Source organism: Cotesia glomerata, linkage group LG7, assembly GCF_020080835.1.
Source record: "Cotesia glomerata isolate CgM1 linkage group LG7, MPM_Cglom_v2.3, whole genome shotgun sequence".
Lineage (NCBI taxonomy): Eukaryota > Metazoa > Arthropoda > Insecta > Hymenoptera > Braconidae > Cotesia > Cotesia glomerata.
The window spans coordinates 23,566,683-23,831,242 of NC_058164.1; the positions used below are offsets into that span (position 1 = coordinate 23,566,683).

At 28.5% G+C, this 264,560-nt stretch overlaps 4 protein-coding genes and 2 long non-coding RNA genes across 11 annotated transcripts; 4 read left to right on the top strand and 2 right to left on the bottom strand.

Annotated features, from left to right (window-relative positions):
• Positions 1 to 16,972: 16,972 nt before the first annotated feature.
• LOC123268986 (homeobox protein orthopedia) lies at positions 16,973 to 88,378 on the bottom strand. The gene is made up of 5 exons (XM_044734459.1): positions 88,213 to 88,378; positions 41,954 to 42,167; positions 36,169 to 36,374; positions 25,653 to 26,044; positions 16,973 to 17,845 (listed from the first exon to the last, which is right to left on the bottom strand). Exons 2-5 carry the CDS (start codon positions 42,036 to 42,038, stop codon positions 17,356 to 17,358), a joined length of 1,173 nt encoding a protein of 390 aa, XP_044590394.1. The 5' UTR covers positions 42,039 to 42,167; positions 88,213 to 88,378; the 3' UTR covers positions 16,973 to 17,355.
• On the top strand, positions 79,512 to 96,738 carry LOC123268987. The gene is made up of 3 exons (XR_006510339.1): positions 79,512 to 79,522; positions 86,710 to 86,712; positions 96,634 to 96,738. It is a non-coding gene; the product is annotated as an uncharacterized LOC123268987 (long non-coding RNA).
• Positions 96,739 to 101,619: 4,881 nt separating this feature from the next.
• On the top strand, positions 101,620 to 176,867 carry LOC123268458 (cGMP-dependent protein kinase, isozyme 2 forms cD4/T1/T3A/T3B). Of its 4 annotated transcripts, none has more exons than XM_044733518.1 (9): positions 101,620 to 102,506; positions 147,289 to 147,455; positions 165,001 to 165,220; positions 169,864 to 169,927; positions 170,052 to 170,224; positions 170,587 to 170,733; positions 172,758 to 173,204; positions 173,945 to 174,307; positions 176,664 to 176,867. In XM_044733518.1, the coding sequence occupies exons 1-9, from the start codon at positions 101,938 to 101,940 to the stop codon at positions 176,827 to 176,829; spliced, it is 2,316 nt and encodes a 771-aa protein (XP_044589453.1). In that variant the 5' UTR covers positions 101,620 to 101,937; the 3' UTR covers positions 176,830 to 176,867. The 4 variants fall into 4 exon arrangements, with proteins under 4 accessions (XP_044589453.1, XP_044589454.1, XP_044589457.1 ...); XM_044733519.1 differs by lacking the exon at positions 101,620 to 102,506 and adding an exon at positions 139,720 to 140,181; XM_044733522.1 differs by lacking the exon at positions 101,620 to 102,506 and adding an exon at positions 146,604 to 146,821.
• Positions 176,868 to 191,773: 14,906 nt separating this feature from the next.
• On the top strand, positions 191,774 to 209,786 carry LOC123268838 (piwi-like protein Ago3). 3 transcript variants are annotated; one of them, XM_044734234.1, is made up of 7 exons: positions 195,064 to 195,225; positions 195,293 to 195,357; positions 198,077 to 198,590; positions 198,794 to 198,992; positions 202,180 to 203,342; positions 206,259 to 206,826; positions 209,324 to 209,786. In XM_044734234.1, exons 3-7 carry the CDS (start codon positions 198,085 to 198,087, stop codon positions 209,654 to 209,656), a joined length of 2,769 nt encoding a protein of 922 aa, XP_044590169.1. In that variant the 5' UTR covers positions 195,064 to 195,225; positions 195,293 to 195,357; positions 198,077 to 198,084; the 3' UTR covers positions 209,657 to 209,786. The 3 variants fall into 3 exon arrangements, with proteins under 3 accessions (XP_044590172.1, XP_044590170.1, XP_044590169.1); XM_044734237.1 differs by lacking the exons at positions 195,064 to 195,225; positions 195,293 to 195,357 and adding an exon at positions 191,774 to 191,779; XM_044734235.1 differs by lacking the exons at positions 195,064 to 195,225; positions 195,293 to 195,357 and adding an exon at positions 192,306 to 192,341 and having other exon boundaries at positions 198,074 to 198,590.
• A 7,463-nt stretch (positions 209,787 to 217,249) lies between these two features.
• LOC123269308 lies at positions 217,250 to 220,326 on the bottom strand. Its single transcript, XM_044734915.1, has 2 exons — positions 220,183 to 220,326; positions 217,250 to 218,727 (listed from the first exon to the last, which is right to left on the bottom strand). Exons 1-2 carry the CDS (start codon positions 220,208 to 220,210, stop codon positions 217,877 to 217,879), a joined length of 879 nt encoding a protein of 292 aa, XP_044590850.1. The 5' UTR covers positions 220,211 to 220,326; the 3' UTR covers positions 217,250 to 217,876.
• Positions 220,327 to 227,350: 7,024 nt separating this feature from the next.
• Positions 227,351 to 229,469, top strand: LOC123269559. Its single transcript, XR_006510451.1, has 3 exons — positions 227,351 to 227,674; positions 227,743 to 227,853; positions 229,305 to 229,469. It is a non-coding gene; the product is annotated as an uncharacterized LOC123269559 (long non-coding RNA).
• The last annotated feature ends 35,091 nt before the right edge of the window (positions 229,470 to 264,560 follow it).

A 264,560-nucleotide genomic window follows, 5' to 3' on the forward strand; every position in this document is an offset into this window, starting at 1 on the left:
CCTAAATATCTATTATAAGTTGACTATCATCATAAATTGACTATCGACGAGAATGATATGAAACCTTGAAAAGGCACAAATTCATGTCAAGTTCTTTGCAATGACACTAAATTTCACTAAAAAATCGATTTCATCATGTGACTATCCAGGAGACAAAATTGTTCTTATCCTCTTAATAATATAAATTATTATTATGATTATGATTTAATGATTATTGTTGTCTTAACTATTATTGCCTGCCACATGAAAATCATGTTGCTGTCATATGAAAGTCATGTATCTTCCACAGGAATGTATCATGCGGCAGCCCCAATTTTTTTTTTCCATATAGGATTTAAACCTATATGTTGTGGGAACCATTCTTATACTATTATGGGAATGGTTCCCATAAATTATGGAAACCATTCCTATAATAATATAGAAATGATTCCTATAGCATTATGGGAACCATTCACATAATGATATAGGAATAGTTCCCATAATTTTCTTTCCGTCTACTAAATCCTTCTGTCAGTGTAGAAAATTAATTTCAAGAGCTTTGTAGTTTTAGTTTAGATTGAAAAAAAAAAATTATGTTATATAATCTAACGTGGCGCTTCATATAAAAAACTGAAAAATTAAAGTTTCAGATTGTAATTTGTATAGATTTTGTAAGAATTAAATTTAAAAATGTAAATATTACATTTAAAACTGAGAAAATTAATAAAGAAAAAAACCACTAATTGACTTTTTAGTGTAAGAAAAAAACTTTGGAATTTTTCACACAGGTGAAGAAAAATTTGAAAAATTTCCTCGGTGGAAAAAAAACTATTTTTTCAGTGTACTTTTTTATCTTTTTCTAGTAGATTTTACAGAAATCTAATTATTGCATTGATCCTCATAACAGAACTTTCGAAAAATTTTGCTATTTCTCGACTTAGTTCGTCGACTGGTTCAGAAAATACACATGGTTAAAAAAATTATATATATATACGAAATAGCGCCGCTTGTCTGGATTTCAATATTTTTGAATTTTAAATTTTAAATCGAGTTTTAAAAAATGTTAACTTTCTTCTACTTTTTTCAAAATTTTTTATTTTAAACTTCTATTTATACTTTAATTTTTGAACTCGATCCGTCGATGGGATCTCTATTTACTTTCGATTATTAAAAATAAAAAAAAAAAATTAGAAAAACGGTTGACTAATTCCATACCTGGGCACTTAAAATTGCACTTATGACGTTTTTGAGCTCTTCGAGATCAAAAATACAATTTATGTGTTATTTTGAGCTCTCCGAGCTCAAAGAAATAGCTTTGCTATGCTTTTGAGCTCTTCGAGCTCAAAAGTCATCAAAATTCGATGAAACGCGATTTTTCTAATTTTCAAACTGCTGTAACTTTTTAATAAATCAACCGATTTTCACGCAGTAGGCGGCGATCGATGTGGTTTTTTGAGCTCTATAAAAAATTTAGAACAAAAAATTGATCTTAAGAGCAAAAAAATTTCGAAGTTATTACAAAAAAACACTTTTTTCGATCTTTTTCGACAACGATATCTCACGAACACATCAACCGATTCTGACGTTCTATGTGGCGATCGATGCGGGGTTTCAGGGTTAAGAGCTGATTAGTTTTTGAAGTTGATTGGTTCAGCCAATTCGGAGATTTTTAAAAAAATGAAAAAAAAAAAAAACAACTTTTTTTGTCACTTTTTTTGCAATTTATTGAAATCTACTGGTCCGAATCGGTTCCGACTTACAGGAAATCTAAGTTTTGCGAAGCCCTTTCGAATGACACCAACCGCGATAAAATCGGTCAAGCCGTTCAAAAGTTATGAGAGGTTTACATACACACACACACACACACATACATACATACACACACACACACACACACACACACACACACACACAGACGTGCGGACATCATCGTGAAAATAATCAGGAAAGCTTCCTAGGACCTCGAAACGTCGAGATCCGATGAAAACTCGATTTTCGAAAAACGGGGTAAAACCAATAACTTCCCGATTTTTGAAAATTTTCAATTTTCTTAGCGGGAAGTTAAAAATTTTTTTCCTGTAAATCACTTTATATATTGATTTTTTATATTTTACACTTATTTCTCAATTAATGCACCTAAATTTAAATACTTTTCTATTATTATCAAACATTTAATGTCAGTAGAGTTAAAACGTTGATTTTTCTACAGGTTATGGGCTCGCTCCCAAAATAACTTTCAAAGTTTAAAACTTTTTTCTCAATAAGTCCAACTCTCCTTAATGTAATATAAATTCTAATTATAATCTTCCGTAATACACATAATACAAAAAAATCGCCCTCAAACATATTTCCACTCACAAAAAAATCTTCATGCTGAAGCTAATAAACAACGAACTTCAAAAGACTCTTCACCAATATTAGATATAATACCAATTACCTTTTACCTTTACAATTTACCCAAAAAAATTCGCTAGCTGGCTTAAAAGCCACTTATGTTATTTAATCGGCAATTAAAGCCACCAAAAACAAACAATTTGATAAAAAAAAAACAACTTAGAAGGTAGTAAAGAGGATAGAAAACAAAATACCGTGAAAGATCGCCAGTATGAATTTAAATTAATCCATTCCATTAACATTGAAATCATTTATTGTGTGAAATGAACGAGCCTTATTCACTTTTACAGCAGTATAATCGAGATTGGTATAACGCTTTATTGCCAAGCGGCCCACCTGAACCCACTAGGTATTCTCTGTCCTTTTCCCCTATCTATTCCCTCTACAGCTATGCCAGAACCACGGCTGTGCCTCGAACAACTTCCCCCACTTCCCTCCCAATCACACCGGCGGCCGCTAAGTGCGATCCATTACGCCTAATGGAATGCGCCAATTATAACATTTGCTGAATAATTGGCGACCGCTCGGTTGCGTTTCCTCCTCCTCCCCTATTTCTATTGCTGTCTTTATCTCCTTCGCATTCTACACTCTAGACCGGATAAATCTAGAATGTGCTAACGCGAGTGAGAAAGAGGAACGAAAAAGCCAAAATAGAGGGTTAAATTGAAGGGTTTGTGGACATATGCGGCAGTATATCGCTCAATAACCTCCCACCGGTATTGAGCAAATTGGTTAATAACTCCCGATGCTAAATGCACTAGTTACTTTTTATCTAGAAATATATGAAAAAATTCTAATAGAAATTGATTCAGTTTCGATAAATAATTTTTTAAAAGTGCTCTGCGTTTTTTTTTTAAAGCTAAATAGGACAACAAATAGTGATTTCGTGAGTGAATCCGTGGTGGATTAAACCAACCGTGGAAATCCTGTTAATTCAACGTGGGGCCGAGATCGGTTACTCCGACTCAACGTGTCAATTCCAATTTGCAATTTTTCAATGTTTTTATTTTTGATAAAAAGCTTCTTTTTAAAGGGAAATTATGTTTGACATTAGGGTAAAAAATTCAGAAAGAAAAATTAAAAAATAGTTAAGGGGTTAGGGGTAGTCAGAGGCACGAAAAAATGAGAATTTTCAGTATTTTTTTTTTGCTATTAAATCATGTTATTTTACAAAAGTAGTAATATGGCATTATTATACAATGTTTTGACTTGAAGTCACGAAAATTTCAAAAAAAAAAAAAAAATTTTATTTCCAAAGTTACCCGACTAGAAACTACTTTGGGATTACCCAGCGTATACATCTGGACCTGATTGGGTCCCGAAGAGGCACGCCCAATTGGGAAATCCCTATAAGGGCCTAATTCGCCCCCAATTGGGCAATTCCAACGTAAAAATAAAAATTTTTATTCAGTTTTTCCCGATAGGGCCCTGCGTGGGACCTAAATGGGAAATCCCAATGCAAAAATGAGTAGCTTCATTCAGTTTTTCCCAATAGGGCCCTGTGTGGGACCTAAATGGGAAATCCCAACGTAAAATGAAAAATTTTTATTCAGTTTTTCCCAATAGGGTCCTGTGTGGGACCTAAGAGGGATAACCCAACGAAAAATAAAAATAAAATTGCTAAGTTTTCCTAAGTGGGATCGGTGTGGGACCGAAGAGGATTTTCCCAACGTAATGTATATAAGGCATCGATGAGTTTTCCTAACTGGGCTCGTAGTAGGATCCAATTGGAATAACCCAACCTGAGAGTAGATACATGAATAAATAATCTTTAAATTTAGACAATCGTTTATTATATAGCTGTCTGTGTTGACCCAGTTCCAAAAAAAGGTCCTTGCGGTGACAATCATAAGTCCTTGGAGATTCATCTAAAATCAATCGGATGAAAAAAATTAGTTTTATAAATAGATAATCCTGGGCCTGATCGAAGGATTTTTTTTTTCAAAAATTAACAAAATGGCGGCCTCAGGAAATTTTTGTCTAGATTTTTGGGAAAAAATCAACAGTTAATTGGTCTTAAAAAATCGAAATTTTTGAAAAAAAAAAATCCTTCGATCAGGCCCGAGTTTATTATGTATTCTATTAAGTTAAGGAAGTTCGAGCGCAACTATGAGTCAAAATAATGTTAAAATTTTTTTTTAATTTCAGTTTTCCTAATATTCGTAAAAATTCTTTATTTTAATTTAAAATAATTTAAACAATTTAATAATTGATGATTTTTACTTATTTAATAAAGTAAAGTAATAAAATGACTTTGGTATTTATTACTTGCCGGAATAAATAAACAGATTTGGCAATAGCGCGCTTGATTATACCCATAACAGAGACGTGGATGAGTGTGTGAGTTAAACATTTCTCTCTCTGTAACTATATTTCTATCCTTTTCTTTTTTCTCAGCTGTTGACGCGATGTTGTCAAATCTTTATTCGAATAAATGGCTGACGATAAACGAGTTACAAACATAAAATTTGACTTTAAATATTTCAAAAATTATATCGGTAATGTATTGTTATTAAATTGTTTTTATATTTTGCAATAATCCAAGTTTCTTGTATATAGTTTTTTATCCGTTGAAGTTGAAAGGTTAATATTGAAAAAAAATAATTAAAGTCTCGACAAAAGTTTGTCCGCCATAAGAGCCCGTGTATAAGGAGATGAAATATGTGATTTTTAAAATTTAATATCTAAGTAACTAAACGGTGAATCTTTTTTAAATTTTGGGATTAGATAAATTACGTATTTATTTATACGTATACCTAATTTCAAAGCTCAAAGTTGCACACAAAAACAAATTTCTTGCGCCAAGAAAATTTTAAGGAAAACGACAATTATTTTGGAGCAAGAAAAAATTTTCTTGGCTCGAGAAACTTTGACTTCATTCAAGAAATTTTCAACCTTCCTTAATATTTTCTTGAGCCAAGAAAATTTACACATCTGTCAAGAATTTTTTTTTTCAGTGTGGAAATTATTTTTCACATTAGATTCACTCGAACTTCCTTAAGATTGCTGGATAAAATAGTTTGAAAACTTACACAGAAAGAAAATTCTTGGCTCAAGAAAATTTGTCGGGTGCCTGAAGGAAGACCGAAGTTGAGTTGGCCGAAGAAAAAATGTTTATTGAAATTCTATTCTTGGTGGAAGAGGATGAAATGTTATTTGATCTTCCCAATTAACATGTTAATCAATAAAAATATTAATGAAAATTTACTTCTATCTTTATATTTAATTTTTTGGAGCAAGAGAGAAATTTTCTCAAGACAAGAAAATTAACTTCTATCAAGAACTAAATTTTGGAGCAAGAGGCTGAATTTTCTCAAAACAACCAGATTTACTTGACTTAAATAAATTTTCTTGGATCAAGATACGTATTTCTTAAAGCAAGAGAATTAATTTTGTTGGAATAAGTAAAATTTCATGTAAAAAAAAATTTTTTTTCCACTCAAGAAAATAATTAGGAAGAAAAATATTTTCTTGGCTCAAGTGAACTTTTTTTTTCTGTGTACTAAACTTTTTAATCAAATATTAAGGAGTTCCTTAATATTGACTTCAGAAAAAATGTCCTTCTATAAACTATTTTATCTCGTTTTCCATCACAATTATTTTGAACTATATTGAATAAGTAATAAATAAAATAAATATACTCAAGGAAATAGAAGTGGGTTTAAAATTGAAAATCATTGCGGTCTTTTCCCCTGATCCCGACAGTGAGCCATAATAAATTCATCCATTACTTCTTATCTCCGAATCCCTTGTATCAATCTATTGCATTAAGAAGATCCAGGCAAAGTAGTCAAATTTTTAAAACTTCCTGAAAATTTTTAAATTCAATCTATGTAGCCTAATAATTAATAAAAAAATTAAAAAATAGTAGGTTTTCCGGGATATTAAATCAAATAATTAGCTTTGAAAATTGTAATTTTTACATGTAGGTAAATGGAGATTCCACCAGCCGTGTATTTGGTTAAGAAATTAATGCAATTAACGATTTTAATGAAATTTTATTTTCATTGAATTTAATTGAAAAAATAATAAGCTTTCGATTAAAACAATAAGAAAAGTAGCTTTCCGAACGTATTACGGAGATATTTTATATTTTTTATGAAAAATCACTCGGAACTTGTGTTCTTTAAAGTCTTGTATTTGACTTGGCAACACCGCTTGCGCAGTTACTCGGCGCATAAGTAACCGCAGTTTTTTAAATGCTAGAAGATCTTAGTCATTTTAGTTAGACAGTAAACATAAATAAATTTTAAGGTTAGGGAACTCTTGCGGTGTTGTCAAGTGTATACCGGTAATTCAGTGTGTTATATTTTTTATTAATCAATTAAATGTTGATAATTATTTGATGAGTAAATTTTCCGGAAATTTCCTCAAAAATGTTATTAATTAATTTAAAAATTAATTTTAAGATGCATAACAAAAGTATTTCTACGTATTATTTTTATATAGACATTCTTTACACACGGAAAAAAGTAAACTGTAAAATTCACTGGGATTCCGGTTAATTTTTATAAGTTCAAACAAAGTGGACATCAGGGTGGCACAAATGTAAATATTACAAAACTTAATATTGAAAGTGTAAAAGCCACAATTTATAATGTAATATCGAAAATGTGATTAGTAGCTGTCACTATGTTAAATAATGACTCTCTCATCTTAAAAAATTACAGTTTCAAACAGTAAAAATTGCCGTTTCAATATATAGTCTATACTATGAGGAGAAGGGGAAGGTATCACACTCGGAGAATTTACCATTTGAAACAGTAAAAATTCGACTTTTAAAATATCCACAGATTCGGTAGAATCTGGCGCCAAGTTCCGTTCAAATCCGTTGTCAACGGAGCGCCAGACTACCGACTGTGTTTACTGTAAGCAGAACGGTATTTTGAGGTTGCAAAATTTTATTTAATTCTACGGTACTTTTTTTTCCTCAATTGTATATTATAACAGTAATTCATACTTTATTTTACTGTTATTAATAAATTATATTCACTTATAACAATTAATCTACTTGAAATTACTAAATTTAATCAGCACAAACTATAGCAACGCAAAAATTTCGATCCTAACTTTTTTTCGATGGGCAAAGTGATCTGCCACAGACTAAATAATTCGAGAATGCATAGTAATCCTTCATTAGATGGGAAACTACAGTTAAAAAAAGATATTTCACAGCTTGCATCTACACCCGCCAGGGTGCGCTGGAATTATTTTTACATAAACTGTAGCTTCAAGAGGATAGTTTGCTATAAAAAATGCAGTCAACGCGAGACTTAAGTTGGTACCAATTGTAAATTTTTATTATAATTACAAAAAATACTAAAATCTGACCAAAAACAGTTTCACTGTAAAAAAATCGCGCCAAGTCCACGTTCATAAGACTACTAAGAAAAAAAAATTTGTTTTTTTCTTTACAAAAAGATATAAAATAAAAAAATTAAAATATCCAAGTAACCGATATAATTGTTTATGATTTTCGGAAATTAAAAAAAATTTTGTTGTAAATTTAAAAATTAAAAAAAAATTTATGGAACGTACTTGGTGTGCGTCATTGTGTATTTCAATTTTTTTAAAGTCTAGTAAATAAATTTTACGAATTTCATTAAAAGTAAAATATTTTGCAACCACGCACACTAAATACGTTACAAAATTTTTTTTTAATTTTTAAATTTACAACAAAATTCTTTTTAATCTCTGAAAATCATTAACAACTATATCGGTTACTTGGATTTTTTAATTTTTTTATTTTATATCTTTTTGTAAAGAAAAAAACAAATTTTTTTTTCTTAATAGTCTTATGAACGTGGACTTGGCGCGATTTTTTTACAGTGAAACTGTTTTTGGTCAGATATATTTTACCAATCCAAGCAATCAATAATTATAGTTTGATTTTTAGCGTTGCATTTAAAATTCAACATTTGTACTTTGTAAATATTGACGTTGCTTGTATAGAAAATGTAGTAACTGTATTTTATATTTTTTTACATATCATGCGATCATTTTTTAGGTACGAAATGATAAATATCAAAGTCAAAATTCTTAATTATTATACTTTAACATTTTCGACTTGCATATAGCAAATATTACTGTTTGAAATAGTCTTTATTTCCATGTAAATAAAAAATTGTAGCATTTAAATGATAAATATTATAAAGTGATTGTTAAAATCACAATTTTACTGTTTGAAATGGTAATTTTTTCCAGTTTATCATTACTTATTATAAATCGACTTTTATTTATTACAGTTTTCTTTTTTCCGTGCACTAGGAGGGTACTTGGATCTCCTTAAATAAATTTCGACTTATCACTGGGCCCATAACCTGTTAGAGCTTGGATCTAAATTGTGTTTCCAACAAGTAACCCACAAAATTTCCCTAATTACTAATTAGTAGTTAGTTACTACACACTATATAACACGTAGGATACAAGGTATTTTATTAAACGTAAAGTAAATTTATGTAAATTACATAAAAAAATCAATTTACATTCTTTATATACTCTACGGTGTATTTTAATTCGATGACAGCGATCCGGGAATTAATTTACAAATACTTACACTACTTTCACACTTTTGAGTGTCAGCATCACAATCAGATGCATAACATACTGATATTAATACCGTGGAAGAGTAAGGAAATGCGTAACCGCATTCTCTTAATACCGTTCTCGGGTATGGGCCGCCCCCGCAACAATGTAAAATATATATAAGCTTTGACATGCAAATTGCCCGACAATGAATTTCGTAAAACCTTTTATCATCGAAGGGAGAGGAAACAGCGAGTCAGCCCCTTAGTTGGGAAGGGTGATGCACGAAGGGCGGGTAAGTGTATGAGAATGTGGCCGCAAGACATAACACGGCACACGGCACACTTGGGTATCAAGAATAAAATTAAGTAAGGAATAGAGTAAGAGTTAGAGTAGAAGGAAAGAGGAAAAGCTGAAAGCAAAATGACGTCGTATTAATCACTGTCTAAAGAAGGTAATTAAGTTCGGGAATCTTGGATTAATTTTGCCAATCTGGTTTATTTCAATTAATCAACATCAGTTTTCAAGATCCATTAGGTATCATTTTGAATGCTATGAATTTCACAGAGAAATTTTACCTGCTTTTGCTGAATATTTCTTTCATACAAATTCAAGTACATTGAAAAAAAAAAAAAGTTTTTTTCATATTTTTATCCAAGTTTTTTTATATTCAATATACGTTTCTTAATATAAAAAAACTGGTATTTTTCGTTTGTTTACATCGTTGAAAAGTTGTGCTGATTTATAATTTATTGAAAAATTACCTAGCTGTATTATAATTGATGTCATAATTTGGATGAATTTTTGGGTACGAAAAAAGTTGCTCGAATGGGATTTACGTAATTAAAAATTCAATTTTTCAACGATTTAATTAATAATTAATTAAATTTTTTTTTAATTGAATTATTATGATTAATTAAATTTTCTTAAATTTAATCTATATTATTAAGATGATAAGAAAAATTTTGTTTCCAGAATAGTTACCCGAGAAAAAATATTTATATATAATTATATATATTTATATATAAATTGGTTATATATGATCATATATGAAAAATGGCCAAATATAATCATATCTAATTATATATAATTATCTATAATTATATATAACTATATATAATTATATATAACAATATTTAATTATATATTTATTACACCTAATTAATTATTGGGTTAATTTTATGGATAGAATATTTAATATGGTCCTACGCAATTCTGTGTAACCAATTAAAATGCAAAAAAAAAATATCTAGATATAATTTTATAGCTATAACACCAGCGATCACCCATCCAACTATTAACCCTGCTCAATGCTGCTTAACTTTGATGATCTCCGTGCGTCTTGAAGTGTCTGTCTGCTGTGCTGCTGTCTTAGATGATAACGATTCTATGATCTACATATTGTATCATATGAGTTTATCATAAATGGAATATAAAAATTGATTTTAATATATATTTGGATAGTCATTATTCATAATTTATTTATTTTACCGAATTTCATTATAATATAACACTTATTTCAATAATAAAATAAATAATGATTTTACTATTAGGTAGTAGCAGAGCAGACCAAAACATCTCATAGAAAATGTGACAAATTTTGTATTTCAGAATTATTTAAACGTAATTATAAACATCACTTTACACTTTTTGTGATTACCAAAAAAAAATTTTTTTTCAAAGAAAAAATTTTTATGTCTGTTAATTATATATAAGCATATATAATTATATATACTTATATATAATTATATATGGGACTATATAATTATATATGGGACTATGTACAATCTTGCATGGCTGTATATTGCTCCATATATAGTCATATATAATTATATATGATAATATATAACCTTATATACAATTCCATTTATAATCATGTATGATTATATATAATTCTATATACTTATATATAATTGTATATGGAACTATATATAATCCTGCATGGTTGTATATTGCTCCATATATAGTCATATATAATTATATATGATTATATGTAACCTCATATACAATTCCATATATAATCATGTATGATTATATATAATTATGTATGATCATATATAATTGTATATAATTATATAGGGTATTCAAACAAATTATTAGAGTAGTTAAAGGTAAAAGTAGAAGAATACAACGGAAACGGAAGTCAAGAGGATGAGTGTGGATGGATGATGTATGAGAGAAATAGCGGTTTTTTCGTGGCCTCGGCCTTCTTTTTTTCCCGCTTCTGTTTTTTCTGTTTTTTCTTTTAGTTAAATAAGGTGATAGATGTATATATATTGATAGCGCTGATTTCTCGATCTCTGTAACTAGGTTAAGACTCGATGTACATAGAATATAAGATAGCTAAAATTAAGTATGTAATTTTTGTAAGCGGAACGGGGGTCCGCTATTGTACCCCTAATTTTGGGCAATAAATTCTATTATATATATATAATTATATATGTGATTCCATATATAATTATATATGATTATATACAATTATATATAATTATATAGAAACATTTTTTCTCGGGTACATGATAAAATCGGTTTTTTTAGTGAAATTTAGTGTCATTGCAAAGGTATTGACTTGAATTTGTGCCTTTTCAAGGTTTCATTTCATTCTCACCGATGATCAATTTATTACGATAAGTATTTAGGCTGCAATCGAAAATACTCTATCTCTAGATACATAATTAAAAAATGACCTTTTATCTTGTGAACTATTGATATTTTTAAAGATATAAGCTCATCTCGGTGTTACACTCATCGAGACCTTTCGTTTGAGTACCGACATCAATTTTTCATATATTTTATACATGAATATGTGAAAAATATATCAAAATTCATGTGGGTACTCAAATAAAAGCTCTTGATGAGTGTAACATTGGAATGATCTTATATCTTTAGAAACGTCAATAGTTAAGAAAGTAACAGTGCAATTTAACAAATATCTTGTGAACTATTGACATTTTTAAAGATATAAGCTCATCCCGATGTTACACTCATCGAGACCTTTCATTTGAGTACCCACATCCATTTTTCATATATTTTATATGTTTATATATATGAATATATGAAAAATATATAAAAATGCATGTGGATACTCAAATGAAAGCTCTTGATGAGTGTAACGTTGGGATAAGTTTATATCTTTAAAAATGTTGATAGTTAAGAAAGTACAGTTCAATTTAACTAATATCGTGTGAACTATTGACATTTTTAAGGATATAAGCTCATCTCGATATTACACTCATCGAGACCTTTCATTTGAGTACCCACATCCATTTTTCATATATTTTGAATGTTTACATATATGAATATATGAAAAATATATCAAAAAGCATGTGGGTACTCAAATGAAAGCTCTTGATGAGTGTAACATTGGGATGAGCTTATATCTTTAAAAATTTTGATATTTAAGAAAGTACAGTGCAATTTAACAAAAGTCATTATTTAATAAAGCAAAATTTTAATTTTTCATATTTAACAAGTCACGGCAGTCACATAGTGACTGCACGGTTGCTAGTTATAATTAATTTGATTTTACTTAATTCAATTATAATTGATAAATTAATAATCATTAATTTAATAATTATAATCAAAAAGATCCACAGTATTATAAATTCATAATTTGCATCTGTTTGAAATAAGCTTAAGTCGGTCATATTTTTATTTTGGTATTTTGCTGAAGACGAAACCGAGTTTTTCAAAAACTATTATTTTTGGTGTAGAAAAAAAACTTTGGAATTCTCTACACAGGAATATCACTTTTTTTATTGGACAGAAAAATTTTCTGGGTGAAAAAAAAACTTTTCTTTTCAGTTTGTCAACACGGAAAAAAGAAAAGTTACCTTATATAATATAACGTGGCGTTTCGTGATGAAAACTGGAAAAATTACAGTTTCAAAATGTAATTATTATAGATTCTATATGAATTACATTGTATAGAATGTAACATTTACATTGAAAGCTCTGAAAATTAACATTCAAAGTTCGAATTTAGAAAAATGTTATTCTAAACTGTAATTTTTCTAGCTTTAAATCCTACGGGTCACTAATTACTATTTAAACTGAGTGACAATTTAATTTAATAGTAATAAAAAAGTTTATTTGGACCTGAAAAAAAAAACTTAGTTAATATTAATAAAATTATATTTCATATAAATAAAATTTTATTAGTATTTAATAAAACATATATTAGTATTTAAGAAAATTTTTATTAGTATTTAAGGAAATTTTATTAATATTTAATAAATTTTTATTTGAGATTAGCCAAATAAACGTTTTATTATATAATCATAAAATTTTATTACTATTAAATAAAATTGTTTCTGCGCACGGAAAAAAGTAAACTCTAATATTCACTCGGATTCCGGTTAATTTTTATAATTTCAAACAGTAAAGCGGACATCGGGGTGGCAAAAATATAAATATTACAGAACTTAATGTAGAAAGTATAAAAGCCACAATTTATAATTTAATATCTAAAATAAGTGATTAGTAGCTGCCACTATAATAAATAACGACTCTTTCATCTTAAAAAATTACAGTTTCAAACAGTAAAAATTGCCATTTCAATATATAGTCCATATTATGAGGAGAAGGGGAACTCAGATGAAAGAGAAGGGAGTTTCACTCTGGGAGAATTTAACATTTGAAACAGTAAAAATTATACTTTTAAAATATACATTTTACCAGCAATAATTACAGTTTGATTTTTAGCGTTGCGTTTAAAATTTCCCATTTTACTTTGCAAATATTGACGTTGCTTGTATTAAAAATTTACTAATTTTATTTTATACTTTTCACATATCATAAGATCATTATTTAGGTACGAAATAATAAATATCAAAGTCTGAATTCTTAATTATTATACTTTAACATTTTAGACATTCACATAGCGAATATTACTGTTTGAAATAGTATTTTCTTTCATGTAAAGAGTAAATTGTAACGTTTAAATGGTAAATATTAGATAGTGAATAGTAAAATCACGATTTTACTGTTTGAAATGGTAATTTTTAGCAGTTGATCATTACTTATTATAAATCGACTGTTATTTATTACAGTTTACTTTTTTCCGTGCGTATATAATGTAATTTTTCAAGTTTTCTTTTTTCCATGCAACTTTATAAATTTTTTTAAAACAGTTCATACATCAGTTTAATTCATCAATCACCTCAAACTCCATGATTCTAGGTTGCACCAACAATCCCAAGCATTTAAGTTGGTCACGCGAGTATCAGTATCGAGAGACGTCATTAGCTGATCCTCCGTAAAGTGGTTGCGCCACCCCACTACCCTCCAGGAAGCTAAATGGGTGTTTTACCTTTGGGATCTAGAATCTAGATCCCCGAGGACCTAGCAGCAGAATCCTTAGCTTTACTGCTAGCTAAAAGTGAGTAAAAGGATTGAGAAGCTCGGAGAGAAGCTTGGTGTTGGTTGGAGATAAACCATGATGTCGTTGATTAATACGGTTTACCAGTAAGTGTAACGGAGTGTGCATAGTTGAATCCCTACCAGTTGTTTCTCCTTCGAGAAAGGAGTTGAGGGAGTGAGTTGAGGGAGTCCTCAAGGGGTAGCTTGAAATTACTTGCAGTTGTAGTTCACCCTCTCCCCTCCCCTGGCCTGGCCACGTGCCGATCAATGGCGTCTTGGCTCTGATTGGCTGAGACTGCGACCAACCCCGACTACGAGCTAAGAGGATTCACACTTGCCAGATAAAGACAGCCGACTAACTTACAGGGTAGCAAGGGTAGCTAGGAGAATCAAGCTTTTTTCTTCCCCGGAACATTGATTGCTGTCGAGCATCCTACCATCTTCTCCGTCCATCTTTTCTGGCCAAAAAAAAAAAAAAAAAAAAACTAAACAAAGGAAGAAAATAAAAGTTTAGATTTTTAGCGGCACGCGAATCTGATACTTGGTTTTAAACTACCCAAGGGTTTAATTGCTCTCTCAATTCCCGATTGGGATCTAAGTCAGTTGCAATAAAAGTCAGGTTATGTATCACGAGAACAAGTTTTATTCCGACTTCTATAATGTCAGTTACAATTTCTAAATTTAAATCACTTAATTGTAATATTTATATTTTTATTTATATTATGTATACTTTTTTGTTACATTTTTTTCCCTTTTTTTGTAAATGCGGCCTTAAAATTAATCTTGCGGCTCTTTTTTAAAAGAGAAAAATTTTTTTGTCAATATTAGTATTTATTGATGATGAAAATAAATTTAGCAGATATTTAATAATTTTTAGAATTTCTTATTCTAAATAAATGATGGCAAAAAAAAAATTTGACATTTAGTAATTTTAAAAAATAAAAAATGCAATTTTTTTAAAGTTATTTTTTTGAACAAATTTGTTGGTTGAAAAAAATTAAAAAATTCTCTAGTGATTGCTAACTTTAATGTCATATATTAATGATTTAAATTAAATTTAATTTTGTTGAATTTAGATTGGAAATTTTTATGTTGGTGAGTTTATTGTTTGTAAACAAAAATATTTCATGTGAAAAGTTTACTTCATGCAAATACTTTGTTGCGAAACTGTTTCACACTATTCTTTTTCCGAACAAAGTTTTATTACTCAAGATTTTTTTTTTACTAAAAACTTTTATGTGATTTAAAAAAAATTATAAAATTAAGTTTTTTGACTTGACCTTAAGTTTAAAGTGTTTTTTTTTTTCAAGTACATAGAAAGAAAAATTTCTTGACTGGAGAACAAGATTCTTGGCTCAAGAAAATTTTTTGGGTGCCTGAAGGAAGACCAAAGTTGTTAGCCGAAGTAAAAAATTTTTCAAGAAATTCTATTCTTGGTGGTAATTTTTTCTTAATTCTATCATAAATACTTGATACAATAAATTTTTATATTTGATCAAGATTTTTAGATACTTTAGGAAAACAGCGCCTCCTACTTCGGCTGAGAAAAAAATTTTCTCACCTTGAAAAAATTTTTCTCTTGAATATTTGATACCCATTTTATATTATTTTAGCGTGCAATTATACATATTAAATGAAAAAAAATGATAAAATATTATTTGATCTTCCCATTTGACATGTTAATCAATAAAAATATTAATGAAAATTTACTTCTATCTTTATATTTAATTTTTTGGAGCAAGAGAGAAATTTTCTCAAGACAAGAAAATTCTATCAAGAACTAAATTTTTTGGAGCAAGAGCCTGAATTTTCTCAAAACAACAAGATTTTCTTGACTTAAATAAATTTTCTTGGATCAAGATACGTATTCCTTAAACAAGAGAATTAATTTTGTTGGTATAAGTGAAATTTCTTGTCAAAAAAAATTTTTTTTATGCTCAAAAAAATAATTAGGAAGAAAAATATTTTCTTGGCTCAAATAAAATTTTTTTTCTGTGTGATTTTTCTAAAAATCAAATTTGAAATAAGCTTTTTAGAAGAAAAAAAACATTTTTTTTTTTTTACTTTATTACTTAACATTTAAAAGTGAACTCTCTTCTAATGAGAAGATTTAGCGAGCATGCGCCACCTGTTGGATGATTTTGAAACTAATTTTAATCAAAATGGTACATGACCATATCAGGCATAATTTGGACATGTTAAGACTTGTCAAAATTATATATTTTAAAGCCAATGTTCAAAATTTTGTAAAAAAATAATTTTTTACACAATTTAACTGTTTCAAATTTGACTTTTGTTATATTATAAAATATTTTTAAATTTACAAAGTTTGAAGGTAAAATTATCATTGCAAAGTATCACATTTTGAAAAATTTTGAAAATTTTTTTGATAAAAAAATAACTTCCTATTCAAACTTCCAAAATTTAATTAATTATGAATAATTAATTATTTAATCAAGAGTATTAATAAAAAAAAAACCAAATAAAAAATTTTGAAAATTTTTAATTTTGATAAAAAATTAACTTTTTATCATTCAAATTTCCAAAATTCAATAAATTATGAATAATTAATAATTTATTCAAGAGTATTAATAAAAAAACCAAATAAAAAATTTTGAAAATTTTTAATTTTGATAAAAAATGAACTTCTTATCATCCAAATTTCAAAAATTCAATAAATTATGAATAATTAATTATTTAATCAAGTATATCGATAAAAAAAAACTAAAGAAACCGTAGAAAAATTTTAAATGCCATATTTACAAAATAAACGGGATAAATTGAGTAGTCTAACATTAAAAACGGTTCATTCTTTGATTTCATTGAAAAAAACATCCATCTTTCTACATATTTATCTAAATAATTATTAATATATCAACTTGACAACATTTTAGACGTCAGACAGATTCAATCTCACTTCTACTAACACTAGAGTCCTAGTAAATTATAGTCCTAGTACATAGTACATCATCAGGCACAGGCATTTGGTCCTGATTTTTCACCCTCTTAACAATCATCATCATCATAATCACCACCATCATCATGAATGACGATCTTAATTACCAAAATTAAAAACGACCAATTCAGTTCTGGATTCTAAGGATCTTCTTTGGTAGCAGGCTGGATTTGATGAACGACGCTCGACAAGTGATGATGATGATGATCAGGTCGTCTTGACAGTCCCAGGAGCGGCGGAAGAAGAGGCAAGTGAAGAGGCAGCGGCAGCCCTCCGGGAAACCCGGCCAATCCTCCTAACAAAGCCGTTGCTGTGCTGTGTTCTTGGGCTTTTCGCCGCAATTCTGCTAAACTGCTGCTCCGATGAAGATCACCGGACCCGGGCTTACAGCAACCACAGAGAGACCCGGGCCAGCCTGATGGCGTTGTCCAGGACAGCATTTCTTGGAGGCTGCTGGGACGATGGTCGCTGGTGGTCCACAGAGACGGGGTCGCTGATGTCAAGGATGTCGATGCCGTCGAGCCGATTATTTTGCTGCTTCCGAATAAAGGCGGCGAGAATTGGGCCGCCAGGTGCGGGGAGAAGAATAGAGATGTTGGAGGCTCCAGGGGCCTGAATCCTGCGGTAGAGCTGGAAATACAATTGTAATTTGTATAATCTATATTATTAAGAGAGTAAAAAATTTGTTTTCAGGAGAGTCATATGATAAAATCGGTTTTTTTTAGTGAAATTCAGTGTCATTGCAAAGATCTTGACTTGAATTTGTGCCTTTTCAAGGCACCAATATTCAATTTATTATGATAAGTATTTAGGCTGCATTTGAAAATGCTCTCAAACTATCTTTAGATAGATAATTAAGAAATAACTTTTTATCTTGTGAAATATTTTTAAAGATATAAGCTCATCACGATGTTACACTTATCGAGACCTTTTATTTGAGTACCCACATCAATTATTCATATATTTTATATATTTATATATTTCACAAATACCATATATATATAAAATAAATAAAAAATGCCATGTGGGTACTTAAATGAAAGGATTCGATGAAAGTAACATTGAAATGAGTTTATATCTTAAAAAATGACAATAATTAAAGAATGACCTTTTATCTTGTGAAATATTGACATTTTTGAAGATATAAGCTCATCCCGATGTTACACTCATCAAGACTTTTCATTTGAGTACCCACATAAATTTTTCATATATTTTATATATTTCACAAATACCATATATATGAAATATATAAAAAATGCCATGTGGGTACTTAAATGAAAGGCCTTAATGAATGTAATATTGAAATGAGTTTATATCTTCAGAAATGTCAATAATTAAGGAATGACCTTTTATCTTGTGAAATAGTGACATTTTTAAAGATATAAGCTTATTCTGATGTTACACTCATCAAGACCTTTCACTTGAATACATACATCAATTTTTCATATATTGTATATATTTATATATTTATATATATGAATATATGAAAAATATATCAAAATGCATGTGGGTACTCAAATGAAAGCTCTTGATGAGTGTAATATCGGGATGAGCTTAGATCTTTAAAAACGTCAATATTTAAGAAAGTACAGTGCAATTTAACAAATATCTTTTCAACTATTGACATTTTTAAAGATATGAGCTCACCCCGACATTACACTCATCGAGACCTTTTATTTGAGTACCCAAATCAATTTTTTATATATTTTATATATTTGTATATATGAATTTGAATATATGAAAAATATATGAAAATACATGTGGGTACTCAAATGAAAGCTCTTGATGAGTGTAATATCGGGATGAGTTTATATCTTTAAAAACGTCCATAGTTAAGAAAGTACAGTGCAATTTAGCAAATATCTTGTGAACTATTCACATTCTTAAAGATATAAGCTTAACCCGACATTACACTTATCAAGACCTTTCATTTAAGTACTCACATCAATTTTTCATATATTTTATATATTTATGTACTAGCTGTTACTCGCCCGTTTTGCTGTGCGCTTTATAGAATTGTATTTTTAGATTTAGACTTGAAATTTAATTAGAGTATTGTTTTGACTTGCACAGATTCCAAATTCTGTTGAATTGGCATGCACCTTTTATCCATGTCATTGTTTTAGCTAATATTCATTGTAACTTTCAATGTGCAATCATTATAACATTCAAGTGTCTTTCTTACAAAAATGAATGATAATTGATATGAAAAAAAAAATTTGTAATGAGCATTGAAAGTTTTAGTTAAAGAAATTGCAGGTCTCATAAGTGAAGAAATCTGCATAGTATATAAACATAACCAATAGAATTAAAAAATTTATTTTAAACAAATGACAATCGAATAAAATAAATTTAGTTACAATAAAAATTCATTATTTCTAAGTCAAAAAAAAAATATAGGTTCCGGATAAGTAATCACCACCATATCATATACTAAAACCTTCTCCGAAACACGCTGCATCTTATGGTATTAGTATTATTCCGATCGGTTCAGTAGTTTTCGCAGTATAACCGGACAAAAAAATCGGCTCTCCATTTATTAGTATAGATATGAATATATAAAAAATATATCAAATTTCATGTGGGTACTTAAATGAAAGCTCTTGATGAGTGTAACATTGGAATGAGCTTATATCTTTAGAAACGTCAATAGTTAACCAAAGTAACAGTGCAATTTAACAAATATCTTGTGAACTATTGACATTTTTAAAGATATAAGCTCATCCCGATGTTACACTCATCGAGACCTTTCATTTGAGTACCCACATCCATTTTTCATATATTTTATATGTTTATATATATGAATATATGAAAAATATATAAAAATGCATGTGGGTACTCAAATGAAAGCTCTTGATGAGTGTAACATTGGGATGAGTTTATATCTTTAAAAATGTTGATAGTTAAGAAAGTACAGTTCAATTTAACTAATATCGTGTGAACTATTGACATTTTTAAAGATATAAGCTCATCTCGATATTACACTCATCGAGACCTTTCATTTGAGTACCCACATCCATTTTTCATATATTTTAAATGTTTACATATATGAATATATATAAAAAATATATCAAATTTCATGTGGGTACTTAAATGAAAGCTCTTGATGAGTGTAACATCGGGATGAACTTATATCTTTAAAAACGTCAATATTTAAGAAATTACACCGCAATTTAACAAAAGTCGTTATTTAACAAAGCAAAATTTTAATTTGTTTTAGTTCACAAGTCACGGCAGTTACGTAGTGACTGCAAGGTTGTTAGTTAGCATTAATAATCTATCAAATATTTATAAATTTTAGCTTAAATATCCTTGAACAAAAATATACATGTATTGTAATGTTTTCAGTCGACTTCTCTAAAATTCTATCTGCACCTATTTAAACCTTTAATTCATAAATTGAAGTCTACTAGATCCCTCAAGTAGATTAAAGTTTCGACCACTATTCTTAACATTCTAAATGATAACAATAATAATAATAATAATAATAATAATAATAATAATAATAATAATAATAATAATAATATAAATACAAGTGTTGAAAATTCGTCGTGAATCTCTCCTTTAAATATTGAAGCCTACATTAGCATTTGGCAACTTAGAATCGGGTTGCTTTTGGAAACAAAGCGCCACCGTAAAAAGTAAAACTCAGCGATATTTATTTATAAATTTAAAGATAAAGACGAGGAGCTTTGAGAAGTATTGGAAACAGCAAAAACAAAATAAGTAAAAGAGGAAAAGAAAAATACGATAACACCGAGACGTAGTTGGTCTTCGTATCTGTAATTTATTAAAAACAGTTCGCCGTAAATATATCTTCATCATTTATTCAAGCTAGCTCTATACCACTCCAGAAGCTCCTTGGTACCCGGACCCGGGAGGGTAAGCTCTGAATTTCTCGAGCACGAACCCGCTCCTTACCTTGCTCCCAAGACGTTCCCTCCACACACATACACACATACACGCATACCATTTCTTACCCCGTTAGGTATCTTCTGCTTTTGCTACAGCTTTTTTATCCTACACCAGTACATGCACGCCCGCATTCGCATTTTCCTTTAAAATCTTCATCCTCATCCTCACCCTTCCAAGCCAAGGAAAAACTTAACAGCTTTACTGGATTATAAGTTCGCTGTAAAATATTACGACAACATGCCGGTTTTGAATTATCCAATTTTAGAATCCAGAGACGTTAGCGTTATCAAGCCAGTTTATGGTTAAACTCTTTATTTTTTTACTCTTAAGAGATAATAGTATATTACACCCCTTGGGAAGGAAAATAAGAAAAGCCTCAGATCACATGTAATTGTTGGCCGAGGCGAAGCCGAGGTCAACAAACATGTGTCTGAGGTTTTTTTTTTTACATTCCAAGGGCTGTATAATATTTTTTTGTCCGAGGAAGGAGGAAAGCGGCAACTTTGTTTAGCGCAGTGAGACCAAAGTTGCCACTTTCCGCCCAGAGGGCAAAAAAAAAATTTCAATGTCTTTGTAAGACTAAGAAAATAATTTTTGAATTATAATCGAGTTAAATTTTTCCCTCCAAGTATATTAAATATAGGTTCTAAGTCAAAGAAATGTCGAAGAGCCAAACTGCTTGATTATTCTACTACTGAACCAGCAAGTGGTCAGGTCGGAGGAAACGTTGGCTATCGAATATTGAATATTAATATCGAAGATAGTTTGGAAAGTGAGAAGACGGTTGTGATTAGACGAAAGGTTGGTTGGAGTAAGCGCGATAATTAACGGCAATTAGTTGCGCAGAATCCCGTGCAGTGTGTACGTTTGGGGAATTAGTTGGTTATGTTTCTCGTAAACTTTATGGATCTAACACCTACAGAGAAAATTGATCCTCAAATATGATATTTGTTTGTGTGAACTTGCGGTTGTAGTTTGCGATTCGTGTTCAAGAACAGATAACTCAACGGAGAGAAATTACAAGTAAACATTTTTATATGATCTAAAAAATATGTACTGATAGAAAAAATAAATTGATTCAAGAAAAATTTTTTCTTAAAAATGTAATTCTTCACGCAGAAAAAAATTTTGTTAAAATAACCTAAGATATGTTCTAGTAACAAATGCATTTGTTAACATAGGGATAACAAATTATATGTTAAAATAACAAAATTTAGGTTGTAGCAAGTTATTGATATGTTATAACAACAAAACAATTTGGTTACTATAGCAAAATCTTTAAGTAGATTCGACAAAATAATTTAGTTAGTATAACAAATTTTTTTGTTGAAACAGCAAAATTATTCTATTAAAATAACAAATAAATTTACATTAAATGTTACATTAAATTTTATAAGAATCCGTAATTTAAAAATATGCTATAATCAGTGATATCTGATTTGGAAAATATTTTAGCAACAAATTAGTTTTGTTATTGCAATAAAATGATTTCGTTAGGACAACAAATTGATTCGGTGATTTAACAGACTGGTTTGTTAGTACAACTTGAAACATTTTGTTAATGCGATTAATGGATTTGTTACTATAACTAAACTCATTTGTTACCAGAACATATTTTTCAGTTATCCCGTCTTTTGTTATTTCAACAAAATCATTTTTATGCGTGTTGCTTTAAGTAATTCAATTCTCTTAACTTAAGAAATCGATTCTTGAATTAAGAAACTTGGTTGTTTTCAAATAAGATATATACAACTTCGTCCACACGGAAAAAAATAAATAGTAAATGCAACATGATGCAGTCTTGGTAAATAAACATGATGAAATCATGTTGCAGCCACATGATTTGTCATTTTTCGGCTACATTACAATCATGTTGCGGTAGCATGAGAAAAATCATGTGGCAGCAACATGATTTTCATGTAGCCTTAATAGCAGTTTGGAAAAATTTACAAAATTTATGCAATAGCGAACGGTGTTTTTCTTATCATGTATGGTATAACACCGCTAGCATTTGATCGTCATTATCATGCATGGAATGTAAAAATAAAAAGTTTGGAAAATCCAAATGAGCATGCCTTAAGCGCTCATGTCATACATAAATTATTTAGATCATAACAAAAATTATTCGTTTTCAATTTAAATTTTCCCGCGAGTAGTATTATCCCCTCTGTAGGTCGAACTAAAGAAAAATTTTAACAGATGATAAAACAGTTAGTAATTATACCATCATGTATGTATAGTTTCTGCTTGTTTATAGTTATTTCAATTCTGTTTATGAAAAATAATATATATGGCTGCCGAAATCGCAGAAAAAGTCACCGAACTGACAATCGAAAAAAATTAACTGTATCGAAACGGAATTATTTTGACACGCAATTTTCACAAGGGTTTTGATAAACTTCCTCAGGAATAAAACAAAAAAAAAATTAAATCGTGAAAGTGATTTTTGACAAAGTTGTGGTGTTATCAAGCCCATGGCTCCCGTGAATACCACGCTCTCATTCATTTAATTCATCAGAAAAACGAGTTTTTTCTGAGAAATCTTATTTAATCGATAAGAAAATTTTTTTAACGTGTTCTGTAGTTACTATTATTTATTTTAATATGCTTTTTATCCATAATTTTTTTCGTTTAAATTATGAAAATCACGTTTTAATCGAAATCACGATTTTTAGGCGAGAGTAGAGCATACCTACGCGCTTCGCGCTTAAGGTATGCAATAGTCACGCTAATTGTGTAAGGAACCTTACCGGATTCGTGTCTCTTAATCTTTTACCTCCAATTGCACCTTGTCTATTGATAAAAAAAAGGCTTGAATTATATTGCAACAAGACACTGAATTTGAAAATAATAACAATTCATAATAATTTAATTACTTTTATCACAAACTAAAACTATTGGCAATAAAAATTGTATATAATTTGAATAAACAAAGATATTGTTCACAAATTGTATAAATCGATAATTTACTTTTATTTTCATCTACAATATTATAAATCCTAAAAAACCAGGTTACTTTATAATAAGTAATATTTCTGAAGCATAAATATTTAGTTGCTGCAGCTTAATTTTGTGCTATTAAGGCTACATAAAAATCATGTTGCTGGCACATGATTTTTCTCATGCTACCGCAACATGATTGTCATGTAGCCGAAACAACTCTTGGATTAAAATAGACGGTAACATTGGTTCAAGATATTACCGACTTGTTCTAAGTATGGCGCGACTCTTGAATTAATATATTATTTTACTTGTTTTAAGCATATAAATTTTTGTATTTTTGCTATTCTCTGTATTAATAAATATTTTTCGGTTTATAGAGAAATACAAATTTTTTTACGTCAAAGTTTTTTCTGACTTAAACTTGTAACATTATAAATAAAAAAATTTGTTCTCGAATCAACAATCAATAATTCTTGAAATGAAATAAAATTATTCTTTATTGAAGAGAATCGTTTTTGAATAAAGAATTCACTTGTATCGATCGAAGATCATATAGTCTTGAACCAAATAAAAATGTTATCTATCGGAAAGATTAGACCTCTCAATCCAAGAAATATGAATTCAAGACAAGAATTTCTTGAAGTAATGCAACTAGTTCTCTTCAAATTAATTTTCTTGGATTAAGAATATTTTTCTTAAATAAGGATAGTTTCTCTTGAATAAAGATAGTTTTTTTTATTAGTTTGGTCAATTTCGATATTTTAATAATAAACTTCCGCTTTTTTTGCTAAAAAATTCGTATGTCAACTATTAGACATTGTCATTTTCTAGGTTTTTAAAACAAAGAAGAAAGCTTCGATCTTCGTACTAGATTTACTATTGAACTACAAATTTTTTTTGTTTGATTAATTTTTAACGAATTAATAAAGAGTTATGATGATCATCTTGAAGCTGTATTTGTTTTTAATAAATATTTTCTTTTAAATCTTGTTCGAGTCAAAAAAAAAAAAAACATAACATAACAACATTATTAATTTTATAAAACTAATTTAATTAATGCCAAAAAAGTGATATAAAAAATATTAATTTTCTCACGCCTCTGACTACCGAAATTTCTAAAATAACCATTGCAATTAATCTCATCAGGATAGTATCGCATCACAGGAGCTTGAAGAGGGGGTGAGAATCTAGGGTAAACTGTTAGACAAAGAAGACTAAAGTCTCTTGAAAAGCAGGGAAGGGAGAAAAGGCGCTGAGCGGAACTACGTAAAGAAGAAGGGACAGATAAGGTCTGGAGCTTAATGGCGCGTATCTAGCTTCCGGTTCCACTGGCTCGGACACATATCGCTAGGGTAGTTTGTAATCTCAGTGATATTTCCTAAAGACGTAAATACGAACGCTAAAAGCTCACCTCGCAGTCGGGGTCCAGGACCTCCAGCTGCGAGCGCCATTTTACGAGCTGAGAATTCAGTCGCGACTAAATTCTCGACCGATTTACGATGCCGCTTGTTTATCACGGCCATTCATTTGAGAGCGGAGTCAAGATTGAGGTAAAAAACAGAAACAAGCTCGGATTTACCTTTCCGTGGGTGGGACCAGAGACCCGCTGACGGAACTAGAGAGTGGCGCCCTCATCGGCGTCGTCGGTGGCGTCGCTGAACTACCGAGTGAAGGCTGGCTCTGAGACTGCTGCGGTCGCGGGCTAACTGAGGCAGAAGTCGTACTGGGACTTCGAGAGCCTCCACCACAGTCTTGTCCAGGTTCCTCGTCGTTCGTTTCCATCGGGTCCCCGTGAGGACTCGTCGGACTTTGCCCGCTAGAGGAAGATGGCGGCAGACCCGCTTCTGGCGTCGCTCCTCCGCCACTCGCTCCAGTTCCGCCGCCAGGGGGCAGCACTCCGTCACGCTTTCGCTGCTCTTCTTTCAGCCTTTCACTCTTACGCCATTTTGCTCGCCGGTTTTGGAACCAAACCTGTTAAAAGAATCAATTAGTCGTTTATTAAGAAGAAAAATGCATAATTTCGGAAAAATATATCCAGAAAAAAAATAACTTTTTATTTAAAAATTTTTAAATATTCAGGCCTTTTAATTCAATAAATTATAACTATTGGATACACTGATAGAAGGATTTAGTAACAAAATTTTTAGTCATTTATTTGGGAGAAAAAAAATATTTTTTACCCATCAATATTATTTGTTACAGTTTAATAAATCATTTTTTTATTCTAAATAAATTATATAAAAATAAACAAAGTCTTAGAATATCAAAATCAATATTTGTTTCTATCAAATAATATTTAGTAGTAAGTACTAAATATTTAATTGGTAAATATTATCGGTAGATGGCTACGCTTTAATTCCAATGTGATATATAACCTATTCACTAACTTAAATTATTTCATTCAGCTCGATTTTGGGAGATTTATCTTCCCTTTGAAAACACACATACTCCCAAATGGCTTATATGTCATTTCTCAGTGGAGTTTAGTTTAAATTTTTCAATTTGTCTATTATTGATGTGTTAAAAACTTGTTTAATTTTAAATTTTATAAATGTCTCAAATAAAAAAGTATAATTTAATGATTCTTTCCTTATCATGTCTTATATTTTTACTTAAAATTATATATTTTAATTATTTTGATTTATTTTGAGTTAAAAAGTTAGGTCAACGCTAAAATTAGTTCAAAAATTAATTTCTTCAATACCAATAAACGATTTATTGATTAGCAATAAATCATTTGTTAAATACTACTAAATATTTGTTTGGTAGAGATAAATGGGCTTTAATAAATGATTTAGTAACTATTACTAAATATTTGGTAATTAAAGGTTTGTTACTAAATCATTTAGTAGCTATTACTGAATCTTATTAAATAGAACTAAATTATTCTATAAATGCTCTTAAATGGCCTATAAATCATTTTTTAGTGTAGTTAAGGAAGTTCGAGCATAACTAATGAGTCAAAATAGTGTTACAATTTTTTTTTAATTTTAGTTTTCCCAATATTCGTCAAAATTCTTTATTTTCCCGTGAAAAAATTTTCTGATCAGACTATATCAGGCCTGATATAACCCGTCCATATCAAGCCTGATATGGAAATTGGCCATATCAGACTATATATGCCTTGATATGAGTATATCAGACTATGTACCCGCCCGGGTAAAAAAAATTATATATCATTATATTACATAATTAAAAATGAAAAATGGCCCTATATAATTATGTATAATTATTTCCATAGGAAAAACAAAATCGGCCCGAGTGGGAATCGAACCGTAGACCTACCGCTTGAAAGACTAATTCACTACCTGTTTACCTAAGAGACTTGCTTGGAGAACAGATTTTATTATAATTACAAGTAATGCAAATCGTATACTTGATCGATTCGTAGTGAACAAAATTTTTTATCTAATTTATTAATTATTAACTGTCAATATTTATATATAATAATGGTATCTATATGTAGATTTATAAAATTATCTATGTATACATGAAATCGCAAAAATGATTCTACGATACATTGTTAAGGTACTTCGTTGCTTTAGAATTTATAATTTCTTTGAAATTAAAAAAATAATCGAGGTAAAATCAGAATTGAAAGCTTAAATTTTGATGGAATTATTTGTTTAGTATATGGAACTATATATTGCTGGAAGGCCTGGCTAACAATTTTTGAACTTGACAAAACTAATAATTTTTGTGAAATTAAACTTTTTTTTAAGTTCCTATTATTTCATCCGAAAAATACTATATATTAAAAGATTGTTAATCATTGGAGTAACAGACTCTTAGATAGAAAAAGAGAATGTTTTATGGTAATCACAAAATACCCACTGGAGTAAAAAAAATTATATAGAATTCTATATGATTCATATATAATTGTATATGAATTATATATACATCTATATAATTATAAATGAATTACATATACTTCTATATAATTAGATATGAATTATATATAATGATATATAGTTTTTTTTTTAACTCGGGTATGCCTTTATATGAGTACATAAGACTACTTATGTGCTGGTAAGGGTATGAGTATACCAGACTATATGAATCCATATCAAGTTATATCAACCCTGATCAGGGATTTTTTTTCAAGTTTATCAAAGTATATATAACTTTGTAAGGCTATATCAGGACATATCAGGACTTATTAAAAAATAATGTAAAATTAGATATGAGCATATCAAGCTATATCAAGTCTGATATAGATATATTAAACTGATAAGGCTTGATCAGGCCTGATATGGCCAATTTTCATATCAGGCCATATCAAGACTTATAAAAAATTAAATATGGACATATCAGATCATATCAGGCCAGATATGAGCATATCAAAAATTTTTATATGGCCTGATCAGCTCATATCAAGCCTGATCAGAATATTTTTTCACGGGTTAATTTAAAATAATTTAAACAATTTAATAATTGATGATTTTTACTTAATCAATAACGTAAAGTAATAAAATGACTTTGGTATTTATTACTTGCCGGAATAAATAAACAGATTTGGCAATAGCGCGCTTGATTATACCCATAACAGAGACGTGAATGAGTGTGTGAGTTAAACATTTCTTTCTCTGTAACTATGTTTCTATCCTTTTCTTTTTTCTCAGCTGTTGACGCGATGTTGTCAAATCTTTATTCGAATAAATGGCTGACGATAAACGAGTTACAAACATAAAATTTGACTTTAAATATTTCAAAAATTATATCGGTAATGTATTATTATTAAATTGTTTTTATATTTTGCAATAATCCAAGTTTCTTGTATATAGTTTCTTATCCGTTAAAGTTGGAAGGTTAATATTGAAAAAAATAATTAAAGTCTCGACAAAATTTTGTCCGCCATAAGAGCCGTGTGTAAGGAGATAAAATATGTGATTTTTAAAATTTAATATCTAAGTAACTAAACGGTGAATCTTTTTTAAATTTTGGGATTAGATAAATGACGTATTTATTTATACGTATACTTAATTTCAAAGCTCAAAGTTGGAAATTATTTTTTACATTAGATTCGCTCGAACCTCCTTAATAACTCTTCTAACCCGTTATCACCTATTCGGTCATTTTCATGCTAGTATAAATCTAATTTCAAGTGGATGGAAATTTCCATCTTCACTAACAATTTGAGACAATTCGTCTTCGGATAGTTAGGTCGATGGGCAACCATCGAACTTGAACACTAGTTAGCTGGTGAATGCTAGTATCTGTTCGACTATATGTTAAGTATTAACGATGGAAAGCTACTGAGAATAAAGGGCAACTTTGAAAAATCCATGAAAAATTAACCAAGCCAGGAATCGAACCTGGATCTCCCCGATTACATGTCAGGATGCTTTACCAGTTAAGCTACCGGGTCATTCTCCACTTACTTTCTCTCAGTATACACTTAACTCTCAGTAGTTGTCAATACTACGCTACCTCCTCCCTTTAAACTCCATACTACGATAGAAACTGTAGTACTTCTGTTTCCATTTTCTAGGCGCTTTTATATTTTAAACTTTTATTAATTTTATCAACCGTGATTTTATTATAATTCTTCTAACCCGTTATCACCTATAAGCCATATCAAAGCAAATTTTTAAGGGAGTTGGGAAAGAACGGATAGAGGAAAGGGGGGGGGGACCTACTCAGTGGGAATTTTTCCGTAATTGAAAAAATAATCAGACAGCCCAGACTGGGAATCGAACCCAGATCTCTCGGTTACGTGCCAAGGGCACTCTCTCCTTAATAACGAAGTCATAATTTAATAAAGCAAAATTTTATTTATTTATCAGTCACATAGTGACTGCAAGGTTGCTGGTTTCAATATTATTATTCTTAAATTAAGTTAATTTTTCGTTAGTGCAAGGTTTGAATTTTTCAGAGTGACAAAGTAACCATCTATTGAAGTTGTAAGTGATAATTGGGACAGGTAGCAAGAGTTGGAAGGCTGATGGGACGCCGGTGCATGTTCAACGAGCCATGAACCAGCACCCAAGACCACTGGGTCCTGAGTGTTGTTCTAAAAGAGTCTGGATCTTGCTAACGAGTCTAACTTGACATAATACCAGCTGTTGAAAAAAAAAAAAAAAAAAAAGTAACGTAGGTGGATGGAAAAATAAATTACACACCTTTTCGAATTACTTTGGGCGTTAACATAATGATACCGTGGGAGTATCCAGGAATTAATTTAACATGATGTTGTGTTGATAAAAATCTACTTTTGCTTCCATATTTTGGGGATTTAACGGCGGAATGAGCAGCCCGTCGAGGTGGCTTTGGAACTTTTTGATCGTACCTGAGGGAGGGGTTGTTCGAGAAAATGGTTTAATAAAATAAATACGCGAAGGCAGACGTTTGGTGGTTGGAGGTTTTGAAACAAGGGAGCCAAAGAGTGAAGAAGGATGCTAGCTGATACTGGGTGCTGGTACTTCTGCTTGCTAGAGAGGGTGCCAGAGGGGGTCGGGAGTCGGAGCAGACGGAAGATATAATAATATCCTAAGGGTTCGCGGGGAGCGAGTAATAGCCAGGAACAAAGCCATGTTTCCCGTGAGAATACTCAAAGTCTCTCTGCATCCTTCAGTCCTCTATTTTTTTTCTGGCTCTATTTTTTTCAATATAAATTTAATCCCTTTCGTGTATGTCAGTAGTCTGTTACTTTAAAACGAACAACTAAAGATATTTTCCCAAAAAGTAATCTTTAAAGTCTATTTTATTAGGGTGAGCGCTGCAATTCAGACAAACAGTTTTCCTTCGACGGAGCTCTTTGTTTTAGGGATTTAATTATCGGAATTAATGGGGTTCGGATTTGTTGTATTTTGGCTTCTTCGTTTTATGCACTGAAGAAAAAGTTTTTTTTCTACCTAGAATACAAAATATTTTTATCCAAGATTTTTTATATCCAATATAAGATTCTTAATATAAAAAATTGGTATTTTTCGTTTGTTTACATCGAAAAGTTGTGCTGATTTATAATTTATTGAAAAATTACCTAGCTGTACTACAATTGATATCATAATTTGAATGGATCCTTGGGTACGAAAAAAGTTGCTCAAATGGGATTTACGTAACTAAAAATTCAATTTTTCAACGATTTAATTAATAATTATTTTAATTTTTAACTTCCCGCTATGAAAATCGAAGATTTTCAAAAATCGGGAAGTTATTGTTTTCACCCCGTTTTGCAAAAATCGAGTTTTCATCAGATCTCGACGTTTGAAGGTCATAGGAAGCTTCCCTGACTACTCCCGTGAGGTTGTCACGGTGTGTGTGTGTGTGTGTGTGTGAAAGTATGTGAACCGCTTATAACTTTTGAACGGCTCATCCGATTTTATCGTGGTTAGTGCCATTTGAAAGGGCTTGGCCAAACTTAGATTTTGAGTATAATTTGGACCAATTCAGATCAGTAGATTTTGAGAAATCTTAAAAAAACTAAGAAAAAAAATTTTTTCAAATGTGGTTTTTTTTGGATAACTTTTAAACGGCTCTACCGATCGATTCCAAAAACTAATCAGCTCTAGACAATAAAAAACCACGTCGATCGCCACCAAGCTGGTCGAAATCGGTTAATTCGTTCGAGAGATATCGTGAACGAAAGAAAACCAAAAAAAGTGTTTTTTTGAAATTACTCCGAAATTTTTGGTTCGATCAATAAAAATTTGAAAGTTCTTGATGAGGATTATAAAACTGCGTCGAATGCCGCCAACCGCGTGAAAATCGGTTGATCTATTCAAAAGTTATTGCGGTTTGAAAATTCCAAAAGTAGTGTTCTATGAAACTTCTATCAGACTTTTGAGCTCGAAGAGCTCAAATAAATAGAAATACTATTTCTTTGAGCTCAGCGAGCTCAAAATATCACATAAATTATATTTTGAGCTCAAAAATCTCAAAAACGTCATAAGTACAATTTTAAGCTCCCAGGTATGGAATTAGCGGGAAGTTGCAGGGATAGAATAGCGGGAAAGAATAGCCTTTAGGGTGAACCGTTTTACTAATTTTTAACTTCCCGCTAAGAAAATCTCAGATTTTTAAAAATCGGGAAGTTATTGGTTTTACCCCGTTTTACAAAAATCGAGTTTTCATCAGATCTCGACGTTTGAGGGTCACAGGAAGCTTCCCTGACTATCCCTGTGAGGGTGTCACTATGTCTGTATGTATTTGTGTGTGTGTGTGTGTGTGTGTGTGTGTGTGTGTGTGTGTGTGTGTGTGTGTGTGTGTGTGTGTGTGTGTGTGTGTATGTATGTAAGTATGTAAACCTCTCATAACTATTGAATGGCTCCACTGATTCGATCGCGGTCGGCGCCATTCGAAAGGGCTTGTCGAAACTTAGATTTTGGATACAATTGGGATCGATTCGGACCGATAGGTTTCGAAAAAATATTTCTTAATATTTAAGAAATATTTAAAAAATATATATATTTCTTAATATTTAAGAAATATTTCTTAAATACAAAGAAATATTTTTTAAATACTAAGAAATGATGTTTAAGAAATGATTTCTTAAATACAAAGAAATATTCTTAAATGTTAAGAAATCCTTCTATCAGTGCAGAAAGTTTTTTTTTCACATTTTTAAACTACGAATATGTTCTTTTGTAAACTGGTCGAAAAAAAAATTATACGCCCTTTCACCTTTAGATCACCAAAATTTCGAATTCTTAAAAGCAAAAGGGCGTATAATTAAAGACATACGCCCTTTTACTTTTATAATTTTTTTTTCAATTTTAAGCGCAGAATGTGTCTACTAATCGATTGTCAATAAAAAAAAATATGCGCCCTTTTACCTTTGCAAAGGTAAAAGGGCGCATAAATTGTTATAAACCCTTTTACCTTTAGGCACGTGATATATATAAATATATGAAAAATATATCAAAATGCATGTGGGTACTCAAATGAAAGCTCTAGATGAGTATAACATCGGGATGAGCTTATATCTTTGGAAACGTTAATATTTAAAAAAGTACAGTGCAATTTAACAAAAGTCATCATTCAATTAAGCAAAATTTTTATTTTTTCTATTTCACAAGTCATGGCAGCCACATAGTGACTGCAAGGTTGCTAGTTATAATTAATTTGATTTTTCTTAATTTAATTATAATTGATAAATTAATAATTATTAATTTATTAATTATAATAAAAAAGATCCGCAGTATTATAAACATATAATTTGCATCTGTGTCAAATAAGCTTAAGTCGGCCATATTTTTATTTTGCTATTTTGCTGAGGAAGAAACCGAGTTTTTTAAAAACTATACTTTTTAGTGTAGGAAAAAAACTTTGGAATTCTCCACCAGTTTCTTTACTGGAGGGAAAAATTTCCTGGGTAAAAAAAAACTTTTTTTTTCAGGGCAGATCAGTTTATATGTGGCCATATCATAAAATTTTTCTATTCTCATGTTTAATAACAACTAAACAAAAATATGGTAAGCACAGAAATAACTTTTTGCGCTGAAAATGAATTTATGATTGTTAATGGGCTAGAGAAAGAAGTTAAGTGTCAGGTGTGGGTAGATGACGTTATACTGACGCGTGTACGTGCTTGGTGAGTCGTCAGGCCTCCCAGGAGCCCCTAATTGGCGTGCAGAAGACAGAGAATGACCGAGACTTGTGTGAGCTATTATATACATCATAAGAGTGGCGCGCTTACGTTGAGACTGAGATATAGTGTAAAAAGTACTGCATAAATGCGGCTATTTGTTCATTATTTCAGATTCTCTTTGTTCTCCGCTAATGAAACAATGAGTCTGCGCGGTAATTGCGTCATACTCAAGCCCGTTTTTACTTTTTTAATCTTTACTCTGGTTCTTCTTCTCCTCTTTCGCCCCGCTTACTCTTCTCTGCTGCAACCACCGGTATTATGTGTATATTCTTCAACACTTTGCCAATCTCTGCGCATAAATCTCTTACGAAAAGCACCTGCGTTATGCTAATCTGGTAAAGCTCCAGAAATTAAGCCGTCTTTTATTAACAACTACTAATTGTGTTTTATTCTTTTGGTTATGCTTTTAAATTTTTATCATTGATACAAACGGCTTTAAATTTGCGTTTGACCGCGTACTTGGCGTTAAACTGCATAGTAAGAAATTTTATCTAGAAAATTTTTCTTTTAGTAGTTAATTTTTTTGCGCTACACTAAAAAAAGAGTTTTTTTTCCCTCCAATAAAGAAACTGGTATTCCTGTGTAAAGAATTCCAAAGTTTTTTTCCTAAACTAAAAAGTATAGTGATTTTTAAAAAACTCAGTTTCTTCTTCAGCAAAATACCAAAATAAAAAAATATGGCCGACTTAACCTCATTTGACACAGATGCAAATGATGTGTTTATAATACTGTGGATCTTTTTTATTATAATTGATAAATTAATAATTATTAATTTATCAATTATGATTATATTAAGAAAAATCAAATTAATTATAACTAGCAACCTTGCAGTCACTATGTGACTGCCGTGACTTGTGAACTATAAAAAATTAAAATTTTGCTTTATTAAATAATGAACTTTGTTAAATTGCACTTTACTTTCTTAAATATCGACATTTTCAAAGATATAAGCTCATTTCCATGTTATACTCATCAAGAGCTTTCATTCGACTACCCACATGCATTTTGATATATTTATCATATATATATATATATATATATATATATATATATATATATATATATATATATATATATATATATATATATATATAAATATATAAAATATATGAAAAATTGATGTGGGTACTCAAATGAAAGGTCTTGATGAGTGTAACATCGGGATGAGCTTATATCTTTAAAAATGTTAACAGTTCACAAGATATTTGTTAAATTGCACTGTACTTTCTTAAATATTGAAGTTTTTAAAGATATAAGCTCATCCCGATGTTACGCTCATCAAGAGCTATCATTTGAGTACCTACATGCATTTTGTTATATTTATCACATATTTATATATATAAATATATAAAATATATGAAAAATTGATGTGGGTACTCAAATGAAAGGTCTCGATGAGTGCAATGTCAGGGTGAGCTCATATCTTTAAAAATGTCAATATTTTACAAGATATTTATTAAATTGCACTGTACTTTCTTAACTATCGACGTTTTCAAAGATATAAGCTCATCCCAATGTTACACTCATCAAGAGCTTTCATTTGAGTAACCACATGCATTTTGATATATTTTTCATATATTCATATATATAAATATATAAAATATATGAAAAATTGATGTGGGTACTCAAATGAAAGGTCTCGACGAGTGTAACATCGGGATGAGCTTATATCTTTAAAAATGTCAATATTTCACAAGATACAAGGTTATTTCTTAATTATGTATCTAGAAATAGAGTATTTTCGAATGCAGCCTAAATACTTATCATAATAAATTGACTATCGGTGAGAATGAAATGAAACCTTTAAAAGGCACAAATTCAAGTCAAGACCTTTGCAATGACACTAAATTTCACTGAAAAAACCGATTTTATCATATGACTATCCTGGAAACAAATTTTTCTTAATCTCTTAATAATACAGATAAAATTTAAGAAAATTTAATTAATCATAATAATTCAATTAAAAAAAATTAAGTTAATTATTAATTAAATCGCTAAAAAATTGAATTTTTAATTACGTAAATTCCATTCGAGCAACTTTTTTTCGTACCCAAGGATCCATCCAAATTATGATGTCAATTGTAATACAGCTAGGTAATTTTTCAATAAATTATAAATCAGCACAACTTTTCAATGATGTAAGCAAACGAAAAATACCAGTTTTTTTGTATTAAGAAATGTATATTGGATATAAAAAAACTTGAATAAAAATATTTTGTATTTTGTATTCAAAACTATTCTTTTGATGAATTGAATAATAACAGCAAATTTTAAAGAAAATTTTTTTCCGTATATCTTGTTCATGGATAGTGACATCCTTTCTTAATCTAAAACAAAAAAAAAAAACATGTTGGGGAACCAAAGTAATCCGTCAGATTACCGGGAGCTCACCTCTAATCAAAAGATTACCGTCAGTTCTAGTGTCAGTTTACCCAAGAGGATCAACCAGCAAGGTTAGGGACGTCATGATTTATAATTTAAAATCATAATAAATAGTTAAACTAACCTGTACACGAGCCTCCGTTAAGTTTATCTTCATCGCCAGGTCTTCACGTGTGAACACGTCTGGGTAGTGGGTCTGGGCGAACGCAGACTCCAGCTCTTCCAGCTGCTGGAGCGTGAAGGTTGTCCGGTTTCTTCTCTGCTTCCGTCGGACAAACGAATCCTCGCCCACGCCATGCAGTGCTGGGTGGTAGGCAGAGTAACTTGTGTCTAAAAAATCAAGTATAGAAACAATTGGTTAAAAAAATTTAACTTGTTTGCGTTCAAAATAAAAAGAAAGAAAACGTAACAAAGAAAACTTTCTTGTTTGAGATAACTTTAGGGTCAAACAAATTTTTCTGTGTTTCTTAGGATACACAGGAACCATAAATCCACATAGAATTCCAGAAACATATCGGGTAGAAGTACCGTTTTGGCCACCTTAGCACCGTTTTTGGCCAGTTAACATTTGAATTAATTTATAAAAAATTATAATATTATAACCATATTTTTGTTGAGTTTTAAAAAATTTTTATTAAAACAAATTGAATTTGTAATGGTTTATTAATATAAATTCATTTCTATCGTTTATTTGAACTATAAATGGCCATAAACGGTACAATAGCCACAAACGGTACTTCTACCCTATTTGATCAAATTTATAACTTTAGAGTTTGAAATTTCGAAAAATTTTATATTTTTCTCGGGTTAAGTTAAAATACAATATAAAAACTAGATATTATTTTAAAATTTAAATTTTTTTAACAACCTAAATTTGAACTGAGAAGTCATAAAAAAAAAACTTGTTTATGTTTAAAATAAAAAACAAGAAAACGTAACAAAGAAAACTTTTTTGTTTGGCATAACTTTGGGGTCAAACAAATTTTTCCGTGTTTCTTAGGATACACAGGAACCATAAATCCACATGGGATTCCAGAAACATATATTTGAATCCAATTTGCAACCCGGTGAATACGTTATCGCATTTCATCCGATTACTGGATCACGCTAATGTAGTATTTGCTGGATGCAATTATCATTTGCAACCCGGTAATGGATTGCTCATTAATTAGTACTGAAAACAATCAATTAAGTGGGCGTAAAAGTCTGTCTGAAAATGCTAGAAATCGACGTTGAAAATATGTAACAAAGAAAACTTTTTTGTTTTGGAAAATTTTGAAGCCAAACAAACTCTCTTGATTTGTTAGAGGTCCAAAGTGACTATAAATCCAGTTGCGAAAGGAGAAACAAATCTTTGATTGAAATTTATAAGGTAATTTGATTGAGTCTCTCAGAACGAAATGAAGTTAATTAGATATTTGTTTGATCTAACTCTCATTTGTGCTCCAGTAATGGATTCATAATTGCTCGGGCTGATGAACAATCAACTAGACGTGTGTGCAAGTGGGTGGGTGTCATATATTTGATAAAGGCACATTAATGACGGTGGTCTTTGAATGCACCGTCACAAAGCGAGCTTTAAAGCTGGAGCGGGCTTTAGAGCAAATCTAGTCGAAAGGAACCTTGTGCAAGTAGTAATAAAGCTTATAATCACTTTATTAATGATGCAAAGCAATCAGCAAAATTAATTACCGCGGCCGTAATCCTAACCTCTCTCCGACTCACCGGATTAGCATTAAAAATTTATTTTACGTGGTTAAGTTTTAAAATGCATTGAAAAATAATGAACCGATTAAGGATTGGTTGATCAAAAAAGGTATCGATTGAAGTAAGGAGCACCTAAACAAATACGGAAAAAATAAGGAAAAAGAGAAAGAGAGAGTGAGAGCGTAAATAAATTTATCCGGTCGTACGGAAGAGAAATCCACTCAAGATCTTAGATTAAAGTTGGAAAAGTAAAGCCAGAAGCTAGACAACTCGTACAACTCATCCGTGCAGCTAAAGAGAGGGCAAAGTCATCTACCTATCTCCACTCTACCGGTACAAATACAGAGATATCTATATCTATATCAAGGGATCCAAGTTAGCTGGAGGACGGGAATGAGAAGTTGATCCAATTTATGAACCAGTGGAGGAGTTTGCTAGCTCAAAACCCACGAGCCGATATTCTTCATTTGATTTCAGCTCCTCAACCCCAAGATAGCTCTAGATTTTGTTACTCGATCTACCGCAGGTAAATAAAAATATATTTCCCATCTTGGTGCCTTTGCTCAGACATTAAAGATGGTATCCATGATAGTTTTATTTGGTAAGAGGAATAGAAGGTGCTTGCAACAATTTCTATTTGGCAAGCTTGTCACTTTTGCCAATACTTGACAATTTTCTAACCCAAACCAGAAATCCAATAAAAAATTAGGAAAACAGTTGACCCGCAAGGCAATCGATGCAACTTCCCGCCAATTCCATACTTAGGCGCTTAAAATTGCACTTATGACGTTTTTGAGCTCAAAAGTCTGATAGAAGTTGGATAAAACACTATTTTTTGAATTTTCAAACCGCAATTACTTTTGAATGAATGAAACAATTTTTCATGCGGTTGGCGGTATTCAACGCGGTTTTTTAAGCCTCAGGAAGAATCAATAAGTTTGAATTGATCAAACTAAGAATTTTGGAATTATTCCGAAAAAACACTTTTTTTTTGTTTTCTTTCGTTCACAATTTCTCGAACGAATTAACTGATTTTGACCGAATTAGCAACAATCGACGTGGTTTTTCAAGGTTAAGAGCTGATTGGTTTTTAGAGTTGATTTATTAAGCCGTTTAAAAGTTATTCCAAAAAAAACCACACGGAGAGAAATTTATAGGAACCTTTCCAAAAATTATGGGAATGGTTCCTATAATAAAATGATTATTAAAGGTATCAATCCTATGCTCATTATGGAAACCATACCCATAGTTTATTGGAAACATTCCCATACAATAATGGAATAGCTTCAATATATTATGGAAATGATTCCTATAATATTATAGGAATGGTTCCTATAATATTAAGGGAATGACGCACATAATAATAGAAAAATGTTTATGTTCATAATAATGAAGCAATCACATCAAAAATATAAAGTAATTATCATATATTTTTTTGCTAATACATTTTTTTTTATAAATAAAAATTGATCTTTCACTAGAGTGAAAAAATTTCTTTTTCATAATTTTTATTCACGTGTATACTTAGTGTTAGATTGTTTATTCCAACTCAGTTATTATTGTGTTAGATAATATTAAAAAATATTGTAGCAATTCTAAGGTTTCTCTAATAAAAGGGATATTTTCTCACTATACAATTAGAGGAGCAAAGTAGATATGGAAATTCATTGGTTATTTTTACTATTTCATTTTATTTTTAAAACAAATCGCGTTCCAGATGCCATAAGGGCGTATACTGGCAGAAGGTCCCGGTGAAAAGCCATAAGGGCGTATAAAAAATTTTTTTCGGGAATCAACGTAGTTTCGTCTGAAATGTGCAGAAATGCAAAATAAAAAATTTATACGCCCTTATGGCTCCAGGGGCCCACATCGAATACCATACGGGCGTATAATAAAAATTCTGTTTTTTTTTTCTAAGTCTAAAAAAATTTTTATATGGAAAAAAATTTTTTTTTGCATTTCTGTACATTTCATGAAAAAATACGTTGGTTCCCGAAAAAAAATTTTTTATACGCCCTTATAGCCATAAGAGCGTATAAAAAAATTTTTTTTCGGGAATCGATGTATTTTCGTCCAAAATGTGAGAAATATAGAAAAAAAATTTTATACGCCCTTATGGTTCCCGAGTGCCATAAGGGCGTATTATTTTTATACGCCCTTATGGCATCTATAACGCGAAATTATTTATTTAAAATACATACGTTAAATATTTATTAAATCCACCTTTTGAGTATATAACTTTTATTATTTATATGAACAATATTACTTATTTTACATATTTCAAATGGTGTTATTGGGCAGCAAGTAAAATTATCGAAATTACTAATAATTTCAAATGCTCCAAAGTGGTCATCGAAGTCACAAATAACTTGAGTTGTAATGATAAATATCTCAATATTATTAGGCATCATCACTATAATATTATGGGAATGGTTCCTATAAATTATAGGAATGGTTCCTATAATATTATAGAAACTATTTCTATATATTATAGGAACCATTCTTATATATTATGGGAATCATGCCGATATTACAGTTATAATTATAGGTATCGTTCCTATAATTATAGGAACCATTCCCATAATTATAGTAACATTTCCCAAAAATTATGGGTACAATTCCCATAATTTAATAATCGCTCCTAAAATGATATAGGAAAACATTTCATTAAAATTATAGGAATGATTTCCATATTTTTCTCCCCGTATCGTGACAACATCGCGGGAGTAGTCAGGGAAGCTTCCTACGACCTTAAAACGTCGAGATCTGATGAAAACTCGATTTTTGAAAATCTTCGATTTTCTTAGCGGGAAATATAAAAATGTTAAATGTTCCAACAAAACCTAAGCTTTTGCAAGGGATACGTGCTCTAAAACGAATGGATCCAACCCTTCACCAGACACCGATGACAAAGTACCCAAGCAGACAACCACTTCATCACCAGCATGGATCCTCCAATTACAACTTGATTTCAGAACTTCTGAACTTGATGACGTTTTTGACAAGGTTATTCAATTGAAGCACCAGCAAGTCCTGGAAGTATAACTGGGGGTTGGGCGCCACTGGAAAAACTCGATGGAGAACTAAATCTAATGACACCTCGACCGTCACTAATGACACTAACGAGGTAGTGAGATGTTAGGATCGTGTGTGTCTGTGTCTAGTCCGATGTGGATTGGTGTGTGCCCCGAATGAACCCACTTACCGACTTATCACGTAGTTACCTAATCTGTTTATCCCAACAGTATGTAGCCATCTTTGTCTGTCTGTCTTTCTCTCTCTCACTCTTCGAATAGGAAGGGGACGTTAATGTAGGATACTGGCTGGGGTTTGATGTTGATCACGCTCACTATGAAAGCTAAAGGGTGCTTGGTGATGTCCCTAGGGAGTTTACTTTTCTTCGCTCTCGAGTAGAGACTCGAGGACGAATATTGCTCAATAAGGCTTGCTCTATTGTGTTATGACGAACCTGGTCCAGTGTAACCAAAATCTAATGATCGGATCTAGTTAGAGTTTGGATTATTCGATGAAGGTTGCAAATAGAAACTTTTGGTAAAACAGGATGATCGGTGATGGTTCCACTCGGGTGGAAAACCTAACTCGTTCAAAAGTCCTTTGCCTAACTGAAATAGCATCTCGAACTAGACTAGAAACTATCGACGTGTTCTACTAAAATCAACTTTAACTCTGTTTGCTGAGTTGTTTCTACTGGATGTTAGATCTAATGGAATCATTCTTTTAGGACATCGTATGTCATCATTTAACTACTTTCAATTTCAATTGCGTAACCGGTTTTGCGAAGGTACATTCGATGTAGTGTGTGCTGGATGTTATAATCGTATAATTCATCATCATAAGTACTGTTTCCTGCTATGATCAATAATTCAAGTGTAATAAGTAATAACGTTTGTGATGCTGACTAGCTGGGCCCCCCACGTTGATCATAGGCTTGCTAGTACCTACTACTTTACATCCTTTCACCCTCCAAGGGGTGATAGAATGAAAATTTTAAACCAACAGCAATAATTTTCAATTTTAAAGCGAATTCAGTTAAGAATTGGGGATGTACTGTCGTTAAAAAAGCCTTTTGCAAAGGGTTTCGTTTTTCAGGGAATTGGTTGAGGCAATTGGAGTGTAAAAAAAGGTTTTTAATTTGAATTATAGCTGTAAGCAAGGATTAATTATTAAGATTGTCTACTTACAAGGATGGGTAGGTGCAAAAGAATATTCCAATGTGGGCGGTAGTCTTGGTGCCGGCAGCCCCGGGGGACAGTGGTAGCAGAACATGCCCCCCGCTCTGGTGACACCAGGGGCCGCACTTGGGCCCCCCGTGGTTGCCCCTGAACCTGCCACTGGGTTTTGGGATCCCGGAGATGTCGATCGAACCTGCGTTCCTGGTTGGTGAACTGATCCAATCTGTAAATAGAATATTAGTAATGTTAGTATTTATGAAATATGACTATAATTATTAGTGATCAATCATCAATGACCAATCATTGATTATCAATGACCAGTTATCAATTATCAATGATCCATCATCAATGACCAATCATCAAATATCAATCACCAGTTATAAGTGACCAATCATCAATTATCAATGACCAGTTATCAATGATCAATTATCAATGACCAGTTATCAATGACCAATCATCAATTATCAATGATCGATCATCAATTATTAATCACCAGATATTAATGATTAATTATCGATGACCAATCATCAATAATCAATGAACAGTTATCAATCATCAATGACCAATCATCAAATATCAATAACCCAATAATCAATGACCAGTTATCAATCATCAATGACCAATCATCAAATATCAATAACTAGTTATCAGTCACCAATCATCAATTATCAATGACCAATCATCAATAATCAATGACCAGTTATTAATTATTAATGATCAATCATCAATAACCAATCATCAAATATCAATAACCAGTTATCAGTGACCAATCATCAATTATCAGTGAGCAGCTATCAATGATCAATTATCAATTATAAATGACCAGTTATCAATGATCAATCATAAATTATCAATGACCAGTTATCAATTATCAATGATTAATCATCAAATATCAATGACCAGTTATCAGTGACCAATCATCAACGACCAATCATCAATTGTTAATGAACAGTTATCAATAATCAATGATCAATGATCAATGATCAATGACCAATCATCAATTATCAACTACTAGTTATCAATGATCAATCATCAATGACCAATTATCAATCAACAATCATCAATAGCCAATTATCAATCATCAATGACCAATCAATGACCGATCAACAATCATTCATAGCCAATTATCAGTCATCAATGCTCAATTATCAGTCATCAATGCTCAATTATCAATCATCAATAATCAATGACCAGTTATCAATGATCAACCATCAACGACCAATCATCAATTGTTAATGAACAGTTATCAATAATCAATGATCAATGATCAATGACGAATCATCAATTATCAACTACTAGTTATCAATGATCAATCATCAATGACCAATTATCAATCAACAATCATCAATAGCCAATTATCAATCATCAATGACCAATCATCAATATTTAATCGAAATTTAAAAGTATAAGCCCGGAAATTTGATCTATATTCTTTGATCGACATGAGCTTAGAACCAGGAATGATGCTGTCAAACCTAGTTAAAGCTACTGGGGACCCGTCACTCTATTTGAAGCCACTCGCTCCTCGCGGATTGGATCAGATATAATCTTGGGGATTGTAAATTCATGCATTAATAATCCAGTTAAATTGAATAAGCTACCATACTTTAAATTAGTAATGAGTTGATTACTTTTGGTGTGCTTTAAAGATACTCGGCACTAATGCTAGCAAGGTTTATAGTTTATGTATATGTCGATCTATACCTGCTCCTGATACATCTATGCCAGTGAATCTAGCTCGGTAACTCCATGTGTATCTAAACAAGTATGTGTGTGTGTGTGTGTGTGTGTGTGTGTTTATATTCATCGTAGCACATCAGAACAGTATTAATGTGTAGTGGGTTTAGCAACATCTCTCTTGATTCAAATCTCCCTCTCACTTGTCGTCCCCGGATGGGTGTAGTATAGACGTATAACACTACAGAGGGACAAATTGAATTTTAGATCATGGCGTGCTTCGACGAGGCGTCCGGGGACGTACACCCAACCAACTCGAGAGCCCGAGATGATACTAATTGAAATTTGAAATTGATATTAGCGAATTATTATCATCCCCACGTCCCCCCAACCTATGGGCATTTCTCTATACTGATACTAATACTGATACTGGCTCTGTTAGTCTGTGTAATACTGCGGATAGTAGACATAGACAGTAGACAGTAGCTGGTATCAGAGAGATTCAACTACTGTGTGTCCATCTCCTGGCATTCAAATTCAAGTGATAGCCCCCTTCCCCTTTTTCAGGCGCGCTATCTTTGGGAATTCAATTACACCGTGTCGGATATCAAAGTAATTGCTCTAGAAACTTAACGCAATAGTGTATTTTTAAAGCTCTTCTATTCCCTTAGTTATAATTATGAGTTGTGAGTTATGATAATAGTAATGATATTTCCGAGCTTTGTAACGAGGTTTTAATTATTCATCAAGACGGAGAAGATACGCTCGGGTGATTATGCATTTTAGGAAATTACATCCATTTTACATTTTAAAGTAATGTAGCTTCGTTTTGTAAGACTCTGGACAGGAATTGAGGTTAGGTTGAAGATTTACAAAGTTTTTTTTTAGTCTAGACTAAGATTACTTTTATAGACTAAAATTCATAATATACTTCTACGAGATAACACTGTTACAAAGAAAACTGATTTCAAACAGCTTAAAAATACTCTGAAATCGATTACTCAAGATTTTATATAAAATAACTGATTTGACGACATACGACGTTGATTTCTCAAAAATTAATGGGCTTGTAAACATTATAACTTTTTAAAAATCCCATTTTTAACCTTTATTTTTCTTTCAATCCTTTTGTATGGTCACTGCGGAGAACCCTTTTGAAAATCTTAGCTCAATATTATTTTGTTTAATTATAATAAATATATTTACTTCGGCAGTTAAACTCTACCTTCTACCCTTCGATCAGCCGGATTGTTTATTTTTTTAAGCATAAGTTTATATAACGAGTGAGTACAGCTGAGATTATACTTGGGCTATTGGATTCTTTCCTGTTGTTCAAAATCACCAGAAGGTGGCGCGGTAGTATACTTCTACCAGAATGTACAGTTTCTCTCAAGCAGAAGCGGGCTATTCAAAACTAAACTTTAGAAACTATAAATTTAAAAAATTCGACTTTTTTGTGTACTCAGACACCTCAAAAATTTTTTAACGTTAATAATAGCAATTATCTTATTTCTCAAAGGTGTTTATAATACTCCAGCTAGATCTCTTTCAATTTTTCTCCTAATTTAAAAATTTAAATATTATGTGGAAATTTATATTTCCCGCTATTGGCGAAAAATTTGGACAAAATTAAAAATTTTTTTGTTAATAAAATTAATAAACTTCTTAGAAAAAAAAAAAAAAAAAAAAAAACACTATTTTTTAATAATTAATTTAAGTTCAATAAAAGAGTTACTTTTTTTCAATCCTATCAGAATATATTTTGTTTATTTTATACCTCCAAAATTGTCATTCTTTTTATATAATATAATTGATAAAAATGAATTTATTATCAAGACAAAAAATAAATATCCAATTAATAAATTTCGGTAATAAACAATTTATAATTTCATAACCGAGCAATTAGTCTCTTGGGTGATTAAAAATAATGAGAATACTTAAAAAAAAAAAAAATTCTCGGAGCAAAATATCAATTAAAAAAACAATAGCCTTGGCCTATTCGGCTTCGCTGATAAAACTAAAAATAATACAGGCTATTAAAATGTTTGTCTTGTAAATGTGAAGAAGTCTATTGTTCGTTCGAGAGTGTCGATAAGTAAACACTATAGGGCCAATCACCCCTTAAAGATTTAAGGGCCCTTGAACCCCTCAGCGCAATCGGATGATCACACACAGGAATAAAAGCTCTATATATACAGTATATGTTATATGTTAGATGTTGTATAGCAAACTAGTATGGGCCATTGGTCTCGAGCAGTGCAAATATTGTCCTACGACCACATGCCGATTGGCACTGGCTATTAAACACTGTAACAAAATGTAACCAGCAAGGGCTGGGATTGAAGCGGGGGAGGGAAAAGAAAAGGGGATTAGCTGCGGTACATTTCATCCCTTCTGTCGACGCGTATGTTCCGCGATAAAAAGCAAACTCGGCTCAGTGGCGCCACCTCGGACGCGCTGGGGGGCGCTTGAGTGGCAGCCTATGAATAAGGAACCCCGTCCGCAGAACCCAAGCTCAATACCCCTATGGATTCTGTTGTGTATGATGGACTAAGGGCCAAAGACTGGTATGTTGGCTGGTATATGGTTTATTATGGGGTGAAGGAGGAGGGGGACTTTTGAATCGAACTCACGATTAATGGGACCGCCGATGATCACGATGATGTAGTCATACGTTGTGGCTTGTAATCCTTCGCTGGGGGTTATAGGATTTTAGTTATGGGAATAGGGGAGTTGCTGAATAAATAAGTAAATAATACTCTTATAACATTAGGGATAAATTAGTTTTTTTTTTAGATTTTTAGATATTAAGGGAAAAAATGTATGCAGAAAAAAAGGTTGACTTGAGCCAAGAAAATATTTTTCTTTATAATTATTTTGTTGAGTGAAAAAAAATTTTTTTTGACACAAGAAATTTCACTTATTCCAACAAAATTAATTCTCGAGCTTTAAGAAATACGTATCTTGATCCAAGAAAATGTATTTAAGCCAAGAAAATCTTGTTGTTTTGAGAAAATTCAGCCTCGAGCTCCAAAACATTTAGTTCTTGATAGAAGTTAATTTTCTTGTTTTGAGAAAATTTCTCTCTTGCTCCAAAAATTAAATATAAAGATAGAAGTAAATTTTCATTAATATTTTTATTGATTAACATGTCAAATGGGAAGATAAAATAATATTCAATCATTTTTTTTCATTTAATATCTATAATTGCACGCTAAAATAATATAAAAGGCGTATCAAATATTCTCGAGAAAAATTTTCTCAAGGTGAGAAAATTTTTTTCTCAGCTGAAGTAGGTGGCGCTGCTTCCCTAAAGTATCTAAAAATCTTGATCAAATATAAAAATTTATTGTATCGAGTATTTATGATAATTTGAATTAAGAAAAAATGACTTCCACCAAGAATATAATTTAAAGAAAAATTTTTACTTCGGCCTACACAACTTTGGTCTTCCTTCAAGCACCCGAAAATTTTCTTGAGCCAAGACTTTGTTCTCCAGGCAAGAAATTTTTCTTTCTGTGCACAGTAAAAAAGGTTCACTTGAACCAAGAAAATATTTTTCTTTATCATTATTTTGTTGAGTGAAAAAAAATTTTTTTTGACACAAGAAATTTCACTTAAGTGAAAAAACTATATATGGCTGAACAGATATGGAACGTTAGATGGGGAATATGTGATCATGTATAGCGGCAAAAGTATATATATGAAATAATAAATGTTTTGTTAATATAATGAAGATATATTTGATTCAATATAAGTTCAAATATATTAGTGCCGTATATTACTTAGTATATGTTATAAAATATACTATTATTATATAAAAATTACTTATATAGAAAACTATATAATAGATAAATATATTGTTCGTAAAATATATGCTGAGGTAGATTATTACTGTATACTTTCATTTATAAAATTTCAATTATATGGCAATATATATTATTTTATTATAAAATACCATACATAATACCAGATATTTATGATATGTCGAAATAGGTCAAAACGGAAAGATTAATAAAAAAAAAGAATTAATAGTTTGATCAATCGAGTTTACGGTCGAAGCAAATCTGAATTTCAGTAAGTTAGTAACACATCACGAAATATTTTCTTTTTTTTATAACTTTTTTTCAGAGAATTATTTGGCCTCAGCATTCTATTGTAATTTTGGTACCAATGCCAATATTAAAATTATATTGAACATATAATTTAAAGTATATTTTAAATTATACTGAAAAATACATTGTTCTTATACTATTTATAATATAGTGTTGATTATAATATGTACGATATATTTATCGTATATATATTTATCATATATAGCTGAAAATATAATTGAAATATATGTTATGAGTATAACATCAATACATAATACTACATATATCATTATTGTATATATGAAACGGCAAAATTTTGCATATGGGTCTTTATATAATCATATATATTTTTATATATGTAAAATATAATTTTTTATATGATGAAGGATATATAACTTTTTCATGCGGGTTATTCCAACAAAATTAATTCTCGAGCTTTGAGGAATATGTATCTTGATCCAAAAATTTATTTAAGTCAAGAAAATCTTGTTGTTTTGAGAAAATTCAGCCTCTTGTTCCAAAAATTAAGTTTTTGATAGAAGTTAATTTTCTTGTTTTGAAAAAATTTCTCTCTTGCTCCAAAAATTAAATATAAAGATAGAAGTTAATTTTCATTAATATTTTTATTGATTAACATGTCAAATGGGAAAATCAAATAATATTTCATCATTTTTTTTCATTCAATATGTATAATTGCACGCTAAAATAATATAAAATGGGTATCAAATATTCAAGAGAAAAATTTTCTCAAGGTGAGAAAATTTTTTTCTTTATTCACGGCCGAAAGCACGTACTTGCTACTTCTGTTAAGAATCAGAAAGACCGACATTTATGCTTTGGTAGGGGCGCGCATGCGCGCTGCTCTAGTGCGCTGGAAGAAACTAGTTGTGGACTGAATTGATGTACGAGGCAGCGAAAAAAAAGTATTCACCAGAGCTGACGCGGTTTATTGTGCACTCAGGCCTAACCTTAAAATTGCTTTTGTGGGTTCTTATGTCGTTGTGTGTTGAAATTTATAATCTAAAAAATTATATCGAGTGAAAAATAATAAAAATTTTAAAAAATGAATGCGTTATCATCATCAAAAGGAAATTTTAAGGAATTTCGATACGGAAGCTAATCTAATTATAAGAACAGATACGTTACTTAAAAGTCTGCAGATAAATATTTACACAGAAAGAAAGGTTCACTTGAACCAAGAAAATATTTTTCTTCCTAATTATTTTCTTGACACAAGAAATTTCACTTATTCCAACAAAATTAATTCCCTTGCTTCAAGAAATACGTGTCTTGATCCAAGACAATTTATTTAAATCAAGAAAATTTTCTTGTTTTGAGAAAATTTCTCTCTTGTTCCAAAAAATTAAGTTCTTGACAGAAGTAAATTTTCTTGTCTTGAGAAAATTTTTCTTTTGCTCCAAAAAATTAAATATCTTAATAATAAATTTTCATTAATATTTTTATTGACGAACATGTCAAATGGGAAGATCAAATAATATTGAATCATTTTTTTTCATTCATTATTAATAATTTTTATAATTCTTATAGTTCATGTACTGGTAATAGTTGTGATGAAAAAGAAAATATGCAATAATTAATTAAAAATAGTTGACAAATTACTCGAAATAATTAAAATTCTGATAAAATTAATGATTTTAATGTATTTGAGTAATCAAAAATTAATAAAAATAAGACTATTCAATTGAATTAATTTAATTTTAAAAAGTTACTATTATTTTTGTCTATTTAGATGAAGTCGATGCCCGCCCCCGACCAGCCGCACTCGCTTCGCTCGTGCCGCAAATGTCGGGCGGGCATCGACAACATACTAAGAACATTTAACTGTAACGTTAATTGATTTGTAAGTCAGCGTACTTTCGGCCGAAAATAAAGAAAAATAGTATACACCACACGGGCAGAAAGTTTGAGAGCCCTGAACTGCGCGCCATGATGCCCTCGGCTTCGCCTCGGGCATCATGGCGCACAGTGCAGGAATCTCAAACTTTCTGCCCTTGTAGTGTAATATACTATTCTCATAGCTGAAGTAGGTGGCGCTGCTTCCCTAAAGTATCTCAAAATCTTGATCAAATATAAATAGTATATTGTGTGACTAGGGATGAAACAAAACGATTTCAGACCAGTGAAGTTGCCTGCCCGAGCGAAGCGAGGGCTGGCATCACTCGGTCTGAAATCGTGTTTCATCCCGCGTCACACATTATATTTTTCATATAAGTTGCATTAAAAATGCTAGTTTCAATGTCTGGAGCCAACCAGAACTAGATAGTTTCAGACGAACAGCGAAAATACCATTTTATTATGAAACTTATAATAAAATAGAAAGTAATAGTTTATTTTTTACCAAACATTATTCGTAAATTGACAAGTTTTCTTTTATCATTCTTATTTATGCTTAATAACAGAATTATAATATGTCAGTACAGTTAACGGTTAGAATGACAATTATAAAGGTATAAAATAAACAAACAATTGATAGGATTGAAAATAAAGCTGCAACTTCACCTCGCGGACAGAAAATCATCATTTTCTGTCCGTCGGGAAGAAATAATTGATACCTGCCTGGCACAGTCGCATTGGTCTGAAATTGTCTAGTTTCGGTTGGCTCAACAGGCATTGAAACTCACATTTTCAATGCAGGTTATATGAAAAATTTATTGTATCGAGTATTTATGATAATTTGAATTAAGAAAAATGACTTCTACCAAGAATAGAATTTGAATAAAAATTTTTACTTCGGCCAACACAACTTCGGTCTTCCTTCAGGAACCCGAAAATTTTCTTGAGCCAAGAATTTTGTTCTCCAGTCAAGAAATTTTTCTTTCTGTATAATAAAAAATATCCAAAAATTACGAAAATCAAAAGAATGTTTTTAAACTGTATGATTTAGGGTATAATTTCCCGTATATTATATTGTTTTTTGAAGACAATGTCTTTCTTTTTCCAACCTATGTACAAATAAAATTTTTGTCTCTATAGAATAAATATATAATATTTTGTATATTTGTTTTTCAAAATAAATAAATAAATTAAAAATTAGACGGAAACAATGTCTAAAAGAAAATAATAAAAATTAGAATACGTTTAAATTTTGAAGAATAATGTCGCGCAATGCAGATGTGAGTGATGTATGATGTAAATTTAATTAAGCGTATTTTGGTATCGTTAATTTTGGAGACGTAGTTTGCTAAACTCATTTAATGGAGGTTAACTTTGCATATGGTGTAGCGGAGTATGTCGGTAATGTTTAATTGGATCGTCTTTAAAGTACATTCTCTGACTAAAGTGTTGGATTGTATAAATACTTTCGGGTTTTCAATGTTGTATAATTTGCATTATGCATTCCATTCTGTTATATTTACCGAGCCACAATCCGCAATGTATGATGAATGTATTAGAGCGTGTTTATAGTCAATAAGCCAGACTAGTGACTAGACTCCACTCAATGAACTCTTGGTTGATTTATTGAGCATCGACGAGGACATTATGCCATGAATATCCTCGGCAATTTACTCTATTCACAAGAATATCTGTCTCTACACAAAGCCACGGGTCCATGACGAATTTATCCCCGGAAACGGAAGCAATAGTGATGACCCTGCCGATGAGGGTGCCTTGTATTTAGACGCCCCAATCGTTTAATTTTTTCTTTATATTTACAATGAATACTGTTAGTGTCAATTATTGATTTAATTGTCCAGGAAAAGATTTAATATTTTTTAAATACTTTTGCAATTTAAAATACCAATTAAATATGAAAAATTCAAATACTTCAGGCTATGGGCCCAGTGAAATTTTTATTTTATTAAATAAATTTGTATACACTGAAGAAAAATTTTTTTTCCACCCAGAATACAAAATATTTTTATCCAAATTTTTTTATATCCAATATACGTTTTTTAATATAAAAAAAAATTGGTATTTTTCGTTTGTTTACATTATTGAAAAGTTGTGCTGATTTATAATTTATTGAAAAATTACCTAGCTGTATTACAATTGATATTATAATTTGGATGGATCCTTGGGTACGAAAAAAGTTGCTCCAATGGGATTTACGTAATTAAAAATTCAATTTTTTAACGATTTAATTAATAATTAATTAACTTAATTTTTTTTAATTAAATTATTATGATTAATTAAATTTTCTTAAATTTAATCTATATTATTAAGAGAATGAGAAAAATTTTGTTTCCAGGATAGTCATATGATAAAATCGGTTTTTTTTAGTGTAATTTAGTGTCATTGCAATCTTGACTTGAATTTGTGCCTTTTCAAGGATTCATTTCATTCTCACCAATAGTCAATTTATTATGATAAGTATTTAGGCTGCATTCGAAAATGCTCTATTTCTGGATACATAATTAAGAAATAACCTTTTATCTTGTGAACTATTGACATTTTTAAAGATATAAGCTCATTCCGATGTTACACTCATTGAGACCTTTCATTTGAGTACCCACATCAATTTTTCATATATTTTATATATTTATATATATGAATATATGAAAAATATATTAAAATGCATGTGGGTACTCAAATGACAGCTCTCGATAAGAGTAACATCGGTATGAGCTTATATCTTTAAAAACGTCAATATTTAAGAAAGTACAGTGCAATTTAACAAATATCTTGTGAACTATTGACATTTTTAAAGATATAAGCTCATCCTGATATTACACTCATCGAGACCTTTCATTTGAGTACCCACATTAATTTTTCATATATTTTATATATTTATATATATGAATATATGAAAATTATATCAAAATGCATGTGGGTATTCAAATGAAAGCTCTTGATGAGTGTAACGTTAGGATAAGCGTATATCTTTAAAAATGTCAATATTAAAGAAAGTACAGTGCAATTTAACAAAATTCATTATTTAATAAAGCAAAATTTCAATTTTTTATAGTTCGCGAATCACGGCAGTCACATAGTGACTGCAAGGTTGCTAGATAATTAATTTGATTTTTCTTAATATAATCATAATTGATAAATTAATAATTATCAATTAAAAAAGATCCACAGTGTTATAAACACATCATTCCATCTGTGTCAAATGAAGTTAAGTCGGCTACATTTTTATTTTGGTATTTTGCTGAGAAAGAAACCGAGTTTTTTAAAAATCACTGTATTTTTTATTGTAAGAAAAAAAATTTTTTTTTCCGTATAGCTTAACTATAGAAGCTCTTAGCGCGTAACCAAAATATCCGGGTTCGATTCCCGGTCCGGGCCGATTATTAATTTTTAAAAATTTTTCGAATCAACATTTGAATATACTCATAATAAAATTTATTGAACAAAAAATTTGAAATCAAGACAAAATTCCCCCAAAAATAATTAAATTAATAAATCACCAATACTCCATTGAAATAAAGTTATTAATAATCGAATTTTCTGATAAAAATAAATAAAATAAGTTATAAAGTATTTTACTATCTATTTTTATCCGGAATGAAGTGATAACTTGGCGTAAGGGATAAATAAGCTTGAACGTGAATTGACTTTGCAGGAATGTACATCGATTTTGTGTAATGGTAATCCCGAGATATTCAGAGGCCATTGAATAGAATAGAAATTCCGATTTGCTTCCGGATTGTATGCCCGGGGGGATCGAACCAACGAAACAGAGACAGCTAGACTACGGATTTAGATACTCTGGAATCGAGTAAGCAACACAAAGTAAAAGACAGAGAGAGATAGAGAGTGTTTCCGTCTTTCTCAGGCTTGCTTGTATTGGCTTCCTCCCACTCGACATCCACTCGATTCCAGCGCATTACCCTCGATATAGTTACAGTTCCTTTATTTTTTCTTTGTCATTGCCATTACGATACAAACAGAACCCCACACCAAAGATCTCTTTCCGGTTTAGGTTACTTTTATTCGCCAGATAACAATTGACGGCCTTTCGTCGACAAACGTCGTATCGGTTAGTCACTTTAAATCCGATTTTTTAACTCTCTACTGTATAATATACCTCTGATATTTTTCATTTTGATTCAAAATTGTGACTTTTAGTCTATATTATCAAACAAGGCTTCTGTTTTTGAAGCAAAAATTGTATTTTTAATTTTGTGAAGGTTATGGGCCCAGTCCACGAACAAATAAATAATATCAATTGAACTACACACTAGACTTTAATTTGAAGAAAATTATATTTTAGTTTTCATTCAAAGTTAAACATAAAAAAAAAAAAAATTTCTATGGTCAAGTTTACTATATAAAAATTTTGTATTTTTACATACACTGATAGAAGGATTTAGTTCTATTTAAGGAAGTTCGAGCGTAACTAATTAATCAAAATAATATTAAAATTTTTTTTTAATTTTAGTCTTCCCAATATTCCTCAAAATTCTTTATTTTAATTTAAAATAATTTAAACAATTTAATAATTGATGATTTTTACTTATTGAATAAAGTAAAGTAATAAAATGACTTTGGTATTTATTACTTGCCGGAATAAATAAACAGATTTGGCAATAGCGCGCTTTATTATACCCATAACAGAGACGTGGATGAGTGTGTGAGTTAAACATTTCTCTCTCTGTAACTATATTTCTATCCTTTTTTTTTTCTCAGCTGTTGACGCGATGTTGTCAAATCTTTATTCGAATAAATAGCTGACGATAAACGAGTTACAAACATATAATTTGACTTTAAATATTTCAAAAATTATATCGGTAATGTATTATTATTAAATTGTTTTTATATTTTGCAATAATCCAAGTTTCTTGTGTATAGTTTCTTATCCGTTAAAGTTGGAAGGTTAATATTGAAAAAAATAATTAAAGTCTCGACAAAAGTTTGTCCGCCATAAGAGCCCGTGTATAAGGAGATAAAATATGTGATTTTTAAAATTTAATATCTAAGTAACTAAACGGTGAATCTTTTTTAAATTTTTGGATTAGATAAATGACGTATTTATTTATACGTATACTTAATTTCAAAGCTCAAAGTTGGAAATTATTTTTTACATTAGATTCGCTCGAACATTCTTAATAAAATTTAGTAATGGTTACTAAATGATTTAGTAAAAAATCTTTAATTACCAAATATCTAGTAATAGTTACTAAATCATTTATTAAAGCCCATTTATTTCCACCAAATAAAAATATTTAGTAGAATTTAACAAATTATTTATTGCTACTCAATAAATTGTTTATTGGTATTGAAGAAATTAATTTTTTAACTAATTTTAGTGTACCTAACTTTTTACTCAAAATAAATCAATATAATTAAAATAAATAATTTTAAGTAAAAATATAAGGTATTATAAAGAAAATAATCTCATTAAATTATAATTTTTTCTTTTAGATATTTAGAAAATTTAAAAATTAAACAAGTTTTTAACATATCAATAATAGACAAATTGAAAAATTTAAACTAAACTCCACTGAGAAGTGACATATAAGCCATTTTGGAGTATGTGTGTTTTCAAAGGAAAGATAAATCTTTCAAAATCGAGCTGAATAAAATAATCTGAGTCAGTAAATAGGTTATGTATCACATTGGAATTAAAGGAAAGCTTTCTACCGACAATACTTACCAAACAAATATTTAGTAGCTACTACTAAATATTATTTGGTGGAAAAAAAGATTTATTTTGATATAATAAGGCTTTGTTTATATTAAAATAATTTATTTAGAATAAAAAAATGATTTATTAAACTGTAACAAATAATATTGATGGGTAAAAAATATTTTTTTCTCCCAAATGGATGACTAAAAATTTTGTTACTAAATTAATTTACTCCATACCAAATCTTTTTATCAGCGTATTTATTGTCAATTAAAACAATTTCAAATAAAAAATGTATAATCTAAATTGAATGAAAAAAATGATATTTACTTTTTAAGTTAATGTCTTTAACTTAAGTCTTGAGTAAGGAGACAATTCAGCGATCAAACGCCACCTGTCAGATATTTTCAACACTAAATTCGATCAAAAATTTTTCAAGTTTAATACCTAAAAATAAATAATTTAGATCGTTTCCAAAACAGACATCTTTTAAAAATTATTAACGATCAGAAATATTTAATTTAAAATCAAGCTGATATAAATTAATGTCTCAATTGTATAATGAATATTTTATTTTAAAATTAAATAAATGCTGGCTTTTTTATAAGCTTTATATCATAACACAATCCAAAGTAAATACGCTTTTGTATTTTAAATTTTATTTATATTTATATTTTCATTAATATTAAACTCGACCCGCAACACGACCATATCAAATTAATTCTCCTCATGTATTTTATAAGTTAATTCAAGCCAAACAATGACACACACAACAGACAACACCCATCACGCATGTATACGTCACTTTATATTACACACGAAATGATTGATCATAATTAAATTTATTATATAAAATTAAATAAAAACGTTAACAATAACTCTTGGTCTAAATTTTGATGGCTTAAATTGTGTACGCTGGATATATTTTTTTTCGGAGACTTTTATTAAAGTAGTGTTATATTACATCAAGCTGGATTCACTTATATTATATTATGCGATGTATTATATTAATAAAGTAGAGAATGACGGTATCAATTAATCGTATAATTGACTGAAGAATTAAATACCACGTTTGCTGTGTGTGAAATCAAGCGTATGTGCAGTCAGAATTGCACATACGTCAGCGCTCAATAATTTGGCACGCGACGTTAGATATATTTTCCAGATATATCGTCTAAGATATTAATTTTATTCTTTTTATCGCGAAAATATGAAATATGTGGCACGAATCCCAATTAAAACGTAATTGGTTAATTGTTTTTGTTTGGTGTCTGTCACGCGTTCACTTGGTCTTAATGATTGTAAGACGGGGCAAGTTGGGATAGAAAATAAAATAATTTTTTTAAAAGTTTGTAATTTTTTTGCAGAAAATTAATAATGATTTTTTAAAAATTAAATTTACTTTTCCTGATAATTTTTATTTATAATTAACTCATTTTGGACCTAAGTTTTTTTTAATAATGGTAATTCTTAGAGCAATTATTGATTATTGATTGATAAAAAATAAAAAAAAATTTGGTAATTTTTCTAAACAAATTTTTTATTAAATAAGTAATTTTAAAATTGAGACTAAATATAGTAATGATTTTTCAAAGACTAAATGATAGTTCAAAAAAAAATTTTTTTTTTATGAAAATTGTACAAATATAACAAAATAATTTTTTTTGAAATTTTTTTGGGCAAACTTTAATTTAATTAATTATTTTCAAAGGAAAATTCGAGCAAAAGAAGTATGTGGAATTATTTGTGAACTTATGACTAAATATTTTGAATAAACTCGGGCCTACACTGTAAATAATCGGAGAACGATTTAAAATCTTTACTTTTGCATCTAAAAAGTAAGCCATAATCTTAGTTTGATAACGTCAATAAATAAATAACTCAATAATCAAAATATTATTAAACGAGTTTGTAAAAATATCAAAGAATGCACGGAAAAAAGAAAACTGTAATAAATAACAGTTGATTTATAATAAGTAATGATTAACTGCAGGAAAATACCATTTCAAACTGTAAAATTGTGATTTCACTATTCACTTTATAATATTTACCATTTAAACGTTACAATTGACTCCTAACATGGAAGAAAATACTATTTCAAACAGTAATATTCCCTATGCTAATGTCTAAAATGATAAAGTATAATAATTAAAAATTCAAACTTTGATATTTATCATTTCATAGCTAAAAAATTTGGAAAACGGTTGACCCTAAAGGCCATCTCTGCAACTTCCCGCCAATTCCATACCTAAACGCTTGAAATTGCACTTATGACGTTTCTGAGCTCTTCGAGCTCAAAAATGCAATTTGTGTATTATTTTGAGCTCTTCGAGCTCAAAGAAAAAGCTTTTGTACGCTTTTGAGCTCTTCGAGCTCAAAAGGCTGATAAAAGTTTAATAAAACCGTATTTTTTGAATTTTCAAACTGCAATAATTTCTAAATGAATGAATCTATTTTCACGCGGTTAGCAGTATTCCACGCACTTTTTCAGAATCTATGATATACTTTTGAACACAAACTGATCAAACCGAAAATCTTAGAGAAATTTGAAAAATTCACTTTTTCCGAATTTTTTCGACAACGATAACTCACGAACCAATCAACCAATTTTCACGTTCTTGGTGGTGATCGACGTGATTTTTTGGGCTCTAATAATTATTCCATTTTGTCAAAAATGATCCAAAAAGAAATCTCGAAGTTAAGTGAAAAAAACACTTTTTTCGAAATTTTTCGTTTTCGATAACTCTCGAACGAATCAAACGATTTTGATGGGACTGGTGGCAATCAACGTGGTTTTTTAAGCTTAAGAGCTGATTAGTTTTTGGAATTGATCGGTAAAGCCGTTTAAAAGTTATTCCAAGAAAACGATTTTTTGAAAATTTTATTTTTGAGATTTCTCAAACTCTAGCGAACCGAATCGATTCAAATTTTCACGAAATTTAATGGCAATGATACTCTTTGGATTGCCACCTATTTCGATCTGATCGGCCGAGCTGTTCAAAAATTATAAGAGGTTTACATACATACACACTATCTTGAGTTACCGGCTTATCATTCAGCGAAGTATGAAAAATCATTCTTGATATCTGCGGTTAAAATCTGGAATCAATTACCAGCTGATTGTACGACGTTACCAACGTTTATGGAGTTTCGAACTGCTTGTTATGAATATTTTTTACAATCTGATAGATCATAATATGTATTCATTGTATTAGAATTTAGTGATGATTGAGTGATTGAGTGACTGAGTGTTTAACACACTATATTATATATACTACTTTATATATATATACTTTATATATACTACTTAACACACTACTTTATATATTATATTAAGATTTTTTGTATCAATTTTGGATGGCCGCAAGGAGTTTCGACTTCATGGCCAATTAAATAAATAAATAATAATATTAATAATACACACACACACACACACACACACACACACACACACACACACACACACACAGCTGCACGGACACCATCGCGGGAATAGTCAAGGAAGCTTCCTAGGACCTCAAAACGTCGAGATCTGATGAAAACTCGATTTTCGAAAAACGGGGTAAAAACAATAACTTCTCAATTTTTGAAAATTTTTAATTTTCTTAGCGGGAAATTAAGAATGATCTTATGATATGTAAAAAGTATAAAATAAAGTTAGTAAATTTCTAATACAAGTAACGTCAATATTTACAAAGTAAAATGGTAAATTTTAAACGCAATGCTAAAAATCAAACTGTAATTATTGACTTGCTTGGACTGGTAAAATGTATATTTTAAAAGTATAATTTTTACTGTTTCAAATGTTAAATTCTCCCAGAGTGAGACCTCCTTCTCTTTCATCTGAGTTCCCCTTCTCCTCATAATATGGACTATATATTGAAATGGCAATTTTTACTGTTTGAAACTGTAATTTTTTAAGATGAAAGAGTCATTATTTACTATAGTGACAGCTACTAATCACTTATTTTGGATATTAAATTATAAATTGTGGCTTTTATACTTTCTACATTAAGTTCTGTAATATTTATATTTTTGCCACCCCGATGTCCATTTTACTGTTTGAAACTATAAAAATTAACCGGAATCCGAGTGAATATTACAGTTTACTTTTTTCCGTGTGAAAATTGAATTTTTCAACATGACAAAAATTTTTCATATAACCTGCATTGAAAATGTGAGTTTCAATGCCTGTTGAGCCAACCGAAACTAGACAATTTCAGACCAATGCGACTGTGCCGGGCAGGTATCAATTATTTCTTCCCGACGGACAGAAAATGACGATTTTCTGTCCGCGAGGTGAAGTTGCAGCTTTATTTTCAATCCTATCAATTGTTTGTTTATTTTATACTTTTATAATTGTCATTCTAACCGTTAACTGTACTGACATATTATAATTCTGTTATTAAGCATAAATAAGAATGATAAAAGAAAACTTGTCAATTTACGAATAATGTTTGGTAAAAAATAAACTATTACTTTCTATTTTATTATGTTTCATAATAAAATGGTATTTTCGCTGTTCGTCTGAAACTATCTAGTTCTGGTTGGCTCCAGACATTGAAACTAGCATTTTTAATGCAACTTATATGAAAAATATAATGTGTGACTAGGGATGAAACACGATTTCAGACCGAGTGATGCCAACCCTCGCTTCGCTCGGGCAGGCAACTTCACTGGTCTGAAATCGTTTTGTTTCATCCCTAGTCACACAATATACTATTAAGTCACAATTTTATGTCATAATTCTTCTGAATTAACGAGATAAATATAGCATAATTATAACTCAAATAAAAAAGTTTAGGAGTTTAGCATTTGTCCCGATAAATAAATTATCTATGTATCCAATTGACGCAATAACAATATTTCTTTATTGGACTGATTTACATGATGGAAGACAGTATGTCTTAACCGTTAATTAAAATGGGTTAGATAGATTGAACTTGGACGATGTGTGTCCATACGTTGTTTGTATAAATGATTAATTAATATAAATCAATTCGGTCAGTTGAGATTAACGAAGATTTCATTAGGGGCAATGTGAGGGTACGCTAGCCCGTCTTGTGACTTCACTTTATGTTTATTGTGTACACATATTATATTAACTAAAAAATTTATATGCGTGTACATTGTACATAAATATACAAAATGCCACCAGTGAAGCCTGAGAGCCGATTAAAATTAATCAACCATCACAAAATTTGATGCAGCGCGTTAAGACCCTTATTCACAGATGACACAATTTAATAACCATCTCCACCATTCACTTAACTTCATATTCTTATTCTTTTTTATCTCCTTCTTCTTGTTCTATATTTATTCATTTTTTTTATCTCTATTTCTATTATATTAAATTCTTTAACATATCTCTCTACTTCGTACAGGCTCCGAGCCGTTTTTAGTCCGACTTTGTAAGACAGTGTACTCCGTGAGATATACGGCTCTTTCACATGGATCAAATTTAGCTATTTAGAGAAAGCCACTTTTCTTTGTATGACTTTTATCTTTTGAAAAATTTTTCCAACTTACATAAATACTTCTTATCAGATGATTTTTTTTTTTTTTTTCAAATATATTATGAACAGTAGTCTTCTTTTGAATTATGTTCTAGTTACAGTAAAAATTTATTACGAATGGATAAAATTACTGGTAAAAAAAAAATTTTTGAATAAACAAAAGAAATTAGAATTTTTGTAAGAAAAAAATTTTTTTTTGATTAAATTATTAATTTTTCAAAAAATAAATTATTAAATGAGCTCATCGATAGGGTAAATGTACCAGTAGTTGACCGATTAAGGATTTTTGACATCCCGAGTAAAAATGAAATTATTATTTTTTACGGAAAAATAATAAATTTCGTTCGACCGCCGCACCACCGCTGCACCACCACCGCACCATACCGCCGCACCACCGCTGCACGACCGCCGTTTGGCGGACTATTACGCCCACGCTAAAAATTTACTCCCCCTAGCATCGCCGCACTACCGCTGCACCACCGCCGCACCAATGCTGAATCATACCTACAATTTCACAAAAAATGATATCATAATTAATTTATCACGCAATAATTAATTAATAAATAATGCGACTAGAAATCTTTATGTAAGACCTATTGATCAACCTCCTTTTAATCGAATGCCTAATATTAAAAAAAAAAATTTTTTTTAAATCAGGCCAAAGCACCGCGAAATTATTGATTTTTTTAGTCGTATTGTTGATGTAGATTTTTAATTTCGTCCTCGGGTTGCACAGAAGCGGTACGCCTATCGAAATACTCTGAAAGAATTTTAAAAATTGAACTGTGATGGGATTCGAACCTGGATCGTCTGCATGGAAGTCTCGAACATTGCCAACTGCACTGCAAGCCATACTTAACTTAAAAAATTTAGTTAAGCTATTTGAATGATCAACGAATATATTATTTCAATGTATATACCATCAAACAGTGGTATGGTGCGGCGGTCGAACGAAATTTATTATTTTTTCGTAAAAATTAATAATTTTATTTTTACTCGGGCGCGTCACAGCTGTGGTGCGGCGGTGGTGCGGCGAATAGAAATTTATTTACTTGTCACGGCGCTGGTGCGGCGGTAGTGCGGCGAATAGATAAATTCTTTACTTGTCATGGCGGTGGTGCGGCGGTGATACGGCACTTGTAAAATAACCAAAATTGTCACAGCTGTAGTGCAGCGGTGATACGGCGCTTAAAAAGCCATGCAGCGGTGTTGCGGCGGTGGTGCGGCGGAATTCTGTTTTTACTCGGGATTTCAATTGATCGTAATTTAATTATTATACGCTAAAAAAAAAAAATTTTAAGTTTATTTAAACTTTAAATATTCAAGTTTTTGATATGTGATGTTATTTATTCGAATTGTTCATAAAATTACATATAAATAATAAATTGCTAATTGAATTTTGTATGTGAGCAAAAACATGATTTTTAGTTATTTTCTCAGTTAAATCAAAATCTAAATATTATACACAAAATAGAAATAGATTGAAAATTAATCAATCAATATTAAAATAAGTAGTTAAATAAATAATGTTTATCGTTATTTGTACTGTATATTATCAAATATGTAATTTTGTATTTGCCATTCGGCCATTATAGCCTTGGCATAATAATAAATATCTATCTATCTATCTATCTATTTTATTTATTTAATTTGAATACCAAGGCAATGGCCGAATGGCAAAAGTACAAAAATATAAGAATATAAAGTACATGTAAGAATATAAACGTCTCTAAATAAATATTGTAACAATATTAAGATTTTGCTAACAAATAGTAAAAACAATCAAAAGATTTAAGAAATATCATCAGTTTTTTACAATCAAAAGAAATATATAAGGTGAAATAAACGTAAGCAAGAAATTTCTTAAAGTTCCAGTTTTAGCTGAAGAGAAGGCAAGAAGTTTTTAAAGTGGGTATCTCAGACTAGGTTTAGATCTAAATTTATAGTTTATAGCACTCCAATTATTAATGATTTGAATCATCATCGGTGAAGCCGGGACTCAAGTTCTCCTTAAGCTCAAGGTCATGGAAGAATTTGTAGGCTTTTGTCTTGAAAGTATCTATGCTAAGTGCATTGGTGACATCAGATGGTAATTCTCTCCAGAGGCGTATCGATGAAATCAGAAATGAATGTTCGTAGACGGTAGTTAAGAAATTAGGAATTTTAAATGTGATATTGTTCTGTTTGGCAGCCACTCACTCAGAACGTCTAATATCTGGTGACTCTTCGACAAACATGCTTCTGAGGAATCTAGGTTCACCAGAGTTGAAAAGTTTGTACAAAAAACAAGCCAAGAAGTATAGTAGTACCGCTTCGATTTGACTGTGAGCCATTGTAACGAGCGTCTATGAGGTGTTATATGCTCATCACGTTTCAAATTGAAAATGAATCTTATGCCATTATTTATCAGACGTTGTAACTTGTAGTCTAATCTTTTGGATGGATCTATCAAGACCAAAGAGCAGTAGTCGATGATTGGAATAACCATTGCTGCGACCAGCAATTTCCGGGTTGAGGTAGATAGTATATTCTTCCTATATTTGAGGCTATTTAGAGAACAATTATAAATTATTTTAAATAACAACACTTATGTAAACATGAAATTATCACGTAAACATATTTATATTTTTATTTTATATAGTTTAGAAACTTACAACTGTGCATGCGGTCAACTACTGGTATTTTGAAAAATAGCAGGTTCCAATAGATGACCGAAGTCATTTATTGATGGTACAACGGTGTTTTATTGTGCCAGTATCTGACCGGTCGTTGAATTGGTATTTATTTGATTGTTTTTGTCAAATCCTAATATAAAATTGAGATGACATGTATGTGGCATCAAACTATTCGTAACGTGATTGGTCGAATATATCATAAGCATGAAAATATATGCAAATGCTACAGTCAGGCGCGCGCTTGCGCGCGCAAATTCAAATTCTAGTCTTATTAAAAGATTCGTTAAGAAACTATTAAAAACTACTTCAGAATTTAATTTGGCAAGATTAACCTAATAGAAACTTTTTTGTTAACTAAAACATGTAGTCGCCTCTCGGATACTCTACTATAGTAATTGACCGATTTTAGTCAGATCTGCGGTGAAAAATTTTCATGAATTATTTTCGATGTTCTAAAAATTTAATAATATTTGGAATACCTATTCATTGTAATGATTATAAGTTCAACAATAGTTAAAAATAAATTTCAGGGTCATAAAAAATGCAGTTAATAATAATTTTTGGACTTTTTTATGAAAGCGGTCAACTACTGGTATCTGGTCAACTACTGGAACATTTACCCTAATTAAAAAAAAATAGTTTTTATTTTTTTTTAAATTACAAAATGCGTTTTTAGAAATTTTGAAAATTAATATAACTTTTTTCTATATTTTTATATAACAAATAAATTTTAATATTTAAAAAAAAATTCATCAATATTTTTTTTAATTTCTGCAAGAAGTTTTTTTTTTAGTTTTCTATAAAAATTAATTTTTCCAGAAATCCTTAAAATTCACGGATAATTTATGAGTTAATTTCAATAATATTATAGTAATTATTATTATTTAATTGAACTAAGTAATGTAAATAATTTATTACTTTTTATTTTTTACGTTAGAATTTATCAACGAGAAAACAAAATAATCTTTATGAAAATTAGCTTCAATTTTTCAAAGTCAAATTTTTTGGAAAAACATAATTAATATTTACTAACTTGAACTTTAGAAAAATTTTTTTTTCAATTTTAATCCTTAAATATTTATCCAGACTATAATTTTTTGTTATTGCTGAATTAATTTACCTTTTTTCAATCGACTAGATAAAAATTTTAATTTTCAATAATTAATTTCTTAACACGAAATTTTACAAGCGTTCGATTAATTAAGTTGATAATTATTGAAGAAATTTTAAAAGAATAAAAAAAATCTCAAATAAATAAAATATGAATATTTATTCACAAAATTAACCTTTTCAAGTGTCAATAAATGACTAAATCATATAAATAATCACAGAGACAATAAAAAATCAATTCAAAAAACAAATACATAAAATAATGAAATATATAATATCCTGTATCAATATACGTAGCGTTTATCGGCATATAAATAGACAAAAACAGTAACGTTTATTTAACGCTCATTTTCTCGATGCATTGATTGAATTAATCTGGCAATTTAGCAATTACGCGGATGAGTTTGTTTGATGGCGTCCTCACTGGTGGCGTTCATCGATCACCATCGGATCAGTAGATGTGGCGCGTGAATACACACCATTACTATGTTAGCCTAGTACATCCGTGTTTTACATGTGATAGTAAATATATACTCCAAGCTGTACACATTTAATTTGAAACTCACATACTGTGCGAATAGAAGTTAAAACGTCCGGTGTGTGCGTGTAATAAAATGTGAAGCATGCGTAACCGCGTGGCTCGGGGCACTGATTCAACGAGCTCAATTGGTGCACCACCAAACGCTAAAGAGGTGGAGGATCCTATTGATTCTGCAAATTACACAGTAACAAAATGTATTTATAATGATAAATTAAATTCAATCATCGAAATTATCAACATCAACATCAACATTATCGTCGTCCTTGTCAATCCGGTTCTGCATTTTATTATCCGTTACGGATAGAGTTAAATATTCAATTTGTCGATAACATTTTACTGATTGTAAATATTTTAGTTTCATTAATTAACCGTTATATTTTTCAATAATCGAGCATCAAAGTGTGTCAAAGGTTTATTTTTTAAAAACATTTAACTTTATAACAATAGCAGAGAAATGTAACACCTCCCCATACGTTACACGGAAAAAAGTAAACTGTAATAAATAACAGTCGATTTATAATAAGTAATGATCAACTGCTAAAAATTACCATTTCAAACAGTAAAATTGTTATTTTACTATTCACTTTATAATATTTACCATTTAAACATTACAATTTACTCTTTACATGGAAAAAAATACTATTTCAAACAGTAATATTCGCTATGTAAATGTCTAAAATGTTGAAGTATAATAATTAAGGATTCAGACTTTGATATTTATCATTTCGTACCTAAAAAATGATTTTTTGGGCTCTAATAATTATTCCATTTTGTCAAAAATGATCCAAAAAGAAATCTCGAAGTTATGTGAAAAAAAACACTTTTTTCGAAATTTTTCGTTTTCGATAACTCTCGAACGAATCAACCGGTTTTGATGGGACTGGTGGCAATCGACGTGGTTTTTTAAGCTTAAGAGCTGATTAGTTTTTGGAATTGATCGGTAAAGCCGTTTGAAAGTTATTCCAAGAAAACGATTTTTTGAAAATTTTATTTTTGAGATTTCTCAAACTCTAGCGAACCGAATCGATTCAAATTTTCACGAAATTTAATGGCAATGATACTCTTTAGATCGCCACCTATTTCGATCCGATCGGCCGAGCTGTTCAAAAATTATAAGAGGTTTACATACATACACACTATCTTGAGTTACCGGTTTATCATTCAGCGAAGTATGAAAAATTATTCTTGATATCTGCGGTTAAAATCTGGAATCAATTACCAGCTGATTGTACGACGTTACCAACGTTTATGGAGTTTCGAACTGCTTGTTATGAATATTTTTTACAATCTGATAGATCATAATATGTATTAATTGTATTAGAATTTAGTGATGATTGAGTGATTGAGTAACTGAGTGTTTAACACACTATATTATATATACTACTTTTATATATATATATATATATATATATATATATATATATATATATATATATATATATATATATATATATATATATACTTTATATATACTACTTAACACATTACTTTATATATTATATTAAGATTTTTTGTATCAATTTTGGATGGCCGCAAGGAGTTTCGACTTCATGGCCAATTAAATAAATAAATAATAATATTAATAATACACACACACACACACACACACACACACACACACACACACACAGCTGCACGGACACCATCGCGGGAATAGTCAAGGAAGCTTCCTAGGACCTCAAAACGTCGAGATCTGATGAAAACTCGATTTTCGAAAAACGGGGTAAAAACAATAACTTCCCGATTTTTGAAACTTCTTAATTTTCTTAGCGGGAAATTAAGAATGATCTTATGATATGTAAAAAGTATAAAATAAAGTTAGTAAATTTCTAATACAAGTAACGTCAATATTTACAAAGTAAAATGGTAAATTTTAAACGCAATGCTAAAAATCAAACTGTAATTATTGACTTGTTTGGACTGGTAAAATGTATATTTTAAAAGTATAATTTTTACTGTTTCAAATGTTAAATCCTCCCAGAGTGAGACCCCCTTCTCTTCCATCTGAGTTCCCCTTCTCCTCATAATATGCACGGACAAAAAAAATTTTGCTATAGGAACTCTATAGTAGTTAGTTAGTTGTAAAAAGTTCCAGTAGGTTAACGTTTTCTTATGGTAACAATACCGTGTGGCTCCTGCAACTCTACATCGTTGAGCTCTGAGAGCTAAACGTTATTTACCTCTCACAACTCTACAGGATCGTTCTGAGACTATAACAAATTTTTGACAGTCCGTTTAATAATTTTTTTTACGATTTAGCTTTGATAATTTAATAAATAAATGCGGCAGAATGAATTTATATTGCCAAAAATAATTGTATATGACTAATAAGAATAGTATTATAATAGAAATAAAATAATAATAGAACTGATATTACAAATAGAAATTATTTGAAAATAAAAATATGGTCGTCACAAAATTATCTTATTTTCTTAATTATATCAATAAATATTGGACATAAAATCACTACCGTATATGCACAAGAAAAGATAAATAAACGAAAACAAATTTTATTTTGTGTTAAATGGAGTCTTTTAAATGTATTCCGATAACTTATTACTTAATATCACAATATATTCAACTAATAAATTAAATTAACAGTCACTGCAAATGAACCTTGAAAAACCATAAATACAAAACTGTTCTAACGAAATTCAATTTGACAAAAAAAAAAAAAAACCTATTTCCTTAAATAAATAAATAAACTGGAAACTTAATTGTCCTCACATATTTTTAATAATATGGATGAGTAACAAAATAATTCTGTTTGTCATTTTAGAAGGTTATAAAATATGTCAGCGCACTCCATCACTGCGCAACGTAGAGCGCTCCCAACTATACCGTTTGGCTCTGAGAACAATCCCGTAGAGCTCTGAGAGCTCAACAACATTGAGTTATCAGAACTAAATAACATTTTGTTACTGTAACTCTACAACGAACAGTAAACTGTGTATAGTTGTGGTAACTCTACAGTTAGGTTACCAGAACGAAATTTTTTTTTTCGTGTAAACTATATATTGAAATGGCAATTTTTACTGTTTGAAACTGTAATTTTTTAAGATGAAAGAGTCATTATTTACTATAGTGACAGCTACTAATCACTTATTTTGAATATTAAATTATAAATTGTGGCTTTTATATTTTCTACATTAAGTTCTGTAATATTTATATTTTTGCCATCCCGATGTCCGCTTTACTGTTTGAAACTATAAAAATTAACCGGAATCCTAGTGAATATTAGTTTACTTTTTTCCGTGTAATTTTTGAAGTAATGTTAAAAATCAGTTTAGATACACTAACTCCTTTTATTAATAAATATTTAATCAGTTATACACTGAAAAAAAAAAATTCGTCTTAAATAAATGCACAGAAAAAAAAATTCCTTGACTGGAGAACAAAATTCTTGGCTCAAGAAAATTTTCGGGTGTCTGAAGGAAGACCGAAGTTGTGTTGGCCGAAGTAAAAATTTTTCTTTAAATTCCATTCTTAGTGAAAGTCATTTTTTCTTAATTCAAATTATCATAAATACTTGATACAATAAATTTTTATATTTGATCAAGATTTTTAGATACTTTAGGGAAGCAGCGCCACCTACTTCAGCTGAGAAAAAAATTTTCTCTCCTCGAGAAAATTTTTCTCGAGAATATTTGATAAAATATTATTTGATCTTCCCATTTGACATGTTAATCAATAAAAATATTAATGAAAATTTACTTCTATCTCTTCTATCTTTATATTTAATTTTTTGGAGCAAGAGAGAAATTTTCTCAAGACAAGAAAATTAACTTCTATCAAGAACTAAATTTTTTGGAGACAGAGGCTGAATTTTCTCGAAACAAGATTTTCTTGACTTAAATAAATTTTCTTGGATTAAGATACGTATTTCTTAAAGCAAGAGAATTAATTATGTTGGAATAAGTAAAATTTTTTGTGTAAAAAAAAATTTTTTTTCGCTCAAGAAAATAATTAGGAAGAAAAATATTTTCTTGGCTCAAGTGAACCTTTTTTTTGTGTAAGCAATGTTGTTATAAAAAATTAATTTTTTGGAAATTCTCAATGTTTTTCCTTGGCTAAAGAAATCGAGATTTTACTCACAGTAACTTTTTTTTTCAATTTAAATTGATTATTATAAGATAGTGTTTCATTTTTTTCTAAGAAGTTTATTAATTTTATTAACAAAAAAATTTTTAATTTTGTCCAAATTTTTTGCCAATTGCGGGAAATATGAATTTCAACATAATATTTAAATTTTTAAATTAGGAGAAAAATTGAAAGAGATCAAGCTGGAGTATTATAAACACCTTTGAGAAATAAGATAATTGCTATTATTAACGTTAAAAAATTTTTGAGGTGTCTAAGTACACAAAAAAGTCGAATTTTTTAAATTTATAGTCTCTAAAGTTTAGTTTTGAATAGCCCGCTTCTGCTTGAGAGAAACTGTACATTCTGGTAGAAGTATACTACCGCGCCACCTTCTGGTGATTTTGAACAACAGGAAAGAATCCAATAGCCCAAGTATAATCTCAGCTGTACTCACTCGTTATATAAATTTATGCTTAAAAAAATAAACAATCCGGCTGATCAAAGGGTAGAAGGTAGAGTATAACTGCCGAAGTAAATATATTTATTATAATTAAACAAAATAATATTGAGCTAAGATTTTCAAAAGGGTTCTCCGCAGTGACCATACAAAAGGATTGAAAGAAAAATAAAGGTTAAAAATGGGATTTTTAAAAAGTTATAGTGTTTACAAGCCCATTAATTTTTGAGAAATCAACGTCGTATGTCGTCAAATCAGTTATTCTATATAAAATCTTGAGTAATCGATTACGGAGTATTTTTAAGCTGTTTGAAATCAGTTTTCTTTGTAACTGTGTTGTCTCGTAGAAGTATTATGAATTTTAGTCATAAGTTAACTCGAAGGATTCAAAATCTTTACTTTTGCTTCTGAAAAGTAAGCCATAACCCTAGTCTAATTTGTCAATTAAATAATAAGAATCAATTTGACCTTGTATTAAAAAAAATATAAAGAGTTTTTATATATATTTTAGTCTTTCGTTAGAATATATGAAAAATTATCTATGTAATTTCTGACGAGTAAATTAACAAGATTTATCTATAACTCTATCGTGAAAATCAAGTAAATTAAAAAAAAGCTCTTTTGATTTTCCTAAACTGTTGGTCAGTAAAAAGCTTTTCTGTCCCGTGTCACGAGATGCAATCGGGAAGTGCGGTAGAGGTTGGAAACCTCGTTGGAGCTTGGAGCGCTTTAATCGGCGCGCTTCGCCATTAATAATTGCCCGCGTCACAAATGAATTTGACGATCAGCGGCAGTCCAACGAGCCTCTGATCGGCCCCTCTCTCTCTAGCTCAGCGTATATGCAGATTGTGAATAGTGATAAGCGGGGGTGGTTTCAGAGTTGCGCACGCCGATACCTTCATTTATTAAAACCCCTCATAGCACACGGTGAATCCATGGATTTGCAAACTGTATTAAGCTCGTTCCCTCGATAATATTAAAACAGGACGGTTACGGGTAAAAAGGACATTAGCTATCGGATTCCGACTACCAATATCCGGCTAATGGATCACCGTTTTTGTTTCAATTACGATTTCGTCAATTTTATTTTCACCCGCCCCCGTAAAAACAACTAAAAACTTTATTAATATTTATTGACAGTAATAAATTTAATATATCCTTTTTTTTCCTCGATTTTTATCATTTCCGTTTCGATTAAAATAAAATTTTACTAGACGTCACCTAAAAGCTTTTTTTTTCGTACTTTCAATTTCTGCGAATTTAATTCATCGAATTTATCGAGGAACCACTCAAAATATCAAAAATTCTATGCCAATAGTAAAACGGTACATATTTTAAATTAAATAGTTATATTTTAAACAATTTAATTGATTTAAAAAATGATCGGTCAAGAATCTTGCGCTAAAAAGAAATGTTTCTATTTCTTTTTCTTTATTTCAATGTTGGTAATATGAAATATTAAATACACAGATGGCGCATCGGTAAGCGCGTAATTTGAAATTTAATAGCCAGTTTTTTTTTTTTTTTAAGTAAAAAAAAGTTTGGAAAATCCAAAAGTGTACGCCTCATAATTTTCTACAATAAAATTGATTAAAATAAAATACAAAAAACAAAATAATGAAGAAAAGAAAACTCTGCTGTGAGGAATTATGAATTATGAATTAATAATGATTGAGGAATTATAAATTAATTTAAAAGAAAATTTTTCATTAATAAAATTTTGCATTCACTTCGTTACACAGTTAAATTTATTATCAAAAAATGGTGCATTTTTTTTAATAATTTTGTTAACTAAAATATTTTTTTGAGAAAAAAATCAACTTTTTGGCCTCGAAATCTTGTTGGAAATGCTAAAACAATTAAATTAGTGTATATAAATCATGAGAAATAAATTTATCGAGAGTTTTAAAGCTTAATTTGAGTTACTCTAGACAAGCGGGGGTGTATTTATTATAATTTATAATTAAACAAAACAATATTGAGCTGAGATTTTCAAAAGAGTCCTCTAAAGTGATCATACGAAAGGATTGAAAAAAAAAATGATGGTAAAAAATACGATATTTAAAAAGTTATAGTGTTTACAAGCTTATTAACTTTTGAGAAATCAACTTCGTGAGTTTTTAAATCAATTATCCTGTAAGTGCGATATAAGTAAAAAAACATCAATTTCAGTTTCGAGAAAACTGCTTTTTTTGACATGCTGATAGTAGAGCACAACGCTTCGCTTATGAGGCGTGCAATATAAATATTTTATGTTGTATTGATATTAATAAATGATTTTCAATGAGTAAGATAATTTTTTAAACACTGTAATAAGAAACCTTTGTAAAGTATAAAATAAAACAATGAAAAAAATTTATTAGCTAAAAGATGCAAGGTAAAAGACCCAGTTATTGACACTGGCCTAGTTCTTTGACACTTGCAATTTTAATTTTAATTAAAAAAATAAAATGATCTCAAAAAACTAATTATCTTAAAATTTACAATTCAGAAATCATACACGGAGATAATTTTATAGTAGAGTTTATTATCTAGTTATGTTAAAATCTATTAACTATCTATTCGATAGTAGTAAATATTATTTAAATAATTAAGTAAACCATCTGAATTGTAGTATTTACCATCCTGATGGTAACTACTTCTATTATGATGGTAATCAGTAATAATGTTATTATTTTAATTAATAACTACTATTTCAAAGAAAAAAATGTACATAAGCTAAAATATGGATCTAAATAGAGGATTTAATTAAGTAAATTTATATTATTTTTTCTTTCAGAATTTTTACAATCTGAGATGGTTACAGTTACCATCTTCGATTGTAACAGTTATAATTTATAATAATTACAATTATTATTTTTGATGGTAATCGTTACCATTATTAATAGTAACTATTACAATTGTCAATGATACCACCTATTATTTTGTTTCTAATTAATTTTATTACCATTTTAGATAGTAGGAATTACTATTTTTGTATAGTAGGTAGTATAATTAATTTTTCTTTGTGTATTTATTGATTTATCAGAAATGATTTTTTTTTTTTTTTAAATTAAAATAAAATCACAAGTGTCAATAACTAGGCCAGTGTCAATAACTGGGTAATTTATCTTAAATAATGTAAAAACTCCCAGTGTTATTATTTTAAGAAACTGATTAGCAATTTACAGATTCCTCTTTTTAAATTTTACTATAATTATTTTTCGTTGTGTCGTTCAAAATCACCGGAAGGTGGCGCAGCAGTATATATGTTTGTAATATAATCCGCTAGATGGCGCCTCTATAGCAAAAAGCGGGCTATTTGAAAGTTAATTTTTGAAAACAGAAATAAAATATTCCTTGTAACTTATGTAAGCTTAAAAAAATTAAATTTACATTCGGACAGTATATTTCAATATTAATAATTCGGTTTTTTTTTTTTTTTTTTTTTTTAGATAAAATTGGTAATTCCAACCAAAAAATTTCCATATAACCTTCCTTTTGCTTGATATATATTTATAAGTCCAATGAATATTGACTGAGAATATTATTGCACGGTCATAAATTCCGCCCGGAAAACGATTTAGCAAGGAAGCTAAGAATAAATCTTGGAAAAGTCGAAAGGCGTAAAACACGAGGTGGGAAAAAAGATCAAAAAATGAGATGAGGGTCGAGAAAAGATGTATATACATATAAACAGCGCTATCGCTTATATACGAACCCTTATACAATGTACCTGGAAACGCCATCTTTCTTAGCTCTTCCTGATCTTTATGTTTTATTTTTTCATACCGAAATTTATTGCTCCAGTCGGACGTTATTCATTTTCGAAAAGTCCGCCGTTAAAAACAATTTTCAAGAGCTTTTTACTATTTTAGAGCATTAATGACTTCGATTTATTCATTAAATAGATAGTATCAATTTTATCGCATGAATTTGTTATAAACGTAATCAAGTTTCAGGTCAGAATGATGTTTTATTAAATGGTGCATTAATTTTAATGAACAGGCTAATGTCAAATTAATTAAAAAATTTATATTAAATAACTTACTTTATTATTCATAAGTACATTTAATATATTATTTTATTCATTAAATATATATTATGCATCATGAGTGGAATAAGCGATTAATAAATGACCGCTTTAATTTTTTTTAGAAAATTTATTTACAATTTTCGTAAAAAAGTTATTGTAGTTTTTTTATATTTTTAGATTTTAGAAGAATTAATTAATTAATTTATCAAAATTATTAACAGAAATCAAATTAAAAAATTGTAAAAAATAATTTCTGGTTTGAATAAATTATAAAAAATTTACGGAGTGGATTTTTAATTGATTAAATTTTTTCGGAGTAAAATTTACCCCGGAAGAATTTAATTTATATTTTGTTTTTTTTGAAATTTTTTAAATTAATATAATATTCTACAATTTTTTTTTATAAATTTACTCTATGATAATTAACTTGTTGAGACATCCTAAAAATTGCAATATGAAAATTTACTTCAGTAAAATAAGTCATTGATTTTATTTAATTAAATTAATTTATTATTATTAACATTTTTCGTTAAAATTAATCAACAAGAATTGAAAAAAAAATTTTTCATAAAAATTTAGTTCAATGTTTCAAAGTTAATTTTTTTTTTAAATAAAATTAATATTTACAAGCTTGATATTTAAAAAAATTGTTTAAAGAATTTTTAAAGTCATTTTTGGCACATAAAATTTATTTCAGCTCAATAAAAAAAATTATTTCAGTTTAAAAATTGAATAAATTTAAGTTTAAAAATTATTTCGTTACATTTAAATAATTTTTATAAAAATAATTTATTGTTTCTGAACAATTACTCAGTCTTTAAAAAATATACGAGTCAATTTATAATTAAAAAAATTTTTTCTTCGATTTTAAAAAATTACTTATTTTTAAAAATCATTATTATATAAATTAATTATTTTTTATTTTTATAAAAATTTATTCCAAAAATATTTAAATTTTATAGTGTCAATTACTAATTAAAAAAATTTTTTCTTCGATTTTAAAAAATTACTTATTTTTAAAAATCATTATTATATAAATTAGTTATTTTTTATTTTTATAAAAATTTATTCCAAAAATATTTAAATTTTATAGTGTCAATTGCTAATTAAAAAAATTTTTTCTTCGATTTTAAAAAATTACTTATTTATAAAAATCATTATTATATAAATTAATTATTTTTTATTTTTATAAAAATTTATTCCAAAAATATTTAAATTTTATAGTGTCAATTACTAATTAAAAAAATTTTTTCGTCGATTTTAAAAAATTACTTATTTTTAAAAATCATTATTGTTTAAATTAATTATTTTTTATTTTTATAAAAATTTATTCCAAAAATATTTAAATTTTATAGTGTCAATTACTAATTAAAAAAATTTTTTCTTCGATTTTAAAAAATTACTTATTTTTAAAAATCATTATTGTCTAAATTAATTATTTTTTATTTTTATAAAAATTTATTTTTAAAAATATTTCACTAATTAAAAATAGTATATTGTGTGACTAGGGATGAAACAAAACGATTTCAGACCAGAGTGGTTGCCTGCCCGAGCGAAGCGAGGGCTGGCATCACTCGGTCTGAAATCGTGTTTCATCCCGCGTCACACATTATATTTTTCAGATAAGTTGCATTAAAAATGCTAGTTTCAATGTCTGGAGCCAACCAGAACTAGATAGTTTCAGACGAATAGCGAAAATACCATTTTATTATAAAAATTATATCTGTACCGGTCGGATTTTCTGTGGTTTTCCCATATAGTTATGGAGGTAAAATGTCATTATAGAAGTACCTCCATACTATTTAAGACCGTAATGCAAATGCAGGTACTGATTATAACGCGTAAGTCGGCCACAGTCGCAGCACATGTGTGTCGGGCATGAAAGAAAAAATCCCGACATGCAGGGGGGTGGGGACGAAAAAGTGGTTGAGAGTTATAATGACGGGGTTGAGAGATTATATTGCGGAGAAAAAAGTGGAGAGACAATAATTCCCCACCCTCCCTTGTAAAAAACTCTACAGTGATACAAGTAAAACCATCCTCAATTATAAAAATTATAAAAAAATAGAAAGTAATAGTTTATTTTTTATCAAACATTATTCGTAAATTGAATAGTTTTCTTTTGTCATTCTTATTTATGCTTAATAACAGAATTATAATATGTCAGTACAGTTAACGGTTAGAATGACAATTATAAAGGTATAAAATAAACAAAAAATTGATAGGATTGAAAATAAAGCTGCAACTTCACCTCGCGGACAGAAAATCCACAGATTCGGTAGAATCTGGCGCCAAGTTCCGTTCAAATCCGTTGTAAACGGAGCGCCAGACTACTGACTGTGTTTACTGTAAGCAGAACGGTATTTTGAGGTTGCAAAATTTTATTTAATTCTACGGTACTTTTTATTCCTAAATTGTATATTATAACAGTAATTAATACTTTATTTGACTGTTATTAATTAATTATATTCACTTATAACAATTAATCTACTTGAAATTATTAAATTTAATCCGCACAAACTATAGCAAGCTCAAAAATTTCGATCCTGACTTTTTCGATGTAAAAGTGACATGCCACAGACTAAGTAATTCGAGAATGCATGGTAATAGTCCAATAGATGGGAAACTACACTTAAAAAAATAAATTTCACAGCTTGCATCTACACCCGCCAGGGTGCGCTGCAATTATTTTTACATAAACTGTAGCTTCAAGGGGATAGTTTGCTATAAAAAATGCAGCCAACTTGAGATTTAAGTTAGTACCAATTGCAAATTTTTATTATAATTACAAAAAATACTGAAATCCGAACAAAGACAGTTTCACTGTAAAAATCGCGCCAAGTCCACGTTCATAAGACTATTAAGAAAAAAAATTTTTTTTTCTTTACAAAGATATAAAATAGAAAAATTAAAAATCCAAGTAACCGATATGATTGTATATGATTTTCGGAAATTAAAAAATTTTGTTGTAAATTTAAAAATTAAGAAAAAAATTTTGGAACGTACTTGGTGTGCGTCATTGTGTATTTCAATTTTTTTAAAGTCCTAGTAAATAGATTTTACGAATTTCATTAAAAGTAAAATATTTTGCAACCACGCACACTAAATACGTTCCAAAATTTTTTTCTTAGTTTTTAAATTTACAACAAAATTTTTTTTAATTTCCGAAAATCATATACAATCATATCGGTTACTTGGATTTTTTAATTTTTCTATTTTATACCTTTTTGTAAAGAAAAAAAAAAATTTTTTTTTTCTTAATAGTCTTATGAACGTGGACTTGGCGCGATTTTTTACAGTGAAACTGTTTTTGTTCGGATCGTCATTTTCTGTCCGCCGGAAAGAAATAATTGATTCCTGCCCGGCACAGTCGCATTGGTCGGAAATTGTCTAGTTTCAGTTGGCTCAACAGGCATTGAAACTCGCATTATCAATGCAGGTTATATGAAAAATATTTTTTTTTTATTTTTTATTGATTGATAATTGTTCTAAAAATTTTAAAATAAACTTAGATCGTAAATTAATCAATTATAAATAAAAATTTTAATTAAATGTCATAAAAAAAAAAATGTGGTAAAATTACATAACAAAAAGCATAATAGATAGCATCAGTGTGATGACGTTTAAATGAGTTGACCATAAAGCGTTAATAATTGAAATAAATAAATGATAATAATAATGGGTATAAATTGAAATGATCGTAGATGATGCTCCAGCTTGGGTTTATCATATTGACCGGTTGCGAAACAAATTGATGGAAATGGTCCGCTGATTAAATTCATTCAGTTCTAACGTTAAACATCACACACATATGAGGATGAGGACACATGGACGTCGATCAACGAGGAGACCAGGAGAGTGAAGTATGCTCAATCTAGTTACAACAACTTATAAATTTAATATTGACTGAAATAAGAGGGCAAGGAAGTGGCTCGTGGCACTTGGTATTATCCAAGATGACATTTAGCAATGATTGATCAGTTTATGTCTGTTTTTATTGTTATAAATAATAATAATGCTCTGCTGGAGAAGCTTCGTCGATTTTCATAGAAATCAGACACGATCCAGCTTTAACACCCCCCGGAAAATATTTATGTACCAGGATACTAAAAGAGATATTTTTCACAAAATTTTAGTATTTAAAAATTTTTTTCAGGAAAAAAAATTATTTTTGCAATTTGATGCGAAAAAAATTTGTTTTTTGATTTTTATCATAAAAAGCAAGTAAAAAAAATTTTTTTTTAATTTCACGACAGTTTGTCTTATAGAAAATTAAATTTTCTACAAAAAAAACTCTTTTTTTTTGTAATTTTAACAGATAATAAATTAAATTTTGAAATTTCAGTAAAAAATTTATTTTTATAATTTTCTTAAAGATTTTATGAAGAAAAAAAAAATTAGATCAGAAATGTAATTTTGGAATGTGAAAAATATATTTTTAATAGCTTTTTAAATATATTTTATAGATAAAAAATGTATTTTAAACTATATAAATTAAATTAGCAACCTTGCAGTCATTATGTGATAAATAAATAAATAAAATTTTGATTTATTAAATAATGACTTTTGTTAAATTGCACTGTATTTTTTTAACTATTGATGTGTTTAAATATATAAGTTCATCCTGATGTTACAATCATCGAGAGCTTTCATTTGAGTACCCACATGCATTTTTACATATTTTTCATATATTCATATATATAAATATATAAAATATATGGAAAATTCATGTGGGTACTCAAATGAAAGGTCTTGATGAGTGTAATATCGGGATGAGCTTATATCTTTAAAAATGTCAATAGTTCATAAGATATTTGTTAAATTGGACTGTACCTTCTTAATTATCGACGTTTTTAAAGATATAAGCTCATTCCGATGTTACTCTCATCAAGAGCTTTCATTTGAGTACCCACATGCATTTTGATATATTTTTCATATATTCATATATATAATATATGTAAATATATGAAAAATGATTATTGGTACTCAAATTAAAGGTCTCGATGAGTGTAACATCAAGATGAGCTTATATCTTTAAAAATATCAATAGTTCACAAGATATTTGTTAAATTGCACTGTACTTTTTTAAATATTGCCCTTTCTAAGGATATAAGCTCATTTCAATGTTACACTTATCAGAGCTTTCATTTGAGTACCCACATGCACTTTTACATATTTTTGATATATTCATATATATAAATATATAAAATATATGAAAAATTGATGTGGGTACTCAAATGAAAGGTCTTGATGAGTGTAATATCGAGATGAGCTTATATCTTTAAAAATGTCAATAGTTCATAAGATATTTGTTAAATTGGACTATACCTTCTTAATTATCGACGTTTTTAAAGATATAAGCTCATTCCGATGTTACTCTCATCAAGAGCTTTCATTTGAGTACCCACATGCATTTTGATATATTTTTCATATATTCATATCTATAATATATATAAATATATGAAAAATTAATATGGGTACTCAAATTAAAGGTCTCGATGAGTGTAACATCAGGATGAGCTTATATCTTTAAAAATGTCAATATTTTACAAGATACAAGGTCATTCCTTAATTATGTATCTATAGATCATTTTCGAATGCAGCCTAATACGTATCATTTTCGAATACTTATTATCATAAATTGACTATTGGTGAGAATGATATGAAACCTTGAAAAGGCACAATTCCAGATCAAGACTTTTTTAACGATACCAAATTTAACTATAAATACCCATTTTATCATATAAATACGCTACAAAATTCTGTTTATCCTATTAATCATATAGATTAATAATAATTGTTTAAAATAAATTTCTTAGAATATTCTAATTAAAGTTAAAAAATATTTCGGCAAAAATAGATACACAAGTGTAAATGTAAATTTAAATATATTTTCATGTACATTTGTACATTGAACACATATATTTTTTTCCCGTGGGGAGATTTTGAAGGTTAGCAGAAAAACAAGATTCGGAAATAGAAAATTGTAAGTTTGAAGTTTAAAGCAGTTTTACGTGTGTGCTGGTAATACATAGGTACTTTCAGCATAAAGTGTTCTAAAGGAAGTGTCCACCGTGCCGCGTCGCAGAAATAAACGGTCAGTGACGCGCGGTAATGGCCGACATCCTAATCCTGGCCCCCTACAGTTTAATGGCATATACACACTCGGTAAATGATAATACGCTAACTACACTACATACTCTGGAGCACTGCATGTGCCTTTTTTATCATTACCAGTGATGAGTTAAGAGCGTGGATGTGTGCGATAATGAGACCAGACTCACCAGGCGCTACCATCGTCCTACATTGTGACCCTCATTCCAATCTTTTGACCTTTGCAGAACCAAAATTTGTGGACATTAAGAAAATAACAATTCTTAAAGTGCGATTTTGCGTTGAAAATTGGTTAATTAGATGATGTGAAAAGTTAAAAGGGTCTAATGATTTCTAGGTATGGTTGATGGAAGAATTTAAGAAGTTGTTTTGATGTAATTGATGTAGGATTTTAAAGACAGTTTAATTTCTAAAGCTGTTGTAATCTAATTTGAACAAAATTTTAAAGATTATTTTTTATCAAAAGATCTTGTTATTTAATTTGATGGAAAATTGCAAAAATAATCCCTGTTTAAAAATACTAATTGAAGATAATTAAAAAATATGAAATTTGAATTGTTTTCAATTATTTCAATTCTTTTGTTTGTATGTATAGATGTACAGTTTCTCAATTCTTTCCAATCAGTATTTTTAATCTGGAATTTAATACACGGAGAGAAAATTGAAGGAATTTTGCACGCCTCATAGCGCGAAGCGCGTGAGGTTGTGCTTTATACTCGACTCGTCAAGGTCAAGCAATTTTGTGATCTTTAAATGCCTCTATCACAACCATATTACACTTATACAATGATATAAATAGATGTACACCGAAAAAACACTTAAATTAAACCATCTTTTACTTTCTAAAATCATTTCATGTTACTATTTCAAAAAAAAAAAACGTTTTCAAAAAAATTTTACGTGGACGTCCAGATGTTACCCCATTTTGGATGTACCAACGATTACTCCCGAACAAATTGATATTTCAAGACCGGACCTTTTTTATTAGTTTAAGAATTCGATGAACTGGGTCCGTATTTCATATCAGTCGCCTAGTTTACGTATTTTCTTTTTTAATTGAATTTTTATTAAAATTCACTACGATACAACCGTACAAAGCCAAACGAACTTTTCTTATTTGTCACGTGAAAACTATGGCGCCACTTAATCAAGCTAGATTTTTTTAGACTGCGTGCGCATATGACAAGAAAAAAGGGCGCCGATATTTAAAAAAAAAAATAAAAAGTACTCTGTAAGAAATTACTTAATTATAAATTTGTTTTTTTTAATCAATTACAGAATTAATTTTTTTCTCAAACAATGAATGAGCGTTATGAGGCGTGCACTTTTGGATTTTTCAAACTTTTTTACTATTTTACTATTGTAATTTTTATTAAATAAATTAGTAACGGTAGACTTTAGTTCTCATTTAGTAATTTTTACGATTTACTATTGTAAATTTTATCCAACAAACAAGCCTAGTGAGCTTGAATAAATAGTAATTTTTCTGCTAAAATATTTGACAATTAATGGTAATGAAAATACAGTTCAGCTTTACAATAGTTGTATCGTAAATTTTCCCGGAAATTTTTTTCCGTGTACATTATTATCTGAACAAGAATTTTAAGACAGTACAATTTTATACAATATCAAATTTGGCAAAAAATTGAGAGATTATTTGATATTAGAAGATATTACAATCTAATTTTTGGTTTGAAACTGTTTTAATTAATTTTTGTCAAAAAACTAACAATAATTTAATGTCAAAAGATTTTATTGTCTAATTTGAACCAGAATTTATTATCAAAAGATGTTGTAATTTAATTTGGCCAAAAATATACTAATAATTTGATATCCGAAGATGTTACGTTCTAATTTGAACAAGAATTTGAAGAAAGTACAATATTAAAAAATTTATTTATCAAATTTGGAGATTATTTGATATAAGAAGATGTTACAATCTTATTTTGATGAAAGATAATTCATCAATCTGTAATTGTTATTCTAATCAATTTTTGTCAAAATGTTGAAAATAATTTAATGTCAAAAGATATTACTGTTTAATTTGAATCAGAATTCATTATCAAAAAATGTTATGATCTTATTTGATCAAAAATATGAAAGTAATTTGATATCCAAAAATGTTACATTTTAATTCGAATGAAAATTTGAAGAAAGTATAGTCAGAAAAGCTATGTCTTTTAAATTTAGTCAAAAATCTAAAGATAATTTAATGTCAAAAGTTGTTACATTATAATCTGAACAAGAATTTTAAGACAGTGCAATATAAAATTTGGCCAAAAATTTTAAGATAATTTGATATTAAAAGATGTTACAATTTATCAAAATTAAAATTTTGATAAAAATGTAAAGTCAAAACATCTATCAAACCTGTTCTAATCAATTTTTGTCAAAAAGTTAACAATAATCTAATGTCAAAAGATGTTACAGTCTAATTTGAACAAGAATTCATTATCAAAAGATGTTCTAATCTAATTTGGTCAAAAATTGTATAAATAATTTGATATCCAAAAATGTTACATTTTAATTTGAATGAAAATTTGAAGAAAGTACAGTATGAAAAGCTATGTCCTTCAAATTTGGTAAAAAATGTAAAAATAATTTAATGTCAAAAGATGTTTCTGTCTTATTTAAACCAGAATTCACTATCAAAAGATGTTCTAAACTAATTTGGTCAAAAATATAGAAGTAACTTGATATTCAAGGATGTTACATTCTAATTTGAATGAAAATTTGAAGAAAGTATAGTATGGAAAGCTATGTTTTTCAAATTCGGTCAAAAATTTAAAGGTAATTTGCTATCAAAAGATGTTCTTAATCTAATTTGGTAAAAATCATAAAAGTAATTTGATATCCAAAGATGTCACATTCTAATTTGAACAAGAATTTAAAGACAGTACAATATCAAAAATTGTATTTATCGAATTTGGTAAGAAATGTAAAGATAGTTCTATACACTGATAAAAGGATTTCTTAGTATTTAAAAAGATTTCTTTGTACTTGCACTGATAGAAGGATTTCTTAGCATTTAAGAAGATTTCTTTGTATTTAAGAAATCATTTCTTAAACATCATTTCTTAGCATTTAAAAAATATTTCTTAATATTTAAGAAATATTTCTTTGTATTTAAGAAATATTTCTTTGTATTTAAGAAATATTTTTTAAATACTAAGAAATGATGTTTAAGAAATGATTTCTTAAATACAAAGAAATCTTTTTAAATACTAAGAAATCCTTCTATCAGTGTGAGAAATCATTTCTTAAACCTCATTTCTTTGTATTTAAAAAATATTTCTTAGTATTTAAGAAATATTTCTTAAATACTAAGAAATATTTTTTTAATGCTAAGAAATGATATTTAAAAAATGATTTCTTAAATACAAAGAAATCTTCTTAAATGTTAAGAAATCCTTCTATCAGTATATGTTCAAAGATAATACAATTTAATTTTAACAAATATGTGAAGACAATTCATCTATCCAAAATTGTTCTAATCAATTTTTGTCAAAAAGTTAAAAATAATTTGATATTAAAAAATGTTATACTGTCTAATTTGAACCAGAATTCATTATCAAAAGATGTTATAATCTAATTTGGTCAAAAATATAATAATAATTTGATATCCAAAGATATAATATTCTAATTTGATCAAAAATTTTAAGGCAGTACAATATCAAAAGCTGTATTTATCAAATTTTGTAAAAAATCTAGGATAGTTCCATGTTCTATTATGTTACAATCTAATTTAAATAAAAATGTCAAAACAATTCAATATTAAAGGATGTTTTAATTAATTTTGGTAACAAATTTGAAGATAATTTAATGTAATTAAAAATGACACAATTTTTAATTTCAAGTGAAATGTAAAATTAATTTGGTATCAAAAGTTGTATTCATCCAATATTGATGAAAAATAAATAAATTACTTGATGTTAAAAAATGTTAAAATCTAATTTAAACAATAATATAAAGACAGTTTAATATGAAAAAAAAAAAAAAAAATAGAATCTACAATTTCAAATTATTTACAATCTAATTTGACTAAAAATTTGCAGATATTCCAAAATCAAAAGCTTTTAAGATTAATAAGTGAAATTTTATAAAATTAAAAGAACAAAAAATGAACAATCGAAAAGATTTCAATAGTATAAAAGCAACCGAGACTAGCGCCAAGAATGTAAAAAATCTATATTAAGCTCATCGCCAATTGAATCAACGAGCATTTACCAGGACATCATTTTAATTCACGCAGTTGATACGTGATTAATTCCATCAAGTAGCTCCACATAGTAACTATCTTGGTGAGGAGCGCGACATTGTGAAAAGTGACGTCAGTAGGTCAGGACCCGTTTCGTTGGTACATTCTAAAGCATCATCTGCGGGCTGTTGTTTATTGTCTTAGTCCCTCTCCTCTCTTGATCAAACTTAGTGTTGGGTGTGTGTAACGTTTGTAATATAAGTTAAGATTTAAGTGTACAAATTACACGAATGAGTTTAAGAGAGAAAGGTTATACTTTGGAATAAGATGGAAGAATGAGGGCGGCGGAGTCCCGCAGCTGCCCGGCTACCAACACAATAATATCTAATTAATTTATTAATGAGGTTAAGTTGGTAGTATTGGACGGCAGACGTGCGCCACTCACTCTTACTAGCACTAAGTTTATTAAATTCCTTCATCGAATTTAATTTATCATATCATGTATCCAGTGAAAACATTTAATGCAAGGCTTGTCTTAATGGAAGGCCTATTGCGAAAGACGACGATTTTTCCTAAGCAGCATCGATACTTCAAGAACTTTATTAGGGGCATTCCATGCGAAATGGGAAAATTAGTAAAATTTTAAAATTTCTCTAATTCGTTCTAATTTAGTCCTAATTTATTATAAAAAGTCTATATTTAACTAATTTGTAAAGAAAATTTTTTTTAATCAATAAGAATATCGATTTTTCTCTCCTACACGGAGAGAAATTTATAGGAACCTTTCCAAAAATTATAGGAATGATTCCTATAATAAAATGATCATTATACCCGAGAAAAAATATTTATATATAATTATATATATTTATATATAAATTGGTTATATATGATTATATATGAAAAATGGCCAAATATAATCATATCTAATTATATATAACTATATATAATTATATATAACAATATTTAATTATATATTTATTACATCTAATTAATTATTGGGTTAATTTTATGGATAGAATATTTAATATGGTCCTACGCAATTCTGTGTAACCAATTAAAATGCAAAAAAAAAATATCTAGATATAATTTTATAGCTATAATACCAGCGGTCACCCATCCAACTATTAACCCTGCCCAATGCTGCTTAACTTTGGTGATCTCTGTGCGTCTTGAAGTGTCTGCTGTGCTGCTGTCTTAGATAATAATGATTCTATGATCTACATAATGTATCATATGAGTTTATCATAAATGGAATATAAAAATTGATTTTAATATTTATTTGGATAGTCATTATTCATAATTTATTTATTTTACCGAATTTCATTATAATATAACACTTATTTAAATAATAAAATAAATATGATTATTTTACTATTAGGTAATAGCAGAGCAGACCAAAACATCTCATAGGAAATGTGACAAATTTTGTATTTCAGAATTATTTAAACGTAATTATAAACATCATTTTACACTTTTTGTAATTACCAAAAAAAAAATTTTTATGTCTGTTAATTATATATAAGCATATATAATTCTATATACTTATATATAATTATATATGGGACTATATACAATCTTGCATGTCTGTATATTGCTCCATATATAGTCATATATAATTATATATGATTATATATAACCTCATATACAATTCCATATATAATCATGTATGATTATATATAATTCTATATACTTATATATAATTGTATATGGAACTATATATAATCGTGCATGGTTGTATATTGCTCCATATATAGTCATATATAATTATATATGATTATATATAACCTCATATACAATTCCATATATAATCATGTATGATTATATATAATTCTATATACTTATATATAATTGTATATGGAACTATATATAATCGTGCGTGGTTGTATATTGCTCCATATATAGTCATATATAATTATATATGATTATATATAACCTCATATACAATTCCATATATAATCATGTATGATTATATATAATTATGTATGATCATATATAATTGTATATAATTATATATGTGATTCCATATATATAATCATATATGATTATATACAATTATATATAATTATATAGAAACATTTTTTCTCGGGTAGGTATCAATCCTATGCTCATTATGGGAACCATACCCATAGTTTATTGGAAACATTCCTATACAATAATGGAATAGCTTCAATAATTATGGGAATGGTTCCTATAATATGATAGGAATGCTCTATATTATTAAAGGAATGGTTCCTATAATATTATAGGAATGGTTCCTATGATATTATGGGAATGACGCAGATAATAATAGAAAAATGTTTATGTTCGTAATAATGGAGTAATCGCATCAAAAGTATAAAGTAATTATTACATATTTTTTTGCTAATAAATTTTTTTTTTGTAAATAAAAATTGATCTTTCACTAGAGTGAAAAAATTTCTTTTTCATAATTTTTATTCACGTGTTTACTTAATCTTAAATTGTTTGTTCCAACTCAGTTATTATTGTGTTAGATAATATTGAAAAATATTGCAGTAATTCTAAAGTTTCTCTAATAAAAGGGGTATTTTCTCACTATACAATGAAAGGAGCAAAGTAGTTGTGGAAATTCATTGTTTATTTTTACAATTTCATTTTATTTTTAAAACAAATTATTTATTTACAATACATATGTTGAATATTTATTTAATCCACCTTTTGGGTATGTAACTTTTATTATTTATATGAACAATATTACTTATTTTATATATTTCAAATGATGTTATTGAGAAGCAAGTAAAATTATCGAAATTACTAATAATTTCAAATGCTTCAAAGTGGTCATCGAAGTCACAAATAACTTGAGTTACAATGATAAATATCTCAATATTATTAGGCATCATCACTATAATATTATGGGAAAGGTTCCCATAATATTATAGGAATAGTTCCTATAATATTATAGAAACTATTCCTATATATAATGGGAGCTATTCCTACATATTATGGGAATCATGCCGATATTACCGTTATAATTATAGGTATTGTCCCTATAATTATAAGAACCATTTCCATAAATTATGGGTACAGTTCCCATAATTTAAGTAATCGCTCCTAAAATGGTATAGGAAAACATTTCATCAAAATTACAGGAATGATTTCCATATTTTTCTCTCCGTGTAGTAACTTTTCAGCCGTACTAATTTATATTCCGGTCAAATGTTGTTCTAACAGTTTTAAGAACAAATTCATTTTATGTTTGTTATTAACTAAAATATTTATTATTATAGTTTTAAGAAAAAATTTTTTTATGTTCGTTATTAATTAACACCTAATTTTATCAAGATTGTGTTGTCAGCATGCTAAATCTTTTATTTGTGTTTTTTAATTAGTTTTTTTTTTAATTATCCTAAATAATTTATAGTTAAATATATAAACAATAATGTTTCTAAGGTTGAAATAATATAAAAATCTTTTTAATAAACAACTTGATGTACAAATTTTGTACTTGTCCCACCAGTCACAAATGCATGTCCCACCAGTCACAAATGGCTGTCCCACCAGTCACAATAAAAACAAATTTTTGTAATTGTTTCTACGTAGGTAATCAGTCTAATTTTTCATAATATTAAATGTTTGTAGGATAAATTTAGTATTGAGGGAAGTATTTTTTAAAAATTTATCGGTCGAACTGAAATTGGACTTTAAGTATACCTTGGTAAGAGAGAAGAATTTTTCTTAGTCCCACCAGTCACACTATCAAATGATAATAACGAGAAACTGAAAAAGCAATCTAGGTTTTTGACAAAAAGATGTTGTTAATTAGTTATTCTTCTATATTATAAGATAAATTTGACTATAGTATAAGTTTCAGTCACATAATTATCTATAATTGATGGAATTCCAGAGTCAAATGTCCCACCAGTCACTATGGAATGCCTACATTGGACAACGAAATAAAAGGATCAATGATTTGTGGTAAAAGTTCCGATGAGCTTTAGTGCTGGCGAAAAGCTTATCCACCCGCAGACAGCTGCCTCTGTTGATGCCAATTCCCGGGAGATTCCTTCCTGGGAATAAAGTCTCACTAAAATTGTATCTGACAGCTATCTTTATACCTTATACCCGTCATAATTTATAGTCCTTAGGATCTTTTGCCAGTTTCTGAACAAACGCTAACGCCAAAAATACGTGACCACTTAATCTTAGCAGGACAATGACATTCCTGACCTGACATAGGTTGGACAAGTTGCTTTTAGTTTGAAAGGAGTGAAAAAGAACCAGGATGATAAATACCTTGATAAGCGGCGGACTGTGTTGAGAATAATGTCCGGTTGGTGGGCTCGCAGGAGGCTGAGTGCCTCCGGGCGAGACAGCACCACCGCCGGGGGTGAGAATCCTGGACTCGTGGCTGAACAACACTTTTCCGATTTCCACCGCGACTTCGCGGAACTCCCAGGACCTCAGATTCGCCTGCTATCCTGGTTGAATTCGTCGTTGCTGCAAGCGTCGTCCCCGACGCACCTCAACAAACCTTCAAATCCCGTGTCTGAGGATGTTAACAACAATACTACAACAACTGGTAACAATCCAACATCACCTGTAGCAGATTAACAAATTACCAACAGACACACCAGGTTATAACTAATTCGAATTAGTCATTGCACCTTTCGTCACTGAATCCACCGTTAGAGTATCACTATCACTAATTTAATTGGTGGCACGGTTATAACCTGAGACAGATCTGAGACGACTGGGTTAAGATCTGAAGAAGCTTTGCCCGACAAGTATCAGCGCGTGTCTATCCAGATACAGCATCCACTAACTGGACCGAAAGCGTGCGTTTGATAGGCGTGCCGCGCTTGCGTCGCTTCATAATGTGAGCGGTGATCCACATCACGTCCCCACTTGCTGTTACACTATAACATCTAACAGACACGACAGATAGTTCGACACGGATACGGAAGGGGGTGAAAACCCACGTGGTTTTATTGGCCAAATAACGGAATGACAAATACACTTATTTCGGTAATGCTGTCACTCGGCAATTGTCAGCAAACACTCTAACTCTTTATGTTTTACTAGATTTGCTTGTTTTAGATACTTAAGTAGTTATGGGACGGAAAACATTTCTACAAAAGTCATTCTGGATAGAATTACCATTGCTTTGATTATAATCAGAAACTTATAATCAATTTCTTATGATAATTAGAAGTTTATGATCGGCTTCTGATCATAATTAGAAGCTTATATTTAGCTTCTGATCAAAATGAGAAGCTTATAATCAGCTTTTGATCATAATCAGTTTCTGATCATAATCAGAAGCTCATAATCAGGAGCTGATAATCAGAAGCTCATAATCAGAAGTTCATAATCAGCTTCTGATCATAATTAGAAGCTCATAATCAGCGTATGATCATAATTAAAAGCTTATATTCAGCTTATGATTATAATTAAAAGCTTATATTCAGCTTTTGATCATAATCAGAAGCTCATAATCATCTTCTGATCATAATTAGAAGCTCATAATCAGCTTCTGATCATAATTAGAAGCTTATATTCAGCTTCTGATCATAATCAGAAGCTCATAATCGGAAGCCCATAATCAGGAGCTCATAATCAGCTTCTGATCATAATTAGAAGCTTATAATTTGCTTCTGATCATAATCAGCTTTTGATCATAATCAGGAACTCATAATCAGCTTATGATCATAATCAGAAGCTCATGATCAGCTTCTGATCATAATTAGAAGCTCATAATCAGCTTCTGATCATAATCAGAAGCTCATAATCAGAAGCTCATAATTATCTTCTGACTATAATCAGAAGCTCATAATCAGATTCTGATCATGAGCTGAGATGCAGCTACAACAAATCCAATAAATTTGGACAACAAGGTTACCTGATTAGAAAAAGGTATTGGTTGTCGCAAGGATGTCTGGAGTTTTGGCTCCCAGATGACATTACGAGTAAAACAGTAATGGGATGTAATGCGGACGGAATAGAGAGGTAGATACAAGATAGGAGTAAGGGTTGATGAAAAGGACAGGACTCTGAAGGTACTAGGTAGGGGTGTCCAAGTGATGGGAGCAGGTACTTTGTGTGAGCAAAGGACAGATGGTGGGCGCGAAGAAAGGGGAGATGCTAATACATAAAGTAGCTTAAAGTAGAAAATTGTGGAAGCGTCGTGATGCTTGGTGATTGCGTTACCTCCGGGCTTTGATTTAAAATGCAACGAGGGGCATTACGGAAGTGAGGTGAGGGAAGGAGGCTGCTATAGAAGCTCAACTACTGACTGTGGAACCGAAGGGAGTAAATAGGGACGCTCTTACTCACTTACTCGCGAATAAGTAGCTGGGGGTTGGTTACCCTCCGTTGAAGCACGAAGAGCCACCGCGCCCGCGACCTCACTCTCAGGTAGGGGTTTCTCGATTGTAGAGACGGGCGCTACGCCATCTTCCATTCCTCCTCACTCCTTTCCCGGCCAGAGCCTGGGAGGGGCGCTGTGCCCGTGGGGAGACCAGCCGAGGGAAGGACTCAGACATCTTACCAATATACTTTTAGTTTTATTTCGGTTACTCTTTACTCATATGGATCCTCAGGTTTGTTATTTCGCTTATTGCTTTTCCTTTTTCCTTTTTTTCGTGTTGCAGATTTTGGACATGATGTGTAGCATGGACAGTGTAGCTATTGCTCCTGCTGCGGTAATAATTTGATCCGGAGCTTTCCTCCGACCAGGCTGGTCAGATTAAGATGACTGACAGGATACCGGATTTTAATCTCTCGAGAGTTTATAATACTACTAGGCAGGACATGGGTTCTTCAGTTGTCAATACTTTAAATATATATTTTATGACTGATATAAATTTATAGCTCCGGCTTCTTCAGGCTTACAAGATGTTAAATATATATACGGAAAAGTGGAGAGAGTTTTCTTGGGTAAACATCATCATGGAAGATTCGCTGCGGATGCTTTAAATTATTACTTTCTCAAACTCTGTTAGCGAGCACCGACGTTCTGAAAATTTAAGTACAACGGGTGAGAATCTTAAAACTCGTTATAACAAAAGAAACGTCTGCTTTAGGCCTTCGGGTGATGGTTTAATTTCATTCGAGGCATTTATTATAAATGGAATGATTAAGCTCATTAATATTTTACTGATAAAATTAATGATTTAAATAAGTGATGGTTTTTTGGAAGAAAAATATTTTTATCCAATATGCGTTTCGTAATATAAAAAAAAATGGGATTTTTCGTTTGTTTACATTTAAAAAGTTGTGCTGATTTGAAATTTATTGAAAAATTACCAAGCTGTATTACAATTGATATCATAATTTGGATGGTACTTGGGTACGGAAAAAGTTGCTCCAATGGGATTTACGTAATTAAAAATTCAATTTTTCTACGATTTAATTAATAATTAATTTAATTTTTTTATTGAATTATTATGATTAATTAAATTTTGTTAAATTTAATCTATATAAAGAGAATAAGGAAAATATTGTTTCCAGGATAGTATTATAATAAAATCGGTTTTTTTAGTGAAATTTAGTGTCATTGCAAAGTTCTTGACTTTAATTTGTGCCTTTTCAAGGTTTCATTTCACTCTTACCGATAGTCAATTTATAATGATAAGTATTTAGGCTGCATTCAAAAATGCTCTATCTCTAGATACATAATTAAGAAATAACCTTTTATCTTGTGAAATATTGACATTTTTAAAGATTTAAGCTCATCCCGATGTTACACTCATCGAGACCTTTCATTTGAGTACCCACATCAATTTTTCATATATTTTATATATTTATATATATGAATATATGAAAAATATATAAAATGCATGTGGGTACTCAAATGAAAGCTCTTGATGAGTGTAACATTGGGATGAGCTTATATCTTTAAAAACGTCAGTATTTAAGAAAGTACAGTGCAATTTAACACAATTCATTATTTAATAAAGCAAAATTAAAATTTTTTTATAGTTCACATTTTTTTAGTCACGGAGGTCACATTGTGACTACAAGATTGCTACTTACAATTAATTTGATTTTCTTAATTTAATTATAATTGATAAATTAATAATAATTAATTAATCAATTATAATAAAAAAATCCACAGTATTATAAAGACATCATTTGCATCTGTGTCAAATGAGGTTAAGTCGGTCATATTTTTATTTTGGTATTTTGCTGAGGAAAAAACCGAGTTTTTTAAAAACCACTATACTTTTTAGTGTAGGAAAAAAACTTTGAAATTCTCCACACAAGAATTCCAGTTTCTTTACTGGAAGGAAAAATTTCCTGAGTGAAAAAAAACTTTTTTTTCAGTGTGCTTTAATTTGACGACCAAAATTTCAAGGAAAAATATTTATTATAAAAATCTCCGAAGATTATGATTTTTTTTATTTTGAAAATAAAAATGATAGCGTCTTACTCTCGAATTTTGTAGAAAATGGTAAGAATTAATTAAAAAAAAAATAAACCCTTAAAAATTTTTTAAATTTTATAAGAATGATTTTAATTTTAAATTGAATATTATAAAAAAAAATATTTTTTATATTATAAAAAATATTTTCACTTTAGTAAACAAAAGATTGAAATACTGTTGTAACCTCTATTGCAAAAATGTAAATACATGAAAAAGCAATTAATAAATAATAATAAATTGAATATTATAAAAAAATTAAAAAGTTCTAAACTCTTAACTCCTTTTAAAAAATAAAAAACCCAACTCATAACAGGATTGACGCGTAAATAATAAATAAAGTTATTTAGTTGATATTTTTAAGTGAACCTCTAGGGGAGTTCTGAGTGATGGGTTCGGCGACGTGCGTACTGAGACAAAAGCTCGAGAGCTTTAAAAGAGTCTAAAGTCTAAAGATCAAAGCTCGTGCTTGTCTTCAATACACTATTGTTTCCAGAATAAACAAAATTTTTTCCCCTTTTAAATATTAACAATTGCACCTTTTTATCAAAACAAAGGGTTCCAACAAGAAAAAAAAGACCGTAGGTCTATTACACTTATTGGCAGTTGAACGCCAAAAATTTTCCATTTTAAAAATAAAATTACCCGAAGAAACACAAAGGGAGCCTGAAAGTTAATAAAAACGATAACGATCTCGTAATTAGATCCTGCGGTGTGTTTGATCGAATCGGGGGCTTAGAGACGAGCCAATAAGCTCATAATGATTAATAATGATAACTTTGAGCGAATTGACGAGAAGAGAGTAATAAGTAACAAGTAACAAGAACGAAAGCTCGAAAGTAAGCGCGTGTGAATTGGGGATGTTCCTGATTGGTTGTGTTGGTGGTGTGGTGTTCGACGAGACAGATGGAGCCATAACGAACAGACAATGTGATGCAAATTGGTTGGACTGAGCTTCAGCTCGACCAGTCAATCGGTTGGTAGGTCTACGTCTACGTCTGCAAGCTCTAACACAGACCAGAATGTGTGGTTATGTTAGCGATGGTATTACTAACATCGGTATTCTATTATAACATCACCAGACTCACTCACAAGCTTCTGCTATTATGCTCCAGTGTTGTGTTGTGTGTACGGATAGGATATATACCCATTACTCGGTTGCATGGTTCTACCTCTACTCTACTCTGCTATTATACACTCAGCTATACGATATACGATATACGATATACTCCGTTAAATCTACTCCACACTAACTCGCTCCCTGTAGGCAACCAATCAACTAACTCGGTAACTACCTGCCACCCATATGATATGATACGAGAGAGACAATGACAACGAGAATTGCCTTAGGCTACTCGGTTATACAGATGAATAGATATATATCTCAGTATGTATCCTGTCAAATCATTTGCTGGGTGGTTTAATTCTATTCTCGGTAATTTATTACTTGGAAAATTACTTATTTGCAGTTACAAAATGCTATTTACAAAGCTGAGTAGTCTTCCAGACTTGCATTAACTTAAGATTGCGGGGAAATTCTTGTTTCGGGAAGAAGGGTTGATGAGTGACGAGAGACTGCTGATTGGTGATTAGTGTTAGTGACTCTTTCGTTATTGGAAGCTTTTTGTTTGACGGTACTGCGACATCTGTTGGTAGAGTCGGTAAGAAAGAGTGCTAACTTGTTGATGGCCAGCTAATTTTAACTTTGCGTCAATCTACTGCCGAAATTTGATGGAAAGAAATTGAAAATGAAATACTCTGAAATTTGATGACAAGGATTATAAAAGTACACAAAAAAAAAGGCTTGAGCCAAGAAAATATTTTTCTTCCTAATTATTTTCTTGAGAAAAAAAAATTTTTTTTTGACAAGAAATTTCACTTATTTAGACAAAATTAATTCTCGAGCTTTAAGAAATACGTATCTTGATCCAAAAAAATTTATTTAAGGAAGTTCGAGCGTAACTAATGAGTCAAAATAACGTTAAAATTTTTTTTTAATTTTAGTCTTCCCAATATTCCTCAAAATTCTTTATTTTAATTTAAAATAATTTAAACAATTTATTAATTGATGATTTTTACTTATTTAATAAAGTAAAGTAATAAAATGACTTTGGTATTTATTACTTGCCGGAATAAATAAACAGATTTGGCAATAGCGCGCTTGATTATACCCATAACAGAGACGTGGATGAGTGTGTGAGTTAAACATTAATGGTGCAAACTACACATGGTGCATCCTACAAATATAAATAATGCTGTGAAGCGGGAAAGGGTAGGAGTTACGGTAATTATTACGTGAAGCGTTCCACATTCACGTAACAGGATATTGGTAGGAAAGGATTGAGAAAGGAATGTGGAGAGGATCATCTTAATGTGAGTTTATAGAATATGCGAGAAAAAATTATTAGATAGCTCGGACTGGGATTCGAACCCAGAACCTTCCGAAGACATGTCGGCTACTCTACCATTTGAGCTATCCGGTCTATACTAAATTTCCTTTCGATTATTCTATATACATTAAGCCACACCGTCCATAGCTCTCTCTGTAACTATATTTCTATCCTTTTCTTTTTTCTCAGCTGTTGACGCGATGTTGTCAAATCTTTATTCGAATAAATGGCTGACGATAAACGAGGTACAAACATAAAATTTGACTTTAAATATTTCAAAAATTATATCGGTAATGTATTATTATTAAATTATTTTTAAATTTTGCAATAATCCAAGTTTCTTGTGTATCGTTTTTTATCCGTTAAAGTTGGGAGGTTAATATTGAAAAAAATAATTAAAGTCTCGACAAAAGTTTGTCCGCCATAAGAGCCCGTGTATAAGGAGATTAAATATGTGATTTTTTAAATTTAATATCTAAGTTACTGAACGGTAAACCTTTTTAAAATTTTGGGATTAGATAAATGACGTATTTATTTATACGTATACTTAATTTCAAAGCTCAAAGTTGGAAATTATTTTTTACGTTAGATTCGCTCGAACCTCCTTAAGTCAAGAAAATCTTGTTTTGAGAAAATTCAGCCTCGAGCTCCAAAAAATTTAGTTTTTGATCTTTACTCTGAAATTTTATGACAAGAATTACAAAAAGAACACAGAAAAAAGGTTCACTTGAGCCAAGGAAATATTTTTCCTAATTATTTTCTTAAGCGAAAAAAAAATTTTTTTTTTTTAACAAGAAATATCACTCATTCCAAAAAAATAAATTCTCTTGCTTTAAAAAATACGTATCTTGATCCAAGAAAATTTATTTAAGTCGAGAAAATCTTGTTGTTTTGAGAAAATTCAGCCTCTTGCTCCAAAAAATTTAGTTCTTGATAGAAGTTAATTTTCTTGTTGAGAAAATTTCTCTCTTGCTCCAAAAAATTAAATATAAAGATAGAAGTAAATTTTCATTAATATTTTTATTGATTAACATGTCAAATGGGAAGATCAAATAATATTTCATCATTTTTTTTTCATTCAATATGTATAATTGCACGCTAAAATAATATAAAATGGGTATCAAATATTCTCGAGAAAAATTTTCTCAAGGTGAGAAAATTTTTTTCTCAGCTGAAGTAGGTGGCGCTGCTTCCCTAAAGTATCTAAAAATCTTGATCAAATATAAAAATTTATTATATCAAGTATTTATGATAATTTGAATTAAGAAAAAATGACTTTCACTAAGAATGGAATTTAAAGAAAAATTTTTACTTCGGCCAACACAACTTCGGTCTTCCTTCAGGCACCCGACAAATTTTCTTGAGCCAAGAATTTTGTTCTCCAGTCAAGAAATTTATCTTTCTGCGGCGATTTCTTCGAGGTGGATTAAATCTGTATGAATATATTAAATCATTAGCTATAACTTAAAGGATGTACGTTAAGCTTTTGTGAAGTTTATTAGGTAGACAATCTTGAAATGAGCTTGTTAGGAAGTTGAAGGATTTAATTAGACATATTTAGACTTATAATCTAAAATAACTTTCCGGGCAGACGAAGGAATTGAATGAAAGCTTCAACTTTAAAGGAAAGTGATTGAAAGGTAGGTACTAAATTATATGAATGAAAATTTAAATAAAAAATTAGTTAAATTATGAGTTGTGCACTTTTGGATTTTCCAAAAATTTACATTGAGTGTCGACAGACATATTTTCCATCGTGCAAAAATTTACCTTGGTATAATTATTTAAGTAAAAATATTTGAAATTGTGTATTCTACAGAAAATCGAATAAGTCATTTATTTCATTATTCTATTTTATAACTAATTTCTATTATTATTAACTATTATCTATCAATTTCTTAGTTTAATAATTCAAAAATGGATTTGAGTGCTATCAATAAAATCAACAACTTACCGAACTTTTTACCAACTAAAAAGTTTGAAGAACTGCAATTGGGTAGAATTTATCAAATCACGGAAATTAAGAAAGTCAACACAAAATTTTGGAAATAGTGGAAAACGAGTTTTCAATCTACTTACAGAATCGAACCAACCGGAAGCTTATTGATGATTAAGAGAAGTTAATTTCACTGATCGATTTGGCCTCAGCAGGAGAACTTCACTTGAATTATTTCGGAACAGCTTATCACAAGTTCGAATTTCTTATTAAACCTTCATAATTAAGAATAAAATATAAATTAATTCAATTAAATTTATGTTAAAAAATGTACTTATAAGGTAAAAGCCCCAATAGATGATCACGTACCAGTATATTTATTTATTTATTTATTTATTTACATTTAGGCCCAACAGCAATTGCCATTAACAGGGCCACTAATAATAATTTTAATTACATCGAGTTTTACACAAGAGAGACACATAAATAGTTAACACAGATAAATATTGTTAAATTAACATAATATATTTATTAAAATTAAAATGTAATCTGATTTATTAATTCCTGTGCTGTTCTTTAAAATTTATTTTGAGTTAACTACGCAAGTTTACTAGAACAGATGCTATGTCATTGGTAGTTAATATTTGAGTAGATCCTAGTAAGTCGCAATCATGGACGCAATTGTTTACAATTATATTACATAGGTTTAACATCCTATAAACAGGGGAAGTTTGAGCCAGAACTGACTTGACTGTGGGTAAATAAAATAAATCTGTTGTTCTTAAATTACACGACGGTATTAATATTGGTACCTCCAATGTATTTGTATATCTATATTCACAAATATAGGTATACAAATACATGGAGTGATCATATACTGGTACATTATCCTCTATTGGGGCTTTTACCTTACATAAAAAATTAACGGAAAAAAATTTTTTTTCGTTTATTTATAATTTCCAATTTTTTTTATTTTTTTATTATTATTACAAAAACATAACATCGATTTTTCTTTAATTACTTAAACTTTAATTTACAATAATCTTGGTCTTTTTATAGTTTTTTTCAATATTGGCAACTTTTGTGAACTTGGTATTTCATAACTCCATGGTAAAGTGTCTGTACTATTTTTGAGAAGTTGACGTTTGTCGTCTTCCCAACTTAAAGCTAATTTCGTCTGAAGAAGTGTATTAACTTCATGATTTCTTCTTTTTATAACATATTCATCTTTTTTTACTCTTATATTATCGAATAGACATGGTTTATAATCATCAAACGTTATAGTTTGCAAAGTTGATTTTTTGACACCTTTTGCTCGCATTTTAACCGTATCATCTTTTATTTCTTCATCAGACTCATATGCTTGAATTTGATCTTCTTCAGATTTATATATTTGAAAAGCGTAAAGTTTTTCTCTTAATCCAACAAATTCCGACATAATTTTACCATTGTTTTCCTCTTTCATTAATCCTAAGACTTTTTTATTTACTAACGGAATATTTTAAATATTATTTGGTGGATAGTTAGAGGTATCAAACTTTGCAATATCACGTTTGATGATTTCATATATATTAGGTACAGTAAAGTGATAAATTAGACTATCCGTATCTGTATACATTAATTTAGAATTGTCATTTTTAAAATTTTTCTTTACGTAATTATAGTGAAAGTCGTATATATAAGTTTTTGACATATCTAAAATACAAAAACCAGCATAGATTGGTTTATTAAAATTAACTTCAACACATTTCATTTCAATAATAATCATATTTTCATCAAAAACTGTAAGACTATGAAAATTTGGTTTACAAATCATATCAGAAGCACCATATCTACCAGGCCATCTTGTAACTTTTCTAACATCTTTATATTTTCTAACATTTTCCATAGTCTTACCAAAAACTGCATTATTCATTAATTTATAAATAGTATATTACATACCTAGGCCAGTAAAATAAGAAAAGTCTCAGATCACATGTAATTGTTGGCCGAGGCGAAGCCGAGGTTGACAAACATGTGATCTGAGGCTTTCTTATTTACTGGCCAAGGTGTGTATACTATTTTTCTGCTCGACGTAGCCGGAATGTGGCAACTTTGTTTAGCGCAGCGGCCAGAAAGTTGCCACTTTCCGGCCGGAGAGAGAAATATATTACACCTGTGGTGAAAATGTCAGAACACGAACACATATATGTTGCCCGAGGCGAAGCCGAGGTCGACATATGTGATCTGAGATATTTATTATTTTCCTGCCATAGGTTTGTATACTATTTTCTGTCCGACAGAGGCGGAAAGCGGCAATTTCGTTTAGCGCAGCGGGCCGAAAGTTGCCGCTTTCCGCCTCTGTCGGACAGAAAATAGTATACAAACTATGGCAGGAAAATAAATATCTCAGATCACATATGTCGACCTCGGCTTCGCCTCGGGCAACATATATGTGTTCTGGAGACATTTCATTTTCTTGCCACAGGTGTGTAATATACTATTTCAACTTCATTTTTTGTGGCCTTTCTACAATCAGTATTTTTATTTATATACGCACGGTGAGGAATTTCTGTAGAAATTTACTATGCATACATAATAAGACTGAACCTTAATGACTCAATTCAAAATATTACCATAAAAATTTAAGAATATCATATTGTACCAATCAATATTTACTAGAGACCATAGTAAATTTGACCATGTAACTGTTACATAAACATATATAAAAAATTTTCGTAAACTGACAGAACAAAAACTGTTAGTGTGCTTAAAACTTTTCATTATAGTTCCATAGTAAAATTTCTGTTGCTCAGTCGACAATAAAAATTTATAAAAAAGTTTCACATTTAGTCACGTGTACTCGGTTTAAATTTAAAATTGTGACTATGAAATTTTCAAATGTCCCATAGTAAACGTATGCGCGTCAGTCGCGACGCGCGCTCTTACATTTTTCGTGCTGCTTTGTTTTGTCAACATAAGTCTACAGACGCTATCAGTAGTGGTTAACGGTGTTATGAAAATTGCAATAAACATTAAGTTTTAAATAAAAATTAGTTTATAAATCCAATAACACCTGAATAGTTAATGAAAATTTGTAAGATTCATAAATAATAAAATATTTAATAATTTACCGTGAAAAATTAAAATGAAAACAAACATTTGATGGTTAACCTGCAACCGACACTTCTAATAATAATAAAAAATAATTTAAAAGTTATATATTGTGTTTATAATTATTCATAATAAAATTAACTGCCAAAATAAATCCTACGTTCATTGTTAAAATGAAAAAAAAAAAATAAAAAAAACTATATTTTAAAAAAATATTTTTAAAAATTATTGCAAACAAAAAAAATCTTGTTTGGTTTGATATTTTTTTTGATTTCTAAAAACATTTTTTACTCTAAAATTTTTCATTTTTTACAAACGTTTTCTTATTTTTTTTGCTATAGTACATTCGGAAATTTAAATTATTGCATATTTCATTTTACTATGGTACATTTCAATTTCTACCATTTACTATGTCTGATTTCATTTGTTTCGGAAATTACTATGGGCCATTGTAAAATTTTATTCTGAGTCAATAAGGTTCACTAGTAATATGCACCATTGTAATATCTAAAATCCATGCAGAATAAAAAATAATGGAAATTTCTCACCGTGCGGTTTTAACCATGGTGACTCTCTAAATTTTAAAATTCGGTGTACTTTTGTTAATTTTAATCCCAAGTCTAAACATTGTTTTAAATTTTTATAATGTATTACATACTCTTTTTTATCATACAAAGTAGTTGCTAATTTTGTATGTTTGCTGTCTGGAGGTAAAAAGTGTTCAGGACATAAAGGTAAATCTTTATGTAGATCATATAATTCCTCCGGATATTTTAGATCAACTTCAAGTATATAGCCAAAACCATCGGTATTATTTAAAAATTTATCAATTTCCTGATTTATATCGAAATTTAATTCAACCCATTCAAATGAGCCTGTTGGTAAAGGCATACTCATAGATGCATCATACAAATTATTAACATCAAAATACATTAAATAGGATTCTGGTTTATTTGAATCAAAATTATCACCCATATATCTATTATTTGCTAATGCATATCTATTTGTACACTGAGAAACACCAACTCTGACACCTTTTTCAATGAATAGCATCATTTCCGAATCAGTTAATAATTCCAACTCAACACCAGTATATTTCAACCTTGCATCAAAAGCTATCCTTGGTACTGTATAGTAGTGTAAAGGATCTAAACTATGTTTTTAAACAATTACTTCTAAAGTTTTCAAATATATCAGCTAATAAAAGAACATCAGTTTTAAGATATAAATCAGAATACTCTCCTAATGTTTTTATATTAAATTCTTTCCAGATTAATTGAGCGAATGCGTAATTTTTTTTGGTTACATTACTGTTGGATAATTTCGAATAAAAATGCTTCCTCTCAGGTAATTTTGTATCATTGAGTTTATCTATCGATGTTATATATTCATACGGGAATACTCCCTTTCTAATAAAAAATTTTGATGAATATTGGGAAGACTAAAATTAAAAAAACATTTTAACATTATTTCGACTCATTAGTTACGCTCGAACTTCCTTAAGCAAAACGTGGTCATCAGAGAAGCTGTCCTTAGCATCAAAATCTGTATTTCCATCCGAGATAAAACCAATTAAAACTTACCATCAAACCCACTAAATTTCTTCTGTACCATAAGCAACAAACATGCTACCTAACCACAGTTGTTGCTTGATCCATCCAGTAGGTGTCTCAGCAGTAAACGATTTACTGCGCACGTGCAGTGTAAAACAAGCGCCTCTTTCGGTGGCGTAAAAACGTGGGTAAAAATGCAATTCTCTCGAGAGGGGAAGCTGAGAAAAATGTAAGGAGTGAGGGTAAAGTGAGCACCCCACCTCGTGGTGGCATGAATCCGGGCTACCGTCGTCCCGGTCGCTAAAATGATGCGGCAGACACTTTTAAGTGACGCCCGTGGTCACGGTAGACGGATAAAGCGAGTTTATAAGCGAGCAATAGCGTAAAAAATAAACTACAATTTAAACTAATTAATTATTTTAAAAAATCTAGATCTTAAATCGGTGCGACGTAACTCGGGATCGATCTGTGATTGTTAATCGCTGACCGCTGATTGTCGGAGCCTCGGCTAGAGGGCGTATCCATTTAAATGTTTACTTCAAACCACCGGGTGCAATTTAGACGTAATTAGCATTAATAATAACAATAATAAAAATAAAAATAAACAAAAAAAGATAACGTTGAATGAACGGGAACGAGTGTGGCATAATAAACGACGCCTGCGTGTCTATGCGCGTGTGCTTTGACAGTTTGTGCTTCTCGTCGACGCAGCACAGGCTCGCCGACGAGGAAGACGCATTTCAGCTCCAGTCTAACGGCACGGCAATCGTTGTCTCGTCGAGTTCCACGTCGCCGTCGAGTTCTCCGACGGCTGTTCCCGTTCCTGGTCCTAATTTAAACGCAATCACGGCGACCACTTGCAGCGAGGGACTGGGTCAAGTTTTGGCCCGGGCCGCTACTCCTCCAAGCAACAACTCTACCTTGACTCCTGCCATGGAGAAGCTCCGGGAACTCCAGGAGCTTCTGAGGACTAAAGATGAAAGGATCTCCCAGCTTGAGGCTACTCTCACGAAAAAGGACAATGAAATTCAGGACCTCAGGAGTCATCTGGATAAATTCATCAGTATCATGTCCATCAAGTCTCCTCTTACGCCTACTAAGTCCAGGCCCAGGAAACAACGCGCTCAGGGTATTTCTGCGGAGCCGCCTCTTCATCAGCTGACTCCGCTCAAGTTTTATGACAAGAGCGACAGGTTAGTTTTATTGTTGATATTCTACTTAACCAGTTTATTAATGTTTTTTTTCAGTTTATTTTTGTATTGATAATACTCGAATTAGTCGACGTTTTAAATTTTTTTTTTATTTAATTATTTATTAAAAATATTTTGAGAAAATTTCACAAATTAAATTTTTTTTAATAAAAAAAATTCTAAAAATTTTTAAATGTCGGCTTAATTTTTGATTTTTTAGAAATTTAAAAAGTGTTTTTTTGGTTTTTTTGTAGTGATATGACGAAAATATTTGAGTAGGTTTAAAAATATTTTTCATTTCAAGATAATTTTTTTTTGTTTGACAATTTTATTAATAAAAATTATTTTGAGAAAATTTCACTTAGTTTTTTACAAATTCAATTTTTTTAATGAAAAAATTTCTTAAAATTTTTAAATGTCGGCTTAATTTTTGATTTTTTAGAAATTTAAAAAGTGTTTTTTTGGATTTTTTTTAACTGGAATTTTTTAGTAACATGACAAAAGTATTTGAGTAGGTTTAAAAAATTTTTTTATTATTGTCATTTTGTAATTTTAAAAACTATTTTTTTATAGTTTAACTATTTTACAGTATTGATATAAATTTATACGATGTAGTTAAAAAATTATTCTGCAATTTTAAAAAATAATTCGTTCTAACTTTAAAAATTTTACGATCTTAATTTACTTAGTAATTTTAACCCAATTGTTCTAAAAAAAAAAATAAAACTTTAATTTTTCAATTTCAAAATTTTACAATTGTGATATATTTAAAAAAAATTTTTTACAATCATTTTTAATATTCTACAATAATAATTTAACAATATTTAATTTCCTAATAGAATAAAATTATTTTCAAAAATTTATAATAATATTTTTTTTTAAGTTTAAAAAATTCCATAATAATATAAAAATTTTTTACAATTACTTTAAAAATTTAAAAAAAGTAATTTTACAAAATCTTTTAATTTATTATTTAAAAACTTTACAATCATAAAATTGTAATTTTACACAAACATAATTAAACAATTTTTATAAATTATTAAAAGAATTTTTATAAATTATTAAAATAATTAAAATAAATTATTGAAATAATTTTTATAAATTATTAAAAAAAATTTATATGCATAAAAAAGAATTAACTTAAGTCAAGTAAATAATTTTGATGAATTTCATTCTTGATTTGAGTAAAAAAATTCTTAAAATAAGAAATTTTTCTTGACTTAATTTAAGTAAATCTTACTTGACTATTTTTTCAAAATTATTTTCTTAGTTCAAGAATTTTCATCTTGATTCAAGTAAAATTTTTTTTTCAGTGTTAATACCAAAAAATATATTTTTCAATGTATAAAAATAGTCATAAAATATTTTCCATTAATGAAAATTTCTAAAGATCTCAATAATATGTTCCGACAATTTAAACCTTGCAAGTAAAAATTCATTGAGTATATAATAAAAATATAATAGTAAATTGAGTGGAACTAGAACCGCTTTTGTTTGTTTGGGCAACTAGTGTATAGTAATACAAACGTGATTTTCCACTCTAGGTCACTTGAATGACACGGCATTGATAAAACGTGTACGCACAAGTAAATACAAAACCCCTATACTTATTATATTACACTGATATGATATGATATTGAGTTTTTAGTTTGTTATTAAAGAATAATAATTACTACGTTAATTGATGTCGCTGTAAATATAGATTAGATCCACAATCTAAGCATTCTTAAGCTTAAAGCTTGAAGTTTTCTAGAAATAATTTTTATTAGATTTATAATAGAGCTCCGAGCTACGATAAGGTATCATATCAGCATGAAAATGAAAGTGGTAAATATTTTTTTCTTGTAGCTAAGTTGGAAAACATCTAATCGGTTTATTATGTTGTGTACGTTAGATTACTACTTGGCTATGTAAATTGTCATTGTATATATTGTATATTCTACATTGCAGAGTTTAAATAAGTAGATTGCTAGTGTAGGTTTTAGCTGACATGCTATCGCGCACACTAGGTATGTATTTACATTCCACGCTTTAAGTGACGGTTCATCGTTGACTTAATAATACAGACGTTAGTTGCTGATGTGTGTCTGTGATTACAATACACAATTGTGCAGTCACTAGATGTTATTATATATATTCTACTATTATATTTATATATAGAGACTTTTACAGAATATTAGATAGATGTCTATATGTACTTATACTCTCGACTATCTCAATAAATTTATAAACAATTGTTAAATCTAGTTTTTGATGGAATCTTATAGTTTTTTTTAGTGTTGTTTTCAATTAAGAATTTTTTTTTGCATATTTTCATGAGACTAAAAAATTTTTTTAATTATAATTCATATATTTTTTTAAACTTCATTTTTTATATTAAATTTTACACTGAAAAAATTTGTTTGATAAAAAATTATTTTTGGGGCAAGAAATTAATTTGTTTAAAATTTTAAAGAATTTTAATTCTTAACTAAAAAAATTTTTTTTATATAAAAAAAAAATTGTTTTTTCTTGGATACTGAACGGGAAAAAAAAAGGAAAAATTAGATTTTACAATTGTAATATTTATAAATTTTATGAAAACTAGCAAACTTGCAGTCATTATGTGAACTATAAATAATTAAAATTTTGCGTTATTAAATAATGACTTTTGTTAAATTGCACTGTACTTTCTTAAATATTGAGATTTTTAAAAATATAAGCTCATCTTGATGTTACACTCATTAAGAGCTTTCATTTGAGTACCCACATGCATTTTGGTATATTTTTCATATATTCATATATATAAATATATAAAATATATGAAAAATTGATGTGGGTACTCAAATAAAAGGTCTTGATGAATGTAGCATCGGGATAAGCTTATATCTTCAAAAATATCAATAGTTCACGAGATATTTGTTAAATTTCACTGTACTTTTTCAATTATTAACATTTTTAAAGATATAAGCTCATCCTGATGTTAAACTCATTAAGAGCTTTCATTTGAGTACCCACATGCATTTTTACATATTTTTCATACATTCATGTATATAAATATATAAAATATATGAAAAATTGATGTGGGTACTCAAATGAAAGGTCTCGATGAGTGTAACATCGAGATGAGCTTATATCTTTAAAAATGTCAATGGTTCACAAAATATTTGTTAAATTGCGCTGTAGTTTTTAAATATAGACGTTTTTAAAGATATAAGCTCATCCCAATGTTACACTCATCAAGAGCTTTCATTTGAGTACCCACATGCATTTTGATATATTTTCCATATATTCATATATATAAATATGTGAAATATATATTCATATATTAAATATATGAAAAATTGATGTGGGTACTCAAACGAAAGGTCTCGATGAGTATAACATCGGGATGAGTTTATAACTTAAAAAATGTCAAAAGTTTGGAAAATCCAAAAGTGCACGACTCATAATGCTCATTTAATTATGAAATATAAAAAAAAAAAAAAAAACTTAAGTCGTTCAAAATTAATTGCCGAAAAAACAGCTGTAGTAGGAAGGTACTGCACAAGCGCCCCTGGTGGAATAAAATGTACATAATATCTATAGATATAGATATATCACCATCCATGTTAATTTTACATGGATATATATAGATATACAGTCTTGTAGTTTTCGTTTTTTATTAATTGTAATTAAACGACACTGAATGAATTAACCATTCGCATTCAGCGACCTACAATCGTCGATTAGAATTTAAAAAAAAAAAAATTTAACTCAAATAATTGATTTTTTCACAAGTTACAGTGTTTCCGGGGTTTCATGCATGACGGACAAGAAAATTTTTTGACCTATTTTGATGTTTTTTTCCGTTTCTATTGCAGTAAATCAATTTTTAGAAAGTATGGAATCAATCTCCATTAAATTATCTCGACAATCGTATGCAAAATATCTTGATTCCGTGAACTAACAAGGCTATAATACTAAAAATAGTTGCTAAAATGAGGCGAAAAAAATTTTTCGATCGTAAAGCACTCTCTGATGCTTCGCATCATGAGTCGTGCAATAGTTCACAAGATACCAGGTCATTTCTTAATTATGTATCTAGAGATAGAGCATTTTCGAATGCAGCCTAAATACTCATCATCATAAATTGACCATTGGTGAGAATGAAATGAAACCTTGAAAAGGCACAAATTCAAGTCAAGACATTAGCAATGACACTAAATTTCACTAAAAATTATCGGCAGTTGTTTGGCCCAGGACTTCAATATCTTAATGTATCAATGCGTAGAGGTGACATTAGACAAGATTACTTGCGTTTGCCAAAAGCAAATAGTAATATGTATGAACAATCTTTTATAATCAATGGTATACGTATCTGGAACTCGTTGCCACCTGGGCTGACAACTGTAGATAATCTTACTGAATTTCAAAATGCATCTTTTTCATTTTTTCTGGCTAATGACAATTAAAATCATTATTATATTTGTTTAATTAATTATAATTTATGTTTCAAAGTGTCTCAAAGTGTTTATAAATTTACTAACTAAGGTAAAAGCCCCAATTATTGACGGGGGTCTAAATATTGACACCCTAAATTATTTTTAAATATATTAAATTATCTGTAATAAGAATAACGATCAAATAAATTTTTATTAAATTCTAATTAATTAAAAAATTGAAAAAAATCACATTCAGTTCAAAATATTAAATATTAATTATTAAAAAAAAATAAAGTTACCACCAGTTCATCAAATCAGCTTACGAGCGTCTATTTTCTTAACAACTTTGATTAGAAAAGCATTTTTTTTAACTGCCGAGTTTAAATTAATTTTTTCATGTAATTATATGATCTATTTTTTTTTAAATTAACAATATATGAAATATTTATAAAATTAAATAATCGAAATTAATTGTATGCTTTATGATATTTAAATAATGGGAGTCAATAACTAGTTCATAATTTTTATGGTGAATCCCATATTGACAGCCAGTCGACAGCGCTATGACGCCTTTTTTTTAAGTATAAAATACGTTATATACGCGATTATATTCAAGGCTTTTAACTGTCAAATAACTCGGCGTGTTTTAGTGTTAAATAAGTTTTTAAATAAATTGTTATATTTTTCATAATAATTATTCATTCATAGAAATTATTATTAATTAACTTTAATAATATTGATTACTTTATACCAAGTTTTTGATAAATAACAATATAACCAAAAGATTCGACGCATGTGCAGTAGGGGCGTCAATAATTGGGGTTACGGTACGTCAATAATTAGATCAATCAGTTTTTTAACCCGTCAATAATTGGTGTATCCAGATCATATATTTAATTATTTAAAATTAATTAGTAAATATCACTGATTATCATTTTAAAAAAAGAAATTGATTAGTTAAAACATTACTGAAGACATTACCACAAACAAAATTCATCGATATTTATATTTGATTGCTTAAAAAAAATGAAATCATAACTTTGTCTCTTATAGCGTCAATAATTGGGGCTTTTACCTTAACTACTGTAAATTTATTAAGTAACTTTATTGTATTTAGGTAACTTTAAAACCTTGCTGTTGTTATATTATCAAACTTACAGTACTATTGTAATTGTATTTTTATACTGTACTAGAATTGAATTTGCGCGCGCAAGCGCGCGCCTCATATTTATTGTCATGATACATTTATGTGTCGTTTATGTATATTATATTCACTTTCAACCAATCAGAATGAGAATAAATATTTTCAACCAATCACATCACGAATAGATTGGATTCACATACATTTCATCTCAATTTTATTGTGGGATACTTATATATATATATATATATATATATATATATATATATATATATATATATATATATATATATATATATATATATATATATATATATATAAAATGTATTGCTTATTGATGGCCTTGAGGGAGCTTCGGCTCTAAGGACAAATAAAAATATATTTATATATCTATCTATCTAAAAAAAAAACCGATTTTATCATATGACTATCCTAGAAAAGAAATTTTTATTATTATCTCAATAATATAGATTACATTAAAAGCTTTGTAAATTAAATTTAAATTTTATAAATTTTATTTCAAACTGCAACTTCTCTAATTATAAATTTAAAGCGACACTTATTATTTATGATATAATCTTTCCCTTTTTTCTTTTTTTTCCGCGTCTAAAAAAAATTTTCTACAAATTAATTTCTTATTACATTACTAATTTTTTTCAAAATAAATTTTTTATTTCACTGTATTTAATAATAGTGTAGTTTCAATGTAAAAAATCTTTATTATCAATATATAGAGCTTTGTAATTGATAAATCAACGCAAGGAATTCCAAATCCCGAACTCATTGCAAAAATTCTGGAGTAACAAAAAAAGAATCTAAAAATTTAGCGAAATCTCTGGATAAAGATAGCGAGCATCTTAGTTGTCAACAGGCGGCGGCGTCCGTCGATTGACGTCATCCTGGTTGTCGCAGAACGGCGATTGGTTTCATTAAATCACGCATGGCAGCCATATCACGTGGTCATCATCATCATTATGATCATAATATAGAATATAGAATATAGCCAAAGTCCCAAAGCTAAAGTAAAGCTAAGAGAGTTAAGTACAATATAAACTGAACTGGATATTATTGTATACTTTCGAATGTAGAGTAAGAAGATCTTCCTCGTTTATTCTATTCTCTTTAATCTCGATCTAATCACTCAAATAGATCATCTTAATCATCCTTATTCTCTACTAACTTAACTGTGAAAAATCCTTCAATAAATTGTTGACACTGGAATTCATAGACACATTCAATTTGAACGTATCTTGATAGAAGGATTTAGTTCTATTTAATATAATTTAGTAATAGTTACTAAATCATTTATTAAAGCCCAGTTCTTTCTACGAAATGAATATTTGTAGACAGAAAAGAAGGTTCACTTGAAGCAAGAAAATATTTTCTTCCTAATTATTTTCTTGAGCAAAAAAAAATTTTTTTTTTTTTTAAATTCCACTTATTCCGACAAAATTAATTCTCGAGCTTTAGAAATACGTATATTGATCCAAGAAAATTTATTTAAGTCAAGAAAATCTTGTTGTTTTGAGAAAATTCAGCCTCGAAGCTCCAAAAAATTTAGTTCTTGATAGAAGTTAATTTTCTTGTTTTGAGAAAATTTCTCTCTTGTTCCAAAAAATTAAATATAAAGATAGAAGTAAATTTTCATTTGTATTTTTAGTAGATTTTATAAAAATCTAACTATTGCAGCCGTCCTCATGGTGCAACTTTTAAAAAATTTAGCCATTTTCTGACTCAGTTTGTCGAGCTGAGTCAGAAAATACATATAGTTCAAAAGTTTATATATGTATGTATTTATACGATATAACGCGGCTTGTCAGCACGATAGCGTTTTCAATTTATAACCGATTCTTCTCAAACTCAACATGCTTTATCTATCGATCAAAACCAAGGTTAAGTTTTAAGATGAGCTTAATCGGGCGAGTAATTTGAAAATTACAGGATTTTGAAATTTTGAAAATCGTAAAAATTGCTGTTTTTACTACTGCAACTTGGTATAATTACTGAACTAGACAAGATATTAAAATTCGGTAAGATGCATCGTAAAGGTCTTTTCATAAGCTTTAATTTTCACTACTCAGAAAAGGTAATTGCCTCAATATTACTCCTTTTAGAGTTCGTTTAATGAAACAGTTTTACTGTTGCAGCCGTTTTAGAATTATTGTCTGCATCATAGCTTAATCATGATGTAAATTCAATAGTTACGATATTGATCAGTCTTTCGTGTAATGTTTTTGGGTAGGTCGTCAGTAAATTTGTCACAAATTAGTTCTAAATATTGTTTTCTTCAATTAAAATTTTGTCCGGTTTTAAAATTCTGATTAACTTGTAAACTGTTGTTCCTAAGCGATTACTTAAAATTTGGACATTTATAATTCAAATCTTATAATCTTTGCAATTGTTTGATAAATATTTGAGAAACTTTTTCTTCACAAGATAATTTTTTTTCCAAAATTCGTTCCAAATAGTTTTAAACTTATTATTGAATTTTGTTTTTAATTCATAAACTAAGTTATACGTTATTAGTATTTATATTATTTTATTAAAAATCGATTTTCTTTATTTGAAAAATCTACTTCCATTTCGGCTGCCGAATGGCCTTTTTGTTGATTAACATGTCAATTGGGAAGATCAAATAATATTGAATCATTTTTTTTCATTCAATGTGTATAATTGCAGGCTAAAATAATATAAAATGGGTATCAAATATTCTCGAGAAAAATTTTCTCAAGGTGAGAAAATTTTTTTCTCAACTGAAGTAGGTGGCGCTGCTTCCCTAAAGTATCTAAAAATCTTGATCAAATATAAAAATTTATTTTATCAAGTATTTATGATAATTTGAATTAAGAAAAAATGACTTCCACCAAGAATAGAATTTGAAGAAAAATTTTTACTTCGGCCAACACATCTTCGGTCTTCCTTCAGGCACCCGACAAATTTTCTTGAGCCAAGAATTTTGTTCTCCCGACAAGAAATTTTTCTTTCTGTGTAGTTACTAAATGATTTAGTAACAAACCTTTAATTACCAAATATTTAGTAATAGTTACTAAATAATTTATTAAAGCCCATTTATTTCCACCAAATAAATATTTAGTAGTATTTAACAAATTATTTATTGCTACGCAATAAATCGTTTATTGGTAATAAAGAAATTAATTTTTTAACTAATTTTGGCGTAACCTAACTTTTTTACTCAAAGTAAATCAAAATAATTAAAATAAATGATTTTAAGTAAAAATATAAGGTATTATAAAGAAAAGAATCTCATTAAATTATAATTTTTTATTTGAAACGTTTATAAAATTAAAAATTAAACAAGTTTTTAACATATCAATAATAGAGAAATTGAAAAATTTAAACTAAACTCGACTGAAAAATTACATACAAGCCATTTGGGAGTATGTGTGTTTTCGAAGGGAAGATAAATCTCCCAAAATCGAGCTGAATAAAATAATCCGAACAAAAACAGTTTCACTGTAAAAAATCGCGCCAAGTCCACGTTCATAAGACTTTTAAGAAAAAAAATTTTTTTTTTCTTTACAAAAAGATATAAAATCAAAATATTAAAAAATCCAAGTAACCGATCCCGTGTAAAAAAAAAGTTTCCTGAAAAGTTCCGGAATAGTTCCTGGTCCGGAACGTTCCTATGATAAGACAATCCGGAACATCCCCGGAATACTTTTGCAATCTTCTCGAAATAGTTCTGGATCATTCATGGAACACTTCCGGAACATTTCCGGAAAATCTCCGACAGACTTATAAAACATCGCTGGAATACTTCGAGAATAAATTAGGAATACTTCCGGAACATAATCCAAACGTTTACCGGAAATGTTTCAGAAGCATTCGAGGATTTTTCCAGGAATATTTTAAACATATCCCCGATGTACTCCCGATATATTTTGTAACTATTCCCGATTTGTTCCAGAAGTATTTCGGGAATATTCCAGGAATGTACCAGAGATGTTCCGGAAGTATTCCTAATTTATTCTGGAAGTATTCCAGCGATGTTCTATAAATCTGCCGGAGATTTTCCGGAAATGTTCCGGAAGTGTTCCACGGATGTTCCAGAACTATTTCGAGAACATTGCAGAAGTATTCCGGGGATGTTCCGGATTGTCTTCATAGGAACGTTCCGGACCAGGAACTATTCCGGAACTTTTCAGGAATTTTTTTTTTACACGGGATATGATTGTATATAATTTTCGGAAATTAAAAAACATTTTGTTGTAAATTTAAAAATTAAAGAAATAATTTTGGAACGTATTTAGTGTGCGTGGTTGCAAAATATTTTACTTTTTATGAAATTCGTAAAATCTATCTACTAAGACTGAAAAAAAATTTGACATACACAATGACGCACACCAAGTACGTTCCAAAATTATTTCTTTAATTTTTAAATTTACAACAAAATATTTTTTAATTTCCGAAAATTATATACAATCATATCGGTTACTTGGATTTTTTAATATTTTGATTTTATATCTTTTTGTAAAGAAAAAAAAAATTTTTCTTCCTTAAAAGTCTTATGAACGTGGACTTGGCGTGATTTTTTACAGTGAAACTGTTTTTGTTCAGATTTTAGTATTTTTTGTAATTATAATAAAAATTGACAATTGGTACCAACTTAAATTTCGCGTTGGCTGCATTTTTCATAGCAAACTATCCTTTTGAAGCTACAGTTTATGTAGAAATAATTCCAGCACACCCTGTTGGGTGTAGGTGCAAGCTGTGAAATATCTTTTTCTAACTGTAGTTTCCCATCTATAGAAGGATTACCATGCATTCTCGAATTATTTAGTCTGTGGCATGTCACTTTCTCCTTAAGAAAAAAGTCAGGATCTAAAAATCTGGGTCGCTATAGTTTGTGCTAGTGAATTTAATTAATTTTAAATAGAATTTATTATTTTCAAAGACCATTATTAATTAATATTGATAATATAACATATAACGTATTATTATAGAGTATCATTGAAGAAAAAAAAGGTCTGTAGAATGAATAAAATTTTGCAACCTGAAAATATCGTTCTGCTTACGGTAAACATATTCGGTAGTCTGGCGCTCCGTTTACAACGGATTTGAACGGAACTTGGCGCCAGATTCTACCGAATCTGTGGATCTGAGTCAGTGAATAGGTTATGTATCACATTGGAATTAAAGCGTAGCCATCTACCGACAATACTTACCAAAAAATATTTAGTACTGGTACTAAATATTATTTGGTAGAAACAAATATTTATTTTGATATAATAAGGCTTTATTTATATTAATATAATTTATTTAGAGTAAAAAAATGATTTATTAAACTGTAACAAATAATATTGATGGGTAAAAAATATTTTTTTTCTCCCAAATAAATGACTAAAAATTTTATTATTAAATCAGTTTAGTACTCCGTACTAAATCTTTTCATCAGTGTACTTACAATTGTAAATACATACTATAACCACTTTATAAATTAGTAATTTTTTTTTATCTTCAAGTATTCTACACAGTAAAAAATTTTGCGTCATTGCGTCAAAAAATTTTGTGTTAAAAATTTTTATGTTAAATATTTAACACTTTTTTGTGTTAATTTAACATTTTTCTGTGTTAATTTAACACAAGAAATGTTAAATTTACACAAAAAAGTGTTAAATATTTAACATAAAAATTTTTAACACAAAATTTTTTGACGCAATGACGCAAAATTTTTTACTGTGTAGAAGCCCATAAAATTTTAGTTTTTTTAATATATCAATTTTTCCTTTGAAAAAATTAAATAAAAACCAAAAAATGTTACACAGAAAGAAAAATTTTTTAACTGGAGAACAAAATTCTTAGTTCAAAAAAATTGTCGGGTGCCTGAAGGAAGACCGAAGTTGTGTTGGCCGAAGTAAAAATTTTTCTTTAAATTCCATTCTTAGTGAAAGTCATTTTTTCTTAATTCAAATTATCATAAATACTTGATACAATAAATTTTTATATTTGATCAAGATTTTTAGATACTATAGGGAAGCAGCGCCACCTACTTCAGCTGAGAAAGAAATTTTCTCACCTTGAGAAAATTTTTCTCGAGAATATTTGATACCCATTTTATATTATTTTAGCCTGCAATTATACACATTGAATGAAAAAAAATGATTCAATATTATTTGATCTTCCCAATTGACATGTTAATCAATAAAAATATTAATGAAAATTTACTTCTATCTTTATATTTAATTTTTTGGAGCAAGAGAGAAATTTTCTCAAGACAAGAAAATTAACTTCTATCAAGAACTAAATTTTTTGGAGCTTCGAGGCTGAATTTTCTCAAAACAACAAGATTTTCTTGACTTAAATAAATTTTCTTGGATCAAGATACGTATTTCTAAAGCTCGAGAATTAATTTTGTCGGAATAAGTGAAATTTCTTTAAAAAAAAAATTTTTTTTTGCTCAAGAAAATAATTGGCTTTTTTTCTGTGTGGTAATAATTAACAGGTCCCGTTATTTTTAAAGTAAAAGTGAAAGATTTTTTAAAGTACGTGTTGACCAAGATCGTAGCTGTTATTTTTCGAGGGTTTTAATAACTGCGGGGCGTCGAAAGGCGCCATTGACCGGTCGTGTCTCACCACGGGCCCCTCGACACTTAAAAATGGTATTTTGGTCCTTTTAAATTCCCCACATGAATATATATCAGGCGAAACCGCATTCTTCTTGTACGGTCTTGTTTTTTTTTTTTCAGTGTGTTTATTTGTTCGCTGAATGATGTCCGATCAGATGTGTGAATTCTAGCGTCAAGATCGGTAATATAATATAATATATAATACAGCTTGGAAGACATGGGTCACCTCCAATTCCAATCCCACTCTCAGTGACTCTCATATCAATATTATTACATACTTGATACTTATTTTTATATTTCATCTGTATATAAACACATATAGTAAGTGCAAATGGAATAGATGCTGGTTAGTATCTGTTAAAAGTCAAGTGAAAAAGAAGAGGCAGGCGCCATCGACCGGTCTTTCCACTCGTGCGCAAGCAATATATCCCTCTTGGACTTATTTATGTCCAGTCGTTAAATCACGCCTACTTAGAGAACTACTCTTTGAGAATTTGCCACGAGCAATTTTACTTTGCCAATTTTATTTATTTTATTACGAGTTATCAAAACAATTGTTTTTTGGGATCTCATATACTTAAAAATTAATTCAATGACATGCTACGCTGACACTATTCCGCTTTATTTTATCATTATTTTGAATTTGAGGCTTCTAGAAGAAAAAAATTTTTTGTAATATTTCAAATAACTCACAAAAAAAAGAAAAAAATTATTAAAATTAAAAGAAATTAAAAAAAATTATCCACTCAATTTAATTATAAATATACTTAAAAAATCGGCATTGAAGCGTTTTATTAATATTCAACCTCCAAATTTATTTATGAATGACATTTATTAATTTATGCTAAAAATTTCTTTGAATTTTACAAGGTGTATTATCACTTACTGTTTTCTGGAAAAAAAAAAAAAAAGTAATAATTAATAATGAATATATTATTTGAGTGATAATAAATGAATAAAGTTGATTGGTTCAAGAGAAATATTTGTTCCCAAAAAAGAAAAATTATTTTTAATCTGGTTGTCTTGGTTGAGGAATTTCTTTCCTTGAAGACTGAATCTTGACTCAAGAAATCTGTATCTTTGGTCGATAACTATAGTAACTTGATACAAGATAAATTATCTACAGTAAGTACATAAATTTGACAATTTTCGGGATTTACGTAACTAAAAATTCAATTTTTCATTAATTAAATCTATATTATTAAAAGAATAAGAAAATTTTTGTTTCCAAGATAGTCATAAGGTAAAAGCCCCAATTATTGACGCTATAAGAGACAAAGTTATGATTTGATTTTTTTTAAGCAATCAAATATAAATATCGTTGAATTTTGTTTGTAGTAATGTCTTAAGTAATGTTTTAACTAATCAATTTCTTTTTTTAAAATGATAATCAGTGATATTTACTAATTAATTTTAAATAATTAAATAGATAATCTGGATACACCAATTATTGACGGGTTAAAAAACTGATTGATCTAAATATTGACGTACCGTAACCCCAATTATTGACGCCCCTACTGCGCATGCGTCGAATCATTTGGTTATATTTTTATTTATCAAAACTTGATATAAAGTAATCAATATTAAGGTAAAGTACCCAGTACTTGAACACTTGTAAAAATGGGACCAGTAGTTGAACAGACTTTTCGAATTGTTATAATACAAAATCCGTAAATTTATTATGAGTAATATGCGCATATTATAATTATTAAATGATACAGTAATTGATTTCTGTAAGTTTTTTCAATTATAAATCAAAACAATTATATTTTTATTAACTTGAAAGTTGACATGTCGAGAATCGTCGATAGATGCTATTTTTTTCATGAAAAAGGTACTAAATCGTAAACCGAACAATCAGTCAAAAAAAACGGTATATCATCATTTTAAGTGAAAAAAATTGTACCATCTAATGAAATAGTCTTTTCTGAATAACATATATTTTTTGCAAAGACATAAACTATAATTTTTATATTAAATTTTAGCGTTCAACTATACCTCCAAATTTTAAAAGTGGTACCCAGAACTTGAACAGGCTGAGGCCGTATAAATTTAACAGTACTATAACCTCTAATAGGTTTATAGACTAGTGATCAGAATTGTGATTTGTATTAATTACTGCAATTTAAATAAGTTTTAAGACTAAAAATTAGTGTAATTAAAAATTATTGAACGTTTTGAATGGAGTTTTTTGATTTATGATTGAAAATTTGCTTTGTCATTCATAAAAAATGTAATTAAAAAATTAAATAAAAATATTTATCATTTTTAAATGAACATATTAAATATTCACAGTATTATATTTAATATTATTCAATAATATTTTATATTTCTTTTGATATTTCAATAAAACGTTGAAAATTTTTGGTGCGCCTATTGCCACATATTTCATTAGTTCAACTACTGCTCCCGGAGTGTTCAACTACTGCGGCTTGTCAGAATTGATTGTTCAACTACTACTCCTTTCATAGTCTTTTTTAAAAACGTTGTCAAAATATAAATAACCAATTATCTTTGTTATTTTGCGCTTCAATCAATTTAAAATTGTTTCCATTTTCATGAAAATCACTAATTTGAACTAATAATTACATCTTTATATATTAAAAGTAGAGTCAAATATGTTTTACTTTGAAATCTGTTCAACTACTGGGTATTTTACCTTATTAAAGTTAATTAATAATAATTTCTATGAATGATTAATTATTATTAAAAATATAACAATTTATTTAAAAACTTATTTAACACCAAAACACGCCGAGTTATTTGACAGTTAAAAGCCTTGTATATAATCACGTAACGTATTTTATACTTAAAAAAAAGGCGTCATAGCGCTGTTGACTGGCTGTCAATATGGGATTCACCATAAAAATTATGAACTAGTTATTGACTCCCATTATTTAAATATTATAAAGCATACAATTAATTTCGATTATTCAATTTTATAAATATTTCATGTACTGTTAATTAAAAAAAAAAATAGGTCATATAATTACATGAAAAAATTAATTTAAACTCGGCAGTTAAAAAAAATGCTTTTCTAACCAAAGTTGTTAAGAAAATAGACGCTCGTAAGCTGATTTGATGAACTGGTGGTAACTTTATTTTTTTTTAATAATTAATATTTAATATTTTGAACTGAAAGTGATTTTTTTTCAATTTTTTAATTAATTAGAATTTAATAAAAATTTATTTGATCGTTATTCTTATTACAGATAATTTTATATATTTAAAGATAATTTAGGGTGTCAATATTTAGACCCCCGTCAATAATTGGGGCTTTTACCTTATGATATTATCGGTTTATTAGTGAAATTTAATGTCATTGCAAAGGTCTTGACTTGAATTTGTGCCTTTTCAAGGTTTCATTTCATTCTCACCGATGGTCAATTTGTTATGATAAATATTTAGGCTGCATTCGAAAATGCTCTATCTCTAGATACATAATTTAGAAATAAACTTTTTATCTTGTAAGATATTGACATTTTTAAAGATATAAGCTCATCCCGATGTTATACTCATCAAGACCTTTCATTTGAGTACCCACATCAATTTTTCATATATTTTATGTATATGAATACATGAAAAATCTATCAAAATGCATGTGGGTACTCAAATGAAAGCTCTTAATGAGTGTAACATCGGGATGAGCTTATATCTTTAAAAATATCAATAGTTAAGAAAGTACAGTGCAATTTAATAAATATCTTGAGAAATATTGATATTTTCAAAGTTATAAACTCATCCCGATGTTACACTCATCGAGACCTTTTATTTGAGTACCCTCATTAATTTTTCATATATTTTATATATATTATGTATATGTATATATGAAAAATATATGAAAATGCATGTGGGTACTCAAATGAAAGCTCTTGATGAGTGTAACATCAGGATGAGCTTATATCTTTAAAAACGTCAATATTTAAGAAAGTACAGTGCAATTTAACAAAAGTCATTATTTAATAAATCAAAATTTTAATTTTTTGTAGTTCACAAGTCACGGAAGTCACATAGTGACTACAAGGTGGCTAGTTATAATTAATTTGATTTTTCTTAATTTAATTATAATTGATAAATTAATAATTATTAATTTATTAATTATAATAAAAACGACCCAGTATTATAAAGACATAATTTGCATCTGTGTCAAATGAGGTTAAATCGGCCATATTTTTAGTAGATTTCATAGAAATCTAACTATTACATTGGTCCTCATGACGGAACTCTTGAAAAATTTTGCTATATTTCGACTCAGCTCGTCAAGCGGATTCAGAAAATGCATATGGTTCAAAAGTTTATGTATGTATATTTATATATATATATATACGATATAACCGGCCTTGTCTCTTCTCTAACTCCCGCAATTCTGTACGAATCTTAATAAAACGTAACATACTCATTCTTAGGACGATTTCCGAGGTTAAGTTCGAAGATGAGCGAAATCGGTAGATTAGTTTAAAAATGGAAGCGATTCAAAAATTTTCAAAAATTACAAAAATTTTCACTTTTACCGTATTTCCGTGCAATAACAACTAAACGAAACATCATATTTAATTTCTGTGAACTGCATCTGCACGGAAAAAAGTAAACTGTAATATTCACTCGGATTCCGGTTAATTTTTATAGTTTAAAACAGTAAAGCGGACATCGGGGTGGCAAAAATATAAATATTACAGAACTTAATGTAGAAAGTATAAAAGCCACAATTTATAACTTAATATCCAAAATAAGTGATTAGTAGCTGTCACTATAGTAAATAACGACTCTTTCATCTTAAAAAATTACAGTTTCAAACAGTAAAAATTGCCATTTCAATATATAGTCCATATTATGAGGAGAAGGGGAACTCAGATGAAAGAGAAGGAGGTCTCACTCTGGGAGAATTTAACATATGAAACAGTAAAAATTATACTTTTAAAATATACATTTTACCAGTCCAAGCAAGTCAATAATTACAGTTTGATTTTTAGCGTTGCGTTTAAAATTTAACATTTTACTTTGTAAATATTGACGTTGCTTGTATTAGAAATTTACTAACTTTATTTTATACTTTTTACATATCATAAGATCATTTTTTAGGTAGGAAATGATAAATATCAAAGTCTGAATTCTTAATTATTATACTTTAACATTTTAGACATTTAAATAGCGAATATTACTGTTTAAAATAGCATTTTCTTCCATGTAAAGAGTAAATTGTAACGTTTAAATGGTAAATATTATAAAGTGAATAGTAAAATCACGATTTTACTGTTTGAAATGGTAATTTTTAGCAGTCAATCATTACTTATTAAAAATCGGCTGTTATTTATTACAGTTTACTTTTTTCCGTGTGAAAGCTTATTTAATAAGCTATAATTTTCATACTTATTTATTTTTCAAAATTAAATTGTTTAGGTATGACAGCAATTCAAAAATTATTGAAAATTACAAAAATTTTCATTTTTTCCGTATTTTAGTGCAATATTAATTGAACGCGACGTCCTATTAAATTTCTGTAAATACCATCTGAAAGCTTATTAAGTAAGCTTTAATTTGCATACCCCATTATCAATCTAGTCCAAAAATTACCTACTTTCTCAGACAGATTTAATGAAATTTTACTTTTGCATTCGTTTTGATGTTATTGGTTTTTTTTTTTGTATACAATCCTGGTAGTTTTTTTTTATATTTATTATGAAATCCACTTCCATTTCGGCTGCCGAATGGCCTTTTTTATTTTGGTATTTTGCTGAGGAAGAAACTGAGTTTTTTAAAAACCACTATGCTCTTTAGTGTAGGAAAAAAACTTCGGAATTCTCCACCAGTTTTTTTACTGGAGGGAAAAATTTTCTGGGTGGAAAAAAACTTTTTTAGTGTAACTTCCTAAATAAAAAAAAAAAAAAAAAATACTCTTTTTTAATGAAGTGTTTCTTCAGTCTATCAATAACTCGATAAAAAACAGTATCAGACAAACATTAACTCCCTAAAATCACAAAGTAATACTAACAAGGCAATGAACGAATTGAAGAACAAAACATAACTTGCTCATAAAATCAGACCCGATGATTCAGCAATTGGCCATCGGCATCAGCCCGTAAATTCCTTAACGACTCTCCAGTGAAACAAGACTCAGCAGGATAAATTGTAATAGTTTAGTTCCAAATAAAGATTCATCAATTAAATGATCCAACAAATTAGCGACAAAGCATGGTGGCTTGAATTCAAACAATCTATCCATCCCACAAGAAAAAAATTCATTGCCATGCGGAAGTACTTGATAAACAGCTAGCAATCATGATTTAATTCATTCAAATGTACTTTAGTCTTGACTCTCAAGTACTGTATCTATTTTAAGAGCGGCTGACGATCTTACCAGCTTACTTAATAGCTACCTATAGATGTTGACGACCTACGCACGTCAAATTACTCCTTTTTTCCCGCTTCCGGTCTACTGTATAGTAGTGGGGATATTTTATCAAGAGAATTAAGGATAATTTTGTGGAATCATGCAATACTTACTTGTAATAGCGATACACATTCTTATACTAACTTGCTGATGCTGCTATCTACTGTATACTTGATATGTGATGATATAAATGCGCTAAGAAATACTGACACAAACACTACACCTGCTAGGTGTCTGCGTTTGCTGTCTTATTTTACTCACTTGAAAGCGATGCAAACCGGTATATGTCCGTCCTTCTTCACCAAACTTGTTTCCAGCTATTTTATAGCCTCGTTACCAGTTTCTGCCACCTTTTTTAGAGTCGACACGATTTTCGCTGGCTCAAATTTTCTATTTCACAAGCAGGATCATAGTAATTTTATTTTGATTGGAAATTTTTACCATACTTCTATTTTTACACGGAAAAAGAATAAAAAATGGAAAAATTAAATTATTAATAGTAATATTCGTTTCAAATTTAAAACCAGAAAAATTAAAGTACGAAAAAGTTTGAAGTATTTTAGTTTTAGACTAAAAAAAAAAAAAAAAAAAAAAAAACTTCATTCAAAAGAAAGATTCTTGAAGCAAAAATATAATTTTAAAGAGGGTAATTGTCTTGAATCAAGACGAAAAATTCTTGAATCAAGTAAAATTTCCGTAAATCAAGAATTTTTCTATTCAAATAAAAAATATTACGTTCTGCAAAATTATATATTTGATTCAAGAACATTTCGACGGTCTAATTAGCAATTTGTCTAACTCCTTATTTTTTAGAGGGTAATTTTTTAACATTTTGATGTACTAATTATCCAATTATAAATTATTTGAATGATTTAAACCTAAATATTATATCTTTATTAGACATTAATGATATTAAATGATTTTTTAAAGTGATAATAAATTTTTAACTAATTGTTTTTTTCGTACAAATAGAAGATTTTCTAAAATGGAGTTAGACAATTTGCTAGATTTTTATTTCTATGTAAGTATTTTATTTTTGGATTTTTTAAAGATATAAGCTCATCCCGATGTTACACTCATCAAGAGCTTTCATTTGAGTACCCACATGCATTTTTATATATTTTTCATATATTCATATATATAAATATATAAAATATATGAAAAATTGATGTAGGTGCTCAAATGAAAGGTCTCGATGAGTGTAATATCGAAATGAGCTTATATCTTTAAAAATGTCAATGGTTCACAAGATATTTGTTAAATTGCACTATAGTTTCTTAACGGGACGTTTTTAAAGATATAAGCTCATCCTAATGTTACACTCATCAAGAGCTTTCATTTAAGTACCTACATGCATTTTGATGCAAAATTGATGTGGGTACACAGTAAAAAAATTTTCGTAAAATTTAACATTAAATTTTGTGTAGATGATTTTTTTACATAAAATTTATTTTATGTTAATTCTATACAAACTGTTTGTATTGATCAATCCATCCATTTTTTAACACACTCAAGTGATAATTCAAAGTAAAACTACACTTTTTTAATGTTACTGGCCAACCAACACAAAATTTATGTAAAAGAATACTCCCATTCGGTTAGTAGTATAAATAACACTTTTTAAATGTTAATTCAATATAAAAGCTGTGTTGATGTTTTCTATAGTAACACAAATAATATGTTGAATTTACACAAAGATATGTTAGATTATGACGCCGCTCGGCTTTATTTTGCGCGGGATCTCGGGAGTACGAGCATAGTCACGTATGCCACACAAGATATTTAGAAATGTGAATGTGATAGCCTCAACATCATTTTAATTTGGTGGATTTTGATTTGTGTCATTACGTGAAATACTTAAATGCAGCGTGAAAAAAAAATTATTTTCCATTAATATATAATTAACGAGTTTATTAATAATTAATAATTAGAAATTAATTCATCATTAATCCTATGATCACCTATTGCCACTGACTTGTAGTAAAGTAACAACTGTTGATTAAAATTAATTAATCACTATTTAAAAATTTTGAATTCTTTATTGAGTTCTTTAACTTTGTATTTATGGGAAACAATTTATTTTTTATTCAGAAATTAAAATCTATTTAAATATATATTTAAATTATTAATAAAACTCACCAATTTGACAGCTGATCTGAGTAACACAAAGAAAATGTTAAAATCAACACTTTATTTGTGTTATAGATAACATTTAAGTGTGTAGAAATCCGAGAATCAGCCGATGAAAGTTTTAACATATTTTTGTGTTTCTTTTAACACAGAATTATGTTGATTTTATCAATACAAACAGTGTGTGTATAATTAACATAAATTTTGTGTAAAAAAATCATCTACGCAAAATTTTATGTTAAATTTTACGAAAATTTTTTTACTGTGTACTCAAATGAAAAGTCTCGATGAGTGTTACATCGGGATGAGCTTATATCTTTAAAAATCTCAATATTTCACGAGATAAAAGGTTACTTCTCAATTATGTATCTAGAGATAGAGCTTTTTTGAATTCAGCCTAAATACTTATCATAATAAATTGACTATCGGTGAAAATGAAATGAAACCTTAAAAAGGCACATATTCAAATCAAGACCTTTGCAATGACATTAAATTTCACTAAAATTTTATCATAGACCATTCTGGAAACAAAATTTTTCTTATTCTCTTAATAATATAGATTAAATTTAAAAAAATTTAATCAATCATAATAATTCATTAAAAAAAATTAAATTAATTATTAATTAAATCGTTGAAAAATTGAATTTTTAATTACTTGAATCCCATTGGAGCAACTTTTTTCGTATCCAAGTACCATCCAAATTATGATATCAATTGTAATACAGCTATTTTCCAATAAATTATAAATCAGCCCAACTTTTCGATGTAAACAAACGAAAAATACCAGTTTTTCTATATTAAAAAACTTATATTGGATAAAAATATTTTGTATTCTAGGTGGAAAAAAACTTTTTTTCCTTCTTAAGGAGGTCCTTTCGCCGCCAATGTAAAATAAAAAATATTAGATTATGAGTAAATTTAATTTTTTTCTAATAGTTAAGGTCCTTATTTATCTTATAGTGAGGTTTAAATTATACTTTACCGGACAAATTTTTGAAAAAATAAAATTTTTCAATGTTAGTATTTGTTCAGAGTCTTACGAGAAAATCAGACGTTTGCAGTATTTCTCAAATTATACTATCAGTCATGGATTAGATGAAGTAAAAAAAAAACTAAAAATCAGATTTTCGAAATATTCAGGTTTCTTTTTTTGCAATAAAATATATCAGTTACCGAGATATTTATTGAGAAATTAATATTTAAAAATCACAAAAAATTCTCAAGTTACCTACAATAAAATGGAGTCAAAAGATTTGGCAACGTTGCGTAGCGCGCGAGCTTCAGACCATTCAATAAATTCAAACTAAACTTTAACGCGCTTATGTTTTTCATGCATACTTATTAGTTAATTTATTGTTAACAAATTTTCATAATTCATAATTGAAAAATAAAACAATAATTAAAAAATACTAGCATTCCTGCCATGAGACATTAGAATGTTATGGTTTTGTGACTAAACATTTTTAATTAATTTATTTATTTACACTGACTGCAAAAAGTTAAACACGGTTAAGGTTATATTGTGCAAATAAAAATGTAAACAACCGAAATAAAGCGTTGCCAAATCACGGACAGGTTACTAACAGCTGATTTACAACAGTCAAATTAATTTTTGTATTTAACTATTTTTTTTTTTTTAATTTTCAAAATTTCAATGATTAATGCCTCATATACTATTTATTTTTTAATTTTAGGAATTTTTATGGGTTTTGTATTTTAATTTATTGAAAATTTACTACTACAGTTGTTATGACTCAACTGGAGCGAAAAGACTTCCTTAACACATACACAGAAAAAAAAATGTTGAATCAAGTATATATTTTTGAAGAGCTCAATATTCTTGGCTTGAGTAGAAAAATTCTTGATTTAAGAAAATTTTTCTTGACTCAAGGAAATTTTACTTAATTCAAGAATTTTTCGTCTTGATTCAAGACAATTACCCTCTTCAAAATTATAATCTTGGTTTAAGAATTTTTCTCTTGAATCAAATTAATTTTTTTTTCTGTGTACCAAGATCAAACTTTGATACTAGGTCAACGATCGTGAATCCTTATCACAATATTTCAAATCAGTAAATATTATTATTGGATTTTTGTGTCAATGTCAATCGATATCTGATCTCAAAACTAGTTGACATCTTGCCGTAAAGTTTAGCTTAATGCTACCATCAACATCAACATTACCATTAACATTAACGTTAACGTTTACGTTAATGATGAACCGACACTCCTAGAATCTTGTAATCCCATGACCTCTTATACTTTCTAAATCAGAAACTGAAAACCGCGACTCCCATAACATTACTTCGTACTTGAAGCATAAAAAAAAAAAAAAAATTAGCTGTTTATCCATATCACTTTCTGCTGTCATATCACTTTTAGCGCATTAATACTAATACATATCTTACTCTGAATTTGACGACATGTTTTATCACCGCGATAATTTATAAAATTATGTATAAATAACTTGCGATATTGTGTAATTTATCAATGGCTGGCAACTTTCACCAGGTTAGTTACTTATGGGTTTATTTAAGTATCAGCGCTCATGTTTTATTAAATACATCTACTAAAAATTTAAAAGCAAAAGGTCTTTGCTGAATATTTCCACCGACTGTACACCAGCCTTGATCCCTTCTTCTCTTATTTATATCTATAAATATAAACACACACAAATAAGTATATAAATAACAATAATAATGATGATCATGATATTACAATCAGGCGTTTCTCATTACCATAAAGACTCGCGTTGTTGGGCTTAGACTCACTGATCTAATGGAAATCAACGGGTAATTACATTAGTTATGCATTTGCTATTATCATTATCTATAATGCAAATTGAAATGTTTACTGTAATTATTATTTAGTAATTGGAATTAATTATAGAGCATAAGATGGATGGTTAATATGATGATTCTTGGTACTTGGAAAAAATTTTGCGAGATTAAGTTTTGGTTTATTTTGCGGAAATTTAAATTTTTTAAAGAAGAAATTATAGAATATTTTTCAAAATAAAAATATTTTTTAATTTTAAAAATGAGTAATTAAAATTTTGAATTATTTTTTGGCAAAAATGATAAATTTGAAGCTTCTTGAGTTAAAAAGAAATTACTCACGATATTCTTTATTCATCCATTACATCAAAAATTATTCAAATATCCTTAACCATTTATGATTTCTTACTTTTTTAACTTCCCGCTAAGAAAATTGAAAATTTTCAAAAATCGTTATTGGTTTTATTTCAGTCAAATTTGACACTTAGAAAAAATTTTTTTTATCAACAGCTAATTAATACCCCGATAAAAAAAATTAACTTGACTCAAGAGCTAAAATTTTGAACCAAGAATACTATTTTGAAGAAAATGATTTGCTTGAGTCAAGAAATTATTCTTAATTTTTTTTGTCTCAAGAATTTATTCTCTTGGCTCAAGAAAATCATTTTTAATTTTTTATTAGTGTAGTCTTTTATAAAAAAAATTCTTGCAATTTTTTAAATCCTACTAAAATTATTGACGCCCATAGGTCATTTTACAGACGAGCAAAAATTTTGAAATTTTTTTTTTTTTATTTTTACGATTAATATTAAAGACTGTTTGGAAAAAAATTTTCTAAAATTAAGTTAGCCGACATCAAAAAACCTTTTTACTGAAAAAATGAGTATGTAAAAATTAAAAAAAAGTTTCAAATGTAAAAAATTAAAAAAAAACCACAAATCGACGTTCTAATTAGCAAATTATCTGACTCTAATTTAGAGAATCTTCCATTTTTACGAAAAAACAATTAGTTAAAAATTTATTATCACTTTAAAAAACAATTTAATGGCTCCGCGCTTTTATTAATCCGCAAAAATTACCTACTTCAAAATTTCTGCCCAAAAATTTATCAATAACAACATCTCAAGTACAATAATTTCTCAAAACAAAATTTATCACACCATAAATTAATCTGGCGAAAATTAATCATCACTCAATTTAATATCTAATAGAGGTATAATATTCTGGTTTGGATCATTCAAATAATTTATAATAGGACTATTGCTACCTCAAAATTTTATAAAATCACCCTCTAAATAATTAGACCAATTGCTAATTAGACCGTCAAAATGCAATTTTTGTACTAGTTATTATTTAAAGGTCTATCAAGCTAGCATAGACTCGTATATCAGGCATTGACTTATTATTCAAGCAACAAAATTTATTTGTGGTGCTAAATTTGTTGCTAATTATTTGCTCTATTTAGAATATTGTTGCTTGTTTAGATTCTGAAAAAACAATAATAATGACCGTCCAAGATGGGCTCTGCCACTGCTAGCTTGATATGCCTATTATTTAATAAATGAAAAAATAAAAAATTTCTGTCTACTAATTTCAAGTTCAAATTTGGATTGAACTCAAAACTAATTTATATTTGTGTCAAAATATGAATTCCAATCTTAAATTCATTAGGAATTAGAATTTTTTTTACCCGGGAAATTTTTTAATACACAGTAAAAAAATTTTCGTAAAATTTAACATAAAATTTTGTGTAAATGATTTTTTTACACAAAATTTATGTTAATTCTACACATACTGTTTGTATTGATAAAATCAACATAATTCTGTGTTAAAAGTAACACAAAAATATGTTAAGACTTTCATCGGCTGATTTTCGGATTTCTACACTGATAGAATGATTTGTTTATATTTAAAAATATTTATTAATATTTAGCAAATAATTTATTAGAGACCACTTTTTAGTCCTTAACAAATATTTCTAAGTATTTAAAAAGATTTATTAATATTTAATAAATAAATATCAGATTTATTAAATACAAACAAATCATTTTAAATACTAAGAAATATTTGTTTAATACTAAAAAATGGTCTCTAATAAATAATTTGTTAAATATTTTAATTGTTAAATTCAATTAAACCTGTCACATCTCTTCAACATAAAATAATTAAAAACCTATGTAAAAATAATTACATACTGATAGAAGGATTTGTTTATAGTTAAAAATATTTGTTAATATTTAACAAATCATTTATTAGAGACCACTTTTTAGTCCTTAACAAATATTTCTTAGTATTTAAAAAGATTTATTAATATTTAATAAATGAATATCTGATTTATTAAATACAAACAAATCATTTTAAATACTAAGAAATATTTTTTTGATACTAAAAAATGGTCTCTAATAAATGTTAACTATTAACAAATATTTTTTTAATACAAATAAATCCTTCTATCAGTGCAACAATATCCCCTTGACAATTAGAAACTCATTTATAATAAATGCATTAACTTACTACTATCAAGAATGTAAAAGCCTATTCTATGAAAAATGTACAAATACAAGACCTAAGTTGTTAGTTCTACCAAAAATAAACAAAACTATTAGTACTCAGAATGCTTATTATGTAGCAATTAAATATTATAACAAACTCCCTGCTGATATGAAAACTATAGTCTGTAGTAAAAAATTGTTAAAAAAAAAGTTAAGTTACTGGATAAGAAACCTTAATGGTTAACATGCTTGAAAAATGTAATGGAAAATGCGAGTATTTGATTGGATATTTCTTTTTATGATAATTATCTATAATTTTGTATTTCTTTCTATATAAATTTATTACTTTTGTACTTATTATCTCTTTGCATTGTATTATCGACAAAAATTTTGTAAAAATTATATATATTGTAAAATTGGTATTTTTGTACTGGTTCTATAAACAGGTGTCTTTACACCTCGATAGAATTCTTTACCAGATAAATAAATAAATAAATAAATAAATATTAACAAATATTTTTAACTATCAACAAATCCTTCTATCAGTGTACACACTTAAATGTTATCCATAACACAAATAAAGTGTTGATTTTAACATTTTCTTTGTGTTACTTAGATCAGCTGTCAAATTTGTGAGTTTGATTGATAATTTAAATATATATTTAAATAGATTTTAATTTCTGAATAAAAAATAAATTGTTTCCCATAAATACAAAGTTAAAGAACTCAATAAAGAATTCAAAATTTTTAAATAGTGATTAATTAATTATAATCAATAGTTGTTACTTTACTACAAGTCAGTGGCAATAGGTGATTATAGGATTAATGATGTATTAATTTCTAATTATTAATTATTAATAAACTCGTTAATTATATATTAATGGAAAATAATTTTTTTTTCACGCTGCATTTAAGTATTTCACGTAATGACACAAATCAAAATCCATCAAATTAAAATGACGTTGAGGCTATCACATTTACATGTCTAAATATCTTGTGTGGCATACGTGACTATACTCGTACTCCCGAGATCCCGTGCAAAATAAAGCCGAGCGGCGTCATAATTTAACATATCTTTGTGTAAATTCAACATATTATTTGTGTTACTATAGAAAACATCAACACAGCTTTTATATTGAATTAACATTTAAAAAGTGTTATTTATACTACTAACCGAATGGGAGTATTCTTTTACATAAATTTTGTGTTGGTTGGCCAGTAACATTAAAAAAGTGTAGTTTTACTTTGAATTAACACTTGAGTGTGTTAAAAAATGGATGGATTGATCAATACAAACAGTTTGTGTAGAATTAACATAAATTTTATGTAAAAAAATCGTCTACACAAAATTTTATGTTAAATTTTACGAAAATTTTTTTACTGTGTAGTGCATTTTAAGAACTATTTCCTGAATTTTAAGTATTTTTAACTTCCCGCTACGAAAATCGAAGATTTTCAAAAATCGGGAAGTTATTGTTTTCACCCCGTTTTGCAAAAACCGAGTTTTCATCAGATCTCGACGTTTGAAGGTCACAGGAAGCTTCTCTGACTATCCCCGCGAGGTTGTCACGGCGTCTGTATGTATGTATGTGTGTGTGTGTGTGTGTGTGTGTGTGTGTGTGTGTGTGTGTGTGTGTGTGTGTGTGTGTGTGTGTGTGTGTGTGTGTGTGTGTGTGTGTGTGTGTGTGTGTGTGTGTGTGTGTGTGAAAGTATGTGAACCGCTTATAACTTTTGAACGGCTTGACCGATTTCATCGCGGTTGGTGCCATTCGAAAGGGCTTGACCAAACTTAGATTTTGAAAACTATTTGGACCGATTCAGATCAATAGATTTTGAGAAATCTTCAAAAAACTGAAAAAAAAAATTTTTTCAAATGTGGTTTTTTTGGAATAACTTTCAAACGGCTTAATAGTTTAATTCCAAAAACTAATCAGCTCTTAACCTCAAAAAACCACGTCGATCGCCACCAGTCCGGTCAAAATCGGTTGATTCGTTCGAGAGATATCGTGAACGAAAGAAAACCGAAAAAAGTGTTATTTCGGAATAACTCCAAAATTCCTAGCGCGATCAATTCAAAATTTGAGATTCTTTGTGAGGCTTGAAAAACTGCGTCAAATGCTGCCAACCGCGTGAAAATCGGTTTATTCATTCAAAAGTTATTGCGGTTTAAAAATTCAAAAAATAGTGTCACCAAATCCCTATCAGACTTTTGAGCTCGAAGAGCTCAAAAGCATAGGAAAACAATCTCTTTGAGCTTGGAGAGCTCAAAATAACCCATAAATTGTATTTTTGAGCTCGAAGAGCTCAAAAACGCCATTGGTGCAATTTTAAGCGCCTAAGTATGGAATTAGCGGGAAGTTGCAGGGATGGCCTTCAGGGTCAACCGTTTTCCTAATTTTTTTTTTTTTAAGATTTTCAAAATACTTCTAAGATAATTTTAGAATTATTGCGTATTATTTTAAACAATTGAGTTAAAATTTTGTGCTTAAAATCTTATGTGGAACATTTTTTTAATAATTTGAAAACAAATTTTGGAAAAATTTTAGAACTATTTTAGGACAATTTTAAAATGTTTTGAAAACAAATTTGGAACAATTTAGGAACTTTTATAGGACATTTTTGAAACAATTTTTAGCTGTCTTAAAATTTACAAATTTTTTAACATCTTTTAATTTTTTTACCTAGAAAATAAATTAATAAAGTTTTTTATTAATTTTTATTCACAAAAATAATCAATTTAAAAATAAGCTATATTTTTAAAAATTAAAAAAATTTTCTATTTGCACAAAATTAACCAACTGTAAAAAAAATTAAAGTTGTAATAATAATAATAAAAATTTAAAGATTGTGAATTGTCGTGAATAAAAACGAGTTGGATGACGTCATGGATAATTAGTTATTCAATTCGTTTTAAATTATCTCTTTCTAACCGCAATTTCAATGTTATTATTATTAGAAATATAATAATAATAATAATAATAATTATGATACATTAATCTGTTGAGTTTTATTTAACAGGAATAAAAATGGTAAAGTGGGGTCTTAAGTCTTAATATTTATTAAGCTTTTTTTCTTAATATCTGAGTAGAGCTTGAGGCCCAGGGATTCTCTTCACGTCTCACCGCGTCACTCTTTCGGCCTCGCTTATCTCACCGTAGTCTAAAAATAACCGTTGTCACGGCCACCGGCGACATTTAAAAAAAAACCTTACCACATTTATACGTATATATTTAGCCGCATACGTACAAACAGAGAGAGCGAGAGAGAAGAATACTTATTTACTTTTACACTTACAAGTGTGTGTACGTGTTTTATTCTTCGCTCTTCACAACAAATAGCTGAATTTAAAGAGACGCTACTGCCATCTCGCGGTGACTTTTTTACTACGCAATGATAAATCTCAACTAGTGGCGCCGCGGGTGGTGAGTTTTGAAACTAAAATTGTAAACATTGCCGTCGATAATGTTGTAAATTTTTTCTAAGATGTCCCTGATTAGGAAAAAAGATTTAAAATTAGTCAAACAATTTAAAAAAATTAAAAACATATTTTTTTAACAAGATATAGATGTACATTTTGCATTGAGGTAATATTTCCAAATTCCTTTTTTTAATCAGGAGTATATTTTAATTATACATTTACTTAACAGCCGAGACCAGTGATTGCAGTTTCAATCGGCTTAGCGAAACGAATGGAAATTTTGAAAAAACGTTTTTAGAGAAAATAGATAATTTAATAAACTATTTCACCACAAAGCGTTTTTTTCAAAAATTTCATTCGTTTCGTGAAACCAATCGAAACTGCAATTGCTCTGCTGTTGGGAGTGCGACAGAGATAGTTCCGTTGAACTCCGTGAGAGCAAAGCGAGAAAAAGATGGTCTCGCCTGTTAAGCTAGTATTTAGGCTATTTAAGGAGGTTCATCGGCAAGAAAGACACCAATAGGTTATAGCTATTAGTTTCTTTCTCACGCACTAGTGCTGCCTCTCTTTACAGACTATCACTCACTTACTTCCACTCACGTAAAATATCGAGTCGCTAACTTCAAACATTTTTTTATAAAAAAACTAACTGACCCGGTGAACATCGTATCACCTACAATATATTTTGTTACACCTTTCGATCAGCGATTATCAATCTTTAAACTCTAATCTACTTCGATAAAGAATAAATACTGGCTGTATGAAGTGCTAGAATTTTGTTAGAATTTTGTCAAGTTATTAAATGAAACTCGCTTCTTATTATCGCCTGAAAATCAAGATCCCAAAAAATCAACACCGAATTTATGGAATTTTTAACTTCCCGCTAGGAAAATTGCAAATTTTCAAAAATCGGGAAGTTATTGGTTTTACCCCGTTTTTCGAAAATCGAGTTTTCATCAGATCTCGACGTTTTGAGGTCCTAGGAAGCTTTCCTGACTATTCCCGCGAGGGTGTCACTATGTCTGTATGTGTGTGTGTGTGTGTGTGTGTGTGTAAGTATGTAAACCGCTTATAACTTTTGAACGGCTTGACCGATTTCATCGCGGTTGGTGCCATTCGAAAGGGATTGACCAAACTTAGATTTTGAAAACTATTTGGACCGATTCAGATCAATAGATTTTGAGAAATCTTCAAAAAACTGAAAATAAAAATTTTTTTCAAATGTGGTTTTTTTGGAATAACTTTTAAACGGCTTTATGGTTCAATTCCAAAAACTAATCAGCTCTTAACCTCGAAAAACCACGTCGATCGCCATCAGTCCGGTCAAAATCGGTTGATTCGTTCGAGAGATATCGTGAACGAAAGAAAACCGAAAAAAGTGTTTTTTCGGAATAACTCCGAAATTCCTAGCGCGATCAATTCAAAATTTAAGATTCTTTGTGAGGCTTAAAAAACTGCGTCGAATGCTGCCAACCGCGTGAAAATCGGTTTATTCATTCAAAAGTTATTGCGGTTTAAAAATTCAAAAAATAGTGTCTTATCAAATCTCTATCAGACTTTTGAGCTCGAAGAGCTCAAAAGCATAGGAAAGCAATCTCTTTGAGCTCGGAGAGCTCAAAATAACCCATAAATTGTATTTTTAAGCTCGAAGAGCTCAAAAACATCATTGGTGCAATTTTAAGCGCCTAAGTGTGGAATTAGCGGGAAGTTGCAGGGATGGCTTTCAGGGTCAACCATTTTCCTAATTTTTTTTTCAACTTTTTTATAGTTAATACGGTAGCGGCATTACTCTAAATAAATAATCTTTTTTTTTCACGTCGTTTTCATATATTAAGATAATTTTCTGCAACTAATTGATTTATTGAGTAAAATATAAAATTCTTGTCTGCTAATATTAGTGTCATGAAAAATTATTCTTTTTTTTGACAATTAAAAATTTTCAAAAAAATTACAATATTTCTCCATGGAAATTTTTAATATTAAGAATTTTCTACCAAAAAGTATCAATCATTAAACATTTGGTCTTTTGCCTTGTAAATTTTTGTTTTTCTTATCAAGTCTTAGAATAATCGATTGATTATTCTTCAATAATCAATATCACTCTTATTTTTGTGCTAAAAATAGCAAACATCTGATAATTCTTATGTTTATATAAAAAATTAATATTTTAAAATATACTTAACCTTTTAAATAATTTTTTAAACATTTTCTGCAAATTTTTAAATAATTTATTACAATTTTTTTTTGAGCCAAAAAAAATATTTTTTTCTTTTTTAGTATATAACTTCTTCTAATAATTCAAAACTTAAATAAAAATTTGCATTATAATATTTGCTTACAATAAATAACTTAAAAATTTCCAAATAAATAATCAAAAATCAACCATGGATTCATTCGATTCCTTGATATGATGCGCAATGAATTATTCATCCGCAAATTATTCATCCCGAGGATCTAAAAAAAAAAATAATCACCAGAATTCAGTCAGCAAACATCTAGTCCTTGATTTAATAAAAAAAAACCGAATTCCATCGAAAATAAAAAACAATTTTATATTTACCAAATAAATATCAGTATCATCAATTGTATAACAGATTGATTGGCTATCTTATCATTGATAAAGACCTTGATGTGTATAAATGTGTAATTAGACCTAAAGATTTAAACCAATTAAGAGAAGAATAATTCCCAGTTGTTACGAAATTGAATGACTTTTTTTTGGTGAGTAATAAAATAAGAAAAGAACACAATAGTGCCGCTAAAAATTGCGCAATCTCTTTCTAAACACACCCAGTTGCCCAACAGATAACTATTAAATAACAACAATAATAAAATTGAATGGATAACGATGGTGTGACTTAAATAATTCAAAACCCAACCAAGTACGAGTCACTAACATTAAATTGTCACGCTAACTGCTGACTGGCCATGTTGGTGAGGCCGCTAAGTGAGGCAAGGTCTCTGTCTAAGAACAAAAAATCTTTTATTGTGAAACAATATTGTGTGTTGTATAAATGAGCATCAAAAACAATACAACTAAATGAACATACTCACACATCAATCACATTAATTTCATATTAAGCAATACGACAAATACCATCTCAGGTCTTAATGGAAGATTTTATTGCCCTCCGGCAGTGTCTAGCTTAACAATCCAGGGCATTAATTTCGAGTCCTTGTTCCTGTCTAACAATAAAAAGTTTGTCTGCAGAAGTGAGTCTGAATACTGAGAATATTAAGAGGGACTTATATTACCTGGAGAACTGATCAACCATCAGACATAAACTGTATTATAGTATATGCCTGTGGGCAGATTGGAGAACGTGACCGAACTCTGGATATGTTCATCATCGCTCTGCGGTAATCACAATCGTAATAATGCTCAGTCGCTTGCCATTTGTGATTCGTGAAACACGTAGCTGATAAATTTATAAATTTACAAGTTTGGAGTTTGAGTTTTAAGTACTTGGAATAATATTTTATGGTTTCTTATTTGCTGTAAAGAATTTTCGAATGATTTGTGTATTGAATTTATAACGTTTTTGATAAAACTGCAGAAAATTGATCTGTTTTTAATCTGATTAAATAGTATACTGAGAGAAAAGTGTATATTTAGCTGAATTACAACGTCACAATTATATAAATAAAGTTTTCTGATTTCTCTTTTTGTATTGACTTGAACTGCGTTAGTTTAAATAACTATTAATAAATATTTTGTATTTCAATGAATGTTTTTCTATCGTGTTAAACAGAAAATTATTAGGTGATTGAAAGTTTGTTACGGGCAATGTCTCAGGTAGCGTCACTGGAAGAGTCCGTAGTGCGTAACCAAAAAATCTGAGTTCGATTCCCAGTCCGGGTTATCCGAATTATTTTTTCAAGATGACTATTAAGATTATATTTAACTGAAACTAGTTCAAGTAACTAATGACGGTTTTAATCTGAATTTTTCCGTTTTATTTTAAAGAAAATATATTTAATGTAAAATTAATTTATAGTAATTAATGGTCATTTAAGTAATAACTAGCAACCTTGCAGTCACTACGTGACTGCCGTGACTTGTGAACAATAAATAAATAAAATTTTGTTTTGTTAAATAATTACTTTTATTAAATTGCACTGTACTTTCTTAACTATTGACATTTTTAAAGATATAAGCTCATTCCAATGTTACACTCATCAAGAGCATTCATTCGAGTACACACATGCATTTTGAAATATTTTTCATATATTCATATATATAAATATCTTTAAAAATATCATTAGTTGACAAGATACGATGTTATTTCTTAATTATTGACATTTTTTAAGATATAAACTCATTTCGATGTTACATTCATCGAGACCTTTCATTTAAGTACCCACATAGCATTGCTTATATATTTTATATATATGGTATTTGTGAAATATATAAATATATAAAATGTATGAAAAATTGATGTGGGTACTCAAATGAAGAGTCTTGACAATTGTAACATCAGAATTATAGCTTATATCTTTAAAAATATCAATAGTTTACAAGATAATTGTTAAAATACCCTGCACCTTCTTAAATATTGATGCTTTTAAAGACATAAGCTCATCCCAATGTAACACTCGTCAAGAGCTTTCATTTGAGTACCCACATGCATTTTGATATATTTTTCATAGATTTATTTTTTATTTATTTATTTTTATTTATTTGGTTTAAATGCCAAGGCAGTAAGCCGAATGGCAAAATTTACAAATATTTAAATATAAAGATAACAATATTTAAATATAAAGATAAGAATAAGTACACGTACAGTTATAGCAAGTATTACCATGATAAATAATACATTATACAAATGAATACTTATGATACATTTTAATATAATATAATATGCATGTAGATATGTAAATTCCAGAGATTTGTCTAGATTTTTCTGAGATTTACAATTTACAATTTACCGTCAGTTTCTAATTTCATGAAAAATTCAAAAGCTTTTGTTTTAAATGTTTCCAAACTATGAGATTCGATTATTTCAATGGGCAGTTCTCTCCAAAGCCGTATCGCTGACACCACAAATGAATGCTCATATGATTTTGTAGTAAAGTGTGGTATTTTAAACATGATGTTATTGTATTTTTCTGCTATTCTTTCTGATCGTCTAATGTCTTGATCCTCTTCTATGAATAAATTCCGTAAGAATTTTGGTTCACCAGTGGATAACAGTTTATAAAAATAGCACGCCAAGCAATACAATCTCTTTGTCTTAATGTTTAGCCACTTTAGAGAAAGTCTATGAGGAGTAATATGTTCATCTCGTTTCAAATCCAATATGAATCTAATTGAATTATTTATTAATCTTTGCAATTTATAATCCAATCGTTTAGAGGAATCCAGCAACACTAATGAGCAGTATTCGATTATCGGAAGAATTGTGGCAGTTATTAATAATTTGCGAGTGTATGTGGAGAGTATATTCTTCCTATGTTTAAGGCTATTTTATATATATATATATATATATATATATATATATATATATATATATATATATATATATATATATATATATATATATATATATATATATATATATATAAAAGATATGAAAAATTAATGTGGGTGCTCAAATAAAAGGTCTCGATGAGTGTAACATCGGGATGAGCTTATATCTTTAAAAATATCAATAGTTCACAAGATATTTGTTGAATTGCACTGTACTTTTTTAAATATTGACCTTTCTAAGGATCTAAGCTCATTTCAATGTTACACGGTGAGAAATTTCCATTATTTTTTATTCTGCATGGATTTTAGATATTACAATGGTGCATATTACTAGTGAACCTTATTGACTCAGAATAAAATTTTACGATGGCCCATAGTAATTTCCGAAACAAATGAAATCAGACATAGTAAATGGTAAAAATTGAAATGTACCATAGTAAAATGAAATATGCAATAATTTAAATTTCCGAATGTACTATAGCAAAAAAAAATAAGAAAACGTTTGTAAAAAATAAAAAATTTTAGAGTAAAAAATGTTTTTAGCAATCAAAAAAAATATCAAACCAAACAAGATTTTTTTTGTTTGCAATAATTTTTAAAAATATTTTTTTAAAATATAGTTTTTTTTTATTTTTTTTTTCATTTTTAACAATAAACGTAGGATTTATTTTGGCAGTTAATTTTATTATGAATAATTATAAACACAATATATAACTTTTAAATTATTTTTTATTATTATTAGAAGTGTCGGTTGCAGGTTAACCATCAAATGTTTGTTTTCATTTTAATTTTTCACGGTAAATTATTAAATATTTTATTATTTATGAATCTTACAAATTTTCATTAACTATTCATGTGTTGATGGATTTATAAACTAATATTTATTTAAAACTTAATGTTTATTGCAATTTTCATAACACCGTTAACCACTACTGATAGCGTCTGTAGACTTATGTTGACAAAACAAAGCAGCACGAAAAAATGAAAGAGCGCGCGTCGCGACTGACACGCATACGTTTACTATGGGACATTTGAAAATTTCATAGTCACAATTTTAAATTTAAACCGAGTACACGTGACTAAATGTGAAACTTTTTTATAAATTTTTATTGTCGACTGAGCAACAGAAATTTTACTATGGAACTATAATGAAAAGTTTTAAGCACACTAACAGTTTTTGTTCTGTCAGTTTACGAAAATTTTTTATATATGTTTATGTAACAGTTGCATGGTCAAATTTACTATGGTCCCTAGTAAATATTGATTGGTACAATATGATATTCTTAAATTTTTATGGTAATATTTTGAATTGAGTCATTAAGGTTCAGTCTTATTATGTATGCATAGTAAATTTCTACAGAAATTTCTCACCGTGTACACTTATCAAGAGCTTTCATTTAAGTACCCACATGTATTTTGATATATTTTTTTTTATATACATATATATAAATACATAATATATATGAAAAATTGATGTGGGTATTCAAATGAAAGGTCTTAATGAGTGTAACATCAAAATAAGCTTATTTCTTTAAAAATCTCAATAGTTCACAAGAAATTTGTTAAATTGCACTGTACTTTCTTAAATATTGACATTTCTAAGGATATAAGCTCATTTCAATCTTACACTTATTAAGAGCTTTCATTAGAGTACCCACATGCATTTTCATATATTTTTCATATATTCATATATATAAATATACAAAATATATGAAAAATTGATGTGGGTACTCAAATGAAAGGTCTCGATGAGTGTAACATCGGGATGAGTTTATATATTTAAAAATGTCAATATTTTACACAATACAAGGTAATTGTATTGTATCTCGAGATACATTTTCGAATACAGCCTAAATACTTATCATAATAAATTGACTATCGGTGAGAATGAAATGAAACCTTGAAAAGGCACAAATTCAAGTCAAGACCTTTGCAATGACACTAAATTTCACTAAAAAAACCGATTTTAAAAACTTTAATTGAATAGTGATACTATTCAACTAAATTTTCCAAATTCAAAGAACTAAATTTTTCTCTCAGTATACTTGAACTTGCTGTTTTGTTTTTAAACTTAACTAAAAATTTTCTATCTTTTTTTATCGAAAATTTATCGAAATAGTATTATCACTTTAAGATAAGATTTATTCAGGTGCTTGGAAAGATTTAAACTCTAGATGTCTTAGTGATAAAAGTAGACTAAAGTTGGCTTGGATGCAATAAAAAAATAGCTTTGATTAAAAACAGATCTAATTTAATTATTTTAGTCAAATGTTTTAACATTAAACTTAAAAGAACTCTTGGTGATTAGTGCGTCAAGACTTATTTGTTTGTGAATTTTATAAATAGACCGTTAAAACTGAGAAAACGAACGGATTAACTACTTTAAAATCCATAAAATAACTTAAGATCACGTGCTGGAGAGTTGATTCTTGATCTATAGCAAGATGCGTTAAGTGAAGACCGCACGCGATTGATTTTTCTAATAATAATTCCTTGCAATTGGGGATTTTAACTCCGGCATTTTGTGAAGCTCAGTCTTGGAAAATCAGTTAAATGTTTTGCAGCTGTGCGCGGTTTCTTAAAAAGTTCGATGACATGGACTCGGTCCAGGACTTAAAGCGCTTACTGTACGAGCAGACGGAAGTGTTAAAAAAAAGAGAGGAGAAAATTGAAGCCCTGGAAAAACTTATTGAAGAAAGAGAAAATACTATCTGCTATTTGCAGAATGAAATTGACAAATTTAGGCAGATTGTCGAGCTGTCGATTAATACTGTTGCGCTTAATCCAAGATTGAGGGCCAAAAGGCAGGCCATTTCTGCGGAACCTTCAAGTTATGATACGGAACCTTTAGTTAAGTTCGCAAAACCTACGAGGTGAGATTTAAGTTAGTTTTTATTTTTTTTCTACACAAAATGAAAGGTTCACTTAAGCCAAGAAAATATTTTTCTTCCTTATTATTTTCTTAAGCGAAAAAAAAATTTTTTTTTGACACAAGAAATTTCACTTATTCCAACAAAATTAATTCTTTTGCTTTAAGAAATACGTATATTGATACAAGAAAATTTATTTAAGTCAAGAAGCTCCAAAAAATTTAGTTTTTGATATAAGTTAATTTTCTTGTCTTGAGAAAATTTCTCTCTTGCTCCAAAAAATTAAATATAAAGATAGAAGTAAATTTTCGTTAATATTTTTATTGATTAACATGTCAAATGGGAAGATCAAATAATATTTTATCATTTTTTTCATTCAATATGTATAATTGCACGCTAAAATAATATAAAATGGGTATCAAATATTCTCGAGAAAAATTTTCTCAAGGTGAGAAAATTTTTTTCTCAGCTGAAGTAGGTGGCGCTGCTTCCCTAAAGTATCTAAAAATCTTGATCAAATATAAAAATTTATTATATCAAGTATTTATGATAATTTGAATTAAGAAAAAATGACTTCTTCCAAGAATGGAATTTAAAGAAAAATTTTTACTTCGGCCAACACAACTTCGGTCTTCCTTCAGGTACCCGAAAATTTTCTTGAGTCAAGAATTTTGTTCTCCAGTCAAGAAATTTTTCTTTCTGTGTAGTTTTCAGGTTTTGCAATCAGATTGTTTTCATTTTTTCATGGTGTTATTGTATGGAGAGTGAAACTGGGGATAATCATGATCATCGGGGTTACTTTCGCTTACTAGCTAACGTGACCTACTATTTTTCAAGAAAAATCAGCGATTGTTTTTTTAATTATTTTTAAGGTATTACGCAAGAGTTTTTTTGTCTGAAATGTTGATTTCTTGATTTTAAGTGACCTTGAAAGTAGAGAAACTCTGGAAGAATTTGTCCTAGAAGTTTTTTGTAGCGAAGCTGAAGATTTTCTTTTTTTCCTATTAATTTTTTAAGAATTCTGGTTGAAAAATTAATTCTTTTTAATTTTGTTAAAAAATTAAATTTTTTTAAATTTGGCTAAAAAATTAATTTTATTATTTATTTTGAAATTTTATTTATTTATTTATTTATTTATTTATAAGATCATGGGATTACATCCCATAAAATAAAATTTTAGTCAAGAACAATTAGATTATACTTTTTCCATTTATTTTTTTAAGTTATCAAATTTTTAATATTTTTAAATTTAATTTAAATAAAATTTTGCTTTATTAAATAATGACTTTTGTTAAATTGCACTGTATTTTCTTAAATATTGACATTTTTAAAGATACAAGCTCATCTCGATGTTACACTCATCAAGAGCTTTGATTTGAGTACCTACATGCATTTTTATATATTTTTCATATATATATAATATATATAAATATATGAAAAATTGATGTGGGTACTCATCGAGAAAGGTCTCGATGAGTGTAACATCGGGATGAGCTTATATCCATAAAAATGTCAACAGTTCATAAGATAATTGGTAAAATGCACTGTTCTTTCTTAAATATTGATGTTTTTTGAGATATAAGCTCATCCTGATGATACACTCATCAAGAACTTTCATTTGAGTACCCACATGCATTTTGATATATTTTTCATATATACATATAATATACATAATATATATAAATATATGAAAAATTGATGTGGGTACTCAAATGAAAGGTTTCGATGAGTGTAACATTGGGATGAGCTTATATCTTTAAAAATGTCAATAGTTCACAAGATATTTGTTAAATTGCACTGTTCTTTCTTAACTATTGACATTTTTACACGCTTTATATTAGCTTCACTTGTATGTCAGTTTGTCAGTATGTCAGTAACTCTCCGTGGGTAATCTGTGCGCCTGCGGCCTTCCTTGGTTCTGGTAGCCGTTTCTCAGGCTCGCTCTCCAAAATCGAACTCTGATTCCCCGTATTTATAATATTTATAAATAATTATTTTTTATTAGCTTCACTTGTATGTCAGTATGTCAGTATGTCAGTATGTAACTCTCCGTGGGTAATTTGCGCGCCTGAATATTTTTGATAATCAACAAATAATAGTTTAAAAACTACAAAATCACGCTTTTATAAATAAACCAAACTAAAAGTAAAAATAAATAATAGTTTAAAACTAAAACACGCTTTTATAGAAAACCAAACTAAAAATAGAAAATAAATTTAAATTAAGAATAGTGTTAAAAATTTCAATAAAAACAACTTAATAATAGTGTAAAAAAAAACAATGTATTTCATTTTAAAAAACGCGTGGTGTGCTTTTTAAGATATTATCAAAATGATAATCACTCTACTCATATCCGTCAATAAAATATTTATAACTATTGACACCATGCACCTCACGCTTTTTAAAATAAAATACATTTTTTATTTACACTATTATTAATTTATATTTATTGAAATTTTTAACACTATTCTTAATTTAAATTTATTTTCTATTTTTTAGTTTGGTTTTCTATAAAAAGCGTGTTTTTAGTTTTTTTAAACTATTATTTATTAAAGATATAAGCTCATCCCAACGTTACACTCATCAAGAGCTTTCATTTGAGTACCCACATGCATTTTTATATGTTTTTTATATATACATATACTAGCCGTTTCCGCCCGCCCGCTTCGCTGGGCGAATTATAAAAGGAAATCAATTAAATTTTATATTTCATTTTTATTTTTATTTATTTAAATTTTTATTATTATCCTTTTTTTTTTTTTATTTTTGTATGAACATAAATATGCCCCGTGGATAGAATTGTAAGCATCGATACTGTTTTGACTTGCACAGATTCCAAATTCCATCGAATTAGCCAGTTCCGTTTGTCCATTTGATTTTTCTAGCTAATATTCATTGTAACTTTCGATGTGCAATGACTATAATATTTCCGTGGCTTTCTTACAAAATTTAATAATCATTGATACGAAGAAAAAAAGTTGAAATGAGCATTAAAGTTTTAGTTAAAGTAATTGCAGGTCTCATAAGTGAAGTTGAAATCTGCTTAGCTTAAAGGGCGACAAATTTTCTGTTAACTAAAATTTTCTCCATGACATCAATTTTTCATAAAAAATCAATTTAACATGTTTTTACGAATTCTATTCCAATAAGTAGCCAAATTTATTTTTCACATATCTAGTTTTGGAAAATGCATTCATTTTAATCTGTTACAATCCCACGATCCCGCAATAAGAACAATTTATAAGTCATGTAATCAGCAAAAATAGCATGTATGTAAAATTCTTAGTCCTTTGACTGAATTACTACATGTAATGTTAAGTTTTAGAAAACTTACAATGACTTTTTTTCCGCTGCTAAAGAGCCGTTTGTTGTAAGGAAATTTTTAGTAAATGTTATTGAAACTCAATAAACATGACCTAAATTTGATCTTTCAAAAAGTCCTAGTTTATACACAATAATATTTTTAGTAGATTTCATAGAAATCTCACTGTGTTATTTCATGGAACCAATTATTATAACCAAACACACGATCAGCATATAAATATAAATTTTCAACACTTAGTTCACCAGACAATAATTAGCTTCTTTCTTCAACTTTTTTTTAATGACATTAGATCAATCAAATATTCAGGTTATGTAATAAAAACAAAAGAAAATCGTATTAAAAACAAATGAATGAAAAATGAGTCATTAGTTTTTATTAGTGGGAAAATATGTATACAAAAATTAATCGTAAAAAAAATGAGAAAGGGTTGATAAAATCCAAAAATGAGTAGCCTATAATCATCTATGAAAAATTCTGCGTCGAATGGTAGCAGTCCCATCCCGATAGCTTCAGTAGTTTTGACGTTAACTTTAGTCAAAGGAACCCTATTTTGCTTATATATGTATATTTTCCACCCACGCGTCTGCCCATGCGTGGGTAGATCAAACTTAATTCTAAAAAAAGAAACGTAATACAAATTATTTCCTTTTATGCTGATAAATAAACAAATGAATTGAAGAAAAATGCTCGTCTTTTGTTTATATCGGCGGGAAAAAATGTTTATTAAAGTTAAACAGAAATAAAATGGTGAAGGATTGATGAAATTCAAAAAATAAGTAGCCTATAACCATCTACAATTTATTCTACGTCGAATGGTTCTAGTCCCATGTCAATATGTTCAGTAGTTTTTGCGTGATTGACGGTCTACGAAACCCACTTTCCCTATATATATATATATATAGATATAATACACATAAATATATGAAAAATTGATGTGGATACTCAAACGAAAGCTCTTGATGAGTGTAACATCAGGATGAGTTTATATCTTTAAAAATGTCAATATTTCACAAGATACAAGGTTATTTCTTAATTATGTATCTTGAGATAGAGCATTTTCGAATGCAGCCTAAATACTTATCGTGATAAATTGACTAAGGTAAAGTACCCAGTACTTGAACACTTGTAAAAATGGGACCAGTAGTTGAACAGACTTTTCGAATTGTTATAATACAAAATCCGTAAATTTATTATGAGTAATATGCGCATATTATAATTATTAAATGATACAGTAATTGATTTCTGTAAGTTTTTTTCAATTATAAATCAAAACAATTATATTTTTATTAACTTGAAAGTTGACATGTCGAGAATCGTCGATAGATGCTATTTTTTTCATGAAAAAGGTACTAAATCTTAAACCGAACAATCAGTCAAAAAAACGGTATATCATCATTTTAAGTAAAAAAAATTGTACCATCTAATGAAACAGTCTTTTCTGAATAACATATATTTTTTGCAAAGACATAAACTATAATTTTTATATTAAATTTTAGCGTTCAACTATACCTCCAAATTTTTAAAGTGGTACCCAGAACTTGAACAGGCTGAGGCCGTATAAATTTAACAGTACTATAACCTCTAATAGGTTTATAGACTAGTGATCAGAATTGTGATTTGTATTAATTACTGCAATTTAAATAAGTTTTATGACTAAAAATTAGTGTAATTAAAAATTATTGAACGTTTTGAATGGAGTTTTTTTGATTTATGATTGAAAATTTGCTTTGTCATTCATAAAAAATGTAATTAAAAAATTAAATAAAAATATTTATCATTTTTAAATGAACATATTAAATATTCACAGTATTATATTTAATATTATTCAATAATATTTTATATTTCTTTTGATATTTTAATAAAACGTTGAAAATTTTTGGTGCGCCTATTGCCATATATTTTATTAGTTCAACTACTGCTCCCGGAGTGTTCAACTACTGCGGCTTGTCAGAATTGATTGTTCAACTACTACTCCTTTCATAGTCTTTTTTAAAAACGTTGTCAAAATATAAATAACCAATTATCTTTGTTATTTTGCGCTTCAATCAATTTAAAATTGTTTACATTTTCATGAAAATAACTAATTTGAACTAATAATTACATCTTTATATATTAAAAGTAGAGTCAAATATGTTTTACTTTGAAATCTGTTCAACTACTGGGTACTTTACCTTATCGGTGAAAATGAAATGAAACCTTGAAAAGACACAAATTCAAGTCAAGACCTTTACAATAACACTGATTATGCGGGTTTTCAAGGTTAAGAGCTGAATAGTTTTGAAGTTGATCGGTTCAGCCAATTCGGAGATATTTAAAAAAAATGAAAAAAAAAAACAACTTTTTTTGTCACTTTTTTTGCAATTTCTCGAAATCTACTGGTCCGAATCGGTTCCAACTTACAGAAAATCTAAGTTTGGTGAATCCCTTTCGAATGACACCAACCGCGATGAAATCGGTCAAGCCGTTCAAAAGTTACGAGAGGTTTACACACACACACATACACACACACACACACACACACACACATACAGACGTACGGACATCATCGTGAAAATAATCAGGAAAGCTTCCTAGGACCTCAAAACGTCAAGATACGATGAAAACTCGATTTTCGAAAAACGAGGTAAAACCAATAACTTCCCGATTTTTGAAAATTTTAAATTTTTTTAGCGGGAAGTTAAAAATATTTCTCTACAATAATTTATTTTAAAAAAATAACAAAATTAATTTTAATATAATTATTTTTTATTGAACTCAAACAATATAACCTAATTAGATAAATAAAATCTTTGATAATTTTAAATTAAAAAAAAAAAAAACTAAATGACTATTTCCAAACTGTCGTTACACTTTGATCTGCCTTAATTTACCCAAAGTGTCTACAATAACGGCGATAAGTAATAGAAGTAACGTTTCATTAGAAATAATCTAAGTACGTATAGTATATAAGTATACAGTACATGTCTTAATTTAAGTACCAAGTGGTATTACTGCCATTGTATACTTTAAGTAAAACTCAAACCTGTACGCATGTTACCGATGCGCGGCGAAAACGTGACAAGAGCCCTAAATTTATATACCTTACATCCGTTAGTTCTTCCTGTTCCTTCAGTCTGCAAGGACTCAGAAACCATTTTACCCATGTAATGGCCGTGCTAATATTTTCTTTATTATATTTAACGTAACTAATAAGTAATAAGTTTCCCGTGATAAAAAACAAAATATGTAACTCGGAATAAACAAAAAAATGTTTAAAAAAACTCGAAGGATTTACCTCAAAGTCGTCCGCATTTTAAGAAGGCGGTTGCGCAAAAAAAGGTAAATTGTCTTTAAAAAATTAAGAGTTAATTTAATAAATAAAAAAATTTATTTAATTTTAAATAGGTAATTAAATTATTTAAAATTTTTTTTGTCATGCGCAGAAAAAAATGAAAGAATAAAAAATTATTTTTTAAAATAATTAAATAATATAAAATATTATTGTTTAAAATAATAAAATAATAAAAAATAATTATTAATTATTAATTATTAAAAATAATATAATTAATAATTATTAAATTATTAATTATTTAAAATTATAAATTATAATTTATAAAAAAAATTCATGTATTTTTATTGTTAAAATAATAAAATAAAATAAAAAATTATTGTTTAAAATAATTTATAAAAAAAATTTGTGTATTTTTATTAAGTTAAAATAATCAAATAATAAAAAATTATTATTTAAAATAATTTACAAAAAAAATTAGTGTAGTTTTATTAATTACTTTTAATTTTTTTTTTAGATCACGGGAACTTATAAAAGCGGCTATTTTGGACAATGATTTCATGAAAAATCTGGAGTTGACCCAAATAAGAGAAATTGTTGATTGTATGTACCCAGTGAGTTTTCCTGCTGGAGCTATTATTATTCAGGAAGGCGATGTTGGGTCTACTGTTTATGTTATGGAAGGTGAGTTTTATTTTTAATATTTATTTTATCTTACTATTATATCTATTGTAGAATTTTCTGCTCTGTTGGATATATTTTTAAAGTCCGGATGAGTTTGTTTGCATTGGTCTTATAGAATTAGAATTTAAAAATGTTATTTTTAAGTTTATTCTTGAATTATTTAAGGTAAAAGCCCCAATTATTGACGGGGGTCTAAATATTGACACCCTAAATTATTTTTAAATATATTAAATTATCTGTAATAAGAATAACGATCAAATAAATTTTTATTAAATTTTAGTTAATTAAAAAATTGAAAAAAATCACATTTAGTTCAAAATATTAAATATTAATTATTAAAAAAAAATAAAGTTAGCACCAGTTCATCAAATCAGCTTACGAGCGTCTATTTTCTTAACAACTTTGGTTAGAAAAGCATTTTTTTTAACTGCCGAGTTTAAATTAATTTTTTCATGTAATTATATGATCTATTTTTTTTTTAATTAACAATATATGAAATATTTATAAAATTAAATAATCGAAATTAATTGTATGCTTTACGATATTTAAATAATGGGAGTCAATAACTAGTTCATAATTTTTATGGTGAATCCCATATTGACAGCCAGTCGACAGCGCTATGACGCCTTTTTTTCAAGTATAAAATACGTTATATACGCGATTATATTCAAGGCTTTTAACTGTCAAATAACTCGGCGTGTTTTAGTGTTAAATAAGTTTTTAAATAAATTGTTATATTTTTCATAATAATTATTCATTCATAGAAATTATTATTAATTAACTTTAATAATATTGATTAATTTATACCAAGTTTTTGATAAATAACAATATAACCAAATGATTCGACGCATGTGCAGTAGGGGCGTCAATAATTGGGGTTGCGGTACGTCAATAATTAGATCAATCAGTTTTTTAACCCGTCAATAATTGGTGTATCCAGATCATATATTTAATTATTTAAAATTAATTAGTAAATATCACTGATTATAATTTTAAAAAAAGAAATTGATTAGTTAAAACATTACTGAAGACATTACCACAAACAAAATTCATCGATATTTATATTTGATTGCTTAAAAAAAATGAAATCATAACTTTGTCTCTTATAGCGTCAATAATTGGGGCTTTTACCTTATACAAAAATTATGAAAAAAATTTTACATAGAAAAAATTGTGAAATTTAAGTGGGAATTATTATAAATATTTTATTTTTTTTTAATCGTGATTTGATATAAAAAGTCTAAAATGATAAATAAAAAAAAATGCACTTGCAAATTTTTTTAATTTAAAATTTTTTTTGTGTAATTTAAAAAAAATTTTGTGGTTCAAATTATTTTTTTTTAATAAAATCTAAAAAATTTAATAATTTTATTAATGTTAATTTATGCTCATACATTTTAAAAAATTTAATTAAGAAATTTCATTATAAATTATTTTTAAAAAAATTCACTCTAATTTTCGTTTTAAAATATTTTAATAAAAATTTAAAAAATAAATAAATTTTTTAAATTAAAAAAAATAGTAAACTTTAAAATTTATAATAAAAAATAAAATATTAATCACGCGCACATATAAAAGCTTGATTAAAAGATTTTTTTGCAATAAATTTATTATTAAAATAAAGCATAAAAATTTTTAGAAATTTTTGGAAGTCAAAAATTTGAACACTAGAAACGACACAAAGTAAATTTCCGTTTCTGAGATAAGTCATAATTTAAACAGGCGTGAAATTTAATTTTGTTCAGGTGTTTTTTACTGGAAAAGTCACCAGAGAGCGTAATGGTAGTTTCCATACACTTTTAATAGATATAACTTTGAAAACATAAGTCAAGGCTTTTAGGTAGCATTGAAAATTACATATTAGGCGTGGAAGAAAATGTAAGAATTGGGAGAATTTCAATGTCATAATTACAGGGACAAAAAATAATAATTATTATTATTATATTTTATTTAAAAAAAATTTTTTTAGTTGAAAAATTTTATATTTAAGAATTTTTTACATACATTAAAATTCTAACAAAAAATAATTTTTTATAAATAATAAATACTTGATAAATTTTATGAATAATAAAAAAAAATTTCAAATTTTAATATTAATTAAAAAATTGCAAGTTTCGGTAATTATTTACAAGTGGGGTCTACCGTTTTAATTTTCATTTTAGAATAAAATTTTTATTTGAACGAAATTTTTTTTTGAAAATTTTGGTATATTTTTTTTTTAAAAATCCATAAAAATTGAACAATTAAAAAAAAAAAGTTGATTACCACAATTTTATAAAATTTTATAAAATTATTAAAAAATTGTGATATTCAACTTTTGTTTTTTTTTTTTAATTGTTCGTTTTTTTATGTACTTTTCAAAAAAAAAAAGATAAAATATAAATTTTATCCAAGAACGAGAGCTAAAATTTTTTCTAACTTTTGAAGTCAAAAAAGCTATCAAAATATTTAATTCATTTTTTTATATTTTCGATATCACCACCGTAAATAAAGACGGAAAAAAGTAAACTTTAATAAATAACAGTCGATTTATAATAAGTAATGATCAACTACTAAAAATTACCATTTCAAACAGTAAAATCGTGATTTTACTATTCACTTTATAATATTTACCATTTAAGGTATCACCCTCGCGACTTCCGTCGTCAAAAGTTTATGCTAGAGTGTATGGTACACATACTGGATAGTCATTATTGACAAGCCTAAAACTTTTTGCTGCTTATGTACTTATTTCAGCCAGTCACAAACGAGAAACTGATCGTTTGAAAAGTCTGGCAACACTGCGTGAGCGTTGAGACATTTTATAGTGGTTATACTGTAGTGTTTTGGACTAACTGTAGACTAACCTCTGTTTTGACACATGCGTTTATTTATTTATTTACATACATTTATTCAGAAATATAATTACAATGTCTGAAAAATTGACTTATAAAGGACGATTCATAAAAAAAGTCCTTGAAAAACGACAGAAATCTCTAGCAAATATGAAAATAACTATGCAAATAACAAATAGAAAAAAAATAATTGACAATAATGTTTTGTTTTTTCAGAAAAATCAGTAACTAATTTTTTTATGTTGATGTATTAACTGATTATCCATAATTTATAGCCATAATTTATAGCTAAATTTGTCGTTAAAGACAAATTTGGGAACTGGGGAAATAAAGGATGAAGGGAAGAGGAGGGACCTTACTCAGTAGGAATTTTTTCGGTAACCGAAAAAATAATTCAGACAGCCCAGACCGGGACTCGAACCCGGATCGTTTGGTTACGCACCAAAGGCTCTACCAATTAAGCTATCCGAGACATTGTCCGTAACTACCATTCAGTCACCTTAAATTTTAGTATTTTTTTTATTTTTTCATCTGACTATTATTTTTATAACTTATGAAAGATTAATAAATATTATTATATTAAAATTGATAACTTTTTGAATTTTTATAAATATAGAAAAATACTTATTTTCATAAAATAATCATTGTTATTTTTTTTAAATAAATAAAATTAATAACTATAATATTAAACCTAACGTAAATTAAACTTTTCAAATTTGTCAGCGCATGCGCGTCTCATACTTCTTTCGCGGCTCACAAAACTTGCGCTGTTGCCACAGCTTTATTAACGTATCCCCTCCTCGGCTAAAGTCTGGTAAATTTTTCATTACTTATTAATAAATATCTCTGAAACTGTGTGGTTATTATCAATGAATTTTTTTTTTTTAAATTGTTAAGTTGTTAGTTAACGTTACTCTAGTTTTTTAAAAAGATCCTAAGAAAAGTTTCTAAGATATAAAAATGTTTGTAGGTAAATTTTTCGATATCCCGTATACCGTAATGTATAAGAGCGTTCAAAACTCAAACTTTGAAATTAAATATCTCGGAAACTAGATGGTCAAAAATTCTCAAATTGCGCCAATCGACGCAGAATTATATGAACATTAATCTGCCAAAGTTTAAAAAAAATCCTAAGAAAACGACTCTGGCGAGGGTAATACCTTAAACGTTACAATTTACTCTTTACATGGAAGAAAATACTATTTCAAACAGTAATATTCGCTATGTAAATGTCTAAAATGTTAAAGTATAATAATTAAAAATTCAGACTTTGATATTTATCATTTCGTACCTAAAAAATGATCTTATGATATATAAAAAATATAAAATAAAGTTAGTAAGTTTCTAATACAAGCAACGTCAATATTTACAAAGTAAAATGGTAAATTTTAAACACAACGCTAAAAATCAAACTGTAATTATTGACTTGCTTGGACTGGTAAAATGTATATTTTAAAAGTATAATTTTTACTGTTTCAAATGTTAAATTCTCCCAGAGTGAGACCCCCTTCTCTTTCATCTAAGTTCCCCTTCTCATAATATGGACTATATATTGAAATGGCAATTTTTACTGTTTGAAACTGTAATTTTTTAAGATGAAAGAGTCGTTATTTACTATAGTGACAGCTACTAATCACTTATTTTGGATATTAAATTATAAATTGTGGCTTTTATCCTTTCTACATTAAGTTCTGTAATATTTATATTTTTGCCACCCCGATGTCCGCTTTACTGTTTTAAACTATAAAAATTAACCGGAATCCGAGTGAAGATTACAGTTTACTTTTTTCCGTGCACCGTAACCAAGCAGAATAAAAAAAAATTAAAAAGTGTTAATTTTTCACCTAGATATGGCCAAAAATAGGTTTGACCCCACTTGTAAATAATTACCCAAGTTTTATTTTTAAAGTTCAATTTTAAAAGATTTTAATTTAAAAACAATTAATAAATAATTAAGTGTCAGTAGGGTAAAGGACCCCATTAGTGGCAGGGACCCCATTGTTCATATTAGCCATATTAAAGCAAATTTTTTTAAGGGAGTTGGGAAAGAACGGATAGGGGAAAGGGGGGGACCTACTCAGTGGGAATTTTTCCGTAATTGAAAAAATAATCAGACAGCCCAGACTGGGAATCGAACCCAGATCTCTCGGTTACGCGCCAAGGGCTCTACCAGTTAAGCTATCCGAGACAAGTACTGACTACTTTATTCAGTCACGTATACAAGACCCACCGAGCAAACAACGCCACCGTCCATCTTACGGTAAAGAGCCATATTAAAGCAAATTTTTTTTTTTTTTAAGGGAGTTGGGAAAGAACGGATAGGGGAAAGGGGGGGACCTACTCAGTGGGAATTTTTCCGTAATTGAAAAAATAATCAGACAGCCCAGACTGGGAGTCGAACCCAGATCTCTCGGTTACGCGCCAAGGGCTCTACCAGTTAAGCTATATAATCATTAATTTCAATAATGAGTATATTATATGTAATCTTTAAGACCATTAGATCAAAAAAATTTTTAATTTTTATTCCGAACAGAACATTTTTTTATTGAAACAAAAAGTGCCACTAATAGGGGTTAAAGATGCCACTAATGGGGTCTTTTACCTTTTATGAATAAATAATGAAGTAATTAAAATTAAAGAAAAGTTAAGTTAATTTACCGAAGGGCGGGATCGAACCCTGTACCTTAGCGTGTCATAAATTTCACTGAGAACTAAGCTACAGGACGTATAATGCTGGTCAAAATAATAATAATAATAATAATAATAATAATAATAATAATAAAATTTTCGCTAACAATAGCAATAAATATCAACAAGAAAAAAAAAGTAAAATAAAATAAAACAAAGGCTTGTAATAACTTGAAACTTGAGCACCACTGCTCCTTTCTCTCACGTTTAAAGTCAAGCCTCAGTGGGGATTTGCGTGACTGTTTAACAAGTAAAGGTTCAAAGAGGGGGCCTCTGTACATACGTTTCTGTGACGGCTTTTGAGAACAGAGCCAGAGCCATGTATTATTTTCTTCCATGCCCAGTATGCTCCAAGACTTTGGTCCCGGCATCAGTCAAGTCTCCTCCGCGGGTTCTCTTCAAACTATCTCTTAGTTATTGTCAATTTATTTACAATTTTTTCTTCAATGTCCTCAAAATCAGACCAAGACCCGTGCAATAGTCCCGATAATTTTAGTGATTGGTTAAAGTAAAATAAATAAAAAGTTTTAAGATGAAAGTGAGAAGTTATCCAGGAAGAGCGGTCCTGGAGGACTCCGAGCTGATCCTGGACCCGGAAGCGACTCGCGGCCGAGCTATGGAGCTTCTTTATGAGGCAAGTTGGCGCGAGTGTGACATTAACTGGGCCAATAGTTCCAGGAACAAGTCTTCTGGGACCGGCTCCAGGGAAATTGATCGCGTTCTTAGTCAGCTGGAGAATGTTCTTGATAGGGATGATGATGAGGATGAAGATGAAGATGAAGATGAGGATGAGGATGAGGAGGGAGAAGGAAGTGGTGAAAATGGGGAGTTTGACCGGGGGAGCAAAAGCTCCAAGTGCAGCTCTGATAGTGAACTTGACGGTGATAGGGATAAGGATAAGGATAAAGGTTCTAGTGGAAGTTTTTTGATTCCAAGGCCCAGACTCATTGTTCCGGTACACACTTATGCGAGGAAGAGGAGGACCGGCGCGCCTCTACCTGGAAAGAGACAGTATAGAGGTAGATCTTTTTATCCGGCGAGGTTTATCTAGATCACTTTTTTCGTTCGCTTTCACTAACCTACTTTTCGAGAAGAGTTCACGATTATTTTTATTTTTATGAGGGTGAACTCATCGTTGATTTTTTTTTTTTTTATTAGTGTTATTATTATTGGATATTATTTGAATTTAAAGAAAGGAAGGATTTATAGGCAGAATATGTTTTATAATTTTTTTTGGAATTGTTTTTATTATTATTATTATTATTATTATTATTATTATTATTATTATTACTTAAATTTAAAGTAGGAAATTATTTATAGCCCAAACATATTTTTTTTAATTTTTAAATCATTGAATTTCAATTCAATTTTAAATTAAAAAAAAATTTATTATTATTATTATTATTATTATTATTATTATTATCATCATTGTTATTACTTAAATTTAAAAAAAGAAATTATTTATAGCTTAAACATTTTAAAATTTTTTAATTGTTGAATTTCACTTCAATTTTAAATTTTCTTTAAAAATAAATTTATTATTATTACTTAAATTTAAAGAAGGAAATATTTAATAGCCCAAACATTTTTTTTTATTTTTTAATTGTTAAATTTAACTTCAATTTTAATTTTTTTTTAATTTATTATTATTATTATTATTATTATTATTATTGTTGCTGTAATTTAAAAAAAAGAAATAAGATTCATAATTATCATAAAATTCGAAATTTTTATTATGAATTTTAATTTTGGAATTACAGCGAAAATATTGATTTTTTCAAAAAATCTTAAGAAACATTTTTTTTTTATAAAATTAAATTCTTAACAACTTTTGTTTTAGGAACAAATTTTTTTATAGGAGCAATATTTTCGCCGTAATATTAAATATTTAAACCATTTATTTAAAAAAAAATTGCAACAAAAATATTACAAAAAAATTAATTTCAATTTTTTAATAGTAAAAAAATAATTTTAATTAATCAAAAACTAAATGTCAAGGTATAAAGTTTTGAATTGAGAAAAATTGTTTTTTGTATTGTATATTTTAACCAATATTTATATAATGATTACTTTTAATGCTTAATTATTGATTTTTAAGTAGAAAAAAAAATATTGAAATTAGTACAAGAAAATTATTTTTAAGAATTTATTTATTATTATTATTATTGTTGTTGAAAATGAAAAAAAAATTTTTTTAACTACGAAATTTATTATAATTATTATTGCTATAAAAACATTCTTGAAAAAAAATACGCTAGTATATATTCCGCAAAACAAGTAAAAAAAATAACAATACCAATTGTATAGTAATTCTCAATTTAGTTGAACTAAAAAGTTATATAATTTTATAACAAAAGACTTAATTCCCATCATTATTTTTTAGACAATCGTTCGCGCTCTATAATTAGCAAAATTTTTAATTTTCAGTAAATATTTTTACTGTCAACCCATTAAAATTATATTATTTAATTGTTTAAAAATTATTTTAAATTTATAATTCATTTTTAAATAAAAAAAAGGCTATTTGGCAGCCGAAATGGAAGTAGATTTCATTTTATTTTATTTCTGCGGACAAAACGACTGCAAAAGTAAAATTTCTTAAAAATGATCCTGAGATTGATATTTTTTAATTGAAAAAACATGTAAATTGAAGCTTGATATCTCAGCTTTCAGATGCATTTTACAGAAATTGAATATCTCGACGCGTTCAGAAATTATTTAAAGGAGAAATAGTGAATGAAATTTTCAAATTTTCATAATTTTAAAATACTGTAATTTCCAAACTAATCTACTGATTTAGCTTATATTTGAACTTGACCTTCATAATCGTCTATAAAAAAAGTATGTTAGGTTTCATAAGGTTTAGCTCGAAAAACTAAGTCAAAAAATAACAAAATTTTGAGAAAGTTCCGTCATAAGGACAAATGCAATATCTACTAAAAACAGACAAAGATTTATATTATTTTATAAAATTCAAGTAGTTTTTGAATTAATAATTATAAATAACAATAATAGTAATTAATAAAACTAATTTTTTATTTTCTTTATTTGAAAACTGATAAAATAATGAGAATATTTTCATATCTTTACATACTAATTATATATTATTATCAGAATAATTTCACTTACAGATATTTTGACATTCTTTGAATTCATTTTTTTTTTTCAACTTATTTTTATTATCATTTATGTCAACATCAACAAATTTTCGAGCATAATTTTCAGTACAATAATAATAATAATAATTAATACCACGTAGTATTTAATCTATTAGCTCAATTTTCAAAAAATTTATAAATAACTTAACCTCAGTAATTTTCTCATCGACTTTTGAAAAATTACCAACAATTTTTAATTTAAAACTTAAAAATATTCTTTATTAATATATTAAAAATCTTCTCACGGATATCTGTTTCTTAATTCTTATTTTTTGTTTTAAAATAAACGTATGTGCATATATGAAGAGGTCATGCAAGAATAAAACTGTTAAAACGGGTGTTTTCCCATTTAAAAACAGAAAAAAAAGCGTAAAATAAAAAAAAAGGCTTGCAAGCCTGTGGGAGAAACTGATACGATGAGAAACAATTTATTCAGTGACTGAACACTGATGCTAATCATTATTCAACGTACTAGGCTTCCGGGATTTAGTTGATTGCCTCATAAGAATCCGGAAAAATATTTTTATTTTATATTATTTGGTTATATAAATATTCATTGTTACTGACCTAGTGAAATAGTCTAGCGGTTGTATCGAGATTTATTTTCCCTTTACTTATTTTAGCCTCACATCGTTACTTCTATTTTATTATGTCTGGAGTCTATAAATAAAACCATATAAATGTATATATGGCGTGTGAAAGTTTATTGTGAGGATCAGTTAAACTATTTCCATACTTTATTCTAATTGTTTGAGAAATTTTATTAATAAATATTTATTCTAGCTGGAAAGTTTTTTATTAATTGCTTTTTTTTGTTTAATTGCATTGAAATTAATTAAAGGGAAATTTTTTTTAATTTTAGGAAAAATTTATATTCATTAGAAGTGAAAAGAGCGTTTGTTTTTTATTAATAATTTATCAAATTTATAATTGAATTTATTTTTTAATTTAAAAAAAAATCTATTTTTTAACTATATTATTAAGAAAATAAAAAAAAATTTTGTCTTAATCTCTAGATATATAATTAAGAAATTACGTTGTATCTTATGAAATATTGACATTTTTAAAGATATAAACTCATCCCGAAGTTATACTCATCAAGACCTTTCATTTGAGTACCCACATCAACTTTTCATATATTTTATATATTTATATATATGAATATATGAGAAATATATAAAAATTCATGTGGGTACTCTAATGAGAGCTTTTGATGAGTGTAACATTGGGATGAGCTTATATCTTTAAAAACATCAATATTTAAGAAAGTACAAGGCATTTTAACAAATATCTTGTGAACTATTGACATTTTTAAAGATATAAACTCATCCCGAAGTTATACTCATCAAGACCTTTCATTTGAGTACCCACATCAACTTTTCATATATTTTATATATTTATATATATGAATATATGAGAAATATATAAAAATTCATGTGGGTACTCTAATGAGAGCTTTTGATGAGTGTAACATTGGGATGAGCTTATATCTTTAAAAACATCAATATTTAAGAAAGTACAAGGCATTTTAACAAATATCTTGTGAACTATTGACATTTTTAAAGATATAAACTCATCCCGAAGTTATACTCATCAAGACCTTTCATTTGAGTACCCACATCAATTTTTCATATATTTTATATATTTATATATATGAATATATAAGAAATATATAAAAATTCATGTGGGTACTCTAATGGGAGCTTTTGATGAGTGTAACATTGGGATGAGCTTATATCTTTAAAAACATCAATATTTAAGAAAGTACAAGGCATTTTAACAAATATCTTGTGAACTATTGACATTTTTAAAGATATAAACTCATCCCGAAGTTATACTCATCAAGACCTTTCATTTGAGTACCCACATCAATTTTTCATATATATGAATATATGAAAAATATATCAAAATCTATGTGGGTACTCAAATAAAAGCTCTTGATGAGTGTAACATCAAGATGAGCTTATATCCTTAAAAACGTCAATATTTAAGAAAGTACAGGGCATTTTAACAAATATCTTGTGAACCATTGACATTTTTAAAGATATAAGCTCATCCCGATGTTACAATCATCAAGACCTTCCATTTGAGTACCCGCATGAATTTTTCATATATTTTATAAATTTATATATATGAATATATGAAAAATATATCAAAAATGCATGTGGGTACTCAAATGAAAGCTCTTGATGAGTGTAACATCGGAATGAGCTTATATCTTAAAAAACGTCAATATTTAAGAAAGCACAGTGCAATTTAACATAATTCATTATTTAATAAAGCGAAATTTTATTTTTTGCTAGTGTATACAAAAATTGACCGAAATTTTAACATTAAAATATATTTTTTTTTAGTGCTATATTTTTTATATAAATATTTTTTTTATTTTTTCACTTAATATTGTTTTCAATTTAATAAAAATCTAAATTAATTAATTGAACAAATTTTATAAAAATTTTTTGACCAATTAATACTAATTGCAGGTATATCAATAATAGTAGTTAGATAAAAAAAATTTTTTAAAGATAAGACCTTAATAGGTATATCTTTATTACAATTTTTTATTATTGACTTAAAAATGTTTTTTTCCAAAAAAATTAAAAATAATCTTTAAAATAAAAATTCTAATTACAACCTGTCACTTTTTTAGTCCGTATTGGCTGCATTAAAATACTTATTTCTGCAAATAAAATTTATGTTCAAACAATAAATATAAAATACGGATCGTATGCGAAGCATGAATTTTCTTTGTCCTGTTATGTCGTCATGCTAAAAAAATAAATATATAACTGCAAAAGTACTTCAAGCGTGTTTAAATGTCTTGCGTTCTGTATTCTGTACAGCAATTTTTGCTGAAATAACAGGCTCTCACACTTGACTTGACGTATGGGAAGTAAAAAAAATTTACGAGTAAATGCCGAAGATTAAAAATAAACAAATTTTTGTTCAATAACAATGTAGGTGGTCGCTTTGTTCAAGCTAAGAAAGAGCCAGGTGTTTCGTTTTGACAAAAGGTAATTTGAGTATAAGGAATTTTGAGAATAGGACACTTACACTGCAGAAAATGCGCTGTCATATATATATCTGGTAGCTGGAATTTAAAGTTCAGTTATAAATGATTAATAAGATATAAAGCAAAGTAAACTTTTTAATTTAAAAAATCATTGTTGATTCATAAATTTTATAATTCATTTTCTTTTCTTCAATTTTTTTTTTATATTTTTTATAAAACTTTAAAAAAATTAAATTTTTCTTTATTATTTTCACTTTAATTTTATTGTTAAATTTATTTTTACAAAATACCCAATAGATGGCGCCAATTTCAAACACCTACTAGAATATACTTGAAAATGGCGTTTTATCTGTTAAAAGCGCGCGTATTTTTTAAATAACTTAAAGAATAACGTAAAGTCGCCATATTTGTACCATTTGCGTACTTTATAATGTAATAAAGAACAATTTTTGAGCACTTCCAGATTTATTATTATCCTTAATATAAAATTATGTAGAATTTTTGAAATAAAAACACTATTAATCTTAATTTTTTCTTCCAATTCTAACAAAAATCCTCGTTTGAAATGATAATTTAATTTTTAACTTTATTCAATCAATTCTCATTGTAAAATGTATTTTTACAAAATAAATTCATCTGTCAAATTTATTTTTACAAAATATTCAATAGATGGCGCCATTTATATACACCTACTAGAATATACTTGAAAATGGCGTTTCATCTGTTAAAAGCGCGCATTTTTTTGAAAAATAATGTCCAATCAAATAAAAATCTGTGGAAAAACATAACATCGCAATATTTTTACCGATTGCGTACCTTATATAGTAATAAAAAACAATTATATATATATATATATATATATATATATATATATATATATATATATATATATATATATATATATATATATATATATATATATATATATATATATATAGTAATATAAAGTAATAAAAAACAATTTTGGAGCATTTCCAGATTTATTAATCTCAATTTAAAATTATGTGGAACTTTTGAAATAAAAACACTATTGATCTTAATTTTTTCTTTCAATTCTAACGAAAATCTTCTTTTGAAATTATAATTCAATTTTTTTCTTTATTTAATTAAATCTCATTGTAAAATGTATTTTTAAAAATTAAATTGAATCTATAAAATGTATTTTTACAAAATACCTAATAGATGGCGCCTATTTTATACACCTACTAAAACATACCTGCAAATAGCGTTTTATCAGTTAAAAGCGCGCGTTTTTTTTTTTTTTTTTAAATAACGTCCAATCAACTAAAAATCCGTAGAAACACATAACATTGCAATGTTTTGACAATTTGCGTACTTTATAATGCAATAAAATAATTTTTTGAACATTTTGAGATTTATTAATCTCAATATAAGATTATGTAAAAATTTTAAATTAAAAACACTATTAATCTTCATTTTTTCCATCAATTCTAACAAAAATCTTTTGAAATTATAATTCAATTTTTTTTCTTTATTTACTTGAATCTCATTGTAAAATGTCTTTTTACAAAATGTTGGATAATAGATGGCGCAAATTTTACACCTCTTCTAAAACATAATTGAAAATGGCGTTTTGTCTGTTAAAAGCGCGCGTTTTTTTTTTTAAATAATGTCCAATCGAATAAAAATCTGTAGAATAACATAATATCGCAATATTTTTACCATTTGCGTGATTTATAACGTAATAAAAAACGATTTTTGAGCATTTCCAGATTTAGAAATCTTAATTTAAAATAAAAACACTATTAATCTTAATTTTTTCTTTCAATTCTAACGAAAATCCTCTTTAGAAATTACAATTCAATTTTTTTCATTATTTAATTAAATTTAATTATAAATTGGCTTTTACACTGAAATTATTATTATCTCGGGGAGCTTTTTTACCTATTAATTAAAAAATATATAATGTAGTTTACAAAAAATCTGGTAGATGGCGCCAGTGACTCTATCTTTAAATATGGTGTTTTAAATGTCAAAAGCGCGCGCTTTTTTAAAAAATAACATTTGAGTAATCAAAAAAATATGCAATTTATGTAATATTTATATATTTTCAACATTTTCATCTTTAAATACACAATTAAAACATGTTCATAGTTAAATTAAATACTTTTTGATCCTCTAAATATCGCCAAGTTCATAATTTTCGTAAAATATCACTACAAAAGTAAATTATCCAAGAAAAAAGGATTTAATAATGACTAACAAATGTTCCCGGATCTATTTGGCCTATTGAAATTTTTCTGAAGAAAAACTGGAAGGAGAAACCAGTCGAGCAGAGTGATATTGCTGTTACATTTGTTGTGCAGCATTAAACCGCTGAGTTTTATCGATTATCTCTTATTGTATTGAGTAATCCGAGGTTTATTTTGTTATATTTCATTTTATTAACTTTAATACAGATGTACTCATACTTGTAAATGGTAATCGTGTGTGTCATGCGGTTATGAAATAAAATATCAGGTGGGAAATATGAATTGTGATATATCGTAATAGTAAACTTAAATTACAAATCATTGTCTAGGAATTTTTTAAATTTTGCTCCAGGGAATTTAGATAAGAAATTTTGGAATTGTAATGCGTAATTGATAACGTTAAATTTTTTTAGACTTGATATCTATTTAATTAATTCAATTAATTAGTGTACTAATTGTAATATATTATTGAAGCTCAGAAGATGTTCTAATAAGAAATTAATTAAAAATTTTATCGCAAATGACGTAATTAGTGGAATAAAAAATAAATTAAGACGTATTTCATAAAAAAACGATGGAAACTAAAAATATCTTGTGATTTCACTTAGTTCTCATGATAGCATGTAATTTAACAATTTCCACATATCGTTACATTATTACAATTTCAATTGGCTACATCAAACCCGTAGGTGTTATGTTAGTTATAAAAATAAAAGGCCAAGCCTTTCACCAAGTTTACATATGTCCCAGTTACTACTGCCCGTTCTCATCTCCTGCGTATATCATATAATAAAACATATAATATATACAATAGGACCTTGTATCAGTACTGAAAAAAAAAGTTTATTTCTACTCAGAATACATAATATTTTTATCCAATTTTTATATTCAACATACGGTTCTTAATATAAAAAAAAAAAAAAAAAAAAAAAAAAACGGATTTTTCGTTTGTTTACATGATTGAAAAGTTGTGCTGGTTTATAATTTATTGAAAAATTACCTAGCTGTACTACAATTGATATCATAATTTGGATAGATCCTTGGGTACGAAAAAAGTTGCTCGAATGGGATTTACGTAATTAAAAATTCAATTTTTCAACGGTTTAATTAATAATTGATTAAATTTTTTTTTATTGAATTATTATGATTACTTAAATTTTCTAAAATTTAATCTATATTATTAAGAGAATAAGAAAAATTTTGTTTCCAGGATAATCATATGATAAAATCGGTTTTTTTAGCGAAATTTAGTGTCATTGCAAAAGTCTTGACTTGAATTTATACTTTTCAAGGTTTCATGTCATTTTCACTGATTTTCAATTTATTTAGATAAGTATTTAGGCTGCATTCAAAAATGCTCTATCTCTAGATACATAATTGAAAAATGACCTTTTATCTTGTAAAATATTGACATTTTTTAAGATATAAGTTCATCCCGATGTTACACTCATCGAGACCTTTCATTTGAGTACCCACATCAATTTTTCATATATTTTATATATTTATATATATGAATATATGAAAAATATATGAAAATGCATGTGGGTACTCAAATGAAAGGTCTCGATGAGTGTAACATCAGGATGAGCTTATATCTTTAAAAATGTCAATGGTTCACAAGATATTTGTTCAATTGAACTGTAATTTCTTAACAATTGACATTTTTGAAGATATAAGCTCATCCTGATGTTACACTCATCGAGACCATTAATTTGAGTACCCACATCGATTTTTCATATATTTATATAGATATTATATATATGAATATATGAAAAATATATAAAAATGCATGTGGGTAAATGAAAACTCTTGATGAGTGTAAAATTGGGATGAGCTTATATCTTTAAAAACGTTAATAGTTAAGAAAGTACAGTACAATTTAACAAATATCTTGTGAACTATTGACATTTTTAAAGAGATAAGCTCACCCCGACATTACATTCATGGAGACCTTTCATTTGAGTACCAACATCAATTTTTCATATATTTATATATATATATATATATATGAAAAATTTATAAAAATGCATGTGGGTACATGTACTCAAATGAAAGCTCTCGATGAGTGTAAAATTGGGATGAGCTTATATTACTAAAAATGTCAGTATTTAAAAAAGTACAGTGGAATTTAACAAAAGTTATTATTTGATAGAGCAAAATTTTATTTATTTATAGTTCACAAGTCACGGCAGTCACACAGTGACTGCAAGGTTGCTAGTAAAAATTAAAAAAAAAAAAAAGTAGCTTTTGATACTTTTTTTTTAATTTTTCCGCGCCTAGAATCGAACCCGGAACCGTCACGTCAAAGTTTTTCAACGGCTAATTTCAACAAAAAATAAAAAAAAATGTCTACTTTTAATAAAGTTTACTATTTATACATTTTTCATAAATTTTTACAAACAATCTTTTAATTTATTCGGCGAATATCCGTTATTCGGCAAATAAAAATAAAAAACGTTTTCTGTGAATCAGACAAGAGAATGACTAATAATTACATAAAGACACTTATACACTTTAATAAGCAATAAATAAACCACAGTGTTGACCTTAGAAAGTTTGTAATAAACATATTAATCACAAGTTTTCTAATCCCTCTTCACATTGATTAAAATTTCTACGCATTTTAAATTATATATAAAGATATAATAGGTAATAGATGGATAGAGGCGAGAGATGAAAAACGAAAGTTGATAAGCGTGTAAGAGGTCAGGGATCAGTAAACCATCAATCACTTTTTATTTTTCTGGTCATTCTAATTATGCTACTTGTTAGATTTTTAATCAAATTTCTTTTTATAATATAATTGTAACTGTTAACAGTTTCTGGCCGATTTTCTATTTATATTTACTTATTATCATTATATATGAAAATGATTGTAAGTAATTGAACAATAAGCAGACTATTATGTAATTTGATTTTACGGTATTTTAACTCCGTGTTTTATTTGAAACGATTATTTCTTTTCACTGACACTTGAATTTTTAACTTCCCGTTAAGAAAATTGAAAATTTTCAAAAATCGACTACGATACCAGATTTAACCATAAAAATCTATTTTATCATCTAAATACAGTAGTCACAAAATTTTGCTTATTCTCTTAATAATATAGATTTTCTTTAAAACAATTTTATTAAAATAACATAAAAAGGGAAAGTTAAATAAATTTTAGTAAAGGCGTGTTGCATATAAGTAGGAATTTTTTATTTTTAAAAGAAAGTATTTGTCGGCGATGCGATGCAATGAATGTTAAGTACAGTAAATTAAACCAGACAAGTCGGATGTTTAATAAACCGTGAATTAATGATAATAATGATAATAAACAAGATCTAATGACCGGAGATGGACTTTATAAATATAACTTACGAGTCCTACGCACATTTACTTCTCGTGTATAATAATATTTATCAATATATACGAGTGAAATGGAAGACAAAGGCTTAAATGTATGGTTAAAGTGTGTTGCGAAATTTCCTGTATGTTTTTACGGCTTCGACGCGTCATCAGGAAATGTATAATAAGAATTGTTTGCTTTGGATTCGAATAAGTAAAGTGGAATTAAATGCTTTTGAGGTTTATGAATTGTGATGATGATTAAGTTGAATTAAATGTGACTAATTGATTGCGGTTGTTTTGTTGCAGAGGGAAAAGTTGAGGTTTCTAGAGATGGAAAGTATCTTAGCACACTGGCTCCCGTTAAAGTGTTGGGTGAATTGGCTATTCTTTATAATTGCAAGAGGACGGCAACTATTACTGCTGCTACTGACTGTCAATTATGGGCCATTGATCGACAATGCTTCCAGACTATTATGATGAGAACTGGATTGTCGAGACAGGCTGAATATACTGATTTCTTGAAAAGGTACTTTTTATTTTTTTTTTTTAATAATAAAATACTTGAAGTAATAATTTTTAATATTAACACTTTTGTGTATTAAAATAAGTATCTCAAAATCTAACATTTAATTTTTATAAATAATTAAGGAGATCCACGCGAAGTAGTCAAATTTTTAAAACTTCCTGAAAATTTGTAAATTCAATCTACGTAGTCTAATAATTAATAAAAAAAAAAAAATTAAAAAACAGTAGGTTTTTGGGATATTTAATTAATTAATTACCCGAGTAAAAATGAAATTATTATTTTTTACGGAAAAATAATAAATTTCGTTCGACCGCCGCACCACCGCTGCACCACCACCGCACCATACCGCCGCACCACCGCTGCACGACCGCTGTTTGGCGGACTATTACGCCGCACGCTAAAAATTCACTCCCCCTAACATCGCCGCACCACCGCTGCACCACCGCCGCACCAATGCTAAATCATACCTACAATTTCACAAAAAATGGTATCATAATTAATTTATCACACAATAATTAATTAATAATTAATGCGACTAGAAATCTTAATGTAAAACCTATTGATCAACCTCCTTTTAATCGAATGCCTAATATTAAAAAAAAAAATTTTTTTAAATCAGGCCAAAGCACCACGAAATTATTGATTTTTTTAGTCGTATTGTTGATGTAGATTTTTAATTTCGTCCTCGGGTTGCACAGAAGCGGTACTCCTATCGAAATACTCTGAAAGAATTTTAAAAATTGAACTGTGATGGGATTCGAACCTGGATCGTCTGCATGGAAGTCTCGAACATTGCCAACTGCACTGCAAGCCATACTTAACTTAAAAAATTTAGTTAAGCTATTTGAATGATCAACGAATATATTATTTCAATGTATATACCATCAAACAGTGGTATGGTGCGGCGGTGGTGCAGCGGTGGTGCGGCGGTCGAACGAAATTTATTATTTTTTCGTAAAAATTAATAATTTTATTTTTACCCGGGCGCGTCACAGCTGTGGTGCGGCGAATAGAAATTTATTTACTTGTCACGGCGCTGGTGCGGCGGTAGTGCGGCGAATAGATAAATTCTTTACTTGTCACGGTGGTGATGCGGCACTTGTAAAATAATCAAAATTGTCACGGCTGTAGTGCAGCGGTGGTGCGGCGCTTAAAAATCCGTGCAGCGGTGGTGCGGCGGAATTCTGTTTTTGCTCGGGTAGGTTTGAAAATTGTAATTTTTACATGTAGATAAATAGAGATTTCAGCGGCCGTGTATTTGGTTAAGAATTTAATGCAATTAACGATTTTAAAAAAATTTTATTTTCACTGAAATTGATTGAAAAAATAATAAGCTTTCGATTAAAACAATAAAAAAGTAGCTTTCCGAATGTATTACGGAGATATTTTATATTTTTTATGAAAAAATCTCTCGGCACTTGCGTTCTGTAAAGTCTTGTATTTGACTTGGCAACACCGCTTGCGCAGTTACTCAAATCATAAGTAACCGCGATTTTTTAAATGCTATAAGATCTTAGTAATTTTAGTTAGACAGTAAACATAAATAAATTTTAAGGTTAGGAAACTCTTGCGGTGTTGTCAAGTGTATACCGCACGAAAAAAAATTAGGAAAACGGTTGACCCTAAAGGACATCCCTGCAACTTTCCGCTAATTCCTTTAATACCTGGGCGCTTAAAATTGCACCTACGAAGTTTTTGAGCTCTTCGAGCTCAAGAATACAATCTGTGTGTTGTTTTGAGCTCTCCAAGCTCAAAAAGATACCTTTTCTATGCTTTTGAGCTCTTTGAGCTCAAAAGTCTGATAAAAGTTTCATAGAACACTATTTTTTTAATTTTTAAACCGCAATAAATTTTGAATGAATGAACCGATTTTTACGCGGTTGGCGGCATTCTACGCAGTTTTTTAAGCCTCATAAAGAATTTCTAAATTTCAATTGGTCAAACTAGAAATTTCGGAGTAATTCCGAAATAGTATATTACACATCTAGGGCAGTAAAATAAGAAATGTCTCAGATCACATGTAATTGTTGTCCGAGGCGAAGCCGAGGTCAATAAACATGTGATCTGAGGCTTTCTTATTTACTGCCCGTGGTGTGTATACTATTTTTCTCCTCGACGGAGGTGGAAAGCGGCATTTTCGTTTAGCGCAGCGGGAGGAAAATTGACGCTTTCCGCCCGGAGGTGAGAAAAAACACTTTTTTGGGTTTTCTTTCCTGCACGATATCTCTCGAACGAATCAACCGATTTTGACCGGATTAGCGGCAATTGACGTGGTTATTTTATGTTAAGAGCTGATTAGTTTTTGGAGTTGATTGATAAAGCCGTTTAAAAGTTATTAAAAAAAAAACCATTTTTAAAAAAAATTTTTTTTACAGTTTTTTTAGATTTTTCGCAATCCATCGGTCCGAATCAGTCCAAATTGTATTCAAAATCTAAGTTTGGCCAAGCCCTTTCGAATGGCACCAACTGCGATGAAATCGATTTAACCGTTCAAAAGTTATAAGAGGTTTACATACTTACACACACACACGCACACACACACACACACACACACACACATAGACTTGCGTTCCATCGAAAGAAGAAGAGCAAATGACAACAACTAGAAGAAAGGTAAAATAACACCTTAGCTACCAGAAGAAAGAGCAGTAGCTAGATCCTCCCCTCACGAAGTAATGCCTAACGGCGGTTTCCATGAGGGATTAGGGGAATGAGAAAAGGGGTTTAGGGTTTAGTGGGTAGGGGCGCTAGCGTCGAGTTTTAGTATGACACTGCGTCGAGTCGCCACATATCCAGGCCAAACAACTATGCCTAGAATCCGTAAAAAGGATTCCCCCCCCCCTTTAAAAAAAAAAAAAAAAAAAAAAACATACACACACACATATACATACATACATACATACATACATACAGACATAGTGACACCCTCGCGGGAATAGTTAGGGAAGCTTCCTAGAACCTCAAGGCGTCGAGATCTGATGAAAACTCGATTTTCGAAAAACGGGGTAAAACCAATAACTTCCCGATTTTTGAAAATTTTCAATTTTCTTAGCGGGAAGTTAAAAATAAATAGTAAATGCAACATGATGCAGCCTTGGTAAATAAACATGATGAAATCATGTTGTTGCCACATGATTTTTCTCATGCCACCGCAACACGATTGTCATGTAGCCGAAACATGACAAATCAAATGGCAGCAACATGACTTGTCATGTTTCGGCTACATGATAATCATGTTGCGGTTGCATGAGAAAAATCATGTGGCAGTAACATGATTTTCATGTAGCCTTAATAGCAGTTTGGAAAAATTTACAAAGTTTATGCAATAGCGAACGAGGTTTTTTTTGTCATGTATGGTATAACACCGATAGCATTTGATCGTCATTATCATGCGTGGAATGTAAAAATAAATAGTCACGCTAATTGTGTAAAGAACCTTAATCTTTTACCTCCAATTGTACCTCGTCTATTGATAAAAAAATGGCTTGAATTATGTTGCAACAAGACACATAATTTGAAAATAATAACAATTAATAATAATTTAATTACTTTTATCACAAACCAAAGCTATTGGCAATTAAAATTGTATATAATTTGAATAAACAAAGATATCGTTCACAAATTGTATAATTCGATAATTTACTCTTATATTCATCTGCAATATTATCAATCCTAAAAAATCTAGTTACTTTATATAATAAATAATGTTTCTGAAGCATAAATATTTAGTTGTTGCAGTTTAATTTTATGCTATTAAGGCTACATGAAAATCATGTTGCTGCCACATGATTTTTCTCATGCTACCACGACATGACTGTCATGTAGCCGAAACATGAAAATCATGTTGCTGCCACATGATTTTCTTCATGCTACTTTAACATGATTGTCATGTAGCCGAAACATAACAAATCATGTGGCTGCAACATGATTTCATCATGTTCATTTAGCAAGACTGCATCATGTGGCATTTACTATTTATTTTTTTCCGTGCGGTAATTCAGAGTGCTATATTTTTTATTAGTCAATTAAATGTTAATAATTATTTAATGAGTAAATTTATCGGAAATTTCCTCAAAAATGTTATTAATTAATTTAAAAAATAATTTTAAGATGCAAAACAAAAGTATTTCTACGCATTATTTTTTTATATACATTTTTTACACTAGGAGGGTACTTAAATCTCCTTATTATAGTTTAGTGTATTAAAATAAGTATCATGAAATTTAATATTTGATTTTTACAAATAATCAACTAATGAATGTTTTTTTCAGCCACTAAAAAAATGTAAAATTTGCAAAACTTGAAAAAAAAAAAGAAATTACTATTTTAGATTTTTATTAAAAAAAAAAAGAAAATAATTCTGATTTTTACTAAGAAAAAAATTTCTTTTGAAAAAAAAATTTTCTTTTCTATTTTGTCATGAAATTTATAATTTTTTTTTTACTATAAAAAATTTAAAATAAAAAAGTTTTTTTTGTGTCAAAAAATCATAAAATTTTAAAAATAAATTTTCCTTCTCATTTAAAATTCATAATTTAATTAAAAATTAAAAAACATAATTTTTATAATTAAAATGAATGATTAATAATATTAAAAAAATTTTACAATCTCCATAATTAAAAAAAAATTTTTTTTTGTTCCAGTGTACCTATCTTCAAAAACTTACCCGAAGAAACATTAATAAAAATCTCCGATGTTTTAGAAGAGGTAAAAAATAAAAAACTTTTTTATAAATCATAAATTAAAATATATATTTATGTAGATAGTTACCTAGCTATCTTGACATTGAATTTAAAAATAATAGCACTACTAATTAATATGAATATTCCAGACATTTTATAATAACGGTGATTACATAATACGGCAAGGAGCTCGAGGCGACACTTTCTTCATAATAAGTCGCGGTCAGGTGCGCGTGACAATAAAACAACCGGATACAACTAATGAAAAGTACATCAGGACACTTGGCAAAGGCGATTTCTTCGGCGAGAAGGCATTACAAGGGTACTTACTACAATTAATTACTAAGCTAAAAATTTTTCCCGAAAATATTGGTCTTGTAAAAAAAAATTTTCATTAAAAAATTGTTAGAAATTTTATTTTTTACAAAAAATTAATTATTTTAATTTTTGTTAATTATAAAAATATTAATTTTAAAATTGCGGTTTTTTTTATTGGTCTTAAGAAAAAATTATAAATTTTTTTTATAAAATTAAATTTAGATGAACTTTTATTTCAATAATTTTTTATATGACCAATTTTTCCGCCACAATATCGAAAATTAATTACACTATTAATTATTAAAAATAAAATATTATTTTATTTAATTAATTTAATAATTAATATAAATATAAAATTAATTACAGGGATGATTTAAGAACAGCCAACATAGTAGCTGATGATCCAGACGGTGTCAGCTGTCTCGTAATAGACCGAGAGACATTCAATCAATTAATATCCTCGCTGGATGAAATTAGAACGCGCTACAAAGATGAATTAGTTGAGCGCAGAAGGTAAACTTCTTTTTTTCTTTTTTTATAATTTTGAAATTAATTGACTTATATAAATTACCAATAATTATAATTAATAGATACAATGTTTAACATTAAAGTATAGATTATTATAACAATATAATAAACTATAAAACTATTCTTTCACGCTTACGAAAATAGAAAGATCGGAGAGTAATTCTTGTTAAAGTAAGTCACGATCTATGTTGTAATATCAAGATAAATAGATTCAATGAAATGTCATCAAGTGAATCTTCACTTTATTATTTTTTTTACACTGACATTATAAGCAAGAATTGTTATGACCTAATTTTTATCGTTTGATTAAAATGATTTTTATTAATTTTATGGCCCGTTAAAATTTTTATTTATTGATGTTTTGTCTTGTGGAATTTTTTAAGCTTAAAGCTTATTAAAATTTATTATTATTATTATTATGATTATTATTATTATTATTCTTATTACTATTATTATTATTACTAGCAACCTAGGAGTCACTATGTGACTTCCGTGACTTGTGAACTATAAAAAATTAAAATTTAGCTTTATTAAATAATGACGTTTGTTAAATTGCACTGTACTTTCTTAAATATTGACGTTTTTAAAAATATAAGCTCATCCCGATATCACACTCATCAAGAGCTTTCATTTGAGTACCCACATGCATTTTCATATATTTTTCATATATACATATATATATATATATATATATATATATATATATATATATATATATATATATATATATATATATAATATATGTAAATATATGAAAAATTGATGTGGGTACTCAAATGAAAGGTCTCGATGAGTATAACATCAGAATGAGCTTATATCTTTAAAAACGTCAATAGTTCACAAGATATTTGTTAAAATGCCCTGTACTTTCTTAAATATTGACTTTTTTAAAGATATAAGCTCATCCCGATATCACACTCATCAAGAGCTTTCATTTGAGTACCCACATGCATTTTCATATATTTTTCATATATACATATATATATATAATATATGTAAATATATGAAAAATTGATGTGGGTACTCAAATGAAAAGTCTCGATGAGTATAACATCAGAATGAGCTTATATCTTTAAAAACGTCAATAGTTCACAAGATATTTGTTAAAATGCCCTGTACTTTCTTAAATATTGACGTTTTTAAAGATACAAGCTCATCTCGATGTTACACTCATAAAGAGCTTTCATTTAAGTACCCACATGCATTTTGATATATTTTTCATATATTTATATATATAAATATATAAAATATATGAAAAATTCATATGGGTACTCAAATGAAAGATCTCAATGAGTGTAATGTCGGGGTGAGCTTATATCTCCAAAAATATCAATAGTTGACAAAATACAATGTTATTTCTTAATTATTGACATTTTTTTAGATATAAACTCGTTTCGATGTTACACTCATCGAGACCTTTCATTTAAGTACCCACATGACATTTTTTATATATTTTATATATATGGTATTTGTGAAGTATATAAATATATAAAATATATGAAAAATTGATGTGGGTACTCAAATGAAAGGTCTCAATGAGTGTAACATCAGGATGAGCTTATATCTCTAAAAATATCAATAGTTGACAAGATACAATGTTATTTCTTAATTATTGACATTTTTTAAGATATAAACTCATTTCGATGTTACACTCATCGAGACGTTTCATTCAAGTACCCTCATGGCATTTTTTATATAATTTATATATATGGTATTTGTGAAATATATAAATATATAAAATATATGAAAAATCGATGTGGGTACTCAAATGAAAGGTCTCAATGAGTTTAACATCAGGATGAGCTCATATCTCCAAAAATATCAATGGTTGACAAAATACAATGTTATTTCTTAATTATCATTAAAGATGTTGAATCAATAATGACAATAATAATAAAATTTATCAAAGTGTCCTATGTTTTTCTTTATATATTTTTTGAGATCAATTTAAAAATACTAACAATAATAATTTTTATCTTCTTTTATTAAAAATGAATATTTTTGTTCAGAATAAACGAAGAATTCCGTGATTTACGTCTGGGAGATCTCCATTCCTTAGCAACCTTAGGAGTTGGTGGATTCGGTCGAGTAGAATTAGTCCAAATAAAGGGTGACAGTAGCCGCTCGTTTGCCCTCAAGCAAATGAAGAAATCACAAATTGTAGAGACTCGTCAGCAGCAGCACATAATGTCAGAAAAAAGAATCATGGGTGAAGCCGATTCGGACTTTATTGTAAAACTGTTCAAGACATTTAAAGACCGCAAGTATCTGTACATGCTTATGGAAGCCTGCCTTGGTGGAGAATTGTGGACCATCTTACGTGACAAAGGTCACTTTGATGACGGTACCACCAGGTTCTACACCGGATGTGTCGTTGAAGCTTTTGATTACTTGCACTCGCGGAATATCATCTACCGCGATTTAAAGCCGGAGAACTTACTGCTAGATAGTCATGGGTAATTTTTTTTAATTTTTTTATTACAATTTATAATTAATTAGTTATTTAAAATTAATTTTTTATAATTAATTTTGATAAAAATTTATTAATTAATTTATAATTAATTAATTTCTTATAATGAATTTTGATGAAAATTTGCTTTTTTCTTCACAGTATTAATAATTTTTTTTTTTTATTTATTACTTTAAAATTAAAAAATATTTTTTAAAAATTGCACTTAAATTTTTTACTAATTAATTTGATTTTTTTATTTATTTATTTTAATTAATTTTGATAAAAATTTACTTTTTTCTTCACAAAATTAAATTAAAAATTTTTTTTTTCAAGCATTAATTTAAAATTAAAAAATTGCACTTAAATTTTTTACAAATTAATTAAATTTTTTTTTTATTTATTTTAATTAATTTTCATAAAAATTTACTTTTTTTAACAATATTAATTTTTATTTTTTTTTTCATTTATTAATTTAAAATTAATGAAAATTTTAATTAAATTTTTTTACAAATTAATTTAATTTTTTTATTTTAATTAATTTTGATGAAAATTTACTTTTTTCTTCATAAAATTAAATTTTAGTTTTTTATTTTCCATTTATTAATTTAAAATTAAAAAATAATTTTTTTAAATTTCACTTAAATTTTTTACAAATTAATTTTCTTTTTTATTCTTTTGTAATAATTTTTTTAATAAAAAATTTTAAATGTCAGCTAACTTAATTTTTTTTTTTTTCCTATGCAGTTATGTTAAATTAGTCGACTTTGGTTTCGCAAAACGTCTGGATCACGGTAAAAAAACTTGGACATTCTGCGGCACGCCGGAGTACGTTGCGCCAGAAGTTATTTTAAATAGAGGTCACGATATTAGTGCCGATTATTGGTCACTGGGTGTTCTAATGTTTGAATTATTGACCGGTGCACCTCCATTTACTGGCGCAGACCCCATGAAAACTTACAATATTATTCTAAAGGGAATTGACGCTATAGGATTTCCTAGAACTATTACCAGAAATGCTACTAATTTAATTAAAAAACTCTGCCGCGATAACCCTGCTGAGCGATTGGGATATCAAAAAGGCGGAATTAGTGAAATTCAAAAACACAAGTAAGTTTTGTTAATTATTTTTTTTTTCTATCTATTAGCATGTCAAAAACATTTTTTTTATAATTTTTTTGGCAGACTTAAAGTCAAAATTTTTTTGGGTAACTTCAATTTATAAATTTCAAAATTTTTCCCTTTTAAAAATTTAATTATTAAATTTTTTGTTTAAATTATCACAAGTATATTATTTTTAATTTTATTAAAATTCTAAGGGAGAGTTTTTGAGTCCAGGATAAAATTTTATTCAATGATAAAATATATCTATATATTTCCTATATATAAATATACTGGCAATAATAATTTTATCCTGGATAAAATTTTATCTCAGATTGAAAAACTAGTCCGAAATTTTTTTCTCCAGTTTGAAAATTAAAAACTAATTTTTTTTTTTTGCAATGCAAAAAAAAATTAATGTAGTATTTAAAATCAACCATACACATAGAATGAAAGTTACTAACAACCTTGTAGTCACTATGTGACTATCGTGACTTGTGTACTCTAAATAAATAAAATTTTGCTTTATTAAATAAAGACTTTTGTTGAATTACACTGTACTTTCTTGATTATTGACGTTTTTAAAGATATAAGCTCATCTTGATATTACACTCATCAAGAGCTTTCATTTGAGTACCCACATGCATTTTTCTATATTTTTGATATATACATATATATAATATATATATAAATATATAAAAAATTGATGTGGGTACTCAAATGAAAGCTCTCGATAAGTATAATGTCGGAGCGAACTTATTTTTTTAAAAATGTTGATAGTTCACAAGATATTTGTGAAAATGCCCTGTACTTTCTTAATTTAAATATTTACATTTTCAAAGATATAAACTCATCTTGATGTTACACTCATTAAGAGCTTTAATTTGAGTACCCACATGAATTTTTGATATATTTTTCATATATACATATATATAATATATATAAATATATGAAAAATTGATGTGGGTACTCAAATGAAAGCTCTCGATAAGTATAACATCGGGATGAGCTTATTTCTTTAAAACTATCAATGGTTCACAAGATATTCGTTAAAATGTCATTTACTCTCTCTTAAATATTCACGTTTTTAAAGATATAAGCTCATCATGATGTTGTACCCATCAAGAGCTTTCATTTGAGTACCCACATGCATTTTTATATATTTTTCATATATTCATATATATAGATAGATAGATAGATAGATAGAAAAATTTATTTGATCCTAGAGTTCTAAGCTCCTTCAGGACCATCAACAATACATAAATTTTATCGTTTACATGTATACATTTGATACAGTGTTTTTAATACAATTTAAATATTTGATATTAAATTATTAAAAGTAAGAACATATTAATTCTTAAAATAATAACATATTAACAGAAAAATAATAACATTAACATTTATTGTAAGAAGAAGTCATAGCAAGCCTTTTGAAATTGTTCGAAATTGTCAATTAATGTAATTTCGGCCGGTAACGAGTTCCAAACTTTTATACCATGAATTAGGAAAGAGTTTTCATAAATTGCACAATTACTTCTTGGCAGACGTAGATAATCATTCCTGACGTCACCTCTCCTTAGCACAATCGGCAGAAATTCTAAATTCGATTTAAATAATTGACAGTAATTTAACTTAATTTCTTTGTAAAATAAACAAGCTATGAAATAATCTCTATATATATAAATATATAAAATATATAAAAAATTGATGTGGGTACTCAAATGAAAAGTCTCGATGAGTATAATGTCGGGGTGAGCTTATATCTTTGAAAATATCTATAGTTCACAAGATATTTGTTAAATTGCCCTTTACTTTCTTAAATATTGACGTTTTTAAAGATATAAGCTCATCCCGATGTTACACTCATAAAGATCTTTCATTTGAGTACCCACATGCATTTTGATATATTTTTCATATATACTTATATATAATATATATAAATATATGAAAAATTGATGTGGGTACTCAAATAAAAGGTCTCGATGAGTGTAATGTCGGAATGAGCTTATATCTTTAAAAATGTCAATAGTTCACAAGATATTTGTTAAATTGAACTGTACTTTCTTAAATATTGACCTTTTTAAAGATATAAGCTCACCCTGATGTTACACACATTAAGAGCTTTCAATTGAGTACCCACATGCATTTTTATATATTTATCATATATACATATATATAATATATATAAATATATGAAAAATTGATGTTGGTACTCAAATGAAAGCTCTCGATGAGTGTAACATCAAGATGAGCTTATATCCTAAAAAATGTCAATATTTCACAAGATAAAATCTTTCTTATTCTCAAATTTAAATTAATTAATAAAAACTAAACAATATAATTAACTCACAAATTATTTCCGTAGATGGTTCGATGGTTTCAACTGGGAAGGTCTGAGAGCAAGGACACTGGAGCCTCCAATAATGCCCAGGGTACAAAACGCCACTGACACCGCTAACTTCGACGAATACCCTCCAGACTCAGAACCTCCACCTCCTGATGACGTCTCTGGCTGGGACAATGATTTTTAATTGTTATCGTTTTATTTTAATTAATTAATAATTATTATTAGAGCGGCAAAAAAACCAACATTAAAAATTTTTTTTTACATTTAAGTAATTAAAAAAAATTTTTTATCAATTATATGAAAAATTTTTTAAAAAGTTGGTCTCCAATCGCTCTATTGTTATTTTTATTATAATTATTATTATTATCAGTGATTGCAAGTCTTCCAAATCAAAATAATTATTCCAATTGTTTTTTCTGAATTTTGTTATTAAAATTTAATGATAATAATAATTATAAATAATAATTTGTATAGTTACCAGTAAATTTAAAAAATTTGAAAAAATTTAATAGGAAACTTAAAAAAAAAACTAGATAATTATAAAATAGATAGAGAAAAAATAAAATAAGGGCCTGTGATAATTAAAAATGAAATTAGGCCACTAGGGATTTATTATTGTGCATATTAAATTTTTATTAATCAATTAATAAGTTGAATTTATTTAATTAATTAATAAATGAATGTCTGAAGAGTGAATGGAATACATTTTTTTTTTTTTTCAATTGAAATTTTAATTATATTCAATTCTGTTTAATTAATTGTGCCAGTGTGTCACGTGCCATTGTAATTAAATCAAAATCGAGTGTCGATTTTATCAAACATTTTTTTTTCTGGTGAATAAATTCTTGCCGGTAATATTTTTCATGAAATACACTCGCTTAAAAAAAAAAAAAGTTATAAATTTTAAAGGCAAATATTTAATTTAATTAAATTTATTATATATTTTTTTTATTATATAAAGTATATGTATTTTTCATTGATTTATTGTAAAGAATATATTAACTTTTTAAATATTGTAAATAAAAATATACAATTGTATTTAATGAGTGTAATGCTCTAATTCTTTAATAAAAATCAACAAAATATAAAATAAGCGTCAATTTTTTATTTCTATAAAATCATAAATATCAATTTTTTTGGTAATTCATTGAAATTTTTTAAATTTAATGATGAAAAATAAAAATTGTTTTTTTGATAAATTATTATTAGAATTTTTGCTATTTTTTTAATCAAATAGAAATTTGTTTGAAATTAGCAATTTTAAAAATTTTCTTTCTGAAATGTATTTTTTACTATACCAAAGTCTATTTTTAATATGGTCAATTATTTTTATAAAAATATTATTTTTATTTATTTTAAATATAAATACAAATTTTGATTTTGGGGCATTTCATGCGAAATAGGAAAATGACTAAAATTAAAAAATTTTAATTCATTCTAATTTAGCTCTAATTTATTATTAAAAGTTTATATTTTACTAATTTGTAAAGAAAATTTTTTTTAATCAATAAGAAAATCGATTTTTCTCTCTTAGTAACTTTTCAGCCGTACTAACTTGTATCCGGGTCAAATTTTGTTTTAATAGTTTTAAGAACAAATTCATTTTATATTTGTTATTAACTAACATATTAATAATTAGTTTATAGAACATTTATAGAAAATAATTAGTTTATAGAAAATTTTTTTATGTTCGTTATTAATTAACACCTAAGTTTATCAAGATCGTGTTATCAGCATGCTAAATCCTTTATTTGTGTTTTTTTATTAGTTTTTTTTAATTATCCTAAATAATTTACAGTTAAATATATAAACAATAATGTTTCTAAGGTTGAAATAATATAAAAGTCTTTTTAATAAATAACGATGTAAACATTTAGTACTTGTCCCACCAGTCACAATAAAAAAAATTAGGAAAACGGTTGACCCTAAAGGCCATCCCTGCAACTTCCCGCTAATTCCGTTAATACCTGGCCGCTTTTTTGAGCTCTTCGAGCTCAAAAGTACAATCTGTGTGTTGTTTTAAGCTCTCCGAGCTCAAAAAGATACCTTTTCTATGCTTTTGAGCTCTTTGAGCTCAAAAGTCTGATAGAAGTTTCATAGAACACTATTTTTTGAATGTTCATACCGCAATAACTTTTGAATGAATAAACCGATTTTTACGCGGTTGGCGGCATTCTACGTAGTTTTTTAGGCCTTATAAATAATTTCTAAGTTTCAATTAGTCAAACTAGAAATTTCGGAGTAACTCTGAAAAAACACTTTTTTCGGTTTTCGTTCGTTCACGATATCTCTCGAACGAATCAACCGATTTTGACCGGATTGGCGGCGATCGACGTGGTTTTTCAAGGTTGAGAGCTGATTAGTTTTTGGAATCGATCGGTTGAGCCGTTTAAAAGTTATCCCAAAAAAACCACTTCAGAAAAAATTTTTTCCCTACTTTTTTTTAGATTTCTCCAAATTTCTTAAAATCTATCGGTCCGAATCGGTTCAAATTAACAGGAAATCTAAGTTTGGCGAAGCCCTTTCGAATGGCACCAACCGCGATGAAATCGGTTCAACCGTTCAAAAGTTATAAGAGGTTTACATACTTACACACACACACACACATACATACAGACATAGTGACACCCTCGCGGGAATAGTCAGGAAAGCTTCCTAGGACCTCAAAACGTCGAGATCTGATGAAAACTCGATTTTCGAAAAACGGGGTAAAACCAATAACTTCCCGATTTTTGAAAATTTTCAATTTTCTTAGCGGGAAGTTAAAAATTTTTTTAATTGTATCTACGTAGGTAATCAGTCTAATTCTTCATAATATTGAATGTTTGTAGGATTAATTTTGTATTTTTAAGGGAAGTATTTTTTAAAAGTTTAGTGGTCGAACTGAAATTGGACTTTAAGTATACCTTTGGTAAGAGAGAAGGATTTTTCTTAGTCCCACCAGTCACACTCAGTTAAATGATAATTACGAGAAACTTCAAAAGTAATGGAGGTTTTTGACAAAGAGATGTTATTAATTAGTTATCTTTTTATATTATAAGATAAATTTTACTATAGTATAAGTTTCAGTCACATAATTATAGCTTATAATTGATGGCGAATTCCAAAATCAAATGTCCCACCAGTCACTATGGAATGTCCCTTTTATTAATCAATATTTCCACGCCATGTATTCAATTTTTAATCCTCAAAATTACAATACTGTGTATCTGCATAACTTTACCTTATTTAAAAGTTGCAAAAAACGAAAAAAAATTTTTTTTTTTAATTCAAAAATTGATATTTTAAAAAAAAAAAACACCCTTCTAAAAATTTCAGAATCTTTCAAGATGAGTACAATGTATTATACAAAAAAAATTGAGCTAAAACTTTAACTTCGATCGTCATTTTTAACGATTTTCAAAAATTAAAAATTTGACAAATTTGGCATTTTTGAAAATTTTTTTCCAAAATATTTCTTTTTCAATAACCCTAAGTCTCCCCTTTTAAACAAACAAAAGGCCGTTCCTATAGGTGACGTTCCTATATATATATCTACAATAGCGTTCGAGATATTACAAAAACAAAATTGAAAAACTGAAAAAATTGCAAAATTTTGAATTCTCATATCTTTTAAAAAAAATTTTTTTATTGTTTTTCTTTTGGCAGAACTTCGTTTTATGATAAACGAAAACTTCTGACTAAAATTTGTCCAAATCGAAAGAGATCGATTCCAACTATTTGTCAATTTGACATGGAATGACCCAATTGCCAACTATTTCTTTAAATTTCGAAATTTAGTCATTTTTAAATGGCTGTAACTAGTCTTTTTGGAATTCCAAAGTCAAATGTCCCACCAGTCACTATGGAATATCCTTTTTATAGAAAAAAAAATTTCTTAGTTAAGTCGTATTTGATTAATGAAAAAAAAAAAAAAAAGTTCATAAAATATGTGACATTTGGTTCGTCCACATGGTTCGTTCCACATTTTTTACAAATATAAATAATGCTGTGAAGCAGGAAAGAATAGAAGTTACGGTAATTATTACGTGAAGCGTTCCACATTCACGTAACAGGATATTGGCAGGAAAGGATTGAGAAAGGAATTTATAGAGGATCATCTTAATGTGAGTTTATAGAATATGCGAGAAAAAAGTATTAGATAGCTCGGACTGGGATTCGAACCCAGAACCTTCCGAAGACATGTCGGCTACTCTACCATTTTTTTTTTTATTCAAGCGTTTATTTATTAAAATCATTGATACATAGATATAAACATAATACACAGGTATAAACGTAAGACCTGTTACTTAAAATAAATTGTCTACCTGGCCCATACGGGCTCTCATAGAGGATAACATAAATGATATTTCTTAATACCTGATAAGCCTCAGGGGCTGTACATAGTGAAGTAAATAATATAGTTTTTTTTATTCTTATTGTGTTAAATACATAAAGTGTTAATACATAATTTATACTAGTTAGCCTAAAAAAGAAACTTGATTTTCATAAAAAAGGCTTACGTTATTAGAATAGTACATGAGAGACATTAAATCAACAACAATTAAAATTAAAAAATATAACATAATAATAGAATAGAACAAGAAGACAAAAAGAAAGAGGAAGCTATTAAAAGAGAACAACAAAACAATTAAAGAAAAAGAACTTGTGATTAGGTGAGCCACCAATACTCTTTGCGGGAATGAGGTTTATTTGTTGCATCTTTAAGGGGTATTGAGGTACAGTATTTTAGGTCTAAGAATGATAATGCTTTTGGGTCATAAGTAATAGCTTTTGTGTTGGGACCTCTTTTGACGTGGTATATTAGGGGTATACTGTTTGAGTCTTGTATGTAGCCCAGACTGTCCAAGTAAGTGAATATTTCGAGAGGAGTGAATCCCGACTTCATTGCTATTTGAAAATATGTTGGTTGTGGGTAAAATGGACCAGATATTAAGCTGTTTATTGTGGAGGAGGAGGCACTAACAAAGTGATTGCGGCATAGACGTATGATATGGTTGTCGATACGCTCTATTTTAGCTAAGTTTAAGAGTGTGAGGTTACTATAGTATTTGGTGTAATTTGAGTCAGGTGTCTTGTACATGTTCAGACAAGCTCTCAGACATTGTCTTTCAAATTTTCTCAGCTTTTCCATTTCAATAGGTGGGATGTTAAACCATATAGGACAACCATATGTGATTATTGGTCTAATCAAGAGTTGGTAACACAAAATTTTTACTCTTTTATTCAGAAATTTAGAATAGAATAATCTAGACAGGCTTTTAAATTGTTTCTTTGCTTTGGTAATTTGTGTGTCTATGTGTGAGTAGAAGTTTAGTTTATTGTCTAGGTAATAAATAAACACCCAGGTATCTTACTACGTCTTTATGAAGGACTAGTTTGTTTGAGTTTTTGTTTTCTTGAATTTGGAAATTTTTCCAATTTTTTCTGACATCACAATGTGCGTTTTTTAATGTCGGTCGGAATAGGATTGATTCACATTTAGAGGTGTTCATTTTAAGTTTCCATGTGTGGAAGTAGCTATTGATATTTTCGAAGAGTATCTGGAGTGAGGTATTTATAACTGTTGATTTATTGCCGGTGACATAAACTAGGAGATCGTCGGCAAACGCTATGGCTTTCTTGTCTTCGTCTACGTTTAATCCGTATAGAGATAATAATGTAATGGTATAGAGGTTAAATAAAAGAGGTGAATTTACTGTACATTGTTGTAGGCCGTTTGAAATATTGTAAGAAAGCGCTGATAGTTCAGAGCCGTTTGATACCCGAAACGATCTTCCATGAACCATATTCCAGATCGTTTTGATAAGGTGATGGGGGAAATGATAAGAAAGAAGTTTGAAAAATAGGCCGTCGAGCCATACAGTGTCGAAAGCTTTTTCTAGGTCAATAAAACAAGCGCCAACGCATTTTCCCGCATTTAGTTCTCTACAGATATCAGATGTAAATTTGTTAATGGCATGCAGCGTTGAGTGTTTTTGACGAAAACCAAATTGCTGGTCAGGTAAAATGTTATTTGCTTTACAGATTTTGAGGATTGCCTGGTTTATTATCACCTCGAAAATTTTACTTATATTAGGTAGCAGGCTTATGGGTCTATAACTTGAGGGATTAGAGCTGTCTGTCTTTCTTTTTTAGAGCTACAACTTTAGCACTTTTCCATTGAGAGGGAAAATACGAGATATTGAGTGCATTGTTAAATAGTATTGTGTAGAAGTATATAATGTTAGAGGGGAGGTTTTTTAAAATGATGTTGGGTATTCCGTCGAAACTGGAAGATTTTTTGTTATTTAGTTTCCTGAAGATCTTTTGGAGTTCTGGAAAAGAGGTAAAGTAATCTGGGAATTGCTCGTTTGGGGGATATGTGGAGGGGGTATTTTTGGAAAATTTTAGTAAGGAAAGGTTGGATTGCTCTTCGAGGTTTATTTTAGTCTTGAGTTCATTGATTTTTTTGTTCACTAGCCTTATATGAGCATCTTTACCCATGTTAATGTTTTGATTATTAGTTGCCTCGAAATGAGCACCGATTAGATTAAGTTTGTCACAGGGGGACATGATGATGCAATTATTGTTACTGTCTTTATAAAGAGAGTTTATGTCTAGGCCCGCTGAGTTTAGTATGTGAATCTTATCTGTAGGTACTTTTAAATTGTCAATAGAGGAAGTGGTTTTCTTTCTGAATAATCTGTTAATTTGAGGGAGCGATTTAACTGGGTCGTTCGGTGGTATGCTTCTAATTTTTCTTTCCCAATATATGCTAGACGCTTTCTGGAATTCATCGTTTATTTTATCTTTAAGCTCTTTCAATGTATTTTTGTATGAAATGATTAATGAGTTGTTTGATTTTATGCCTAGTTTACGCAGTCTGTGTATATGTGAAGATATGTAGTTTTTATGTTTTTGTAATTTTTTGATATGGTCGTTTACGATTCTATCCGTCGCGTTTTTGGGGATGATTTTTGGAGTAGATTTATTAATTGCGTTAGTGATAGCTGTATTTAGGTTTATAAGTCCTTTGTCTATTTCTTCTTTAGAGAGGTTTCTGTCTGTTGGTAATTCCGAGGTATTGTAAGAGTTGAGTATTCTGTGAAAGCGATTCCCATTAGTTTTTGCATAATTTAGACTGTGTCGCGTTTCTTCCGTTTCGATATGTACGAGAGAATCGATGGTGATATTAAACTTAATTGCGTTATGGTCACTTTCAAAAGGTAAGGTGATGAGGTTATTATTCGTCAAATTTACGAAATTGATGAGATTGTCTGCTAAGCATATGTCAAGATAAGATTCACTCGCAGGATAAGATGCTAGATCGGGGCCTAGTATGTTTATTCTGAATTTTATTTCGCTGTCTTTCTGCCAGATGTGAAGAGCCCGACCTTTTGGATTTCTCTTCTCGTTTTTCCAGTCTTTATGTTTGGCATTAATATCTCCAGCTATAATATAAAAGTTGTTAGGGTCGTCAAGGTTAGTTCATTGAATAAGGCTGATAATTCTTCGATGAATTCTTTTTTACAGTTATCTGCAGAGTAAACCTAGAGAATAAACAGTTTCTTGTCGCTGGAAATGTTAATTTTTATTGCCGTACTTTCGATGCATAGCGCATTTGTTAGACATTTGGGAAAAACCCTGGTGTGTTTAAAATAATTTTTTATGAGTATGGCTGTGCCTCCCTCTTGGGTAGAGTTGAGTCTGTCTGTTCTGAGTATTTTGTAGTTATTGAAAATAGGATTATATTTTTGAGATAATTTTGTTTCACCAAGAAGTACAAAATCTGGATTTTCGTGATTTATGAGTTGTGTTAAGTTGTAACGTTTATTGTGAGAAATAAGAGAGTTTATATTTAGTGCAATGAAGGACAGTTCGCTCGTGAGCTTATGACTCTTTGTTAAGGGATTAGACATTATTGGATTGTGTATGGGTAAGAAGGTTGTAAAGGTCGTCTACTCGACCTATTGTGGCTGATACTGCATCGGCGAGGGTTTTTAACTGTAGGCATATGTTGGAAAGGTCAGGGTTTGGTACCTGGGAATGTTGATTGTTATAATTGTGTATAGGTATTTGGTTCTGGCGTGTTTGGGTATGGTAATTGTTTTGGTGGTCATTTGGAGAGTTTTTTCTCATAATGTCTCTGAAAGAAACAGCAGGATTAATTAATTTATTGATGCTAGCTAGCTTCCTTTCTCTTTCTTCTTTCTGTCTTTGTTGTAATTTTTTAACGTTATCTTTAAATGCTTTGAATTTGTTGCACCCTCTGTAAGATGCCGGATGACCAAATTCATTGTATAATACGCACTTAAGGTTGCTCTTAATATCTATTGGAGGATTATCGTTCATTAATGATTCTGATTTCAATTCATCAATTGGGCACTCGTTTAAGTTATGTGTTCCTGCGCATTTGACGCATTTGAATGTGCGATTGCAATTTTTAGATGTGTGATCTAAACCTTGACAGTTAAAACATTGTACTATGTCAGGGTTTCTGTATTTGTCCCAATGGATAATTTGATAATCAAAGTTATTGATTTTTTCAAGATTTTTCACAATACTATCTGCAGATAAATGGACCGCGAAAATTGGCATGTTTTATTTTCGAGAATTGATTTTTTGGTTTTAAATTGACGTACTTTTAAAAATTGAATTCCTTCGACTTTTAAGTTAATTAGGTCCTTGAGGATATCTTCAGGAATGTAGTTACCCTCAAGTCCTCTTAATAAAAATACTTGCTCTTTCTCCTCTTTGAGGGTGTTTGTATAGAAATCTACTTTTTCTGCTTGAAGAGCAGATTTTATTGTTTTAAAATCTTTTACATTGTTGACAGTTATTGTGTGTTTATTGTATTTTAACATTTTTGTTGAGAAATTACTATCTTAATTTAGTTTGTTCAGAATATTAACAGTGGTTTGACACTGTTGACCGAATACCTTGATTGGTAGTGGCTTACTTGATCTGACATCAGATGTAATGGTTTTATTGTCCTTGGCAGTGGGAGAATTTACGGATCCTTCGATGAGGGTATGCGTATCTGATGAGGTTATTGACTGGATTGATGAATCCGTGGATGATCCTTTTAATTTTTTTGGAGGTGATGGCGGAGAGAGGCTCTCTTCTGTGTCTGGATTTTGTACTTTTGATGAGATACTTCTACTTTGGAGTTGATTCTGTAGTGAAGTAATCATCATGTGTTGTTGGTTGTTCTGCCTTGTGAGGTTTTCAATAACTTTGTTGAGCTCAACTATGGTGGACTCCAAGCTTTTTAGTTGCTTGGTAATTTTGTCCTCTGGTGATTCTGTTGTTTCCATGTCTATTGAATTTATAGGGTCTGTGTCTACTGAATTTGATGTATTCTTAGCTATTGGAGGTGGGGTTTCCCCTTTTAGATTCGCTTTCCTCTTCATAGAGGAATTTTTCACTATCCGGTTTGTTGGCTTTTTTACAAGAGCACTTATACTAATGTTATTGTTTTTGAGTTTATGAAGCACAATTTTTTGCGATAGATTATTGATATCATCTACAGAGATAGGATTGTTTTTCGCTTTTTCCACTAATTTTTTGATTTCATAGTTTAATGTTGTGTTATTAAATGTTGGAGTCACTGCACTGTTTTTATCGGTTGATGGATTTGCACTACTCACTTTGGGAGAAGCCTCCTGCGTTAATGACTCGTTTATCATTGACCGGACTGACTTCTCCTTGATATTAGTTAGGTTAATTAACTATATAACTTCACTGATATAACTGGTAATTTTATTTAAATTGAAGATGAATAATACTGAGTATTTAATCATTTCAGAAATGTGACAAATTACTAAGTATAGGCCCTATTGTGTAGGAGGGACACTTCCGAGCTTAGGTCCTTACAGGTCAGTGACCAAAGTAAGAGTCCCACTCTACCATTTGAGCTATCCGGTCTATACTAAATTTCCTTTCGCTTATTCTATATACATTAAGCCACACCGTCCATCTTACGGCAAGCATTTTTACAAATATAAATAATGCTGTGAAACTCAGACAAACCACAGACGAAAAAGTGACGACAGTTAATAAATTGAGTTTCACAAATATTTTCTACTGATTTGACGGTAACGCTATTAACAAAATTATGATACGTCATTTTTATTTTAATTAAAGACCGGATATTTACAAAACAAACTATAGTGACTAAACAATTACAGATATAAATAAGAATACCAATATTATACGCAGTAATCAAGCAGTAGGAGTTCAAACTTGCTTACAGTAAGTCTAACTTTGAAAATGAAGAAATTAATTGTTGTAATACTGAATTGTTTTAATACTGATTCAAAACATTGTGATAGCTGGAGGATGTTATGTTTGCATTTGATTTGCTTGGAATAGATCTATTTTCTTCAATCGTTTGTTTTATTGCAGAATACTAAATAAAAATTTTTACGTTAAACAAAACAAAAATTCTTGGATCTTTATCTAAAGTGAAACAATTTTTAATATTTATCATGCGCTTTTTTCTTTTAGAATTTTGCAGACTATTCGAGAGATTTTATAGTTAACTGTTAAAAAATATGCTGTTAAATTAGATTAATTGAATTGGAAGCTTCGAGTTAAGTTACTCAAGTGTATTTGGAATTTACAAGATTTACTTTTGTAATTTAAGTGTAATATATAACTTTGAATGTACTACAATTGTAATTAAAATAATATACCAAAATTACTCTGTTTGATTTAACCTTTTAGTATTAATCAGTAATCCCAATAACTGAATCAGATTGTCATAAGAGTTTTAATTTTTTTTCCTTGTGTGAATGTATTTTTTTTGTTTAAGTCGTTGATTGAGTGTACATCTATACGTGTTAGCAAAATTACAATTATTCTACGCGCCCCAAAATGTTTGTTACTAAACAATGAGTTGTTTTCACCTTTATGATTTCCAAAGTTAGGGAACTAGGACAGTGTCATTCATAAAATATTGACTAATGTCCAAAAATTTGGTTCTTCAAACTCTTGTTTTTGTTTTGACGGTCACGCAATCAGGTAGATTATGATACGATATCTTTGCTTCAATTCATGGCAGTATGTAAACAAAATAACTAGGGTGACTAAACAATTACAGATATTATTTAGAATGAAAATAGTTTATGAATGAAAAAAAAAAGTATAAATCATCTTTGTAATATTTTATAATTTTTTTCTTGTCATTAAAGTTTGGGCTGGCTACTTTTTGAACCTAACTAACTACTTATAATATTTTTACCTAGACAGTACAAGAAAAAGAAATAAAGAAAAATAATATTCCAGGTATATTTGAAAAAGGTCTAAAAAAATTGAATAAATTAGAAGCAAATTTCATAGTTTGTAATGTACTTTGAATTTCATCCTTTATAAATTCTAATTTGAAAAAAATGTTTATCTATATTTGATCAAAAATTAGTGAGTGACCATTGTTTATAAATTACGATAATTAAAAAAAAAAAAAAAAAAAAAAAAAAACATTTTTTTTATCATTGCGTTTAAAAATATTCAAGTAATCACCAAAAAAATCAGCGTGAAGAAATTGATACTTATTTTTAAACCCCAAAAAAATTTTTTTTTCCAATTTGTAATTTTAGATTGAGATAAAAGAAACTTGAACTCATCGGTTTGTATATGTCACATTTCAATGGCATTAAAAAAAAAAATAAAAGTTTCTCCCATTTAGAAAGTATAATATGAAAAATATATCAAAAATGCATGTAGGTACTCAAATGAAAGCTCTTGATGAGTGTAACATCGGGATGAGCTTAAATCTTCAAAAACCTCAATAGTCAAGAAAGCAAAAATTTTATAAAAATTTACTTTCTTTCTTCAATCTGTTCTTTACTATATCAAAGTCTATTATTTTTAATTTATTAATATGGTCAATTTTTTTTATAAAAAAATTCTTTTATTTTATTTAAATATAAATACAAATTTTGCTTTCATAAAAAAAATTCCTAATTCTTAAATTTGAACATAATCTAAGATTAAAATCTTACTCAGCAATTTTATACAATTAGACGTTCTTTAATAAAAATTCCTGTTTTTAATTAGTAAATATATTTACAATAAAAATAGTTTTTATTACAATTATCATTTTACTAATCACGTTAACAATCATCTTCACTATTACAATCATTTTCATCGCTCTCATTAATTCTAATTATTATAGGTTCAATTTCGCGGTCCATATTTATGCAGATTCTCCTTGCTTTAGCCTCTTCTTTCTTCACATGTTCAATCCAATCAGACCACAATGAAGCCGTAACATTTTCCATAGAATCTCTGCATAATTCTAGGACATCATCAATTTTAAACGTAGAATTATTTCTAGCTACATCATTTTTAACGTAAGCCCATATAAGTTCAATAGGATTGTATTCACAATGAGCAACAGGTAACCATAATAATTCAACTTCATTCCCGCGTTTTTCTTGAGCTATTTTTTCAAATAAAAATCTTGGAGGATAACGATACAACTTTACTAATTCTAATAATTCATTTTTTGTCAAGTCAGCAAATTCATTAATGTCTTGAGGAAGCGGGGTACTGGTCTCTTAACAATCCACTCGATAATTTTCTCTTTTTGCCAACCGATAGTTGGGTTTCGAAATTCAGGATCAAGTATTTTGTGATGCGGTGCTTGATCTAAAACAATTACAGATTTATTGGGTAATACTTGTAATACTTTTTGGAACCATACCATATAATCTTCAGCGTTTACTTTTTTATCATCAGTTGCGTCTTTTTTTTGGATAAAACAAAGTCTACAACCTGGAACAAATCCTTCGACTCCACCAATATCTAAAATTATAACTTTTTCTGATCCTGGACTTGAAATTTCCTCTTTTTCATTGCAATCAGTTTGGACACCCTCCAAATTAAATTCAATTGTTGCTATTCAACCACATTTTTTAGAATGATTAGCATCGCACCAAGTTTCTCCAGTATAAAAAATATTGTAATCATTTTTCCGATAATCCGCTATTTTACGAAGATAAGTATCTCTTTGTGCGGCAATCGATACACTTTCTATCAAAACGGATTTTTTGCTAAATTTTTTTTGAAAAAAGTTCAATTTTTTACACCAAGTTTTAAGTGTCGTTAACTTGAAATCGGGAATGTGTTCACACTCTTGTAATTTTTTATAAACCATTTCCAAAGAAGGATAAATTTTTTCCGCATAAAATCCATGGATAGTTTGTCGAATCATTCCTTGGAGAAAAATATCAAACGGAATTGCTGGTCTACCAAATTTCGAAGCAATTTGCAAGCTTTCTTTTCTTTTATCCTTCCTTAAAATACGTTGAACACTGCTCGAAGATATTTCAAAGCACTCCGCTGTTCTTTCAATTATATTTCCAAATTTAATAGGGTTATTTTGTTTTTTTTCTCGAGAAAAAAATTTAGCTGCTTTTAAAATTAAAATTTTCTCTTTTTTACTGAAATACTTAACTTTTTTTTCAAGTAATTTATCATTTTCAAAGTCAAACTCATCAGTATCCACTTCTGATTCTGTTGAATCGTTACAATCCATTAATTCTGCACTATTTTTATCAATATTAACATTTACATCATTTTTAAGATCATTAGTATTAATAAAATCAATATTGCAAGAATTTTCATTATTATCCATGGAAAAATTATTAACAGGTTTTTAAATTTTTAAGTTACTATTATTTTCGGAAAGTAATAAATAAATTGTATCATTATAACTTGGCATACTATTCAATATCCTAAAATGTGACCCATCATTATTTAGTCTTATGACAATAATATTAATGCGATAGCGATCTGCTGCTGCCTTGAACTCTATTAATGATGCATGTACACCCGATTTTCCCATTTTAAGTTTATAAGAATTTTTATTATTCACCCGTAAAATATTTTCAGCAAAAGTTTCGAATGATATCCAATTTTCAACAACATGTGATACAACATTTGCTCGAACTGTACTAGCTCGGCTATTTGTCTTTTGAGCAACACACTTAAAAAAACAATCACCATTACTACCAGCATCAATTATTTCGTATTCAATATTATCAAAAGTAATTCGCGACATGTTTGTAATATTAAAGATATTATTCAAGGATAAAAACTGTATTTACTGTTCTTGAACTTTACACTGTAAGCAGAAAGCTATGAATACTATGACAATTTTTTTAAATCTAAATAGCAGATGGAGAATTTTGATTGATATACAGAAATATTGTATAGGGGGGACTAGTAGGGATAATATTTTAATCCCCAAAAAAGATAAAATATTTTAAATATAAGTAGTCAGATTTTAAGTTTTTAATTGCTTATTTTCTTTCTACCTAGAAGAACAATATTTAGAGATTGCAATCTATAAAGGTAACATTTCAAAAATATTAAAATCCGCTTTACTATATTCTTTGTATAATTTTTTTTCTCATTACGGTAATTGTAAATTACAAAGATTTAGTGTTTTTAAAATAAAAAGTTTCTTACATTATTTAAATTAGTTTATTAGTTATAAAAATAGAATTTCCGATGATAAATTTTATTTCAATATTTTTTTAAAAATCTCCAAAATTTTGATAAAAATGATTTTAAAATATTCTTTCATTTTTTATGAATGAAAAAAAAAAAAGTATAAATCATCTTTGTAATATTTTACAATTTTTTTTTGTTATTAAAATTTGGGCTAGCTACTTTTAGAACTCAACTAGCTACTTAGAATATTTTTATCTATACAGTACAAGAGAAAGAATTATAAAAAAATAATATTCCAGGTATATTTGAAAAAGAATCAATTTCAAAAGGTCTAAAACCAAAAGTGGCGTAAGACTTGTCTCAAATTAAAAAAATTAAATAAATTAGAAGCAAATTTCATGTTTAGTATGTAATTTGAATTTCATCCTTTATAAATCCAAATTTGAAAAATAGTTCGGATAATAATTTATGAAAAAATAAACAATTTTTTTTTTTATCATTGCGTTCAAAAAAGTTCAACTAATCACCAAAAAAATCAGCGTGAAGAAATGTGTATTAATTTTATAGAAGTCTAAAATTGAAGCTGATTTTTAAGCCCCAAAAATATCACTTTTTTCGTTTTTGTATTATTTATAATTCTTGTAAAAAATTTTTTATAAATTTGCAATTTTGAATAGAGATAAAAAAAAGTTTAACTTCAATGGCATTTTCAGAAAAAATCTGAGGAAAATTTTAAAAGGTCATTAAAGTAAAAGCATTTATATTTGTTCAAATATTGCTTTGGCATTAGTGGGGCACAGGGTATCATAAACATAAATTTGAGGATTAAAATTATAATCCAAGTAAGAGATTAAAATATTTTGCTCATAAAAACAGATAATAGTTATTATACTATTAAAGTAAGTAGTCATTTGACTATTTTTTTATTTTTTTTTTTAAAAAACAAATTAGTGTTAAAAATTATTTTTAAAAAATTGTTTTTTTAATTTTTTTAAATTTCTACTCGTCAATTTTTTTTTTATAATTTTTTTTGCCATAATTTACTTGTTAAAAAAATTATTAAAATTATGAAATATCTGCTAAATTAATTTTCATATAGTTTTTCAAATAGCATTTTCAATTTTTGTAAATTTCCGCAAGTCAAATTTTTTTTATCATTTTTTTGCCGTATTTAATTACAATAAAAAAATGCTTCTAAAAATTTTCACTTAAGGTAAAGTACCCAGTAGTTGAACAGGTTTCAAAGTAAAACTTATTTGACCCTACTTTTAATATATAAAGATGTAATTATTAATTCAAATTAGTGATTTTCATGAAAATATAAATAATTTTAAATTGATTGAAGTGCAAAATAACAAAGATAATTGATTATTTATATTTTGACAACGTTTTTAAAATATACTATGAAAGGAGTAGTAGTTGAACAATCAATTCTGACAAGCCGCAGTAGTTGAACACTCTGGGAGCAGTAGTTGAACTAATAAAATATATGGCAATAGGCACACCGAAAATTTTCAACGTTTTATTGAAATATCCAAAGAAATATAACATATCATTGAATAATATTAAAAATAATACTGTGAATATTAAATATGTTCATTTAAAAATGAAAAATATTTGTATTTAATTTTTTAATTACATTTTTTATGAATGACAAAGCAAATTTTTAATTATAAATCAAAAAAACTCATTTCAAAACGTTCAATAATTTTTAACTACACTAATTTTTAGTTATAAAACTTATTTAAATTGCAGTAATTAATACAAATGATAATGCTGATCACTAGTCTATAAACCTATTAGAAGTTATTCGCTGGGTGCGTAAGGCATAGTGGGGGACACAAAACTGATGTCAGCGCCCGCTGCGGGACAATACAGAACTAAGGGTGGCTCTTTATTACTAAAAGCTATGAAAATAACACGTGTGTTAGTTTATTTAAATAAATAAAATAAAATGGGTCATCAAAATTGTTGTGTAGTTAATTGTAAAAATACTAGTAGAAATAGTGATTGTAAATTTTATAAGTTTCCGGTTGCCAATTGGAAATTAAATCAGCGAAAAAAATGGATAGCTGCTGCTCAACATCTCTCATATGTTCAGCCAGGATTAAATTTTTACCCTTTATTAAAGTTTGTGGTTGAAAAATAATATTATGGGTAATAGATTGCAAAATTAAATAAAGAATATAAAAATTTAAGATACATTCGTAAATATATAGTTATGTTAAATAGAGCTATTCGTTATTTTTTATATAATTTCAGATTGTTATATATTTAATATTAATACTGATTTTTCATTTAATATTAATTTAACAATAAACACCTTGACAGATTTTAACACTGATTAACCTAATTCACTTGAGATTTGTTTTAGTTATTGTGTTTATTTTCCTTACTATTTTCAACTGACCCAAGAAAAAATTTTTAATTTAATCTACATTCTGTGTAATATGTCACATTTTACATAGAAAACAAATTTTTTTCAAGTTTATTTAATTGTTTAAATAACTATTTGGCATCTAATACATGTAAATTTTCTTAAAAAAGCCACCGTAAGTTGTATCGTCAGGTGGCGGTGGGGTCACGCACCCAGCGAATAGTGCTGTTAAAATTATACGGCCTCAACCTGTTCAAGTTCTGGGTACCGCTTTGAAAATTTGGAGGTATAGTTGAACGCTAAAATTTAATATAAAAATTCTAGTTTATGTCTTTGCAAAAAATATATGTTATTTAGAAAAGACTATTTCAATAGATGGTACAATTTTTTTTACTTAAAATGATGATATACTGTTTTTTTTTTACTGATTGTTCGGTTCACGATTTAGTACCTTTTTCATGAAAAAAGTAGCATTTATCGGCGATTTTCGACATGTCAACTTTTAAATTAATAAAAATATAATTGTTTTGATTTATAATTGAAAAAACTTACATAAATCAATTACTGTATCATTTAATAATTATAATATGCGCATATTACTCTTAATAAATTTACGGATTTTGTATTATAACAATTCGAAAAGTTCGTTCAAGTACTGGTCCCATTTTTATAAGTGTTCAAGTACTGGGTACTTTACCTTATAATTTTTATTAATTTTCACATGTGGAATTTTTTAATTAAATTTTTTTTATAATAATTTAATTTAATACTAAAGTTAGCCGACGTTTTTAATTTTTTGATTCTTTTTATGACATTAAAGTTAGCAGCCATTTAATTATTTTTTAGTTTTCTTTAACAAATAAATTCGATCCAAAAAATTAATTTTAAAAAATTGGATTTTCAATTTTTTAAAATTTCTACATGTCAATTTTTTTTATAATTTTTTTTGCCATAATTTATTTGTCAAAAAAATTTTTAAAATTATCAAGTATCCGCTAAATTAATTTTCATTTATTTAATTAGAACTAAAGAATATTTTTAAAAAATTGCACTTACGGTTTTTTAAGTTTTTTAATTACTTAAATGAAATGTTTTATAATTTTTTCAATAAAAAAAATTCTAAAACTTTTTAGATGGCGGCTCTTAATTTATTGACATTAAATTTAGCTGTCAGCACAATTTTTAAAATTTTCTTTAGCAAATGAATTATGGCAAAAAAAATTATTAAAAAAATCGACTTGTATAAATTATAATAATTTAAAAATTCTATTTTTTTAAAATAATTTTTTTGTAAGAAAAAATAAAAAATTGTCAAGTGACAGTTAAATTTGATGTCATTTTTTATTAATTTAATTGTTATAAAATTATAAAGAAAATTTTTAACGTTTGTCAACTTCAGTGTCATAATTTTTATATTATATTCAATTAATAATTTCAAACTTAAAAAAAAATAAAAAATTACCACTTATTACCGCGCCGGAACAGCAAGGTCAACACAATAACTCTTTTAAAAATTTTCTTTGTCTCTGCACCAGTTACCAAACTCTCATCCCCTCTCCTAACACCGCGCAATTCTTAGTACTGACACCCGAAGCGCAGCATCGCAATATCAGCAACCGTCGACAGAAACGAGTGACTGTGACCGCGACCGGCACGCATTGCTTCGCACGCCTGCCTGTTGTCAGGCTATTCTCTCTCCCTTATTTCTTCTGCGGCATTCCACTTGTTGCCGCCGTGCATTTTGTCACTAAAAAGCCGGTAACTAATAAACATTTAAATAAATAAATAAAAATTAATTAAATATTTATTTTATTATTTATTCTAGTATTTGTTGTACGTAATCCAGTGACAGTGTTAGTGCTAAAGTATCCAGCGACAGGACACATGTAAGTTTTTTGTCTCGTGTCTACGTGCCGATTTTCTTTTCTTTCTTCAGTATAAGTATGGATATTTAGTGTAGAGTGATTAGAAAAATATTTCATTTATTCTAGAAGCTTCAGTTTAGTCTGTATTTATTTATTTATTCAATAATTAAATATTATTTTTATTTTAATGGTGCTGTGTAAGTATAAGAAAAAGTAATTTGAAACTGTTTAAGATTGCGTCGTTTTTGAGTTTTTAGAGATTAAGTTTTCTAAGTGGGGGAGGAAGAAGAAAAAAATCCTTTGTGTTTTTTTTTTAATTTATTACGATTTATCGCAATCTACCATTTTGTTCTTTTTAACCGGCGTTCAATCTAAAACAGTAAATTAAGCCGACATTTTTGATTTTTTTTTTAAATTGCACTTAAATTTATGAAAATTAAGTTAGCCGACATCTGAAAATTTTTAGAATTTTATTTTATTGAAAAAATTATTTTTAAAAAAATTCATTTTTAAGAAACTTGAAAAACTGTGAGATTTTTAAAAAATAGTTTTTTTTTTTTTTTTTTCTAATTTAACATCTGAAAAAAAATTAAAGACGTGTCGGTTAACTATAAATAAAGTTAGCCGACATTTAAAAATTAAGAAAATTTTTTTTTTATTGAAAAAATCATTACAAAAAAATAAAAAAAAAATTTCATTTGTAAAAAACTTGAAAAACTGTAAGTACGTTTTTTAAAAAATATTTTTTTTTTTCTAATCTAACAATTGAAAAAAGATCAACAAATTAAAAACGTCGGCTAACTTTAGTTATATTTAAATTTTATGAGAATTTAGCAGATATTTAATCATTTTTAGAATTTTTTTAACAGATGAATTATGGCAAAAAAAAGGGTAGAAAAAATTGACATGTAGAAATTTAAAAAAATTAAAAATGCAATTTTTAAAAAATAATTTTTTGTCAAAAATTTTTCTGTTAAATAAAATTAAAAAATTATCAAGTGACTGCTAATTATTTTAATATCATTTAAATTTTTCAAGTTTTTTTATAATAGAATTTTTATTTTTTTGTAATAATTTATTCTTAAAAAAAAATTTTTAAATGTCGGTTAACTTGATTTTCATTTAAAATTGTTGGAATTTAATTATACGCTTATGCTCATTCTTCATTAATTTTTATTCCCTAAATTTTTTATTTTTTTTAATTGAAAGAAAAATTTTATTTAAAAAAATAGATCGATTTTTAATATTTAAGGACAAAAATTGTTGTCAATAATAAATATAATTTTATAATACTATAATGAGCCGACGTTCAATAATTTTTGATTTTTTTTATTGCTTAGATTAAAACTAAAAAAATATCTAAAAAATTGCACGTGTAATTTTTAAAATTTTTTATGTGAATTTTTTCCTTTTAATAATTAATCAAAAAAATTTTTTAAATTTTAAACTGTCGGCTGATTTAATTTTTATTAAGATTTTTTAAAAATTAGTATATATTTACTGTTTTTTTTATTTTTTTTTTAATTTAAATTTTGAGTTTTATAATTTTAAAAATTTTCTCAGATCTAAGGCAAAGTACCCAGTAGTTGAACAGGTTTAAAAGTAGAAGGTATTCAACTTTACTTATTAATATATTTTTATTTATTGTAATTAAATAAAAATATATTTTTAATTTCAATTAAGTAATTTTCATGAAAATATATATGATATATTGATATATCACCAGATATTTATAAAAAAATTTTTAATATTATAAATAATTTTCGCTCATTATTATTGAATTATTATTATTATTATTATTTATTTATAAATTACTTATTTTTAACGTTCGCAACAATTATTAATTAAACAAACTATCTAAACAATTTTCTTGTTTTTTTTTTTTTAATTAATGAAATTTTGGTTCATATAAATTACAACTTATTTAAAATTCTTTCTACAATTCTAAAAATTTTTTTCTAACCATTTTTTTTTGTATTTAATTTTAAAACTAACGATCTCTCTCCTCTTTTATTCAGATCTTCAGTACCAGAATCTTCAAACCTGCATTAGATACCTTGAAATTGCAAGTTTAAAATGTATGTATTAGCTCTGAAGCCACAGAGTTCTTTTTGTTTCTTAATTTAAAAAATTTATACTTATCTTTATAGTAAAAAAAAAAATTTTTTTTTGGACTAGTGCTTAAAATTTTATTAAATTTTACTAATTTTTTTCATAAAAATTAATCAAAAAATTGTATTACTAATTTCAATTTTTCAAAAAAAAAATTATTAAAATTTTAACAATTTTTTTCTTAAAAATTTTATTACTAATTTCAATTTTTCAAAAAAAAAAATTATTAAAATTTTAACAATTTTTTTCTTAAAAATTTTATTACTAATTTCAATTTTTCAAAAAAAAAAATTATTAAAATTTTAACAATTTTTTTCTTGAAAATTTTATTACTAATTTCAATTTTTCAAAAAAAAAAAAAAAATTATTAAAATATTAATAATCTTTTTTATAATATTATAAAATTTAAATAATTTTTTTCACAAAAATTTATTAAAAAACTTTATTATTAATTTCAATTAAAAAAAAAAAAAAAATTATTAAAATTTAAATAATTTTTTTCATAAAAATTTATCAAAAAATTTTATTACTAATTTCAATTTTTCAAAAAAAAAAAAAAAAAAATTAAAATTTTAATAATTTTTTTTCATAAAAATTTACAAAAAAACTTTTAACTAATTTTAATTTTCCAGAAAAAAAAATGGCTGATCCAGGACGTGGACGAGGTGGAGCAGGCCGAGGAGCGGCCTTGCTCGCCTTGTTAAAAAAAGCACCCGAACCGGAAGTAGGCGAATCAACACAAACTCCTCCAGTGGCTAAAGCTCCGCAACCACCTGTAGCACACCAACCTGAGCCTCGAGCCGCAGAACCATCAAAAGGTCGAGGCCGAGCTTCTCTGATGGACATCGCGCGTCAAATGTCGGCCCCTGGTGAACCTTCGACTTCTTCTCTTCCGACACCTCTCTCAGTGTCAACATCAGCACCTCTGGCAGGTCGTGGTGCAGGTCGCGCAACTTTGCTCAGTCTGGCTCAAAAATTGAGCCCACTTGGAGAACCCAGCAAACCTCCTCCAGCTGCTGCTCGTTCTGAAGCTAGATCAGTTGGACCTGGTGGAGATGCACAAATCGAAGCTTCTGTTGCTGGCCTTAGTTTGGATTCCAGCAGCTCTCGTGGACCGATTATCCGCCAAGGATCCGATGGAACGCCGTAAGATTTTTATTTTTATTTTGGATAAAAATGAATGTTTTTATTTTGGATGAAATATTTTAAAATACAATATTAAATAATTAAAAAATAATGAATTAATTAAAAAATATTAATTAATTAAAGAATATTTTAAAATAATATTTTTACTTTAAATAAAAATAAAAATTGACTTGTAATTTATTTATAATTTTTTTTTTTTGTAGGATTGATATCATGTCCAATTACATCAACATTAAAATTGACCCCAGCAAGGGTATTCACCGGTATGAGTGTAAATTTCACCCAGAAACCGATTCTCCTCGTCTACGTAATGCAATGTTGAATCAACATTTGGAGTTTTTGGGAAAAACTAAAGTTTTTGATGGAGTTATCTTGTTCTTACCTCACAAGCTTGAACAGGAAGTAAGTTCATATTATCTTGGCTCTCCTAAAAAAAAAAAAAAAAAAAAAAACATTACACAGATAAAAAAATGTTATTGAATCAAGTATATAATTTTAAAGAACTTAAGGGGCCATTCGTTAATTACGTAAGGGTATTGAGGGGGCGGGGGTGTTAAGAAAATCTCTACATGTCCGTATGTTGGAAGGGAGGAGGGTGAAATTCATTCTTACGTAATATTTTGTGAATCAAAATACAATATTAAAAATCTAATTCCATTTTGGATTCCAAATAGTTTTCATAATTTTGAAATTTACAGTTGAATTTTTATTTTGTTTAAATAATTTTTATTGCTATAGAAAAAAAAAAAATAACTTATTAAAATTTAATTTGTTTTTATTGTTATCAATGTTTGGTTCTATAGAAAAAATTATAGTACATTTTTCCGTGTATTATCGTATTTTCATTATTTAAAAAATAAAAAACATTATTACTTGTTAAAGAATAAAAATGATGGATCCACGTTGACCTGTAAGTTTTAGTGTAACTGATCCTTTCCTAACATAACAGTTTATTATTTAGAAAATCAAGATAAAGTCTTACGTTAGAAAAAGGAAGGGGGGGGGGTTCAAGAAATCTTACATATACTTACATCGGGGTAGGAGGGGTCAAAAGTCACCAAAATTGTCCTTACGTCAATAATGAATAGCCCCTAACCTTCTTGATTGAAGGAAAAAAAATTGAGCTCATAAATTTTTCTTGATTTAGGGAAATTTTCCTTGATTCAAGACAATTACCCTCTTCAAAATTATTTTCTTGGTTCAAGAATTTTTCTCTCGAATTAAGTTAATTTTTTTTCAGTGTATGTATATGTGGGTACTCAAATTAAAGCTCTGAATGAGTGTAACATCGGAATGAGCTTATATCTTTAAAAATGTCAATAGTTCACAAGATATTTGTTAAATTGCACTGTACTTTCTTGAATTTTATCGTTTTTAACCCTAGACTGGTCAACAAACGCGACCTAACGACTTTGGTCGAGTGATGAGGAATTTGCCGCAATGCTTTTAGAGCGTACAGTGTTGCCAGTTCATACATGTTTGACAGGCAGAGACTAGAGGTGTTTTCGGCAACGCCGCGGTCAAAATACTACTTACGACTCTGGTCAAGCGATGAGGAAAGCCCCGCAAATTTTTTTAAGAAATTTTTTTTTCAGCAATTTAACGTTTTCGAAGATGTTTGAAAAAATTATTAATATATTCTAAAATGTTCAAGGAACAAAGTCAAATTTTTTTGAATAATTTTAGTAAATATTGAAGATGTAATAAACAAAATATAATTGAGCGCGACGTCACGCTCATAGGGTGACCAGTCTAGGGTTAAAGATATAAGCTCATCCTTATATTACTCTCATCAAAAGCTTTCATTTGAGTACCCACATGCATTTTCATATATATATATATATATATATATATATATATATATATATATATATATATTAGGGTGTGTCAATTTTAGGCGACTTTTTTTTTTTCAACGAAAAAACAGGCTGAAAACTTGCATGAAGGTGAGAACAGAAGCTTGTTCAAAGCGGAGCTCTTAATATTAATATTTAGAGGTGCCTGTCCCTAATTTTTCATTTCCCATTTAAATAACATAGGAAAAAAAATTCTTTTTTTTGTTTATTTTTCTAGCTCGGCATACGCACCTCATATATATAAGTCAATAGCATATTATTGTAGAGAATTCAACGCTCTACAAAAAAGGTCTCTTACACTTTTATCATAAAGACAGCCGTTCTAAAGTTATTCAGACGTAAACTTCTAAATGTATAAAATTTTGATTATTCAAGTATTAAACTGATACAAATTAATTTATTACTGTCTTAAAAATTATTTTTATATGGATAATTGGTTCTGATGCGCTAATATTTTCATAAAGCTAAAAAAAAATTACTCATGTATCAAATTTTTTTCTTCTTTATTTCATTTACTGTAAGAAAATCATGATCCGAGTTGAATGAATTAAATTTTTGAAAAGTTTCACGGAATTAACAATTTATTACTCTACACGGAGAGAAAAGATAAATTTGGAAAATCAGAAAAGTGCACGTCTCATAACGCTCATTTATCACAAAAAAAATCTGGAAAACGGTTGACCCTAAAGGCCATCCCTGCAACTTCCGCTAATTCCATATCTAAGCGCTTAAAATTGCACTTATGAGGTTTTTGAGCTCTTCAAGTCAAAAGTCTGATAAAAGTTTCATAGAACACTATTTTTTTAACTTTCGAAGTGCAATAATTCTTGAATAAATTAACGAATAATCATTAATAATAATGTATATCATTAATAATAATCATAACAATAATTTTCTTACAGTAAATGAAATAAAGAAAAAAATTTGATACATGAGTAATTTTTTTTTAAGCTTTATGAAAATGTTAGCGCATCAGAACCAATTATACATATAAAAATAACTTTTAAGACAGTAATAAATTAATTTGTATCAGTTTGATACTTGAATAATCAAAATTTTATACATTTAGAAGTTTACGTCTGAATAACTTTAGAACGGCTGTCTTTATGATAAAAGTGTAAGAGACCTTTTTTGTAGAGCGTTGAATTCTCTACAATAATATGCTATTGACTTATATATATGAAATGCGTATGCCAAGCTAGAAAAATAAATAAAAAAAAGAATTTTTTTTTCCTGTTATTTAAATGGGAAATGAAAAATTAGGGACAGACACCTCTAAATATTAATATTAAGAGCTCCGCTTTGAACAGGCTTCTGTTCTCACCTTCATGCAAGTTTTCAGCCTGTTTTTTCGTTGAAAAAAAAAAGTCGCCTAAAATTGACACACCCTAATATATATATATATATAATATATGAAAAATTGATGTGGGTACTCAAATGAAAGCTCTCGATAAGTATAACATCAAAATGAGCTTATATCTTAAAAGATGTCAATATTTCCCAAGATACAAGGCCATTTCTTAATTATGTATCTAGAGATACATTTTCGAACACAGCCTAAATACTTACAACAAATTAACTATCGGTGAAAATGAAATGAAACCTTGAAAAGGCACACTTTGCAATTCCACAAAAGAAAAACCGATTTTATATAACTATCCCAAAATCAAAATTTTTCTTATCCTCTTAAAAATATAAATTAAACACAAATTTACTAATAATTAATTTTTCAGAGAACAGAACTCGAATCAGTTCGCAGAGACGGTACAAAAGTAACCGTGACAATAATCTACCAGCGCCAACAACGTGCAGATTGCGCCGAGAGCATTCAATTCTTCAACATCCTTCTAAACCGAATCCTTCGAATGCTGAACATGATCTGCATAAACCGCAACTACTTCAACCCGCGAGCGGCTCACAAAATCGAGCAGCACCGAATGGAGCTCTGGCCGGGATACGTGACCGCGATCGAAGAAATGGAAGGAGGATTAAAGTTGAACATCGACGCATCTCACCGAGTAATGAGAACCGACACAGTCCGGGACTTCATCCAGGACATCTACAAGACGACTCACGACCGCGGAAATTTCAAAGAAACTATTTTTAAAGAGATCTGTGGAATGACAATCCTCACTCGCTACAACAACGCTACCTACCGCGTGGACGACATCCTCTGGGACAAGAACCCCACTCTTCAGTTTGATTACAAAGGAACTCCCACTACCATCGCGGCTTACTTCAAGTCTCACTGGAATATTGAGATAAAGGATCTCCAGCAGCCGCTGATTCTCCACCGTGCTAAGAAGAAGGTCTCCCAGGGTGGAACTCGTGAGGAAGAGGTTCTCTTGGTTCCAGAAATTTGCTACCTCACTGGGCTGACTGATAAAGTTAGGTCCAACTTCAGGATCATGAAAGACCTGGCTCAGGTCACTCAGGTCCAGCCGACTGAACGTCGAGGAGTTATCAGAAAATTTATCCAGACTGTCAATGACGAGCCTGCTGCCAAGCAGCTGCTTCTTGACTGGGGGCTCTGTTTGTCTGATGACATTGTTAGGCTTAAAGGACGTGTCTTGCCTGCTGAGAAGATCTACTTTGGAAATGCAAAGGAGTTCACGGTCAGCGAGAAAGCAGACTGGGGCGCTATGGCTACTCGCAATCAAGTTCTCTCGCCGGCGAGTCTTCAGAAATTTTGTATTGTTTATGTCCAGCGGGATGAACGGGTCATCAATGAGTTTGCTAAGATTCTGAAGAATGTTTGTGGGACCATGGCTATCAAGTGTGGAGAGCCCGTTAAAATTCCACTTAAAAATGACTCTGCTCAGAGCTATATCACGGAGATTAGGAAGATGATTAATCCTTCTTTGGATATGGTCATTGCTGTCACTCCGACTAACAGGTGAGGTTTTATTTAATTGGTTTTTTTTAGAAAAAAAAATATTTGGTTTTTTTTTAGATTGCAATTTTTTTAGTTACATTGATTTATTTAGTATGTTGCAAAAATTATAACATGCTTTGATTATAAATTGAAAATAAAAAAAAAAATATTAACATTTTTTATTGTAAAAAAGCGTGGGTGGTAAATGTCAATTGTAAATAAAATATTGAAATTTTTTTAATTAATAATTTGATTTTAGAATTTTTACATAAGTTTGTACAGAGATTATTGAGATTTTTTTTATTAAATTGAAATTTTAATTAATATAATCAAGTTGAATTTATTTAAATTAATAAAGTTTTCAATTAAATATTCTCAAATAAATATAAGTTTAATCATGATTTATATTTTAATTACATTAATTTAGATAATTAAAAATTTAATAAATAACTAGTAACCTTGCAGTCACTATGTGACTTCCGTGATTTGTGAACTATAAAAAATTAAAATTCTGCTTTATTAAGGAAGTTCGAGCGTAACTAATGAGTCAAAATAATGTTAAAATTTTTTTTTAATTTTAGTCTTCACAATATTCGTCAAAATTCTTTATTTTAATTAAAAATAATTTAAACAATTTAATAATTGATGATTTTTACTTATTTAATAAAGTAAAGTAATAAAATGACTATGGTATTTATTACTTGCCGGAATAAATAAACAGATTTGGCAATAACGCGCTTGATTATACCCATAACAGAGATGTGGATGAGTGTGTGAGTTAATCATTTCTCTCTCTGTAACTATATTTCTATCCTTTTGTTTTTTCTCAGCTGTTGACGCGATGTTGTCAAATCTTTATTCAAATAAATAGCTGACGATAAACGAGTTATAAACATAAAATTTGACTTGAAATATTTCAAAAATTATATCGGTAATGTATTGTTATTAAATTGTTTTTATATTTTGCAATAATCCAAGTTTCTTGTGTATAGTTTTTTATCCGTTAAAGTTGGGAGGTTAATATTGAAAAAAATAATTAGTCTCGACAAAACGTTTGTCCGCCGTAAAAGCCCGTGTATAAGAAGATAAAATATGTGATTTTTAAAATTTAATATCTAAGTAACTAAACGTTGAATCTTTTTTAAATTTTGGGATTAGATAAATGGCGTATTTATTTATACGTATACTTAATTTCAAAGCTCAAAGTTGGAAATTATTTTTTACATTAGATTCGCTTGAACCTCCTTAAATAATGACTTTTGTTAAATTGCACTGTACTTTCTTAAATATTGACGTTCTTAAAGATATAAGCTCATCTTGATGTTAAACTTATCAAGAGCTTTCATTCGAGTACCCACATGCATTTTCATATATTCATATATATAAATATATAAAATATATGAAAAATTGATGTGGGTACCCAAATGAAAGATCTCGATGAGTGTAATAACGAGATGAGCTTATATCTTTAAAAATGTCAATAGTTCACAAGATATTTATTAAATTGCACTGTACTTTCTTAAATATTGACGTTTTTAAAGATATAAGCTCATTCCAATGTTACACTCATCAAGAGTTTTCATTTGAGTACCCACATGCATTTTCATATATTTTTCATATATTTATATATATAAATATATAAAATATATGAAAAATTGATGTGGGTACCCAAATGAAAGATCTCGATGAGTGTAATGTCAAGGTGAGCTTATATCTTTAAAAATGTCAATAGTTCACAAGATATTTATTAAATTTCACTGTGCTTTCTTAAATATTGACGTTTTTAAAGATATCAGCTCATTCCAATCTTACACTCATCAAGAGCTTTCATTTGAGTACCCACATGCATTTTCATATATTCACATATATAAATATATAAAATATATGAAAAATTGATGTGGGTACTCAAATGAAAGATCTCGATGAGTGTAATAACGGGATGAGCTTATATCTTTAAAAATGTCAATAGTTCACAAGATATTTATTAAATTGCACTGTACTTTCTCAAATATTGACGTTTTTAAAGATATAAGCTCATTCCAATGTTACACTCATCAAGAGCTTTCATTTGAGTACCCACATGCATTTTCATATATTTTTCATATATTCACATATATAAATATATAAAATATATGAAAAATTGATGTGGGTACTCAAATGAAAGGTCTCGATGACTGTAACATCGGGATGAGCTTATATCTTTAAAAATGTCAATAGTTCACAAGATAAAAAGTTACTTAATTATGTATTTAGAGATAGAGCATTTTCGAATGCAGCCTAAATACTTATCATAATAAATTGACTATCGGTGAAAATGAAATGAATTCTTGAAAAGGCACAAATTCAAGTTGAAACCTTTAAAATGACACTAAATTTTACTTAAAAAACTGATTTTATCACATAATTATCCTGGATATATAGATGATTATATTTTTAATATTAATTTAAAGTTATCAAAAATTGAGAACAAAAAAAATTTGGTATTCAATAACTCGCTCAAAGAATTTTCATTGAAATATTTTTATATAAAATTGTACTTTAGATTTTGAAAAAATTTTTAATTATTAGTTCAATTGAGTTGAATTATCTTTTGAAATAAAAATTATCAATTTAATTTTAATTTTCACTTTAATAAAAAATATTTTGTAATAATAATTGAAAAGAAAATCAATGATTAATTTTTTAATTTTAATTTAAGTTTTAACTTGTGTTAATTTAAATATTTCTAACAGAATTAATATTTTAAATTGATCTTTAAAAATCTTCAATTTAATACTTTAATTTATTATTTAAATATAAATTTAAATTACCAGTTAAAAATATTAATAATTATCCTTTTGAAAAATAAATAATAACAATAATTATAATAAATTATCATTATTGTAAATAATTATTAATAATATTAATAGTAAAAATTAATAATTGCAAATTTTTTAGAAACGATCGTTACGCAGCAATCAAGAAGCTCTGCTGCGTAGAATCTCCAGTAAAATCCCAAGTTATAGTAACCAAGACGATCTCACAGGACAACAAAATAAAGAGTGTCACCGAGAAGATCGCTTTGCAGATGAATTGCAAATTAGGAGGCGCCTTATGGGCACTCAAGATTCCAATGAATGACATCATGGTGGTGGGAATTGATGTCTACCACCCAGCAGCCGGATCTGCTTCCAAAGCAAGTGTCGCCGGTTTTGTAGCGAGTTTGAATCAGAACTTGACTCAGTGGTACAGCAAGGCGTACTTCCAGCGCCCGGGTCAAGAATACGTTGATGTCTTACGCGCTTGCTTCGTTTCCGCGCTGACGGCCTATCGAAAGGCCAGAGGAGAGTACCCGAACAGAATCGTCGTTTATCGAGACGGAGTCGGCGATGGCCAGCTCAGCACTGTCGCTGGATACGAGGTTGAGCAGTTAAGCAAGACCTTTGCTATGGTTGATGCTTCTTACTCGCCGAAGTTGACGGTGGTTATCGTTCAAAAAAGAATCAACACTCGTGTTATGGCTTTGGTAATTTTTTTTTATAAATTTATATTTGTCTTATTGTAAGATAAAAGACTCAGTTATTGATACTTGCAATTTTATTTTAATTAAAAAAAAAAAAGTCAACTCCAATAAATTAATTAATGTAATTTTTGAATTATTAATTTTAAGAATAGTTTTTTTAGGAACACTTTATTTTTTAATTGCACTGAAAAAAAAAGTTGGTGGTTTTTAAAAAACTCGGTTTCTTCCTCAGCAAAATACCAAAATAAAAATATGGCAGACTTAATTTCATTTGACACAGATGTAAATTATGTCTTTATAATATTAGATCTTTTTTATTGTAATTAATAAATTAATAATTATTGATTTATCAATTATAATTAAATTAAGGAAAACCAAATTAATTATTACTAGCAACCTTGCGGTCACTATGTGACTTCTGTGACTTGTGAATTATAAAAAATTGAAATTTTGCTTTATTCAAAAATGACTTTTGTTGAATTACACTGTACTTTCTTGATTATTGACGTTTTTAAAGATATAAGCTCATTCCGACGTTACACTCATCAAGAGCTTTCATTTGAGTAGCCACATGCATTTTGATATACTAGAATTTAATTTGCGCGCGCAAGCCGCGCCTCATATTTATTTTCATGATATATTTATGTGTCGTTTATATATATTATATTCGTTTTCAACCAATCAGAATGAGAATAAATATTTTCAACCAATCACATTACGAATAAATTGGTTTCACATACATTTCATCTCTATTTTATTATGGCATTTTTCATGTATTCATATATATATAAATATACGAAGTATATGAAAAATTGATGTGGGTACTCAAATGAAAGTTCTTGATGAGTGTAATGTCGGAGTGAGCTTATATATTTAAAAATGTCAATTGTTCACAAGATATTTGTTAAATTGCACTGTACTTTCTTAAAAATTGATGTTTTTAAAGATATGAGCTCATCCTCATGTTATACTTATCTAGAGCTTTCATTTGAGTACCCATATGCATTTTCATATATTTTTTATATATTCATATATATATAAATATGAAAAATTGATGCGGGTACTCAAATGAAAGGTTTCGACGAGTGTAATGTCAAGGTGAGCTTATATCTTTCAAAATGTCAATAGTTCACAAGATATTTGTTAAATTGCACTGTACTTTCTTAAATATTGACGTTTTTAAAGATATAAGCTCATCCCAATGTAACTATCATCAAGAGCTTTCATTTGAGTACCAACATGCATTTTTTTATATTTTTCATATATTTATATATATATATATATATATATAAAATATATGAAAAATTGATGTGGGTACTTAATGAAAGGTCTCGATGAGTATAACATCGTGATGAGCTTATATCTTTAAAAATGTCAATATTTCACAAGATATTTAAATTGCACTGTACTTTCTTAAATATTGACGTTTTTAAAGATATAAGCTCATCCCAATGTTACATTCATCAAGAGCTTTCATTTGAGTACCAACATGCATTTTTAGATATTTTTCATATATTTATATATATATAAATATATAAAATATATGAAAAATTGATGTGGGTACTCAAATGAAAGGTCTCGATGAGTATAACATCGTGATGAGCTTATATCTTTAAAAATGTCAATATTTCACAAGATAAAAGGTTATCTCTTAATTATGTATCTAGAGATAGAGCATTTTTGAATGCAGCCCAAATACTTATAATAAATTGACTATCGGTGAGAATGAAATGAAACCTTGAAAAGGCACAAATTCAAGTCAACGCCTTTGCAATGACATTTAATTTCACTAAAAAAACCGATTTTATCATATCTATCAATTATCCTGGAAACAAAATTTTTCTCATTCTCTTAATAATATAGATTAAATTCAAGAAAATTTAATTAATCATAATAATCCAATTAAAAAAAAAATTTAATTAATCATTAATTAAATCCTTGAAAAATTGAATTTTTAATCCCGTAAATTCCATTGGTGCTACTTTTTTCGTACCCAAAGATCTATCCAAATTATAATGTAAATTGTAATACAGCTAGGTAATTTTTCAATAAATTATAAATCAGCACAACTTTTAAATGATGTAAACAAACGAAAAATACCAGTTTTTTTATATTAAAAAACGTATATTGGGTAAAAATATTTTGTATTTTAACTGAAAAAAAAACCTTTTTTTAGTGTAGAATATATTTGCAAGGCTCAAACAACTAGACTAGTGTCAGTAACTTGGTCTTTCGCCTTAGTACCCTCGCACAATATTTAAATTTAGAAAGTTGATTTAAAATAAAGAAAAAAATTTTTTTTTTATTTTAAAAACTTGTAAAAAAAAATAATTTATTTATTTATTTTCTTAAGTACAGCTTTTACAAAAAACTTTAATACTATCCCATCCCATGTTACATTTGTTAAAAATAAAATAATTTTCAATTTCTTCTGCAAAAATAAAAAAATTAACAATTTTTTCATTGAATAGTTAAATTAATAAACTTAATAAAATTTCAGAGAGGCCAAAGACTGGACAACCCACCTCCGGGTACCATCGTAGATTCCGAAGTAACTCGCCGCAACTGGTACGATTTCTTTTTGGTACCTCAGACAGCCCGTCAAGGAACAGTGACCCCGACTCACTACGTTGTCCTCCGCGACGACGCCGAGTTCAAGACTGACTACATCCAGCGACTGACTTACAAGATGTGTCACTTGTACTACAACTGGCCAGGAACTATTAGAGTTCCCGCTCCTTGCCAGTACGCTCATAAACTGGCTAATCTTGTAGGTCAAAGCATCGGCTCTGAGCCCAGTGAGTGCTTAGCCGAGTCGCTTTATTACCTTTAATTGCTCCCAAAATTCGGTGCCAAAAATACTTAAAATATTTAGTATTATTTACTCATAAGTAAATTATTTTTGGTTTAGTTTAATAAGTTACAATTACAATTCTCACATTCGGAAACATTTAAGCTCATTAGAAAATTTTTATAAACAAAATTTTGAATTTTTTTATTTTTTAATTTTGAATTAAAAAAAAAAAAATTTGAATTTTTATAAAAAAAAAATTTTGAATAAAAAAAAAATTTTGAATTAAAAAAAAAAATTTGAATTTTTTTTTATAAAAAAAAATTTTGAATTTAAAAAAAAATTTGAATTTTTTATTAAAAAAAAACAATTTGAAATTTTTTTATGAAAAAAAATTTTGAACTTAGAAAAAAAAATTTGAATTTTTAAATAAAAAAATTAAAAAATTTTTTTTTTATATAAAAAATCAAATTTTTTTTTTTATAAAAAAAAAATTTTGAATAAAAAAAAAATTTGAATTTTTTATTAAAAAAAAGAAATTTGAAATTTTTTATATAAAAAAAAATTTGAATTTAAAAAAAAAATATTTTCATAAAAAAATTTTTCCGAATGTAATAAATTATAAAATTAAAAGCTCTCCAAAATTAGAGCTTAATTTTTTCTTTTTTTATTTTTTTTTATACTTACGAGATTAAACATTAGTTTTTTTTTAAGTATTTAAATTATTTTTTATTTTAATACTATTAATTAAAAATAAGTTACCAGCAAAAAGTATTTCTAGTTAAGAAAAAATTTTTATACTTTGAATACAAGAACTTGAGTTTTATTGTTGCGAGTGAATAAGTCTAGTGTAATAAGTTGTTAAGCTGGTGAGTTATAAAAAAATTATTCGCAAAGATTAATAATGTTTCTTTTTATAAAAATTATATAATTTATTGAAAGCCGTTAATTAAACGGCGAAGTATTCAGTCGGTACCTATCAGCTAGGTACTGATCAAGTATTACACAAGTTACTAAGTTAATTTGTTATATTTATTTGATTATAGTGCCATTATGTAGACTAATAAATAATAAGTTCTTTTCAAAGAATATTTCCAATTATTTAAAATCAGGTTTAATTTGAGAGGATAAGAAAAAAAATTTAATTATTGAAGATAATAGCAAAAAATCTTCAATTTTTTTTGAAATGTTTTATATTATAAAGTGTAATAAATATATTTCATAAGAAATATTTAAAAATTTCAATCATTGAAATTTAATAAATTTTATCTTATTAAACTTCTAACTGCGATGTAAATTTATGAAATTTATTTAAATATTCAAAATATATAAATCCTCAGTAATTGTTTGTTAAAAAAAAAAAAATTCTCGTCAGAATTATAAAAAAATTAGGAGAATAAAAAATCATTTTTTTTATAAATAAATATAAAAAAACAGCACTTTATCGTTTGTTGTCAAGATTTAATAATTAAAACATAAACAATGATTTGACAATAGTATTAACCTTCCGACAAAAGTAAATACTTTTTTTTTTTTATTTAAGGTTATTTATTATTACAGTAAAACTTTCTTATAAGTTATATTTTTTCTTTCCTCTACTTACATGAAATATTTCATTTATAGATATAACTCCCTTGAGAGTGAGTAAATGATCCGATGTAACTTATAACCAGGTTGTACTGTAGTAACAGTCTTACATTTTTTTGAAGGTTTAAATAAACTAAATACAAAAAACTTAGTCTAATTTTGATTTTTTAGTGAACATGGGCCGGTGTTATCAGTACTCCTGATAGCTTCTTTTTTTTTTTAATACTTTATTAGTAGTCATTTTTTTTATTGTAAAAATAAAAAAATTTAGGATTCACGTTTTTTTGTTCTATTAAATGTACATTGAAGATTAATATCCTAAATTTTCATTGAAAAATATCAAATTGTTACAAAGTTATTAACATCTTTGTCCAGTTAAAAAAAAAATTCCCTCTACATGGTCGTATTGCTATCTCGAAAACAGGTCATCGGAAAAAAAATTTTTGGATAAATAGTTATTGAAAATTTTATTATATTTTTGGCCTTTTTTTATTCCAACAGCTTTAAAAAAATCTTAAAAATCAAAATTTTCAAAATCAGCTACGTGCAACCTTAGCCACTGTTGAGACGAACAAAATAAAAAATAACTCCGAAAATTTTCAAAATTTTGATCTAAAATTTTCTACATATATTTTTGAATGTATAAATTTTGATTTAAAGTAAAAAAATAATTTTGTTTTTACACGCTTTATATTAGCTTCACTTGTATGTCAGTATGTAACTCTCCGTGGGTAATTTGCGCGCCTGAATATTTTTGATAATTAACAAATAATAGTTTAAAAAAAAACTAAAAAGTAAAAAATAAATAATAGTTTAAAAAAACTAAAAACACGCTTTTTATAGAAAACCAAACTAAAAAATAGAAAATAAATTTAAATTAAGAATAGTGTTAAAAATTTCAATAAATATAAATTAATAATAAGGTAAAGTACCCAGTAGTTGAACAGGTTTCAAAGTAAAACGTATTTGACCCTATTTTTTATATATAATGATGTAATTATTAGTTCAAATTAGTGATTTTTATGAAAATATAAACAATTTTGAATTGATTTAAGCGCAAAAAAACGCAGACAATTAAATATTTATTTTTTGACAACGTTTTTAAGATAGGCTATGAAAGGAGTAGTAGTTGAACAATCAATTCTGACGAGCCGCAGTAGTTGAACACTCGGGGAGCAGTAGTTGAACGAATAAAATATATGGCAATGGGCACACCAAAAATTTTCAATGTTTTATTGAAATATCAAAGGAATCATAACATATTATTAAATAATATTAAAAATAATACTGTGAATACTTAATATGATAATTTAAAAATGAGAAACATTTGTATTTAATTTTTATAATTGTATTTTTTATTATTATGAACTACAAACAACACAAAAAATGAACTGTTAACTGAATTGAAAATCATAAATACTTTTATTTATATATTATAAATATAATTTTTGTATGATAAGGACCACCTTGTTCAAGTTTTGGGTACCGCTTTGAGCATTGGGAGGTATAGTTGAACGCTTAAATTTAATATAAAAATAATAGTTTATCTATTTGCAAAAAATATATATTATTTAGAAAAGACTATTTTGTTGGGTGGTGAAATTTTTTTTACTTAAAATGATGGTATACAGTTTTTTTAATGATTGTTCGGTTTACCGTTTAGTACACTTTTCATAAAAAAAGTAGCATCTATCGGCTATTCTCAACATGTCAACTTTAAAGTTAAAAAAAATATAATTTTTTTGATTTATAATTAAAAAAACTTACAGAAATCAATTACTGTATCATTAAATAATTATAACTTGCCCATATTACTCATAATATATGTATAGATTTTTTATAAAAATGATTCTAAAAGTCTGTTCAACTACTGGTCCCATTTTTCGAAGTGTTCAACTACTGGGTACTTTACCTTAGTGTAAATAAAAAAAATGTATTTTATTTTAAAAAAAGCGTGGGGTGCATGGTGTCAATAGTTATAAATATTTTATTGACAGATATAAGTAGAGTGATTATCATTTTGATAATATCTTAAAAAGCACTCCACGCTTTTTTAAAAATAAAATACATTTTTTTTATTTACACTATTATTAATTTATATTTATTGAAATTTTTAACACTATTCTTAATTTAAATTTATTAAAATTTATTTTCTATTTTTCAGTTTGGTTTTCTATGTAAAGCGTGTTTTTAGTTTTTCTAAACTATTATTTATTTAGATTCTTTACAGAGTTAATAAATGATTTTTTAACATCATAGGATTTAATAAATATTTATTAATAGTTTATGAATTATTTATTAAATGTAAATAAATATTTGTTAACAGTTAACAAATATTTATTAACAGTTAATAAGTAATTTATTAAGTGCAATTTATTAACTGTTAATAAATATTTATTAATGGTTAATGAATATTTGTTAACTGTTAAATAATATTTATTTAAAATAAAAAGCAAAAATAGCAATTTTTTTTTACTCTTTATAACCCTATAGCTGGAATACATAATAGTAATTAAATTCACTAAATAAATTAACCTTTTTAATGTTTAAAAATATAAAAGATAATTATGAGCTGTGATAGAATTTGGTATTTTACAATAAACTTTATTATAATGTAATATAGTTAATGCAAATAATTTTTATTTACAAGCAATCTTCATATCATATGACATTGCAAGCGAAACAAATTCACTCAAAAAAATATTTATTAACTGTTAATAAATATTTGTTAACTGTTAATAAATACTTATTAACTATTAATAAATATACTTTCCTCCCAAATAAATATTTATTGAATGTTAAAAAATATTTATTAAAATTTAATAAATTAAATAATTGTCTTCAAATAAATGAAATTATTAATAGTTAAATCCAATCAGTGTAAATAAAAATATTACACTGAAAAAAAAAATTAATTTGAATCGAGAGAAAAATTTTTGAACCAAGAAAATAATTTTGAAGAGTTTCATTATCTTGAGTCAAGACAAAATTCTTGAATTAAATTCACTTAAGGGGTTAGAAGTAGCCAGAGACATTTAAAAAATGAGAATTTTCAATAATTTTTTTTTGCTAGTAAATCATTTTACTTTATAAAAGTAATAATATGGCATCATTACACAATGTTTTGACTTGACTTCACAAAAGTTTGAAAAAAAAAAAAAAAAAAAAAAAATTGATAATTTAAAAAGTTATGGCTGTTAGTATTGACTCAGTTCTAACAAAAGGTCCTTGCGATGACCATCATAAATCCTTGAAGATTCATCGAAAATCAATTGGACAGTAAAAAATAGTTTTGTTAATAGATAATCTAAGGTAAAAGACCCCATTAGTGGCACTATAAGGAAGGGGGTTAACAGAATGATTTTTTTATCATAGTTAAAGTAAAAATATTGAATTTTCTTTTACTTAATGCCTTCATTAATGTTTAAACTTACATAATTAATTTCAAAAATTTTAATTTTTCCAAATTTACCATTATTTAAAATCCATTATTCAAATGACGCCATTAATGGCAGGGCAAATAATCAAAGAATCCCCTGATCCAATTAGTGACATACCACTGACCCCTTTAGTGGCGGATCTAACTCGTATGCGTAAAATTTTTCAAAAAATATATTATAAACATAAAAGTATTATTTACAAACACATATATTAGAAAAAGAATTATAAAGTTAACAATAATTGAATTTAAAATTATTTAAGCAAAAATATATTCTTGATCACTTTTAAAAGACTCGTATTGAGATTATAACTGCACAGACACAACGCTTATGAAAGTAAACAGATTTACTATATAAAAAAGTTAGAGCGCCTTTGATGTGGTTTTTTTGGGATAACTTTTAAACGGCTCAACCGATCGATTTCAAAAACAAACCAGCTCTCAACCTTGAAAAACCACGTCGATCGCCGCCAATCCGGTCAAAATCGGTTGATTCGTTCGAGATATATCGTGAACGAACGAAAACCGAAAAAAGTGTTTTTTCAGAGTTACTCCGAAATTTCTAGTTTGACTAATTGAAACTTAGAAATTATTTATAAGGCTTAAAAAACTACGTAGAATGCCGCCAACCGCGTAAAAATCGGTTCATTCATTCTAAAGTTATTGCGGTATGAACATTCAAAAAATAGTGTTCTATGAAACTTCTATCAGACTTTTGAGCTCAAAGAGCTCAAAAGCATAGAAAAGGTATCTTTTTGAGCTCGAAGAGCTCAAAAAAGCGGCCAGGTATTAACGGAATTAGCGGGAAGTTGCAGGGATGGCCTCTAGGGTCAACCGTTTTCCTAATTTTTAACTTCCCGCTAAGAAAATCGAAGATTTTCAAAAATCGGAAAGTTATGGTTTTCACCCCGTTTTGCAAAAATCGAGTTTTCATTAGATCTCGACGTTTGAAGGTCACAGGAAGCTTCCCTGACTATCCCCGTGAGGTTGTCACGGTGTCTGTATGTATGTGTGTGTGAAAGTATGTGAACCGCTTATAATTTTTGAACGGCTTGACCGATTTCATCGTGGTTGGTGCCATTCGAAAGGGCTTGACCAAACTTAGATTTTGAAAACTATTTGGACCGATTCAGATCAATAGATTTTGAGAAATCTTCAAAAAACTGAAAAAAAATTTTTTTTCAAATGTGTTTTTTTTGGAATAACTTTTAAACGGCTTTATGGTTCAATTCCAAAAACTAATCAGCTTTTAACCTCGAAAAACCACGTCGATCGCCACCAGTCCGGTCAAAATCGGTTGATTCGTTCGAAAGATATCGTGAACGAAAGATAACCGAAAAAAGTGTTTTTTCGGAATAACTCCGAAATTCCTAGCGCGATCAATTCAAAATTTAAGATTTTTTGTGAGGCTTGAAAAACTGCGTCGAATGCTGCCAACCGCGTGAAAATCGGTTTATTCATTCAAAAGTTATTGTGGTTTAAAAATTCCAAAAATAGTGTCTTATCAAATCTCTATCAGACTTTTGAGCTCGAAGAGCTCAAAAGCATAGGAAAGCAATCTCTTTGAGCTCGGAGAGCTCAAAATAACCCATAAATTGTATTTTTAAGCTTGAAGAGCTCAAAAACATCATTGGTGCAATTTTAAGCGCCTAAGTATGGAATTAGCGGGAAGTTGCAGGGATGGCCTTCAGGGTCAACCATTTTCCTAATTTTTTTTTACTAAAAAGATTTTCTTTGAAATCAAAATTAAACATTTCTGTGATCTAGAAGTCTTAAAGATTAGGAATAAAATAATCATAATAGAAACTAATTATTAAATTGATTATATAAATAGCAAAATCAATTAAAGTGCCACTAAAGGGGTCTTTTACCTTAGTGCCTGATTAAAGTTTTTTTTTTTTTTTTTTAAATTAACAAAATGGCGGCCTCAAGAAATTTTTCTCTAGATTTTCAGAAAGAAACCAACAGTTAATTGTTTATAAAAAATCGAAATTTTTGAAAAAAAAAATCCCTCGATCAGGCACTAGTTTTTTATATTTTTCAAAAGCTGTATAAATTTGATTGAAATCTAATAAGCGGCTTTCGAGTAGGGATGGGCGATGTTAGCAAAAAAAATCGACATCGGACTATCGACTTTCGAAATTTTTCACCATCGAACCATCGATGTTTTGACAAAAACATCGAAACATCGATTGTAGACATCGATGTTGAAAATGCGCGCGAAAATTCGAAAAAATTATACTTATAACCAAATTTGGCGTAAAAAGAAATAATTTTTAATTATTTTCGCCCGTACACCCTCAAAATTTTGATTAAAATCCAAAAAACCCTAAATAAGGAAAAAAATTGCGAAAAACTGCAGCCACAGCGATGAATAAAATTTTGTGGACCTAGATCAAGCATGATTTTTATATATTTCAATTCACTGAATCTGAATTTGAACGTTAATTAGCTCGTTAAGCCGTCAAAATTTGAAAAAATAGCAAAAAACTAAAAAAAAATGACAATAAATAATGAAATATCGAAATTATCAGAATAAAAAAATTTTTTGGATTCAGATTGAGTATGATTAAAATTCAAAAAAATCTCAAAAACTAAAAAAATCGGGAAAATTAAAGTTATAAATAAGAGAAAAAATCTATTAAACCTGTGTAGGTCATTTAAAGATTAAAAAAATTCGATACAATCGAACGACAGTCTGAAATTCGAAAATATGGACATTTCGTTATTTTTGAATTCTAAGATCATATTCCAGCTATGAAAATGCTCTTGCAAGTCATTAACAATTGTGTTTAATATATTTTTTTCCCATATTTATAACTGTAATTTTTACGATTTTTTTTTAAATTTTTAGCGCGCGCTAAAAAATTTCTAGTAGAAATTTATTTCGATGTCGATGGTTCATTATTCTACATCGACCATCGATGTTTCGATTCCAAAAAAAATCGATGTTTCCCGGAAAAAACAACGATAGTCGAAACATCGATGTATATCGCCCATCCCTACTTTCGAGTTACAGTAATCACCAGCTCAGAAAACATAGTTTTGAGAAAAACGCATTTAAAATTTTACACTCTCGAGAGCTATCTGCTCTATAGCGTTCTGGAGTACTTGAGCGCCTTTTGTTATTTGTCGAATAACTGAAAAATTCTGACTACCCCTAACCCCTTAAACCAAGAAAAATTTCTTCAAAATCATTTCTTTGATTAAAGTAAATTTTTTTTTCTGCATGAATTTCACTCAGGTTTAAACAATTTAATAGCAGGATTTTTAACAGGCGTAATTTTATCTACAGCCTGTTCAATTCCAGTAAGAACCATGTTCATTTTATGATGGTTTACTATCTTAGTTTTTCCCATTAACAAATAAGTCACTTGATCTTCATACATAGAAAAAAACTCAGTCTCTGACAAAATAACCCTCGACTTAGCAACTTCCAGTAAAGCAACCACGAAGAAGTTACTACGACTTCCTAGGACTTTTATTCTTTCCTCGCATGAGCTAGTATCTCGTGTTTTCTCGTATAAGAACTGCATTCCTTGAAACCCCTTTTCGATATCAATCTTGAACCCGTCTGATTTCCCAAAATAATCTCTCAGCTTATCTTCCTTTGCTTTGATCGTCGCGAGGCACTTTCCGTAAATAGTACTTTCCGACTTAGAGATCAAGTGATCGTCTAATTCGAGGTTTTTCACCCACAGAACGTTGAAGCGGTTCGCGATCTCCCACCAAGATCCGTGGGTAACTTCTGTAGTTCGGCGATCCGTCACCAGTTGCTTGACGCCATTTTGATCAAAGACAATCTCAAATGGCCGACCCAGTTCGTTGTTTTCTCCCATGTCCTGAACGTACTTTGGGTTTTCCGGTTTTGTAGTGCCGTCGGGAACTTCCGTGTAGGTTCTCAATTGACAATTTTTCACTGCACAGATGATGCTTGTCATCGAGGAATTTTGGCATCTTAAAACTGTCACTACGTTCCCGTGCCCGATAGTTCCATTTTCGAACGTTCTTTCCCAGCTCTTGGTGAACTTGAATTGGTACTCCGGCATGTAGTAGGTGCTCAGGTCGTTAACTGCATACTGAGCCGCTGAAAAAAACTAGGTTATAAAAACCGCTACACAGAAAATAAATTTCTTACACTACACGGAAAAAAATAAATAGTAAATGCAATCTTGGTAAATGAACATGATGAAATCATGTAGCCACATGATTTGTCATGTTTCGGCTACATGACAATCATGTTACGGTAGCATGAGAAAAATCATGTGGCAGCAACATGATTTGTCATGTTTCGGCTACATGACAAGCATGTTGCAGTAGTATGATAAAAATAATGTGGCAGCAACATGATTTGTCATGTTTCGGCTACATGACAATCATGTTGCAGTAGCATGAGAAAAATCATGTGGCAGCAACATGATTTGTCATGTTTCGGCTACATGACAATCATGTTGCAGTAGCATGATAAAAATCATGTGGCAGCAACATGATTTTCATGTAGCCTTAATAGCATAAAATTAAGCTGCAACAACTAAATGTTTATAGTTCAGAAAAATTATTTATTATCAGCAACTAGATTTTTTCGGATTTATAATATTGCAGATGCGATAGCTAACGACGCTTTTCTTGTCATGTATGGTATAACATCGATAGCATTTGATCGTCGTTATAATGCGTGGAATGTAAAAATAAATAGTCACGCTAATTGTAAGGAACCTTAATCTTTTACCTCCAATTGTACCTTGTCTATCGATAAAAAATTGGCTTGAATTATGTTGCAACAAGACACTTAATTTGAAAATAATAACAATTAATCATAATTTAATTACTTTATCACAAGCCAAAGCTATTGGCAATTAAAATTGTATATAATTTAAATAAACAAAGATATCGTTCACAAATTTTATAATTCGATAGTTTACTCTTATTTTCATCTGCAATAATATAAATCCTAAAAAACCTAGTTACTTTATAATAAAAAATGTTTCTGAAGCATAAATATTTAGTTGTTGCAGCTTAATTTTGTGCTATTAAGGCTACATGAAAATTATGTTGCTGCCACATAATTTTTCTCATGCTACCGCAACATGATTGTCATATAGCCGAAACATGAAAATCATGTTACTGCCACATGATTTTTCTCATGCTACCACAACATGATTGTCATGTAGCCGAAACATGTCAAATCATGTTGCTGTCACATGATTTTTCTCATGCTACCGCAACATGATTGTCATGTAGCCGAAACATGACAAATCATGTGGCTGCAACATGATTTCATCATATTTATTTACCAAGACTGCATGATGTTGCATTTACTATTTATTTTTTTCCGTGTAAGAAAATTTTGAGGAAGACAGAAGTTATTTTTAAGCACGAAGAAAATTTCTTGGTTAAAGAAACTTCGATTTCATTGAAGAAATTTTCAATTTTCCTTAATATTTTCTTGAGCCAAGAAAATTTACACTCCAGTCAAAAAAAATTTTTTTTTTTTCAGTAGATTTTTATTTTTAATATAGCGGTGGTTAGTACTGGTACTTACTCAGAAGAAATGGTATCAAGTACTCCATGGTGATGCGCTCAAAGTTTTATCACGAATGAAGTTCTTTTACACCGGTACGATATTACTTTAGTAGTAAAAGAATAATAAATGCCTTAACAAAGCGCCTATTTATTCAATAAAGCTTGATTATCTTTAATTTCATCAATCTATTCACGGGTAGTGATAAAATCTTTTATTACTTCGACCTTTTTTGCTTTTATTATGTTAAAATAAACATTATAAGAACCATTTCTTTAATAATATAGGAACCATTCATATAATTTTTGGAAAGGTTCCTATAAATTTCTCTCCGTATAAGGTAAAGTACCCAGTACTTGAACACTTATAAAAATGAGACCAGTACTTGAGCATACTTTTCGAATTGTTATACAAAATCCATAGATTTATTATGAGTAATATGCGCATATTATAATTATTAAATGATACAGTATTTGGTTTCTGTAAGTTTTTTCAATTATAAATCAAAATAATTATATTTTTATAAGGGTGATTCTCTGTAAGGACGTCTTAAATCTGTACAAAATTGTCCGACCAAATTATTTTTGATTTTATTAGAAAAAAAATTAACAAGGGCTACAAAACTATCAGCTTAATCATAATAAATAAACAGCCAAATTAATTTTTGTTTTTCCGATATTTGTGTGTCTTTTGCCATATAACATCACAGGGGACTGTTTTTTTTTTTTTATCAAATTGAGAAAAATCAAGCAAACTATTTCAATGCATTCAACTTTTCAAGTTCTCAATGAATGTTTACATTAATTAGAATAATATTAAGACTTATAGATTCAATTTTATAAATAAATTATAAATAAAAAATAGTTGCCAGGGGACTGAGTTTTCAAGTGGCCCAGACACATATTTCCAGCACAAACGGTGCTTTGACACTAAATAAAATGGCGATAAAGCGCTAACAGCCCTATAATTATTAACTCAAGGCTAGTTAAATCCTTATAAACCTTACAAAAGGTAAAATAACACGCTGGATTTTTTTTTGGCTTTGAACTTCTGGCAGGGGACTGTTCTTAAAATGCCTGGGACAAACTTTGGTTTAATGAATTCAATGAAACAAATTAATTTTCGGTACTTTTTATCGAAGAAGATTGTTAGTTAACTAATTAAGTTTATAAACATTATGGACCAAATTATATATTATGGACGAATAACTTAAAATTTAATCTTAAAGTTTCAATTTTGGGAATGGGACAGCCCAGGAGACTGTTATTTCGGTGGTTTACGAATTTATAGCAAAAAAACCAAAATTTATTTCATTTTAGTTTTCAATGCTCCAAATAGAAATTTTTTTTTACTTTCGTAATAAATTTCTTTTAGTAACAAAATAACAGTTTTTCTAATAAAAAAATGCCTGGGACAGCAAAAAATATCCTTACACAGAATCACCCGTGTACATTTTATCAGTATCATAATTTTCACTTTTTTCGCTTTTTCTCCGTACACGGAGAGAAATTTATAGGAACCTTTTCATAAATTATGGGAATGGTTCCTATAATAAAATGATCATTATAGGTACCAATCCTATGCTCATTATGGGAACCATACCCATAGTTTATTGGCAACATTCCTATACAATAATGGATTAGCTTCAATATATTATGGGAATGGTTCCTATAATATTATAGGAATGGTCCCTATATTATTAAAGGAATGGTTCCTATAATATTATAGGAATAGTCCCCATAATATTATGGGAATGACGCACATAATAATAGAAAAATGTTTATGTTCATAATAATGAAGCAATCACATCAAAAATATAAAGTAGTTATTATATATTTTTTTTCTAATAATTTTTTTTGTAAATAAAAATTGATCTTTCACTTGAGTGAAAAGATTTCTTTTTCATAATTTTTATTCACGTGTGTACTTAATCTTAAATTGTTTATTCCAACTCAGTTATTATTGTGTTAAATAATATTGAAAAATATTGTAGCAATTCTAAAGTTTCTCTAATAAAAGGGATATTTTCTCACTACCCGAGAAAAAATATTTATATATAATTATATATAAATTGGTTATATATGATTATATATGAAAAATGGCCAAATATAATCATATATAATAATGTATAATTATATGTAACAATATTTAATTATATATTTATTACATCTAATTAATTATTGGGTTAATTTTATGGATAGAGTATTTAATATGGTCCTACGCAATTCTCTGTAACCAATTAAAATTTAAAAAAAAAATCTAGCTATAATTTTACGGTTATAACACCAGCGGTCACCTATCCAACTATTAACCCTGCTCAATGCTGCTTAACTTTGGTGATCTCTGTGCGTCTTGAAGTTTCTGTCTGCTGTGCTGCTGTCTTAGATGACACTGATTCTATGATCTACATAATGTATCATATGGGTTTATCATAAATATAATATAAAAATTGATTTTATAATATATTTGGGTAGTCATAATTCATAATTTATTTATTTTACCGAATCTCATTATAATATAACACTTATTTAAATAATAAAATAAATAATGATTTTACTATTAGGTAGTAGCAGAGCAGACCAAAACATCTCATAGGAAATTTAACAAATTTTGTATTTCCAAATTATTTAAACTTAATTATAAACATCATTTTACACTTTTTGTGATTACCAAAAAAAAAATTTTCTTCAAAGAAAAAATTTTTATATATGTTAATTATATATAAGCATATATAATCAATCATATATACTTATATATAATTATATATGAGACTATATATAATCTTGGATGGCTGTATATTGCTCCATATATAGTCATATATGATTATATATGACCTCATATACAATTCCATATATGGAATTTCTTTATCATTGAATTTATCGTCTAGCTTTTCAATTAATGAACGAAAATTTTCACCATCGTCATCAATTGATCCTTCGTCAGCAGTTGAGAGCAAAATTTTTTTCAAGCTGTCAGACGTCTGATTTATTTTATTACTCAAAAATTGATAATCATTCAATTTTTTTGAAGGAATTGGCGATTGATTTAATAGTCGCAATGCATCGTTTATACTGGGTAATTGAGTTGCAGCACTAACTTGGGATGCCGAGCTTGATTGTGAATCTTTGGGTTCACTATTAAACGACAAGGAACCTTAAAAAAAACAATGAATCGTATAGCTGCTAAAAATGCATTCAAGTAATGTATAAATAATTTAAAAAAAACTTACGGAATGATGAGGACAACGGGTTATCACTAGTTATCACTAGAATCATCTTCATGATCACTTGCATCAACGGTAGTATCATTACTAGTATTTGTTTGTTCCTTTACCAATTTTAAAGCTTTGTTTCGACACGAACTGCATAATAAATAATTATCACTTAATCCCAACGTGACTTTCATGATGTCAGTCGCTGGACGTAAACTTTTTTTTTTAAAATGTGATTCTAAATCAAATGGATTACAACAACGATCGAAAAATATTTTTGATGCCATTATGTCTCGATGAAATTATTCCAATCACTGTAGATGAGTAGAAGTAAGATAATTATCTTTTCAAACAAGGTCAAATCAACTATAACAATAATTCTCTTATTTAAAAAATGGAATGACAAAAATCTCTCACTACATCACACTAAAGGTTAACAGGTTATGTTTGGATATGAGCGTGACAGCCTTACTTATGAATCGAAACATACTAGCGTATAGTTTTTTAGTATACTGACTATAGATAAGTCCATAATTGTCATACCCTAGATTATCGATATTACTGATATGTTCAAATTTGAATCTTAGTAATTACTATCGTTTTATAAGCTTATAAATTAAGGATATAATACCCCATGGATATTCCATGCCAAATCGACCACTTTTGAACTCGACCCCTTTAAATTTTGCTGAAACATTTTCATTCTTTTCTACCCTTTGAAAAACACTTTTGAGAATTTTTTCAAATTTTTTTGGCCAACTCAAAAAAAGTTATGAATTTTTCAAAAAAACGGCTTTTTTATTTTCAAATAGCCATAACTTTTTTAGGCATCGACTTTTGGGTACCTTTTTTTTTTTTAAAATTTTTGTTTTTAAATGAACTTTTTGAAAAAATATATCAGAAAATTAAATATCATCAATTCTTCAAAATAATCGGCTTTTTTTGACCAAAACCGTTATTTTTTGGAAGTTCGACAGTTTTTTTTTTTTTTCTCAAAAAAAACTTCAATTAATATGACAACTTTTCCCGTCCATCTCGGAGTGGCTCGGATTTTTTTTTAATTTTTTTTATTCAATTGAAAAAAAATTGTCAAATTTTGAAAAATGGAAAAAAATTTTTTTTTTCTAAGTTATTTCTATAATAAAATAAATGTAATTTAAATGTTTTGTGGTATAATATCCTTAATTTATAAGCTTATAAAACGATAGTAAATACTAAGCTTATTAATTAATATTGTTAATTTTTAATGATTTTACAAAAACAATATAATAATTTAATCATTAATGTTCTCTCTGGCGTTTCAATATTTTACAAATTCTATGTTCATTAGAGTTTGAGAATTCTTTTACATACAAACAACCATTTTTGTCGGGGATTACACAATGTAGTTGTTGAGTTCCTACAATTGGTTTCGTTTTTGTAAGTCTGTCATTCAAGTCGTTCAATGCTGTATTATAGTCTTCTTCTGGAGAAAACTTGACTATGATATTTGGCAAGTTATCCGGATCAGAAGTCCATTCGTAAAGTCCTATAGGTGTTGTTATTTGTTTATCTACCGCAAGCTGGAGACTTGCTCTTGCTGCAAGTCGTTTGAGGATACCACCAATTCCATCACACGGACCTTTGCCATGGGCAGTTGCAAAAAAATGCCATTCAGCAGGAATATCAAAATTATATATATATAATCATGGATGATTATATATAACTATATATAATTATATATGGAAGTATATATGATCTTGCTTGGCTGTATATTGCTCCATATATAGTCATATATAATTATATATGATTATATATGACCTCATATACAATTCCATATATAATCATGTTTGGCTATATATAATTATGTATGGAACTATATAATCTTGCTTGGTTATATATTGCTCCATATATAGTCATATATAATTATATATGATTATATATAACCACATATACAATTCCATATATAATCATGTATGGCTATATATAATTATATATAGAACTATATAATCTTGCTTGGTTGTATATTGCTCCATATATAGTCATATATAATTATATATAACCACATATACAATTCCATATATAATCATGTATGATTATATATAATTATATATTATTATATATAATTGTATATGTGATTCCATATTTTATTTTTTTTTTTTTTTTTTTATTTATTTATTGCCAGGATAATATACATTCATACATACATATAATACTCAAAATACACATATATAGTATGCACCTATAGAGATGAAAATTAATCATCTGTGCATAGGCCTGGTTTAGTTTTAACTTAAGTATATTATATTTATAATTATGTCCTGTCACCCTAAATAGACAGACAAAAAAAAAAAAAAAATATATTTAAAGATAACAATTTCCTGAGAAAAGAAAAGATTATAGAATTTAGTAATTTTTACTTCTTATATAAAAGATATAAATAGTAGATATCATATTATATCAATGTACATAATATAGCAAAAAAGAGTTACTACATTCTATATTGCACTTATTCAATACTAACATAGTTCATTATATTTACCCGTCTTCCAATTCATTATTTTTTTTCTTATTAATTTTTTATTGAGGTGTAAGGATTTAAGGATGTTTGGTAATAAATTATAATTTTTTACCGCTACCACATATGAGTTTTTAAAGGCTATGCTTTTGTTAATTTTCGGTTGGATTATTGGCTTAGTTCTAGTTTTGCCTTGATAGTTTATATAAGACTCTCTGCATGTATTAAAATGGTAGCAGATAGACTCGATGATAAAAGTATCTTTAACTGTTGGTATGGGATTCTCATAATTTCTGTCTTTAATTATATCAATTAGTTTATTTTGTATACTAGCTAATTTAGTTAATACGTTTTTATAACATCCTCCCCACGCAATTATACCATAGTTTATGATACTTTCAAACAAAGTGTGATATATTATTTTTAGTGTTTTTTTATCAAGAGTCCATTTTAATTTGTGAAATAAAAAATAGAAAAATTTTGTTTTTTTAATAAGGTCTGTGATGTGACTATATATAATCATATATAGTCATATATGATTTTATACAATTATATATGATTATATAGAAACATTTTTTCTCGGGTATACAATTAGAGAAGCAAAGTAGATGTGGAAATTCATTGTTTATTTTTACAATTTCATTTTATTTTTAAAACAAATTATTTATTTACAATAAGATACGTTGAATATGTATTAAATCCACTTTTTGGTTATTAAATCCACAAATGATATTATTGGGAAGCAAGTAAAATTATCGAAATTATTAATAATTTCAAATGCTTCAAAGTGGTCATCGAAGTCACAAATAACTTGAGTTGTAATGATAAATATCTCAATATTATTGGGCATCATCAGTATAATATTATGGGAATGGTTCCTATAATAATATAGGAATGGTTCCTATAATATTATAGAAACTATTCCTATGTGTTATGGGAACCATTCCTATATATTATGGGAACCATTCCTATATATTATGGGAACCATTCCTATATATTATGGGAATCATGCCGATATTAAAGTTATAATTATAGGTATCGTTCCTATAATTATAGGAACCATTCCCATAATTATAGTAATATCTCCCAAAAATTATGGGTACAATTCCCATAATTTAAGTAATCCCTCCTAAAATGGTATAGGAAAACATTTCATTAAAATTATAGGAATAATTTCCATATTTTTTCTCTCCGTGTAGATCTTTCCAAACAAAAAATATGTTATGTACATTTATCTTATTTATTTAATTTGTCTAAGGTCATTATTGTTTGAGTTATGCAATATTTAATATAATTATTACTTCCACAACTCTTTAAAGTTTATAACTTCACAATTTAATAATCTACAAAGTATTAAAAATTCCACCCAATAAAAAGTAAATAAACAGTTTAATTTATAATACAACAGTATTAAAAAAATAATATTTAGATTATTAAGATGACATCACTGTTTATCAACTAAATTTTTTTTTTTATTTTCCTACAGATAAAAATTACAATAAGCTTTATTAGTATCTTAAAAGTGTGAGTAAGAGAATAATAACAATGTTAATTACTTGACTATTTACTAAAAGTGGCAAGAAACATATATTATGTTTATTTAACGAAACATTATGAAGAATTTATGTTTACTAATATTTTAATTATTAATAACTGTGAGATGTTTGCTTCTTATCAGCAGTCACCAGTGACTGTAAATATAAAAGTTATTACTAGAATGTTTGGTTTGCCGAATTAACAAGTTTATAAATTCAGTTGTGAAGCTTGACTTAGTAGTAGATCGCAAAAGTAAACTAAAGCAAAAGGTAAGTCTTGAATGATAAATATTTATTAAATTAGTCTGACAAAAAATCGATAATACTGATTATTTTAGTTTGAAATCAAAATGAAGATATTCAAAATACTGTGATGTATTTTTTTGGGGCTCATTTTTCAAATAATAATGGTTCAGAGTGCTGAAATTTGCACGAAAATTAATGGATACGTAAGTAATCAGAATTATTAGTATCATAAATATTTATCTATATTATTGAGAGAAATAGAAAAATTTTGTGGTTAATATGGTTAAATTTGGTATCGTTGGAAAAGTCTTAATTTGGAGTTATGGCATTCGAAAATGCTCTATCTTTAGATACATAATGAAGAAATGACCTTGTATCTTGTGAACTATTGACATTTTTAAAGATATAAGCTCAGTCGGATGTTACACTCATCAAGACCTTTCATTTGAGTACCAACATAAATTTTTCATATATTTATATATTTATATATATGTAAATATGAAAGATATATCGCATTTCAGATGCCATAAGGGCATATACCGACAAAAGGTCCTGGTGAAAAGCCATAAGGGCATATAGAAAATTTTTTTTTTGGGAATCGACGTAGTTTTGTCCGAAATGAGGAGAAATGCTAAAAAAAAATGTATATGCCCTTATGGCTTCCGGGACCCACCTCGAATGCCATAAGGGCGTAGCAAAAAAATTTTTTTTTCGGGAATCGATGTATTTTCGTCCGAAATGTGCAGAAATGCAAAAAAAAATATTTTATACGCCCTTATGGCTCCCGGGACCCACTTCGGATGCCATAAGGGCGTATAAAAAAAAATCTGTTTTTTTTTCTAAGTCCAAGAAAATTTTTAGTTAAGCGAAAATTTTTTTTGCATTTCTGCACGTTTCAGACAAAAATGAGTTGATTCCCAAAAAAAAATTTTTTTGATATGCCCTTATGGCATCCAAGGTGGGTCCCGGGAGCCATAAGAGCATATCAAAAAAATTTTTTTTTGAGAATCAACTCATTTTTGTCTGAAACGTGCAGAAATACAAAAAAAAAATTTTATACGCCCTTATGGTTTCCGGGTGCCATAAGGGCATATAATTTTTATACGCCCTTATGGTACCTGTAACGCGATATATAAATGCATGTGGGTACTCAAATGAAAGCTCTTGATGAGTGTAACATCAGGATGAGCTTATATTTTTGAAAACGTTAATAGTTAAGAAAGTACAGTGCAATTTAACAAATATCTTGTGAACTATTGATATTTTTAAAGATATAAGCTCATCCCGATGTTAAACTCATCAAGAGCTTTCATTTGAGTACCCACATCAATTTTTCATATATATTTATATATATTATATATATGTATATATGATAAATATATAAAAATGCATGTGGGTACTCAAATTAAAGCTCTTTATGAGCATAACATCGGGATAAGCTCATATCTTTAAAAACTTCAACAGTTTAAAAAGTACACTGCAATTTAATAAAAGTCATTATTTAATAAAGCAAAATTTTATTTATTTATAGTTCAAAAGTCACGGCAGTCACATAGTGACTGCAAGGTTGCTCGTAATATATTACTTACAATTTATAATAAAAAAATGTTTATTAATCTAATAAATTTTATTAAAGTTTACTTAAATTTTTCAGTGCGAAAGCCATGATAATTGCTGTCCTCACTATGCTTGTCGTTATAACGCCATGGGTATGATGACTAAAACGTGTCACAAGTGATTATTTTTGAATTCAGAAAAGAAATATTTATTATTTACATTCAACGTACTATTAATTTAATAAAAATTTGTATTAACCTTAAAATAAAATTGATAACAAAATCAAAATTCTTTTCAATCCTATTATACAGAATATTTTCAATACACGGAGAAAAATTAATTATACTACCTACTATACAAAAATAGTAACTCCTACTATCTAAAATGGTAATAAAATTAATTAGTAACAAAATAATAGGTGGTATCATTGACAATTGTATTAGTTACTATTAATAATGGTAACGATTACTATCAAAAATAATAATTGTAATTATTATAAATTATAACCGTTATAATCGAAGATCCCGTGTAAAAAAAAAGTTTCCTGAAAAGTTCCGGAATAGTTCCTGGTCCGGAATGTTTCTATGATAAGACAATCCGGAACATCCCCGGAATACTTTTGCAATGTTCTCGAAATAGTTCTGGATCATTCATGGAACACTTCCGGAACATTTCCGGAAAATCTCCGACAGACTTATAAAACATCGCTGGAATACTTCGAGAATAAATTAGGAATACTTCCGGAACATAATCCAAACGTTTACCGGAAATGTTTCAGAAGTATTCAAGGATTCTTCCAGGAATATTTTAAACATATCCCCGATGTATTCCCGATATATTTTGTAACTATTCCCGATTTGTTCCAGAAGTATTTCGGGAATATTCCAGGAATGTACCGGAGATGTTCCGGAAGTATTCCTAATTTATTCTGGAAGTATTCCAGCGATGTTCTATAAATCTGCCGGAGATTTTCCGGAAATGTTCCGGAAGTGTTCCACGGATGTTCCAGAACTATTTCGAGAACATTGCAGAAGTATTCCGGGGATATTCCGGATTGTCTTACCATAGGAACGTTCCGGACCAGGAACTATTCCGGAACTTTTCAGGAAATTTTTTTTTTACACGGGATGGTAACTGTAACCATCTCAGATTGTAAAAGTTCTGAAAGAAAAAATAATGTAAATTTACTTAATTAAATCCTTTATTTAGATCCATATTTTAGCTAATGTACATCTTTTTCTTTGAAATATTAAAATATTTTAAATTCCCTTCAAAATTTTTTTTTGAAAATTTGATTTTTTTGAAGATTTAAAATTTTTTTTTTGAAATTTTAATTTTTTTTTTTAGTTTGAATTTTATTAAAAATTTTGATTTTTTTGGAAATTTAAAATTTTTTTTCAAAAATTTGACCTTGAAACTTGTTTTTAGACAAATAAAAATTTAAATATAATTTCAATCCGAATTTAATCCCGATTTATTGTGCACTACAGCTGCTTTTAGTTTATTCAGAAATGCATCCACGGTAACGCAGATTCTTAATTTTTTAAACATTTTTTATTAGCTTAGATAGTAGTTATTATTATTATCGATGGTAACTACAACCATCAGGTTATATAAGGAATTACGATTTTTATAATAGTAGTAACTAATTAAAATAATAACAGTTATTATTACTGATTACCATCATAATAGTAGTAGTTACCATCAGGATGGTAAATACTACAATTCAGATGGTTTACTTAATTATTTAAATAATATTTACTACTATCGAATTCTGCTAATAGATTTTAACATAACTAGATAACAAACTCTACTATAAAATTTTCTCCGTGTATTTATTTTTTTCACAAAACAATTGAATGAAATGTTCTCCTACAAAACAAACGATGGAAAAAAAAAGACCAATGGCAAGTAAATAAAATGCAAATATAACATCCCCCATAACAATAGGTCGATGGATGTGTTTAGGAACGTATATCTGATCTGTTGCCTAGTATAAAGCCTCCTGATGCTGATGCGGCTATATATCTCCATCGTAGGCATCCGTCGACCTTGTACAAGCTTCGGCAAGAGATTCGTTTAAAATATCCAAGAATTCACCCAAAAAATATTTGGATTGCTCACGCTTTTGTGTTTGTCAGATATGCAGACGATAAGCCGCCTATTAAACTGAGACCTTCAGTGGGAATAGGTCCGCTGCAGGACTTAGTGCAATAACAATTAATTGCTCCCTCACCACCAATGTCGCCTAATGTTTTGCCAACATCTACCACAGTTTCTAAGGAATTACATCTTTGCCACCTTAATGCGCAATCACTACATAGCCACTTTGCCGAATTTAAAGAATTTTTTAGAACGCATTCCTTTGATGTTATTGCAATTTCGGAAACCTGGCTAACTGATATTCCGTAATGAATTAATTTTTCTGCAACTGATGTTGCGCAGAGGAGATGTACGACAAGATTATTTAAGGCTTCCAGCTAGCCATCTTGCTTTTTATGATAAGTCATTTATAGTATCAGCAATACGCGTTTGGAACACATTACCAGCAAATCTTACAAATCTTGATACTTTTAATGAATTTCGTAGCGCTGCATTCAACTATTTTCATAGTCTAGAATCGATTAATTAAGATACTATGTAGTTGTTTCTGATCTGAACGGATTAAAATTAATTTAATTTAATGTAACTTAAATTTATATTCTATATTTGTACTAAAATTAATACTATGTATTAAACCAATGTAAAAAAATGTAATTTTCTCTTATGTATGGCCACAAGGGATTACGATCTCATGGTCAAATAAATAATATATCTATCTATCTATCTATCTAATACCACTGGATTAGTTGTATATTTAAAATTTGCCATTAGAATCCTGTCCCATAAGATTGTTACCCCTGCATGATGTAACGACAAGATGAAATTATTAACGCGATGTTTTAGAGGCCAGTTGTATCGCATTGGATGCGTGCCGTAATGAAACATCAGGTAATTATCAGGAATGTGTAAGTTGTACATATATTTGTAACGAAATACAAAACTCAAATCAATGCAAGCCTTAAATTTATCAGACAATACTTTTGAACATGTATACTTATTGGTGAATTCTGTTTTGTTCACCAATACCGGGTCAGTAATGTAAGATTGGGTTCCATTACGTGCGTAAATTTTAGTGTAATAAGGATCCTTTAAGTCTTCCAGAGTCTTGACATTTTTTCTGTACACAGGTTCGGTCAAAAAAGCTGCAAGGTGACCGGAAAAAGTTGCCTGCATTATTTGGAAATATATAAATATAACAAAAAAAAATATTCGCATCTTAATGGTGTCCTTCCGCGTGTATGTCGAATTGTTTATTAGTAATCTTAAACACTCGAAGACTGAAAATGATAATCTGGATTTTTTTCCACTGTTTGATAGATAAATAACGATGAATACAATTGCAGTGATAATAATAGTGGAGATAATGGATAACCATCCGTAAAATTCGAACATTTTCTCCAAAGGCGACGCCAGTCCACGTTTGTGAGTCAATATATTATCGTAAAGGAATATTGATGGGTACGATACATGAAATTCAGTATAATATTCATCAGGCTTGGCTTCAGTAGGAACGAAAAAAAAATCTAAACTGCGATTTAACAACATTAATCTCGCGTCAGTGAAACGAGTTTTTTTATCAGTGGAGGTTATATGAATTGATATGTTCAAATATCCGGATACGAGCTTTAGCAATCGTCTTTGATTTAAATCCAATGAATAAGCGAATGGATACATATTTTTTTCGTTTTTAGTAACTATTCGATATTTTTTTATAGGAGCACCTATTACTACCAGACCTCCTTTTATTATGTAATTTTCCAAGATTTTCGTGCGATCAAATAACAGATTTTCGCAGATATTAGAACCTGTTGAAAAAAAATTTTTTTAGAGATAATATATTTCGTCGTAATAATTTTTGTCAAGTAAAAAATTCTTTAATCAAGTTTAATATATCGCGTGCTTAATGCCAAAAGGGCGTATAAAAAGTTATACCTACGCCCTTTTGGCTTTGCAAAACCAAAAGGGCGTATAATTTTTTTTTTTTTGGTGCCAATCGTTTTGTAAGCATGTTCTAAGCCTAAAAATGAAAATAAAATTTCCAAAGCCAAAAGGGCGTATGTCTCAAGTTATACGCCCTTTTGGCTTTAGAACACTGAAAATTTAGTGATCTAAAACCAAAAGGGCGTATAATTTTTAACTTTCCGTTAAGGTGTTTTTCATTCTATACATACATGTTATGGATTTTAACTCCAATTTTACGCAACGGAATCGGTGGTTTTAATTTTTAGGCGAGTAGAGCATACCTACGCTCGCGCTAGAAGTATACAATTAAACAAAAATATATCTTTTATTGCAGCTATAGCGGGCAAGAAATTATTATAATATTCCGAAGTTAAAAAATACTAGAAAAAACTAATATTGTTTAAAAATAGAATAAAATAAAGATATAATTCAAAATTGTTGATTATAATTCAAAATTATTAAATAATGATAAATAAAATATGTGGCGTCACCTATTGATCGTTATGAGTACTCTAAACAACAACATTGGCGCTTTCGCTTAGCTCGCGCTTAGCTCGCGCCTGCGCCTTACTCGCGTCTGCGCCTAGAAACATCTCGTAAAAGAAAAGTCTAGATCAAAATTCTTAATTTTGGCTAAATATTCCCGTGTAAAAAAGTTGCGGATTTCCGCCAGTAATCCGCCGATGATCCGCTGGTTTTCCGCTGGAGATCATGTGGAATTCGTATTTTGACACAAATATGAATTCCAGATGAAGTTCGCATGAAATCCGGATGATACCATAAATATAATATGGATGAAAAAAATTCAGTGATAGATTGTAATGAGTTCATTATAATTTAAAACGTAAAATAAGGAAGTAATTCCTTTCAGAAAATAAATTCACACAAAAAAATGTTACTGACAGGTTATAAGAAAAATATTTTTGGAACTGATAACTTTAAACGTGAGCAAAGATTTTTCGAAAGTTTGTTTGAGAATAATTTCATTTTGGAATTTCTTTGAATACATGTGATTTTGAGATAAAAAAAATTTATTTTATGCGATGAACCGAAATGCGATAGGAAATTATATACTTACCTATATAAATTCGGAAAACAGTGTTAATGTGATCAATACGAAATGGAATTCTCGTGATTCATACTCTGTAAATTTGAATAAATGAAAATTTACTTAAATAAGGTGATACGCTGTAATTTGTACAGTTTTAAAAAAGAAACAATGATTCTTGACAGTAAGAAATTTCCGTTTTAAATAATCATAAATATTTTTATTTTTGTATTATATTTGATGATCATTCTCGAACTATAAGATTTCCTTCCCCTATTAACAATATCATAAATAAATTATTGTAAATTATTCAATTTCAGACGTATTAATAGGTCTGATTACAAAATTTGTCTCAAGATCGTCCTCAGTAGCTTTTCTTATTACAAAACATACAGTTATCAAGCTATTAATATCTACTACAGTTAATGGTTCGGATGAATCAACACACAAATTTATAAAATTTTCGATTTCACAATACGGAAACATAGAACTTATTGTTTGATATGGTCTTATTATAGCATAAAAGCTACTATTTTCACAATTTACAACACAATTATTATTATTACAGAAACAAATTTTTATAAATTTTGTTATCACACCAATACAATAATTTCTGTTGTTCCGGTAAATTACTACGGAAGAATTAGTTTTTTTTTCACGTTCATAAAGTTCAGAGTCATAGACCATATTTTTTTTGAATAATCGTGCAAACGTAAAAACTTTAAAAGGTTCTTGTAAGCGTTCAGTTATTAAAGCTCTCACTTGTTGAATTGACGCATCACATCTTTTTAAAGTTCCTAAAATGGAGCATTTTTCAAAAATCGGAACAAGCTTGCGTCTTCTTAAATGAGTTAGTTCTAACTTTTTGCAATACTCTGCCACATCACGACTTTCTTGTTGTGATTCGGATTTGAGTTGTGTAATATTATTGAAGACTGATAGAGTAGAACACACTTGTAATTGGGTATAACGAGTTCCTTGAATAAATCGTCTAAAAGTTCCGTTGAGGTCTTCATATGAAAAACACGATGTGTAGGGTAACGGACCAAATTTGCGCACATCATCAGGAAGATGAATCAAACAGTGTAAATTACAGGTCATGTAGATTAATCCGTACAATCGCTCAAACTGGGAAATATATATTTTTATAGACGTTCTTGCGATTGTAATCATTTTTTTGCTGATAGAAGGATAACTTAAGTAACTGATGGCAAGTACTAAGTGCTTATGATGTTCTAAGTACTCTTCTTTCATAATCGAATGCAAAAGTGGAATCGAATAGTATAATAACCACTGTTTCCATTCAGATGCCTTCCAATATTTATAGTCAAAAATCGATCTCGTTAAACGTGAAACAAATGATGGAGGACAAATCAATTTGATTTTTTCATCAACCCAACCTCGGTGTTGGTAAAGTGAAAATGAAAAGTTTCTGTACTCTGCATCAAATAATAAACTGAATACTTTTCTAGTTACTCCTTGGTACACACAGTGTATAGAATCAACGACAGTAGTATTATAAACATCACGTACTATTTGGGATAAAACTGTTGGACCTTTTATTCCGTTAACTTCAGAGCAAGAGGTAAAAGCTTCTTTCCCGTCGTTGATCGATTCCGCAGTAGTTCTAAGGTTTAACCTTCGTTGATAGGGGTAAACGCGTGTTCTATTTAAATTTTTGCTTTTGATTTTGCAGTGGCAACATCCAAAAACTCCTCGATGTCCCTTCATATTCAAGAAGGCAGCTTTAGCGGGAAGATCACACGTCCCGCAAATAATCATGCCTCTAACTTTAACTCTTCGATTCAAGTCAGCAGCATTGCACCAAACACCTTGAAAAATTTTTGTTAGATCATCCCGAAAACTGTCTAAAAATAAATTTGGCTGTGGTTTAGCTCCAAACCAAAGACCAGCTAACAGTAAATTTTCTTTTTTTGTCCGTTGTTGAAATGGCAGTTCATTTATTGTTAAATAAAAAGGCCAGAGACTAAATTTGGAGGACTTGAATAAAGCTATTCCATCAGTATTCCAGGTAAATGAAATGTTTGAAGGAAACGATAGAAATCCATTGTTTCTGAAAAATGACTGATAAACTTCTCCATCCCAGATGTCTTCCAAATTATTTCGCACATTTTTTTGCCGATTGAACCGACTTTGCAACAAATTATAAAAATTCGGACGCCGAAACAGATTAAAAAGTTGCGAGACGAGAGGGATTTGAATAAAGTAACTCACTTCATTTTTCTTTTTGCATCGCCGACAGTAACCTTTTTCATTGTTGAGCTTCAAAAAACAAACAGAACAAAAAAAGTGTCGCTTAATAGGTGTTCGAAGATTTTTGAAGAACTTTTGAAAGAAGTATAAAGTTTTTATGCAGAAGTTTGGTTTTCTGCAGTGAACATAAATGAGGGATAATAAATCTGCCAACATCACCTTAGGAGTTTTATGACGAATCATAAACGTTAAAATGCATAGCAAACTTTCACCCAAAGTAAGCGGAGCATTTTCATAGAGAGGGTCATTTAGATGATCATTATCCAAAAAAGGTCCTGGCTCGTCATCATCCGATGAATTGTCACTACTTTCACTTTCTTCGTCAACTGAGTCCTCAGAGCTGTCATTCCATTCACTAACGTCATTTTCGGACCAACCGTCATAATTATTTTGGCTACATGAAGAATCAGAACTACTACCTTCAGTATCACAATTGTTTTGACAATTAAAAAAATGATCTTCACTATCACAAGAATCTTCGTTATCATTATCGTCCGTAAGACTCTGATTGTCCTCTGCACTAACAGCAAAATCACACTCTGAATCAGGTGAGTATTCATTCTCGGAGCAAGTAAAAGATTGAACCTCAGAAACAATAGAATTCCGGTTTTCAGACATTACAGAATCACTGCTACCTTCGTCATCATTATCTGGAAGTATCAAAAAATATTATAGCTTTGATGGTGAAAAAAGAAAAACATAAAAAAATATTGTCTAGACAAGTTTCAAATAAGACCTTAAAATATATAAGATCTTATCTAAATCTTCCAGAGTTCCGCCAGAGTCTGTACAAAATTTCGGTTTTTTTAAAAAAATAATGAGTATTCAAGTGGTATCAGTAGGCTTTCGTAAGGAGTTCCTAAGGTTTGGGATGAGAGCCCTTCATGAATAAGTTTGACAATTTTTGACAAGTCAGCCGAATTTTTCGGGAAAACCCGAGGAATTCCTTGGAAAATCTTTCAGAGTTCCGCCGAAGCCTGTACAAAATTTCGGTTATTTAAAAAAAATAATGAGTATTCAAGCGGTATCAGTAGGCTTTCGTAAGGAGTTCCTAAGGTTTGGTATGAGAGCCCTTCATGAATAAATTTGACAATTTTTAACTGTTTGGCTGAATTTCTCTGGAAAACTCAAAGAAATCCCAAGGAAATCTTCCAGAATTCCGCCGGAATCAGTACTAAATTTCGGCTAAAGATAATGTGATAATTAGATTGGGATCAGATGGTTTTAAGAAGGAGTTCTCACAGTTTTGTACGAGAGCCCTTCACAGATTATGAATTATTCAGACGATTTTTAACAGTTTGGCCGAATTTTTCTGGAAAACTCGAGGAATTCCTTAGGAAATCTTTCAGAGTTCCGCCAGAGTCTGTACAAAATTTCGGTTTTTTTAAAAAAATAATGAGTATTCAAGTGGTATCAGTAGGCTTTCGTAAGGAGTTCCTAAGGTTTGGGATGAGAGCCCTTCACAGTTCATGAATAAGTTTGACAATTTTTGACAAGTCGGTCGAATTTTTCTGAAAAACCCGAGGAATTCCTTAGAAAATCTTTCAGAGTTCCGCCGAAGCCTGTACAAAATTTCGATTATTTAAAAAAAATAATGAGTATTCAAGCGGTATCAGTAGGCTTTCGTAAGGAGTTCCTAAGGTTTGGTATGAGAGCCCTTCATGAATAAATTTGACAATTTTTAACAGTTTGGTTGAATTTCTCTGGAAAACTCAAAGAAATCCCTAGGAAATCTTCCAGAATTCCGCCGGAATCAGTACTAAATTTCGGCTAAAGATAATGTGATAATTAGATTGGGATCAGATGGTTCTAAGAAGGAGTTCTCACAGTTTTGTACGAGAGCCCTTCACAGGTATTATGAATTATTCAGACGATTTTTAACAGATTGACCGAATTTTTCTGGAAAACTCGAGGAATTCCTTAGAAAATCTTTCACAGTTCATGAATAAGTTTGACAATTTTTGGAAATTCGACCGACTTTTACTGGAAAACCCGACGGATTCCTAAGAGAATCCTTTAGAGTTCCGTCAGAGTCCGTACCAGGTTTTGCTCAGAATACATAAAGTTAACATTGAAAATGCTCCAGACAATTTTCATTAGATGTGTTCAAAGTCTCTATTAAACATCTTTACTAATAAACTTATGCATTAATTTCCGTTAGGAAAATCTGAAAAATTATAACGAAATATTTTTGGAGCTTTACATGAATGTCTGCGGAATCTAGCTCGCCAGGATCAATTGGATTAATCTCCGATTGATCACTAACTTTAAATTGTAGCACTTATAACAGTTTACCTGTAAATGAACTTTCATCACTCGAACTTGTCGCCTCTTGACATTTCTTTAATATTCGATACCTCGTTGATCTTGATACTTGATCGAAATCTTTCATCATTTTTTATTTGATTGGGGCAACAGTATTTGCTGTGTAATATATACCCACAAGATAAGTATTTGACAGAATAACTTCTCTCATATGTTTTTTTGTTTACTTTATTTTTAACTTCCCGCTAAAAATCTCAGATTTTCAAAAATCGGGAAGTTATTGTTTTTACCCCGTTTGGCAAAAATCGAGTTTTCATCAGATCTCGACGTTTGAAGGTCACAGGAAGCTTCCCTGACTACCCCCGCGATGTTGTCACTATGTCTGTATGTATGTATGTGTGTGTGTGTGTGTGTGTGTGTGTGTGTGTGTGTGTGTGTGTGTGTGTGACTATGTGACTCGCTTATAACTTTTGAACGGTTGAACCGATTTCATCGCGGTTGGTGCCATTCGAAAGGGCTACGCTGAACTTAGATTTCCTGAGAATTTGAACCGATTCGGACCGATAGATTTTAAGAAATCTTGAAAAATCTTAAAAAAAATAAGAAAAAAATCATTTTTGAAAGTAGTTTTTTTGGAATATCTTCTAAACGGCTCTATCGATCAACTTCAAAAACTAATCCGCCCTTAAGCTTGAAAAACCACGCCGATCGGCGTCAACCCGATCAAAATCGGTTGATTCGTTCGAGAGATAGCGTGAACGAAAGAAAACCGAAAACCGAAAAAGTGTTTTTTCACATAACTTCGTCATTTCTTCTCGGATCACTTTTGATGACATATCATAATTTATAGAGCTTAAAAACCGCGTCGATTGCCGCCAAAACGTAGAAATCGGTTAATTAGTTCAAAAGATATCGTCAATAAAAGATTTGAAAACAAGTGTTTTTAAAATCACTGCGACATTTTTAACTTCCCACTAACAAAATCGAAGATTTTCAAAAATTAGGAAGTTATTGTTTTCACCCTGTTTTTTTTTTTCTTTACTCACGTCTTAACGATAATAATTTTTTGAATGAGCTTGGATAGCTCAAAATGACACGAAAATTATATTTATGAGCTCGAAAAGCGCAAAAAGTAATAAGTGCAATTTTAAGCGCTTAAGTATGGAATTAGCGGGAAGTTGCCGGGATGGCCGTTAGGGTCAATCGTTTTCCAAATTTTTTTTAGTCTAGACCGGGATTCGAACTCAGATAATTTAGTTACGCGCCGAAGGCTCTACTAGTTGAGCTATCAGAGACACTATCCATACTTAATTACTCAGTCACCTAATAAGACTCACCGAGTAATAAACACAGCCGTCCATCTTACGGTAGAAAGCATTATATCTTTAATTATATCAGTATAAACGCGGCAAAATTATAGTATATCTTTGGTATTTTTACCGTAGAAATACGATTTTATTATTTTAAAATTATATTATAGTTAATACATAGATTTTTTACGCTAAAAGTTCTAGAGTTTTACAGTAATTTTATAGTATTATTTCTGAACTTTGCAGCAAAAGTACGGTAGAAATGCTGTATAACTATAGTAAAAAAACTGGCCAAAATGACCACAGAAATGCCGTATTATTTCAGAATTATAACGGTAAATTTACAGTAAACACATTAATACCGAAAATTTGCGGTATTTCAAAAACCGCGAGGGAATACATCGACAAGATTAAAATGTTGACAAGATGACAAGATTAATGTTAAATTTTATACTTTCAAGCTCTCACGCATCATTTAATGAGCGGTATTCATTATTTAGCAGTGCGAAGAATACCGCTTGGTATATATTGCACTACGAAATAGTGAATAGTCACTATTTCAATTTCAGAGAATTAAAATTTGCGCCCTGTAGAGGATCTTCGAGGACATGAATAAAATAATAATAAATAAATAAATATATTATTATTATTATTATTATCTAATTCGTAAAAGGTCTGTTTTTGATCTACAGGCGATCAAAAACCGACTAAAAATTATGAACGTTTTGATCTGTTTTTGACCTTGATGCGATCAAAACCAGTTAAATGATTGTGACAAAAAAAGTCTGATTTTGATCTTGAAATAATAGAAAATAATTTTATTATAAAATTTTAAATGATCTGAAATTCGTCTAAATTGGGAATAGTACGGGCAAAAACAGATTAAATTCTTATATATAATAGATACACTTAATAAAATTAAATTCAATGAAAAATATTAAAAATTTTGATTAATCATAAAACAGACTAAATTTTTTGACCCGGGATACTTCGCTATAATTTGCACACTCCTAAAAATTCCGTCAAATTTAGCTACTTAATGTGAACAATACATCAAAGATCCATCAGTCGCTTGCATTGATAAACAAAAATCTTTATTACAATTAATACCTCGCTATAAATTGCACACTTCTAAAATTACCGTTAGATTTAGCTACTCCTCACTATCAATGACTAACAATTGGGGTTTAAGACACCGTGTTAACAATATGGTTATGCGCTTGGCACAGTCTGGAATTTTGGATTTTTGGGACAAAAATACGGTAAAAGAAACCAAGAAAATTTTTGAAACCACCGAATATTCTACCGAAAACTATCATCGACCGATTAAGCTGGAGGATGTTATGTTTGCATTTGTTTTGCTTTTAATGGGTCTATTTTTTTCAATTGTTTGTTTTATTGCAGAATACTTAATAAAAATGTTCATGTTAAACAAAACAAAAACTCTTGCATTTTTATCTAAAGTGAAACAATTTTCAATATTTATCGTGCGCTTTTTTATTTTCGAATTTCGTAGACTAGTTGAGAGATTTCACAATCAACTGTAAAAAAAATATGCTGTTAAATTAGATAAATTTTATTTTGTTCCGGATCAAGTAATTCAAGTGTATTTGGAACTTACAAGATGTACTTTTGTAATTTTAGTGTAATATACAATTTGAATGTACTACAATTGTAATTAAAATAATATACCAAGATTACTTCGTTTGATTTAACCTTTTAGTATAAATCAGTAATTCCCACAATTGAATCAGATTGTAATAAAAGTCTTAATTTTTTTTTAGCGCGTTCTTTCTTCAGTTTACGCACCAAACGCATTGTATTACCGGACAGCTATTTAACCACGCGTGCGTATAAATTAAAGTGTTAAATATTGTGAAAAATAGTTTATTTAAATATATTTGATAAAAGTACCAGGTTTTTTTCAATAAAAAAAAGTAAATTTGATATTCATTAAAGTAAGTAAAAGTTTACTGTATTTATAATCATATAAAATGCTCAACTAACCTCACTTTCCAATAATAAATTTACTAAATAAAATATTATTTAACGATAAAATTTATAATAGTTATTAAAAATGACAGACTTTGAACAATTTCTCTGTTAATTAAACAAATTCATAAAAAAAAAATATCAAAAAATTTATTGATTTTATGTTTTTCTTTTGCATTTTTATTTTATATTTTCTGACACTAGTTTTATTTTTTATAAAGATAACTGATAGTTCACAACGAAATATTATGTTTATGTTTTGGTTACGCTACTGAACAAACATGTCAGACATTTGTCATCAATGTTTTAGATTTACCATACATTAAAAGCTGGGAATTGCACGAATTGGATGCCGAAAATTCTGTGATGATTACTAATTATTGTTATTAATTTATAAAAAATAAATTAAGCATTAAGTAAGTTTAAGATGAGTAAATCATATATTTAAGTTGAAGACTATTGGTACTTGACTCAAATTTAAAGAAATAAAATAAACTAATTTTCTTAATAACCATGAAAAATTTATTTATTTTTAAATAATTCCCTATTCTTTATATTCAAACTCAAATAATAAGTAAATTAACACTTATTTTGTGTAAAATCAACACAATTTTAGTGTTAGATACAGTTGACACAAAATTACTGTTAATTTTGACACAATATTTGTGTTAAAAATTCAACACTATTTTTTGTGTTGAAAATTAACACTAAAATTGTGTTGACGGATTCTAACACTAAGATAGTGTTGATTTTACACAAAATTTTTTACTGTGTACCGATGTCTCACAACTCGGCTCTAAAACACCATATTAACAATTTGCTTGTACGTCTAGCACAGTCTGGAATTGCAAATGTTTGGATAAGCCCTTGGCAAGAATTGAATTATAAAAATGCAACATATCATTTAAGAAAAACGGAAGATAATATTGAAAACTATCATCAACCGATTGAATTAGAAGGACTTTTTTATTCTAGAAAACTTATTGAAAACTTACGCGTTAGACATAACGAAAATACGTTCATGGTCATTGACTATAAAACAATCTACGACACATATTGTGCGTTTCGTTATTTTTGAATTTCGCAAACTATTAAAGTGGTTTTCCATTAGTTCGGTTAAAGTCATTGGATTGGTGAAAGAAAGTATATAATTTAACATTAATCAATTAGTTTAGTCATTGATTTTGTGCGTATATTTCTAAAAAAAAATTAATGTAGTAAATCTTCTATAGATAACTTTAATTACATTTTTGTCTAAATTTTCAATTTTTTTTTCCTTGTGTTACCGAAATCTTTTTCGAAAAAAAAAATGAATTTAGCTACGTATTAATATAGTCAAATTTATTAAAGGCGACTAATAGTTTTTGTTACCAAATAATAAAATGATTTTACTTGACCCATGTACGGTTTATTATTATCACTGTATGCTCGCAAGGTTCGTTCTACAAATCGTCGATTATCATCGAAATTAAATTATTAAAGTTCGTGCTTTTTATAAAATATGTAACTACAGTCAATAAATTGAGTTCCACAAACATTCGTTACTGATTCGACTGTCACGTTATCAAGATGATCATAATACGTCATTTTTATTTTAATAAAAGACTGTAACTCCTATTCTTTCCCGCTTCACAGCATTATTTATATTTGTAAAAATGCTTGCCGTAAGATAGACGGTGTGGCTTAATGTATATAGAATAAGCGAAAGGAAATTCAGTATAGACCGGATAGCTCAAATGGTAGAGTAGCCGACATGTCTTCGGAAGGTTCTGGGTTCGAATCCCAGTCCGAGCTATCTAATAATTTTTTCTCGCATATTCTATAAACTCACATTAAGATGATCCTCTCCACATTCCTTTCTCAATCCTTTCCTACCAATATCCTGTTACGTGAATGTGGAACACTTCACGTAATAATTACCGTAACTCCTATTCTTTCCCGCTTCACAGCATTATTTATATTTGTAACACATTTTTACAAATTTTTATCAAATAGTGGAAATAATTCCAGAATATCTTTCGCAGTGTTCGAGTGTTTAATATTATTGATAACCAATTCGTTGTCTACGCGGATGAATACAATTATGATCCGAATTTTTTTTTCTGTGATATTCTTGTACTTTTTGATCATCTAGGCAACTTTTTCCGGTCACCTTGCAGCTTTTTTGACCAAACCTGTGTACAGAAATAATGTCGAGACTCTAGAAGATCTAGAGAATCCTCGTTACACTCATATTTATACCTCTAGCACGAGTATAGACTACGTCAAAAGAACGCTGTTATACAACGAAACTGTATTTGACGGTAAGTGTGAACAATACATCAACGATACATCAGTCGCTTGCATTGATGACCAAAGATCTTTATTAAATTTAATACTTCGCCATAATTTGCACACTCCTAAGAATTCCGTTAGGTTCAACTACTGCATACTAGCAATGTCTCACAACTGGGCTTTATGACACCGTGTTAACAATATAGTTATGCGCTTGATACAGTCTGGAATTTTGGATTTTTGGAACAAAGATACGGAATAAAAAATCAAGAAAATTTTTGAAAACATCGAATATTCTAACGAAAAATAAAAAATTATCATCGACCAATTAAGCTGGAGGACATTATATTCGCATTTATTTTGCTTGGAATAGGTTTATTCTCTTCAATCATTTGTTTTATTGCAGAATACTTAAAAAAAATTTTCACGTTAAACAAAACAAAAATTCTTCCATCTTTGTCGAGAGTGAAATAATTTTCAATATTTATCGTGCGCTTTTTTATTTTTGAATTTCGCAGACTATTTGAGAATTTGTATCATTAACAGTTTGGATGAATTTTCTTTGCATAAAAATGTGAACTGAGCTATACATTTATATGATAATGTTTCTGTTAATGCTCGTCATTAAAGAATAAATATCTTTTAGCCCTACTAATTGTTTATCATTGTTGGAATTAGCTTACCAAGTCCGTAATATTCATAAAATATGTAACGATGATCAATAAATTGAGTTCCACAAACATTTGCTACTGTTTTGACGGTCACGCTATCAACAAGATCATGATACGTCATTTTTATTTTAATTAAAGACCGGATATTTACAAAACAAACTATAGTGACTAAACAATTGCAGTTATAAGTAAGAATATTAATATTGTACGCAGCAATCAAGCAGTAGGAGCTCAAACTTGCTCACAGTAAGTCTAACTTTGAAAATGAAGAAACTAATTGTTTTAATGTTGGTTCAAAATTTTGTGATTGGGCAAATTCAAGTTCCATCTGAAGACGGTCTAGATTTGTTCAACAACATGATGGTAAGTTTTTAGAAAGAGTCAATATTATTGGGCTTTTTATGAACTATTATTTTTGAATTTAGAAATACTTGTTCGATAATTGTCAAACGGAATTTGGAACCATAGGATTTTGGGGCACGGACAGAGTTTTTCTAGCAGACGATGAAGTCGATTTCGTTCTACTGAATGACAGTAAGGTGTTTAAAAGATCGCCAGTACGAAGAATCAAATTTTTAGTGGCGGTTTTCGACAAATCATTTCATCTTATGCCCAAAGTGAATCCGCTTAACGCGAAACCGATGTTGGAAATAGAAACGATGTTTGTTTTTGATAAGAGAGGTAACATAAAAAATACCGAACAAAACGTATTTCAATGGTATCAAAAGCTATTTCAAAATTCCAAGGTTTATTATTGTTCTGTAAAAGAAGGAAAAGTTACGATTAGAACCTTGAACTCTTTTGCAAATATCGCTCCATCACTTTGGACCATGGAGACGTTCAATCAGTCTACTGGAAACGTTTCAAAGTGGAGAACTTTTAAAACCACATATAACAAAGATACTAAATTTGAATTTGGTGAGTTTGATAAGAACAAAAAATTCATTTCTCCGATTAGAAAAAAAAATTAGAATGCACGAAATGTATAGGGGAAAAAGGGGTCAATTGAACCACTCGACTTAAAATATCGAAAAAATTGAAAAAACGCTTCATGCTCTTAGAATTAGATTTTAATATGTTAAACTCGGATATGATCAAAATTTGAAATCATTGCGATTAATAAATTTGGAAAAATTGAGATTTTCTTATTTTTAGGCATGTAAACTTTTTTTCCGCTGGTGACAAATTGTTTAATAATATATCAATTTTTTAATCAATTGATAAAGTTTGAATTGTAGTAGTTGTATATACTTATACTTTATAGTCCTCAACAGTCCCGGAAACGATTGAACCATACGGAGAAGCATGGGACATGCGCGCGCACCTTGACTGTACGTGAAAAATACTTAGGGGAATAACCTAACAATTTGATAAACTAAATTTATAATAAAAATTATTTTTAAATTGATTCTTAACTTATTTAATATAACATCTGTGCATTAAAAATGTGCAACAGTAAAATTAGCAAGTAACAATTAATATGTCATTTATTAAAAGTTCGGGTTTGAGTTTTAAATAGTATTGGTTCAATTGACCCCGAGCAGTGGTTCAATTGCCCCCGAGCGGGGGTCAATTGAACCATTCGACGCGTTTGGATAAATTAATAATTTTTTAAAATTCACGTTGTTTATTGACTAATTTATGCATTGATAATGATAGTAGACTTAATAAACTACCATCCCAAGAGAAAAAAAAATTATTATTTTGTTTTAATTCGAATAGTAAAAAACTACTAAACTTTTTTTGGTTCAATTGACCCCTTTCTCCCCTACCGGCAGCACCTATTTTTTCCGTGTAGGAAATAGAAATATACTAAGTATTGAACATTATTTTTAGCGGGTTTCAAGCTCTGCAAAAGTATATTCTTTGACCGTACTGAAAAACTCAACGGCCACAAAATTAAAGCAACAGCAACATTGAAGAATCATTTTGAACCAACGTTTAAAAAATTAGATGGATTAATCACTAAAGACAATGATACTCATCAGCTCGCTTCCATAACAACTGTTTTAGAAAGCCTATTTATCAAAATCTTAACCAAATATTTAAATGTAACAGTCGAAATAACTCACGGCAAACCATCTAATACATTACGCTTAAATATAACGAAATTGCTAAAGAAGGGTATTATCGATTTGTCTTTTACACCAATTATCTGGCGTACTCTTCATGCAACATCGCACTCACTGAGTCCTTTTTATAAGTCGTACCCAATTGAGATTTTCCATGATTACATAGTAACACACAATCGAGGGTTGGCGACGCCTTTGGAGAAAATGTTTGAGTTCTACGGATGGTTAACCATAATTTCCACAATAGCCATCCTTTTGAGTGTATTCATCGTCGCTTATTTATCAAATAGTGGAAATAATTCCAGAATATCTTTCGCAGTGTTCGAGTGTTTAAGATTATTGATAACCAATTCGTTGTCCACGCGGATGAATACAATTAAGATCCGAATATTTTTTTCTGTGATATTCTTATACTTTCTGATCATGCAGGCAACTTTTTCCGGTCACCTCGCAGCTTTTTTGACCAAAACTGTGTACAGAAAAAATGTCGAGACTCTAGACGATCTAGAGGATCCTCGTTACACTCATATTTACGCAAATGAAGCGAGTGAAGAATACATCAAAGGAACGCCGTTATACAAAAAAACTGTATTTGGCAATAAATGTAAAGATTACATCAATGATACATCAATCGCTTGCATTGATTGGTGGAATAATTTAAAAAAATTAATACTTCGCCATAATTTGCATACGCCTAAAAATTTCGTTAGGTTTAGCTACGCCGCATTTAAAATGTCTCCCAACTGGGCTTTAAGGCACCGTGTCAACAATGCGGTTATTCGCTTGGCACAGTCTGGAATTTCCTATTTTTGGAAAATAAATGCGGAAGAAAAAACCAAGAAAAAGTTCAAAGTAATCGAATATTCTATCAAAAACTATCATCGACCGATTGAGCTGGAGGACATTATATTCGCATTTTATTTACTTGGAATAGGTCTATTTTCTTCAATAGTTTGTTTTATTACAGAATACTCAATAAAAATGTTCACGTTAAACAAAACAAAAATTCTTGCCTCTTTATCTAAAGCGAAACAATTTTCAATATTTATCGTGCGTTTTTTTCTTTTGGGATTCAGCCTGCTATTCAAGAGATTTTACAGATAACTGTTAAAAAATATGCTGTTAAATTAGATGAATTGTATTGGAAGCTGCGAGTTAAGTTAATCAAGTGTATTTGGAACTTACCAGATGTTCTTTTGTAATTTAAGTGTAATATACAACTTTGAATGTACTACAATTGTAATTAAAATAATATACCAAGATTACTATGTTTGATTTGACCCTTTAGTGTTAATCAGTAATCCTAGTAACTATTCTGTGTATTGTTATCAAAAAAATTTAAGCAAATATTTTAAATCAGATTGTAATAAGAGTTTTAATTTTTAACTTCCCGCTAAGAAAATCATTGATTTTCGAAAAATCGGAAAGTTATTGGTTTTACCCCGTTATGCAAAAATCGAGGTTTCAACAGATCTCGATGTTTTGGAGCCTTAAAAAGCTTTCCTAACTATTTTTACGATGATGTCCGTACGCCTGTATGTATGTGTGTGTGTGTGTGTGTAAACCTCTTATAACTTCTGAACGGTTTGACCGATTTGATCGCAGTTGGTGTCATTTGAAAGGACTTCGCCAAACTTAGATTTCCTGTAAGTTGGAACCAATTCGGATCAGTAGATTTCGAGAAATTGCAAAAAAAGTGAAAACAAAAGTTGTTTTATTTTTTCATCTTTTTAAAATATCTCCGAATTGGCTGAACCGATCGACCTCAAAAACTAAGCAGCTCTTAACCTTGAAAACCCGCATCGATCGCCACCAAAAGCGTCAGAATCGGTTGATACGTTCGCGAGATATCGTTGTCGAAAAAAGTGTTTTTTTGTAATAACTCCGAAATGTTTCAACAGATCAATTTTTTTGCAAATTATTTGTAGAGCTCAAAAAACTACATCGATCGCCGCCAACGGCGTGAAAATCGGTTGATTCATTCAAAAGTTATAGCAGTTTGAAAATTTTAAAAATCGTGTTTTATCGAACTTTAATAAGATTTTTGAGCTCGAAGAGTTCAAAAGCATAGGAAAGCTATCTCTTTGAGCTCAGAGAGCTCAAAATAACACATAAATTGTATTTTTTAGCTTGAAGAGCTCAAAAATGTCATAAGTGCAATTTTAAGTGCCTAGGTATGAAATTAGCGGGAAGTTGCAGGGATGGCCTTCGGGGTCAACCGTTTTCCTAATTTTTTTTTATATAAATCTGATTCGCATTTGTTTTTTATTGATAAGATTAAAGTTTTAACGTGAATGAAATTTATATTATATAAATATATCCACAAAAACATTAATATTTAACTTAACACTTAAAAATGACAAAAAAAATGTACTCTCTGGTTTTCTGGACTGATTCGGGTAAGGCATCCGTGATAAAAAGTGAAAAAATAAAAACATCCAGTAAAGCCGGCTTTCTTGTGAAACTACGTAATAAAAATTTTCCTGTTAAAATACTATTGCAAAATGGTAAGTGAAACACCTAAATTCGAAATAATGAACTGTTTTAAAAATCTATTTCATTGATATATTTTAGTTTAATAATCAATTATTATCAAATTTTAATAACTCATTTTAATAATTATTTTTTTTAAGATAACGAAGAATATTTGAAGAAGCAAACGGTAGACGAAGCTGGAAATTTGATAAAAAAAGCAGCCAAGCCAGAGGATGACGTTAAAAATTTAGAAAGAAAAGTCAAAGGAGAAGGTGGAGGTAGAAAACCCAAGTCCAAAGCGTCGAATCCTATTGATGCAGAAATTGTCGAAAAACAATCAATCTTCGACCTTGACGACCAGGACGATTTGATTGGTAAATATTTTTTCACAATTGAAATTAATTATCTCAACTCCTTAGCTTTCCTTAATTTTTAATAAGTATAAGTTATTTTAAATATTGACAATTGACGACCAGGTTTATTTTATATTTTATTTGTGAATTGAATTATCAATTTTCATTTTGAATTTAAATTTTATTTTATTATAACTTTATTAAAATTGCTATGATTCAATGATAATTTTTACTATTTAAATTTTGTTTCATAAATGTCGATTTTTTATTTTATATAAATCGTACGTATGTATTTTTTGTGCTAGACAAACCAGAGTCATTAATGAAGGAAAAAGAAACAATTCAAATTGGTGATCAACCGGGAATTGGTGCTGGACGATCAATTCAACAGAATCAAGAAGATTCGGAAGGAGACAACTCTGATGAACGTCCTCCAGGTGGTGAACTGACTGGTGATAAAGGTTAATAACAATTTATAGACTTCGGTTTAATTCGCATAACTTTTTCAAATCATATCATCAATCAAATTTAATCATTTAGCTATGATTTAAATTATTCTTTAAGTTACTATGAACTTATAAACAATTTTTAGTATGGATTAATTTTCTACATTTTTTTTAATAGTTGTAAAGCATAAAATTTCATTAAAAATGACCGTGAAATGAACGAATGTTTTTTAGTTTGAATTCAAATTTATTAATATAAATTTTTCTACACCTACAGATTTACTCAAAAAAATTCAGTCAAGCAGCAAAGGAGAAACCAGTTCAAGTAAACAGAATTTATTCCAGGGTGACGATGAAGAACAGACTGTTGGTCGGAGATTAAAATTAGAAGGACAAAGTCGTCAAAATAAGGAGGAGATCACAGGTTCTTCTGATGCCATATCGTCTAGTAATAAATGTCAAATGTTATTTATTTTTTTAAGGTTCAATTCGTAAAATTTTTCAGCTCAAACTAAATCTAAAGTTTTATAGTATTTATTTTAACTCCAGATATGTTTTAATACCACAGCTACTCTACTTCTAAGTCTAAAATCGTCACTTTTTTTTTATTAATTAATAGAATTATCTTTCTTATAATATATCAAATAATTGGATGTAATAATCTAGAAAATGTTGATTTTTTAGCTTAAACAACAAAATCTTAAGGAAACATAAAGTTGACGCTTTTAATGAGAACAATTTAAAATTGTTAAACGAGGTAGTTTATTCGATATAATAATTATAAAATATTAATAATAAACAATTTCCAGTATAGATTTATTTTTTGCTGACAAATAAACCATATAATTTTATTGATAAGTTATCGAGAAACTAAAGAATATTTTTTAGTTTAGCTGTAAATTTATTACTAATAAATTTATAAATTTTTTATTTATTATTTATTACTAATGAATCCAATACTTATGAACTATGTTCTTCTAGAAACAAAATCAAACAAGCGGAGGGGAACTGCTGCTGATAAAAACTCAGATCGTGATCCAATAACATCTCAAGGATCAAAAAAAATGAGAAGAGAAAAATCCAGTTCAAGCAATGATTCAGATATTGATTCAAGTGACAAAAGCTTGGATAAAAGTGAAAACTCAAGCGGTATTTTTTATGAATTTATAGATTTATTTCATATTAATTGTTGTAATTGATGTAGCTGACTCAATAACTCTAGACATAACAACTGATTTGAAAAGTAGTTAGGAGATATTACTTTTAAGATTATTGGAGTTATTAACAGACGGCTGGATTTTACTTTTAAAATTATTGGACTTATAAGTATAATCAGCTCCATTGCTTTTAATAATTTTTCTGATTTAATGTTCTTCTATATAATTCATGGTAGTAGAAAATTCTGATATCTAATTTTTACTACTTCAACGAGTACATGTATTTAAATTCAATGGAAATCTTAATTTGAATTTTGAGAAGATAATTTTTTTACATAAACATTTTATACAGCTAATTAAATATTTAAAACTATTTTACAGAATCAAAACTCTTCCGAAAGTTCTTGAAATGGCAAAAAAATCTTGAGAGTAAGGAATCTAAAATTAAAAAACATCGAAAGGAGAAAAAGCTAAAGCCAAAGGAGGTTTGAACTTGTTTTTTATCGTCAGCTGTTTTTATTTAAACTATTTTATTAAAAAGGCCGGATTATTTGTGAAGATTCTTTACGATCTTTTGCAATTAGTTTCTGATTATTGTGGTATTGACTTCGACATGTTACAATTTTTTTGAGATTTTTTGCTCAAAATTAAATGAATTTATTTATATAAATAATAAACAAATTCTCGCCCCCAGTCGGATTACTTGTTTAAATTTTCTTACTACTCTCCAAAATTATTTTTTTGCTTATTTCGATTATTAATTCGATATCTGACTATTTTTTTGAAAATTTTTTAATTAAAATCGAGTGAATTCGTTTATATCGATTACAAACAAATGCTCACTCTGGGCTAGATTAATTTTTTAAGCTTTTTTTAAGTACCGCCGATTTATAAGCAACTTGTTCCAATCCAACATCCGACGTCTTATTATTTTTTCTTAATTTTTTAAGTAATGTCGAGTAAATTTATTTTCAAAAATTATAAACAAAATACTCGCCCTGGCCTGAATTGATTTTTAAAACTTTTCCTGGGCGCTGTCAATCTGTCTCCAACTTGTTTCGATATCGAATTTAACGTCTTACTATTTTTTCCAGATTTTAATGAAAAGCGAGTGAATTTGTTTAAATTTTCTTACTATCCTCTAGAATTACTTTCTGCTTATTTTGATTTTCAATTCGACTTCTTGCTATTTTTCTGAACTTTCAACCTTAAATCCAGTGCATTCAGTAGCAACATTGATAAACAAATGCTCACCCTGCGTCGTATTATTATTTAAAATTTTTTTCGAGTTCTCATCGATATCTTTCCGTTAACTTTAATTCGAAATTCGACGGCTTAGTATTTTTTGTTTGATTTTATTAATAAAATCAAGTGAATTTGTTTATAAAAACTATAAACAAATGCTTGTCCCTTACATTTTTTTTTTAATTTTCTTTTTCTCCTCTTTGATAATTTTCCAAGAAATTTAATTGAAAATTCAACTCCTCAGTCTTTTTTCTGAGTTTTTCAATTAAATGAAGTGAATTTGTTTATGAAAATTATAAATAAATGCTCGCCTTGGATCGAATTATTCTTTAAATTTTTTTTCGAGTTTTCTTTGATATTTTTCTGGTATCTTCGATTCAAAATTCGACGTCTTAGTATTTTTTTTCAAATGTTATAACTAAAATTGAGTGCATTTGTATATAATTTTTATAAACAAACGTTAACCCTGGGTCAGATTATTTTTTAAAATCATTCTCTTATCCTCTACAATAATTTTCCGCACTATTTCATTGAAAATTCATGTCTTAGTATTTATTCGAAATTATTCGATCAAACATAAGTGAATTTGTTTATAATATTTATAAACAAATGCTCGCCCTGGATCGAATTATCTTTGTGAATTTTTTTCGAGTGCTCTACAATTATTTTCATTAATTTGTCTGGCCGAAAAATTTTTAGCCTCATTTTAATATCTTAACAGGTAGAATTAATTGAAGAGTCAAATATATTTGTAAATCGATTCAAATTGGATACAATCACGGAATTAAATAAAAAAAATCCGAGAGAAATGACTCGTCAATTATTTAAACTAATTATTGGGACGGATGAATTGGCCAAAATGACGATTACACAAAAGAAGGGACGAGAAAAAATGCCTGACAAATATGTTGAAGCTGTTTATGGTGAGCTTACGTATAATGGCGCTGCTCAATTATTTGAAATATGTTTTACAATTTAGGAATACTTCAGTATTTAATTTTTTTATGAAATTTCACACTATTTTGCTTCAATAGATTATGTGACAATGAATACGAAAAACGGGATGGAGTTAAGTGTGGCAGAATTCCAACATTGCGTGGGAAAAATGCTTTCTGGTCTTCGTAGTGGCTTAAAAGACGACAACAAAGTCCCTAAGGGTACTGCTAACAAAAAACATGAAAATGATGCTAAGAAAAATGATAAGGATAAGGATAAAGTTAATGCTAACCGTAAAAAGGATTCTGAAAGTAGTAATGAAAGTGATTGAAGTTAAATTGAAATTAAACATTTCTGAACTTTTTTTTTTTTTATTTTCGTTTCGTTAATCGTTACAATTATTAAATATCCATTTAGTTACTATTCCGAGCAAAAAATGTCTGTTGTATTTTATTATTTTATTGATGACAATAAAACCAGTTATGAAACTAATAAAATGATTAAAATGATTTGTAGAAAAAAGTTTGTAAAATTAACGAAGTTTATTGCCTGTTAAATTTACTATTCAAATAGGTAATTTTTGCAACTGAAATTACGTAGAATTAATTAGAGTAAATTAAAAAATATTTGATTGAGTTCTAAGTATTTTTACGACTTTTTCAAATTTTTGAGTCATTTTTTCAAATTTCAGCTCATTTTCAGCAGGAAATAATCTTATAAAATAGTTCTGGGTGATCCAGGGCCTTGAGCTTTTTAATGTGTCTTAAGAGAAGCAATTGATGTAAATAGAAGATTATTTGAGCAAGGTCTAAACATTTTTACTATTTTTTTAAATTTCAGCTCACGTGGAGAACACAGCTCCGTTAAATTTACAGAATATTAGTATGTTAAATTTATAAATTTATCCCTTTCCGTAATCGTAATGTAACTCCCTCACCGGTATGAGAGTGGGCAGAAATACTGAGGACCTTAATATTATTAACTAATTGTTTACGTCGTGACTTTCCATGAAGATTCAATAGAGTTGTTGGAAAAACTCTATTCTTTTTTTTTGAAGTTCAAAAGATGACTTTGTTTGTATGAATTTATTTTCTTAAAGGAATTACTTCCTTATTTTTCTTAATAAGAAAATAGATGAAAGTTTTGAAATTAGTCATAGGTCGAAACTCGCAAAAAACGGGCCACGATTCCTTATTGGCTTAGCCGTACGAAGTAAGCATATCATAATATCGAATAATGAAATAAAAAAATTAAGTTAGAGGGGGCACGCTGTTTAAAATTTCTAATGTTTTAAATTATAATGAACTCATTACAATCTATCACTGAATTTTTTTCATCCATATTATATTTATGGTATCATCCGGATTTCATGCGGACTTCATCTAGAATTCATATTTGTGTCAAAATACGAATTCCACATGATATCCAGCAGAAAACCAGCGGATCATCGGCGGATTACTGGCGGAAATCCGCAACTTTTTTACACGGGTTAATTAAAAATCGATTAATTAATAATCAAAAGAGTTAAAATAAAGTAAAAATTCATTTTTGTATCAAAATCATTCATTTTGTTAATCTGGAAAGTGAATTTATCTAAAAGAATTCTCTCGAACTCAATCGAGAGAATTTCAGCTGAAAATTCGAGAATCCCGCCAGTCAAGTATATAAGCCAGTCCATCCGGCGCTGCGGGTCAGTCTTCAATTCAAACGCTTACTATTCACATCGTGATATCAAGCTAAAATAAAAGTCTTTCACTGCAACGAGCTTGTCTACAAGTAAAATCTTGTTATTCTGAGTGTGAGAAAATCATCTAAGTCAGCGTGTTTATAACCTAATCGAGAAAGCATCTTCTTTGGCGACTTCTAGACAAGAAAATCATCGTGTTCAAGGCTCGGTACTTCTTTTCACCCTGTTAGGTGACCTACAAGCTTCCTTGTGGTACACCTCAGAGAAAATCATTGTACCCAAGGCCCGGCTGGTCATCACCTTTTAAGGTGCACCTGCAGGCTCCCTTGAACACCTTCTAGAAGTCTATTTCTAATCAACAGATCCAGCACCTCTTCTCCTTTGAGTTTACGGTGTCTAACCACTATTTTAACCATTTAAGTGACTTTCATTGATTTCATAAAACGAAACTGTGATCTAAAAGACTGTGTGTTCTCTAACTTAAACTTATTCTTAATTTTGTAATAATTGTCAATAAAATTAACCTATAAACCTGACTCTCCAGCTATTGTTCTTTAACAAATATCAAAATACGGAAAGTTTATTGGAATATAATTCCTGTACCTTTTCTACGTAAGGTAAAAGCCCCAATATATGATCATGTACCAGTATATGATCACTTCATGTATTTGTATACCTATATTTGTGAATACTGGTACATGATCATATATTGGGACTTTTACCTTACATCTTTTACATTTTCGTCTGAAAAAAAAAAGAAATTTATAAAAAATAAGAACATTCTAGTACGCTAAAAAATTTTTAATTCATATGCTTTTTTAATCATTGGTTTGTCCAAGATGATGAAAATTTAAAGTTACTACCATCGAAAATGTTCTTTTAAAAAATTTTTTTTATACAAACCTCCGGACAATTTTGAAGACTGTTTTTCGAAATTTTGAAAAAATCCTGATTTTTTTTATACGCCCTTTTGGCTTTAGACCGATAATTTACTAAAGCCAAAAGGGCGTATATCTTAAAATACGCCCTTTTGGCGTTAGTACGTCAAAAATTTTTTTTCTGCAGATCTTTACGTTTCGAGCGATTCTAGAAAGAATGGCAAAAAAAAAATTTTTTTATCCGCCCTTTTGGCATAAAACCCTATCTAACTGCTGTAATACGCCCTTTTGGCATTAGGCACGCGATATATTATTAAGAGAATAAGCAAAATATTGTGGTTAGTGTATTTGTATAAAATGGGTTTTTATGGTTAAATTTGGTATCGTTGGAAAAGTTTTGACTTGAATTTGTGCCTTTTCAAGGTTTTATATCATTCTTACCGATAGTAAATTTGTTATGGTAAGTATTTAGCCTGCATTCGGAAATGCTCTATCTTTAGATACATAATTCAGAAACGACCTTGTATCTTGTGAACTATTGACATTTTAAAAGATATAAGCTCATCTCGATGTTACACTAATCAAAACCTTTCATTTGAGTACCCACATCGATTTTTCATATATATATATATATATATATATATATATATATATATATATATATATATATATATATATATATATATATATATATATATATATTATAAATGGATGATTCTCTGTAAAGACGTCTTAAATCTGTATAAAATTGTCCGACCAAATTATTTTTGATTTTATTAGAAAAAAAATTAACAAGGGCTACAAAACTATCAGCTTAAACATAATAAATAAACAGCTGAATTAATTTTTGCTTTTTCGATATTTGTGTGTCTTTTGCCATATAACATGACAGGGGACTGTTTACCAGGGGACTGTTTTTTTTTATCAAATTGAGAAAAATCAAGCAAACTATTTCAATGTATTCAACTTTTCAAGTTCTCAATGAATGTTCACATTAATTAAAATAATATTAAGACTTATGGATCCAATTTTATAATTAAATTATAAATAAAAATAGTTGCCAGGGAACTGAGTTTTGAAGTGGCCCAGACACATATTTCCAGCACAAACGGTGCTTTGACACTAAATAAAATGGCGATAAAGCGCTAACAGCCCTATAATTATTAACTCAAGGCTAGTTAGATCCTTATAAACCTTACAAAAGGTAAAATAACAAGCTGGATTTTTTTTTTGGCTTTGAACTTCTGGCAGGGGACTGTTCTTAAAATGCCTGGGACAAACTTTGGTTTAATGAATTCAATGAAACAAATTAATTTTCGGTACTTTTTATCGAAGAAGATTGTTAGTTAACTAATTAAGTTTATAAACATTATGGACCAAATTATATATTATGGACGAATAACTTAAAATTTAATCTTAAAGTTTCAATTTTGGGAATGGGACAGCCCAGGAGACTGTTATTTCGGTGGTTTACGAATTTGTAGCAAAAAAACCAAAATTTATTTCATTTTAGTTTTTAATGCTCCAAATAGAAATGTTTTTTAACTTTCGTTACAAATTTTTTTTAGTAACAAAATAACAGTTTTTCTAATAAAATAATGCCTGGGACAGCAAAAAATATCCTTACAGAGAATCACTCATATATATGTTTGCATCAAAAATATGTCAAAATGCTTGTGGGTACTCAAATGAAAGCTCTTGATGAGTGTAACATCGGGGTGAGCTTATATATTTAAAAACGTTAATAATTAAAAAATTACAGTGCAATTCAACAAAATTCATTATTTAATGAAGCAAAATTTTATTCATTTATCGTTCACAAGTCACGGCAGTTGCATAGTGACTGCACGGTTGCTAGTCTTCTTTATTAAAATTTATGAAAGTCTTGAAGTTAGTCTTGAAGTCATCAGTCGAAACTCGCAAAAAACGGGCCACGATTCATTATTGGTTAAAATTAACGCGCGCTATTCAAATTTTTAGTTTACTTTAAAGAAAAAAAATTTCTTAGTTTAAGAATTTTTCTACTCAACCCAAGAACATAAAATTCTTCAAAATTATTTACTTGAGTCAAATAAATTTCTTTTCCTATCCACAAGAATATCATAAATTTTTCAAACTCACCATAATTAAATTTACTTTTTTCATAATATTGGGTTCTAAAGATATTCCAACATTCACGTTGCTCATAAATATCTACGCTATAGCTTTCGACCTTGTTCCACAAGGACGGAGCTACATCTGCGAAAGCATTGATAGTTATTAAGTCAATTCTTCCTTCCATTGCCGTATAATAATAAGCTTTTGAATTTTCAAAGTATTGTTGATACCATTTAAATATTTTGTTCATGGAAGCATTGTTATATCCACTTTTGTCAAAAACAAACATTGTTTCTATCGCTAGCGTCGGGTTCGCTTCGTATAAGTCTATTTTGAGCGTACTAAAAGTCAATTCATCGAGAATTAAAACCAAAAATTTTATCCTTCGGGTTTGTGATTGCAATAGCACTTTACTGTCATTTAATAAAACCACGTCAGCTTCATCGTTTGGGAGAAAAATTTTGCCATTGCCCCAAAATCCTATGGTTCCAAATTCCGATCGACAATTATTGAAAAAAAATCTCTAAATTTAAAGAAATTAGTTAATAAAAAACCCTTTAATCTTTACTCTTTCCACAAACTTACCATCATGTTGCTGAACAAATCTAAACCGTCTTCAGGTGGAACTTGAATTTGCCCAATCACAATATTTTGAATCAATATTAAAGCAATTAGTTTCTTCATTTTCAAAGTTAGACTTACTGTGAGCAAGTTTGAGTTCCTACTGCTCTATTGCTGCGCATAATATTGATATTTTCGCTTATTTCTGTGATTTTTTAGTCACCCTAGTTTATTTTAGTGACATACTGTAAATAAAATGACGGTGACATTTAAGAATCTAATCGATATTTAATAAATAACATGAACTTAAATATTAAAGTTGATAAAATAATTCTTAGTAGGTGTGTATTTGTAAAGGGGGTGTAGTAGTATGAAAGGGACAGTCATTTCAATTTTTTATATGGATTGTAGAAGAGGAACTATACATTCAAATTTTATCTGCATTAGAAGAAGAAAAAGGAATTGAAATCTTAACAATAATCTAATGGAAATTATTCACTATTAATTTTCACAATTTAGAAAATTGATTTTAAAATTAATTTATTGCTGTGAAAATAAATACATGTTTTAACGCAAAGGTTTTAACTTAAAAGAATATGTGTGTGTGTACCATAGTACACAGATAAGAAATGAAACTTCTTTATGACGTATCATTTTTTTACTATTTACAACTTCACAGAAATTCGGTCGATAAGGCTTAAGAAAAAAAATTTTTTCTGTATTTAATTAAAGCTATTTTAGTATTATAAACCTGCATACAAATAATATAAGTAATTCATTTTATCATTGCTTTTATTATAATGATTGTATTTCACCAATTATGATCGCATCATTATTACCATTGTTGTCATTATTTAGACTCTGCCATTATTTAATCTAAAAATACGTATTTAGTGTGCGCGGTTGCAAAATATTTTACTTTTAATGAAATTCGTAAAATCTATTTACTAGGATTTTAAAAAAATTTAAATACACAATGACGCACACCAAGTACGTTCCAAAATTTTTTTCTTAATTTTTAAATTTATAACACAATTTTTTTTAATTTCCGAAAATCATAAACAATCATATCGGTTACTTGGATTTTTTAGTTTTTTATTTTATATATATTTTGTAAAGAAAAAACAATTTTTTTTTTCTTAATAGTTTTATGAACGTGGACTTGGCGCGATTGTTTACAGTGAAACTGTTTTTGTTCTGATTTTAGTATTTTTTGTAATTATAATAAAAATTTACAATTGGTACCAACTTAAATCTCGCGTTGGTTGCATTTTTTATAGCAAACTATCCCCTTGAAGCTACAGTTTATGTAAAAATAATTGCAGCGCACCCTGGCGGGTGTAGATGCAAGCTGTGAAATATCTTTTTTTAACTGTAGTTTCCCATCTAATGAAGGATTACTATGCATTCTCGAATTATTTAGTCCGTGGCAGATCACTTTGCCCATCGAAAAAAAGTCAGGATCGAAATTTTTGCGTTGCTATAGTTTGTGCTGATTAAATTTAATAATTTCAAGTAGATTAATTGTTATAAGTGAATATAATTAATTAATAACAGTCAAATAAAGTATGAATTACTGTTAAAATATACAATTTAGGAAAAAAAAGTACGGTAGAATTAAATAAAATTTTGCAACCTCAAAATACCGTTCTGCTTTTATTAATGGTTAATTCTCCATTTATTAATGGTTAATGAATATTTGTTAACTGTTAACAAATATTTATTTAAAATAAACAGCAATAATAGCAATTTTTTTTGACACTTTATAACCCTCCCAGATAGCAAAATGACGTATTAAGTTATTCCGAATGAGCTCAGATTTCTGATTTGGACGTCAGAGTCTACGTCTAAAAGACGTCTTTAAGACCTTCTGAAGAGGTCGAATGCGCCGCTTATTGTAGACTTTAAGAACTCATCAAAACGAGCTCTTAAAGAGCTCTTTTTTCTGAACTCGCACAAATGAATGATTTTGATCTCTATACCGCTATTATCATGATAACAATAATAATAACACAACAAAAACAATAATATTAATAATAATAATAATAATAAAAGTAAATTATGAAAAATAATTCAGAGTTTCATGAAGCACCGATGCTGATTTCGAATGTTTATTATTTTAGTTAGACCTAATATTGTCGGTTTAAAGAGAGAAAGTGAAGATCGCAATTGCCGTAACTAAGATTCGAACCCGAGTCGCGCGCGTGCTTGATCGATACCTAACCCCCTACGCTGTTCAAACGATATGTCGTTACATCTTATTATTCTTATAAGCTAAGTTTATATAGTGATGAAATATTGCGATCATTGTCTATATTATTTATTCTATTGTTGATACTGTGTATCGATAGAGAAAAAGTAACTTTTACGAATATTTATATACTAAAAAATATTCAAGAGATCTGCCTGTAATATTTTTTAAATAGTCTATATAAATTTTGTTTACTTTTACACAATATAAAATCTAATAGATAAATTAATTAATATTAAAAATTCAACAATAATTAATAAGTATATATGGTTATAAGATATCGTTAAATTCGAATAAAATGTTTAAAAGTTGATACATGCAAAAGTACTCCTTAAATGTAGAAAGTTCACATAATTTTTCAGATTAGAATCAATTTTATTATTTTTTATCTAAATTAGTTTGATTACGAACCAGATTTAAGCATTATTGCATATTATTTCATAATATAATTTAAAATTTTTTGAAAAATTTAATTAACCTGGATTAAGAAGAAATGAGTTAACCTATGCCAAAGTGTATATCTGCACTCATATTAGAAATCTATTCAAATTGTTTTTAAATCATTTAATTCGAATTATTTTTTAATCATTTTCAATTTAATTTCTCACCAATCAAGGAAAGTAATAATAATGAAAGAAATGAATAAGAATTTTGACAGCTTTTTATATTAAAAAAAGAAATTTGTGTTTTTGTTTATAATGTCTATAAGCTCATTATACGCAACTCAAAAAGAAGTCCAAATAAATAATAGTTTAAAAAAACTAAAAACACGATTTTTATAGAAAACCAAACTAAAAAATAGAAAATAAATTTAAATTAAGAATAGTGTTAAAAATTTCAATAAATATAAATTAATAATAGTGTAAATAAAAAAAGAACAATGTATTTTATTTTAATAAAAGCGTGAGGTGCATGGTAGCTCAACTAGTTACTATTGTGTTATATTTTTATTGACAGATATGAGTAGAGTGATTATCATTTTGATTTAATATCTTAAATAAGCACCCACGCTTTTTAAAATAAACTACATTTTCCTGGTTTTGCGGTATTATCAATTTACTATTATTGACATGTTTGGCAAATTTATGTTTTTGCTTATTTTAAACATATTTTAGTTTGGTTTTATTTATAAAAGCGTGATTTTTAGTTTTTAAACTATTACATTTGTTGATTATTATAAAATATTCGAAGGCGCTGCAAATTACCCACGGAGGAGTTACATACTGACATACTGACATACTGACATACAAGTGAAACTAATAAAAAATAATTCCATTTTATAAACAATATTATAAATACGAGAAGGAAGGCGGGGAATCAGAGTTCGATTTCGGAGGGCCTGAGAAGCGGCTACCAGAACCAAGGAAGGCCGCAGGCGCGCAGATTACCCACCGGAGAGTTACTGACAAACATGACATACAAAGCCGAAGCTAATAAAGCGTGTAAAGGGACTCAGTTCCCAGATGTCAGAAAATTACGACTCCAAACTTATATGAGTTCATTAAAGAGCTCTTAGTTCTGAGCCTCGTGGCAAAAAAGAACTCCACTTAAGACGTCACGATTACAGGACTTCTATAGAAGAATAAGTTTTTTAAAAGACTTCCATACTGAAATCTTTCTGACTTGGATGCTGACTGAGGCTATATGCTTCTGGAATACATGATAATAATTAAATTCACTAAATAAAATTAACTGCTTTTTAATGTTTAAAAATATAAAAAGAATAATTATGAGCTGTGATGATAGAATTTGGTATTTTACAATAAAAACTTTATTATAATGTAATATAATTAATGCAAATAATTTATAAAGATGATTTTGTTTACAAGCTTAATCTTCATACTCATATGACATTACAAGCAGAAACAAATTCACTCAAAAACTATTTATTAACTTTTAATAAATATTTCTTAAATACTAATAAGTACTTATTAACTATTAATAAATGTACTTTTCTCCCTAAATAAATATTTTATTGAATGTTAAAAATACTTGACCCAAAGAAAATTTAATAAATTAAATAATTGTTTACTTTCAAACAGCAAAATTCAATTGATAACTTGAGTAATAAGGAAATCCTATCTATCAGTGTGCACGACACAAATTTTCACACAACCGCTCACCGAGGCACTCCTCTACTCAACTTTTAAGAGTTGTCTCTATATGAAAATCATTTAAAAAACAGTTCCAAAATTGTCGTAAAATTTGATTTCTAAAATATTTTCCAATTTGTTTGAGAGAACACTCTAAAACTGTCAAAGCCAATTTCGAAAATATCGAAATATGTCTCGAAAATGTATTCAAAATTTTTTTCTCAAAATAGTTAAAAATGTTTACATTTTTGGGAGGCTGGGTTAGCGAGGAAGTGAGCTGAATAAAGAGGAAATATTTAAGTTTAATAAATATTTTATTTCGGAAATAAATCTAACTATTAATACACGCGTGTAACTTAAAAAGTGAAGGTAGAAGCTAATGGGTTTCAGGACTAGCTTGGTTTTTTAAAGTGTCCATCTCGGCCTCTGATCTCTGGGGAGGTGGGGGTACTCGAGGGAAGTATTGAGAAAATATATGGGACCCAGAGCTGCCAAGTTGCAGTAATGGAACTAGGTACCATAAATGGAGTCTGGAGGTGTATAGGAGAGATTCTGACAGTATCGTAAAGGGAAATTACAGAGAGGCCAGAAGTATAGTTAAAGAGGAAGAAGAGAGAGAGATAGCTAGGTACCAGAGGTACCACAGGTATAAGAGCAGTTACTGAGAATAATGGTCCGGTCGCTTCCGGCCAGGCGACGAGGGTTTTCAATCCCTTGAAACTGCTTTTTAAGATCCCATTTTGTAGTCTATCAATCAGTCAATCCCAGATATTTTGGGATTGAGCTCTTTTTTAGCTCCTTATTGACTAGGGCAATGTAATTTAAGAATTCAGTTGGGACACTATCAACATAACATCCAAAAGTATATAAATTACAATATTTTTTTGTGATTTTACAGCACAATTATGCCAGATCAGATCTAAAATAATGTTTGCAAAGAAAATTAAAGAGCACTTTTCTTAATAAAATTGACCAACGGTTCTGTAATAAAATACACAATGCGTGTTGAGGCTTATACAAGAATATTGTGCCAAGAATTACAATACCATCTTAGTAGATTTCTGACAGGTGCTGGAAAATTACGCCAGAGGCCATTTTATTTCGCATTGCTATACACTGATTTTAATTTTACATATCATTTTGTTTTGTAATATGATTGTAATTTACAAAGTACAACCAGTGTGGCATCGTAACAACAAAAAA

Excerpts from the sequence above, each read along its gene's own strand:
- LOC123268458 (XM_044733518.1), top strand. The coding sequence starts at position 101,938 with ATGAACGGGAACGAGTGTGGCATAATAAACGACGCCTGCGTGTCTATG. Across the intron at positions 165,221-169,863 it reads TATACTGATTTCTTGAAAAG|TGTACCTATCTTCAAAAACT; the intron begins GTACTTTTTATT and ends TTTTTGTTCCAG. Across the intron at positions 169,928-170,051 it reads TCTCCGATGTTTTAGAAGAG|ACATTTTATAATAACGGTGA; the intron begins GTAAAAAATAAA and ends TGAATATTCCAG.
- LOC123269308 (XM_044734915.1), bottom strand. The coding sequence starts at position 220,210 with ATGGAGTACTTGATACCATTTCTTCTGA. Across the intron at positions 218,728-220,182 it reads CTTGATACCATTTCTTCTGA|CGGCTCAGTATGCAGTTAAC; the intron begins GTAAGTACCAGT and ends AGTTTTTTTCAG.
- LOC123268986 (XM_044734459.1), bottom strand. The coding sequence starts at position 42,038 with ATGTTCTGCTACCACTGTCCCCCGGGGCTGCCGGCACCAAGACTACCG. Across the intron at positions 36,375-41,953 it reads TTTTGCACCTACCCATCCTT|ACACAAGTTACTCTGCCTAC; the intron begins GTAAGTAGACAA and ends TTGATTTTTTAG. Across the intron at positions 17,846-25,652 it reads CTGGTCCCACCCACGGAAAG|CTCTACCGCAGGATTCAGGC; the intron begins GTAAATCCGAGC and ends TTGTATTTCCAG.
- LOC123268838 (XM_044734237.1), top strand. The coding sequence starts at position 198,085 with ATGGCTGATCCAGGACGTGGACGAGGTGGAGCAGGCCGAGGAGCGGCC. Across the intron at positions 198,591-198,793 it reads CAAGGATCCGATGGAACGCC|GATTGATATCATGTCCAATT; the intron begins GTAAGATTTTTA and ends TTTTTTTTGTAG. Across the intron at positions 203,343-206,258 it reads GCTGTCACTCCGACTAACAG|AAACGATCGTTACGCAGCAA; the intron begins GTGAGGTTTTAT and ends CAAATTTTTTAG.